Source organism: Delphinapterus leucas, chromosome 13, assembly GCF_059928025.1.
Source record: "Delphinapterus leucas isolate spDelLeu-1000000601 "Yukka" chromosome 13, BTC_Dleu_Yukka2, whole genome shotgun sequence".
NCBI classification, from domain to species: domain Eukaryota; kingdom Metazoa; phylum Chordata; class Mammalia; order Artiodactyla; family Monodontidae; genus Delphinapterus; species Delphinapterus leucas.
Window position 1 is genome coordinate 73,374,151 of NC_143141.1, and position 281,338 is coordinate 73,655,488.

The 281,338-nt window shown below is 48.4% G+C and overlaps 13 protein-coding genes, 2 non-coding genes and 1 pseudogene across 30 annotated transcripts in view; 4 read left to right on the forward strand and 12 right to left on the reverse strand.

The window, feature by feature from the left end:
- Positions 1-550: 550 nt before the first annotated feature.
- Positions 551-4,705, reverse strand: TCF23 (transcription factor 23). Its single transcript, XM_022573850.2, has 3 exons — positions 3,742-4,705; positions 2,794-3,036; positions 551-948 (listed from the first exon to the last, which is right to left on the reverse strand). The coding sequence occupies exons 1-3, from the start codon at positions 3,961-3,963 to the stop codon at positions 769-771; spliced, it is 645 nt and encodes a 214-aa protein (XP_022429558.2). The 5' UTR covers positions 3,964-4,705; the 3' UTR covers positions 551-768.
- A 14,638-nt stretch (positions 4,706-19,343) lies between these two features.
- PRR30 (proline rich 30) lies at positions 19,344-21,624 on the forward strand. The gene has a single exon (XM_022573834.2). The coding sequence runs from the start codon at positions 19,800-19,802 to the stop codon at positions 21,426-21,428; it is 1,629 nt and encodes a 542-aa protein (XP_022429542.2). The 5' UTR covers positions 19,344-19,799; the 3' UTR covers positions 21,429-21,624.
- Positions 21,625-22,503: 879 nt separating this feature from the next.
- PREB (prolactin regulatory element binding) lies at positions 22,504-26,307 on the forward strand. Of its 2 annotated transcripts, XM_022574227.2 has the most exons (9): positions 22,506-22,824; positions 23,371-23,563; positions 23,754-23,971; positions 24,161-24,241; positions 24,341-24,465; positions 24,663-24,836; positions 24,971-25,043; positions 25,237-25,396; positions 25,572-26,307. In XM_022574227.2, exons 1-9 carry the CDS (start codon positions 22,690-22,692, stop codon positions 25,664-25,666), a joined length of 1,254 nt encoding a protein of 417 aa, XP_022429935.1. In that variant the 5' UTR covers positions 22,506-22,689; the 3' UTR covers positions 25,667-26,307. The 2 variants fall into 2 exon arrangements, with proteins under 2 accessions (XP_022429936.1, XP_022429935.1); XM_022574228.2 differs by lacking the exon at positions 25,237-25,396 and having other exon boundaries at positions 22,504-22,824.
- ABHD1 (abhydrolase domain containing 1) lies at positions 26,270-37,287 on the reverse strand. The gene is given in 10 exon segments (XM_089922499.1): positions 26,270-26,543; positions 26,666-26,816; positions 26,916-26,964; positions 27,477-27,640; positions 27,770-27,895; positions 28,049-28,094; positions 28,312-28,494; positions 28,849-29,009; positions 32,942-33,262; positions 36,694-37,287. Coding segments are annotated over 10 exon segments (2,007 nt in total). The 3' UTR covers positions 26,270-26,331.
- On the forward strand, positions 35,262-51,275 carry CGREF1 (cell growth regulator with EF-hand domain 1). 2 transcript variants are annotated; one of them, XM_022574246.3, is made up of 6 exons: positions 35,262-35,499; positions 46,404-46,497; positions 47,575-47,640; positions 47,730-47,800; positions 47,940-48,064; positions 48,261-51,275. In XM_022574246.3, exons 2-6 carry the CDS (start codon positions 46,415-46,417, stop codon positions 48,705-48,707), a joined length of 792 nt encoding a protein of 263 aa, XP_022429954.1. In that variant the 5' UTR covers positions 35,262-35,499; positions 46,404-46,414; the 3' UTR covers positions 48,708-51,275. The 2 variants fall into 2 exon arrangements, with proteins under 2 accessions (XP_022429954.1, XP_022429953.1); XM_022574245.3 differs by lacking the exon at positions 35,262-35,499 and adding an exon at positions 36,634-36,967.
- KHK (ketohexokinase) lies at positions 49,797-61,544 on the reverse strand. 4 transcript variants are annotated; one of them, XM_022574244.3, is made up of 8 exons: positions 61,204-61,409; positions 57,079-57,195; positions 54,944-55,078; positions 52,710-52,782; positions 51,832-51,978; positions 50,707-50,795; positions 50,412-50,475; positions 49,798-50,325 (listed from the first exon to the last, which is right to left on the reverse strand). In XM_022574244.3, the coding sequence occupies exons 1-8, from the start codon at positions 61,293-61,295 to the stop codon at positions 50,302-50,304; spliced, it is 741 nt and encodes a 246-aa protein (XP_022429952.1). In that variant the 5' UTR covers positions 61,296-61,409; the 3' UTR covers positions 49,798-50,301. The 4 variants fall into 4 exon arrangements, with proteins under 4 accessions (XP_089779497.1, XP_022429952.1, XP_022429951.1 ...); XM_022574239.3 differs by having other exon boundaries at positions 49,802-50,325; positions 50,412-50,569; XM_089923371.1 differs by having other exon boundaries at positions 49,797-50,569; positions 61,204-61,544.
- Positions 61,545-62,200: 656 nt separating this feature from the next.
- EMILIN1 (elastin microfibril interfacer 1) lies at positions 62,201-70,074 on the reverse strand. Its single transcript, XM_022574230.3, has 8 exons — positions 69,435-70,074; positions 68,367-68,492; positions 67,685-67,905; positions 64,612-66,531; positions 64,126-64,242; positions 63,710-63,727; positions 63,413-63,550; positions 62,201-62,950 (listed from the first exon to the last, which is right to left on the reverse strand). Exons 1-8 carry the CDS (start codon positions 69,602-69,604, stop codon positions 62,613-62,615), a joined length of 3,048 nt encoding a protein of 1,015 aa, XP_022429938.2. The 5' UTR covers positions 69,605-70,074; the 3' UTR covers positions 62,201-62,612.
- Positions 70,075-74,330: 4,256 nt separating this feature from the next.
- On the reverse strand, positions 74,331-75,569 carry LOC149747793 (uncharacterized; annotated as a pseudogene).
- On the forward strand, positions 75,400-76,693 carry OST4 (oligosaccharyltransferase complex subunit 4, non-catalytic). 2 transcript variants are annotated; one of them, XR_002644598.2, is made up of 3 exons: positions 75,400-75,536; positions 75,661-75,834; positions 76,443-76,693. XR_002644598.2 is itself a non-coding variant. In XM_022574248.3 (3 exons), exon 2 carries the CDS (start codon positions 75,662-75,664, stop codon positions 75,773-75,775), a length of 114 nt encoding a protein of 37 aa, XP_022429956.1. In that variant the 5' UTR covers positions 75,403-75,536; position 75,661; the 3' UTR covers positions 75,776-75,798; positions 76,443-76,693. The 2 variants fall into 2 exon arrangements, 1 of the variants encoding a protein (XP_022429956.1); XM_022574248.3 differs by having other exon boundaries at positions 75,403-75,536; positions 75,661-75,798.
- On the reverse strand, positions 76,601-94,566 carry AGBL5 (AGBL carboxypeptidase 5). 6 transcript variants are annotated; one of them, XM_022574233.3, is made up of 15 exons: positions 94,452-94,566; positions 93,073-93,333; positions 92,651-92,822; positions 92,166-92,329; positions 91,410-91,587; positions 90,966-91,144; positions 90,100-90,556; positions 89,427-89,596; positions 88,961-89,096; positions 88,107-88,309; positions 87,264-87,478; positions 79,619-79,771; positions 78,428-78,540; positions 77,447-77,577; positions 76,601-77,072 (listed from the first exon to the last, which is right to left on the reverse strand). In XM_022574233.3, exons 2-15 carry the CDS (start codon positions 93,285-93,287, stop codon positions 76,901-76,903), a joined length of 2,658 nt encoding a protein of 885 aa, XP_022429941.2. In that variant the 5' UTR covers positions 93,288-93,333; positions 94,452-94,566; the 3' UTR covers positions 76,601-76,900. The 6 variants fall into 6 exon arrangements, 5 of the variants coding, with proteins under 5 accessions (XP_022429941.2, XP_089779496.1, XP_022429940.2 ...); XM_089923370.1 differs by lacking the exon at positions 94,452-94,566 and adding an exon at positions 78,075-78,143 and having other exon boundaries at positions 93,073-94,393; XR_016395504.1 differs by lacking the exon at positions 94,452-94,566 and adding an exon at positions 78,075-78,121 and having other exon boundaries at positions 76,960-77,072; positions 93,073-94,385.
- A 401-nt stretch (positions 94,567-94,967) lies between these two features.
- On the reverse strand, positions 94,968-95,040 carry TRNAA-AGC (transfer RNA alanine (anticodon AGC)). Its single transcript has one exon. It is a non-coding gene; the product is annotated as a tRNA-Ala (tRNA).
- Positions 95,041-95,395: 355 nt separating this feature from the next.
- Positions 95,396-95,485, reverse strand: TRNAY-GUA (transfer RNA tyrosine (anticodon GUA)). The gene is given in 2 exon segments: positions 95,396-95,431; positions 95,449-95,485. It is a non-coding gene; the product is annotated as a tRNA-Tyr (tRNA).
- Positions 95,486-104,613: 9,128 nt separating this feature from the next.
- Positions 104,614-115,327, reverse strand: TMEM214 (transmembrane protein 214). Of its 3 annotated transcripts, none has more exons than XM_022574250.3 (17): positions 115,168-115,327; positions 113,981-114,180; positions 113,269-113,419; positions 112,847-112,981; positions 112,517-112,599; positions 111,963-112,068; positions 111,770-111,851; positions 111,348-111,449; positions 110,832-110,973; positions 110,309-110,400; positions 109,967-110,015; positions 109,659-109,772; positions 109,306-109,423; positions 108,680-108,776; positions 108,328-108,496; positions 108,051-108,202; positions 104,614-106,157 (listed from the first exon to the last, which is right to left on the reverse strand). In XM_022574250.3, the coding sequence occupies exons 1-17, from the start codon at positions 115,310-115,312 to the stop codon at positions 106,151-106,153; spliced, it is 1,944 nt and encodes a 647-aa protein (XP_022429958.2). In that variant the 5' UTR covers positions 115,313-115,327; the 3' UTR covers positions 104,614-106,150. The 3 variants fall into 3 exon arrangements, with proteins under 3 accessions (XP_022429958.2, XP_089779498.1, XP_022429957.2); XM_089923372.1 differs by having other exon boundaries at positions 104,614-107,397; XM_022574249.3 differs by lacking the exon at positions 104,614-106,157 and adding an exon at positions 107,438-107,854.
- Positions 115,328-119,205: 3,878 nt separating this feature from the next.
- On the reverse strand, positions 119,206-166,858 carry MAPRE3 (microtubule associated protein RP/EB family member 3). 2 transcript variants are annotated; one of them, XM_022574252.3, is made up of 7 exons: positions 166,670-166,858; positions 124,098-124,225; positions 122,897-123,042; positions 122,101-122,302; positions 120,659-120,813; positions 120,380-120,532; positions 119,206-120,138 (listed from the first exon to the last, which is right to left on the reverse strand). In XM_022574252.3, exons 2-7 carry the CDS (start codon positions 124,216-124,218, stop codon positions 120,070-120,072), a joined length of 846 nt encoding a protein of 281 aa, XP_022429960.1. In that variant the 5' UTR covers positions 124,219-124,225; positions 166,670-166,858; the 3' UTR covers positions 119,206-120,069. The 2 variants fall into 2 exon arrangements, with proteins under 2 accessions (XP_022429960.1, XP_022429961.1); XM_022574253.3 differs by having other exon boundaries at positions 122,146-122,302; positions 166,670-166,771.
- A 10,708-nt stretch (positions 166,859-177,566) lies between these two features.
- DPYSL5 (dihydropyrimidinase like 5) lies at positions 177,567-267,895 on the reverse strand. The gene is made up of 13 exons (XM_022574254.2): positions 266,277-267,895; positions 227,548-227,812; positions 204,015-204,173; positions 201,835-202,014; positions 200,951-201,019; positions 199,201-199,245; positions 197,295-197,370; positions 196,132-196,288; positions 191,548-191,689; positions 190,238-190,380; positions 188,057-188,264; positions 184,147-184,315; positions 177,567-182,121 (listed from the first exon to the last, which is right to left on the reverse strand). The coding sequence occupies exons 2-13, from the start codon at positions 227,806-227,808 to the stop codon at positions 182,036-182,038; spliced, it is 1,695 nt and encodes a 564-aa protein (XP_022429962.1). The 5' UTR covers positions 227,809-227,812; positions 266,277-267,895; the 3' UTR covers positions 177,567-182,035.
- Positions 267,896-279,291: 11,396 nt separating this feature from the next.
- Positions 279,292-281,338, reverse strand: part of CENPA (centromere protein A) — a 15,922-nt gene continuing 13,875 nt past the window's right edge. For both annotated transcript variants that reach the window (XM_089923383.1, XM_022574255.2), the window contains exon 5: positions 279,292-281,338. This exon is cut by the window's right edge. The gene's annotated coding sequence lies outside the window, so the exon portion shown is untranslated.

Genomic DNA, 281,338 nt, shown 5'->3' on the forward strand with positions numbered 1-281,338 from the left:
CTGCCTCTGGGATAAAATCTCAAACTAGGCAGCTAGGACTATGTAAAAGTTTCTCTGGATACTGGAATGTAAGCAATGTAAGCTTTATGGTTTAACCTGTAAATATAACTCATAACAAGAGAAGAGTGGAAGGGTGCAGGGCCCAGAGAGGGAGAAAATGTAGTGATGAGGGGCAGCTGGAGAGACCATAATGCAGATACAAAATTCCTAAATTCCTGATGTTGGGTAAGCATCTTGCCGTGCAATAACAAAGTATGTTCCCTTCTTCAGTTTCCTCTCTACCTATGTGACCCCGGCCCAGCTCTGTCCACACTCATAGCTGCCGAGAGCCTGTCTGGCCCCTGGCTTTCCCATCAGCGCCTGCAGCCCTCAGCCGCTACCTCTGTGCACGTGCAGCAGTGCCTGTCTTCTTGCAAAATCTCCAGAGGGTTTGTGGGAACCTTAGGGGAGAAAAGCAAGGGACGGAGCCCTAACTCAGCTTCCTACTCAGTCAGACCCTTTCCTTGCCCACTTCCCTGTAACTGTCACAAGGGAGCCACTGGGGCATCACCCATGGGGGACAAGATGAGGATCTGCTCCCTGGTCCTCCTGAGTACTCTCTGTCACAGAGCTGCCCACCGCTCTGCCTGGTCTGTGTGCTGGAACCTGGGAGTGGAGCCTGAACCAGATCGATGGATGAGAGGCAGAATGAAGACAGGCAGGGCCTGGCAGAGAATCCAGGTCCCTAAGCTTGAGTCACAGTCCAGGAGAAAAGGGCGGCTGTGATGATCACTTGTCACCAGGTGCCGGTGAGAGCGGCCTGGTGAGAAGAAGAGCGTCTGCCTCTCCAGAGACTTGGGTCCCGGTCTCTGCCTCCTTTGTTCTTTGGCCCGAGATGACGGCTGTGGTGGAGTCAAGGCCAGAGCACCCCAGGCCTCCGGCGTAGAGACGCGATCGCATCGGCCACTTCTGCAAGACATGGGGAAGAGATGAGGGTCATGCTCACTAGCACAGCCCTCGTAGCCCTCGGCACCCCAGACCGGGCCTTCACCAGCCTCCCTCCCCGAGACCCGTCCCCACGACTGCTCCGATGACAGCGGTCCCAGGCTCACCACCACTCATGGCCTCACAAATTCTCCTGACCACCTGAGCCTGGCTGTGAGGCACAGGAGGAGCCGTCTGAGAAAAGCAAGGGCCCCAAGAGGAGCCCCGGATGGTGGGGAGGGAGGCGGGCGGCAGAGCTGGCAGCAGCCAGGGCCTGGGCAGTGGGGAGGGCAGCAGCGTGGGGCAAGGACAGGCTCCTCCTGACACTGAACAGCCCTGACCCTTTCTCTTGCCCAGTCCCGGCCGGGCCCAAGTGCTTGTGGCCCCAGATGTCAGCGCTGCCCCCTCCCCCTAAGCAGGGGACCTCCCAGGATTGTCCCTCCTTCCAGCAGGAGTGCGGCCAGTCCCAGAAAAGGCCAGGTTGACTTGGCTCTGAGGTCTGCCACTTGACAGCCCCCCACTTGGGGGCTGAGGGCCACTGCTGCTGGCTAGCTAACCCACCCCACCCAGCTGCCAGAGTGCTAGACCTAGCCGGGCTCTCATTTGTTCATTCTTCAACATATTTATGCATCACCTGCTTCCTGCGAGGGTCTCACCGTGGCTGCCATCTTACAGCTAAGTAAGCAACTGTGCCACCCGGGGACACTGCACCAGGTGCCACCATTGGCATTTCAGAGTTGCCACATCTGAAATGTCTCAAATTCTTGCATTTTAGTTGTATTTATGTGAAAGAAAAATATCTTAAGTTTCAAGACATTTCAGAACTAGGATGTTGAAGGAAGAAAGATGGTGAAAATTATCCTCCATAGAAATAAAGTTGCTGTCCTCAGAGGGCAAAGATGACCCTTTATAACAGCTACACTCCCAGTCAGCAACTTACAGCGTGCTCTACCCCACCCCCGGGGCCTGAACTGCATTCAGCCACTTAACCTACCTAAGATTCAGTTTCCTCACCTGTAAAGTAATCTTCATTTGGTTCTTTTTCTTTTTTTTTTTTAGTTTTCTTTTTTTTAATCCTCATTTGGTTCTTGTGTGGATTAAAAGATAAAACTGCACTGAAGCATTTAGTCTAGCTCTGGGCATAACTCTAGCCCCCAGATAATGTTAGCTGTTATTGCAATGACGATTATTGTTAATCATACTTCTCCTTCATGATCTCATTTCATACCCTGGAAGCAAAGTCAGACTCATGTTATCTTCCCTTTCCGTATAATAAAACTGAGGTTCAGGAAAGGTAGGTGACAGTGTGGTAAGTGATGCATGCAGGAAGCCCTCCTTCCCCCTTTTCCAGCCCCTGCCACTCCCCCACCCAGCTTGGTTACTTCTAGAGTGATGCTTTCTTAGAGCTTTGTTCTCCAAAGGGGGATCCCTCCTGAGACAGAAGTCCAAAGGACACCAAGGCACTGTACAGTGGCATAGCGCCCCTTGGAATCTAGGAGTCTCCTAGGTGTGTCTTCTTTTCCAGGCCCCAGCCCTGGAAACTACTCCCTTTTCTCCTCTACCACTAAGTGCCCAGGAGTCTTTGGGCCTCTAAGAATTTCCCTCCCCTTGGAGGAACCATATTCTCAAGAAGTCATTTCCAATCATCACTCCCACTGCATCCCATGAGAAACATTGTCATTCCAGTCCCAAGAGCCAGCCTCAGCTCCTCTTCCCATGAGAGAGCAGGAAGCAGCCGGCCCCAGCATCAGCTCTGCCGAGGGCAGGGGGACAAGTCCAGTATCCCCCACCCCAAACCCCCTTCCCCAAGGCCCCGGGCCCGTGACCTACCTTGAGAGGGTGCAAGTAGCGGAGTCCACGCAGGAAGGGTGGCCAGGCGGGGCCAGGCATCTCGTGGCCAAGTGTGCGGGTGAGGTGGGCTATGTAGCTGGTGGCCAGCACCAGCACGTCCAGCTTGGACAGCTTGGTGTCGGGAGGCACGGCAGGCAGAGCGGCCTGCAGGGCCAGGAAGGCCTGGCGCAGGGTCCTCACCCGGCTCCGCTCCCGAGCGGCGTTCTCAGGGCTGGCCTCACTCTGCACAGAGGACCCCATGTGAGTGGGGCTGACCGGACGCCCATTGCCCCGGTCGCTAAGAGCATCCTGGGGCAAGGTCTCCTGCCAGAGTAGTAGCATGCCAAACGACAGGGACCCCAGGGCCTCGTCCCCTCTTTGTCTGCTCTCAGCCTGGCCCCGCTTTACGGCAGAGGAAATGGAGAGAAGACCTCATCTGGGCTCAGAACTGAGTGCTGTACTCTTTCCCACCCTCCACTGTGCCTCCCCCTGGCCCTTGCTGCATCCACACCTAAGTCTGAATCCTGCTTATCAGGATGCCCTGGGCCCACAGGGAGCACACAGCCCTGTCCTGCTCTGTAGGGCTGACCCTAGGCCCAGCCAGGTCCTGAGATGTAGAGGCAACTGTGGTAAAGAGGAAAGGACACCAAAGCGTGCTGGCACTGTCGCTGACTGCTGCTCTGGGACCTTGGGAAACATGTCACTTCTCCGGGCCTCAGTTTCCTTGAGACAAGTGAGTTGGGCCAGCTCTCTGAGCCACACTCTGGTTAAGACCCGCTCTGACTTCCCCAACCGCCCAAGCATGGAGCCTTGAAGCGGAAGTTGGCCAATGTCCCCTCTCTTGGGCAGGACAGTAACCATGAGTGAGGCTCTGCCATCACAGGTGACGTTGCAGCCCCTCCCATGCCTGCCTCTCCCAGCTACCTCTTCAGGTCCCGGCTTTCTTACCCGGCCACGAGCCAGCCTCCTGGCGCCAGCCCCTCGAGGGCTTGGGGCAGCTCTGCTCCATCTTGGGTTGCTCCAGCTGGTCTCTTCCCACAGGTCCTGCCCTGTCCTGCTCAGGCGGCTCCTCTTCCTGTCAGTGCCTGCCAGCGACCTCGGTGTGGCCTTGGCCGGGCTCTTCCCTACTCCTGGCATGGCCAGTGCCCCTCTGGCCTCTCTCTGTGACATGCCACACCCCTGAGGTATGATGCTGCAGCCTCCAGAACCGGAACACAGGGCCTGAGGAAGCCCTTGGGCTCACGCTAGCGGGGCAGGCTGGTCATCCAGACAGCGACGGCTATATCTGAGGAAGCGAGCGCCAACTCAGTCCTGCTCCGCTCCTTGCTCTGGGAAAACCGCCCACCCGGCACAGCCCCCGCGAAAAGCCTCCTGACTGCCTCCCAACCGGCTGAGGGAGGGGGTGCTGGATGCGGGGAGTGGCCAGGCCCTGGGAGGAGGCCCCTGCTGTAGAGGGCAGGAGGACGGTGGGAAGGGAGCTCCCTTCCCGGATCCCGGCCTGACCCTGACTGTGGTCCTGGGATAGACCTGCAGCTTCCGCTTTGGGGCTTAAGTCCATGGAAGGGCCCTGAACTCCCTTCCCTGTGTCAGAAGCCTGGCTGTGCTCATCCCTGAAAGGACCTTTCCTCCCCTTGCCAGTGAAAACGACCTTCCAGCCAGAGGGCGCTACTCCCCATACCCCAAACATGCCTCTTATTTCCACCTCAGTGCTTTTACTTTTCCCTTTTTGTCCCCCTGGAATACCTCCCTCCAGCTGTGCCCCGGGAAAAGCTGCCCATCCTTTGGGTTATGTCCAAAGGATTTGTGAGGATTTCTTCCAACCCCACAGAACCCAGAGCCCACGTCTCCCTGTTTTATTGGTACCCCATTCTATGCACAACCACACCCTGGCTAGCTTCCTAAGAGTTCAGTGTTCTAGATCAGTACATGCCAAGCACTGTGCTAAGTACTTTACATGTATTATCTTATTTCTCAGATCAACGTCTTGAGAAAAAAAGACTCTTACATCATCATTTTGCAGATGGGAACGCTGAGGTATCAGGAGGTGAAATAACTTGCCCGGTGCCAAACATCTAGTAAGTGATGGCGGTGGACGAAAGCCCAGGCAGTCAGTGAGACATGGAAGGCTGCTCCTCACCCTACACCGTTCTGCCTTGGGTGGGTTACTCACATGTCTGTTCCCCTGCTAGGCGCGAGGTCTTTGAAGGCAAGGACCAGGATGTTTACTGAGCTGCATGAGATCCTCCATTCTGCTAGCTAGGAGGAGGCAGGCCGAAGGAATAGCAAGCCTGCCACAGTCGGCCCTGCCTGCCCTCAGGTTACCACCCCTGCCTGCAGCAGAGTCATTGCACGTCCCTTATCCCCCAGTCTTGAACTCCAGAGGAGACAAAATAAGTAAAGGGAAAGTGCAGAGAGGACAGAGGAACAAAGGTGGATGTACAGAGACAGACATTCAGCCAACCAGAGAGAAAGGAAAACAGAAGAGAAGTAAAATTCACTTGAATGTCCATTGATAAGGAAGTGATTAAATAGCTTTTGCTATATCCATTCTGTGGAATGATATGCAGTAATAAGAAGAAGCAGACATCTGTATAGTGACATGGGAAAACTCTCCAAGATGCACAGTGAAGTGAAAAAACCTAGTTGTAGATGACTATGTATAATAAGATCCCAGCCAGGATTTTAAAAGAAGACACCAAAAAACAAAAGCTATAAGTATCAAGGTTTAGGGACTTCCCTGGCGGACTCCCTTCTGCCAGTCCTCCCTTCCAGTTTAGGACTCTGCCATTGACTGCAGGGACACAGGTTTGATCCCTGGCTGGGGAACTAAAATCCCGCATGCCTCATGGCGTGGCCAAAAAAAAGAGTATAAAGGTTTTTGTGCTTATGTGAATATATAGAAAGGAGACTGAAAAGATGCACCCTGAGTTACTTTTTTTTTTTTTTTTAACTCCAGATGCAGAGAATTCGGTGCACACTGTAATTTTTGGTCCACGCAGGGCCTCTTGTTAGCCTTCCTCTCTCCCTCCTTCCCCCCCTCCCTCCCTTCCATCTGTTCCCTTTTATCCTATTCCCTATCATAGGCAGCCATTCCAAGATGTTTAATGTATATTCTTTCGTTTAATGTCTACTTTTTGTGGTGGTTTTAAACTATGTACACAAATTCTTTGACACTCCTCCCTTCAAAAGGTGGAGCATACCAGATGGCTTCGCAGGCAAATTCTATCAAACATTTAGAGAAGAGCTAACACCTATCCTCTCAAACTCTTCCAAAATACAGCAGAGGGAGGAACACTCCAAAACTCATTCTATGAGGCCACCATCACCCTGATACCAAAACCAGACAAGGATGTCACAAAGAGAGAAAACTACAGGCCAATACCTCTGAAGAACATAGATGCAAAAATCCTCAACAAAATACTAGCAAACAGAATCCAACAGCACATTAAAAGGATCATACACCATGATCAAGTGGGGTTTATCCCAGGAATGTAAGGATTCTTCAATATACGCAAATCAATCAATGTGATAAACCATATTAACAAACTGAAGGAGAAAAACCATATGATCATCTCAATAGACGTGGAAAAAGCTTTTGACAAAATTCAACACCCATTTATGATAAAAACCTTCCAGAAAGTAAGCACAGAGGGAACTTACCTCAACATAATAAAGGCCATATATGACAAACCCACAGCCAACATTGTTCTCAATGGTGAAAAACTGAAACCATTTTCTCTAAGATCAGGAACAAGACAAAGTTGTCCACTCTCACCACTATTATTCAACATGGTTTTGGGAGTTTTAGCCACAGCAATCAGAGAAGAAAAAGAAATAAAATGAATCCAAATCGGAAAAGAAGTAGTAAAGCTGTCACTGTTTGCAGATGACATGATACTCTACATAGAGAATCCTAAAGATGCCACCAGAAAACTACTAGAGCTAATCAATGGATTTGGTAAAGTAGCAGGATACAAAATTAATGCACAGAAATCTCTTGCATTCCTATACACTAATGATGAAAAATCTGAAAGAGAAATTACGGAAACACTTCCATTTACCATTGCAACAAAAAGAATAAAATACCTAGGAATGAACCTACCTAAGGAGATAAAAGACCTGTATGCAGAAAACTATACACAGATGAAAGAAATTAAAGATGATACAAACAGATGGAGAGATATACCATGCTCTTGGATTGGAAGAATCAACACTGTGAAAATGACTATGCTACCCAAAGCAATCTACAGATTCAGTGCAATCCCTATCAAACTACTAATGGCATTTTTCACAGAACTAGAACAAAAAATTTCACAATTTGTATGGAAACGCAAAAGACTCCAAATAGCCAAAGCAGTCTTGAGGGAAAAAATCGGAGCAGGAGGAATCAGGCTCCCAGACTTCAGACTATACTACAAAGCTACAGTAATCAAGACAGAATGGTCCTGGCACAAAAACAGAATTATAGACCAATGGAACAGGATAGAAAGCCCAGAGATAAACCCACACACATATGGTCACCTTATTTTTGATAAGGAGGCAAGAATATACAATGGAGAAAAAGACAGCCTCTTCAATAAGTAGTGCTGGGAAAACTGGACAGTTACATGTAAAAGAATGAAATTAGAACACCTCCTAACACCACACACAAAAATAAACTCAAAATGGATTAAAGACCTAAATGTGAGGCCAGACACTATAAAACTCTTAGAGGAAAACATAGGCAGAACACTCTATGACATAAATCACAGCAAGATCCTTTTTGATCCACCTCCTAGAGAAATGGAAATAAAAACAAAAATAAACAAATGGGACCTAATGAAACTTAAAAGCTTTTGCACAGCAAAGGAAACCATAAACAAGATGAAAATACAACCCTCAGAATGGGAGAAAATATTTGCAAATGAAGCAACTGACAAAGAATTAATCTCCAAAACTTACAAGCAGCTCATGCAGCTCAATATCAAAAAAACAAACAACCCAATCCAAAAATGGGCAGAAGACCTAAATAGACATTTCTCCAAAGAAGATATACAGGTTGCCAACAAACACATGAAGGGATGCTCAACATCACTAATCATTAGAGAAATGTAAATCAAAATTACAATGAGGTATCACCTCACACCAGTCAGAATGGCCATCATCAAAAAATTTACAAACAATGAATGCTGGAGAGGGTGTGGAGAAAAGGGAACACTCTTGCACTGTTGGTGGGAATGTAAATTGATAGAGCCACTATGGAGAACAGTATGGAGGTTCCTTAAAAAACTAAAAATAGAACTACCATATGACCCAGCAATCCCACTACTGGGCATATACCCTGAGAAAACCATAATTCAAAAAGAGTCATGTACCACAATGTTCATTGCAGCTCTATTTACAATAGCCAGGACATGGAAGCAACCTAAGTGTCCATCGATAGATGAATGCATAAAGAAGATGTGGCACATATATACAATGGCATATTACTCAGCCATAAAAAGAAACGAAATTGAGTTATTTGTAGTCAGGTGGATGGACCTAGAGTCTGTCGTGCAGAATGAAGTAAGTCAGAAAGAGGAAAACAAATACAGTATGCTAACACATATATATGGAATCTAAAAAAAGAAAAAAGAAAAAAATGAAGAACCTAGGGGCAGGACAGGAATAAAGACGCAGACGTAGAGAATGGATTTGAGGGCACAGGGAGGGGGAAGGGTAAGCTGGGACGAAGTGAGGGAGTGGCATGGACATATGTACACTACCAAATGTAAAATAGATAGCTAGTGGGGAGCAGCTGCATAGCACAGCGAGATCAGCTCGGTGCTTTGTGACCACCTTGATGGGTGGGATAGGGAAGGTGGGAGGAAGACGCAAGAGGGAGGAGATATGGGGATATACGTATATGTATAGCTGATTCACTTTGTTTTAAAGCAGAAACTAACACCATTGTAAAGCAATTATACCCCAATAAAAATTAAAAAAAAAAAAAAGGTGGAGCATAATCCTCCCCGTGAGTGTGGGCTGGACGTAGGGACTTGCTTCTAACAGGTAGCATGTGGCAGAAATGTCAGTGCGTTACTTGAGAAACTAGGTTATAAAAGACACTGCAGCTTCCTCCTTGCTCTCTCTGGGATCTCTCCCTCTGGGGGAAGCCAGCTGTTAAGTCATGAAGATACTCAAGTAGCCCTGAGGAGGGGCCCAAGTGGTGAGGAACTCAAGCTTATCAACCACACCAGCACTAACTAGCAACCATGTGTGTATGTGTACCACCTCAAAAATGGACCTTCCAGCAGCAGTTCAGCCTTTAGATGACTGCAGTCCTGACCAACAGTTTGCGTGCAACCCATGAGAGGCCCTGAGCCAGAGTCAACCAGCTAAGCTGCTCTAACCTGTAGAATTCCTGACCCACAGAAGCCATGTGAGATAATACATGCTGATTGCTGTTTAAGTTTGGGGGTAATCTGGTAAGCAGCCATAGATAACTAATGCAATGTATGTCGTTGAACCATGTGCATTGTTGCGTGAATGGATTTAAAAATCATTAAAATGATAATGCATTTATATTGCAAATATATAATACAATACTACTTATGTCTCAGATCACATTGTTACTTCTTCCATTCCATCCTATGTTTTTAAGTCCTTTGCTTCTAATTTGCTGCAGGATACTCCACAGTGTGCACCCATCACATTTTGACCACCCAGAGCCCCAGGGATGGACATCCAGGTTGTTTCCAACTCCTTATCGCCCCAAACAATGCTGTCATGAATACCATCGCATATCTCCTTATGGATTCATGTCAGATTTTTAAAAACACACGTCCAGGAGCAGAATGCTGGGTACTCCCAGAGTGCCACCCAGAATGGCCACAGTGTCTGCACATCCAGCAGCACTGCATGTGCCCTAGAGCCCCACATCTTCACCACTACCTAGTATTAACCAGATTCCTAGTTTTACAGTTGAATAGCTGTAAAGGGCCATCTTATTTATAAGGGCTGTTTTAAATTGTCCTTATCTGACAACTGATGAATTCGAGCATCCCTTGTGTATGGAGCTTGGTAGAGATTCTGTTGTTTTCTCCATATTGGGATACTGTTTTCCCAACATCATCTATGAAACAGTGCCTCCTCTCCCTGTTTTGTTGCAGCTCCCACTTTACCACATACTAAGTTCCCGTATTTATATATAGGTCAATTTCTGAGCTCTCTGCTCTGTTCTACTGATCTTTTCGTCTGTGGTTGAGCCAACATCACACTGCTTTATGATTATGACTGTAGCATGTCTTAATACTTGGTGAGATAAAACTCCTCTCTTAATGTTTATTTTTTCCAAGGTTGACTTAGTTATTTCTGGACCCTTATTTTTCTATATAGATTTTAGAGAAAGTTTGCTGAGTTTCTAAATAATTCAACTGAAATTCTGATTGGGATTTCATTGAATCCATGGGTTAATTTGTGGAGGATTGTCATCTTTATACTTTGAAGTCAATCCTTCCAAAAACATGAAATATCTCTCATTTTATTTCAAACATCTTCTATATCCTTTATTAATTTTGTAGTTTACTCCACAAATGTCTGTGTATTCTTTTTTCTTTAATTTTATTGATGTATTGATTCAATAACAATTGATTCATTGTTGAGTTACAATGTCGTGTTAGTTTGGGTTGTACAGCAAAGTGATTCAGTTATACATATATATATATAACTATTCTTTTTCAGATTCTTTTCCATTATAAGTTATTACAAGATATTGAATACAGCTCCCTGTGCTATACAGTAGGTCCTTGTTGTTTATCTATTTTACATATAGCAGTGTGTATCCGTTATTCCCCAACTCCTAATTTATCTCTCCCTCCTTTTTCTGCTCTGGTACATAAGATTGTTTTCTATGTCTGTGAATCAATTTCTGTTTTGTAAATAAGTTCATTTGTATCATTTTTTAGATTCCACATATAAGTGATATCACGTGATATTTGTTTTTCTCTGTCTGACTTACTTCACTTGGTATGATCATCTGTGTATTCTTGCTTAAGTGAAATAGTTTTGTTCAACTAAGTAGTTCATAGTTTTTGTTGCTTTTGAGAATGCTCTTATTCTTATTATATTTTCTAGCTGATTATGGCTGCTATACAGAAATATTATTACATTTTAAAAGTTTATCCTGAATCCAGCAACCTTGCTGAGCTTTCTTATTGGTCTTAATACTTTGTTGATTCCACTGGTTTTTCTAAGCAGATAAAATAATGACAATTTTATCTCTTCCTTTCCAATCTTTATACTTGTTTTTTCATCATTCCTTAGAGGATCGACAAGTGCTTCCAATACTGTTAACCAGAAATAGTGACAGTGGGACTTTCCTGGTGGTGCAGTGGTTAAGAATCTGCCTGCCGGGCTTCCCTGGTGGCGCAGTGGTTGAGAGTCCGCCTGCCGATGCAGGGGACGCGGGTTCGTGCCCCGGTCCGGGAAGACCCCACATGCCGTGGAGCGTCTGGGCCCGTGAGCCATGGCCGCTGAGCCTGCGCATCCGGAGCCTGTGCTCCGCAACGGGAGAGGCCACAACAGTGAGAAGCCCGCATACCGCAAAAAAAAAAAAAAAAAAAAAAAAAAAAAAAGAATCTGCCTGCCAATGCAGGGGACACGGGTTTGAGCCCAGGTCAGGGAAGATCCCACATGCTGCAGAGCAACTAAGCCCGTGAGCCACAACTACTGAGCCTGTGCGCCACAGCTACTGAACCCCACGTGCCTAGAGCCCTTGCTCCGCAACAAGAGAAGCCACCACAATGAGAAGCCCGCGCTCCGCAACGAAGAGTAGCCCTTGCTCACCGCGACTAGAGGAAGCCCGCGTGCAGCAAGGAAGACCCAACACAGCCAAAAATAAAAAAGAAATAAATTTTAAAAAATAGTGATAGTGGACACCCTTTTCTTCTCCTAATCTTAAGTAGAATGTATCTATATTTCTTCATTAGACGTAATATTTGCTGTAGGTTTTTGACATATGACATTTACCAAGTTAGGGAAGTACTCCCCTATTCCTCGTTTGCTAAGAGGTTTTTAAAATCATCAGTAAGTGTAGGTCTTTATCAAATCCTTTTCCTGCATAATCATGAATTAATCGTGATTTTTCTCCCTCAGCTTATTAATATGCTAAATGATGTCATTAGATTTTCTGATGATAAATCTTCCTTGAGTTCCTGTGAAAAAATCCCACCTGCATGTGATTCATTTTTTAAAAATACACTGTCTGACTCATTTAGTAAATACATTACTTAGAATTTTTACAACTACTTCATAAGTGAAATGAGATTATAATTTTCTTTTCTTTAATTATCATTATTTGCATTTAGAGTCAAGGTTACACTAAACTCATACAATGCAACCTCATACAACCTCACTTTTTCTATTTTCATTTTTTTAATTTTAAAAATTGAGACATAGTTGATTTATAATATATTATTGTTTATAATATAATATATTATAAATATTTATAATATTTAAATTAATATTTATATCAAAGATAAATTATTGAATAATTTATAATATAAATTATTCACATGTACAACATAGTGATTTAAAATTTTTATAGCTTATACTCCATTTATAGTTATTATAAAATATTGGCTATATTTCTTTTTCTATTTTCTAAAACAACTTTTTATATAAGATGTAAATTAACTTTTCCTTGAAAGTCTGGTAAAACTTACTTGTAAAACCACTGGGCCTGGGTGTTTTCTTAGGTAAAGAGGTGAAGAAATTTTAACTTTCATCTCAATTTTAGTTTCTTATTGATTGGTTTAAGTTCCTTATTTCTTCTTATAAATATCTGGTATTTTATATTTTTCTATGAATTTATCCATTTCATCTAGGAATTCCAACACTTTAATGTACAGAATGCTCTTAGAAATAGGTCATCAAGGAAACGAGAAAAACCAAAAATCCTATACAGCAAGAATTTTCTTTCAAAAATCTGGGCAGTTCTCTTGGAAGAGAACAGTGCAGAGCTCTGAGAATGGCCAGGCAGTTCGCATGTCTAAAAGCAACACTTGGCTCAAAATGGACAAGGCCTTGGGCCTCTGGGAAAACCCAAATTTCAAATGACTCCAACAGGCTGACCATTCTGTGGCAGGACTCGCAGGATGAGACTGACAAGAAACATCTCCAAGCTCTGCCTGAGACAGCCACACCTTCTAAGGGGCATAAGAACCCTGCCTTGTACTTGAACTTTTCTGCTGTTGAAACTCAGAATCATAAGAAACTATTGTGGCAATCCTCTTGGGGGTCAAAGATCATTCTAATCTTGACAGACTTGTTCACCATGCCCTCAAGAGAGAAGAATGGCATTTGGATGGAAAGAGCAAAAACTGCATACTTTTCAGACATAACAGAACTGTCTTTTTTATTCCCATATACATGTAGCTACTCCGAAGTTATCAGACGCCAACTTCAAGTGATGAGCTAAGAGTCAGGTGATGAGCTAAGAGTCTTCCATCCCAAGGCCCTCAGACCAGTTTTGAAAAGTCACCCACAGAAAACACCACCGTGAGGGGACAAATTGGGCATTCCAGAGTTTCTTGCATTCTAACCATCTGTGAGATGAGAAGTGGCTCATAGAATGAGTGGCAAGTATTTTTAGGCTTTCAGTTCAATATTGTCTTTCTCAGAATGCATTCAGTTTTTGTTAAGGTAGGCCTCTCCGGAAGCTTCCATTCAGAGCCCATCTGAAATGTAATCAGGTCAATGCCAAAGCCAGACTTCTAGGGGAACACATGGAAGCCCTTGCCAGATGGTAAATGGGTATGATCGCTTTCCTTCTGTAGGAACTTACCTATCAGGGAAGGAGGGCAATCTGGCTCCAACTTTTCTGAGCCAGGACACAGAGTAGGAAGGAAGAAAAAGATAAATCCACACTTGCAGCCACGTGGAAAGAGATCTTCTTGTGCCCAAGTGCATTCCCAGAGTTAGGTGACCTGGACACCCTCAGGGAGCTCCTCTACCTACATGCTCAGTCCTCAGGAGTGCAAAGTCATGGCCAGTTTAACCTGGGACTTCTCGGACTTTCACCTCAGGGTGGCATCCTCAGCAGGGATGCTAGAGTAGAAAGGAAAACTTACACAGTGAAAGACAGTGCCCACAAAGCCCCAGGTGGTGAACCCAGACAGGGTAAGACTGATGTACAGGGGCGGTGCTTCCCAGGCCAAAGGGTACAGGGGCCATTTCTAGTGCTCTAACATCTTGCACAAGTCTCCTACCAGGCAGCAGAGCAGGCAGGCTGGGCCTCAGCAACCTTATCTTGAAGGCAGCTACGGTTCTGAGTGCTGAGACTCATCTATAGGGCACAGCAAAGGTTCATGCTGTGCCTGGCTATCTCTGCTGCTACGGGACCACCTGCATGCATGTGTGTGGACAGCCGTGTGAAGTACAACTTTGTCCCAGTCTTGGGCTTCATCCCCGGCAGCCAGGCCATGGATATAGCAGGGCAGGTTCTGCCACATTAGTCCAAGTGGGCTTCATGGAGAACACAGGCAGCAGATGGGTGAAGGCAGAGCTTCTGTCATGCGTTCTCCTTTGAAGTTGGTCTGGGATATCTATTTCTTGAGTAGGACATAGGTAGGGTCCCAGGAACTGGTCTAACTAATGGAAGTTGGGCCTTGTGGCTCCTTGGCCTCTAGTACTAATGACAAATTCTCTTCCTCCTGGGTTTTGTTTCAGCGCACCATCAGCCCCCACTATTTCAGGTGAAAGAAGAAGCCCCTGCATGGTTCCATGGGTGTTGGCTCTGTCCACAGAGATGTGGAGAGGAAGTGGATGTAGGGTAGGATCATCTTCAACCTAGAACTTGAGCTCCATCTCCCAGGAGTTGTCATCTACACCTGGAACAATGACCTCTTGGATACTGTTTGAGGTCCATTTGAAAAAGAAGTACTTGGTAAGCTCAGGATCCATCTGAGTGACCATGGGGCCCGTGGGAGGGGACAAGAAGAGCAGGCTTCTCCCTCTCCTTTTGGAACAGTCACTCATGCTTCTCCTTTCTTCTAGTGCCTCTAGTGCTATAGGAATGCCCTGGAAATGTCACTACTTCCAACCCCAGATGGAAGCCCCCTTTTATTATTTTTCAATCTCCATTATGTCTCTAGATATTTTCCCTTTTTTTGTTCTGTATTTTATTTGCACCCATCTGTTTTTTTGTCCTTGATCAGTGTTGCCAGAAATATGCCTAGATTATTAGCCTTTGTTTTTTTTTAATATTCTGCAGCTTTAAAAATTATTTATTTATTAAAAATTATGATAAAAATGTACCATTTTTAAGTATACAGTTCAGTGGCATTAAGTATATTCACATTGCTGTGCAAACATCACTGCCATCCATCCACAGACCATTTTTCTTATTGCAAAACCGAAATTCCATACTTGTTAAACAATAGCTCCCTATTTCCCCTACCCCAGCACCCCTGAACTTTCTGTCTCTTAGAAAGTACTTAGAATTTGGCTATTCTAAGTACTTCCTATGAGTAAAATCATACAGTATTTGTCATTTTTTGTGAAATGATATTCCATTGTATGTATTTATCACATTTGGTTTATCTGTTCATCAGTCGATTGGTTATTTGGGTAATTTCCACCTTTGGGCTCCTGTGAATAATGCTGCTATGAACATTAGTTGTACAAATATCTCTCTGAGGTCCTGCTTTTGATTTTTTCAGGTATATACCCAGAAATGAATTTGCTGGATCATACGATAATTCTATTTTTAATTTTTCAGGGAACTGCTATACTGTTTTTCATAGTAACTACACCACTTTACATTACGACCAGCAGTGCACAAGAGTTCCAATTTCTCCACATCCTCTGCAACACTTATCGTTTTCTGTCTTGTTTTTGTTTTATAATTGCCATCCTAATGAGTGTGAATCCCTATTCTTTTAAAGTCTCCATTTCACTAATTTTTAGCCTTATCATTTTTATTTTCTTCCTTCTCATTTCTTCAATTTTGCCCTAATGTTCATTTTCCAACTTCTGGAGAAGAAAGCTGGGTTGTGTGATTTGCTAAATGATAAGAGGAACAACAGAACAAGAAAACTTAATCATTATAAACATATTTTTGCACCTATTAACACAGCCTCAAAAATCCATCAACCAACAGCTAACAGAAATGTGAGAAGAAACATATAAATCAACAATTAATAGTTTATTTTAACACACCTCTTTCAGAAACTGATAGATTAAACAGAGATACATAAGCAGAGATACTGAATTATAATTAATAAACTCAAATATTATATATATACAAAAGTAGAGGACAAACAGTGGACATCCCTGGAGAGAGTAAAAATAGGAAGAGTGTCAAGGACAACTTTTAAATTTTACTCTGTATACGTATGTATTGTTAGGATTTTGTATAATGAATTTATTTGTGCATTATTTGTATACTTCAAAGAACAAGAAGAGTTAAAAGGCAAAAAAGCAATAATGGTTCAACTGGCTGGCTCACATTTTTCCACCACAACACTCTGTCAAAACCTTGATGAAATCAATATACATGGGGATTATTATAATTCCTTTGAAAACTCATTTACAAAGTAGGAAGTAAGAGTAATGTGGGAAATTTTATGTGGTAAGTACTTACGGGCTATATTTAGATACAAACAAGCACTTGAGGATAAGGCAAATTGCACTGCTGAACTGCAAAAGCAACTCACAGTGGGTCAGAACACAGGTGTGCACATTTCAATTCCCATCTAGCAAGTCTTCATAGTAGCAAGTTTGAGAGAATGTGCCCATCAACTTTGGAAGAGTAAGAAAAGAAGAGTCACAGAGACAAACCTGATAATACTCCTCCCAGCATTGGTCAGAAAAGATAGAGCTTTACCCAACAGACTTTGAGTATTTCTATTGAGATGCATGAAACTAACCTCTTAGCTTCGTGCTATCAGGCAATCAATTTATTAGTTTGCCCCAACTTTCCTTGTTCTGAAACAAGCATTTCTGACCCCGAGGCAGTTCTGTCTACATGATTTGAGAATATTGGTGATGTTGAAAGCAGTAAGTCAATCCCTGCAACTATGATTTCTCATGATAAATCAATTTAATAGACTATAGAGAGAGAATATGCTAATTATTTCCTGTCCGTGTGAGCTACATTTTTAGGGTTATTTTTTTTAATATATATATATATTTAAATATATATTTATTTGGCTGTATCGGGTCTTAGTTGCTGCACGCAGGCTTTTCGTTGCAGTGCACAGGCTTCTCTCTAGTCGTGGCGTGCAGACTCTCTAGCTGTGGTGCGCGGGCTCTCTAGTTGCAGTGCGCGGGCTTGGTAGTTGTGGCACACGGGCTTAGTTGCCCCGCGGCATGTGGGATCTTAGTTCCCCGACCAGGGATGGAACCCAAGTCCCCTGCATCGGAAGGCGGATTCTTAACCACCGGACCACCAGGGAAGTCCCTAGGGTAAATTTATAAATTGGCATTCTGGCACTTATCTCAGGCTGTGTGTTTTAGTTGGCATGGTCAGAGCACACTTCTTATCCTAGAAAGTGAAAGGTTAGATATAACTGCCTTCCCTGATGACACGATATATATGCCACTTCCGGACGGCTGTATGTTCTCTACAAATTGTTTTACTTGAACCCACTCTGGCCACTGTGATCATCCATTTCCTTTCTAAGAGCTTATATACATTCTGTCAATAATTCAGCTTAAAATTTTCCTGGCAAGCAACTAGAAGCTGACTGATTTGAGATTCTAGAATTTATCGTTTTTCCCTTTTTGAGTATTTACCTATCTCTGTTTTCTGACACCTCTCTCATAATCATGATTTCTCCAAGAATACTCAGGTAGTTCTGTAAGCAGCCCCTTCCTTCCACTTCCTACCATACAATAATGTAGGGCCCAAACAGAAAAGAAAGGAAAAGAAAAAGCAAAGTGCAAAGGTCAAATTCACTTAGATAACTACCAATTTACTCATTCATTCATCCTCTCAACAAACATTGGTGGATTTCTGGGAAGAGCATGCTATAGAGCATTTGAAAGAAATTGAACGCAGTGTTCTTGCCCACTGTTGGAGTAGTGGGGGGTGGTTAAAGTGTGTGTTAAATAACATCTACAATAGGAAACAACTAGCGAACAAGAAAACAACTGCATTAAAATACCATGTTTCCAACTTGGATGCCAAATGCTTGGAGCATTTCCATTTGCTGGGTCGGTAGAGTTTTACTGAGCATATAGTAATTGACACAAAATAAGGGAGAGAGTGGTTAAATTGAAGTTACTATAGAAATTTTTTGTTAGAACAGTAATCTTCAAACAGTGATCCTCATACCCTAGGGGAACATGAATCTTTTCCAAGAGGACTCAAGTTCTAGGGTTTAGTTTTGGTTTATCTAGGACTGTTTTGGGTTTAGCATTGAAAGTCTGGCATCCCAGGAAGCCCTCAGTCCCTAAGGCTGGATCTCAGCCTCCATATTCGCTCCTTCCTAAAACTGATATGACTGAGGTTTTGCCTGGTTCTGCTTTCCCACCGCTCACCTCTTCATAAGAACCCTTCTCTCACTTTATACTAGCCGTACATCTTACTCAGTCCTAATTTTATTATGATGACTAGTCGTGGGGTGAAAAAAACTCCAGGGCACCAAAAAAAGGAGACAATTGGAAATACTGATATGGGCAAGGTCTCCTTGAATCTAGGCATCATAGATCCTTGGAAAGGCATCTCATCTTTCACTTATATACTGTGACGGTTAATTTTATGTGTCAACTGGGCCAAGGGGTGCCCCGATATTTGGTTAAACATTATTCTGGGTGTGTCTGCGAGGGTGTTTCTAGATGAGATTACATCTGAATCAGTAGACTGAGCAAGCAGATTGCCCTTCCAAGGGTGGGCCTTGGCCAATTCATGGAAAGCCTGGATAGAACGAAAAGGTGGAGTAAGGGAGAATTTACTATGTACACTTTGAAGGTGTTACAATTTTAGTTGTGAATTATACCTCAGTAAAGCTAAAACATTATAGAACATAACTGACTAAAAAAAACCAAAGCAAACATATAAACATTATCCCAAGGGGGGAAAAGGTGTGGAGCATGAACCACTGCTCAGAAAGCAAAGAAAACAAGAAGTTGAAGGGAGGCTCTAGGCTGTACAGTTGGGGAGAAGCCTGGATGGAGGAGGTGGTGGGAACTGTAAAGTATATGGGCAGAGAGCAGAGGTGGGGGCTAGGCCCTGAAGGAGAGACAGAATGCCCCAGAGAATTTTGCTTGCTTCAGTTTTATCAAGGGCCAGCCTGTGGATGATCTCTGAGAGAAGGTCCTAGAGCCTTGAAGAGGAGAGTCTATGATGTCAGCCCCCGACCTCTGTGACATAGGCACTAGATGCCAGGGACAACTGCCCCAGGAAAAGGGGCTCCCAGCTCCCAGCTCCCGAGGGCTGCTGGGACAAAATGCCCACCTCCCAGAGGTTTTCACCAGCTAGCCCCACTGCTACTGAGCGTGAAAGGCCATCTCGGCTGGGGCCAGACTGAGCCAGAGGACATCAGCGTTAGGGAAGACTGGGATTAGGGCAACCAGAGTGCCAGGAAACCAGGATGCTTGCAGAATCTCTGATTCAGGTTTAGGAGAACAAAAACCTGGTAACAGAAGACCTCCGCCTGGCTGAAGGAGGACCGAGGGCAAGGCTCAGACAGAACTCTTGGTCAGAGTGAGTTTTGGGTGACAGACGCTAGGGGCAGAAAGGGGAGTACCCACCATTTGTTGACTCTGTTCCTCTCTCTCCCAGGTCCCACATCACTGAAATGCCTTGAGAAACACAGCCCAGAGGAACCCTCATTGGTAAGAGCTCACAGCACCAGAACACCCTCAATTCCTAGTCCCATCTCAGTCCCCATCTCCCAAGCCCCCTCCTCTAACTCCATCCTATCCATCCTCCCCTCCTTCCCTACTCCTCTCCTCCTTAGCTCTTACCTTCTCTGGAGCTTTTTGCCAGCTCTTCTGACCCCAAGGTGACATGGATTTAGGGCCTTGGTGAACCAGCCTGCATGGTACATAAGTCAGAGCCAGAAATGGACCCAGCCTCCCAATATCTTGGACTCTGTTTCTTTCTCTACAGATCCTATGGGCTGTGTCTTCCTCCCTGGCCCACCCAGATAACTTCTGCTGTCGTTCAGCTCCCAAGAGTCAGTCCTGATTCTCCATCCCCTCCATCCCTCATCACTGGCCCACTGCAAAGAAGTGAGAAGGCAAGTTTAGAGCAAAACTCCCGTCTGAACACCCAGAGAAGCTGGTGCTCCAGGGCTGGGTGTCTCCTTGGCTTGCCACCAACAGTCCTACCAACACCAGGCTGGAGCCACATTCTGTGCACAGAGGGCCTTGATTTCTCAGTCACTTCTGGCCCCAGAGATACTGGTCCTGCCTCTGCCAGGTCTCTAATCTGTGGGCTTGACACTCCATTCTCCTCTGGATTCAAGGCAATGTTGCCTCAAAACAAGGACCAAGTGCTGCTACAGAACGCAGCATCCCCTGGGCGCCCCCCTCGGGGCTCCTCACAAATTGTGGACTCCCCTCCCTGCAACCTTCGACCTCAACCTCCCCAACAATCACTCCATCCCACCCACCCACCTTGCTCTCCTCCCCCATGGTCCCACTCTGCAGGCTCCCATTTCTACTCTTCTGACTCAAATTCGGACTTTGTCCTACATCCCTACTCTTATCTCCCAAGTTCCCCTTCTTTCTTTCATCAGAATTGCCTCTCTCTCTCCCCACCACGTTCTTCCTCGCCCTCCCACTGGCTATACCCATCTCCTACTCCCACTCACTCCTCTTCTCCCTCTCAGCCACAGAACTCCTCTCTCCTGAGCTCACGTTGCCAGTCTCCTTCCCACCCCGAAGACGTACCTAGCTCCACTCTCACCTCCCCAAGCCCCAGCCTACCTTCTCGTGGGGTTCACTCTAACAGCCAGACATGGCACTCGCAGCAGCACAGGAACACAGGGTCCCCTGTGGGGGAGGGGGGATACGTGGCAAGCGAGAGGGACCCTGCAGAGTTCAGGGACCCAGGAGCCCTGGCCCAGGCCCTGGTGGTTCATCTGGGGCACCGCCGTATCGCCCACGACCTGCGGCTACTGCTTTTGCAACGCCTGTGGCAAGGCAAAACCGGCAAGGCCCCGGTCGTGGAGTATCCTGTCTGTCTGGTGTGTCTCCGGCCCCGCAGCCCCTCTTGCCCTATCCCCAGGTACAGGACTGGACCCAGGCTACTTGCTTTCCCCCAACTACTGCCCTGTGCGCAGGGCCAGGAATCCGGACCACTGCGCATCGGCATTGGCTTTGGCCTCCGCCTGCCTCGGGGCCAGGCCAGGGCCTTGCATCTGTTGCCAGAAAGAAGGCCGGAGGAAGTAGGGCCTCGGGGAGAGGCTGCTCAGGCCCGTGGGTGTCAAGCCCAGGCACCTCAAGCCCCAGCAGCTCAGGCCCAGGCAGATCTAGGCCCAGGCACCCCCTCCCAGAACGGGAGCCTCAGGTCTGTAGGCCCTCAATCACCAAACTCCATGTGCTGTTCAGGGTCTCAGACTCAGGCACCAAAACAGGCCACTGTCTCCCTGAAGCCCAGACCTTCCTCTGCCTCAAAGAGGCCTGCCTCTCCAGAGCCCATTCCCCGAAAGTCACCACTCTAGTGCCAGAGCCACGGAGGCTCCCTGGAGCACCTCCTCCGAAACCCACCATCCCTGCCCGGCCCCAGATCTCAGGGGGCCCCCGAGACACTCTGAAGGGCTGGCTGGCTGGAGGTCAGGTATGTTCTCCAGCCCTGAACCCTGGGAGCCCCTTGTGGAGTCTGCTTTCTCCTGGCTGAAGAGGACCAAGGGCACCCGAGGCCCCACTCAACCTTCAGTGTATCCAATAAAGCCTGACCCTGCAAAACTTGTGTTTGTGTCTTGCTGAGCAGATCCTGTGGGTGGCTGTACCTTCAGGGTGACCAGAACCCAACAAGGGGTGGAGGAGAGTCAAAGGAAACAGAATGACCAAGGAGAGTGCGCGCCATATATCTGAGGAGGGCAAGGGACCCATAAGCCCTGAGCACCTGAGATGTGCAGAGGGCTCTGCCAGGCCCTTCACCCATTTAATTCGATTTGTTGGGACAGATAATGGCATCCCCAGAGATGAAGCCACTGGGCCCCTTCCTCTGGCTGCACCCTAGATTAAAAGGACTCATGCTGACAAGGCCAGGGGAGCAGCAGGACATGCCTCCTTGCAGGCAAGGGCAAGCGTAGCGTTCACTGCAGAGAAACACGGGGTCCTCACGTTGGAGATCAGAAATCCAAGGGCCCCCTCAGGAGGGTGGGGTGCGAGGCAGACCTTGGATAAATCACTTCGTCTCTTGGGTAAACGTAAAGGCTGCGCTCGACGAGTCTGCGTATCACTCCTGAAGTGTGGACAGTCCTAATCCACGGATTTCTTTATTAAAGGCTTATTAACCTCCCTTAACCTTTATTAGCACACCCCGTCCCCGCCCCCACCCACCCCACTCCTGCAGAACAAGACATTTCCTTGAAGCTGGTGCGCGCCCCCAACGCCCCGCAAAAAGATGGCGGAGTCCGCCTTCACAAGCGGGCGGAGAACGGCATCCTGGAGCTGGGGCTCCGCCTGCCCGCGGCCGGCTAGTGCTGACGCGTATTGGCGGCTCTGCGCCTGCGCGAGGAGTGCGGGCTCGGTGCGCCTGCGCCTTGCGCGTCTGCGAGACCGGGTTTGGCGGCCCGCGGCAGCGATAGGGAACCTTGTGTGTAGTTACAGTTTCAGCAGCCCGGCGGCTGTGAGAGGGGTCTGGAGTCCTCCCGGCGGCGACCGGACCAAGGTCAACAGCGACCGGAGCAGCAGTCGAAGGCCGGACGGCATGTCCCCGGTGCCTCGGCGCAGACAGTGAAGCGCGGGGCGAGCGGGATGGGTCGGCGCCGGGGGTCAGAGCTGTACCGGGCCCCGTTCCCGTTGTACGCGCTTCAGGTCGACCCCAGCGCTGGGTTGCTCATCGCTGCGGGCGGAGGAGGCGCCGCCAAGACCGGCATAAAGAACGGCGTGGTGAGTACAGTGCCCCTGGGGCCGGGTCGCGCCACGGGCTGAGGGCGATTCTGGGAGGGCCTGGGGGCGGGCCGCACCCCTGCTTCGGACCCGGCCCCTCCCGCGTGGGAACCCCGGCATGCCGGGCGTCCCGGCGCGAATTTCAATCGAGAACTCACCGGTCAATTGAGAGGCTCCTAAGGTAAAGTGAAAACTGCACACAGCGCTACCTAGGCACGAACGCTTCAGTTCGACCTCAGGATTAGCACCAGGGGTCTTATCCTGGCTTTTTCCAGGGGGGCCACATAGACTTGTCTGCCAGACTAATGGCAGCGGCGAGTGAAATAGAAGCTAGGTTTCTTCGCTCTTCTGAGCGTCATCACATTGTCCTGCAAACTAGAGCCTTGCTTGCTGTACAGATTCGTGAGGCTCAGGAAAGAAAAAAGGTTGCAAAAAGCCTTTTAAACTAGAAAGTGTAGTTAGCAAAGGGGTAGGGCATGAGACTATAGGATGTAAGTTTGCCCTTGAGGTGCTCTCTGAACCTCATCCTGGTTGCCTCTCCCACAGCACTTTCTGCAACTGGAGCAGATTAATGGGCGCCTTAGCGCCTCCTTACTACACTCCCATGACACAGAAACACGGGCCACCATGAACTTGGCGCTGGCTGGTAACATCCTTGCTGCGGGGCAGGATGCCCACTGTCAGCTCCTGCGCTTCCAGATCCGTCAGCAGAAGAGCAAAAACAAGGCAGGGAAGGCAGGTGAGAGCCCACTCTCTAGCTTTGGGAAGAGGGTTAAATAAGTAAGATCTCTCTCATCTTGGTCTCTGACGAAGTGGGGCTGGAAGTGGGGTTATGGTAGCAGGCGAGAAGCTCGATGTTCACCACTAGAGAGGGGGCCAGTACTACTTACTTGAGAAACCTGGAACCTGGCAGGCTGTTTGTGTTGCAGGTTCCAAGGAGCAGGGGCCTCGACAAAGGAAAGGGGCTGCCCCAGCAGAGAAGTCTGGAGCTGAAACCCACCAGGAGGAGATAGAATTCAGCGTAGAGAATTTGCAGGCGGTGCAGACAGACTTCAGCACTGATCCACTGCAGAAAGTTGTATGCTTCAACAATGATAGTACCCTGCTTGCCACTGGAGGGACGGATGGCTACGTTCGTGTCTGGAAGGTGTGATTTTGGGAGGTTAGAGGATGAGTGTCAGTAGCAACAAGGCCAGAATTGTGAGAAACTGAACATGGGTTCTGGGGAACTTGTGAGTGAAGCCTGCACTGAGCGGCCATTAGTAGAGAAGAGGGGTGAGTATCATTGCGCTCTTGCCGGGTACCTAGGCTAACTATGGTGGTGGTTTGGCTGCAGGTACCCACCTTGGAGAAAGTTCTGGAGTTCAAAGCCCACGAAGGGGAGATTGAGGACCTGGCTTTGGGGCCTGATGGCAAGGTGAGGAGTTGAGAGGGTGGAGAAAGTAGGTGATTATGCTGCTTGCCCAGTAAGTGGATCCCCTAACCGTCCATCCTTGGAATCTTGATTCCTGACTAGTTGGTAACTGTGGGCTGGGACCTTAAGGCCTCCGTGTGGCAGAAGGATCAGCTGGTGACACAGCTGCACTGGCAAGAGAACGGACCCACCTTTTCTAACACGCCTTACCGCTACCAGGCCTGCAGGTGTGAAGACCCCAGAGGGTGGCTGAAAGAGGCACAGCCTCGATGTGGGGGAGTGGGAGGAGACTGGGGGGAAGCTGGGGAGGGTCGGAGCCCTGTCGGGTGTTACCCTAGGCCTCACCAGGGTGCAGGAGGGCACACACCTCTGAGGAGGGTTGGGCAGGCCCCAGGAGCTGAACAGCTTCTCGCCCGGCCCCCAGGTTTGGGCAGGTTCCAGACCAGCCTGCTGGGCTGCGACTCTTCACGGTGCAGATTCCCCACAAGCGTCTGCGCCAGCCCCCGCCCTGCTACCTCACAGCCTGGGATGGCTCCACGTTCTTGCCCCTTCGGACCAAGTCCTGTGGCCATGAAGTCATCTCCTGCCTTAGCGTCAGGTGTGAGACAGTGGTGGCTTGGCTGGGTATGGGGGGACCAGGGGGAGCTCAGGGAGACGTGCTGCCCTGAGTCCCTGAGGACTGTTGTTGCTGCACAGACTCCAGGACAGTGAGCGTTTTATTGTTTGTTGCAGTGAATCGGGCACCTTCCTAGGCCTGGGCACGGTCACTGGCTCTGTTGCCATCTACATAGCTTTCTCTCTCCAGGTAATGGGTGGAGGTGGGCACAGCCCTGAGGGCTCTTTGGGGTGGGGATTCTAGGCCTGCTTCTGCACTGAGCGTGCCGGAAGGAGTCAGGCCCAGCCTGTAGCGGGAAAGTCTTCTGGGGGCAGAGGCCGTGTTTTCTGGAAGGAATGTTCCCAGTTGGGCCTTCCCTCACTAGTTTTCCTCCTGTCCCCAGCGCCTGTACTACGTGAAGGAGGCCCATGGCATCGTGGTGACGGATGTGGCCTTTCTACCTGAGAAGGGTCGTGGTCCAGAGCTCCTTGGGTCCCAGGAAACTGCTCTGTTTTCTGTGGCTGTTGACAGCCGTTGCCAGCTACACCTGCTGCCCTCACGACGTGAGTCACTGGGGTGGGTGCGGTGGGGGAACCACCCCAGCTTTCGCTGTAGCGAAAACTTGCCTCCTGGGGAATGGGATGCTTATCTGTAGCCACTACCCCCTTCTTGAATGGTTCTGTTCTCTGGGCTGTGATGCTCCTTTGCCTCCTGACTCCTTCCCTCCCCCCCTTGCAGGGAGTGTTCCTATATGGCTGCTGCTGCTGCTGTGTGTCGGGCTTATCGTTATGACCATCCTGCTGCTCCAGAGGGCCTTTCCAGCTTTTCTTTAGCCTCCCTGCTCCCAGGGAGCCAGGGGCCTGGACACTGCCACCTTCTAGACCAGTGTGGGCCTACCACTGCTCGCTCCATCTGGGTTCACAGCTGAGGTTGCCTCTGATGAGACTAATGGGCAACGCCTGCCCTTTCCAGTTAAAGCTTGGCTGTGGCCCTGTGCAACACTGAGTCCTGGGAACCTTGCATTCGTCATCTGTGGATCCGCCCAGGACAGTGGTGTCTGAAGGCCAGGCCACACCACCTGTCTCCTTCCCTCTGCCTACCAGAGGCTCCATAGTTGAGCTTGTCCTTTCTCCAGAAATATGTGAAGATGCCCAAGAACCTGGAGGCACTGCTGTCCTTCCTGCAGAAACAGTCGTTTTCTTCTCCCCTTACCGCCTCGTGGCCAGTTGCTCTTCACATGAGCTCCTGGCATTTGCTGGGAAAAGCACTGGCCTGGGACTTGGTATTAGAGAAGGAAGGGGCAAAAGGAAGAACCAGGCAGTCATCTTTGGGTTCAGCTGGGTAGCTCCAAGCCAGCCAGGCCAAATATGCAGTAAATTCCTGGACAGTCTACCCTAGCCTTGAGAAAAGGGAAAATGAACTTGAGCGCATTAGGCAGGAAAAGTTGATATTTAATAAACAAGCGAAGACTGAACTGAGGCTCCAGATGGTACTCTTGTCAGCTTTTGCCTCCCTCAGGAGGAGTGGGTGCCCTGAGGCTGAGCAGCTCTGCTGGGTGCTGGAAGATGGCTTTGGCATACTGATGCATGAGGCGGCTCATGTAGCAGTGCTGCCAGGGAAGCCGTCCTTCCAGGAAGCCGATGTGGCCACCCCGAGCTGTGACGAGCAGTGCAACGTGGGGAGAATGTTGGTCAGCCTGTAGGGGAAGGGCTAGGAGGCGTTGGAGAGGAGGTCAGGAGCCCTGGCCTCTGCTGAGAGCCCAGGCTCTTTCCACTTGCACTGCATGGCCCATTTCCCCCGGGGCCTGAAGCGTCCAGATCCCAGGTGCTCGCCGTGGACCGGGGAGAAGGGGTCACCAGCTGCATTGAGGCAGAGCACAGGGAGCTGGATGGCATCTGCCTTGGCTCTTGGGCTTGCTGCTCGGTCTTGATATCCGAAGACCACAGTTGTGTAGCGCTCATCAAAGTGGTGGATTGTGTGGGCCTGCAGGTGGTGGCGGGTGGGATAGGCTAGGATGAGGAAAGGGAATAAGGTGTTGGAAGAACAGTTTTGGGCCGAGAGGGGAGAGTTGAAAGACTCTACCTGTAGCACAAAGTCTACATTCACCACCTTTTCCATCACCTTTCTGTTTCTGCAAAAGAACACATAGGGTGGGACTTCCCTGGTGGCACAGTGGTTAAGAATCCGCCTGCCAATGCAGGGGACACGGGTTCGACCCCCTGGTCCAGGAAGATCCCACATGCCGTGGAGCAACTAAGCCCACGTGCCACAACTACTGAGCCTGTGCTCTAGAGCCTGCGAGCCACAACTACTGAAGCCCACACGCTCTAGAGCCTGTGCTCCGCAATGAGAGAAGCCACTTCAACGAAGCCCGTGCACCACAACAAAGAGTAGCACCCGCTCGCCGCAACTAGAGAAAGCCTGCGCGCAGCAATGAAGACCCAACGCAGCCAAAAAGAAAAATTAAAAAAAAAAGAACACATAGGGCTTTGGCTCTACTCCTGGACCTGACCCAGAGCCAGCCTCTGTCCTATCTCATGAGTGAGAAAATCCAGATAGGGAACTGACCCGAGCACTGGGAGAACCTGGCATGTCTGCCATCCTACCCTGTCTGCTTCCCTTTTCCACTTGTCAAGACCCTACCGGTTCACAGCTCGGCAGAGCCCAGCAGTGAGGTGCTGACTGAAGAGCAGTGAGTTCAGTGGGGTCTCCAGGGAGCAGGTGGTCTCAGAGGTATCCCAGCATGCAGGTAGAGTCAGTGCTGCCACCAACCCCGCAGCCCGTCCCATTCGAGCCAGGTGGTTCAGCTAATATCCTGCAGGATTGGCCCAGGGGCCATGAAAGAAGGGTTTGTATTGGTGAGTTGGAACAGGAGAACGGGAGAAAACATGGAGGAGGAAAGAGAAAAAGGAAGACTGGGCCTTTGGGTTAAGTGCAGGCAGCCTTCACCCTCCGAGAGAGATGCCCACAGCCAGCAGTGGAGCTTGGGAGTAGTGGCTCTTTATGTGGTGCACGACTGTCTCCAGATCTTCAGTGTTGCTGGCACAGAGGGCCCTGTAGGTCTGAGGCAAACCGGATCATTGGGTAGGGAAGGAGGCCCTGACCAGAAGGCAGAAAAGTGAAAGGACTCAAGAAATGGAAGACAGGTAGGTTGGGGCCCAGGGTCTCTGAAGGGAGCGGGGTGAAGGGCCACTACGAGGAAGGAGGGTACTCGCCAGCAGTTATTCCCCATGGCAGCCCCGGTTATTAAATACGATAGCCCTGTGGCACACCCACGTACATGTTAGGCAGACCCTCCATAAGGGCTCCTCTCCCCTTTTGGTAGGTTTCAGAAAGGCCTCCGTCAAATGGTACCCTTCATATGGCACCTCCTCCCCATAGCTAGCAGGGTATGAATTGACCCTCCCCCGACCCCCAACACACACAATTATAAATTATCAGACACCACCCAATTCCGCTGGACTGTGTCCATCCTTACCTATAGCCATCCTTCAAAGCTTGGTCAACTAGGTGCAAGATATATGTCTCCTGACTACTGCCCGTGATACCAGGAAGCAGCAATAACAATGGCTGGGTGGTAGGGTCAGGATATTGACTGCTGTTAGGATGGCTGGCCCAGTCTAGGAGGAGCTGTCCTCTATCCAGGGTTTCGAGAACTTCCCTGTGGTTTTGGAGAAAAGGGCACAGAAAGATACTACTATTAGGAACTCCATGTACTTCGAAAGATTTTATGCCCTCCTCTCCCTCCCCAAACAACTCCCACAAGTTACCAGCATCATTTGAGGGCATGCATTATGCAAAACATTAAGACTGTAACGAGGTATAATGAGACATAAAAGATTTGAGTATTACCTCATGGTTGTGCAATTAAATAGCCTTTGCATATAGCCACTCTGGTTACCCTTAGCACACTGAGGTAGATGGGTCAAAGGTTACCCCCATTTTAAAAGAGGTACACGAGTAGGATTCCCCTGTACTTGCAGCTTCATGTTCACCCCCATCTGTCCCTTCTTACCTTGAGTAAGGGGCTACAGGCGGAGACTGCAGTAAGACTCTGAAGATGGTTTGTAGCCGCCCCTCAAAACACCAGAGCGTAGGGTAGAAAGTCTCCACAGTGACTGGACAGTGTCCCTCCAGGAAGGCCAGAAACTGGGACCCAGTCACCAGTTGTGGCCTCTGTAGTCACACAACACGATGTGCCTCACTCCCCTGATTTTTGCGCCAAGCCAGTGAGGTACCTGATACCAGAGTGACCCCTTTCCAGAGGCCAGCCTGGAGGGCACTGCTTTGTCTGGGCGTGAGAAATCTAGCATACCTCAATCTGGAATGGTCAAGTCACCTCTGTTAAGATAGTCCCACTAGGACCCCAGCTCCAGTCCTAGAGTGTCACCTCTCCAGAATTGCCCCTGAACCGACTGCCACACTCAACCTATCCATGCCCCAAACTCATTTTGGAGAGAGCAGGTAATATAAGTTGCCCAGCTGATCTGCAGGAAAGGTTGGGATCCTGGACAGAGGCTGAAGAAATGCAGCACCATTTAATCTGTGACTTTTGCCTTTTGAATTGTCTACACTTCTGCCAGTTGAATTATCCACACTCTCGTCTCAAAACTAGCTCCGGTCACGCTGGCTCCTTCTGATTTTAGCATTCCATTTTTGCATATTCCCATTCCCTGTTGCATGTGCTCCCTGCTGAAGGGCTTCTTTGTACCTCACCACCTCATTTTCTTACTTAACAGCCCCTGCTGTTAGACCATGCTCTAAAGGAGGAATAGTCCCAATGGGAACAGATTTTCTGTTTCTTCATGCCAGCCAGGAGGAAGGTAACAGGGATAGGATGGTGGGCCAGATGATGTCATTGGGCACTTAGCCCTATCTTTCAACCTCTCTGCTTGGTTCTCTGGATACACATCAAGTGAATGAGAGGGCCCAGCCACATAGAAGGCTTATGAAGGGGGAGTATGCTGTACAAAGACAGAAGGCCTCAGACTCAAGAAATAGAAATTGCATTTCTGTTGCAGGCCTGAAGGGACCCAAGGACCAGATTCCTATTTCTTCTTGCAGTCAAAAGGGGCTACGTAAATTATGAACTAGAGAGGCCAGGTTGGTACTGTGACTGTTGTGACTCGTACCCTGGGCCTTAAGCCCTGGAATAATAACACCTGTGATTCATTGTATGCTATTTGCTGGCACTAGGCTAAACCCAACCTTATTATAAGAAACTATGACAGGTTAAGTTGTTTGCCCAAAGTCACACAGCTAGCAAAAGGCAAAGTGGAATAATAATTATGATATTAGGCAAAATATTCTCTTACATAAATTGTACCAATATTTTCTTAGGTCAGCCTCCCAAGGCAATAGAAATAAAAATAAACAAATAGGACCTAATCAAGATTACATCTGCTTTTGCAGGTCAAGCTTTTTCTAATCAAGCTTTTGCACAGCAAAGGAAACCATAAAATGAAAAGTCAACCTACAGAATGGGAGAAAATATTTGCAAACAATGAGACCGACAAGGGCTTAATTTCCCAAATATACAAACAGTTCATACAACTCAACAACAACAAAAATAAACAACCCAATCGAAAAATGGGCAGAAAAAAATGGGCAGAAGACCTAAATAGACAGTTCTCCAAAGAAGAAATATAAATGGCTAATACGCACATGAAAAGATGCTCAATGACTCTAATAGCAAAATGCAAATCAAAACTACAGTGAGGTAACAACCCACACCAGTCCAAATGGCCATCACTAAAAACTCTACAAATAACAAATGCTGGAGAGGATATGGAGAAAAGGGTACTCTCCTACACTGTTGGTGGGAATGTAAGTTGGTACAGCCATTATGAAGAACAGTATGGGGGTTCCTCAGAAAACTAAAAATAGAATTACCGTATGATCCAGCAATCCATACAAAATATATCCATACAAAATTCTAATTCAAAAAGATACGTGCACCCCTATGTTCATAGTAGCACTATTCATAATAGCCAAGACATGGAAACAACCTAAATGTCCATTGACAGATGAATGGATAAAGAAGATGTGGTACATATATACAATGGAATACTACTCAGCCGTTAAAAAAAAACCACACACACACACACATTTGCAGCAACATGGATGCAACTAGATATTACCATGCTGAGTGAAGTCAGAAAAAGACAAATACCATATGATATCACTTATATGTGGAATCTAAAATATAACACAAACAAACCTATCTACGAAACAGAAACAGACCCGGACATAGAGGACAGACTTGTGGTTGCCAAGGGGGCGGGGGTTGGGGGAGGGATGGACTGGGAGGCTGGGGTTAGCAGTTGTAAACTTTTATATACAGGATGGATAAACAACAAGGACCTACTGTATAGCACAGAGAACTATATTCAATATCCTATGATAAACCATAATGGAAAAGAATATTAAAAAAGATTGTATATAAATTGTGTAACTGAATCACTTTGCTGTACAGCAGAAATTAACACATTGTAAATCAACTATACTTCTATTAAAAAGTGTAAAAAATAACTATGATATTACCACCAATACTAGTAAGATTTGTTGAGTGCTCCTTATGTGCCAGGTATTGTGCTAAGCATTTTACATGATTATATCCTATAACCTTCACAATAGCTCTTTGAGATAGGTACTATGATCCCCCTGTGGGAACGTGTTTGAATATTGAATAAGTTGTCAAAGGTCACAAAATGTGCCAAAGCTAGTTAGCAGTGGAGCTGGGATTGAAACTAAGGGTTTGTGCTCTTAGTCACTTTACTATAATACCTCCTAGTTGCCAAGATTTTGAGTTATCAATTTATTAAATCCTTGGTCAAACAGCTCAGTTGTGTAGAACAAGGTGCTAATAAATCACAGGTTTGATGTATGTGGGTTAGTTTCATTTTAACTCTAGTGAAGTGTTTCTTGACTTATCCCTGAGAATTAATTAGTTAAATGCCATTAGTCACTGTGGATGAATCAATTCCAATCCATTACCATGCTGGACAATCCAAACTGCATGTCCTCAGAGTGTCCAGAATGACACTTTCTCTGCATTTAAACCAGTATTTGGAAATCAAAGAAGGATTTGGGGTATAAAGTGGCAGAGGTCTCTGACTTCTCTGTGGATGGTTGTAAGCAAAGGAAAATGTTTAGTTCAAGACAGCTCTGTTCTGAAATGACTGACTTTCCAAATCAGGCATATAAGGTAAGGTTTATAGGGTATTGTGAGGTATGGATTTTTAAAATTGTTTTACTAAGGCAAATGTATTCTATAAACAATACATAGGATGTATAAAGCTCTGAAAATACAGAAAAGTTGAGGTAACATTAAATTTCCCTATAGATCATTTTAAAGGGCTTGAATCAATAGGTTTCTTGTTAGACTCAGCTACTTAGAACCGAGTTTAATGAAAATTAAAAGATTTAGATTTTTGTGGCTATGTAAATTACATAAATTTCAGTGAGAATAAAATTTCCAAGTTCATCAAAATCATCCTCTTCGGATTTTTCCATTGCACTCTACATGGAGAGCCTAGAACTTAAAACAGGGCTGAATGAGCAAGGACAGTTAGGGTTATCCATTAGTCCTGAGCTAGGCGGGGAACCTCTGCCAGTCCTTAAGAGAAGCAAGGTCCTACTAAGCTGATGGGATGATGGTGGGAGTTAGCCACCACCCCACCAACTGGTTCCTTCATTCAGAGCAGCTAATGAGCAGCTCATCTAGACTGCCTAAAAAGAAAAAGATAGTGTGCGTATCTCCCTGACAGCTCAGGATGCCTTCCACCCCGCTTTCCTGCAAGTGTTTGTCCACATCATCGGCAGCAGCACCCCTCCGATGACTGAAAGGTCCAGCTGGCATGAGGAGTACGCGGGATGCAGAGAATCCAGGCAGGCAAAGAACCGACTCTCCGTTAGGTGATAGTAGCAAAGCTGAGCCTGGCTGGAGCGCGGGGCCGGAGTGGTGGTGGGGCTGTGGCGTCAAATTTCACCTGGGCCAGGAGACCCCACCGAGCCAGCCTCCACAAAGGGCTCGAGCCCCGGCTGGAAGCTGCCCTCAGACTCGAGTTACCTACACCTGCCGGAGAGAGCTCTGGACCCGCACCCACCGGGGCCACCCATGCCCAGTAGTAGCCCAAGTAGAGGGCAGCGCCAAGTCCCAAAAGCAGAGAGAAGGATTCTGTCCAGGTGTCATCTTGGGGGCCCAGGGAGGAGCTCAGCCTCTCGCGTTGCTGAGTCTCCACTCCCAAGTTCTTGACCGGCTCTGACGCCTGAGCTTCGATTAGTGGGCCCGCAGGTGCGCGCTAGGCCCCGCCCGTTACACGCCATTGGACAGCCTGTGCGGGTTCCGCCCGCACTGCCCGGCGATTCGGGGACCCAGGCCCCGCCCACCGCCCGTGCTCCCGGCGGCGGGCGTGGCGAGGGCGGTGCTAGGACGTCGAGGGGGGTGTGTGTACCGCGCCTGGGCAGTCTGCGCGGAGCTGACCCCAGTGTCTTGCGAATGGCCCCGCGGCCCGCGGGCCGGGTCTCGCGCCCCTACGGCTCCTGCCTCCGCTTCGCGGTCACCGGCCCTGCGGCCTCTTGTGAGGACTAGCGGCCTTCCCCGCAGGCGCCATCTTGAGGGGCAGCTCCAGCTCTTTCTTCCTCAAACCCTGCCACGGAGCGGCGAGTCTGACAGCCTGGCCAGAGCCCCCCAGCCTCTCAGTCAGTCACACACAGGGCACAGCCACTGACGTGGTCACACTCCTCCACTCCCGTAGTGTTCAGTCATTGACAGTGGCCCTCACACACTGGACACGATCATTCACACCCACACCCCACGGTGTCACGTGGTCAAGTTTCAGCTGCTTGAGTGAGTGCCATTCCGCACAGAGTCACACACACATGGGTTAAAGCCACTCGTCCAGTGTCACTCTACACTGCCTCATACAATCCCTGTCACAAGTACAATAGATAATTACTCATCACCCACTGTGTACCAGGCACTTGGGATGCTGTTCCTGTCTTCACTGGGATATGGAAACAAGTAAGTAATCTACTAGAGCAATGACTCAGCCTTGACTGACGAATGGAATTATCTGAGTTTCTAAAACTAGCGGTGCCCAGGCCCCACCCGCTGTTATGGTTGGTCTGGAGAGGAGCCTAAGTATTAATAACAACTTAAAATCTCTCTGGAAGACTCAAATGTGTAATCACGGTTGAACCCCTGCAACAGAGCATGGTGGTAGATAAGGGAAGTACTAGCTGCAGTGGGAGCCCCGGGGAGGGTGCCCAGACTCCATGGATCAGAGAAAGCACACCCAGATATTAAATGACAATACATTTAAGGCGAAATCAAAAAATAAGTAGTAGTTTCCAAGACAAGGTGGAGGCGGGGAGAGAGTAATTGTTCCAGGAGAGGGAAGAGCACAAGCAAAAGCCTGGATGTGAGAGACTTCTTAAAGGAACCAAAAGAAATTTGGTGTTGCTGGAGCATGTGAGATGGTCAGGAATCAGGTTGTGGGCAGCTGCATAAAGGATGTTAGGCTTTATCCTAAGGGTGGAGGAAAGCCGTCAGAGTTTTAAGAAGGGGTGGGCAACATGATCAGAGTTATATTTCAGAAGCATCATTCAGGCTACTTTGAGAATGGATTGGAGGGGGATGAAAAGCAGGCTAATTAGGAGGCTGTTAACGGAAATTTGGCGTGGACCAGGGCTGCCTGGACTGGGGGAAAGCTCAGGAGAGGAGTGAAGATCTTTAAGATAGGAGGCAGAACTGATAGGACTTGGTAGTAGGTTGGAGGTGGGGATGCATGGTGGTAACACTGGGATAGAGAAGCAGGGGGCGGGGAAGTTTTGAGGAGGAAGATGATGCATTCTGATTCAGACACGTCTGCGGTGCTGGTAGGTGTTCTAATTGTGTTTTCTTAGGTTCTGAATTTGTCTCTTTGGCATCCATTAATCACAGGACCAAACTAACAGCCAAAGTTGTTCACATCTCCCCTGCAATCCAGAGGCCATACTCTGAACCACTTCCTTTATCCAACTCTCACACACCAAACCAATATTTTCCCTTTCCTAGATAAACCCAGGACCAGGGACCAGTCAACTAGCGACAGCCCCTATGCCCCAAAGCTCTCTGAAGTTATTAAAACTAGCCAACCCTAAACTGTTTAACCTGCCTCGTCTTGCTTTTCTAGTTTAATAAAAGCTGTGGCCTGTGCCTTCTCCTTGCTCCTTTCTGCCTTCTGACCTACACTGGTGCTTCCCTCTGTGGTCCTGTGTGGTGAGCTGTGCCTCTTCTTCCTGAGGGAACTGTAACATTAAACTCTTCTTTCAGTGGCATTGACCTCTCTGTGTTGTCACTCAGTCACCTTTAAAAATTAAGATCCGGCACAAATCAGTAGGCTGTTCAGTTCCTGAAGTGGTCTGGGGCTCAGAGATTGGAATTTGAGATATGGCAGTTATCAGCATTTAGATGATATATTAGCTGGCAGGGTTGCCATAACAAAGTGCTGCAAACTGGTTGTCTTGAACAACAAATTTATTGTCTCACAGTTCTGGAAACTGGAAGTCCAAGATCAAGGTGTCAGCAGGATTGGTACCGTCTGAGAGCAGTGAGGAAGAACCTGTTCCATACCTCTCTTCTAGCTTCTGGCGGTTTGCTGAAAATCTTCAGCATTCCTTGGTATGTAGAAGCTTCACTCCAATCTCTGCCCGCATCTTCACATGCTGTTTTCCTTGTGTGTGTGTGTGTGTGTCCAAATTCCCCTTTTTATATGAACACCAGTCATATTGGATTAGGTTCTACGCCAGTATGACCTCATCTTCACTAATTATATCTGCAACTACCCTATTTCCAAATAAAGTCACATTCTGAGGCATTGGGGATTAGGACTTCAACGTATGAATTTTTGAGGGACACAGTTCAACCCATAAGAGGTAGTGATGGAAGCTACGTGAATGGAAGAACACATGAGCAGATGGGGAATGAGGAGAGAGCCCAGAGGAACTCCGACACATGAAGAAACTAAGAAGAAATGACTAAAGAGAGAGGAATGGTACTGCCGAAACCAGTGATACCATGACCCAAGGAGGTAGTGTCCAGCAGTATCCACCTGTCCACCACAGGAAGGAGGACAGGGTGACTTTGATGAGAGTCAGTTTGTTGTTGTGGATGGATGCTGATGAGAAGGAGCTGATGGGGAGGTAGAAGCTGAAGATTCCAGAGAGATAAGAAGTTGTACACTCAAAGAACTAAGTCTTTGAGCCAGTGGGTGAGGAAGTACTCTGAAGCCTGGGTGGAGGAACTGGCTGCTCTGAGAAAACTGGTGACACTGCATTTTGACCACAAAGCTATAGCCACTCACTGCAACGCTGCTGGCAAACAACTGCCACTGTCACCCTTAAGGTGATACTTTCCCAGGCCCCCCTCCCCCCACCATATGGAGCCACTTCTCAGTGATGTGCAGTCACAGTCACACAATGATACCTTCACCGGAAACCGACAGTCACGGGTGTCACCTGAGCATCACAACTCAGGAAGAGTTCAGCCAGATACCCTAACAGACACACCGCTCACATCCTGTACGGTCACACACCTGGACAGTCCCGCATTGGCCATACTCTCTCAAGTGCTGCCATACTGGATACACAGCCACACGAAACACCCCCGACCGTGTCACAGGTCTCTCATCCACGCAGCCACATACACCAGTCACAATCACAGGCTAACAGTAAGTCACATTCTATCTTGTCACACACATCTGGGTCCCAGCAGGGAGTGAGCCCCAGTTAAACGTGCTTCTCATTACGCACCAGCTTCACCATCTGTCTCTTTGCCTCTCTCTCTCTAGTTGTCTGTACGCACACACTCACGCACACGCTCTCCCTCGCCCGGTGCGGGCCGCAGAGGGCCGGGGTCTGCGGGCCAGGCGGGGCGGGGCGGAGACCCAGGCCACGGCGCTGGCGCTCCGGACTCTGCCCGGGCCAGGGCGGCGGCCGCAGCCGGGAGGGCTACGTGGAGCAGCCACGTGGAGCGGCCCGGGGGAGGGCCGGGCGGCGGGAGCCGAGGCGCGGCGGCCGCGGCGGCGCACAGCCTCGAGCGACGACCCAGCCGGACCCGGCCAGAGCCGCGCCGCGCCGCGCCGCCGCAGGTGGGTGCGAGCCCCGCCCGGGGCTGGCGGGCTGGGGGCCGGGGACCCCGCCGCGGGCAGCCGGGAATACTGGGCGCCGCGGGGCGGGACCGCGGGCAGGGGCGGTCTCCTGGCCTCCAGGTCGGAGGCTGAAGGCGCAGTCCCTCCGCATCCCCTGCGGCTCGGACGCCGCCGGAGCGCTGGCTCTCGCCTCTGGGCGCCTCTCCGAGGTTACCCCTGAGAGCATGTAGAGGGAGGGCCTGGAAAGCAAGGCCTGAGCCCCCTCGCTGTGATGTGGGGGCTTCATAGTCCCCCAAGGGCTTTTCCTTCCGGTGTCTCATTCGTTGCTCTTGACAGTCCCGGGGGGAGGGGAGGCTGGCAGGAGTTTCATCCTCATTTGACAGCGGAGGAAAAGGGGGACCGGGGAGGGGTCGAGGTTATCACCCAGCTAGAAGTGGCAGGGGAAGCCCAGCTCTCAGGTGTGGGACCCATTTGGCTGTATAGCCAGTGCCTCTTCTCTTGCGCCGGGGGGTGGGAGGTGCTGGGAGTCACAGGCGGCCCTGGAGAGATAAGTTAAGGGAGAGGATTGAGCTCAGAATTACTTCTGACAGTTCGAATTAGGCAGAAATGGAATGCGTGCCCTGTGGGTGGTAGGCTCCTGTCCTGGAAAGTCCAGTGGAGGCTGATGGCCACTGACAGGCATGCTGTGCAAGCAGTTTTGCACTGGTTGGGAAGTCAAGCAAGAGAAAAGGCCCCGCCACATCCTAGAGTCTCTGAAATACTCAGGGAGCATCTACTCACTGCCATGCACTCAACCTACATTATTCCATTGCATCCTTCCCCAGCCCCTACAAGATAGATACCACTATCCTCAGTTTTTAAAGTGAAGGTGCCAGAGCTCAGAGACACGGAGACACCTGCTGAGATCACACTGTTAGTACTGTGAGAGGCTGGATTTGATCAGAGGTCTAACTGCAAGGCCAGGCTTTCCTCCCATGCACTGGTGCAAAGGCTTGAAGAAATCAGAGGCTAGAGGATCATTGTGAGTGTGTGTGTGTGTGTGTGAGTGTGATGTGAATAACTTTATTGAATTATATCACAACTCTAGCAGTTGTGGTGGCTTTTCTGTGGTCATTAGGGTAAATTATGTTTATGCACGTTATAGAAAATGATGAGGAACATTTTTATTTGACAGGAAGTTGTTCAGTAGCTGCTCTATTTCTGTTGCTTATAAAAGCTTTTGTAAATACTGTAGTTAGAAATGTGAAAGTGTGAAGCAATCACATTACACCAACCTCATTACACATTACTTGAGGTGCCTTAGCCTGACTTCCTTTATATAACAGAGGTGAGTTACCTGTACTAAAAATGCCATGTTTGGAAGCATGACTTAGGAGAATATTACTGAGATGACACTAAAAGTCCACATGCAATTATTTGTTTCTGAAGTGGACTGAAACCAGAGTGCTAGGGTTGTCAGGAGGGCGCAGGATGTTCCAGGTAAAGGGTGGAACAGCTTGGGCAAAAGCACTGCACAGTGAAAATGAAAAGTATTTCGCAGACTCCAGTAACCCCTCTGTCTGAAGCAGTGTTAGTATAATGGAGCACTGGAAGATGAGTCTAAAATGGTAACTTGATATCTGATTGTAGAAGGCCTTAAATGTCCAGGTGAAGACTCTGGACTGTAATAGAAACAGGGAGCCATTGAAGGTTTTGGAGCAGTGGAGTTCCAGCAAAGGAAGAGTACTCTACGTATGGAGGGTTCTTTAAATCGAGAAAATAGCAGAGGCAGGGACAAGAATAAGAGACTCCTTGTGTGATGAGTAATTCATTATCCACTTAGTATTCACTGTAACTCTGTGACGTAAGTACTATTATTATGTCCATTATGCAGATAAGTTTAGTGAGGGTAAGTAACCTACCCGAGGTCACGGGGACAGTCTGTGGTGGAGCTGGGATTTGAACCTAGGGCTGGCTGGTTCCATAGCTCTGTCCTCTGTCCACTGCACATGCTGAATAGTTGCACACATGTGACATAGGACCAAGAGGAGGAGAGTAAGAGTAATTCATGTGGGCAGGGTTCAGGACCAGGTCTTACTTTTCAGGGCTCAGTGCAAAAATAAGATTAAGAATTTCAAGACAGAGACAGCAGAGCATTAAACTAAGCCCAGGGCCCTGTTGAGAGCAGGGCCCTGTGTGACTGCCAAGAAGGCAGTTCTAATCATTATGACAACTTGACAAATCACCTCAAAACTCAGTGGCTGAAAACAATAACATTGACTTTGCCTATGAGTGTACATTCTGGGTAGGGCAGAGAAGGCAAGCTCAATTCTGCTCCATCAGTGTTGGCTGGGGCAGCTCGAAGGCTGGGGCTTGGAATGATCTACAGGTTTGCTCTCTCACCTGCCTGGCCCTTGGTTGGGGAAGTGAGCAGCTGGAGGCTAGAGCAACTGGGGCTCCTCAAGCATCCCTATCCCTATGTGCTCTCTCCACGTGGTCTTTTCAGCGTGGCAAACTTCTTCCTTGGCGGTTCAGAGCTCCAGAGAAGCATATCTGCATGTCAAGAGAGGGAGAGAGAGAACCAGAAACAGGCATAAACCGTGTTGCCTTTTATGACTCAGACTTGGAGGTCACATTTCTGCTATATGTTTGAAGTGAGTCGCTAAGTCCAGATCATATACAAGGAAAGGCAAATTTAACTCCAGCTACTTCCCACAAGAAAGAATAGGTAGATGTTTTTCAAACCAGCACAGTTGGCCTAATGAGTGACTGGATTAGTGGGATCCGATAGGTGTTTCCCCTTTATCCCTGAACTGCTACCACCAGAGTCATTCTTTGTTGTTTCCAAATGTCCTTTTTTAAAAGGCAACTCCTAGTGATGATAACACATTAAGTCTGGATAATAGGTTTTGACAGCTCTGAGGGATTTAAATTACTCCTGTGCCTCCTGGTAGCCTAGGTCCTGGCAGTTAACAGATGGGAGGAGAAAGCAATTTGAGGGTATCCAGGTGGGAAGACCAGGATGGTGTGAAGCTACTACAGAGCAATCCAGAGAAACTTCTGGAAGGAAGATGCCTTATTGTATAACCAGGCGCTGCGCTTTACACGTCTTGTCTCATTTAATCCTCACCACACCCCAAGAGGTGCTCTCACCAACCTCATGTTAACAGACCGAGGTTCTGAAACACAGGAGGCACACAGCTAGTGAGTTGCAGAGCCTGGATTTGAACTTAGGCAGCCAGAGATTAGGGCCCATACCCTTAAACAACTTTGGGCTATGCCACCTACTCCTTAGCAATTCTGTGTTTCTCTGTTTTTCTCTTCATCATTGCTTTAACATTTGTATCATTTCCTACTTACATAAATATGTAAACTTTAAGGAGGAAAAATAATAGGTAATTTTACCTAATATTATCATCTTACTTATAAAATAGTGCCTCACATATAGTAGGTGCCCAATAAATATTAAAGAAATGAGTACCATTAGCCCTTACTCTATAAACTTATATTTACACTTGCCTTCCCTACAAAGGCTCGCCTTCCTGGTCCTTGTCACTCAAGGTCTTGACTTCGACTGGTACTTCCCATGATGTCCTCTGTGGCATCCAGTCCTGGGTCTATATCTTCTGGCCTTCTCCTTTTGGCCTCTTCTGGCCAGCTGGCCCTCTCAGTCATTTCGTGCCCCTCCTTCCACCTTAGAGCCTGGAGCCCTCAGACCCCTCTCTTTAAACCAGCAGCACGCTGGATACCAAGAACTGGGTGAGGCAGCCCTCCTGTCCACTTGCCTAGACCCTCTGTAAGCCATTGCTTCCTAACCACCAAGAACACTGTGGGCAGGGCCTTCTCTCTAATCCTCACGGGTTAGGCACATAACTCTGCCGTTCTTGGATTTCCACTCAGTTTCCGTGGGGTCTCTACGGAGATTTCTGTCTCCAAGCCTCTGCTGGGGGTGGGGGTGGTGAACTCCACCCTGCTGAAAATCCAAATAGCCTTGAACCCTGTTCCCTCCAGTCCTCCATCACTTGTCTTCTTGAACTTGATTCATAGTGTCTTTCATAATACAGAAGTTTAAACTTTTGATATGCTCAAATCTGTCAATTTTTTCCTTTAAAACATGAATTTGAAATATTTATCATTTAAAAAAATATTAATTTATTTATTTTGGCTGCGCTGGGTCTTAATTGCGGCACGCGGGGTCTTCGTTGTGGCATGCGGGATCTTTAGTTGCAACATTCGGGAATCTTTTAGTTGCAGCATGCGGGCTCCTTAGTTGCGTCATGCGGACTCCTAGTTAAGGCATGCATGTGGAATCTAGTTCCCCGACCAGGGATCAAACCTAGGCCCCCTGCATTGGGAGCTCGGAGTCTTACCCATTGGACCACCAGGGAAGTCCCATGAAATATTTATCATTTTTAATGGCTCTGTCACATAATAGGATTTGCTTAATCATTGCCTAAATGTTACAGGTGTTTACAGTTCTTTGACTAATATTAATAGCACAGCTATAAATATCTTTATAATTTCTTTTCCGTTTGTGTTTTTCCTTACGTAATCCCCAGGATGATATTGTTGGGTAGGGGTTTTACGGCAGTTAATACACATTTACAGATTACTCTCCAGAAATAGTTCACGTCTATAGTTCCTCAAACAATATAGGTTAATACTCACTGATTCAATTTCTTCAGTGGTTATAGGACTATTAAAATTTACTATTTATTTTGATGTCAGTTTTACTGTTAAGTTTTTCTGGGAAAATGGCTATATCTGCTAAGTTTGCAAATTTCTTCTATTCCTGTAGTTATGTCCCCTTTTAATTCCTAATATTGTTTATTTGTGCCTTTTCTCTTTGTTCTTAATGAAAATTGTCAGGGGTTTTGTAGTTCATTAGTTCTTTTAAAGAAACACTGTAGTTTGACTTTGTTGCTGCTCTCTATTATATTTTAAATTTCTTCTATCTTTTATTATTCATTTCTTTTAGTTTCTTTAAGTTTATTCTCTTTTACTAGCTTCTTGAGTTGGAAGCTTAACTCATTAACTTTTGGCCTTTCTTCCAATATAAGTTTTTAAGTCAACCCAATTCTCCTATACATATATATATATATATATATATGTATGTATATATATGTGTGTATATATATATGTGTGTGTATATATATATGTGTGTGTATATATATATATATATATATATGTGTGTGTGTATATATATATTCCCCCCACCCCCGCACCACACACCTTATGGGATCTTTTTTTTTAAAAAAAGTTTTATCTTTTCTCTCTTTTTTTAAAAAAAATTTATTTATTATTTATTTTTGACTGCATTGGGTTTTCGTTGTTGCGTGTGGGTTTTCCCTAGTTGCGTGCGAGTCGGGGGCTACTCTTTGTTGTGGTGTGAGGGCTTCTCATTGCGGTGGCTTCTCCTATTGCGGAGCATGGGCTCTAGGCACGTGGGCTTCAGTAGTTGCAGCACACGGGCTCAGTAGTTGTGGCATGTGGGCTCACTAGTTGCAGTGTGTGGGCTCAGCAGTTGTGGCTCGCAGGCTCTAGAGCTCAGGCTTAGTAGTTGTGATGCACGGGCTTAGTTGCTCCACAGCATGTGGGATCTTCCCGGACCAGGGCTCTCACCCGTGTCCCCTGCATTGGCAGGCGGATTCTTAACCACTGCGCCACCAGGGAAGTCCCGGCTTGTGGGATCTTAGTTCCCTGACCAGGGATTGAACCTGGGCCCTGGGCAGTGAAAGCGCCGGGTTCTAACGACTTGACCACCAGGGAATTCCCCAACCCACTTCCCCTTTAATACTGCTTTAGCTACATACCTTGTTTTGATGTATGTTTTCCCAGTATTATACAATCCTCAGTATTCAACAATTTCCATTATGATATCCTTCTTTGACCCATATGTAAGTGTACCTTTTAAATTTTTTATATAAATGAGATTTTTACATCATTTTTGTTATTGATTCCTAATACAATTGCATTTAGTCATGTAACAGTATGAGACTGATTCTTTAATATTTGCTGAGCCATATTCTTTGGCCTGTTGCTTGTCAGTTTTTATAAATATTCCACATGAGAAGAAAATGTATTTGCTAAGTGACTGGAGTTGGGTTCTCTATTTGTTCATTAGCTCAGGCTTAGAAAATATTTTATTCAATCGTCTACATTCTTACTAATTTTTGGTCTGCTTAATCTTTCAAATACTGTATGAGGTATGTTAAATTCTCCCACCATAATGGCAGATTCGATTTTCCTGATTGTGTTTATGCCAGTTTTTTAAAAAGAATTTATTTGTTTTAGAATAGTTTTAGGTTCACAGCAAAATTGAGAGGTTTCCCATATACCTCCTGCCCCACACATGCACAGCCTCATCCATTATCAACGTGCCCCACCAGAGGGGTACACGATGAACTGATGAACCTATACTGACACATCGTAATCATCCAAAGTCCATAGTTTACCTTAGGGTTCACTCTTGGTGTTGTTTGGGTTTGAACAAATCTATAATGACACGTATCTATCATTATAATATCATATAGAGTATTTTCACTGCCCTGAAAATCCTCTGTGCTTCACCTATTCATCCCTTTCACGCCCAGTCCCTGGCAACCACTGATCTCTTTACTGTCTCCATAGTTTTGCTTTTTCCAGAATGTCATACAATTGGAATCATACAGTGTGTAGCCTTTCCAGATTGGCTTCTTTCCCTTAGTAATATGCATTTAAGATTCTTCCGTGTCTTTTCATGGCTGAATAGTTCATTCCTTTTTAGCACTGAATAATATTCTTTGTCTGGATGTACCACAATTTCTTTATCCATACACCTGTCAAAGGGTATCTTGGTTGCTTCCAAATTTTGGCAATTGTGAATAAAGCTGCTATAAACGTCTGTGAGCAGGTTTTTGTGTGGACATGAGTTTTCTGCTCCTTTGGGTTAAATACCAAGGAGTTTAATTGGTGGATTGTATGGTAAGAACATGTTTAGTCTGGAATGAAATCACCTAAGTGTCTTCTAAAGCGACTGTACCATTTTGCACTCCCACCATCAATGAATGAGAGTTCCTGCTGTTCAACATCCTTGTCAGCACTTGGTATTGTCAATGTTCTGGATTTTTGGTCATTCTAACAGGTGATAGTGTTATGCCAGTTTTCGTTTTAGGTGTTTTGAGGCTATGTTATTAGGTACATACAGGTTCAGAATCATTATATCTTCCTAGGGGATTAAACTTTTGTGCATTTTGTCATGATACTTTTTTATCTATAATAATGCTTTTCACCTTAAATTCTATTTATTCTAATGTCAATAAAACTCTGCCAGCTTTCTTTCCTCTAGTATTGCTTTATATATCTTTCTTCTACCGTTTTGTTTTCTGTGACTTTACTTTTTAGGTTAATCTCTTGAAAATTGCATGTAACTTGTATGTTGTTTTATGTACCTTTTGATAATCTCTATTTCTTAACTGATGAGTTTATACAATTTATGTTTATTACAATTTATGAGTTTATACAATTTATGTTTATACAATTTATGTTTATTACAATTTATGAGTTTATACAATTTATGTTTATACAATTTATGTTTATTACAATTTATGAGTTTATACAATTTATGTTTATACAATTTATGTTTATTACAATTTATGAGTTTATACAATTTATGTTTATACAATTTATGATATACTTGGATCTTTTTTTTTTTTTTTTTTGTGGTACGTGGGCCTCTCATTGTTGTGGCCTCTCCCGTTGCAGAGCACAGGCTCTGGACACGCAGGCTCAGCGGCCATGGCTCACGGGCCTAGCTGCTCTGCGGCATGTGAGATCTTCCCGGACAGGGCCACGAACCCGTGTCTCCTGCATTGGCAGGCGGACTCTCAACCACTGTGCCACCAGGGAAGCCCTACTTGGATCTATTTTTACCATCTTATTTTATGCTTTCTATTTGTCTTCCTTTTTAATTATTTTTTAGGTTCTCTTTTTTTTTTTTTTTTTTGTGGTACGTGGGCCTCTCACTGTTGTGGCCTTTCCCATTGCGGAGCACAGGCTCCGGACGCGCAGGCTCAGCGGCCATGGCTCACGGGCCCAGCCACTCCGTGGCATGTGGGATCTTCCCGGACCGGGGCACGAACCCGTGTCCCCTGCATCGGCAGGCGGACTGTCAACCACTGTGCCACCAGGGAAGCCCTAGGTTCTTTTTTTTCCCCTATTATCTCCTCCATGATGCTCTTTTTTTTTGGTTGCAGCAGGTCTTAGTCTACAAACTATGTAGACTCACTATATCTGTTGGGGCCCACGTACGTCTAGAAAAACAGAGACAGTTTCTATGACTCTCGGGAGCTTCACCTTCTTGTGGACTTCTGTGTTGTGCTGCTTCTTCCTCAAGGCAGCTCTATTTGCACAGCTACACATGTATCTACCTGTTGGCCAGTTGCCCACTGCCTCTAGGAAGAGCTCTTAGGAAGCTGATGTCCCCCCTGCAGTGGTCCTGAACCTCATCAGGGTCATGGAACTCTTTGAGAATCTGCTGAAAGCTATGCGCCTTTCTCCAGGAAGATTCAACGCCAGCCAAAGTGTAGGGACCATTTCAGAGGGTTCCTGGTCCTCTGCTCTAGACCGTCAAGCACCTGATGATTTGTCTTCCTAAAGATGAGTTTGAGGTCAGACCTCAGCTCTGGAGGGCTTCTGCTTCCCCAGAAACTCACACGATTATGTACACAATCCTGGGACTAATTGGAAAGCTTCATGCTCTGCACATTGATAGATACTCCGTTTGACTATTTTCATTTAATCAAGTGATGTGCTGCCAATGGGCCTACACAATGCAGGTCTAAAGGAAAGTTTATGTTTTTTTCCTTTCTATTGGGATCTGGTTTTCCTGTGTTTAATAAATAGCAATTCTTGGGACCACTGTTGGATTGACCCTGATTTGTTGTGTTTTCAAGCCCTACCTGAGTGTAGACCTATTTCAAGGAGTCTAGTCTCTTTTGATTTGTTCTTCAGTGAGTTTTTATACAAATACAAATACAGATACAAACCAACAATCTGTTTCCCCCCGTTTAAGGCTTGGTCTTTTTGTGACTACGCACTTCTAATTTGGCCTTTTTCTTATCCTCTCTGAACTAGTTTCCACTCGTAAAATGAGTGGACTGAACTACATCATATGTGCTTAAACTGCACTTCTCCAAGCACCTGGGGGACTGGCAGGGCAAGAGTGGGATAGTCCTGCCCGCAGCACAGCTTCCCCCAGCACAAGTCTGCGTTATGCGCTTTACATGCTGGATCCGGAATAAGCTTTATTTTGAGCAAAGTTCCTGATGTCCGTGTGGCTCCTCCCTGCACAGGAGTCCTGTCACCTGGGTGGCAGGTAGAGTCAGGGAGAGAGGCGTTCCTGTCTAACCCACCGATTCCCCCCTCTGTGGCAGACACTGCTTCCCTCTGATTCCCTAACCCTGTTTCCTACTTCCAGCTACAGGAAGGATGTTACCTGTGACGATGAGAATGTCAGTGCTGCTGCTGCTACTGCCCCTGAGTCAGGCTGTTCCCAAACACGGCACCACGAGGTAATGGGATTCAGAGGGCAGGGCCGTGGGCTGGGAGCAGGGGGATCTCTGGAGAATCGGAGGTATGCTGTGGGCCCCTCTGGGAGGCGGAAGACTGGGTGTACGCTCCCTGACTTCTGTATCATCCCCATCTCCTCAGCTTCTGCCTTGTGCCCGTTAGAGTGCCCTCTGCAAAGTGGGCATCGACACGTTTGCTGGACTCACTTGGAAACCGGGAGCTCATTTCCAATGAGATGTGAGGCTATAAGCTTGGGAAGGGGCTACAGTCCTCTTACCAAGACCTTATAGTGGAAGCTCCCAAGAAATAGAGATCATCAGCACATCACTTCTGTTTTATTTGAATATCTTTCTTGAGGTTTTATGTCTTAATACTATGCAGTGGGTGTGCTGGGTGGGGTCGGGGGACGGATACAGCCACAGCAGCAGGGGCTGGCAGCAGTGACAAAAGGTGCTGTAGCAGCTCCTGCCAGCTCTCTGGCATCACACATCTGGATTGACTTGGGCCAACAGGGACCCCTGTCCAGAACTGCGAGCAAATCTTGAGCTTTAAAGACTGACAAAAAGCCCCTGAGCAGATCGAAACTACAAAACCAACATATATGCCCTCAACTTGGGGTAAAAAAGAGTCCACTTTGTGTCATGGAGCAAATCGGGTCTGTATAAAACTGGGCAGTGCCACCGGGCTCAGCCAGAGACCTGTCCCTCGGCTCCCAGCATCACAGAGGAAGGGTTGCCATGATGCATGTTGTCCTGCCGCCCACTACGCTGGTTTCTTGCATCTCCAACTTGTGTCTACTTGGTGCGGCTTCCTCTGGCCTCCACCAAACCAGATGTTTTATTGGGATTTTCACTTACCATCTAAGCTAGGAATCTGCAAAGGCAGAGTCTGGGGAGTGAGGTTCTGCTTCTGAGGAGGCCATCCTGGCCTCCTCCCCACAAGGTTTTTGGGGACCTGGAGAAGCAGCTCCCTTTGGGTCTGGGGGGAGAACTCTACCAGGAGCTTGGGGATGGAAGGCTGTGAGGCTGGGCCCTCAGAGGAGGCCCTTTGCAAGGCCGGTGCTTCCCTCCCTCCTCCAGGCTGGACCCTGAAGTGCAGCATCCACCTCTACCCAACCCCTTCGAGCCAGGCCAGGAGCAACTTCAGTGAGTAGGCTGGGGTGGGGGGCACCCGAGGGCCAGTCCTGGGGCTGCAGACTGGCCTCTCGTGGACTGATTTTCCGCTTTTCTGCAAGACTTCTGCAGAGCTACCTAAAGGGACTAGAGAGGATGGAAGAGGAGCCGGAGCACATGAGCCGGGAGCAGGGTGAGGGGCTGGGCTGATGGGGCCCGTGGACGGGAGGCCCAGGGCAGCCAGAGCTGGGACTGACCTCAGGCCATCCCGCGACTCCTGCCTGATCCACCTGTCCCCTGATGCCTCTTCTCATCCAGCCTCTCTTCCTTAGTTCTCCTTTACCTCTTTGCTCTCCACGACTACGACCAGAGTGGACAGCTGGATGGCCTGGAGCTGTTGTCCATGTTGACAGCAACTCTGGCCCCTGGAGCTTCCGACTCTCTCACCACCAACCCGGTAAGCCCTGCTGGATGGGGGCCCTTCTCCCAGAAGAAGACCCAGCTCCCTGGGGCTTTGGTGTTTTTCATCATGACTCTTCTGGTGAATCCCCTGTGAAAGGAGGGCTCAAAGCCTGCATGGCAGGGATGCAGGGGGTTGTTGGGAGGGTCAGGATTCGTGGGAGCATCTCCAGTCACTATAGACCCTTCCACAGGTGATCCTCGTAGTGGATGAGGTGCTGGAGACCCAGGACCTGAATGGGGATGGGCTCATGACCCCTGCAGAGCTCGTCAACTTCCCCGGAGAGGCCCCGAGGCACACAGATCTCAAAGAGCCCCCAGAGCCACAGGATGTTGGGAGGCGGCCTCTGTTGGCTAAAAACCCGTCAAGACAAGAAGCACATGAAGCCCCAGGTCCTAGAGAAGAAGCTGGGGGACAGGTGGAGGCCAGAAGGGAGTCCTTGGAACCTGTACAGGAGGCTGGGGGACAGGCAGAGGCTGCAAGAGAAGCCCCAGGCCCTGGAGGGGAGGTTGGGGGACAGGTAGAAGCCAGGGACACTGGAGAGAGAGCAGAAGAGCTTCCAAGGGAAACACTGGAGTCTAAGAAAACCCCAAATGAGCTTGAGGTTCATGCTATTCAGCTGGAGAATGATGAGATATAAACCTTGAGGATACAGGTTTGCACACCTAGAAGTCTCAGTGCCAGAACATATGCCCCAAAGGGTAGGGTGTGTGTGTTAGGACAACGACCACCTCTGTGCCCCCTTCCTGGCCCCAGTAGGTGGCAGGTCTTTCTGTGCAGCTCAGGGAGACCCTAAGTTGAAGGGCAGCTTTAGGGCCCAGAAAACCAATAAAGAGCCAAATGAACCCATCCCTCTGGGCCATCGATCCACTGGTCCAGCCTGCCCTGACCTCAGGCTGCAGGGGGTTGGGACTGGGCAGTCCTCTTGGGAGGGCAGGAATTCAGTTTACCCAGTGTTCCCAGATGGTGCTGAGACACAGCAGAGCACAGCACTAGGCCACAGCCAGCTGCAGACAACCCGGGGAAGGGAGCTCAGCCTTTCCCTGGGGCCTAACCACTAGAACGCCCTCCTGCAGTTCAGGGTAGATCTTCTCCATCATCCTGTATCTGCTCCCCACCCCTACCATTTATTGAGAACCTAGTACACACTGGGCATCATGCTGGGCATTTTACATATTGTGATTTTATCCTCACGATAATTCTATGACCAGGCAGAATTAGCACCATTTGACAGATGAGGAAATTGGGGAAGATGGAGTTCAGTAATGTACTCATGGTCCCATAGCTAAGTGGCAGATTTGAATTCGGGCCTGTCTGAGCCTAAAGACCATACCTTTTATCACATTCTACGGCCTCACCACCCTGCCCCAACTCCCATATGGAAATTCACCAATTCCCATATGCCCTCAGACCAGGTCTCCCCCAGGGAAAGCAATGCTTTGCATTCCGGGTCACATTTGTGGCTCAGGCACCGCCTTAACTACAAGGCGGCTCCAAGGGTGGGGCGGTCAGGCTCGGGGTCAGTCATTGGGGAGATATTTTTGGACTGCAGAGACTCCGCCTAACCAGAGGAGGCTCCCTGCCCACTGGCCTGTCAGGTTGGCTCAGCCATGTGGACACACTTGTGGCCACTGGAGTCTTGTGACAGAGCTGGGGCCCAGAGGAGCTTTTCTCATGGCTTGTGGTTATTTGGAAGGTTCCCTGGGGTACAAGGGGTTAAGTCTCCTCCCCCGCCAGGAAGGCTGGAAGTCTGGCCCTCTACCCTGAGCTGGGGCCCCAGCAGGGGCACAGCTGGTGGCAAGCCTGGGGCACTTCCTGCTGCTCTGGTCTGGGTGGCCCTTCCTCTGGGCCTGGGCAGGAGGTGAATTTGGGGAATAGAGAAAAAAAGGGCATAGGACTTCAGGATCAAAGCCTCCAGAATCCCCAGCCAGAGCAGCTCAGACATCAAAGACAAACAGACTGCCAGAAGGAAGCTGGCTCTGGGGAAGATTTATTTGCTCTGCAGCTCTGCCATGTGAGATGCCAGGTCACAGGTGGAGCCCTCCCACAGCCTGCATCCGCCCGGGGGGCAAGGCAGCCTGATGCCAGCTGGCCAGAGAAGAGAGGGCGACGGCAGCCAGTGATGCTGGCCTGGGGCGGGGATGTGAGCCGGTGCTTCCTGCCACAGGGCACTCACACGATGCCATCGAAGCCCTGCAGACCACACTTCTTGCCTGCCACCTGGCAGCCAAAGCTCAGTGCCTCCTGCATGCTCTTCCCTGGAGGGAGGGATGAGCAGCCAGATCAGCAGGGCCTTCTGGGCAGGGGCAGGCCCCGGCCCTGGGCCTGCTGCTGGGGTACTCACCCTGGGACAGGCTGAAGATGACGGACGCGTTGAAGGTGTCTCCGGCCCCCAGAGTGTCCACCACCTGGGGCGGTGGGAAAGCGTCGGAGTGGAGCAGCCGTCCATCAGGGCCCAGGGCATCGGCACCCTCCTCAGCCCAGGCACAGACCAGCGTAGCCCTGTGACACCCTCCACTCAGCTGGGTGTTAGCCCAGCCCTGGCCCCCAGCCTCATTATCCCTCCCTGGGGCAGACCCTGGGGGCCAGGCTCCCTCACTCCCCGTACCCGGGCCGCTGCCTGGCTTCCGCTAGCTCACCCCTTCCTCACGCGACCGTACAGGCCCCTCAGGGCCTCCTCCGCTGACTGGAACCCAAAGTGCTTGGCCACATCTTTGCTGACAAACACCTGTGGGCAGTGGAAGAGAGGCTGACAGTCAGCTGAGCTCTACCCCAGCTGTCCCTCACTACCAGCAACCTGCTCCTCCATCGTGGCCACCTAAACCCCCAAGTAGCATCTCGCTGTCCCTCAGGAACATGTTTTCATACTTGCTCAGGATATGCTAGAAAACAGCCATGTAAATTGTGACACAAAAGCCCCGGCCTATTCTAAGATCAACGAATTTCCTCACAATTGAAAACCCAGAGTGAGTCTTGAGGTCATCTTGGGGCGCAATCTACAACTGGCAGGTAAAACCACGGCTTTGAGGAGGGTTTTTGTTCTGTTTGGCTTTCCGCATACAGCTATGCCTTCTAGGTCTGATTTCTTCATCTTTAAAACAAAGGGATAGGGGTTCTAGAGCTTCCTTAACACTAGCTACATATTAGAATCACCAGCGTGTTTTGTTAAAAAATACTTCAGCCCAGGCTTCACCTCTACCAACCGAAATAAAAAAAAAAAAAAAAAAAGGGCTCAGGCATCCACATCATTTAACGTGCAGCCAAGGCTGAGGCCCAACGAGCTTCCACTGTGATGCTAGAATTATCATCCCGATTCCATGTACATTCCAAACTTACCATGCGCAAGTCCCCTTCCCATCCTCCCTCACCCCCTAGTGGCTCCCACCCCAGAATTGGAGGGTACCTTGGAGAACAGTCCCATCCTGTCATTTGACAGAGGAAAAGACAGGAGGCCCAGGGAGGAGAGGCTTCCACGCAGGCTGGCCCTGAGGCTGGCTGTCTTGGCCTTGACCAAGCCCTCTGGCTGCCTTCATACCTATGCGCCCACTGGGGTGGAGAAATTCTACTCCTTGGCCACTGCTGAGGCCTGCACTAGAGCCCTAAGCTAGAGGTCTGCCTCTTTGCTTTGCCCCCACCTGCCAACATCACCAAGCCGCAAATTGCCATTCTAAGTGTGACAGGCAGGACAAGGGGACACTCGGACTCCCTTTAAGGACCAAAATAAGCTGGATGTGGCAAGTTGGGGGGCCGTGGGGGATGCTTACCACGTCTCCGTAGCCCAACAGCTGGTACAGCTCCTCTCGCGGCTTCTCCACCTCCACAGACACCTGGATCTTCTGCTCCGGAGGCTGCCTGGCGTTGTGCTGTTCTATCCGCTGCAGCATCTTCACCTGCTCCGATGCATTCCGGCCCTGGGGCAGAGCGGGGCAGGGCAGGCAACTCAGGACTAGCTGGGCGCTGGTCTCATTCTGCCTCATTCTTCCCTCCCTGCTGGAACCATGGGTGAGGGGGGAGAGGGGCCAGGAAGGCTGGGCCGGAACCCCATCCTAAGTCTCAAAATTCTAGTGCTATTCTGGACCTTGGAGACCTTATTGACCAGCCCTCCCATTTCAGATGAGAAGATGAAAGAATAAAAGAGAGACTCTCCTAAGGACCTACAATAAATTAAATGACAGGGCTAGGATTAGAACTCAGGACTTCTCAAGGTTTCCTCCCACCTAGACTCCAGAACTTCTCTTGGAATGAAGATTCCAGTTCCCTTTATTTAGGAGCTGGGTCAGGCCCTCCCATTCCTGCCTCCCCAGAGGTAACGGGTCAGGCCTCCCACAGCCAGGCTCCTGCCAGAGGCCAAGTCCAGAGGAGGTGGGGCAGCCTGTAACACAGAAAGCACCAGACTTTGCCTAGAGGCAGCACCCTGCTTCTGGCACCTACATCCTGCTGTGTGACCTTGAGTAAATTACCCAGTCTTTCTGGGCCTTAGTTTCCACATGAAAACATAAAAGGAGGGTGGAGAGCGGGTGAGGGAGGTTGGATTCATTGATCTCTAAGGTACTTCATGGTTCAAAGAAACCAAGAAGAAGGCAGAACATGTGGAGGGGCTGGCAGGTTGAGGCCCTCAAAACACAGGTAGGGCAGGGCTTGCCTCAATGTGGATCCACTTGAACCGGGTCAGGTCAACCTTCTCAAAGTCTTTAGCAGACACATCTGGTAGGTTCCTGAGTCGCAGGACAGAAAGGACAGAGAAGGGGCATGGTGAGGTCAGCCAGGGCCAGGATCTCTAACTGGCTGCTAGGGCCCCTATGCCTGGCGCTGCCTGCAGCATGGCAGGAAGCTGAATCTATAGCACATGCTTCTGAGGCTTAGCTCCAGGACAGACCCTGTCTCAGGCTAAACTCGAGACCACTCCTTGCCCTACTCAGCTCCATCCAGACAGGGGGCTGGAGGCAGTTTCCTAGGGTGCCCCTTCCTATGTTTGAGGCTGTGATATTATCTAAGGGCAAACTCAACCACCACGTATGTCAAGCAAGGGACCAGTTCTGCGTGCCTTGGAGACCATATCTCCCAAAATGCTTTCAGAGCACCAGGGACTACAATTCCCAGAATTCCTCTTGCCAGCAGCACACACAGCTACCACCACGCAGTGCCCCGGGAAACTACAAAGGCCATGCCGTTCTGCCTGGAGCTCGGGTCTGGGTCCTCTCACTTCAGGCACCCCAGTGGTGACAGCAGCCCTGTCCTGAGTTTGGCAGCTCCATGTTATGACCCTGGGATCAAGGTTGGTGCTTGAGGATGAGTTTAGTTTTGGCCAACTTAGGTATGGAGACCTGGGAAGGGTCCGCCTTGACCTTCCTTGGCCAGAGACCTACACACAGTGTCCTCCCCTCCATGTTCTGCGCCAAATCCTCCTTCGATTTAACTAGCTGGGTGACTGTGGCCTTTCTGAGGTGCTTCCCCTTTGGTAAATGGGACTGAACCCCTAGCCTCGCAGGCCTGCTGCAGCTGGAGGATATGCCTGGACCGAGGCCAGTGGGCAATAAACATTTCTCCTTGGAGCTCCTCTCCCTCCCTTCCTGTGAATACCCATGTTGTGTCCCTGATCAAAGTTGCTACAGATTGTTGCTTAATGGGCAGATGACTAGGGTTGCCCAATGGGAAGATCGTGTCTAGCATGTATGCCTACCCACTCATTCACTGGGACACAAAGAGCCCAGGGCCACTGGTTATAAATCTTGTTCTAGGATGACTGCCCCTCCCGCAGGTCCAGTGGTCATGCTGGGCAGCAGGGACAGTCAGAACCCCAGGGCAGTTGGGCTTGGGCCATCTCTGCCCTAACAGAGTACTTGGCACCCACTAGGTTCTCAGTAAACTAAACCTCTTGAGATTTTTCAGGAGGGAATCTGGGAGAGATGAGAAGGGGTCACTCCCTGGAAGCTTGGGACCCTAAAGGGATGCCCCTGCCCTGCCCCAGGTTAGCAACACATCAGATGGCCCTGTTCTGCTGAGCCAGTGTTCCCCTTCCCTCCTTCAGCAATGGCTGTGAGTGGTGTGTGGCATTTGGTCTGGCTTCATTATGCTGGGACCTTTGGGGTTGCTCATCTCTTTTGAACACCCAAACCTCAGCTCCTGGTGCCATGCTGCAGGCTGGCAACTCTGGGGCTGACCCTGGAAACCCCAGTGGGCCCCCTTCAGGGCTCAAGATGGTTTGAATCACATCTCCCATCCCTCTGTCCTCAGAACAATTTCCCCATACTCACACCCAGGCTGCTGATTGGCTGATTATGGAGGAATCACATCATAAATTACAGTTTGCACAGGCCTGCCCGCCCATCCTTGGTGTTGACCAAGGCCAAGTCGCCAGGCAGAGCAAAGCCCATCCCTTCCCACCTCACTTCTCCCCTAATTGAGAACAATTCCAAAATCACTGAACAGTTTGGCATAGGGACAATTTCTGGTACAAAGAGAGAGGCCACAGAGGGTGGGCAAGTGGGCTGCCCACGTGGCAAGTGAGGGAGCTAATTGGTGGGCTGTGGCAGGGCAGGCCAGGGGGCCTTACGTGTCGTAGAGCACAATGGTACGGGAGCCATTGGAGCTGTTGACGATGCAGCAAGAGCATGGGGCTTCCCCGCTACTCTGCCAGGCCACCTGAGACACGTCCACGCCCCGCTGCCTGAAGTCAGCCACCAGGAAGCTTGGGGTGGAGCCCGAGCCAAGGGAAGGGCAAGGAGACACAGATTAGAGGCTACCAGGGGCCTGGACCTCCCGTTCGGTGGGGAGCGGTGCTGGAGCACGCGGGTCTTGGAGAGAAGGGTCCTGCTCTGGGAGCTGACTGACGGCAATGGCGGCGGCAGCTGGCAAGGCGCAGACAGATGTACAAACCTGTAGGCATGTATGATGGTGCGGCTACCACTGGCCTCGCTGCTGATGACTGTGGAAATGGGGACGGAGCCCGTGGTCTGAAAGACCGTGTAGCGTAGGTCCACGGAATAGCGGCGAAGGTCGTCCAGGACAAAACTGCCAGGGCGGAGTAACCCGGGGAGGTGCAGTTCGACGGGGGTTTGGGGACTGGAGGGTAGGTGGCAGGGCCACCGGGGACCCTGGGGTGCAAGCACAGGGGCTAGGATGGGACTGGGAGTCACTGTCACAGGCTGTGTGGAGGCAGGAGAGCATGGCTGGAGCTTAGTGAGAAAAACCCTAAGGGACATTCTTTTAGGTCCTGACTGAAGCAAACTCCAACCCTGACCCTGTACTTCAATCTGACTCAAGCTGGAAAGGATTTGCTCACGTTCATAAAGCTAGATGGGGTAGATTTGGGACCTAGAACATGCACCCTGTCTGAACCAAGCAGGTGAGGGCACTGTGGCCCGCATCATGCAAGGCCCAGGCAGTATTAATAATTACCAAGGTGATACTTTGTCCCCCAGGTGCCCTCTGCTTGCTTATCCCCATGGTACTCCACTCTCTGAAGTCCTTCCAGTCCTAACGTGATTCCTCTCCTTCTACACCTGCCTCCACGATGCCCAGCCAGGAAGTGGTGCTGCCTCGGTGGCCCTGCTCACTGCCCGCTCCTTCCACAGTGGCAAGCCCTCTCAGTGCCTGAGGCCCCTCAGTATGGACCGGGTCCAGGACTCTCGCTCAGAATCCCCTCCAATCAGAGTGAGCCGGGGGGTGGCCCTTCAGGAAGACTGTACCAGTAGAACAAGGAGGCCACCCACCCCTCCCAGCTCTTTGGAAATGAGCTGTGGCCACTACGCCCAGCAGTCCAGCCACCATTCTGGCCTTTCTCACTATGGCTGAACCCCACTTTCGGCAACACCAAGGCTGGACAACACAGATTTGTATAGAGGTACCACATCGGGGCATCATTCCTTGACTTACGTCTCAAGGATCCTTTAAACAGTAGCTTTCCCACAGCATGGAGAATATAATTTGGTTTTTGCCAAATAACTTTTTGCACCCACAGTGCCAGGCACATGGTAGGTGCTCATTCAGTGTTTGTTGAACACATGGGGAGGACTTGGAATGGCCCAGCTATCAGCGTGATTGCCGCACAAAGGTGGGTCCACCACCCCAAAGCAAGAGGCACGGTCCTGCTCTAGCTGGGAGGGAAGGCAGCTGCTGAAGAGGGCTGACACGTGAGCAGCTGTTGGCTCCGGGTCCCTCTGTCCCACATCACAGGGCAGGCTCTCGTGCCAGTTCATAAGGAAGGGAATCTGGCTGCGGCTTGGGGCTGGGCTCTGGCAGCAGCCCCTCTCAAACCAGGGTTCAAAGGGCTGTGCTTTACAGGCCAGCAACCTGGCAGCCTGCCCCTGTGCCCACAGTGGGCAAAGTGGGCCTCACCGCCTGATAAGCGCTTGCTGAGTCGGCAGTGCCAGGGGTCAAAGGGCTCTTGGGTCCCTGCAGCTGCCAACATAGAGGAAGCGTGTGGGCCACTACGGGCTGCAGCCTCCTAGCCGATGAGCTGGGAGGCATGGGTCTGGGCCCAGCTTTAGCACGTGGCATCGGGGTGTCCTTGGGCAGGGAGCTCTCGCTGCTTCAGTGAACAACAGGGACACAATCACTGGCCCTGCCCCCTCAGCTGGGAAAGAAACTGCAGGCCTGGACCCTGGGACCGTGGATGCAGGACATCCCCGAGAGAGGGCAGGTACAGCATGTCCCTAACTGCCTTCTGCCAAAAGGACAGGCAGGATTAGGGACTTGAGAAGGGCAAAGTCACATCCACCGCAGACAGTCTGTTGGAAACAAGGAAGGAGAAGGTGGGAAGCCGAAGCAGGCTCCAGGGACTGGCCAAGGAAACAGGCTGTAAAAATGAAACCTTTAACAGGAGCAGCATTAACAACTGAGCAGCAGATAAGCCATACCAGGGAGGGTCTGGGATGCTGGTACTCCACTCCCCACGCCCCACCCATTTCTGGTGGCCACAAACCATTTCTTAGAGACCGCCCACCCAGGGCCAAGGCTTCCTTCTTCTCCCCCCACCCTGTGGGCCACCCTCCCCTGCTCCCTCCACTTACTCGGCAGCGTGGCCCGGGGCCAGCGAGCCCATGAAGGCACAGGGGGCTCCAAGCAGGGAGAGGACAGTGCAGGAGTTGGATGCGTTGCCTCCACGCTGCCATCTCTGGGACAAGCACCTGCAAAACACAAGGAGGGTCCCTGCAGATCCAGCAGGCTGGTGCTGGGATAAGCAGGGCTGAGCCCTGAGTAGGGCCCACAGGATGTAAAAGCCAGGCGATTCCCCTCAGAAAGCATCCAGGCCAGGCTTAGGCTCAGCAAAGGGAAGAGGCTCAGCTATTCCCCAGCCCAGGCTAAATTCAAGTTCACAGTGATTCATTTCTATCTTGCACCTATTCTTATGACATCAGGAAAGCACTCACTTGGGCCCATCACAATTTGAGGGTCTCACTGACTTTGGGTTACTTCCTCCTCTGTTACAGGGACCCCCCCACCAAGCCTCCTCCTTGAAAGCTGCCTCTTCTCAAAGGTGGCAAATCTCCTGCTGCTCCTGTCTTAGGAGAGACCACTTCAGTAACAACTCAGATTAAAATAATTAAGACAGGAAGCAAACCCGGACATTGTGATCATTTAAGAAAGTTGTGTGTGGTAACTTTTATGATGACAAAAGTTAAAAAGATCACTGAGTGAAGACCAGTTTTTCTCCATCTTTGTTTCTCCTTTTTTTTTTCAGCTTTATTGAGATGTAATTGACATATAACATTCTGAAAGCTGAAGGTGTACAACGTGATGATTTATTTATTTTTTATTTTTTTAATTTTTTGGTACGCGGGCCTCTCACTGTTGTGGCCTCTCCCGTTGCGGAGCACAGGCTCCGGATGCGCATGCTCAGCGGCCATGGCTCACGGGCCCAACTGCTCCGCGGCATGTGGGATCTTCCTGGACCGGGGCACGAACCCGTGTCCCCTGCATCGGCAGGCGGACTCTCAACCACTGCGCCACCAGGGAAGTCCCAACGTGATGATTTTGATATACATGTATTTTGTGAAGTGATTACTACAATAAGGTTAGTTAACACATCCATCACAGTGCATAGTTACCTTTTTCTTTCTTCCTTTTTTTTTTCTCCATCTTTACTGAAAATCTAACAAAAGGAAACTAAGTCAAGATACACCTGAAGGGCTTCATTGTCATCATCAACAACAAAAATGATAACTCATGCATACATAGTCAAAGAACCTGAATGATTTCTCATTTGTGCTCCAATAATACTGTGAGGTAACAGTACAGGCTGTTATTTCTATGCTTCCAGTTCCAAAAAGGATAATAATAACTGTGGCAGCTTACGATAAGGGGAACAAGTACCGAAGAACTACTAATTAAGAGAAATGAATGAAGTAGAATTTTTAGGCTAGGGTATATTTGTACACAAAGCTTAACCTTGAAGCTCCCTTCAGCCTTGGGAAAAGGGGACCCTGATCTCATTAGAAAGAAGGATACTAATTTGCAAAAGGTCAAACATTTCTCAAGCTATGAGCTTTAGAGAAATTTTCATGCAGAGAAGAGAGGAGAAGCCTGGAGGGACTGGACTTGCTCAAGGTCCCAACAACAGTTAATGACAAAGCTGATGCCAGAACCCGGGTCTCCTGACCCCAAACCACTGCAAGTGCTCTGTATTTCTGAATGGAAAGTAGTTGGGTCCCAGCTTGTTGAGGCTTCAGAGAAAGGGCATACAGTTCTACTCTGTGGAAACCCTTCAAAGTTATATTGACACCCAACTTTCTGTGCAGAAATGCTCTGCTGAGCATGCATGAAGATGCTTTCCGGAAGGTCCTTCTCAGCCAGGACTCTGGGAGGCAGGGCCATTCCTCAGGGGTCTGGCCGAGTTCCAGGTGGCAGTTCTCGGCTGCCTATGGAGAGAACCTGGGAAAGGTGGGGCTCAGATGCTGGGAAGGACTGTGTCCCCACTCAGGTTTGCCCATCGGGGAGGCAAAACAGAGTCCAGGAGCTGGGCTGGGTGGGATGGGAGCACAGGAGAGAGGCCCTGTGGACAACCAAACTGCTCCACAGAGGAGCAGAGCCATGGGTCTGGGGGAGCGGGGAGATACTCTCTAAAGCGCAGGGAGCACAGAGGGTCTCTTCAGAGAGGCACCTTGCTTAGTGCCCAGCGTCGGAACCAGCTCCCGTCAGGGTGGAACCAGCAGGCTCTTGTCCCAGCCTTCCAACATGAGTAAACTCAAAGGCACCGGGACTCAGCTCCAGCAGAGCAAGTGCTCTGGGTCCCCTGGAGGTCCTCCACAGTTCCTAGAGAAACTGGAGCCCCAGAATTTGCACTGTTCTCTGGAAAGTAAACTTGACTCCTCACTGAGCACCAAGTCCTGGGGCTGGCTTGACCTTGGTAGGTGGGCTAGGGCCACACAGCAGCATACCCTTGTGCCTCCTCCCACTGTCCCTGCACCTTTTGCCAGGGGCTGTCACCTCTGGCAAACAAAGCAGCCCAAAGCAAAGGGTCAACTCCATGAGACGGGCAGCAGCAAAGGAACAGGGAGGGAGGGGCTTCCCTGGTGGCGCAGTGGTTGGGAGTCCGCCTGCCGATGCAGGGGACACGGGTTCGTGCCCCGGTCCGGGAAGATCCCACATGCCACGGAGCGGCTGGGCCCGTGAGCCATGGCCGCTGAGCCTGTGCATCCGGAGCCTGTGCTCCGCAACGGGAGAGGCCACAACAGTGAGAGGCCCGCGTACTGCAAAAAAAAAAAAAAAAAAGGAACAGGGAGCACCAGAGAGGGCAGAGGGCTGGAACACTAGCATCAGGATGCTTGAGTTGTGACTACCGCTCTGCCACTCATCAACTACGTGGCCCCTTACAGAAATTGTCTAATTTCTCCAAATCCTTAGCTTCCTCATCTCTAAAGGGAGGATGCGACTGATCCTTACACGCTTCCCATGGGCTGCTGTGAGGAAACTATGTAACAATGCCTGTGACAGTGCTGTATGGACCCACGGCCTGAAGAATGCTGGGGGCTCTCCCCTCAGTGAGCCTCCTGGCTGTGGTTGCTGTAGTGTCTTTCCCAAGTTCAATCTTGAACTCGCCTTTTATCCAGTTCTTTGCTGAGACAAGTGAGGGCCAAGAAGCAGTTCTTTTCCGTATTCTGAGCACTAGACTGCACCAAGAGACAGCCACGGATTCCACCACACAGAAGTGTCTCAGGACCACAGTGTAAGGGTGATCAAGAGTAAATACGGGAACCAGCAAATGACTTTTCTTTTTTTTTTTTTTTTTTAAGACGTTTATTTACTTATTTTGTCTGTGCCAGGTCTTAGTTGTGGCATGCAGACTTCTTAGTTGTGGCATGTATGTGGGATCTAGTTCCCCGACCAGGGATGGAACCCAGGCCCCCTGCATTGGGAACTCGGAGTCTTACCCACTGGACCACCAGGGAAGCCCCCAGCAAATGACTTTTCAACTTCTACCAGACAACCAAGAAGGGTCTCTTCCACTATGCTGTTCACTGAGTATTGGAAAAAGGACTTCTGGTAAACTTCTGGAATTCGGCACCAGGGAAAAGTCTGTGTGGCTCATGAACCAGCTCTACCCATAACTCACAGCATCTCCAAATTTGCCTGCCGTGCCAGCAAGCCCTGAGCTACAGTGAAGCTCGAACACCATGGTTTTGAAAGTTCTTGAACAGTCTAACTGCACATACTTCTTATTGTAAGCTACCTCAAAAAAAATTTTTTTAAGACACAGATGAGCTATATATGTGGTAAATAAATTATAAGTAAATGCTGGTGATAGGCAAGTGCACAGTTTTCGTTAAAAAGAAAAAAACTGGTTCTGCACCTTCCTAGCTGTGTGCCCGTGGATAAACAACTGCGTCCCTCAGGGTCTTTACTTGCTTAGCCTACTCGGTAAAATGGGGATAATGATGTCTGACACGGTCCCAGGGTTGAAATGGGAACTGGAGAACACAACGCTATCCAAAGCCTGGATCTTACTACTAAAGGCCTCAATTCTTTCCCCAGGTCCCGGGCAGAGGGCAGGGGGCACCAGCTCCCAAGGCGACTCTCAAGGCCTCGCTGCGGGCCCCCCCAACCCCCCTGCTCCGCAGCCCTGTACTCTTGGCCGCCTGGCACAACGCGGGGCTGCAGCGGCCCCTAGGGTTTCCGAGGGGCCCGGGCGCCCCTACCTGCTGTCCGTGTCCTCCTCCGGGTATTTGTCCATCACACTGATGATGTCCAGCACCACTAGCCCCACGCACAGAATCTGTTTCTCTTCCATGATGCTGCTCCCGGAGATTTCTGCCCGCTCGGCTGACGGGGTTCCTCCCGGGCTCTGCCTCTTATCCCGGAGAATCGTGTCCCAGCTCCCAGAGTCAGTCCTGGCTCCTCCTCCGCGTCCCGAGCTCCTCCTCCAAGGAGCCTCCTGCAGCGGCGAGGTGCAGAGGACGGAGCCGGGCTCTTGCTCCCCACACGCATCGACCCCAGCGGGCCTGGGAGTGCAGACCCCGCGGTCTTGGTCCCTGGCCTCCCCTTAGCAGGTTGCGTGGCCCAGGAGATGGCTACGCCTTCAAATTCTCGCCCTCAGTTTCCTCACTTGTCAGACGGACTCCGAGCTAATACAAATCTCTCTGAAGCGCAGCTACGCAACCTCATGAATGTCAAGAGAAAGTGCAGCAGAAAGGTATCGCTTGTCCCGCCCTCTCCTGCACCCGCGGCTCCCTCTCCAGACTCTAGGCCCGCGGGGTTGAGTCTGGCCTCGCAGCTGCGGCCCGGACCCCGGCATCCAGAGCCGCGGCCCGCGCTGGCCCCGCTGTCCCGCCCCGCCCCCGAGACCCAGCCAATCCCAGCTCGAGGCCTCGCCTCCGCCGCTGAGCAGCTGGGGCACGCAAGATGAGCGGCGGAGGTCACGTGACGGGAGACACCGCCCAGCGGCGCCGCGGTCTCGGTTCCCAGCGCCCTCTGGCGGACGCCGGCGGAAAAGACGCGACCAGTAGTGGGGCCCGGCTAGGGCTCCAAGCCCCGGGCGCACTTCTCGCCTGCGCGTCCAGTGTAAGTGCAGGCAGAGCTACCCCTGCCAGAGCGGAGGGCGCGAGCAGGGTCCGGAACCCGGGGCTCCCTCACCCCGTCCCCTGTATACGCCTGTCTACCCCTGAACACATAGTAGAGCAGACAGCTTGTTTAGTATTTTTTTTTTTTTTAGAAAACCCAAGTGTCTTTATTCCTGAATAGTTTAGTATGGCGGTGGGGGCCGGAGCCCCCTCGAGAGAGTCCCGGAGCCCAGGGATTCGGCCTAGAGGCCAGTTGGGGGAGCAAAGTGTGCGAGGATTAGCTCCTCCGCAGTCCGAGTCTTGCAGGGACGGCGATCAGGCCAAAAGTCTGGACGAGGAGACCCCAGAGTCCCCGACCCGGCGCACTCCGACCGTGGGAAGGACGCTGCTCTGGGCGCCTGCGCTGCTGCGGCGGGTACAGAGACTGCAGCTTGCCCCGGGTCGGGGCCCCGTCCCAGGCGAGACGCCCCGGAGCCCACCCCCACCCCACCCCCGCTGGCTGTTTGGCCGGCGTAGACACTTCGGGCCGGTGGGGCCCGGCTCCCTGTCTATGCCTGTTCTAGCTCCAGGTCCCCGTAGAGCAGGGCTCCGCTGAAGACGGTGAGCGGTTCCTCCGAGTGCGCCAGCTGCCCCATGACCAGGTCGATGCAGACCGTGTCCCCGGCCTGCAGCGGCAGAATGAGGCTGAAGACGCCTAGGGCGCCCGGGCTGGGCTGGCTCTCGGCCACCGGCTTATTCTCCAGGCCCTCAGGCTCGTAGCCACCGGAGTCTATGCGGGCCACGCCCAGGTTGGAGCGGGACAGCACGGCCTCCACTTTCTCGTGCCGGTGCCCAGTCAGCACCGCGCTCAGCAAGTAGCGTCCGGCTAGAGGCGCCGTGAACACGCCTGGGGACAACAGTGGCAATCAGGAGGGAGACAGGTGGCAGGGGCCGGGAAGGTGTCCGGGAGCCCTTGCAGAACTCCTGGACTACGTGCGGAGGGACCCTCTGGGTCTTTTCACCTCTCTTCTACTAGAACTTCACGGACGGCAGGGAAACCAGTGTTTTGAGCTCCACGGACGGCAGGGAAACCAGTGTTTTGTTCGTTTCCGCATCCCCAGCACTTAAAACAGTGCCTGGGCAAGAAGAGGCCCCCATAAAGAGCTGTGGAATGATAGGCTTTTCCCCTCCCCACCTCACCCCTCAGTCCAAGCTGTGGTGAGAATGAATAAATGAAGGAGAGAATAGGGGTCTCCCCAAACCAGAGAATGAAAAGACTCAGCTTGTCTGAAACGGCAAGAATGGGGACATATCACTGCACAGCCTCCCCCGTTCCCCCCAGTGCCCAGCTGCCCACTCCCAGGCTTACCAGTCTCTGGATCATAGTAGCCCCCATCGTTGAGCAGGACTCTGTCGAAGGGCACTGTGCCTGGTTCAGAGCGGGGCAAACTCAGGGCAGCTGAAAAGGCCACCCGGGGCACAGAGGCTGCTGGTGCCCCCTCTGCTCCTGGGTGAGGTAGGGAGGGTGTCAGACTGGACGCTCAGTGCAGGGCTGCCCAGCCCCCTTCCCCTCCTGGGTCTCTACCCCCAGGGCTGCCTGAGGCCTTCCATCCTCCAAATCCTAGTTCAGTTCCCCGCCCTCCAGCACTGAATGAGAGGAACTTACCCTGTTCACCTTGGGGACCTGTGGGAAGAAAAAAGGGAGCAGTGAGAAGTAGGGCAGCTCTCGCTAAGTCACTCAGCAAACATCTGCTTTCCCACTGTGCCAGGTGCTATGCAGACTCCAAAACAGAACTGGGCATATCAAGAAAAGGAGGAACAGATAGGGTCCATTCTGTTCAACCTTATAGGCTCAGCCATCGTCTTCAACACAGCAGTGAGGCCACCACAGCCAACTGGCCAACACAGTGACTATCCTAGCTCCTAGTCACTTTCCTAGTCACTGTCAGCCATGTAGGAGCCCCAGTTCCTTGCCGCTTTCCCCCCTTCTCTGTCCGGTTCAGGGTAGAATGTCAAGCCCGGGGCAGCCAGGGTTGGGGCTGGGAGTAGCCCTGGCTGCAGCAAGGATCTCAGCCCACATACCTGGTGGTCCGATGGGCCCCTTTTGTCCATCCTTGCCTGGAGGTCCCGGAGGTCCAGCAGGGCCTGGGGGTCCCTGTACCCCGGGAGGCCCTGGTGGCCCAGCCTCACCTGCAGGACCTACAGTGACAAAACTAAGTTGAAGGAGAGCCATAAAAAGGAGTTTCCAAAGGACAGGGAAGGTGGTGGATCCAGGGACAGGGTGATGGGGCCCCTCGCTGCCCATGCTGGGTACCTAGCTGGCAGAGCAGCACCCCTCCTCCACCCACAGTCCTGTCTGAGCCATCAGGGGAGGGCGGGGAGCTGGGACCTTGGATCATCTCTTGTGGACAAACCAAGCCCTGGGACAGAGGTGGGTCTGCAATTCATGCTGGGCAGGGCAAGGAGAAAGTGGACGAGGTTAAGGCTGGGCTGTCGCAGGGTCAGGGGAGGAGAAAGAAAGGACTTGAAAGGAGTGCCCCCACTCCGTGCCTCCTCTTGCCCCCTCACCAGTGAGGTCCTTCAGACTGAGCTGGTGAAGCCGGTCCTCCAGGAGCAGCAGGGAGCTGTTAAGGGCGCTGAGCCGCCTGCCCAGGCCAGCCTGCCCCCCTAGCAGCTTCTCCAGCAGGGCTGCCTGTGTCTGGCTGGTGCTGTTGGTTTCCCGTAGCCCAGCCCAGAGCCCAGCCACGTGTCTGGAGAGGCCTTCGCGCAGGCCCTGCAGTCCCCCGGCCACCGTGTCCAGCCGCTCACAGACTCCCTCCAGGCGGCCCAGTCGCCCCTCTGGGCTGGGGCACTGGCCGGCCTGTGCCTGTCCCTCTTCCAGGCCTCGGAAGCGCTCCTCACTCTCTGTAGCATGCTCTGTGGCCTCCTGCTGCAGCCTGTTAATCTCAGAGATGATACGGTCCTTGGTGGCTCCCAGGTCAGCCAGATCAGCACCCTGGCCCTCCACTGTGGTCTGGAGCTCGTGCAGTGAGTCATTGAGGGAGCTGAAGGTGAGAATAACCTCGGAGAGCTCTCCCTGCAGGGCCTGGAGGGCTGAGCCTGAGCTGCCCCCGAACACACTGAAGCCATCCAGAGGCCCACGGCTCGGTCCCCCAACACCCGGGCCGGCCCCAGGGCCCCGCGCGGGTAACAGGGGGCAGGAGCAGCGCTCCACACCATCCCGAAGACGGCCCAGCTCCTCCTGGACACCACCGCAGGCGCCACAGCCCTCATCCCCACGGGCCTGCAGCAGCCCCTCCAGCTGGCCCAGCCGCGCCGCTGTGAGATTCAGCTGCAGTGTGAACTCTGCAGCCGTCTCATCCAGCGCATCGACACGACCCTGGAGCTGGCCCGCGACCCCTTGCAGTCCCTCCAGCGTGGCCTGCTGGGACTCCCCAGCTGCTCCCAGCTTGTGCAGGCCTGAGCCCACCAGCTGCAGTTGCCCCTCGCTGTCCAGCACCCTGCGCTCCAAGGCACTGAGGATCTCGCTGACCTCGGAGCCCTGCTCGCCCGGGGCCCCAGAGCAGAGCTGCCCACATGCCTGCACAGCCCCTGCCACCTGCTCCTCCAGCAGAGCCAGCCGCCCCCCCAGCTCCCCGCTCACGTTGGCCAGCAGCCCCTCCAGCCTCTCTTGTTGGCCCCGGGCAGCAGGCAGCCAGTGGCCCAGGCCCCCGGGAAGCCCCCGCCAGCCCTCCTCCAAGGGGCCCAGGGTGGAGTTGAATCGGTCCTCCAGGCGAGCGAGGCGGGACGCTAAGCTGGTATAGCCTGGGGGGTGGCCCCCCTGCCCAGCTGCTACTCCCAGGTTGGCGCCTCGCCGCCCGCTCAGCACTGTCACCGAGCCAGCCACCACATCCAGCCTCCGCTCCAGTTCAGCCAGTCGCCGGCCCAGCTCTGGAGGGCAGCACTCCGGAGGGGGCCAGCGGCCCAGGGCCTGCCCAGCGAGCTGCCGCTGCCGCTCCTCCACGGAGGCCAGTAGCTTCTCCAGCGCTCGCAGCCGCTCCCTGTCCTCCTGCTGCTGCCGGCGGAAGCCATCCAGCCCCGTCAGGCACACAGAGCAGGACTCCTGCAGCCGCTGCTCCAGCTCCCGCAGCAGCTCCTCGCTGTGGCCGGGAGGGGCCGGGCTTGGGCCCAGAGCCCTGCTGCCACCGCTGCCGCCACCACCGCTGTGATGGGTGTTGAGATGGCCCAGCTCCTGGTCGTGGGTGGAAACGCGGTTGTCCAGGAGCTGCAGCTGCTGCTGTATCTCGTTGAGGGTTTCGTGCACACCGGGGCGGGCAGCTGCATCTGCGGGCTGCTGCCTCCCATTAAAGGCTGTCTCCACAGCTCTCTGGACGTCTTCCGTCAGGCGCCCACTCAGTCCCTGCAGGACACCCCGGAGGCCCTGCAGCTCCTTCGTCAGGCTCTGCACCTGCTCCTCCAGCTGCTGCACCTTTTGTGACTCCCCAGGTCCTGGCAGAGAGGGGAAGGCATAAGGTCGAGGGGCTAGGCCTCAGAGCTCAGTGCCTACCTCCTAGGTCCTGCGCTCCCCAGCTCCAACAAGAGGGCAGAGGTCCCAGCTGATGTGGCCATTCCTTAGCTGCGTGACTTGGGCAAGAAAAGATGGTAGGAAACTCCATTCACTGAATGCCTTTAAGCCACATGTATACCATGGCTCCTTCCTGCATCCAGCAACTCCATTGTGCAAATACCATTAGTTCTTCCCATTTCACAGACTGGGAAACAGAGGACCAGAGAGGTTAGTTAATTAACTGGGCCATGGATTACAAGTTTAATAAGTGGCAGAGCCAAGTTTCAAACCCAGGTCGTCCATCAGACCACCAAGGCCAGGTCCTTTCCACCTTCCAGAATTCCTCTTAACTTTATGGAAACTGTTTCCACATCTGAAAAAAGGGAATGATACTATGTCCCTCCCTCAGGGTGAGTGAAATGCGGACGTGGGGTAGGAACCTCTCCACAGCACTACAGGGACAAACAGGGCTCCGAGGCGGGCTGCGGGGGATCTGGCTGGATGGTGGGAGAATCAGCCAGAAGTTCCTGTTTCCATAATTACAGCACAGCTATCTCCCTGGCAGGCAAACACAGCACATCTGCAGTGCCGGGCAACGGGGACTGCTGCATTCTGGGACCTGTAGTCTCCAGAGGCCACCGAGGGGCCTGGGACCTGTAGTTGGCTGCAGTGCATGCTAGGACTTGTAGTCTCATCTGTCTATCCCCTTGGACCAAGCTTCTCCAAGGAATTCCCCCTTCCTCCGCAGCTGTTCCCAACTAGGAAGTATCTTGGCTACACGTGGGCGTGAACAAGCACATTCTCTTTTTCTGCCTTCCTTTTCTCTGGGTCTCCACTCAATCTCTCTTCTCTGTGTCACACACACACACACACACGGACACGGACACGGACACAGACACAGACACAGACACAGACATATTCTCCCTCTCTCTTCTCTCTCGCTCGCTCGCTCTTGCTCTCACGCATGGGAAGGGATCTCATGAACTCCCTTCTGTCCCCTCTTCTGACCTGGAGCAGGGGTTCCCCGCAGCAGCCTGGCCCACGCTTCCCCCAGCACCGCCTTCCCCTCCTCTCCCCAGCAGCTCCGGCACTCACCTTCCCCACCCAGTCCACTCAGGTGGTTGCCCGCACTGGAGCCCGAGAGGTTGGGGCGGGCGGGCCGGGGCCGGGGGCGCGGCGTGGTGGGTGCAGGGCCCAGCGCCGGGGCAGGGCCCTCGGCACAGTCATCGCCCCCGTACCCCTGGCAGCACCTCCACTCCATATCCGTTACTGTTTTGTAGGCCACGCGGTAGCGAGGGCGGAGGAAGCTGCGGTACCTGGGAGAGGCAGAGGGAGGCCTCTTGACTCCTCCCTGTCCTGTAGTGATCCCGGCCCCTGTCCTCAGAGATGAGCAGCCGCTGGTGGACTAGACCTGTCCCTCAGGCTGGGTGCCCCTTACTGACCAGCATGTGGCCTTGCTCAGTTGACAGTTTTCAGCGTGTTGGCCAAGGGCCAAATCCCTATTCTTCCTCCCCTTGTCCTGTGCTGGAACTTTGAACTCCTCTCCTTGACTGTGACCCAGCCCGGAAAAGGCATTCCAGGGGCTGGCAGGGTGGTCCAGGTAAGTTTGCCCTCAGTATTCCACCAGACGAATTGCTGCCTCAGCATCTCCTCAGCTGGCTCTGACTGAAGCCCCCGGTCCTGCCCCTTGCTACCTGCTTGGTACAAATGCCCCCAGTTGGCCGCCCTAGCCCAGCCCCAGCCAAGTGCACATCCTTTGGCGGGGGGAGGTGCTCACATGATGCTGTGGGAACACTGGGGCTGGCCCCAGCCACAGGGCTGGTAGTCAGGCTTGATGAAGGTCTCCACTCCATCCTCAAGGACACAGCTTACTGTCCGGGTCACCACGTAGGCACACCAGTTCCTGCAGATACAACCCCACGTGGGCCCAAGATCTAGAGACACATGCCCCTAAGGAAGGCCCAGGGGCTACCAGAGGGGCGGAGGGAGGGTCAAAACATGAAGGGCCCCTGGGAACGGTGGGAGCCAGGGCTTTGGCAGGGGCAGCTCCCCGCCCCCCCAACCTTCCTGTGCAGCAGGAGTCAATAAAGACTTTTCAAGATGGGGACAGGAGATGTAGATGCAAAACCACAACCACGAGATGTTGATCCTCGTGGCTGGGGGCACGTGGGGAGCCTCTGAATCCACGCATTCATTCGTGTCCCTTCTGTCTCAACCCCCAGCTTGGCGTGGCCTGTGTGAACCGACTGGCCATGTCCCCTGGTGATCCCCTGGATGCTGGCTTCCACCCACCACTCAGGGGAGAGGACGGGGCAGGCAGGGGTCCAGCTCAGGGTTAAGGAGAGAATAAGCCATTGATGAGCACTGCCCGCCTTGGGGCTCGAAGTTCTACACTCTTGGCCCCATTCACGCCAGTCTCTGGTCTGTGTCGGCTGGAGAGCCACAAGGAGCAGAGGAGCGGCGTCAGAAGCGTGGATTACTGGATGGGGCTGAGGGAGCCCTAGAGAGGAATGAGAGGTCTGCCGAGAATCCCAGGCTGGTATGCAGCTGGCGGCTGGCAGGAAGGCCTGGCTGGTGTCCCTCAGGGTAGTTTCCCTGGGCGCCTAACGTGGAAGCAGATCTCCCTGAGGTTGGGGGGGCACCTATCTCTTCAGGGGGCCCTGGAAGTGCCCTGAAGGAAGGCGGGCATGTAAAGAGCACCTGACGGATGGGTTTCCTCTTCCCCCTTCCCTGCCCTAGGCGGGGACAGCGCAGAAGAGCGGACCCAAGGCCGGGGCCAGGATACACATCTTCTCACCCACCCTCCCACCTACCTCCAGCCTCGGGCTGGGACCCAGACTCTTACCTGTGGCGGCTGGCAGGCCGGGGGGCACTCTGGGCCTGGGGTCCCCCAGGGCTGAGGGCCCCGCCACTCCCAGTGTAGAGGCTGTAACCGCGAGGAGGGTAGCTAGCCGCCCCCACGGCTGTGGTCAGCAGGCAGCAGAGGTAGCAGCTCCAGAGGGTTCCGGGGGCCATGGCGGGGGCGCTCCGTGGTGGCCCTCAGAGGCACATCCTGGCCTGACCACTGGCGCCTCTGCCTGGAGCGGGGGATGCCGCTGATCCGAGGGACAGCGGGTCCTGTCCCCAGCTTCCTGCCGGCAGCCCCCAGCCACACGCCTCCTCCTTGGCCGCCTGGCCTGACCCCTCTCCCCCTCCTCTTTCCTCCTCAGGCTCCTATCTGTCCCTCCCTCGGTTCCTTCCGCTCTCCTCTTCTCCACTTCTGAGGGGGGTTTGTTCTCTGTGCCCCCCGGCCTCCTGTGCCTGGTCCCTGGCCCTCTCAGATGCTGCTTCCTGGGCCTCCACCCCCTCGCCCCAGCTGGCCCTCCTCTGGTCTCCCTATTGCTTTTCCCCAATGACTGGATCCTGAGGGTGACAGGGCTTTGCCCCTGTGGCTGCTCAGAGGCACAAGAGTGGTTTCGGGGCGGGCCCTGGCCTCCCGCCTCTCTCTCTCCCTCACTCCCCTCCCTTCCCCCCTGTCTGGCTGGCGGTCCAGCCTCCCCCTTCCTCCCCCCACCTCTCCAACCATCGTGCGCCACATCTGCTTCTTGTTAACTCCAGGAAAGAGAGGAAAAAAAAAGGAAAAACAGAGAAATGTGGAGTTGCCCCCGGGCTTGGGGCCAGCCTCTCAGACGGGCCACATGGAGCGGAGCTGGGGCCAGAGCTGGGGAGGAGGCCTAGGGCTGGTCGCTTAGACAGGGAACGGGAGCTGGAGCCACAGCTCTCCTGGGGCCAGGGCAGGCCTACCCTGGGAGAGAAGGCCTGAGAGAGGAGCCCAGAGGCGAGAGGTGGAGAGGAGAGCTGTAAAAGGAAGAAAGAATCGCAGGGCTCAGCAGGACAGTCACTCACCATCTAGTCCAGCTGCCTCCTTTCATAGATGTGAAAATTGAGGCCCAGAGTGGGAAAGTAACTTGTCCAAGGTAACACAGCAAGTCAAGAGCAGCGCTCAGATTAGAATATAAATGGTACCCAGGTCAGTGGCTTGCGAGGAAAAAGGAGGAGAGGAGTGAGGGCTACTGGGCCAGAGAGGAAAAGGAGAAGGACTCACTGAGGCAGGCAAGAAATTCAGAGAAGCCAGAAGAATCTGGAAGTGGGGAGTAGCCTTCTGTCAAGCATGGAGAGGACATGGGCAAGAAGAAAAAGGCTTTCATTCTCAAAAGGCCAGGTGAACATGGGTCTCAGACTTGTCTTGGAGAAGGTCGGCCATGAGTGGGGGAGGGGAGGGAAGGAGGGAGGTGAGTTGGGCCCGATGTATTTAGCCTGAAGGAAGTCACTCCCTAGAGTGGAGCCAAGTCTGGTAGCCTCTGAGGCAGGTAAGGAAGTTGACTCAACCACCAGCCTGCCCATAGGCTCTGTCAGAATCTGTCAGCCAGCCCCCCTCACCATCTGGCCCCCAGCGTTGTGTTCTGTACAGGTCTCCCTGCGTGGTGGGCCGCTTGGGAGAGCCAGGCAGCAGTACTAGACAGAAAGGAGGCGAGAGCCTGGTGTGTGGGCGCTGCGGAGGTGCCTGGGTAGCAAAGGCACGTGTGGACTCAGTAAAGAGTAGCTGGTCCTGCTGGGGAACAGGACACAAGCGCCCGACAGAACGAACACAGGGCAGGACAGACAGAAGGCCAGATGGATGCTGTGCTCTGGGTAAGAGGAGGGGAAAGATAGCTGGCTGCTGTGGGGAGTCAGAGAAGAGCTATTGGAAGAGAGAGAATCTGATAAATGTGGTAGTGGGGGGAAGTAAAAAACAGGGATGGGGGGAGGGGGAGGGATTTCAGGTTGGTGAAAGCAGTCTGTCTCAGTTTCCTCATCTGTAACATGAGAATAATCATAGTACCCTCCTTCCTAGTTTCGTGTGGATTAAGTTAATCCATGTGAAGCATTTAGAATAGTGTCTGGCATGTGGTAAATGTTAGCTCTTCTTTGTGTCAGAAAGTCAGAGAGGTTGATTGTGGAAAAATCAGGGAGAGGTTCAGATGACTGGTTAACAGCTTGGGTTACAAGTTTTTGAGTAGGGGGTCGATACACACGCAGAAAGAAGATATTCTTGGCAAGAGCAATGGGCAGGGTGTTAGGGCACAAGGATGCTGGTTCCAGCTCCTCCTCTAAATAGTGTTATCACTTTGAGCAAACCCCCTGACTCCACCGGGGGTCTGCCATCTTTCTGTCATCTCAGGTCCCTTCCAAATTCTACACTGCAAAGTGATGCAGACTTGGAAGAGAAGGCTGTGACTGCTTGGTGACTGCATGGGTAATGAGGGACCAGATGAAGGGGGACACCACAGAAGCTTCCAGGGTTTGAGCCAGCATGAGTAAATCGAGAAGAGGAGCAGGTCTGAAGGGAAGAAAGATGACCTTCGTTTGGGCATCCTGAGTTTAAGATGAGAATAACACATCTCAATGGAAATAAACGTCCAAAGGAGATGGTTAGCAGTGTGGGTCTTGATTCTGGGAACCACTTGCAGGGCAATAGTTGGAAACTATAAGAATGGATGCCACCAAATCTTCAATGTGAATCTGAGTGATCTACCTCTGACGTCCTATGGCCCAGAATATGATCCTGATGACTGGGAGAAATGTTGGCGAAAAGACAGGATGGTGAAAGTAAACTCTGGAACCATCAGAAATGGAAATTTGTGCCTGTTCCTTAGAGGTGAGGGGACCGGCACCTAGGGAGACTTGAAGGACTTGGTCCTAGAAGGTCCTGATTTCAAAGGCGCTGTCAGTGGAAGGCAGCTGCTCAGGCCCTGGCCCCGGCCGTGGCAGGAAGCTAACTCACTCCCCTCCAGGTGGCCCTGGCTGCTGCTGTGGGTTTGCTTTCTCTGCTCTTCCCCGTCTCCTCCGTTCAGGAGCTTCTGGCAACTTAAAAAGTCATCCCAGCCATCTTGTGACTACTCAGTTGTCACCCGTTCCTTGGCCTGCCCCCTTAAGTTACAAAATCTGTTGTATTTTAAGTGTGTCAAGTCAAAAATGTTGCCTTTGAAATATAATGGCGGTAGGTTGCCTTTCATTTAGTCCTGTAATTAGGAGCCAAGACCTAGAGCCTGACATGAATGTTTAGAGATCTCAAAGAAATCAGTGGGTTCACTGGGGAGGCCTGAGGTGTTGGGCAAGCAGGCTGCAGTGGAGACTAAGGTTAGAGGGAATGCAGTGGTGGCGGTGGTATTGATAGGCAGCCACACATTTCCAAAGAGACTGGAAGAGAATTCCTGAGGCCAAAAAAGGCTAAGAGTCCCTCGGGCACTAGGACAAGATCTATTTTATAACCTCTCCAAGACAGATTTCCATGGGTCTAGTGCCAATGGGAAATCTTGGCTGTACCAGGCAACTAACTCATTCAGTCAACCATCACTGATGGCGCAATGAACTCCAGTGCCTGGGGCCAGAGAGATAGGGGCCCCAGCAGTAAGGAGCATTTTATGCCTACCACCCTCGGTCAGAAGACTGAAGAGTGGGAGGAAAAAGGGGGGAATAATAACAACCGGGCCTTGGGTCATGCCAACCCAGATGGGAATTCCAGCTTGTGGGGACTCTTGAGCAAAAGTCCACTATGCACAAATGCACACATTTTTTTTCCTTCCAACCCTTCCCACAGGTACAATACTTTAGGAGCTAACCTCCCTGGACGCAGGGCCCAGTGCCCCTTTTCCAGGTCTTGTTGCCTTTTCACTCCTGAGCCTAATCCTGACTATGTCTTCTGCTTGAAATTGTCACACTAATCACAGAGATTAAGCTCCACACATTCCCCCCTGCCCCACGTGCCCCCTAACCCTCTCTCTCCCCCGATTTCCCCCAGGATAAGGCTTCACTTGTCTCACTTCCCACATACTTTTCCACCCAAGCTTTTTTCAGGAGTTGTTAGCTCTTAGCTGAGTCCAGTTTAGTCCTGGAGACCATTTTTAACTTGGTTAAAATGTTCCTCCAGGCACTAGGCCAAATGACCCATTCAAGGCTGATAAAGACTCGCTGACCTAGGCACAGGAAGTTCTGGGAGGTGAAGGACGTTTCTGGATGGTTCTAAAACAAAACCTTTTCCGCTTTCCCCTGACCCTAGGACAACCTACTGAGTCCACAGTCTGACACAACAGAGTATGGAACAGAGGAAGAAGGATCAGGTGACAGTCTCTAACCATTTGTAGAACCTTGGTCAAATCAATTACCTTCTGGGCCTCAGTTTCCTTCTTCATAAAATGACCTTGAAGGCCCCCTTCAGCTAGCTCTGAGAGTCTAGTTTACTTTGCAACTGGGTCAGCTGGTTTCTGGACAGCCTTGGAAAGCTGAAGCACTTCCAAGGCCTTCCCTTATGTCATTTGCAGTCTAGAAAGTCTACTTTCCAGGATCTAGTTGTGTTTCAACAGATCTAAAAGTTTGGCTGCACTTGGATCTGCTTCAAATTTCCAGGAGATGCAAAGCATAATGTGTGTAATCCTTTAAGACCTAGACCCTCATTCTCCCAGAGCAGAGCTGGGAACAGACTGCTCACTGAGGGGACGCATGAGGGAGTACATGGCTGGGATTTCACCGTTATGTGGAGGGAACATGGGGTTGGGATTCTAAACAGAAAACTTCTGGGAAATGGTGAGGGCTGCGCGATGAGAGGGGAGGCCGGGGAACTACAGACTGCTAAAGGCCGAGACCAAGCTTAGGAGTCACTGGGCTTGTGCATGGAGGACAAACTGCTGATGGTCCCAGGCCAGGGAAGCCCACTCCGGGCTAGTGCACCCTTAGCTCACTGCGCACAGAGCCTGCCAGTCAGTCCCCTTACCCAGCTGTTCCAGCCCCATAGCAGCTCCTGTAGTTTTCTTTGGCTCAGAGAAGCAGAGGCGTCCCCTGAGCCCTGGCCCCCCTCTACCGCAGAGCAACTGGCTTCCATTACCCCTGACAGCTCCAGAGAAACAGCCCAGCCCCTGGCCCCAGCCTGGCTCAGTGCCGTTCCCTTTTATGGTGAAGCTGAAGGAAAGCAAGGAGGTGGGGGGGAGTAGGTTTTGGCTGGGCAGAGGGTTGTAGAGCCCCAGGCTGCCTCTCCCCTCACCAGAGACCCTCGGACATCTACCCACAGTCATCTTCCTTTTTTATCCTCGGTGGCCCACTCTGCTTATAACCCACACGACCCCTCTTGCTGGTCCCAGCCTTTCCTCCTTTTCCCCCTCCCTCACATCCGGGGGGGGGGTGATTTCCCACTTGGCTTAAGTCCCACGGTTTGGGTTTTGATTCCGGGAGGGTCCGCCCTATTTCCGACGCCCACCTCTGAGAGTGGGATGGAGGGAGGGAGTCCGGAAGGGAGGCACTGGTCAGATCACAGGCAGGATCGTCCTATTTGGCGGATGTGGGGCAGAAAGGCTGGCGCCGAGGAGAGTTAGCCGGCCGTCCCAGCCCTGTCCCCATTCTGCACCGCCTCGCACCCCCTCTCCCGGCCGCCCGGACCAGGGTGGGGACCCTGAGGGCAGGGCGCAAAGGAAGCACCTGGCCGGGCCGGGAAGCGAAGGGTGGGCAGCAGCATGTGGGCCCGCGACCGAGAGGGGGGCCGGAGTCTAGGGTCAGGCCGAGCCTCCCGCTCGGTCCCGCCGCCACACCCTCGCTCTAGCCCACTCCTCGGCTCCAAGGAAGCGGCCCCAGCGCCCCTAACCCTGTGCCGGACCACGCCAACAGCTCACAGCTGCGCCGTGCCGCGTACGAAGCGAGCGTCTGCAGCCCGCCCGCCCCCTACGGCGGCCGGCCCCTCCTCAGCCCCGCCCAAGACCCCGCCCCTTGCGAGTGCGCCGCGGGAGCAGGCGAGACGCGGGGGCTAGGGAGCCCTTACCGGCCGAGCCTGGCGGCCGGAAGTGGCTGTTTTGGGACTGAGCTGGCGCAGCAAACTTCCGGTCCAGGTCTCCTACCTCGAGCTAGTCCACAGATCGTGTCGGAGCCGAGCCCTGCTGATCAGGTGAGAGGCACGCAGGCGTGGTCCACGGCCCATCGGCGGTGGCTGGGCCAGTGGGGCGAGGAAGGGTCCTGGTCTGGGCGAGGAGTGCGCCGGTCCGAGGCTCAGTCCCCCCTCTTCTCCGCAGCATGATCACGGACGTGCAGCTCGCCATCTTTGCCAACATGCTGGGCGTGTCGCTCTTCCTGCTTGTCGTTCTCTATCACTACGTGGCCGTCAACAATCCCAAGAAGCAGGAATGAAAGTGGCGCTTTCTCCGCCCCAGGTAACGGTACGGGGCTGTAGCGCCCAGCCCCAGAGAGTGAGTGGCGGGGCCGCGCCAGGGCGTGAAGGGTTCGAAACTTCAAATCAGAAAGTGTTGGGCCAAGCATGATACTGGGCCCCTTTATCCGCACAGAGCAGCGAGTGCCCTGACCCCTTCCCCCTTAAACTGCTCCCTGCTAGAACGGGGTGGGTTCCCTAAACCCCCTCAGTCCCCATCTTCATGTGGTCCCCAGATGCCCAAGTTGATAGTACGGGTACAAGAAAGTACTGACACCCGAAGGAATAAAGGTACTGAGGATGCCGTCCAAGTAAGAGGATTTAGGCTCTTCACTTAAATAGTACTCACTTTTCCAAGGTTGTTAGGGTTTTATTTAGGCATAATTTTTTTTGTGAGGGGTTGGAAAGATAGAGAATTCTATTTCAGGGGCACAGGGCACTGATTTAGTGGTTGGCTAGTGTAGACCCAAGCCATAGAGAAGAATGGGATGGGGGGAGGTGTTGTATGAACGACTGGTAAACCAACCCATAAGTGTGGGCGAGAATTGTAAGGGGGGACAGGCTGGATGGGAGTTGATTCCTGAAGGATTGCCCCAGAGGAAAGCTGCAGCATTTTCCTTACCTCAGGTCTTTCCCCCTCTTTTCTAGGGTTCCAGGACATAGTCTGAGGCAAGATGGAGGGTGTGAGGGGCCTTCACACTTCACTTCATCCCTTCTACCCATCACAACATACAAAGCAACTACACCTGGATTTTTCCAAACAACTTTTATTTCCTCAAAGTCTTCCTTAACCTTATGGAACAAGAAGCTGCCACTGAATAGGGCCCAGCATAGGGCTACTTTATTTTCTACTCCCTCCCCCCAGTATAAAAATATAGATTTTTTTTGTGGTCCCAAAATCGTGTGCTGTGGAGGGAGGGAAGGGGTGGCAGGTCCCTGCTTTGTCCTGTCTCAAGGTGATGCTCTGCAGTGTCTCAGAACAGTGTGGCTGGCGTTCCAAGGAGTTATAATTGTCACATGGAATCATGAGCTGAGAAAGGGGGCTAGCACATTTCTCACTGTGTTCCCCATCTCCGGGTCATGTGCTGGGCGTGAAGGTCAAGGCCTCAGACCCGAGGAGAAACAGTGAGTGGAGGAGATTTAGGGACAAAACAAACCTCAGTTTGGCCCAAGGGCCCCCCACTGTAACAAATCCGGGACTGGGAGTCAGACAGACTACGGGAAATAGGAGAAAAGGCAGGGGCAGAGCAGGGCCGTGGGGGCCCAGCGTGAGGCAGCCTGCAACAGAGAAGAGAGAGGAGTCAGGGTTGTGAAAACTCCACCCTTCTTCTGGTTTTTCAGCCAGGGGCTGGGAGATGAGAGAGGAAAGGTGGGTGAGGATAGGCAGGTTGAGCACTGCACAGTGGTCTGACAGGAATGGTCCGACCAGCCTGCTCCTTAGGCCTAACTAGAAGTTGTTCTCTTGTCTGTTGGAGTGAAGACGGACAGCATGATGGGGAAAAAAGTCAGGGACTAGGTTCTTAATGAAGGTACATTTAGTCTTTCGGGGGTCAAAGGGAGAAGGGAAGGAAGAAAATGATCTTGAATGGCAGAAATGGGAATACGGGGATAGAAGTGAGAGGTGGGGTGAAGAGTTGCACCCTGGTGCTCACCGTGGTATGGAGCAGGGTCCCGGCTCTGGCTCACTGCTCTCCCTGGTCCAGGGGATAGGGGACGTGGGGCCCGAAGAGCCTCTCATCCCTCTGCGAGTCGGCGGTGAGCCCCGGCCCAACCTGGGCCTAGCCTGTGTGGACAGGGGGTAGGCTGTGAGGCTGGATTCTTCCATGAACTTTTTTGCTTCTAGGTTTCCTTTTAGTATCCACACGTATGAGTGTAGTATGGGTGTCAACACGGGTACTGGGACCTTGAGTTCCTGGGCACTGTTCCTAGCTGAGAAGGTAGGGCAGGATAATAGCTAGAAAACTCTTGGGTTCAGTTTATGACTATACATTCCAAGCTTTACTTAACTAGGGGAGTCAGAAGGGTCCAGCATTTAACCTTCATGGCTATACCACGGTCAAGATCTGGCTGAGTAGAGAAGCACGGTGTGGAAAGATGTTGGAGGATTAGTGGGTCTGCCTCAGAGCCTTCATTGCCTCAGCCCCTGCCAGAGCAGCTTAAGCTTCACCTATCCCGTCAGCTTCTGCCTATACCTAACTTCAGTCAACCTAGTATGGGGATCTGGAGTGAATCGGAGTTGGTGGCACAGCTGTTCCTAGGAGCAGCAACCAGATGTGTTACCTGGGGAATCCGGGACCCCTCCTGGCGGGAACTCTCCTCGGGCAGGTCTGGGCAGAAAGAGAGGAGAAGCTAAGGCAGGGGCAGGCAAAGCCAAAGCTAGCAGGCTGAGGTTAGGGTATGTCTGGCAAGGATACTGGGATTGGAAGCAAGCAAGAGACCTGGCTGAAGGGGATGGGGGTGCAGCACCGGACAGACAGGCACTCAGGCATCAGAGCAGCTCTCTGCTGTGGTTGTGGGGAGAGGGTGTAAAGCAGTGCTGGGCATTTTCCCTCCCACTACCCAGGTGAACAGCGCCTTGCTGGGCTCTGCCAGAGTTGCTATGCTGGGGACTGGGGAAGACCCAAAAATGTTACCTGTAGTCGGGTCCTGATACAGGGGATCCGAGGTCCAGCCCCTAGCAGACCTTTCCCAATCACCATGACAGCCTCTGGTTTGTCCCCTGAGGGTAGGAATGAGCAGCTACTCCCTGGGAACAAAGGAAACTGATATCAGGATGGGGCCGTGGAGAAGAGGTAACTTCCTTTAGATCAGGGTTTCTCAATAATGGCAATATTGACATTTTGGGCTGGATAATTCTTTGTTGTGGGCGGCTGCCTTGTGAATTTCAGGATGTTTAGCAGCATCTCTGGCCTCTGCTCAGCAGATGGCATTTCTTCCCCTGCCTCCTCCCCACTGTAACAACCAAAAATCTCTTCAGACAAATGTCCGCTGCCTGGCAAAATCGCCGCTGGTTCAGAAGCACGTCACGCTCTAGTCTGGTCCGAGGGGTAGAACAGTAACTTGAGCTTGAATCAGAACCCACTCAACTGAACTACCATGAATTTATAGACCTTAGAGTTATCCCAATCATATGTGTGAGCATTTAAGGATCAAGTCATCAGTACCCAAGACTGGTGGATTCAGGGCTACCCGTCGAAGAGAGTTAACAGATTGGGAGTAGTGGGCTCTGAGGGAGGTAGAAGATGTTAGGCTGGAGTCTTAGAAATCATCCCCATCCAGTGCTTTACACGGCTGGGTCTATAACTTAAAAGGAGAGCAGACAGTCTAGGCTCTTTGTGGATGATATGGTCACACAACATTTGCGGTGATGACAGGTGAAAGGCCTATGCTTTTTTCATTCTTCAGTTTTGTCTAAGTTGCCCAGCTCCTGGAGTCAAGGAGAATAAATAGCAGGTAGGAAAAGTCCTCAGGTTCCTCAACTGTAAAAATAAGGATTAAATGAGATAATGTGCTTAGAGCAGTGCCTGCCACATAGTAAACGCTCAATAAGTGGTAACTTATTTTATTACACAAAGATGTTCACTAAACTCCAGCCTCCTGTACAAGGGCATTGATGTTAGGGATTTAGGATAATCCAGGAGGATAACTGATGCCCCTGGTCTGGAGTGGCCTGTATTACATCAAGTCAGGAATGAGGTCCAGGTCACATGGCAGCAGAGCTGGAGGGATTTCTTCAAGCCTAGTCAGGAGTCTGGCCTATGCCCTGGGAGGTAGGGAAGGAAGGAGGTTGGCCAACCCAGATTTCAGGGGCAGTGGGTACAGACCTGATATGCCGAGTGAGTTGGGCAGTAGGCAGGAGCCCATGTGTAAAGAGGCTGTGTTAGAACTAACAGGAGTTGGGGACGGGGCCGGGCTGCTTGAAGTAGGGTGATGGGTCAGTGGCTGCTGCCGCCGTCTCCTGTCCTGGCTTCGGGGCTCTGAGTGGAAGGGACACAAGCAGATAAAAGGGCAAATAAATGAGGCATTGTCACTCCCCTGCCCCATTGGCCTTCCCTTGTCAGCAGATGCCTGTTTTCAAGCTTGTCATCACACCAGCATCCCTCTTCTGAAGTAAGTCTAAGATGGGTAGAAAGAACTAATAATTTATTCCAGCTCTCCAGTTTTCATCCAGCCCTCATCCTACTTCACCTCTCTGGAGCTAACCAGCCTACTCACCCACCAGTTCATTCTTCTGGCAAAGAAGTTATTGAGCTTGGCTTTCCTAGGTTCTCCTCTTCCCCCCTAACTGCCCCTTTTCAACTACTTGTCCTGCCCCTAAATGTCAGTGTCCCCCACCATTTTAGCCTTGGTTCTCTCCTGCTCTATGTACTCAGAACTCCCAAGTCTGCCTCGTGCCCTTTTTTTCCTGAACTGCAGTTCTAATTGTCTACTGATCGTTCCTACCTGGCAGTCTCTCATGACCCAAACAAAACTCATTTTCTCCCCTCCTTCCTTTTGTTCTCCCCATCTTGGTGAAAAATCTGCTAGAAACCTTGTTTCCTCTTTCGACTCCTCCCTCACATTTAGATTTGTGTTTAACCCAAATCTGGACAATTCTCCCTCTGCCTTCACTTGAATTCCTCTTTATTCACCCTTGCCATTGCCAGCATCCAGATACAGGTCTTTATCTCTCATCCAGGCTTTTGAAAAAAATTCCCCACTGGCCTCCCCAGCTTGAGTCTCTTCCCTTTTACAATCCATCCTTCACACAGATGCCAGAAATTATTCTTCTAAAATACAGACCTGATCAAGTCATTTTGGCTCAGGCAAGGGAGAGACACTGAAGGTCTTTTAAAGGATAGAGTCTAAACTTTTTAACACGGCATTCAGAGCCCCGCCCACCGTGGGTCCAGTCCACACATCCTTAGTAGGATGCTGATGTGATCCTTCACACCCTCTGCCATAGCCTCTAGGGCTACTAGCTATGTGGTTCCTCTGCAAAGTCTGTTTCCTCTTCTAGTGAAACTTTGGACATCTTATATGTCCCATCTCAAATGTCACCTCTGTGAAGCCTCGCTGACCATTAACAGTAGGATTAATTCTTCTCTTTCATTGTCCTTTGTTCACTTGGCTAGTAATTGTTCATAGTTTCTGTCTCCTTAACTAAATATTAGTACATGTAAAGTACTTAATACTGCCTGGCACATAGTAAGTGCTCAATAAATGTTAGCTAATATTCTAATTGGAACTTGAGTCTCTTGAGGGTAGGGACCCCTTGTCTTTTCTAATACTGTACATCCCAGTGCCTGTAAAGTACTGCCTGGAAAACCAGAGACCTTAATAAACATTTTGTTTACCCAGATAGCAGACACCCACTGTAGACCGTAAGCTGGCTCAACAATCCCTGTCTAAGGGCATATGGTTATACTCTGTGGGGCAGCTCTCTTGGTCCCTTCTTTGTAGCTAGAGCCTCACTGCTACGGATTCTGAAAGGTGGGGTCCCAGTGGGGTAGATGGTGAGGTAGGGAGATTCTCAGGCTTGGCAGGTCCTTCCTTATCACAGGGGGACAGCAGGTACCAAATGCTCTCAAACGGAATGAACTGTTAACCTTTGTGGAGCTGAATTCGATGGTAGTTCCAGATGCCAGTTGACTTCTAACAAAGCAACATGTGTTACATGTGAAAAGGCCCTAAAGTAGGAAGTAGGTGACAGTAACTTTAACTTGTCTAGCTACACTAGCAGTGACAAGGCTACTTCTGGAAGGTCCCAAACCAAATTTTAAAAAACTGATACTCGTATGAATAAGGACGAGAAGAAAGGGAGACATCTCAGGATGGAAGCTACTCTAGCTTTGAGGAGTTTGCCAAGATGCTGGGTACCAATTAGAGTCTAAGACCACAGACAGGAGTCAAAAACAACCAGACCTAGTAAGAGTTGGCACAGCGATGCCAACAAAACAACCGAAGTCAGACTCATGGCCACAGTCACATAACTCGAAACATTACCCACCACCAATGACTTAGAGACACTGTAGAGCCTAGACCTGGGTAATTCTTTGGTTAAAACAGGGATGTCAAGTGATAGTGCACAGTAGGCAGAAATAATGAACTTTAATGACAGAGGGGGAAATAGCAGGAAATAGATGATCTGAGAAATATCTATACACAGAAGGATGTTGAAACCATGTTAAGGGATGAAGCCTCACCCCACCCCAAGGAAGGATAAGAGAGCAGGCTGGAAATTGAGTGAAGGCCTCTGGGACATTTGTAGGTTCTAGTAAGGAACTGAGTGGCACTTAAGATACAAAGCGAGGGAGGGAGACGCAAGAGGGAAGAGATATGGGAACATATGTATATGTATAACTGATCCACTTTGTTATAAAGCAGAAACTAACACACCATTGTAAAGCAATTATACCCCAATAAAGATGTTAAAAAAAAAAAGAAGATACAAAGCAAAACAGGCAAATGATATAAAAAATGCCAATGTGAAATGTAAGGATCAAAGGAAAGATATTAAGGATACAACTCAGGAATCCTGCCCCTAAAGAGAGTTTCAGGGTAGGAGACAGGTTCTAGTTTAGGAGAGAGGCCTGATCTGGAAAGTAGAAGGCATTTAAAGGTAACACGTCATCACTTAAAAGACTGTCTTAAGGTTCGGGGGCTGCCTGTGAATTTGGCAGCGTGAGCACACAGCCCAGTTTCTCATGTTTTGGCTTCTGGGCCGCGGTATAATCCAGGCCTACCCAGTCTCCACTGTGACAAGAATTAAAGGGAGGAGCCCCAACTCTCTTCTTTCTTGGCTCAGAGCTAGAGAAACAGTGCCTTAAGGCTGGATGCAAGTGATAACGTGAACAGCTCTGCATCTAGAGGTTGTGAGATGGTGTTTTATGATAATCAGACCCTAGGTTCCATTTGGGAGAGGCCGGACAGTCCTGGGGCAGAGGCCAGAGGCATAGAGCCAGACGACCTTACCATTGTATGAGTCAGAATGGATATTCTAAGGGCTCACAATTTTGAGGGGCAGTTGTGTAACCTGTGCCTAGGTCATGCATCATCCCTCCAAAACATCTTTAGAACTGTCCCTACAGGTAGCACCCCAGATCTCATTGGATCCCTAGGATGAACGCAGACCTGATTTATGCCCTGTGAGGGGTGGACAGGCGAGACAAGCCTTCATTCAGCTTCAACTTCCTGCCTTTTATTTGTTCAACAAATATTTGCAGATCATTTAATAAGTGCCAGGCATGGTGCTGGGTGCTAAGGGAATAAATAGATGTGTTAGGAGATATTTCCTGCCATCAAATAAGTTTTATTACTCTGCTATTTAACACAAAACTTTTGTTTGCAGGGGAAAAAGTAAAAGTGATGATGGTGCTGGAGGCACTCTTCCTATGTCCTTTGCCTCACTTCTCAAAGGAGCCTCCACTCACCATTGGCCTTTAGCTGCTCTATCAGAAGCTGCTGGTCAGCTGAGACAAGGCATCACAGAGGCCAGGAGAGAATTCTGGTAACCTCAGCTTTAAGTGCCAGAGCTGGGGCGGACTAGAGTGGCCATGGTGGGCTGACGGCTGAAGGCTCCCCGCTTTACACTGAAGTCCCTTGTCTTTTACACCAGTATCCCGCTGGGTAGGGTGGAGGGCTAGGGAATAAGTTTAAGTTATTGAGTGAGACTTGCTTGAATCCAGGGCCAGGACTAGTATGAAGCGAGTGAGGCGCCTAGAGTGCATAGTTTAAGGAGGCCCTTGCCTGACCCTGAGAGCGAGTGCCTTCTTAAATCATGTGTCCTAGGCATCTCACTGGCTTCCCTCTAGTCCGAGCCCTGTTTTCATCAATACATAAGCGACAGAAGGAGGAGCCCGTTTACTGTCCACCCCCTCCCCAGCAGGTCGTCCTCCGAGCTGTCTGCGTCTGCTTGTGCACCAGGAAATCGCACACTTTAGCTGTTACGTTAGCTGTTCCCCAGTGAGCTCTCCCTCCTGCTCCTCGGTGGCAGCTGCGGACAGTGCCCTCTGCGCTCTGAGCCCCGCGGTCAGGGACGTGACCATGGGTCTGGGAAGGCGGTTCTCGGGACCTATTTTGCAGCAGGGGGAGAACGAGGTAAGGAAGATCCTGGCACTATGGTCAGGGGCGCTGGGAGGCAAGGCTTACTCAGGCTCTTCCAGCCTCCTGCCCCAGCGACATTCCTGCTCACCCCAAGCTGGCTACTTTTTGGCTTCTAAAATGTCATCCACCAGCCTCCGAGGACAGACCCTGCCAGACTAGTTCCCTGAACTTCTAGCTTAAGCTTCTGGCTGGGCTACCTAGATCTTTTCTGAAATTTTCTGGGTAGCCCAATCTCATGTTCTGTTCTGGCCAATAAAGGATAGTCAATTAAACGTATGGTTAAATGTGATAAAATTTTTATACATTAGTGGGAATTTTCTTATAAATAAGTTGGTAAGTCAAAAAAAAAAAAAAAAAAACCTTGTCAACGCAATCCCCATTTTGGGAGTTGGAAAGTATATTTATAGCTGCTTTTATAGTTATAGAGATATGAGGGTCGTGTTCTTCCTATCTCGGAAGACAAAGTATGCCCAGATGTGGCAAAGGCCCAGGGGCCAGATGTGTGGAACCAGGAAATGTCACAAAGCTACAGCATAGGATAAATCATACAAACAAAGAAGTTTTTCTAAGGGTTAGTTGAAGATGCCATGTCCACATACCACAGCTGCATCACAAGTCCCTACCCCAAGCCAGGGCCAGTCTCCCATCCTGGAGTCTTATCAGGGACTTTGAGATGAAGCGGTAAAACTGTAGTACCAGCAAATGCTCAGGACAAAAGGAGTCAAGATTCCTAGATCTGATCTTTCAGCTCCTTACAGTATTCCTGTTTGGTATTATTAGGAACCTTCTTGACCCCCTGACCTTAGAGACATAGTTTCTTAGTTCTTACATATATTTATGCAAGTCCCTAGGGTGTCTTGGTACTCAGACCAGCTCTCTTTCTGCTTCTAAGTTCATTTACCTGGGGGAACATGGCTTCTCACTTGGTTTCACCTGTACCTGGATGACTCTTAGATCCACCCCTGATGTCACCTTTTCTACAGTTTGGCCCTTTTTCTGCCTGTAGGTCATCTCCATATAGCTAGCCCATGACATCCAAGCATGTCTAAAATAGATAAACTCAGCACTTGTCTTCCAACAGTGTCTTACTGTCATCATGACATTTTCCTTTAGCTTGTAGCCATGAAGCTCTCTTAGTTTGTCTCTCTTCCACCACCACTGAATCCTGCCACTTCTATTTCTAGTATGTACATTCATAGACCCTGGTATAGGCACTAGTTATCTCATGTATAAACTACTGCAAGGATCCCACCTCCCCGTCCCTGCTTGATTTATATATAAACAGTTCACAGATGGCTCTCCTAAATCTTTTGTTCCCATTATTCTCAGAAACACAGTCGTTGCCATATGTCTCATTAACTCATAATCTTTGTTTTCAAGACATTCCGGCTTCTTCCTCCCACCTGCCTTCCTGATTCCCACGGGCAGGGCTTGGCCCTTCGAACCAGCTAGCGCGCCTGCCTGTGGCCCTCTCTACGAGGCAGCTCTGGTCCTGGCTATCACTGTTATCTCTGGAATGTTTTTGTTAAAACCACACACCACCACCCATTCTTCAAAACCATTTCTCAACTGATCATTCTTTGGGTGATTACTCTTGTGTTTATCTACCACAGTGGCTCCCCATGTTCCCTGTATGTTTATAATGAGTGTGTGCTTTTATGTTGTGTTTACTGCCCTGTGTCCCCCATAAAGTTTCAAGTCAGTCAACCAGGAATTACTCTGTACTGACTCTGCCTGTCTTCCGTTAGTTATCTGGGGGAAGCAACAAATGGCCAGAACACACGCCTCTCACTCAAGGGGCTTAACACAACACTGTGCATTTGGTGGGGGGAGCAGGGAAGATGTTAATAAAATACTGACCAAAGACTGCCTAGAATCCTCCAGTGGGGACCTGGAAAAGGCTCCTTGCTACTTCCCTTTTGTAATCAGGGAAGGAGGATTTATGGTGCCAATATTCCTTCTATGAGTTAAAAGGAAAAGAAATTAAAAGAAGAAGAAATGTCCAGATTCAAGGTGGGAAACTCAAGTAGACTGGAGCACGAAAGGACTAAGCTTGAACAACTGCCACTTCATAGCTGCGCAATCTTGGACGAGTTACCCTTAAACACCCTCAGTCTCCTCATCAGGAAAGTGGAAATACCACCTATCCCACAGGGTCTTTGTGAGGATTAAATGAAATAAATATGCGATACTGTTTTTTGTTGTTCACTGTTTAATGCTATTTAAATATAAGGCATTATTATTGCTTTAATACTCTCCTTCTATCAAACAGTGTGCAAAAGTGTCCTTTCCCAATGAAGACAGACTCTAAGAGTGGGGCTTGGAACATAAGCAGAGGTAACTATGGAGCTTCTCAGGGGTAGAACATCTTACTGGTCAAAGCTGGTAAGGCCCGCTGCACTCTCTCCTGTGGCTGCTCTAACTAGTAGTCAGATTTCCACAGCCACTGACCCCAGTGCATGCTTCTGCTCTGCACCGAAAACTGTTGCAAGCTGAGTAGCAGGGAAGTGCTAACGAGGACGAGTGCAGCTTGAAGACCAGCAAAGCTTAGTTCTAGCATTTAAGCCTCCATACTCTGGCAAGATTGCTGTAGCCCAGAAGCCACATACAATGTTGATTTTTGATTTAGTGTTATTTCCAGAAGTGGCCCGGCAACTGTCTCCCTACTACAGTCCGGGTCACTCCCGAGGAAGGGCTCTGGATTCCCTTCCTCTTCTTCTTCTCTGAAGGCCCACCTGTTTTGGGGATACACTGTGACCCAGAATCTCTTATCTTGTATCAAGCAGGGTCTCCTTGGCCAAACCCAGGGGCACAGTTGAGCACTTGTGACCACTGCTAGAAGGGGCTAGACTGTTGCTTTGTAAGCCTAGAACAGGAGCTGTCTGTAGTTGTTCCATTTTTCTTTGGAAGAGCTGGCATCCTTCTGATAACACTTTCTGAACAGGCTCTGAAGCTAGGAACAATTTCAGCCCATAGAGACCCTGGATAGTATTCTCCATCTTTGTATGGTGCTGCGATTTGGATGGTGAGGACATCTCCTTATGTTGCTCCCAACAAGACCGACCCTGTCCTTGACGTGGAGGCTCCATGTCTCAGTGTGACCCTGCTCTAGCCAGTGTTTCTTCCTTGGAAACTTTCCTGCCTCCCAGCAGTTGCTGAGACCCAGATACCGCGGACTCCCGCCTGTGCCATACATGGTACCGTCTGGAGCTCGTGCCGCAGGGAACACCAAGGTCGCAGAAGAGGCTGTAGATTCTGCTATATACTAATTTTATTGATTCACCCCTTGGTCCCAGGCCAAGTGTGTATCTTCAAGCTCTCACTTCCCCCAGCAATGCCCCAAACAGGTGAACACCTGTTGCAGGGGCTCCCAGACTAGCTTACCTCTGACGGGGCCCAGCACCCGGTGGCTGACCTTTTGGGTGCTGGAGCCCAGGCCTGGCAGCCCTGCAGGCCGGCTGCCATGAAAAGGAAAGCTGAGGGAGTTCTTCATCTGTGGAGAATTTTGTTGACTGCTGCTGCTACCACCAGCACTTGTGCCAGTGCTAAAACTTCGCGCGCAGCTCAAGGTATTTTCAGAGCAGGAAACAGGCAGTCCACTGCAAAGAAGCAGATGCCAGTTAACCCTGGGCCAGGGAGGTTGTTGCAAGTCTTTCCCCATGGTCTGATGCTCAGTAAAGCATCACCTCTGGAGTGAAAAGGCACAGGGACTCATTCCAAGGGAGCAGGGAGGGATTTACGTCCATGGATAAGGCACCTAACCTGGGGCATCTCAGGATGCCTGGGAGCCCTTGTTCACACATAACGCGCTCCTGCAGACAATACGCTAAGAGCCATAAGGGCTGTCCCTGGGCAGCTTTAACTCCCAGCGAATTCCCCTTTAATGCCTTGGTGCTGCCCTTGGACCCCTCAGTCATTCACAACCACTGGAAGCTGAGACTTGCCCCCACCCGCACCCTAACTGTATTTGATTTGTGCAGGGCTCTGGAGCAGGGAATCCCCTAGCCTGCTTTCCAGATATCTGGGAAGTATGCAGCTCCAGGTAAAAGGGAAGAGGATCCCATTCTCCAAAAAATGCACTGATCTTACTAATTTAAGTTTACCCTGGAAATATTCACCATGTGGTCCTTCTGGAAGTTGGGAATCACACAAATTCCTTGGAACTCCTCGCTCTAGAGCCCTGTTCCACTTTCACAGCTTTTCTCCCTTCCACCCTGCTGGCCTTACTTGTTACTTTTGGGTGGAGTTCGAGAGCCTCTCTTCTTGTTGACACCCGTGTTCACAGTAGTGCTCAGGCCTCGACTGCTGCGCACGTGTTTTAGCATCCAGGCCCGGAGGTTCGTGAGGCTGTTATGCTCTGACAGCACAATTCGGGGCCATGGATTGCATTCTGCCATGTCCAGAGCTGCAATGGCCATAGCTCGTCCCACCTGTGGGGAGAGTCTGGTTTGGCTCAGTGTCTTGGTCTTCCAACCTAGGGTGCTGTGTTGGTTTGGGGTGCACAGCACAGTGGAAGGGAAGGAGAGGCCAGCCTCACGTTTGCTCAATGAGTATCCCAACTTTTGTGCTCAGGCTGTTTATCCCAAGTGGATTTAGAGCTATTCCCTAAACTGTTGCCCATCTGGGGCCCTCATCCATTACGAGCAGGGGCAGGTGGGCTTTCTGGCTGGCACCAGGCAGGAGTTCTCCCAGCAGGAGAAGGCATTGGGATCTCTTCTATAACCCACAGCTCTTTCTACACCTCTTGTGTGCCCTAGGACACCAGGATCGTCAGGTACCTCTGCAGAGGGGGTACTTTTAGGTCAGTAGTGAACAAATGCAATAGAAGGAGGAAGACAAGCTCAGGGGTTCTCTATGGCGGGGCTGGGGGGAGGTCAGAATAGTGCCCACTCATCCTCTCAGTACTCTTACAGTCAGAGGCCTGCGCCTGTTCACCGAGGAAGACAACCACAGTGGTTGAGAGATGAGGCAGCGATAGTGGTGCGCCTCTCCTCAGAGGACCTTAGAGTCAGGTAGCAAGAGTGAGGGCCTTTCCAGACTTTGCGGTTTCCCTTTTCCCCACTCATCCCCTGCATGCATACCTGCTCAAACTGTTCCACAGTGTATCTGGAGGGGAAGGCCGGCAGGGGAGGGGGGCTGGCACGTCCGTTGTCATGGCAGGCGGCAGGGATACTGTTTACTGAGCGTCCAGTGTTGTAGTTGCATTCAAGTGTGTAGCTAAGACACAGAGACATTTATCAGACAGAATCTGGACAGAACCATGGGGGGACAGACTAGGTGGTCTATGAGATAATCATTTGGGAAAAAATTATACACAAAGAGAAAGTGCTAATCCCCAGCAACTAGAAATTGACCTTGGCACTTTATTATATACCTAAGAAGGTCCCCAAAAGGGACCTTTAGTGTCCCAGACTAAAGACAGTAACACTAATTGTGAATCTGTCCTTTGAGAAGACTTCGGCTATCCCTGCCCCTTGAACGCCCTCGACCGGGTATTGTTTTCTTTGGGAAGCTATTTCATCAACTGTATCTCAATTTCCACCCAACCTGTGGATTATCCCTGAGGCTTTGTAGATTGCAACCCGGCCGCTTCCCTCTTTAGACTGGCCATCTCTGCGGTCTCGGGCATACATGTTCTTCTCTGAGAAATTGCAGCCCTGGAAGTCAAAGTGGGCTGAGTTCAAGGAGATGAGCTTTGGATACAGCATATTTTCCACCTGTTTGGGCGAGGAAAAAGGCAACTCAGAAGGAGAGACAGAGCAAGAAGGGATTCGGACAAGGAAGAGATGCCAAGCATGCGGCCATGTGCCTTAAACACAGCAGACACCTTCCGAACCATCGGCAGTAGTCAGTGTTTGTAAATTCTCACTGAATGTTTGACAATATTTCTAGGTGTTGGAAAGGTACGATTCTACCTCTTTTTAAGCCCTTCTTCTCTCCAATAATGCGAAATTCTCCTCCTCCCCTGGTTTCCCAAACCCTAGAAAAGACTAGGATGCCGACGGCTTGACCCTCATTCAGAGGTCATGACGTAACGACTGAGACGTGAGGGGCCCAGTGCTGCCCCTTCTTGGCTCTCTGGAGCTCGCTCAGGGTAGTGCACCTCTTGCAGCCCCAGGCTTTCCTGCCGGAAGGCCCCCTTCCCTGCATTTGTGGCCTGACCTTTATTTCCTAACCTGCAACACGTCCCACACTCACATGTCCACCTGTGGATTCCTACCTGGGTGTTCTCGTCACTAAAGCTGTTTCCATACATGAAGCAGCCCCTTTTAGAAGCATGTCCATGCAGGTCCACGTAGTAAGCAACACCACTCTCTTTGGGGGGGATGGTGTCGGGGTCTGGATGCTCAGCCTCAGTGGACTGTTGTGGCATAATCCACACGCTGTGGTGCTTCGGCTCTGCTGGCTCAGTCTGTGTCCAGGCCTCAGGGTTCCCCCCGTCAGACGAGTGCCCAAGGCGAGCTTCATTTCGGAGATTGTTGGCTTTCTCAAGGTCGGAAAGGGGAGCATCAGGAGGGAGATGGGGACTGCGCTGGTGCTCAGAGGGACTCTGGGAGTTCAGACGGGAGTGCACGTGGTGGTAGAGAAGCACAGCTTTAGCCCCGTAGACGGCTGGGTGCAGGACTGCATCAGGCTTCAGGTACTGACGGTTCAGATTCACTCCACGCGAGTCTGTGCTGTAGGGAAACAAGGACCAAAGCAGGGTCTAGAGGGCTGGGCCAGCGAAGGAGACACTAGAGTAGATGAAAAGGAGACTTGACTTGTGACACGAGAGGCTGAGGGTGCGTTAGGAAAGAAAGAACTGAGGCAGGCCCCCTCCGTGGCCAGCTGTCAGCCCTCCCACAGGACCCTAAAAGACAGCTCCCTCGGCTCAGCTGGACCTGGGCATTCCGGCTCTTCTCCTAGAGAGTGCCACTAGATGGGACACTCCTTCTCAGGTCACTGGATGATCACATGAACCTGCCCTTGTTAGGGTGCAAGAGGACTGGCAACACAGACGTTAGATGAGAGGCTGGTAGTCTTCCACTGAGATGCAGGGCGTGAGGGGACTGGGAACAATCCAGGCGGGCTGGGGACGCTGCTTACCGGTAGTGGCCCCGGACTACGCCATCGGGGTTTAACATGGGAATCAGCTTAAAGACAAAGAGGCGACGTAGGGTTTGGGCCCGAGGATCGTCAGGTCGAAGGATGAAGTCCAGAAAGCCATTGAAGACAAAGCTAGATGGAGTCTCCCCAGGGTGTACCCTGCTGCTTAGGAAGAACACCTGAGGTGGAGAGGAGAGCAGCTATTAGGTCAGTTGCTCTATATTCTGCGGTCACCATGTGGGGATGGCGGTGGGATGAGGTGGAAGCAGCCACTGGACTTCCAGCTGGCTGAGTTTGCAAATGAAGTAGGAGCCGTCACACTTGCCTCGGCATGCAGGCTGAGGCCGTGTCCACGGGGCTGCGGAATAACATGGCCTTAAGCTACCAGCAGTGCCTGGAGCTGGGCAAAGGCCAAGGTACTACCTTTATGCTATTTCTACTCACCCTCTTGCCTGTGAAACGGAATGGTCGGGGTGTGCTGGCATCAGGAAATAGCTGCTCTAGGCGGGGCTCTCGATCTTCTCGAAGCCCATGGCAGGAACTGATCGTTAGCAGATCTACACGAAGTCCATCCAGAGAGTAGCAAAGGGTCTCCCGGTGGTAATAGATGGTATCTAGGGGGCTGTAGAGGTACAAGTCATTAAGCCAGGAGAAGTCCCTGAAGTCCTACCAACAGGTGGGCCTTGTCATGAGCCCAGGATTTGTAGGATCTGGTACTTCACCCTAACCTTTGGGGCTTTACAGTCCCTCACAGTTTTAAATGAGGCTGAGGATTTGGGTGGGTCTGCATTGCCAGAATGCAGGGAACAGGACAGGATAAACTTACTATTTTTTTCCTCGGTTTATGGTGCCCTAGGATAGACTACTTTGCATAGACACAGAGAGTTGGCCTCTGTTGGGGCAGGAGAACAACAAATGTGTGCTGAGCAATGGCAGTGCTGGCGAAATTCTGGGTAACTGACGGGAGCTGGGATACTAAGAGGCTTGAAGTAGGCAGGTGGATAAGTGGAGTGGAGCGGTGGTAATGCCAAGATCAAGGTCACACAGAAACATCTGTCAAAGGTACCCCAAATCCCACATTCTGTACAGAGAAAAGAACAGATGAGGTTTTGTTTCAGGGCTCTTAGGGTAAGTTCCAGGAGTAGCAGAGGTGCTGTGTGGTCCAGGACTGCATGACAGGAGTAAGAATGTGGCTGGCACCTGCTATGGGTAGGGTGGTTCTCCAGAAAGCGCTGGTCCAGCTGGTTTAGCAAATCCTGGCAGTCACTGTAGGAGAAGGGGTAGCAGAAGGCAAAGAAGGTGGTGGCCCCACGGCTTTCCACGAAACGGTGAACAAAGGATAACACAAACTGCGTCTCTGTCATCTGAGGAGCAGAGGAGGAAGAGAGAGGGGCAACATGCCATCGGCATCAGAACTAAGATCCTACTGGGGTCACCAGGAACTGACCTCACACCCTCATCACTTTTACCACCGTCCCTCCCTCTGAAACTCCATGTGACAGCCAGATCCTTCTAGGCTTCCCGAGGCAGGGGCTTATCTTGGACTCCAGCTGGCGCCAGAGGGACGCTGGTACCAAAACCTGGTGTCGCGCCTGCCTAGCACGCTGTATCGAAGGGACTCCTCTTTCCTTTTCCTCATCTGCTTTAGCACCCAAGTCTGTCTGTCCTCCTCATGGAGAACTTACCTCAAAGGTGGGCCGGTCTCGAATGCGTTCCCAGCGTGGCCGGGTGGGCAGTGTGCGCACAAAGGGGGCCATGCCCTGGGAATACAGCTTGCTTTGCTTGTTCATGTTCATGACGTTGATCTTGATGAGTTTCCCTGGAGTTCCTCCCCGGACACTGAAGTAGAACCATGACCTGAGGGCCAGAGTAGGAGAGACAGGCCATTCTACATGGGAGGGTTGGAGAGGAGCTATGTGGGAGAGCTGGAGCAAGCCAAACTGGGAAAGGACTACTTGTTAGGGAGAGAGGGAGGGAGGGAGAGGAAGGGGGAGTGGGAGAGGAAGGGTAGTGTGCTGGCACGAACTCTCAGTCAAAGGGCTAACTGAAGCACGGGTGCGGGGTCAGCCTCTCTTCCTTCTTCCACCCTCCATTACTCTCCTCTTACCTGTTCCCATTCTCGAATTCTGTTTCAGCACAGTCTGGTCGGGTCCACACGTTGAACTCATAGTCAGGGGAAGAGGCAATGCTGCTGGTGGAGGCTGAGGCACCACCCACTACTCCTTCCCCATCACTAGACACAGATTCCACCTTCTCCACGTGGGCTAGGTTCCCTGAATCAAAGCGAGAACTGAACAGCAATCCCCCACAGCGCAGCTCCATGGTGGGGCTGGGAAAGCATCCTCCTGCCCCACTCAGGCCCTGAGAGCTGGGGAAAAATGGTGGGGTAGGGAGGAGAGGGAAGAAAAATGAAAACATGTTCTTTGAGTATCTCTGGGTGAATGAGAGCTGCTCTTAGGGAGTGCCCTAAGAAACAAGAGTCTCTCTCCGCCTTAAAAAAAAAAAAGGTAGAAGTGGGCTTCCAGCAAAGGCCAAGAATAAGCAGTATTCTGTCCCCACACTAAGGGTTATAACTGACCTCAAAGGACCCAATTTTACCACAGCTTGGCGATTCCAAAATGAAATACTCAGTGGCTTAAGTATGCTGAGAAACACTAGACTCTAAGTTTCTTTGCAGCCCAAAGATTATAGAAGCTAGAGAGGTCAGAATGCCCAAACCTAGCCAAGATACACCCACCACCACATGTGGCCATCTTGAGAGATGGGCCATTCTGGATCTCTGGTTCCTAGACTGGCTCCCTACTCTGGAGAAGAGCAGAGTGGAGAAAACCAAGTTTCTAACTTTGGACGGGCAGCTTCCTCTCTCCACTCCTCTGTCCTCACAAGTACTGACCAGGCAGTTTTCTGTTGCTCCCCTGAGCCCTGGAAGGGCTGGTTCTTACTTTTTTTGTTATTACCCCATACCTATCAGGGAGGAAAACTAGACGTGTGGCCTTTGCCAAGCCAAAGGAAACTGGTCAGAAGCCACCTGCTCACCTGGAGACTACAGCTCAAACCCAGTTAGGGTACGGGTCTATTCCACCCCCTCACCCCCAGTCCTGTAAGCAGTGAGGCCCCTGAAAAAGCTACCCTGGTAGTTATGGGTGTTCTGAGCATCCCTAAAAAAAAGTGGCCGATAGAGACCTACTTGGGGACAGGGGGATGGCTTCTCGACCCACAACTCTGAAGGACCCTCACACAAGGACCGAGATTGTCTCGGCCAGAGTGGGGTTTGTTGGCTTGGGATGGTTCTGGGCGGACTCACACTCGCGGGAGGGTAGGAAGGCAGGGCGTAGCGGGTAACAGGCGAGGCCACAGGAGCGGGGGTGCGGCCGGGGGCACCCCGGGCGAGGGGCGGGGCGGGGTGGGATTCCAGAGGGGCTCCGGGCCGCGGGGCGCTGAGAAGGGGGCGGGGCCGGGGCCCGCACTCCACGCAGAGCCCCTCACCTCTCTCCGGGCCGGTGATCCCGCTCCCTCTCCCGCTAGCGAGGAGCCACCTGGGCCCCGGCACCCGGGCCCTCCACCCAGGGCCCAAACAAAACCCGAGCGCCGTGGTGCCGGGACCCCGCTCTGCCGGGAAACAAGAAGTCTCACGCCTATTGGCCGCGGGGACAGCTGGCTACCCGCCCAGTAAGGCTCGCTGCCATTGGCCAGCACGCCGGGGTTCCCTCGCACGTTTAGCGGGTACCTGAGCCGGTACTGTTTGGGGGCTCGACCTGCGGGCCCGGCGGGAGGGTTCCGCCCGCGTCTTCTCAGAAGACGGTTAACGGCCTGCCCACCGGGAGGAGGAAAAGACGAAGTGACCAAGAAGGACACTGGAAAAGACTCACCTGCAAAATAAAAAGACGGTGTGTGAAGCTAACAATTGCCTACGGTACTGCTCTCTGTATTACAAAACACCCACCGGCTTCAGCCACTCTCCCGCGGTTCGGGGATCCTCCAGTGCCCGGGCCAAAAACCGAGTGGAGGATGCGGGCATCGATCCCGCTACCTCTCGCATGCTAAGCGAGCGCTCTACCATTTGAGCTAATCCCCCGGCCGTTGTTGGCTTCTTTCTTTTTGCCTCACAGGTTGTTCTGGGGTGTCCACTGACCAGTGAACCGACCGCAATTCAGAACATTCATTTAGCTTAGCACTCAAGTGCAGTGGGACCAGGGGCAAGATTTTTAAAAGCAGACATATAATAATTACACATAAGCAATAATAAGCCTCATTTAAAAGCACAGGTTAACATTCCTTTGCATGTAACCCCCAAGAGGGCGTACCCATACCCTCACTATTTACTGCATATATGTTTCACGGAACATCTGCAGTGCGTACGCAACTCACAGCCGGCTTCTAAGTAAGCTTTTCTCCTCGGAATGAGTGGAAGTTAAAAATATCACACGAAGTCCTTCGAGCCGGAATCGAACCAGCGACCTAAGGATTGCCATAGCTTGCCCCACTACAGTCCTCCGCTCTACCAACTGAGCTATCGAAGGCCCCGCTGTTATAAGCACCTGCCGTCGTTCCTCTAATACTTACCAAGACCTCACTCCAGGGTCTCAGTAATTTTAGGGTGGCCTGGCCCCCACCCTCTAAAGGAACTCCCCGGGGCCGAGCTCCTCCAGGGTGCACAGAACAGAGGAACCCGGAGACAGAAATGCGAGCAAGGGGCGCTGCCAAAGGACCCGCTTTCCAACCCTGGACGAAGGAAACACGGGCAATACAGTTTCCTTTCCGTTTCCTTGCTTTTTACAAAACAATACCGCCCCCCCCGCCCCCACCAGCTGTGGTTTCTTACAGGACTCCGGACACTTCGAGACCTGGCCCACAACCCTGACTTATGGGCCGCATTTCTCCGGCCGGGCGGGTACGCACACGTGCTATACAATCGCCCGGCGCCCGCTGGGTTTGCAAAGCCGACCGCTTACGTTCGCTATTTCCGCTCCTCGTTTCTCTCCGGTTTCTCCAAGGGCGTCAGTAAAATCCTACTGCTCTCCTGATGTGAAGGACATTCATTCAGTCAATTAACCCATGTTTGTCAGGATCTCTTCCTCCTAAGAGCAAGAAAGATACAAACCACCGAGCTGCTGGAGGCGAGCCTGGCGGCGCTGGTGCGGGCGACGCGGGATGCCCGGGATTAGTGATTGCGGACGGGGCCCTGAGCCGGGCGGGGAGTCGGGCCGCTAGCATTCACCCGGCTCCCGCCCCTGCCCGCCTCACACCTGCATCTCTCCTTCCAGGGGCCTGGCATGCCAGCCCACAATCCTTTGCCCACCAAAAGCTCCCGGGGTTTTAAAACAAAGAAACAAACCTAAAACCCAACTCGTGTGTGAAGCTTTGCTTCGCGGTGTGGCGGGGTGGGGTGTACGGGGAGACCTGGTCTCCATTGCCAGCTCTGCAACCGCCTGTGTTACCCCGAGTCACAATCGCCTGGGCAAATCCAGGTCGGGCGATGGTTTCAAGCCCCTCGCGGCTCCAACATTTTTGGGGTTCGCTCAGTCTGTTTTAAATCCGAAGTTTCTGTTGTCACTGAACGCAACACGGGGTTCACGCCTGTGCCCATCCACAAAGCAGGAGGTTAACATCTTCCCATTGATGTCTTGGTTTAACTTCATTCTGCTGCTGCAAATGCTACCATTATGTCCTAGAACGTTAGTTTGGGGTAGTTTTCTTGGAACGGTGATTAGCGCTCTCACTGTCTTTCTTGTGGGGGGGGGCTGGAAAGCAGAATATAATTACGTTGCTTGGGGTTTTTGTTTTGTTTTTGAGCGAAATTCACATAACATACAGCTAACTATTTTAAAGTATGAACAATTCAGTGGCATTTAGTACGTTCACAATGTTGTGCAAACCTCTCTCTAGTCTAAAAACTTCTTTTTTTTTAAATCACCTTGGAAGAACACCCTGTACCCTTAAAGTAATCACTCCCATCCATACTTCACCCAGCCCCTGGCAACGACTAATACGCTTTCGGTCTCTACGGATTTACCTATTCTGGAGATTTCATACAAAAGAAATCGTAAAATATGTGACCTTTTGTGTTAATTTCTTTCACTTATAATGTTTTGAGAGTCATTGAAATTGTAGCATGTATCTGTACTCGTCCCTTTTTATGGCTAAATAATATTCTATTCCTTTGTTGATTCTTCTGTTGATGGACCTTAGGGCTATTTCCACCTTTTGGTGTTTTTTTAAAAAAAATAGATCTTCATTGGAGTATAATTGCTTCACAATACTGTGTTAGTTTCTGTTGCACAACAAAGCAAATCAGCCATATGCATACACATGTCCCCATATCCCCTCCCTTTTGAGCCTCCCTCCCGTCCTCCCTATCCCACCCCTATAGGTCATCGCAAAGCACTGAGCTGATCTCCCTGTGCTATGCTGCTGCTTCCCACTAGCTATTTTACATTCGGTAGTGTATATATGTCGATGCTACTCTCACTTCGTCCCAGCTTCCCCCCCCACCCCATGTCCTCAAGTCCATTTTCTATGTCTATGTCTTTATTCCTACCCTGCAACTAGGTTCATCAGGACCTTTTTTTTTTTCTTTTTTAAGATTCCATATATATGTGTTAGCATACGGTATTTGTTTTTCTCTTTGAGACTTACTTCACTCTGTATGACAAACTCTAGGTCCATTTATCTCACTACAAATAACTCAGTTTCGTTTCTTTTTATGGCTGAGTAATATGCCATTGTATATATGTGCCACATCTCCTTTATCCATTCATCTGTCGATGGACATTTAGGTTGGTTCTATGTCCTGGCTATTGTAAATAGTGCTGCAGTGAACATTGTGGTACACGTCTCTTTTTGAATTATGGTTTTCTCAGGGTATATTCCCAGTAGTGGGATGGCTGGGTCAAATGGTAGTTCTATTTTTAGTTTTTTAAGGAACCTCCATACTGTTTTCCATAGTGGTTGTATCAATTTATATCCCCACCAACAGTGTAGAAGCGCTCCCTTTTCACCACACCCTTTCCAGCATTTACTGTTTCTAGCTTTTTTGATAATGGCCATTCTGAATGGCATGAGGTGATACCTCATTGTAGTTTCTTCATTTTTCTAATAATTAGTGATGTTGAGCATCTTTTCATGTGCCTCTTGGCCATCTGTATGTCTTCCTTGGTGAAATGTCTATTTAGGTCTTCTGCCCATTTTTTTAACTGGATTGTTTGTTTTTTTGTTATTGAGCTCCATGAGCTGTTTGTATACTTTGGAGATTAATCCTTTGTCTGTTGTTTCATTTGCAAATATTTTCTCCCAATCTAAGAGTTGTCTTTTTGTCTTGTTTATGGTTTCCTTTGCTGTGCAAAAGCTTTTAAGTTTAAATAAGTACCATTTGTTTATTTTTGTTTTTATTTCTCTTACTCTAGGAGGTGGGTCAAAAAAGATCTTGCGGTGTTTTATGTCAAAGAATGTTTTTCCTTTGTTTTCCTCTAAGAGTTTTATAGCGTCTGGTCTTACATTTAAGTCTTTAATCCATTTGGAGTTTATTTTTTTGTATGGTGTTAGGTAGTGTTCTAATTTCATTCTTTTACATGTAGCTGTCCAGTTTTCCCAGCACCACTTATTAAAGAGGCTGCCTTTTCTCCATTGTATGTTCTTGCCTCCTTTGTTGTAAATTAGGTGCTCATGTGTGCGTGGGTTTATTTCTGGGCATTCTATGCTGTACCATTGATCTATATTTCTGTTTTTGTGCCGGTACCATACTGCCTTGATTACTGTAGCTTTGTCATATAGTTTGAAGTTGAGGAGCCTGATTTCTCCAACTCCATTTCTCTTTCTCAAGATTGCTTTGGCTATTCGGGGTCTTTTGTGTTTCCATACGAATTGTAAAATTTTTTGTTCTAATTCTGTGAAGAATTCCATTAGTAGTTTGATAGGGATTGCATTGAGTCTGTAGATTGCTTTGGGTAGTATAGTCATTTTCACAATATTGACTCTTCCAATCCAAGAACATGGTATTTTTCTCCATCTCTTTATGTCATCTTTGATTTCTTTCATCAGTGTTTTATAATTTTCTGAGTACAAGTCTTTCACCTCCTTAGGCAGGTTTATTCCTAGGTATTTTATTCTTTTTGTTACAATGGTAAATGGGAGTGTTTCCTTCATTTCTCTTTCTGATTTTTTGTTGTTGGTGTATAGGAATGCCAGAGATTTCTGTGCATTAATTTTGTATCCTTCAACCTTACCAGATTCATTGATTAGTTCTAGTAGTTTTCTGGTGGCATCTTTAGGATTTTCTATGTATAGTATCATGTCATCGGCAAACAGTAACAGTTTTACTTCTTCTTTTCCAATTTGTATTCCTTTTATTTCTTTTTCTTCTCTGATTGCCGTGCCTAGGACTTCCAAAACTATGTTGAATAAGAGTGGCGAGAGGCCTTCCCTGGTGACGCAGTGGTTGAGGGTCCGCCTGCCAATGCAGGAGACACGGGTTCATGCCCTGGTCCAGGAAGATCCCACATGCTGTGGAGCGGCTGGGCCCGTGAGCCATGGCCTCTGAGCCTGTGCATCCGGAGCCTGTGCTCTGCAACGGGAGAGGCCACAACAGTGAGAGGCCCATGTACTGCAAAAAAAAAAAAAAAAAAAAAGAGTGGCGAGAGTGGACATCCTTGTCTTGTTCCTGATCTTAGTGGAAATGCTTTCAGTTTTTCACCATTGAGTATGATGCTTGCTGTGGGTTTGCCATATATAGCCTTTATTATGTTGAGGTGGGCTCTCTCTATGCCAATTTTCTGGAGAGTTTTTATCATAAATGGGTCTTGAATTTTGTCAAAAGCTTTTTCTGCATCTGTTGAGATGATCATATGGCTTTTATTCCTCATTTGTTAATGTGGTGTATCACATTGATTGATTTCCGTATACTGAAGAATCCTTGCATCCCTGGGATAAATCCCACTTGATCATGGTGTATGATCCTTTTAATGTGCTGTTGGATTCTGTTTGCTAGTATTTCATTCAGGATTTTTGCATCTATGTTCATCAGTGATATTGGTCTATAATTTTCTTTTTTCTGTATTATCTTTGTCTGGTTTTGGTATCAGGGTGATGGTGGCCTCATAGAATGAGTTTGGGCATGTTCCTTCCTCTGCAATTTTTTGGAAGAGTTTGGCAAGGATTGGTGTTAGCTCTTCTCTAAATGTTAGATAGAATTTGCCTGTGAGCCGTCTGGTCCTGGACTTTTGTTTGTTGGAAGATTTTTAATTATGGTTTCAATTTCATTACTTGTGATAGGTCTGTTTGCATTTTCTAATTCTTCCTGGTTCAGTCATGGAAAATTGTACCTTTTCAAGAATTTGTCCATTTCTTCTTGGTTGTCCATTTTATTGGCATATAGTTGTTTGTAGTGGTCTCTTATAATCCTTTGTATTTCTGCAGTGTCAGTTGTGATTTCTCCTTTTTCATTTCTAATTTTACTGATTTGTGTCCTCTTCCTTTTTTTCTTGGTGAGTCTAAGGATTTATCAATTTTGTTTATCTTCTCAAAGAACCAGCTTTTAGTTTTATTGATCTTTGCTATTGTTTTCTTGGTTTCTATTTCATTTATTTCTGCCCTGATCTTTATGATTTCTTTCCTTCTACTGACTTTGGGTTTTCTTTGTTCTTCTTTCTCTCCTTGTTTTCAGTGCAGGGTTTGATTGTTTATTTGAGATTTTTCTTGTTTCTTGAGGTGAGATTATATTGCTATAGACTTCTCTCTTAGAACTTCTTTTGCTGCATCCCATAGGTTTTGGGTCGTCACGTTTTCATCATTTGTTTCTATGTATTTTTTAAATTTCTTCTTTGATTTCTTCAGTGATCTCTTCGTTGTTTAGTAGCGCACTATTTAGCCTCCATGTATTTGTGTTTTTTACAGTTTTTTTTTCCTGTAATTGATTTCCAATCTCATAGCATTATGGTCAGAAAAGATGCTTGATACAATTTCAATTTTCTTAAATTTTCCAGGACTTGATTTGTGACCCAAGATGTGATCTATCCTGGAGAATGTTCCATGTGCACTTGAGAAGAAAGTGTATTCTGCCACTTTTGGGTGGAATGTTCTATAAATATCAGTTAGATCTATCTGTTCTATTATGTCATTTAAAGCTTGTGTTTCCTTATTTATTTTCATTTTGGATGACCTGTCCATTGGTGTAAGTGGGGTGTTAAAATCCCCTACTGTTATTGTGTTACTGTCAATTTCTCCTTTCATGGTTGTTAGCATTTGCCTTATGTATTGAGGTGCTCCTATGTTGGGTGCATAAATATTTACAATTGTTTTATCTTCTTCTTGGATTGATCCTTTGATCATAATGTAGTGTCCCTCGTTATCTCTTGTAACAGTCTTTATTTTAAAGTCTATTTTATCTGATATGAGTATTGCTACTCCAGCTTTCTTTTGATTTCCATTTGCATGGAATATCCTTTACCATCCCTTCACTTTCAGTCTGTATGTGTCCCTAGGTCTGAAGTGGGTCTCTTGTAGACAGCAAATATATGGGTCTTGTTTTTGTATCCATTCAGCCAGTCTGTGTCTTTTGGTTGAGACATTTAATCCATTTACATTCAAGGTTATTATTGATATGTATGTTCCTACTACCATTTTCTTAATTGTTTTGGGTTTGTTTTCGTGGGCCTTTTTCTTCTCTTGTGTTTCCCACTTAAAGAAATTTCTTTAGCATTTGTTGTAAAGCTAGTTTGGTGGTGCTGAGTTCTCTTAGATTTTGCTTGTCTGAAAAGCTTTTGACTTCTCCATCGAATCTGAATGAGATCCTTGTTGGGTAGAGTAATCTTAGTTGTGGGTTTTTCTCTTTCATCACTTTAAGTATATCCTGCCACTCCCCTCTGGCCTGCAGAGTTTCTGCTGAAAAATCAGCTGACAACCTTATGGGGATTCCTTTGTATGTTATTTTTTTGTTTTTCCCTTGCTGCTTTTAATATTTTTTCTTTGAATTTAATTTTTGTTAGTTTGATTAATATGTGTCTTGGTGTGTTTTTCCTAGGGTTTATCCTGTATGGGACTCTTTGTGCTTCCTGGACTTGGGTGACTATTTCCTTTCCCATGTTAGGGAAGTTTTCAACTATAATCTCTTCAAATATTTTCTCAGACCCTTTCTTTTTCTCTTCTTCTTCTGGGACCCGTATAATTTGAATATTGGTGCGTTTAGTGTTGTCCCAGAGGTCTCTGAGACTGTCTTCAATTCTTTTCATTCTTTTTTCTTTATTCTGCTCCTTGGCAGTTATTTCCACCATTTTGTCTTCCAGATCACTTATTCATTCTTCTGCCTCAGTTATTCTGTTATTTGATTCCTTCTAGTGTATTTTTCATTTCAGTTATTGTGTAGCTCATCTCTGTTTGTTTATTCTTTAGTTCTTCTAAATCTTTGTTAAACATTTCTTGTATTTTCTCAATCCATACCTCCATTCTATTTCCGAGATTCTGGATCATCTTTACTATCATTACTATGAATTCTTTTTCAGGTGGATTGCCTATTTCCTCTTCATTTATTTGGTCTTGTAGGTTTTTACCTTTCTCCTTCATCTGTGACATATTTTTTTGCCATCTCATTTTTTTTCTTTATGAGTTGGATTGTGTTCCTGTCTTACTGGTTGTTTGGCCTGAGGTTTCCAACACCGGAGTTGTAGGCTATTGGGTAGAGCTGGGTCTTGGTGCTGAGATGAGGAGCTCTGTGAGACCTCACTCCGATGAATATTCCCTGGGGTCTGAGGTTCTCTGTTAGTCCAGTGGTTCGGACCTAGAGCTCCCACTGCAGGTGCTTCAGCCAGACCCAGGGTTTGTGAACCAAGATCCCACAAGCTGCCTGGGGCGGCAAAAAAAAAAAAAAAAAAAGAACAATAACAAAGTAAAAAATAAAATTAGACTAGAAGCTAACAGGTATGTTAGGAAGAATATAAAAATAAAAATATAGATGACTCAACAACCAGAAGGTACATCAGTACACAATAGTAAAAAAGAGGAGGGAAAAAAAAAAGGGGGGGGAAACCCTTAGCTGTGGAGGGCGGGGCCTAAGCAAGGGTGAGGTTTGGGTGGTGGGCAGGGCCAATGCTCAGGACCCACAGGGCTGGGAAAGGCCCTGGGAGCTGTGGGGGGTGGGGCTTAGGCTCCAGGAACAGAAGGGGCCCAGGCGTGCCCCCCATCCCTGGTCCCAGAGGCTAGGGGACCTCACCTGGGAGCTCAGCAGGCTCCCCGGCCTAAGTTGGCCAGGCAATCGCCCTCTGCTCCTCTCCGGCTGCTCTCCGAGAGTCACTCTCACCTGCTTCTCCTGATCTCCCCAGCCTCAGGGGTGCCAATCCTGTCTGGCCTCCACTTCTCCTTCCCCCTCCGTCCTACTGGTTCACTTTGGCGTTCCTCCCGTCTCCTTGGGTGTTAGAGTCCCCCACCAGCGGCCAGCAGGCGCACCTTTTGGCTTTTATGAATAATATTGCCATAAACATTCGTGTACAAGTTTCTGTGTGGATGTATGTTTTCATTTCTCCTGGGTATACTCTTAAGAACGGAATTGCTGAGTTTTACGGTAATTATGTTTAACTCTTTGAGGAACTGCCAAACTGTTTTCCACAGCGGCTGAGCAATTTTTCATTCCCACCACCATTGTAGAAGAGTTCCAATTTCTCCACAACCTTGCCAACACTTATTTTCTGTATTTCTTATTGTAGCCAATGTTTCAATAAATTGAGCTCAATTAATAATAAGCAATTTTGTCATTAAAGATTTTTTGAAATCACCATTTGAACAGCCATTTCTCATCGTTTGCTTTTTTACAAAAGTTCATTGAAATATTCATCTTATTGTTGGACACAGTTTATCCAAATTTTTCCTATTAATACTGCTACAATAAATGTTCTTGTACATAAATCTTTGTCTATATTTCTGTTTACTTCTCTAGTCTCTAGAATATATTTATAGGAGTGGAGCTACTTGGTAAAGTAGTATGAAACTGTTAAGGCTTTTGATAAATATTACCAAATTAATTCCCAGAAACATTATACCAATTTCTATCACAGCATTCACTGAGTATATTATCACTTAAAAAAACTTTTATTAATATGATAGGCAAAAGTAAGCGCTACCTTATTTTAAATTTACACTTCTTTGCCAACGAAATGGACTTTTTCCCCCAAGTCTATCGTTCATTTGCATTTCGTTTATGAAGTATGTCTTTCATCCACAGTTTGACTGTTGTTTAGTGCTTTTCTTACTGATTTGTTAAGTTTTTTAACATTAGGAATGTATTTATAAGCTCAGTAAGGAAATGGAGGCCTTGATCAGCATACCAACCAGACTTAACAGACATATACAAAACATTTCACCCAACAGCAACAGAATACATTCTTCAAGTGTACATGGAATATTCTCCAGGATAGCCCACATGTTACGTAACAAGTCAATAAATTTAAAAAGATTGAATGGGAACTATAGACTCCAGGTGACACTGATGTGTCAGTGTAGGTTCACTGATGTTGACATTAGGGAAGCTGTGGAGTGCGGGGCAAGGGGAGTGTACTTTTTGCTCAGTTTTGATGTGAACCTAAAACTGCTATAAAAAATAAAGTCTATTAAAAATTAATAACTTGTGTACTAACACAGTAAAAAAGATATACCAAGGCACATCCAACATGTCTGAACTCAACGTTTTTATTAACAGGTAGAATATTCAATAGTCAATAAGTATTCGCTCATGCCCTGAATGGTGAAAGCTCTCCCTCACTCCCAAATTCTTATACTTCAAGTCTGGGCAATGAAACTGCCAGGTAAAAGTGGAACATCACATAGGGAAAAGCAAGGTCCTTTTCCCCCTAAAGTCCCCTTGGGAGCAGAACCAGGAAGATTATGTAGAAAAAGAATTAGTCACTTTAAGTGTTCACTTAAATCCAAACTCCTTCAGGAGAGATTAAGACATATTAAAATGCTCAGAGGTCATCCAACCATTGAAATTTCTGTATAATTGACAACTGGGTCATTCTGGAATAGGGCAGGGCAGGCATGCCTATTTCTGTGGGAAACACTCCACTCTAGTAAGAGTGGAGCCATTTGAGAATGGACTGCCAATGTCACAGGTGGGAGTCCAGCAACATTATCTATCCATAGTAAGGCTCCCCATCAGGCTGCCCTGCTCTAAAGCTGAAGCTGTAGACGGGGTACACATGACCAGAGGAAACCAAAACCATGATTTAAGACTTAGAAAAACGGAAAGAAGTGTTTCTAATGAGTCATGCGATATAATTTGCAAGTCCGTACAAGAACTGGTAATAACTAAAGTTAGTTAACAATATTCAAACTGCCCATCAGTTGTATGGTATGTTCTCTGTAAAACTCCACCTGTGTGTGAAAAGTAAAGTTAAAATGTCTAGAAGTGATCTTTCAGGTGTCAGTTTACTTCCCAAAACACCAACTACCAGTGTGACTGCCTGCCTGCCGGCATCAGTGTACTCCACCAGTCCATACTGGTTCAACTAACTGGCTCAGCTTGGATTCCTGTTCGTTGACAGTTCTGCTAAAGTAAAACATCTGGATGTCTGGTCTAGCTTTAATGGACAGCAGGTACAGTGTCGGACTAATGACAGAGGAAAAATTCTGACAATTCCAGTTATCAGGTCAAACCACTGTGTCTACTGAATAAAGCCAATTAAGGTGTCAGTGTCCCTGGGAGAGGCTGTGGAGACCCCAGTTTACCTGAGTTAAAGAAAAATGTTGCATCCCAGGATCATATGTCAGAGATTAAATGAACCTAACAAGGTAGAAAGAGTACACACATTAGAAAACAATGAAGCACTTATAAGTGGGATTCTCTGAGTTGCTAGATTGAAAATCCAGTCCAGCAGCCTTGGCTGGACTCAATGTCATTGTAGGACAGAGTGTTATCATTTTACTGGTCCTGCGCTCGTGCCAACCCAAGCTCACACCAGCCCCCTTTCTTCAATTTGCCTTGAATACAGGACAGTTACAAGGATTCACTACTCTTAAGAGTTGAACCCATCTGATTGGTAAGGAAGAACTGAGGCAATGGAACATGTCTTGGGGCCCTTGGACAGTCCTACCTAGCAGTCCTAAACCTTGGTCCTTTGCCAGGCGGGGTTTCTTTTTTTCTGGGAAAAATGGTCATGGCTGACTGCCACTAGAAGAGCAGGGTTCTTCCCAATGTGGTAATGTAGTTACATCCTAACAAGAAAAGAGAACAAAAGTGTGAGATGCTATAGTCCTCACGACCTCACGTTGTATCAAGACTTTTCTATGCTTGCTTCTTTATAATCTTGCTGCTGGAAATGGAGGCAGCATCTCAGGGCAGCCCGTGAAGGGGAAAGTGGCAGCTGGCCATCTCAGGTGTTTATGACGGAAGCAGAAACCAGCCCACAGAAGTTGGAGCGGGCAGTGCACCTCTAGCACTGCTTATACTTTTTGAAACATTCAAGGAAAGAAGCTTGAGGTGAGAACCGAAAACCCATGCAGTTAGCTGACTAATTATTATAGTCTCAAGTCAAAAATTAAAAGGGACTTTGGTGATAAACCCTTGACTCTTGGAGTTCTAAACCTTTCACTCACTGCCTATAAAATGAACGAATTAATAAATTAAGGTCCTGGGAACAAAGGAGACACCCTCTGATCACTGGCCAAGAATTCCTCTAGGAGACTCTCTCCAACTTTTCCAAGCATAAAATACTCAAGCTACCAAGGCAAATCCTGGGACGCAAATCACAGGGACAAGTGAGAATACATGAGCAAGAGGAGTGTGTCAAGAACCCTCGACAGACCAAACTTTAGAATGGGCTTTCCTTGCCAGAAGCTCAATTACAGCCAGTGGCTACAACCTTCGGGAGGGCAGGGGGCTGAAGAACGTGCAGGTGCTCCAATTTTGTCCTCCTGTCCACAACTACAGGAATTCCTGTATGAAGAGGCACAGAGGAAAGCTAGAAATCAAATCTGTGTCCTTTATTCCACCGAGTAGGCATACCCATGGGCCACATCCTGTCTCAACCGACTGCTGAAGGTTCCCTGGGCCCAAGGCACATGATTACCTGGGCTCTGCTCTCCAGACAGATGGTAGGGGTGGGCAGCAGAGAAAGGCTGAACATTGGGGCAGAGATCCCCCAGCACTGAAGGGGAATGGAGAGTGAGGAAGTAGGACCACAATGGAAGGGGCAGTGAGGGGCCTTGAAGGACCTAAGTTGAGCATTTTGAGGTGAGAGGCCTTTCCACCCAGGCCTCCATGTCCACTGACAGCCACACCCAGGGTGTGGTAGAGGCGAAGCTGCTGCCACCCACTGAGGTGCTATATTCTTCTGGATTCTTCTGGAGGTCCCTTTCTTTTTTCTGCTGCGGCTGAAGTCTGGGAGCAGGAATCATTTGTCGGAAGAAGGCAGAAACCACTTGCTGGAGTCCCACCTTTTTGGAGATGAGCTGTCTGAGGTTTCAGGAATGAGAGAGAAGGAAGTGGAGAGCAGGAGACAAGAGAGGAGGCAAGAGAGGCTACCAGCCCAAGGACAGAGGCTGGGAGCTGTGTGCAATCGGGCAGAGCAGTGCTCAGTGGAATCGTGGGTAGGAGGCTGAGATACCCCTGGGCTCAGCTGCTGCCAAAGTGGAAGAACTGAGGCAGAGGCAGCCAACCACTTGCCTAGGAGACAGAACTTAGGCACCACTAACAAAGACTCCCATGCAGAACTGCCACCCTCTCCCCGCCAGCAGTCTCAGATGGTCTGCTCCAGACAGAACCCAGCAGCCAGGGAGGCAGGGCCTACTGCTGGGGTATCATGGCAAATGCCCAGTTCAAGAAGGCCACTGTGGTTTCCTGTAGGCAGAGCCAGGTCTGGTGGGCAGCCTCACTGAGCTGTGTCTTCATGCAGTCCCAGGTCACCCCACCTCTGGGAGGAAAGCAGAACATTTGTGGAGGTTGGAACGCGGTGATGTGCAGCTGCGTCAAGTCACAGGGCTGTAGCTCACACTCACAACCCGCATCCCAAAGTGGCCAAGGGATGAGCAGGGGCCAGGGCAGAGCGAGAGACTCAACAGAGGAGCCTTGTCCCTGGAGAAAGGGCGTGCCCTGGGCGAGGGTCTCACCTGCACGCCTCATGGCAGTGCTCCTGGACGCGGGCCAGGGCCTCAAGCAGCATGTGCCACGTGGGCAGCAGGACGTTCTGGTAAAGAAACAGGAGCAGCTCCCTCAGAGAATGGAGCAGCTGGTTCAGGCCATCAGGGAGCTGGATCTGTAGCTGGACCGTGGAGAATGGACGGGATTAGGGTGGCCAGGGAATGCAGTCCACATGGGGCTGCACCTTCCCAAGAACTCAGCCCCTGGCGAGAGCAGCCTTCTCTGACCTCCCTGTCTCTGGCTTACCCTCTGGGAGAGGCTGGTGAGGCTGTCACCGAACCAGGCAAGGTGGGAGGCACAGTGGGCAGTAAGGAAGCTGACTGTGGCACTGGTGTGGGCCCAGGCCAGCTGCAAGCTGGGCCTCACCATGGTCAGCAAGTGGGAACCCCAGGTCGGCAATGTCTCCTCCAGCCAGCTGTAGGAGAAGACATAGGGGAGGAAGGAGGTCTCTGAGTTTTCACAGGCAATTTGGCCCAAGAACAGCTGGGGCAAGGGAGGCCTTGGGAAAGGAAAACCACCATCACTTCCCACTGATTGTCAATGCCTGAAAACGCAAACCCTCTCTCTCCCACCCCACCCCTCCCCAGGAGGTGCTCACCTGTAGCCTTGCAGGCTGTAGGAGTAGATCTTGGTATATGCTTGTTGGCCAGCAAGCAAGACACCAGATGAATGAAGCAACCGGCCAGAAAAGGAGGCTGAGTAAAGGGGGCCTCGGGTGAGCTGGGAGGTGAGCGGGGAAGGGATCGGAGAGACAGACACTACAGGCCCCAGGGCAGACCCAGTGAGGGGTGGGGCAGAACTCAGTGTGCTCCTGGGGCTGCAGAGCTGCCTCCAGTCTGCTCTGGAGCATACACGGAGGGAGGATGCAGGCCAGGGGAGCAAGAAGGGTGCAGCCAGGTGGAGCCCAGGGCTTAGGCGTCAAGAAGCCTCGGCTTTGAGGGTCGGCCCTTCTATTTCCTAGCTGTATTTTAGCTAATTGGTAAACCTTTCTGAGCCTCAATTTCCTCAGAAGTTAAAAGCAAGATACACATCTACTCAAATGAGACCATGAATATGCAAGCATTTCTATACTGCAAAGCACCTGTCTGATCTGAGGTGTGATTGAAACGTCTGTCAGAAAAGTGTTTGTTCCGGATTGTGTTGGGGGCGGGGAGTGCTACATCCAGGTCTGTGTCCCCAGAGAGAGCCCCAGACTGTCTCCCTTGCCTGCCAATCCCTGCTTACCCTGGAAAGAGCTGTGTGACCGGAAGTCATGGCACAGGAAACCTATGGCAAAGACCAGCACCAACAGGAGTAGCCGCGTCCAGGGCAGCCAGAAGCCCCGTGCCTGCTGCAACAGACTCTAGGAGAAGGGGTAGAGAGCAGCGGTCAGAAGGGAGAGGGGCTGCTCCTTGCCTCGTGAGGCAGGCCTCGAGCTAGGCCTTCCAGGGAGAGGACCCGGCCCTCACATTACCCAGGAGGTAGTGCGGGCTCCAAGGACAGGTGGGGCAGGAATGGGACACAGGCCCACCCCAGGGTGTGCTGAGACAGCGACGCAGAACAGTTTGTGGGGCTGGGGGAGGGCTGGGCGCTGGCACCTTGCAGGCCGCGTCACAGGTGATGACATCCTGGTTGCTGCAGCTGCCCTTCCCTAGCAGATCCTGGTTGGTAAGCTTGAAGGACTGAATGGTTTCTTGCAAAGACTTCTGTGTCTATAGGGTAAGAAAAGTCTAGGCTGAGATCATAAGATTTGGCCCAGGAGGGAACCCTGAACCTCCATTCTGCTTCGTTTTCCATGCCAGATGTGCTAACAGAGCACCTTCTCAGAAAGGGGGGACAGTGGCTGAGGGGTATGAACCCAGAACCCAGATGAGGCTCAGCCTGCCATGTCCTCCCAGCTCCTTACCTTCTTGGGAATCCGCTCCCAGGACCTGAGCAAGTGCTCCAGCAGCAGGCTGTGGGGAAAGCACAACCCCTTCCAATCAGGAGGCCCACTTGGCCCCTTCCATCCCCCTGTCCTCCATGAGGCCCCGCTCCTTCAGGCTGAAAGATATCCACCTCCCCGCCCCCTGCAGAGGAGCAGCTTCCTAGAGGCCTCCCAGCAGTGTTCCCACTGAACTTGAGGGGCATGAGCCTGAACAAGTGACAAACGTCCCCCTTCTGCTTCTAGGACAGGGACACACCAGAAGCGTGAATTAAGGCTTCTCTGTGTGGATCAGGGGCAGGTGACCCTCCCACCCCCACCTGCCTGGACTGTGACAGGTGCTTGGGGTACAGCTGCCTCCAGACGCCGGTGCTGAAGGGGTCCACCGTCAGGCACTCGGTCAGGCTGCTCAGGAGCTGCACAGGGGACAGGAGAAGGGAGAGACTGCTGGGGCCCGGGGCTGGTGGCAGGGAGATTGCTGGGAGGTAATCCCCCTCTCCTAAGTGAGGCCATCCAGGCAACACATCCACCCTAAAGGATGGAGAAATTGTGCCCATACCCCAAACCTCTCCAAGAGGCTGTAAAGGGGGAGGCCAGGGCTCCTGAGCTCGAAGTTCACTTGTCTGCAAGGGGCAGGATATCAGAGACCAGCCAGACCTGAATGTGCCTCTTTTCAGCTCCGTTCTTCTGAGGGCAGAGCATGAGGGAGCCGGGCAGGCGGCTGTCAGGAGTGAGCTAAGGGGATGCCCAGAAAACGGGCTCCCTGAAGCAGGGCCTTTGTCAGCAGATAAGGACCTCTGTAGCAGACCCCTGGGAAGGAAAAAGGAGCCTCCCACCATTCCCTCACCTCTTTCTTCATCTCCGGAGGGCAGCCAGGGGTGGCTCTGGACAGGAAGGAGGGGAAGTAGGTGTGCAGGGTGGATTCCGGCTTCGCCCCAAATGCCAGCACCTTCAGTCGTGGGTAGAGCTGACACAGCTGCTCCTGCAGGCTGTGGAGGGGGTTGAGAGGAGAGCCAGGCACAGCTCTAAATGGATTTGTGCGCTGTGTCCCTTCTGCCTGCCTCAGAGTCCACACCCTGCCCAAGGCGGGCAGTCATGAAGGGCCTTGTGATGGTTATGCATCTTTCTAGACTCGGAGACTTCTTGGAAAATTTGCTCAGAGTCATGGGTCCCCTCCCCAGGAAAATGCCCACATGCCAATCACACTTGAGGGCCCATATAATTCCAGGGGTTCAATGATCCCTTGTACTTGCAGGCTGATAATCTCAGATGTAGAGTGGCTGGAGGGGAAGGGACATATATTGTCTACCCCTAACCCTCTGCTGGGATCTTTCACAGCAGGTGTGCCCCAGGGCAGCCCTACCTGGGAGTCAGGGAGTTGTTGGGCATATAGGCAAAGTCCAGAAGTGGGAATAAGTCCTTGGGGCCAATCATGCCAAAGCCCTTGGTGAGGTTGGGGTGCATCCTGTGGAGGAAGAAAGAAACAGGCTTGTTGGGGACCACCTGCCCGGGCCATGGACACAGCTAAGAATAACATCTAAGAAAAAAGGGCATACCCTAGCTGTAAAAAAAAAAAAAAAGAAAAAGGGCATAAACTCTACCCCATCCCCCTCCCCTTCCTGGCTCCCTCCCTTTCCTTCTTCCCCATCACATTGTGAGTTGGGAGGAGCTGGTCCTGATTTTCCTCACATCTACGGAAACCAGGATCACAGCATCCCATTTTGCTGAAACAGCCACTGGAAAACACCCTGGGCCTTGGCCTTGCTGTTCCCTGCCGTTACTCACAGGAGCAGCCGATCCAGGTATGCAATGGCGAATGGAGACAGAGACTTGATGCCCAGCACAGGCAGCATGATCCCCAGCCACACTGTGGAGACAAAGGTCAGGGAGGAAGCCTCAGGCCTGGATCCACTGAGAACATTAAAGAGCAACTTGCTGGCTCCAAAACCTCCCTCTTTCTTCCCCACTTCCTCGTTACCTCTCAGTCCCTCGGTGAGATTGGCAAAACCTGCTTGACCCAGGGCCCACATGATGGTCAGACACTTCGCTGGTCGGCTCTGGTGGGACCTCAGCAGTTCCAGGGACTGAGGAGACCGGTGGGAGAGACAGGTTGGGATAGGGCAGAGCGCCAGGAGCACTCCCCAAGCCAGGGAGGAAGAGAGATGTCAACTGAGAGAGGAGGGGCAGGCTGTGGGACAGGGCAGCAGCACGACAGCGTGGCGGAGCGATTCAGAGGGCAGGCTCCGGCACCAGGCTGTGGCCTCCGCCCATACTTGCCACTTACTAGTTGACCAACTCTATGAAAGTTACTGAACCCCTCTGTGGCTCAATCTTCTCATCTACAAAATGGGAACAGCAGCAGTGCCTACCTCATATAATGCACAAAGTAGACACAGTAAGCGCTAACAGTGTTAGCTGTGATCATGTCTTACAGGACCTCCCACCACCCCTTAATCGGGTCTAAGAGTGTAGATTCCGCGCAGTCTCCCCAATCCTAGCCTCCCGATGTCCCCACCACGACCCTGAGCTCACCTTGCCCAGGTTCATGGTGGCGATCTTGGGCTTGTCCTGCAGAATGGCCTGGATACAGATGCGGTAACCGTGTAGTGACTCCCCTGGAGACAGATACATTCTCAGACCTACATATACTGATCAGCATCCCAAACCTGTAACCTCCCTTTTGACAGCTGAGAGCCCAGAGCCCAGGCCCAGCGAGTCCTAACATCCTCCTCCTTTTCCAAAAGAGTGTTGAGGTTAGCACACTTCTCTGCTGAAACGGAACCACCCAGCTACTCCTGAAGCAGGAAAAAGGGGGTAGGCTCCCCAGATGGGACTGGGCTATTCCTCACGGGCCCCTCTCACCTGGCGTCTTATCCAGCTCTTGTAGCATGGTGAATAGACAGTGATCAAAAAAGAGCTCCAGAGACTCCGCTGCCTTTGCCAGTAGCCCTCGGATGATCCCACGCAGCTCCCGGCTCACCAGGCTGTAGGGATAATCTGCGGCCGAGAGGCCTCGTATGAGTGCTAGGACCAGAAGCCCCTGCCAGCTCTGAGAGCTCTGGTTTGCCCCCTGAGAACGGTAAGTGGAGGCAGAGGTCACTGCACTGTGGCTGGCATCCTCCCTTTTTCAATGGGGTCCGGAAACTTTTAAGCCATGATGATTTCAGAACAGCTGAAATCACCCACGTAAATCAGGGCAGTAGGGGGCATTGGGCTCAGTTACTAAGTGACGTGCTTACGCACAGCCCTTTCATAATTTCCTTGAACTTGTCTGGAGAACTAACCGTGAGTATGCTGGCTTAGTGTGGGCTCACTTGGAGGTACTTGGAGCTTGTAGTTGAGATAGCTGGCCAGGTCCTTCAACCACACAGATGGGTTCCCAGAGAACACGCTTTGGCTCTTGTCCAGCTCCCTCTGCAGAGCTGCCAGGTCCAGCTGCCAGGGACACAGGACCCTCATGGTGAGTTGTGGGTGCAGGGTAATGGGGTAGAGGTGGGAAAATGGTTGAACTAGGTGGTGGTAGGAAGAACAAAGGGTTTCTGCTTTTAAACGAAAGTATGTGGAATGCCACACTTTTGCTGAATCCAGATCTTTAGGAAACAGAGACCATGACAGCTGCAATTGCTGATCTCAAGGACTAATACTCTTGGGCCCTTCACAGGTTCAAGGGGAAAAACAGAAGACTAGATGGAAAATGGAAGATCACTCCTTCCTTGTGGAGAGGAACCACAAGCAGTTTTTCTAAATCCTCCCTGTATCTCTGGATTTTCAAGGCCCCCCTCTCACTAATCTTTCTCTATAAACGTATTTCCTTTCCATCCTAAGTGCAAACACTGTGCCCCTTGGGGTTTCCATCCTTTCCTGAACGCCTCCTCTCAGCCAGCAATGTCCCACATTCCACAGGTCCCTGAGCCGCCTGTCCCCCTCCCGCTCCTCTCATTTTCTCTACTCCTTGAGTCCTCATTCTTGCCCTGCCTAAAGCCTAGGCACACTCACAGCTTTCAGTGCCTCCTCCAGGCTGCGAAAGCGGCCCTGCTTCTGGTTCTGGTTGGTGAGCGTGGCCACCTTCTTAGTCTGCTTCTTGTTCCCCGGTTTCTTAGGCTCCACAGCAGGGGGTGGAACCTGCTCCTTATTCTGCCGCTTCATGATTTTCTCAAAGCCCCGCTCATACAGGGTGCTTGTCGTCTGGATTGGAGCTGGGGTAATGACAGGCAGAGAAAGGGGGGCAGCCCTGAGTCAGGAGGGCCTCACAGGAACAGTGGTCCCTTCCTCCACACTGTCACCTAATTCATCTCCAGGGAGGATCCTGCCTCAAAGCCCCTTCTTGCTGTCCTGCTTCAGGAGCAGGGCAGGGAGCCCTCCTGGCTGCTTCTTCAGTAATCACAGCTCGTGAGTTCATGGGCTCTTTCAGAGAGATGAGGCGTTTCTTTATTAGGAAATCAGAGTATGTGAGAATCGGTGGTTGGGGGTGGGATACGGACGGCTGGCTTCTTTGTTGAATGGCTACCAGTCTGGGAGGTCAGGATTTTTCCATCTTGGTTCTACCCCAGTTCCTTTTGGTTCAGATGTGACAACTCTATAATCAACAAGTGGCAAGCTTTCTCCACTCCTCCAGGAGGCTTTGAGGAAACCGGCACCACTTAGAATAATGCTTGGTGGGTGTGGACAGTGTGTGGTGGGTCATTTCTCCCAGTGCAGGGCCTCATGTGCGTCCCAGTCCCCACGCCCACTCCCGACCTGCTGGTTACTTAAGGCGGGGGCACCGTGTATAATGAACCAGGATGCCTCTCCGCAGCTCTCGGACACCTGCCCGGAGAGGCCCGGCCAGGGCCCGGGAACAGCTGGTAGGGCGTATGTGTAGTCAGCTGAGCGTCCGAAGACCAGAATCCCGGTCCCCACTGACATGGGATCCTGGACAAGGCATCTAACTTCGCTGGGCCTCAGTTTACTCATTTGAGAGGCAAGGACAGCGACTTCCCTCGCGCTGTCTACCTCCAGTGAGGCTCAAAATAGGCAACGCCAGGGTAGCGCCGGCTGAACTGGGAGGTACCGATCGGCAGGAGAGCTTGCGCCTCCAGGAGCCCGGGGGTGTTTTGACCCTCTGGGATCGGGTAGCTGCTCCCTACCACCCGTGGGGGCAGGCCCGGGGCCGGGCGGCGGCAGCGGGCCGGGTGGGTACTCACGGGTCAGGTCGTACTTCCACACTCCGTTCGCCTCTCCGAGGGCCCGGCGGTCCCCTCCGCCGCCTTTACCACTGCTGCCGGCCCCAGGCCGCCGCCCCTTCTTCACCACCTCCCAGCGCCCCCCACCCGCCGCCCTGGCCGACATGGCTCCGAGCCTCCCGCCACGGCCACCTCCCTGGACTTTCCTGTCCGGCGCGGACGCGCAGCGCTCTGCCACGTCTCCTCGCAGGGCCTCGCGGCGCGTGACGCCACCCGCAAGGCAGCCTGGGACTTGTAGTCTTTCGTGTTTGCCTGGTTCTTCCACTCTAGGGGTCGGGTCGGCGTCGGGGCCTTTTCGCAGCAAAAAACCAGCGAGGCAAAGATGTTGAGATGAGCGGCTTTTGCATTCAGACAACTTTTATTGAGCAAAATGTGAAGGCATTGGGTGACTTGGTGGAAATTTAACTGTTTCTGTTTTTCTTTCCGTTCTAGTTGTGCAAGAAGGATGGAATGAAAATAGTTCTCCTCATCTCCCAGGAGAGTTTGAAGATTAAATGCTTCCTTCCTTGTAGGAAAGTGCTAGTTTTTCTGTTGCTAGTGATTAAACTTTGGGTTTAATGAGCTATAAAAATCTATTCTGCAGGAACAAGGAAGAGGATGGAGTTTGAGGGAAGAGGCAGTATTTGGAGGGCAGGAAATGGAGAGCGGAGAGTCCTTCTGGTAGGAGGCACAGAAAAGTCTGGGGCCCTGGTACAGCCAGCGCTGGGTTTCCCCTTCCAGGCAATGGGAAAGAAAAGATTCTGACTCCCACCACAAGAGTCAGTCCCAAGTCCCAGATGTGGCAGGGAAGGGATCGAGAGCTGCAGACCTGGGGAACCACTCAGACAGGTTACTGCTCAGACATCCACTATCTCCCGAGGGCCCTCTGCCAGGCTTGTAGTATCACGTGAGACCTCAAAACTTGAAGCATCCCAGCAGGGGAGGATGAGCGAAGGTGAACTGGAAGGGATCTATCACGATTAAGGAAATGTGTTATTTCATGTACATTCCTACATTTGAGGACGGGATTCACACCTGCCATACTGAGGAACAAGACAGGCAAGCCGTTATAGTAAGAACTAATAGAGTTCAGTTTCCCAGAGGACGAATAGCTTAGGGAGTGATGAACTCCTTTAGGAAGGGGATTAGAGAAGGCTTCTTGAAGGAGACGGCACTTGAGATGGGTCCTGAGGAATGGGCAAATTTTCATTGGCTGGGGATTAGGACAAGTGGAGAGAACAGGCCAGTTGTATGGATTTATTGATTTAAGCAGAGGCCTAGAGGTGGGACACAGCATGGCAAGGCTGGGAGACTGGAAGTAGTTCAATGTGACAGTGCTTAAGGGACTTTGGAGGGGATGCGGTTGGAAAGGGATCTGAGTCCATATGCCATGGGCCTTGCCTGCCAAATTCGGACTCTGTCCTCCAGACCCTGGGAAGCCAGTAGGAAAGGGGCACATCTGCTTTTGGGAAGGTAAATGGGGATATGTGAAGGATGGGATGGGGTGGGGGAAAGGCAGGAAGGGGGATATAACTGGCTCTTGCTGCCTCCTCCTACCTGCCCTCCAGCCCCTTCAGGCCTGACCATAGCTGACTTTGCCTCTGAGATGCAGTGCTTTTGGCAAGGAACAGATTTGAGCTGATCATTAATCAATTCATTTTTTTCAGATCATTGGTTTAGCTCTACTCAGACACTATCTTTTCTTTGTTCTACCTCTTCTGTGTCCCATGTATGGTCACAGAAGAGACACGGGTTTTGGAAGAGAAACAGAACGGGCTTTCCATAGAGGCAAAGAAGGGGGGTGCTCCACGGTGGAAATGTATAGAAAGGGAGGGGCTTTATTTCCTATCTTTCCTTAGAAGAGTCTGGCAGGTCATCTGTTGTGACTTGGCATCTAAGGGATAGAAGTCATTCACTTACTTATCCAGTAGCATTTCCTAAGCACCTTCTTCTCTACCTAAGCACCTAGCACGGTGCTAGGTGGACCTAGAGGACACACCTCACTTGCTTGAGAGGAACTCGAAGCTTGTGTGGGAGACAACTGTGTAAACAGAAAATTATGGTTCACCATCTTAAATGTTGCAGACATTGGGAAGGAGGCAGTGGCTTCACATCCTTGAGCTCTGGGGGTTCAAAGAGCAGCCTTAGACACTAGCCATGGAGGTGGGCTTAGGCAGGTACCCATGGGGTTTGAGGGAAGAATCAAAAGAGGAGGACGGGTGGGTGTCCAGTGTGGAGGCGAGAAGAAGAGTGAGCTCACTGAAGCAGTTTGACCCACTGTGGTAGTTTGCTATTGCTGCTGTAACACATTGCCACAAACTTACTGGCTTAAAACAACACACACTTCTAATCTTACAGTTCCGGAAGGGGAAGTCTGTCAGGGTCTCACTGGGCTAAATATGGTGTCTGCAGGGCAGTGGTCCATTGTGGAGGCTCTAGGGGAGAGTTTCTTTGCCTTTCCCAGCCTCTAGAGGCTGACCGAATTCCTTCGCTCATAGCTCCCTTCCATCTTCAAAGTCAGCAACGGCGGGTCACGTCCTCCTCAGATTGCATCACTCTGACCTCCTGCCCCCTGCCCCAATTTTGTGGACCCCTGCAATTACATTGGGCCCACCTGGATAATCCAGGACACTCTCCCTATTTTAAGGTCAACTGATTAGCAATTTAATTCCATCTGCAGCTTAATTCCCCTTCACCATGTAACCTAACATAGCCATAGGTTCTGGGGATTATGACGTGGACATCTTGGGGGAGGTGTTATTCTGTCTACCACACCCACTTAACCAGCAGGGTGAGGTCTCGGCCTGAAAATGAACATTGGGCAACGCAGGGAAACTACCTTATCTTTTACTATATCTACCTGGAATGGTGGGGGGGGAAAGCCTTTTAAAATTAGGCACAGGAATTAAAAATCATAATGATAAATAAATGCAGGCAGGGAATTGTTGGAGAAGAAAAGCAGAATAAGATCAGAAGTCTCTGTGCGTGGGGGTGGGAGACAAACGGAGGAATTGAAGTGAATGAGGAGCGAACAGACACAGTTTGCTTATTTCAGGCTTATAACTGGAGTCATCTGAGAAGTGGTGGCAGTCTGGGAGGAGGGTCATGGAGCAGGGCCATGGAAGAAACACAATCCCCGTAGTATCTCAGGCATACTCAGGATGGCAAGGAAACATCTACCAGGGCTAGTCTGAAGCTAGAGGAACGTTCTGGAGGTCACACCTCTGTGGTCTTTGTAAGTGAGCCCTGAACCCTGAGTCAGGAGGTCTCAGTTCTAGTCTAGTTTTTTACCACCTTGAGCAAGCCATGTCACATGTTGTTCTCAGTCCTTTCATCAGTAAATGCAGGACTATTCTAGATGACAGCCAAGGCTCTGTTTGAATGGGCCCGGTATCCACATGCATTTCAGCGCCCTCGGGGCCTCCGGGACACTGGTTATCATGGCCCTTGGCCGGCACACACCAGGATTGCAGGGCTGTACGGAGGATGTGACAGAGTTCTCGGCTCCCGTTAGAGCCTGTTCTGTGGAAGGAACCCCTTGGACATTGCTTTCCTTCTGGGCTTCAGTTCTTAGAGCCGTTGCTCTTTGTAGCCCACTCAGCTCTGTCACATGAGCCCTTGTCCGCAGCTGGATCACTGTTGTGGGGCGTATGAGCTTTGACAAGGGTGGGGGACAATATGCAGTCATACTGGCCCAAAGGGGACTGAAACAAAGCACCTCTCAGCCAGGCCCCCCTGTTACCCCACAGCTGCTTTACTGGGCTGCCCATCATCACAGCCATGGCCCTGAACTTTGTTCCTCTTCAGGGAATGGCAAGCCCTTAAAGCCCGGGCATCAGCGTTGGGAGATGGGGGCTAGGTCAGAGCTGGGCTCTTGAGGCTAAGCCAGTGGTGGTTTCTGGGCCCGAGGGAGGACGGCAGGGGTGCTGTGCTCCATGGCCATCGCCTCTGGAGACGGGGTCGCTCAGGAGAAGAGCGCCTAGAGCCAGGCTGTGGCTCAGCGGAGGGAGACGTGGTATGGACTTTTACCACACAAGTTTATTTAAATAAAAGTGAACACGTATGCAGGCTGGGTGGCCCGAGGGGCAGGGGTTGGGGAGGCGGGCAGAGGGGAGGCAGACGTACAGGAGGGTCCAGGCAGAGAATGTGTGGTATGAACCAAGCTGCAGGGGGAGTGGCTGGGGGCCTCGGGGCAGTGCTGGGCTTCGGTGCTGGGGTCAGGGGGCCGAGGGTGGGCAAGCCTGGTGCCAGGAGGTCATTTTCATCCCTCACGTGCTCCCCTCACTCTCCCTGACCACCGGGGCCTAAGGCACCCCCTCCCCAGTCACCCTATCCCTCTCCTGACATCAGCCTTTCCCTCAACTACTGGGAAGTCAAAAGACAAAATAAATAAGAATCGGTGAGTCCTGCCACAGCCCTGGCAACGGGGAAGGGAGGCCAAGCCAGACACGCTGCCCCAGAGCCCGTGCTGTCAGCCCTGGGAAAAGAACAGGTAAAGTGCAAGGAAAATCCAGTAAGTAAAAATATACCAATGACTTTGTCAAATATACAGCTGCTGGCTGTCAGGGGAGCAGGCGGCTGGCTGGGGTGGGTGGCAGCAGCCCCCTGGGAAGTGTTGGCCGACACAGCACAGAGACCATGGAAATAAATAGGGGTGGGGAGTGGGCAGGGATCCTGCCCAACTGGGCCTCTGCCACAGGAGGAGGGGCCTCTACCTGCTCACCTGCCCCCCACCCCCCAAGCCCTGCTCGCCAGGCTCCCCAGGGCCACGGCACTGACACAAAGCACCCGGCCAGCTGGCTGTCAGGGAAGGATTATAATGTGGGCATGGGAGCGGGGTGAGGGGCACGGCAACCGTGCAGTCAGCCAGGGCTGGAGCCGCCCTCAGTACTCGTCCTGGTCTTCCTGTTGGTGTTCCTCGATCTCATCGTCCTCCGGGGGTGCAAATCCTTCCTGGAGGGTGGAAGGGAGACAGGAGGTGAGCCAGGCAGGCAGGCTGAGGGTGCGGACTCCTGAGGGTAGCTTGGGAGCCAGGGCCCAGGTTCCTGTCCTACTTGCCCTGCTCACGCCCCGTGAGACCTTGGGCTGGTGACTTCGGCTGGCTGCCCTCATCGGCCCACGTTCTCCAAGGCCCCTTCTGGTGTGAGGGCCCGGCGGGAGCGCGGGAGGCTCAGCAGGCACTGGCGGGACTCACCTCGGTGGCATAGAGAATGCTGATGATGCCCGAGATGACAGGGCTGTTCTCGCTTTCGTGCTCCTGGCAGATGAGCTCAATGTCCCGGAGTTTGCTGAAGTAGAAGTCGCGCTCCTTCTCCAGCCCATCCACTGTCAGCTTCAAATCCAATAGCTGCTCGGGGAGAAGGTGGTGTTCAAGCCAGAGACGCCTGCCTCGGACTCCCTTCCCGCCCTGACGCCCCAGGGGCCTGGCTTTTGTGGCGGGGCTTTCTCAGCTGCCAGTGTCCACGCCACTCACCTGCTGGTTGAGTTCAAGAATCTGGGCATCGGTCTCATGGCCACCATTTCGGGCTGATGGAGGATTCTTCCGGAGGATGCAGGGTGGAGCCACGTTGCTCAGCCGGCCGGAGGTCTGCATATTTTTGGGGCCTGTGGGGGACGTCCTCTGTGGAACTGCCCAGAGGAGAAAAGTCAGATCGGGGCTGCGTGAGCCCACAGCTCACGTGGCACGAGACAGCCTGGTGTGACTGCGGGGCAGGCCCATGCGAAAGGCAGGCACTCTCGCCCTCCCCACCTCTCCCTCTCAGGATGGGCATCTACATCTAGGCCTCAAGCCACGGCCACACGTGACACCACAGCAGCGGGGCAGCCCTCTGGCAAGCCTGGGAGAGCAGGCTCTACAGGGAACTAAAGAAAGTGTAAGGTGTAGGCAGGGAGGAGAGCTGGCCTGAGGGGGAGAGGAGGGAACTGGGATGGCGAATTTGGGGAGTGGGGCTTGAGGGTTTAGGGCCCTCTTGCACTGACAGCCTGGGCCTGGGGAAAAGCAGCTGGCACAGGGTCTCGCTGGGTCTTTGCTAACAGATACCCCAGCCCACAGCCATCCTCCCCGGGGGTGCCTTCTGGAGGAGACCACAGAAGCCTGCCCCTGCCCCTCTGGGCTCCCTGCCTCAGGATGGCCTCTGGGCCCTCTGCTGGGCCTGATTCAGGGACCCCACTCCTCCCCTGCACACCCGGCATGCTGTGGCCACTTATTGTCCAGCTATGGCGGCTCCCAGGACAGAGCTTCTGATGCAAAGCAAGCAGAGGAGTGGGGGCAGCCCCAGGCGGGCAGCAGCACACACAGAGGAGCCGCTCTGCTATGACGGGTTCAGACGCGTGCGGGGCTGCGCCTCTGCTCTCGCCAACCTTCCCATCCCCCAAAGGCCCTGTTGCTTTTTCCCCTTCTCCTCTGGAACCCAGACAAAGCCTCGTTTCCAGAGACTCATCTCTTGAGGACTTAGGGCTGTGGGATTTTGGAAATGGGGGACGATATGGTCAAGCTTGGCCAACTCCCATCCCCGGGGAGTCAAGTGGGCAGAGGGCAAGAAGTGTCTGTAGTGCCGGCCCAGGCCCTTGGCCTGGATGGACCTGGACAGAGGAACCAAGCCAGGGGCTGCCCCATCATCTTGAGGCAGAGGAGTTAGCTCGGGCTACAGAGGGAAGTGCCCCGGGGCCTCCCATCACCAGCTGTCACCTTGGCCGGTGCCGGTGGCTCTCCTTTTGTAGCAGTCTCTGGAGCCCTCTCCTCCCTACTGTGACTCCCCCTGGTCTAAGCGGGCAGCAGGCGGCGTCATCTGAACTCCGTGATAACAGTCTCCTCTAGGCTGGCAGGGCCGGGCCGGTGGCCCAGGGGCCGCTCCTGGCTGTAGAGCCCTTCCGGCCCGGCCCCCCACACTCCCTCCCCCAGCTCGGGCACATTACCTGCTGTGCCAATGAGTTTCTTGGATTTGTTGAAGATCTGATCACCTGGATTAGGAGGTGGTGCTACGTCCTGGCCCTGCCGCGCCAGCAGAGGGTTGTAATCCTTTCCATCATAGTTTGCGTCAAAGAATTTCTTAAACCACTGAATAAACTCAAAATTATCTTGGAATTTTCCTTTCACTAATTTTTCTACAGGAATGATCTGAAATAGACGACATAAGCAGAGAACTTTAACCTCCTGCTGCTGCAGGGCTGCCTTTCTCTGTGAGAGGGCCACTGCTCTCAGGAAAGCCAGCCCCTGGGCTGCAGCATCCTCCACCTTCTCCACCTGGCCCCCCTCCCGTGCCACCAGAGCAGATGGGTAGGCTGCAGGCCCTTTCCTCCAGGCACAGGAGGAAGTGTGTGGGGAGACATCCCTTGGTGCTGTGCCTGCATGTGGGGTGAGGGCTGCTGGAACCAGGGTCCTGGGCCGTTGAGGCAGTCGAGTGAGCCAAGAGACTTTTCTTGGGCCTTACAGAGGAGGAACTTAATAGGACCAATATACCGAGGCTCAAGTGCTGGGGTGTAGGGTCCGGAGAGGAGAAAGGGACAGGAATGTCATCAGGATGGGATGTCAAAAGTTGTGGAGTTTTCCACTGAGCCTGGAGCTGGGGGAACATTCCCCCTGGAGAGTTGGGGTGGAGAGAGGCGTGAGAACTGGATTGACCCCAACAGCCCCTGCTGCCCTGGCTGGCGGGCCATCTTCTTTCCCAGGGTCACACAGCTCCTCGGGGCCCCTCAGAGCGCAGGCACCTACTTTATCAACACCCATCTTCTTGAATGCTGCTTGCAGCACCTTGAAGTTGTGAATATATTCATGCTCCAGCTTGGCCTGGAACTTCACCTTCCTCAAGTGCACACAGCCAGGGAAGAGCATGTCCATGAACTGGCAGTAAGCTGCCCCTGTGGAGAAACACAAGATGCTCGTTTTCACTTCCCCAGGCCAACTGGGGCCACTCCCCCAAACCTCTCCGTCTCCTCTTCTCTCTCTCTGTTCCCAGAGCTGGGGCCAGACTTCCCAAGGGTGAGAGCAATTACCATTCAGTGATGCAATTATGTACCAGCACCATATCAAACACTGCATGTATGGGCTTTAATCCTAACCGCAACCCTGGTTAGATAGCTGATGTCATCTCCATTCATGGATGGAAAAACTGAAACCTAGAGAGGTGTGGTGACTTGTCCAGGGTTGCACTACAAGAAGAGCTGAGATTTGGACCCTCCCCCCCCGAAGTGGCTAGGCTGGACCTGGTGCACGTGACCTCTGGCTTCACTGTCTGTCCCCACTGCTGCTCCCCTTCTGCAGCCCTTTACTGTGCCTCTCCTGCTCTTCGCTTTTTTTTTTTTTTTTTTTTAACACAGTAACCTAACCTCTCCTTAGGAAGCTGTGGGTTGTTTTTTTTTTTTAAAAATAAACTTATTTATTTTTGGCTGCATTGGGTCTTTGTTGGTACGTGCGGGCTTTCTCTAGTTGCGGTGAGCGGGGGCTACTCTTCGTTGCAGTGCACGGGCTTCTCATTGCGGTGGCTTCTCTTGTTGCGGAGCACGGGCTCTAGGTGCACAGGCTTCAGTAGCTGTGGCACATGGGCTCCGTAGTTGAGGCTCGCGGGCTCTAGAGTGCAGGCGCAGTAGTTGTGGTGCACAGGCTTAGTTGCTCCATGGCATGTGGGGCCTTCCCGGCCAGGGCTCCAACCCGTGTCCCCCTGCATTGGCAGGCGGATTCTTAACCACTGTGCCACCAGGGAAGCCCCTGCTCTTTGCTTTTTACTCTTTCCATCCCACGTAGACCCCTATTTCCTTACTCCAACTCCAAACACTTTGGCTAGTTGAGGGCTCTGCAGCACTCCTCCTTAATCCCAGTTACAAGCTCTGCTGTCCGCTGTGGCTGTTCTGCCTCCTGCCTACCCCCCTTTGTCCCCCCAGCAGGGCCCACTTCCCCCCGATTCCCAGCCTCCCACCTGAGCAGAGCTGCTCTATCTTGGTATAGTTGAGGTGCAGGGAGTCATTGACCCATGCGAGCATATCATGGCGACTCAGATTCTCACTGGTCACAGACGTGGAGTACACATTGACGGCCATACCCCAGCTGTAAAGAAAGAAGAAAGGCAAGGTAAGACCCTGGGGGCCTTGTGCTGTTCTTGAGCCCGAAGGAGGGGGAGCTGGAGGGTCTCTGGGGAAACGAGAAGCATCTTCCTCCAGGCCAGCAGTTTACCTCTTGGAGAAGGGGTACTCATTCACTCTTGAAACATTTGGTGAGTGTCTACTATATGCTAGACCTGCACTAAGAAGTGGTGAAGTCAGATGTGGTCTCTACCTCCAAGGAGTTTACAGACAGGCAAATCCCCACAGCAGGGAGTGACAGGGCAGGAAAAGCAGCACATGCAAAGTTCAGGGATGGCACAAAGAAGGGAGGGATCTCTTCTGCTTGACAGGGTCAGCGAAGACTTCAGAGCAGCCTGAAAGGGGTACGAATTTTCTGAACATACAGGGGATGGGGTAGAAGGGCAGTGCAGGCCCCAGGACTATCAAGAACAAAGGCATGGCTTATTCCGGGACTCTGAGCTGTTCAGCAGGCCTGGGGAGCGGGTGTCTGTGTTGGGGTGTGGCACAACGAGACTGGAAGGGGCTGGTAGCGATGGGCTTTGGTTACCATGAGGAGGAGTCTGGACTCCCTGTTTAAACAAGGGAAGCCATTAGAGGATTTTAAGCAGACAGTACTTGACCAGATTTGGGTTCTAGAAAGCTGACTAACCTTCGCCTCTGCTCCGACTTCATGCCCTATAATCCCTGTGGCCTGCTGGCCCATCCACAGGCACCTAAATTCCGCTTATCCAGAAACTTCCCTCAACACATGCTTCTGCTCTTGTATTCGTTATCCCAGTGAAGGTCACCACCAGGCACCCAGTCACCCACACTGGAAACCTGTGGGGTCGTCCCAGACAGCCTACTCCCCCTCATGCTCAGAGCCCATCATTCAGTGAGCCCGGCTCTTCTGCCTTCCCAGTGTGTCCTGCTCTTCGCCTCGCCTCCTGCTGCCTTGGGGTTTCTGTATCCATTCTCTCCAGCCAAGGCTAGCAGAAGCCTCCTAGGGGGCCTTCCAGCCCCCAGGCACTCCCTCCCCCTAGTCCATCCCTGACACTGCTGCGGTCAGAATCTATGTGAAAGCAGCCCTGGCCACGCCCCTACCCCCCCTTCTCCCCCCCGCCCCCCCCCCCGCCAGTGGGTGTAAGCACCTCCTTACCCTCCCCCATCCCCACGCAGAGGTCAAGTGTCAGTTGTTATTACTGACTTGCACTGTTAAGAGAGAGGGAAATGTTTCTTGTAACTAGGTCTTTATCATAAATGGAGAAATAGGACTGCGTATTTCACCAATTGTGAGAGTACATATTTCTGGAGTGAAGAATATTTAGGTTTAACACGCAGATTGTCCCCCTGAAGGAAGAATGCACCCAGCCCACTTCCGGGTCCCCTGTGGGCATCTGCTCTTATAATGTGACCCCCTCCCCATCACTTATGAAGCTCTTCAATGAGCCCTCCCTCTCCAGCCCTGTCTTCTACTTTGATCCCCCAACTGGGAGCCATGGGCAGCTCTCTGCTCACCCTCTGCCTGGAATGCAGCCGCCACCCCCGAAGTCCACTCATTCTCTGCTCTAGAGGTTCTCAAACTGTGGTTCCTGGAGCAGCGTTGGTGCTCTGTGGGCACCAGCTTGTTAGAAATTTCAAGTTAGAAATTCTAATTCTTGAGCCTCGCCCTACATCTACTGAGTCAGAAACTGTACTTGACCAAGAGCGTCTACAGGCACAGTTAAATTAGAGAAGCTGCTTTAGAGAAGAGGCTCAGTTGGTATCTGCTAGGCTGTGCTCCCCCATGGCCTCACCCCAAGTATATATAATGGAACCTCGCTAGATGCACATTTAACTTCAATAAATTTTTTGAAGAAAAATCAAGAAACCCTCTTGTTTATTCTTAGTCCTCCTTCCTCCTCTTAAAAATAGACCTTGTCGTTCATTGCCCAGGGAAAGGGAAGCCAGACAGAGCCAAAAAGCCAAGAGCAACAAAAATTATCATCTTGGGAGCTTCTAAGGACTCAGGAGCTGACAATTCCAGAGATTTCTGAGGGTAATTTTGACTGCACTTGAGTCCCCTCTTACACAGTGGTTTTGAGCCACCGCCCTGTAACCTGACCCTTGCACTAACCACTGGACTTGCTGAAATGCCTGCCTCCCTCATCAGTAAGCATCTCAAAGCCAGTAGTGGTGTTTCTAGGCCTGTCACAGGCAAGGTATTCAGCAAATTTGTTGAATGACTAAGTGACACCTCCTCACCTTTTCTCCTCTTTCTGAACCATCTTTTATCACCTTCTGGCCGGGACCCTCCCTCCCCTACTCAACCTTCTGGACTCAGCTTGGGCTCCATCTCCTCCAAGACGCATTCTCTGAGCCCCTGTGCAGGGAGACATGGCCTTCATCTGTGTCTCTCTGTCACCCTGAGCTTACTCAATCATGGCGTTGATCACATTCTCTTGTCTGTCCCTTCCACCTGACTGTAAACTCAATGGCCAGGCTGTTTCATTCACGTTGGGGTTCTAGATCAATTCTCAGTGAATGACAATCACAGAGACTAGAGTTAGGAGAGCGTTCTTAATTTCCAGGAAGCTCACCTAAAGTAACCTCAGCAGGCGTGGCAGGAGCGCCTGGACACCAGACTTGATTAGACAGGCAGATGGGTAGGGTCAAGACAAGTGCATTGTATTTTGATGAGTATTTAGTTAGGGACTCTGAGAAACAGAAAGATTTGCCCTTGTCGTCAAGGAGCTTATAGTCTCGCTGGGGAGACCAACACACAGGAGGACAGTATAACCAAATGCCCCAAAGTGTGGTGAAAACGGTAGGTGCTACAGAAAGCCAGGAAGGAGAGAGCATGCACAGCTGGAGAATGGATTTGAACGGCCCCAATAAGAATGGTCAGAACCTGCCAGGCCTTCGGGGGTCTGCAGAGGCCTGTGGGATCTCAGTGCAGAGGGGACAAGCCATTCTGGATACTGGCCTACCACAGGCTTTGGGACTCATTTCTCCATGAGGTCTTGGGGGCTGCTCTGTCCCTGTGCTCCTGGGGTACAGAGTCTGGGCTGGTCAGGGGTGGTTCTGGGAGGTGTAGGGTGGTCTTAGGTTGGCCCTGGGAATTCCTGAGCCACTTTAGGGATTTTTTTCCTGTTTACTGTGTGTGAGTTTCAAGTGCTGATTATTGAAGAAAAGCAGAGGCACCGGTCCTAGTCTAAACTAATCCTCCAGTTTCTGACTGAAATCATTTGAGCTTCAAGGGTCTTCTAACCTGAGGGCAGCCTTCCTGTGGTTCCCTAGCCTCTCTAAATATTATATATAACCACATCATGTATATTATTACATAGTATATATGCAATTATATATAACACACTATATAAATATACATTAATATATATTTATATATAACATAGTACATATTCATATATAGTATGTATAACTATATATGATACACTACATATGATATATACCAATCTATTTATATATAATGTATAGTATAGTTGGCTCTCAGTGTCCATGGGAGATTTGTTCCAGGACCACCGTGGATAGCAAACTCTGTGGATGCTCAAGTCCCTTATGTAAAATGGCATGGTATTTGCAAATAACCTATGCACATCCTCCTGTATACTTTAAGTCACCTCTAGAGTATTTATAATACCTAATACAATGTAAACACTATGTAAATAGTTGCTGGTTCATGGCAAATGCAAGTTTTACTTTTTGGAACTTTCTGGAATTTTTTTTTCAAATATTTTCCATCTATGGTTGGTTGAATTCATGACTATGGAACCCACGAATACGGAGGGCTGACCGTATAATATATTTAGTGTTATATCTATATATATGTGCGTGTGTAGCTATATATTTTATAGTTATTTTATATCTATATAATTTAAAAACTCCTCCTGGTGCACAACAAGGTATTAGAACCAAAGTCCTCATCTGATGCATGTGCTTGGCTGGGATTGCCTGGCCTGCATTGCAATGGCACAGGCTGGGATATTGGGGTGTTTTGCGACCTCCCTGGGGTACAGCGTTGGCTATTTTCCTCCTTGGTACGTATGAAAAATCTCCAGTCTCCCTTCCAGAACACAACTAAAGACCTTGCTATCAGGGCCCTAAGAGTCACCAAAAGCTACACAGGTACTGGAAAAATGCCCAAATCTTCTCAGCTTGGCCAGAAATTCCCAGCTCTGTCCGTGCCTGATGATGGAAGGGCATTTTCCACACCTTTGATTAGTCTGAATCTAGGGTCCCCAAAGAGCCAACAGTGCCTGTAAGGAGAAAGCTGGAAAAAAATGGCTCCTCTCAGGGCCAAACCAGCAATTATGCTTTTTACCTCCTGTGGCGCTTTTGGGGAAGTGGGTGTGAGTGGGCAGTTGATAACGTGGAGCAGAGCTTTGTCTCCACTTGCGACTGGCTCTGGTTCTTTCAGGTGATGCTACCCTCTGGCCCAGCTGAGGTCCATTTTGGCTCAGGAGGACTCATCCAAGACACCTGGGGGGGTCTCTGCAAGGATTCTCAGTCACACTTGCTGGGGGGGGCGGCGGTCACGAAGAAACCAGCCTCCTAGTTCCCTTATTCCTCATCATGGTGGGGAGGGCAGGATGCCCTTTTAATTTTCCTCTCCCAGATTTGGCCCTATAAATACAACTAAATTATGGCCAGCAGGTGGCACCCAGGTCCTGGGCAAAGACTCCTTTAAAAGTTTCTCCCATCCCCAAATCCCTCTCTCCCTAGCTCAGTTTAGAAAAGGGAGAGCCCCTAACTTTGACCATGTCCCTCAAAGAGGAAGCCTGGTTTGGTCAAAACCTGGTGGTGTCAGGGCACGGGCTTGAGTGGAGTCCTTGTTCCTGACCCAGGTGTCCTCTGAGAACTGAACCAGCTGGAGTGCCCTAGGGCATTAGGCCTACTCTAAGATTCTGGACTCAACTAAACCAACCTCCCGCTTCCCCAAAGCCATAAGTTAAACTCATCAACGGGTCCAACTTCTGATGACTTACTGTATTGGGGGTTGACTCAGGCCTCGATTCAAATCAGAGCAGCTTCTGGGGGTGGAGGAGGCATATAAAGCATTTGCCCAAGCATCTAGCCCTAAGTGGACCAGTTACCTCCAAATCCAGCAGAGACAATGTCTGAGACAACTCTTAAAGCTGACTACACCTGTAACCAAGGGCTGCTTCACCTCCCCTGAGAGAATGGTAGGCAACCACCCAGAGGAGGCAGGCTCTGTTCCAAGGGCTACAATAGCAGGGTCTTCCAACCCCGTCCCTGTGACACTTCCTTTCCTTTCTCTTAATGCTCAGTGGCCTAAATCAGAGCAAGTCATCCTGCACTAGAGCTGTGCAAAATCAAGTCGCTCTTCCTTCCCTGGTGCCATGGTGTGGGAGGAGCGAAGGGTTTGGGTGCAGATGGCCTGGGTTCATGCTCTGGCCTTGCCAGTGGTTGATCTTGAGTCTGAGCAAGTGGCTGCACCCAGAGCCTTCATCTCCTCATATTCGAAATTGAGATGATAACTAAGGCTTTTGGGAGACAAATGCTATAATCCACAAGAGTAGCATTCATGGTGGGAACTTCAACCACCATGGCAGACCAGGAGAGAAGCTATTGGAAGGTGGGCAGGCCTGAACGTACCCCTCCCGTGCACGTCCCCACTGAGGGGGAACGACCATCGCCTGCGGGGGGGGGCAGGTAGAGTCGAGTCTCAGGGACGCGCAGAATGAGAGTCTGCACAAGAGAGGACAGAGACACAAATGTTGAACCTTGTCAGGTTTGTTCTGGACATTGTTAGGTAGACTTGCTGGTGGAAAGGTTAGAGTATTAAATGAGCAGTCTGTCAAAAAGGCATGGAAATAAAACTGGTGGATTGGCTGTGGTGGGGGAGGGGCTCTGAGAGCAGAGAAGGGCTGGGCCTGGGGTTGAGGGAAAGTAGGCTGAATGATTCATAGACTCCAGTTTCAGAGGAGGGGAGCACATGCCACTTGGCCAGATGACAGCTGTCAGCCACACGGGCTGAAGAAACATCATTTGAAAGGAACATAAAGTGACATGGCTTGAATGTGCCCCCCAAGACCAGAACTGCTTTTGAAGCATGAAGGATCAGTAAGGAGACACCAGGCCCACTAGTGCCACAGACACAAACGTTCTTTTCCCCACATGTCCCAGCGGCCGCTGCAGTCCCCCCCTCTCTTTATGTTCAGGCCGCAGATGGGCCAGCAATCCCCTCCCCGGCGGTGTGCACAGAGCCGGACTGAGAGCCAGTCCGACTGGGGCATCCTCCCAACAGGTACCGAGCTCTGCTCTCAGATCCACCCCAAAGCCCTGCTCTGAGGAGTCCGGCAGCTATATCGCCATGTTATATAGTTTCTCTTTTCCTTGCATCAGAGGAAGAGGTGTTTTTCAATCTCCTGCTGAGCATCCAGGGGCTTCATGCTGCATCCGTGTGCCGCATCTGGTTGTGTGTGGCCAGCAGGTGCAGCCAGCTTTCTACTCTCCTGCTCCTTGGGGTCAACAGATAGGGAATGTGGCCAGAAAACCACACTTTCTGAGCCCACCTGCCACCTGAAACCCCACACTGCAGTTCAGCCTCTCCCATTCATTCATTCATTCGTTCATTCAGCAATATTTTATTGCATCCGGGGCCCTGAGCCAGTACTAATTAAGGAAAGAAATGGGCACCAGAGCTCCAGCATAGCTGCCAGAGGGTCACAACCAAAAGCCACGCCTGCCCCTGCTCTCCCCCTGCTCAGAACCCTGACCGGAACTCTGTGGGGAGCTTTCCAGGGTGCTGGGAAGAACATGAGTCAGACACATCAGTCATCCTCTGCCTGTCATGAAGGTTGTTCAGCCCGCAACGTGGAGAGAGGATTAACCTCTGGTTCCCACCGACGGGGTCCCTCATTAACCCCACAGCAATCCCGTGCTCAAGAGAATCATTCTGATTCTTCAGGCTTGAAAACTGAGGCTTGGATACTTCAAACTACTTGCTCAAAGTCTCACAGGCAGTTGGTGGCTGAGCCCACGGCCAAGCCACATGTTCTACCATTAAGCCTCGCTTCCCCACACTGCACAGCTCCAGGAGCCTGCTGCTGGTAGCCTTGTTTTGATGGCAGCTCCCATCGTGGAAGTTTGTTGACTTAAAAAGTAGGTGTTTGTGGAACTTAAAGATGTCCAGTAGAGAACCTTTGGAAAGAAAGGTTTAACATTCTACCTGCCCACCGACACGGATCCTACTAAAAATGGATTAATTTTAGCAAGTGAGGAGTTCTGTTTACTCCCCTCCCGGGTTTCCATTAACCCTCTATGACCAGATAGAGCAATCTGGCCAGGACTCCCCAGAGGACTCCTTCCCCGGGACAATAGCTACAAGGGGGCATGGCAGCATGATCCAGATCTGCCTCTTCAGAGTTTACATCGTGTTCAGCAGGACACGTTCAAGACTCCAGTGGCTGGGACCTCGGCAGGGTTCAGGATCTTAGGGAAGAGCGACATGACCTAAAAGTGTTGTGAGAAAAGAATCCTGGAGAAGCTCCAGTCCCTACCTGAACTTACACCGTCCAGATCCCTGTCCTAGATCTGCTGGAGTAGGCGTGCGCTGGTTCCCCACCAGCTGCGGAACTACTCCACCTGCCCCATCTCCACTTTTTAAATTCAGCTTTGGGAGTCTGAGCCTCCCTGTGAGTCAGGTCTTTGGTCAGCCATGAGAAGAAGGTGATTGGTTGCGTCCGCCAGGGCTTTGTGACCCGCCGGCAGGGCTCTTCCAGTCTCTCAGAACCATTCATCCCTGCCTGCACATATTGCCCCCATGCAACCCCAGAATAATCTGGATGTGTGACCAAGCGGGGCAAGGAGTAACAATTTTGCAGATTTTCCCAACAGGTGACTTCAGCCCCCCTGGGCCCGGGCAGGAAGGGGTAGCCCAGTGACAACGGGCATAGCCCCGTGTCAGGAGTGGGAAACGTTTTGGCAAGCTCATCAGAGTTCTCTCTCCTCTGATCCCACAGCATCTGTTCCAGTTTTCCTGGCCGGTAGGATGCATCTACAAAGCAGAATATATGGGAAATCTGGAGTTGGGGAAGGATCGTGGTTAGAGGCCCAGCTTCAGGAAGCCCAGATGGCAGTCCCCAGGCAGAAGGGGCAGAAAAAGCACAGTTCTGTAGTCTGTCTCCCTCTCAGACTGGTGTTCTACAGTCTCGGAGGCCTGAAGCTGGATGTGTGTTGGGCGCCTGCTTCTCAAACAGGTGCCCTTGGATTCTCGGTGTCTGCCTCAGTAATGCTGATAACGCTGACCGAGTACTTGCTGTGTGCCGGCCTCTGCTCAGCGCTTTGTATACATGACTCACCTAGTCCTCGTAACAGCTCTATGAAATGCGGACTGGTTTGTCCCCTTTTTATAGATGAGGAGACTGAGGCCCAAAGTCAAGCAGCTAGGAAATGTTAGAGCGAGGATTTAAAGCCAAGTTGTCTGACTGGAGATCTGGTATTCTTAAAGGAGCCTGCTTGAGGCATGCCCAACACCCCCTGCAGGACCAAAAGACCTGGTGTTTCCCTCATAGCCGTTGGGCGCAGAGGGTAGACACCTGGGAACTGCAGGGAGTTCTTCTAGGAACCAAAGAATTAGAGAAGACCAAGGGTCCCCGAATTATTTTCAAGACATATTTGTGGAAGGCAGAGTTCCACTGAAGGCTTAAAAACAAAAAGCCAAAATTAGATTTAGGCCAGTGACAAGGTTATTAAATATTAGAATGTGAGCTTTCAGAGTTACGCAGCCTTATTTACGATTTAATAAGGAATATAATGCCTAGCTCTAAGTACAGTCCTAGGTATCTGGGAAGGAGCTGGATGGTCTCGAGAAGCTCTTCCCGGCCACAGGATGTGGAGATTTGGTTTTGAGGACCATGCTGGAAGCCGCAGGCTGCAGAATGGCCAGCAGCTGCACCTCTCCTGATGAGAGCTATAACTGCCTTTCCTGTTACCAGTGACTGCACCGTGAACCTTATGGTCCTAGCATAGGAAACGGTTTAGCAAATCACCAGACTAGACCTCCTCAACTGTTCTTTCCCTTGACCCCAGACCTGGGTAGCAGGAGTCAAGACCCTGCAGAGCAGGCTGGTCCCAAAGCCACGACCTCAGTCCGATCCTTGAATGGGGTTCCAGCTGATCTGCAGGATGACCTGCCACAACCCAGTCAGGAGCTGTTTCTTCTGACAGTCACCGTGTGCCAAAGACCATAGTGCTCTTTCTAATTTTGAGTCTTTTTCATTTTTATTTATTTATTTTTGGCTGCATTGGGTCTTCGTTGCTGCACGTGGGCTTTCTCTAGCTGCTGTGAGCAGGGGCTACTCTTCGTTGTGGTGCGCGGGCTTTTTCTCATTGCAGCGGCTTCTCTTGTTGCAGAGCACGGGCTCTAGGCACACGGGCTTCAGTAGTTGTGGCTCGTGGGCTCAGCAGTTGTGGCTTGCGGGCTCTAGAGCACAGGCTCAGTAGTTGTGGTTCATGGACTTAGTTGCTCTGCGGCATGTGGGATCTTCCCGGACCAGGGCTCGAACCCATGTCCCCTGCGTTGGCAGGCGGATTCTCAACCACTGCGCCACCAGGGAAGTCCCGGTTTTTCTTCTTCATATTTCTCTTTCCAAGCTACTGAAACATTGCTCTAATGTCACTCAGCAAGTGCTTACTGACCACTACCATAATGTGCTAAGCACCCCACAAAGCACCATGAGGACATGGGATGATTTTAAGTCATGGGTCTTCTCCTTAAGGAGCCTTTGTTTGGTTGAAGAAATAAGAGTAATTCATAAAATAAGAGATTTCCTTGTTTTATAGTTCCAAGAGAATATATGAAGTACTAACTTGTGCAAGGGTATTTGGCTTTTAAGTGCTCCAGGAGAGTGTAAAGGATGAGTGGGGCCTCAGTAGTTAGATGGCTTCTGGGGGTAGGTGGCACCTAATTTAGGCCTTTATAGATGACAGGACAACAGAAAGCAGTGAAGAGAATATGGCAAATTTGGGACTTGGGAAACATGTTTATTATTACTTTCATTTGAAAAATGAGCATGAGACCAATGATTAAATCTTAGAGGAATGTTAGAGGATGCAATCAAGAGAGGAAATGGGAGAGGTATGCGGTGTCCCAGGAGCCAAGGGAGGGGCCAATTTCAAGGAGGAGGTTACCTGCCCTGTTTAATGAAGTTACCAGACCTTGGATAGAGAAATGGTCATTAGATCGTGCAAAAAGAAATGATGAAACTCTGAGTCGTTTTGTTGGAGTGTGAGGACAGAAGCTAGACCTGCAGACAATTACAGAGTCCCGGATCATTTGCCCGAGAGGATGCGGAGGAGGGAAATCAGGGGGTCGTCACCAAGGCCACTGGGTCCGCTGCAGCACTGCAGGTGGACTAGAGAGTGACGGCTTGCGAGGTGGAGAACACCTCGCTTCTTTCAGTAAAATCTGGAAAATTCACGTCCTATCCTTAAATTCTAGATCGTATCTGTCTAAGGAGGCTCATGAGTGCAACCTCATGGTCTTACTAAAGCTTTTTACAACATGGTGTCATGAACAAAAAGAAAGAATGGGAACAAATTTTAATATAATAAAGTCTTGACTAAGTTGAATGTTTGGAAAATGTTTTAAATATTAATATACTGTTGTTTAACTGTGGTTAGTCAAATCCCCTTTTGGTCTTTAGTTTTGTTGACAATTATTAAGGAAGGGTAGAATAAACAAAATTTGTTACTAAGGACTTTCCAGAGCCTCAGATTCACTTACTCATTGATCACCGTTTATGGAGTGTGTGTTCCAGGCACTGAGCCAGGCATGGGGCCTAAGGAAAGGAAAGGGACCCAGTCTGGCCCCTTGAGGAGTTCGCAGACTAGGGTGGGAGTTAGACAAGTGAACATAATAACCAAAGGGCGACACATTACACTACAACCCCAGATGCAGGAAGGGCATGCTGCTGGGCAGCTCTGCTTCCTGGGTCAGGGACGGCTTCTAGAGGAAGCATAGTTTGAGCTGGGTCTTGAAGGAAAAGCTCATCAAGCAAATAAGAGTCAAAAGGATAGAGGAACAGACTGGGAGGAAGGAGAGGATTACAAATAGTTCACCCCAGAATGCATGTTGCGGGCAGAAGGAGATGTGGTTAAAGGTAGACAGAAGCTACAACCGAGAGCTCTGTAAGGCAGCTGGGAGTTATTCCATCCTGGGGGAAACTCAGCAAGGGATGTTTTCCCCCATGTATATATCTGTAACAATACAAAAATATTTGTAACACTACTATAGTTAAAATAGTAGCTGAGTGTAATTTCCAAATCAAAAATATAGAAAATGAAATTACAATGCTTAGAAACTGCATTAAATTGATAACTCTTGAGGCTTTAGTTTATATTATCTTTTCCAGTAAGAACTGAAGAGATTCCTAAGTGCTGCTTGCAGAAATCAGTGCCCCTCCAAATTTTCGTAAACTTTTTATTTTGAAATAATTTTAGACTCACAACTGCAAAATAGGACAAAGAATTCCCACATATCCCCATCCAGCTTCCCCAATAACATCTTACATAACAATTGTTAAGGCCAGGAGATTGACATGGGTACGTTATTGACTAAGCTACAGACCTCATTTGGATTTCATCAATTTTTACACTCACCCTTATTTTGTGTTGTTGTGGTCCAGTCTATGAAATTTTATCACATGTACAGATTCATGTAATCACCGCTCTGCTAGGGCACAGACTATTCTATAACCTCAGAGAAACTCCCTCATGCTACCCCTTTATAGCCATGCCCTCCTCCTACTCTAATCCCTGGTAACCAAAGATATGTTTTCTATCACTATAATTTTGTAATTTTAAGAATGTTACAGAAATGGGATCATACAACAACCTTTTGAGATCAGCTTTTTTTTTCTTAGCATAATACCTTCGAGTTCCATCCAAGTTGTTGCACGGATTAATAATTCTTTTTTATTGCTGCATAGTAGTCCAAACAATGGTACAAGTATGGATATGCCACGGTTTATCCATTCACCCACTGAAGGACATCTGGGTTGTTTCCAGTTTTTGGCAATTACAAAAAACCCTGTGAGAACCTTCCTCAATCTTCTCTTGCTTTGTCCATGACAGTCTGGCTCTGGCAGAGATCTCTCCATACTTTTCTGTCCTCTGGAACTACAAATCTGAGTGGGTTTTGTAGGTGGGAGACCCAGGCATTAGGTTGGGGAGGGGGTTGAGAAAACACAGGTACACAAGCAACGCTTCGGACTGACGATTCCAAAAATTATGGGTTTGTCTCAGTTTAAACCTAAGCTTGTGCCCCTCCAGCCCAGGCTCCTGCTTCTTACAGGCATTTATACTGTAACCCAAGTGTGTGAATTTATCTTTCTAGGTGGCATAATTTCAGCAAGCATGCTTTAGAATCATAGTGGCCAGTTCAGGCAGCCTTCAAGCTGAACAAAATTGAGAGGCGCTTTAAAATGAAAGGGGAACAAAGTTTCAAACATCAAGCGTTTGCAGGATTATTGAGGCTGAATCCATTAAGGTTCAGAATGACCTGTCTAAATTTCTACCCAAACTTGCACAAAACCTTCTTAAATCAGAAGCTAAAGAAAGACTAAAATAAATAGTCAAAGGCATAATAGAGAAAGGACACATCATATCTTGAACAAGTCCTCGTAATAACCCTACCCAAGGTGTGGGGATACAGATTTACTCAGGACCTTGAGGCCATAAATAGAATAGTCATTCCCTGACCAGAACCAAATACTCTTTTATCTCTAGTGCCTCCTGAGGTTGCATATTTTACAGTCATAGGTTCATGTTCTGCTTTCTTTAGTGTTCCTTTAGACCAAAATAGTCAACATGTGTTTGCCTCCTTCTGGGAAAATCAACAGTATAACTGGACTGTTATGGCCAAAAGATCTGAGGCTATTCCTACTTTCACAAGTCCTCAACCACAGCCTCAAGGACCTTAAATTTCCCCATGATTCTTTATGTGGATGACCTTTTGTCGTATCCCAAAGATGAGGGAAGCTCTAAGGCTGTTTCTAGCTATTATTTTCTTTCAGAAAGGACATAAGTTTGTGTTTGTTTTTGTTTTTGTGGCCGCTCCACGCGACATGCGGGATCTTAGTTCCCTTACCAGGGATCGAACCTGTGACCCCTGCAGTAGAAGCACGGAGTCTTAACCACTGGGCCACCAGGGAAGTCCCCAAGGGCATACGGTTTTTAAAGAGAAGTTACAATTTTGTCAAAGTAAAGTTCATTACCCAGGCATGATTTATCCCAAGGAGGTAAATCCTTTACTTCTGATTATAGGCCATTCAAAACTTTCCAACTTTTCTGAAATTATCACATTTATAACTTAATCAAGTCCTTGGTATACCAGTCCCTTCCCTGGGAATCTCAACATGAAGAGGCCTTTTGTGAGTTAAATCAGCCCTTCAGCAACCTCCCACTCTGGGCCCACCTAATTACCATAAACATGTCTGTCCCTGTGTGTGAGATCTGGATAAACTGTTGACGTTATGAGTCAATTTCATGGGACTCATCAGACATCAAGTCTACTGCAGTCTCTCTTGACTGCGGCAAGGCCTACTTAGCTCTCTGAAGGGAATTAGTCCTAGCGGCTAAGCTAGTGGGGGCTTTTGTCCACTTGGTTTTAAGGTGTCCTTTAAATTTGATGGTCCTTCATGCTGTACAATGTTTGTAGCTCACTGAAAATACACAACGTTTCTCAATAGGCAGGCTTACCCCCAGTGAAATCCTATTACTTTCTCTCCCACATATTTCTAGTCACTGGAGTAATACTTTGAATCCTGCTGCTCTACTTTTAGATGTCTTGTTCTCAATGAGGTCATTTTGGCCTATTGGTTTCCACTCTAGGAAAAAGAGACTGTTGGATAATTCAAGAAGGAGAAAAACTGGGCCTTGATCTAAGAACCAAAAGCTTGGCCACTAATGGGGAATCAGGGTTGCTTTCTTTTCTTGTAACGCTGAAGGTTTTTCCAGATCTCACACGTACATAACATTCTCTTCCCTTCTCTCCCCTCACGGTGGTAGTAACTGACGGTAGCCTCAAACCACGCCTTCAAAGGAAAGCTCGCAGAGAGCTCAGTTTCCTCAGGATACTGCTTCTCACACTCTGCGTGCAGCCTCTCTGGAGGTCAGGGTAAGGTCGTGAAGGGACCGCTTAAATAGAATCCTTAGCGTTTCCTTCCTGGAATCACAATTCTGGTGTTTTCTTTTTCTTATCTTTTTATTTTTCCTCTGAATAGTTTTTTTTTCTTAAACATCTTTATTGGAGTATAATTGCTTTACAATGGTATGTTAGTTTCTGCTTTATAACAAAGTGAATCAGCTATACATATACGTATATCCCCATATCTCCTCCCTCTTCCCTCTCGCTCCCACCCTCCCTATCCCACCCCTCTAGGCGGTCACAAAGCACTGGGCTGATCTCCCTGTGCTATGTGGCTGCTTCCCACTAGCTATCTATTTTACATTTGGTAGTGTATATATGTCCATGCCACTCTCTCACTTCGTCCCAGCTTACCGTTCCCCCTCCCCGTGTCCTCAAGTCCATTCTCTACATCTGCGTCTTTATTCCTGTCCTGCTCCTAGGTTCTTCAGAACCTTTTTTTTTTTTTTTTAGATTCCATATATATGTGTTAGCATACGGTATTTGTTTTTCTCTTTCTGACTTACTTCACTCTGTATCACAGACTCGAGGTCCATCCACCTCACTACAAATAACTCAATTTTGTTTCTTTTTATGGCTGAGTAATATGCCATTGTATATATGTGCCACATCTTCTTTATCCATTCATCCGATGATGGACATTTAGGTTGCTTCCATGTCCTGGCTATTGTAAATAGAGCTGCAATGAACATTGCGGTACATGACTCCTTTTTTTTTTTTTTTTTTCATGACTCCTTTTGAATTATGGTTTCCTCAGGGTATATGCCCAGTAGTGGGATTGCTGGGTCGTATGGTAGTTTAGTTCTATTTTTAGTTTTTTAAGGAACCTCCATACTGTCCTCCACAGTGGCTGTATCAATTTACATTCCCACCACCAGTGCAAGAGGGTTCCCTTTTCTCCACACCCTCTCCAACATTTATTGTTTGTAGATTTTTTGATGATGGCCATTCTGACCGGTGTGAGGTGATACCTCAATGTAGTTTTGATTTGCATTTCTCTAACGATTAGTGACGTTGAGCATTCTTCATGTGTTTGTTGGCAATCTGTATATCTTCTTTGGAGAAATGTCTATTTAGGTCTTCTGCCCATTTTTGAATTGGGTTGTTTTTTTGATATTGAGCTGCTTGTATATTTCGGAGATTAATCCTTTGTCAGTTGCTTCATTTGCAAATATTTTCTCCCATTCTGAGGGTTATCTTTTCGTCTTGTTTATGGTTTCCTTTGCTGTGCAAAAGCTTTTAAGTTTCATTAGGTCCCATTTGTTTATTTTTGTTGTTATTTCCGTTTCTCTGGGAGGTGGGTCAGAAAGGATCTTGCTGTGACTTCCGTCATAGAGTGTCCTGCCTGTGTTTTCCTCTTCTTTTTCTTATTTTGGATGGTGGTGGTGTGGTGCTAGGGCCTGGCCTCTGCTCCTGCACTGAGCACAGACTCACTGGGGTTCATCAGTCACTCATTTGTTCACACACGAATCTATGCCTACACATATGAGTATTTAAGCACCTACTGTGTGCACAGACATGACTTGGCCAGAGGAATCCTCTCACCCCTAGAGGACTCCTCATTTGAGGAGAAGGACTGTGCGCAGTGGCTAACTGCTGACTAGTTAATAATTATTTCAAAGGGATGTGCAGGGATAATTTACTTTTCTGGCCGCCTCCCCAGGAAACTGCAGCATGTCCCCAAAGCAGCTTAATAGGATTAAAATACCTCCCAAGAATCTACCAATACCGTCTTCTCGGCCTTCCCTCTGTTACAGAGTGAAGTAGGTCTGTAAGGCTACCTTACCTGAGGCACATCCGGATGCGGGGGTGGGGGGAGCCTTGTTTCAAGAGGCCAGCTCCCAGAAGCACCTCAGTCCCAGGCAGGCCAGGAGGGCCTTGCCTTAGGGCTAAGACGGGACAAATGACGATGACTCCACAGTGGCAGAAAGGACTTTCAAAATAAAGGTAGATGAGCGACGTACATGCTCACCAGAAACATCACGAGTCCTCTGCAATGCCTGCCAGGACGAGGACTCGCACCTGCCACCTGGAAGCACAGGACGCCCTGCAGACCTGCACCTCTGGGCAGGGATGGGGAAGGGTGGGGGCTGGCTGAGGTTCTCAGTGTCCCTCCTCTGGGTTCCCAGAGGCTTCAGGGCACTTCAGTCTGGTCAGGGCTAGTACTAAGTTAAATCCGCATAATGGTCATAGGATAATAGCTTAATGACAAACAAACAAAAACCTGTTGTTGAGGGTGCAGGGAATTGTACTGTGGTGAGAGTGTAATTCGGTACAATCTTTTTGAAGGGCAATTTGGCCAAAAAATATATTAAAAGCCTTTACATTTTTACATACTTTTGGACCTTAATTCTACTTAGAGAATTAAGGAATTTTATACTGTAGCAACAATTATGGCTATATATAAAGCTTTAATACATAGAAGCATATTTATAATAATGAAAAACTGGAAACAAGTGAAATGATCAACAACAATGAATTGTTAAACAAATCATGGAACATCTAAACTATGCAGCTGCTTAAGAAAACAATGTTGTAGAAGAATATGTAGCGCCTCTTTGGCACCGTTGGCTGGCTGACTCAGCACCCACTCCCAACAGCATTTTCCCCCGCCTTTCTCCACTAGAGAGGTCAGAAAAATGAAATACTTGCTTCCCAGCCTCTCTTACAACTAAGAGCCACCTGGAGACATAAGGTAACACCCAACAAGCTAAGGAGCTGGAGTGTCCTTGATGACGTCCTTGAGCTGTTCTCCCTGCCTGTATCTCCTACTTCCAGACTCCTGGCATGTGAGGAAAATACCCCTATAATTTGTTTAAGCCACTGTTGGTTTGGGTTAGGGTTTGCTGTTACTTGTACCAAAACATAATCCCAACTGAAAGACATGGAAAGATGTTTACAATACATTAAATTGGGGGAAAGTGTTACAGAGCAGAAATATACCCACAGGCATAGAAGAATAATGTGAGGGTATATTCTTAAATAATAATTTTGGTTCTGTCCGATAGTGGGGTTACAGGGGATTTTGATTTTCTTCTTTGGAGTTATCTGGATTTTCTAAATTTTTTACAGTGAATATGTATAACTTTTATGACAAGAAAAAAACTCAATAAAATATAGTTTTTAAAAAAAGCAGGGAGATACGGGGATATATGTATATGTATAGCTGATTCACTTTGTTATAAAGCAGAAACTAACACACCATTGTAAAGCAATTATACTCCAATAAAGATATTAAATAGGGCTTCCCTGGTGGCTCAGTGGTTGAGAGTCCGCCTGCCGATGCAGGGGACGCGGGTTCGTGCCCCGGTCTGGGAGGATCCCACATGCCGCGGAGCGGCTGGGCCCGTGAGCCATGGCCGCTGGGCCTGCGCGTCCGGATCCGCAACGGGAGAGGCCACAACAGTGAGAGGCCCACGTACCGCAAAAAAAAAAAAAAAAAATGTATTTGGATCTAATCCTATCTCTCCCATTATGGCCAAGTTGTCAAGTCATTGATTTTTCTCATCCATCTCATCCCTTCCATTATCACTGACATCCTCCTTGTCCAAATTGTCACTTTGTGACTTGACGGTATTCCTGACTGTAGTCTCCATTAAACTTTCTTACCCCTCATTGCAGGACAAACTTTCTAAAAACACCGCTTTGAATCCTTGCCTCCCCCCCACACCAAACCTCCAGTGGCCCTTTACACCTATATAGTCTATAGGATAGAGACTAAACTTCTTGCGCTGGTGTTCACAATTTCACTCCACTCCTTCCCTCCTGTTCTTTTCTTTGCCTTCTCCATTCCTTAGACCCTCAGCCTCAGACTGGTGCTCTCCTGCCACCACTCTTCCTAATACTGAAGCCCTGCCAGCCCTGATTCATACCTGGATGCCTTCTTCCTTTTAAGATGAGGCTTATGTTCCACCACTTCCGCAACCACTGGCTGATAGAATCAGGATACCAGATTGCTGTGATGGCCTATGGCAAGGGGCTATACCATTCCAAAGAAATACACATGAGGTTCTACATTTTGATCTTGAAAACCAAATGGCAGGAAGCAATGTGGCAGGGGACCTAAGGATCTGCAAACACTTATGGGGTTTGAACTGATGAGAGCTCCGTGTGAGTTGCCACTGTGATGGGGCTGACAAAAGGCAACAGTGGCAGAGGCTGGGGAAGAGCACCCCACTGACTGAGCCCGTCATGGCCCTGACCCTGCTGTGCATTTTATTTACCTCACTTACTCCTCACAACATGGGGAGTATGACTGGGCTAAGGGTATCATCAGCTCCATTTTCTGGGCTTCATACCCACTACTTTGCAGACTACCATTAAAGCAACCCCAGATCCAATGTCTTCCCCTGCCCTCCATCACGTTTCCCACGACGGGCACCTGTCTGCCTCTCCAGCCTCCCTTCGCACCATCATGTCCCCTTCCCGCTCTACGTTCCAGCTCTAAGACACCATACCAGGCTGAGTCAGACTTTGGTGCTTTTTGCTCATACTTTTCTTCTGTTGGAAATGCCTTCCCTTCCTTGCCACTGATTTTCACCTGGAAAATGCCAGCCTAACCTCCAGATTCATCTCAAGTGTCAATTCCCTGATTCTCACCCCCTTCCGCTGGGCTGAGTTAGGTTGGCCTGGCCTTCTAGGTGTTTCTGTAATACGTGTAGGTGTACTTCTAACATAGACAATACTTATCATATCTTTTTCTTCCACTTCACTATGAACTTCTTGAGGGCTGGGCTCAAGTCTCTGCATCCCTAGTATGGTGCCCAGCACATGGTATGTTCTCAGGTATTAGTAGATCTAAACGGAGACTCAGAGAGCTTAAGTAACTTGCCTGATGTAACATAGCTGGTAGGAACAGAGCTGGTTTGAAGCCAGATATCTGATTATAAAGTCCTTCTTCTAGGATGAAAAAAGTATTGCTCCCCTCTGGGCTTGTCAGACCACACCTAGAATACTGAATTCAGCTCTGGGAAGCAAACTTTTAGAATAACATTCACGAGCAGGGGTATGTTTGAAGGAGAGTGACCATGATAATGGATGCAGTGAATATACTCAAATCCAGGTCATGTGAGGATCTGATGGAGAAACTGGCGGTTTAGTTTAGAGATGGAAGAAAAACTCAGGCTGACCCAAGAACTATCTGTAATGACTTGAAGAGCTACCCGGGGAAGACTGAGAATTAGACTTCTCTGTGGCCACAAGGGATGTAATTGTGACCAAAGTGCTGGAGGTACAAAAAGACAGATTTTGACCAACTGAAGAAAAATTTTTCCAGCGGAGCTAAAGGCAGCATGGCTATCCCAGAAAGGGGTAAGGTCCCATCATGGCAAGTTTTGAAGCTGGATGACACCCTTTGGGGACGTCTAGCAAGGTCAAGAACCAGAGTGAAGGCTGGACTAGGTGAGCTTTTATTTTGAGGTGACCTCTTAAGGTCCCTTCCAATAGATGCTGATTGTATTACTCTGTCTTCTCTGACCACTCTAGCCTTTGGCAATTCCTTACCCCTCTATATTTAATGAATTTTATGAGTTTACGTAATTCATTTGGTGATTAAGTATATATGTGGCCTGCCACACAACATTTAAGGTACCAATCTATCCTTTATATTGTCATTTAATTTTTCCCCAATATTTTCCCAAACATATGTGCCTTGAAGTCAGGGATCGCATATCATGTATTATACATTTTGGTCCCACATATCTATTGTTCACAGTAGAATAAAAATGTTTTAAATGCTCACTTCACAACTTTAATTTGCCTGCTAGTGGGCTTGTCTTTTCCCTCCTGAAAATTCACTGGAAAGTAAGAGCTAGTTCTTCACTAGATATTTTTTTCCAGATATTTTCTGTTCCTCGGGTGAAGAGCTTAAAAAGGAAACATTGTAGGCGGTGGTCCCTGCTGGTTAAGGAAACATCAATCTCCTAATGTCTCATCTATTTCTCATGGCTGCTCAAGGACCCCAGAGGCAAGAGCTCCACTTTTTGGACCCACCAGCTTCCAAGAAGACCATACACTCTGATAAGGATAACAGAAGGAATAGACACGATGGACAGGCATGAATGGGCCAAGCAGACTCAAGATACAATACTCCCATCTGCTGTCTTCCCATTGTCCTCTATGGCCCAAACATTGGTGGTCTCCAAACAGGGAAGGCTCAGCAGTGTCTCCCAGAGAGAGATTTTCCAACACACACACACACACACACACACACACACACACACACACACACACACACCCTCTCTAAAAAGAGGCTCAGGTATGTGGAAAAGCTCGCCAAGTGATTCTTATTTGACCTCCAACCTGTTTGAGAACCACGTTTTTCTCCTAACACCATCATTAACACCATCATTCCCCTCCATTTATTTTTCATTTATCTCTTTAGATCAGTATAAACTCACAGATTATTTTATTCAAGGGGCTATAATACATTACTATCATTTATTTGGATGCTCAAACTGTCCCAGTATTGGCCATTGGGAGCCCCTTTCAGCTGGTTCCTATGTCTTTTATGACACATCCCCAACATTCTTGGAGAAGTTCCTTACTTTCTGGTGTAAAAAGATGCTCCAGGCTCAACTTGCACCTCTCCTGCCTCCATCCTGGAAAAAGCCATTTCTCTAAGGATTCCTGGTCCTCTTAGGGGAGAGTAAAAACCTCTTTTGAAGACTTAAGCATCATATTAATATTTATGATAAAAGAGGACTGAAGTAAAGTCAGGAAAGGACAAAAACGAGCCCCCTCGGTGATTATGACTAGTAAGTAGGGGTCAGCAATTATGAGCTAGAGCTCCTTTTTTTAGTATTTGAATTTTATTTTATTTTTTTATACAGCAGGTTCTTATTAGTTATCAGTTTTATGCATAAAGCTCCCTTTTTTTGTAAACAAAGTTTTATCAGAAGACAACCACACTCACTCACTCATTTACGTATTGTCTGTGGCTGCTTTCATGTTGCAACAGCAGAACTGAATAGTCTTGACTGAGACTGTGCAGGTGGCGAAGTGTAAAATATTGGCCCTTACAGAAAATGTCTACTGATCCCTGCTAACAAGTATCTACATGGTATAGACAGGATTACCTATCATGAGGAATAGTGTGACTTGGAGATACTGTAAACAAGACAAATACTTCTCCCTAGAGGTCACAAGGCAGCACCTTTATCAATGCAAAATAAGCTACAAACTTAGAAAAACTGTCACATGTCATTATGTAGAATCTGGTTGTAAAGGTAATAATAAACGGAGGGGTGGTTATTGTGGGACCTAGAAAAAAAAAGTGCCTGGAAAGTAAAACTATGTTAGTGCAATTTTAACATTATCCAAGGAGTGGCACTCTGTTTAGTCGACACTGGCATTCTAGTCACTAGGACAGTGCCTCTTCTAGTGGAGAGGGGAGAATTAATTAAGCTTGACCAGAGTGTGATGATATATCATTTATTAACATCTTGCAACTCTATTTGCTCTGATTTTATGCTCACAGAGCAAGCTCTGATTGCTTTTCTGATCTTCAAGGCCCCGTATAGGGAAGAAGTATATCCCTTGTTGTATTAAATGTACTTTCCGGTACAAATGCGCCTGAGCAAATAAATATAAGTCGGTTTTCTCAGGGCTTAGTGACCTTAAGTAGAGCTGATCATTAAAGTATCAGATCTAAAGACCTGAGAGGCTAGATCCTGAGCTGTGTCATTTCCCTTAGAATATGGCACAAAACAAAACAGTGAAAACAGACAGATCGATCGTCAATACACCTCTTTCAAAGCAGGCCGATGCAAAAGTATGCTGAAATGTTGGACAGCTCCCACCTACAAAGATTAGGGCTCTAGCCAAATCCTGAGGTATCTGGAAGCATTCCTTAACGTCAATATTCTCAGTAAGTTTCTGTCTTGTGGGAAAAGCCCACCCTCTACGCAGGAGAACGTGGCTCTTAAGGTGTCCATTATAGTTCTGGCTTTCCTGCTGAGCATGAACTTTCAGACCCAACCAGTGGCCAGGACCAAGCTGGGCCTACACTAGTAGGACAAAGTACCAGAACTGCCGTATTTCCTAAATCTAGCAAGCATCAGTGTTGGTAAGGCTGAGAAGGGGGCAGAGGGCTCGGCAGCTGGTCCTCAACCTGCCATTTCACTGGGCAGGGAGTCACACCCATACGCACCAAGTGATTATAGCAGGGTGTATTAAAACTACAACATGAATTCAGGGCAAGGGCAGTGACTTACATTAGTATTTTTAATTCTAAAGCATGGTGCAAAGTAGGTGCTTAATGTTTGTTGAGAGATCTGTTTTCTCTTCCCCTCAAACAATCCATCCACAACTTCTAGAATAGGTTAGTATTAAAAAAAAAATCTGAGAACATTACTCAGTGAGAATGAGTGTCCTGCTTCCCATAAAATATGACTTGAAAACCTTTTTTGGACAAAAAGCATTGCTGTAGTTTTTAGATGTAAATATAATAAATATGAACATATCTCATTTATTCTTCTCCCTTACTTACAGAAGGAATAACAGTTTCTGATTTCCCCAAATCATGAGGCTAAACAATTATACACATCCAGTTTTCCATAGGAAGTTGGCATAAAGGAAGGATGTGTGAGGGTTGTTGGTGGTGGGGAAGGACAGGAAATCAATTTTCATATGTACGGTCCTGGGGCTGATCAACCAAGCCTCCCCGGACTCTGTTTTAGGTCTTCTAAATTCAGTAAGTACACCTTGTGTGTCCACCACGTGTCAGGGACAGTGTCGGGCACCGGTGGCAGGCAGATGAACAGGATGAGGCCGCTGCCATCAAGGAGCTCACAGCTGACCCACGGAGAGAGACACACAGAATGATGACACGTACAGGGGCTATAAAGCCAATCCATTCTTCCCTGGTAATTATTTGAGCAATTACTCCCTTGGTAATCACTTTAATTGTTATTGAATTTGAAAAAGTAAAAAAGTGGTATTGAAATTCAAATACTATAGATGTGTATAAAATAAAAAAAATGTCCTGGTATCAGGTATGCGTATTCTTCAGATCTTTTAATATACATACTCAAACTACGTATACACACATTTGTTCCATTGTTTAAAGAAAATATAAACATTCTATGACCTTTTTTCCCTTTAAAAATGTCATGGTTACTTTTCCATGCAGTGTACAGAGGTTCACCTCATTCTCTGATGGTTGCATAGTCTTTTGTACTCAAGAATAATTAATTTCTCTGAAAAGGTTAGGGAAAGTTTTGGGCAAAAGGTGATATGTGATCTGGCCTTGAGAGAAGAACTGGAGTTCATCATAGTAAGAGAAGCCGATGCTTGTGATGAAGGAAGGGAGCGGGGACAGCCCGAGCGCGCTTGCGAGGTGTGGAAACACACAGCGTCTTTGAGGGACCATCAGCAGTCTGGAACACGCTGTTCCTCGAACTTTGCTGTGCATCAGAAGCACCTTGGGAGTTTCTTAAAACTAGCTGTGCTGTCTCCTACCTTGAGACTCAGCAGGTTGGCGAACCCAAGTCTTTGCTCTTACCAGTACACTAGTCTGTCTCCCCTTCTATGATAGTGTGGATTCACACCATCCTCCATAAGACAAGGCAAATGGAAGGCCCAGAAAGCCCCCGTGGTGGCACAGGAGAAAATCCTGGCATCCTTACGTTTTACTCTCACTTGGCCATTTCATTCTCAGCCTTCTAGCGTCCTCTCCTACACCAACTTTTCACTTTGTAGTTTTATATCATCTTTCATCTGAGAAGTTCAAAGTATTCCCAATGTTGACATCATGGTTGGGTGATGGGAACAGGTAACAGCCTCATTTTATAGAAGGATACATAGAGGCACTGGGGAACTCAACTTCCTACCACAGTGAGTGAACACGGAAGTTGAGAACAGAATTCAAACCTGCCTTTCATCCTGTTCATGATATTATTGTCCCTTCCCCTGAATTACAGACTTTGGATCACTTTTCTCATTAATCGAGGCAGTATGTGGAAAGCATCCTGCACAGTATCCAGCTCACAGCAGAGACAAGCCATTTCTCCCCTGGTAACAACCAAGCAGGAGCTGCCCAGGGCCTCCGGAGCTTGGTGGGTGTTTCCTGATGTGCTGCTCAGGCCAGTGAGCCAAGAGGCACACCACGTAACGGTGGCACTGGCAGTTAGAGCCTGGCCTCCAGCCGGTGCGTCTGCCTAGGAGAGGACAGTAGTGTGGTCTATAGACAGGTGGCCCTAGGATGATGGGTTCTTTTTTGTCCCCTACCTTGAGCTTCATGCGCTAAACTAGAGCATGTATCCAATAAGCTGCTTCTTTTTAAAGTGAAATTCATTAATTGGAGTCTCAGACCTTTGTGTTATGAAGAGAGGAGCTGAAGCAGAATTAAGCCATTAATTATCTGGCGAGGTTCCAAAGCACTCATCATAACTTCTCATCGTGTTTCACAAGCACGTAGGACACCTTTGTCTAATGGCTCGTCCTAGAAACGAGTTTGAGTGGTTAGGAACACAAACACTTCTGCCCTAACGGACTATCCTCTGATCCCTTTATTGGTTGTCAAATCTCCTTTGAACACTCTCCAGCTTTATATTCAATCACGAAAAACCTTTTCAAAATAGGCCTTGAGTGTTTTCTAGTAGATAATTTTAATGTTGAGAATTAATTCTCTTCCTCCTGTCCTAACTCTACTTCTTTGAAGTCAGCATGCCTTTCATCTGTAAATATGAAAACAAACATGAATAATTAATGACTTATCATCCTCTCCAAGGAGGAAGTTTTATTCACTTCTGAGGAAGAAATAATTATTTCCCACAGTCAGAGAGACGGGTAGGAGCAGAATGGGGACTCTGCTTCTGATGGTCTTGATGTGTGTTCAGACTGCCTCGAGTAATTCCACCTGCCTTCAAGAGCAACTATTACTGGGTTGCTCTCTCTTGAGTACTGACCCCTCTAGGTGGAAATATGTTTCAAACGGTGGATCTTCAGCTTCTCACTCTCCCGTCTGACCAACACCCCCATGAACCACTTCCATCTTTTACGATGGAGCCATAACATCTCCCACATGCCCTGCATGCTGAACTCCCCAAGCCATTACAATGAACTTGCCCCATTACCTCTAACCCCAGTACCATGTATACTTCTTGTGACTCATCCTTTGGCTCATCTCCAACAGGGCAACAGTTCTATGACTGATGGCTGCATGAAATGCCCTTACAGACCCATTCAGCTAGGCTGCTTGATAAGCACCAAAGGTGAAGGCTGTAGGAGACACCCCCGCCACATGTCGTCACCTCGAAAGCTTAAGGGGAGAACTTCACCTTGCCTAGCTCACGTTCATACCCCATCTCTTTAAAAAATTTATTTATTTATTTATTACCATTTTCTGCCTAGAAGAACCTGTGAGTGTAATGCATTCCATGTTTACTACCTCTGCAAAAGACGTGTTTCCTTTGATACTGCCTTTCTCACTTCAGGGAGTAGCATCTAATTTGAACACTCAGGGATGTGGTAAACAGATCCATCATTCTTTTTTGTTTTTTTTTTTTTGCGGTACGCGGGCCTCTCACTGCTGTGGCCTCTCCCATTGCGGAGCACAGGCTCCGGACGCGCAGGCTCAGCGGCCATGGCTCACGGGCCCAGCCGCTCCGCGGCATGTGGGATCCTCCCGGACTGGGGCACGAACCCGTGTCCCCTGCATTGGCAGGCGGACTCTCAACCACTGCGCCACCAGGGAAGCCCGGATCCATCATTCTTACCCACACCCTTTAGGATCTGCAGACTGTGGTAGGCCCCCACAAAATGTCATCGTCCTAATCCCTGGAACATGTGAATATGGTACCTTAAGTGGCAAAAGAGGCTTTGCAGATTAATTAAGTTAAGGATTTTGTGATGGGAAGATTAGTCTGGGTTATCCAGGTGGCCCTAACATAATCACAGGGGTCCTTATAAGGGGGAAGGGAGGGGTAAGAGAGAAGATGTGATGATGGCAGCCAAGGTCGGAGTGATGCAGGGCCACAAGCCAAGGAATGCAGGCAGCCTCTAGAAGCTGGAAAAGGCGAGGAAAGGATCTTCTCCTAGAGCCTCCAGAAGGAACACAGCCTTGCCAACACCTTGATTTTTAACCCACTGCATTGGTTTCCTAGGGCTGCTGTAGCAAATTGCCACACACTGGATAGCTTAAATGAACAGAAATTTATTCTCTCACTGTTCTGGAGGTCAGAAGTCCAAAATCAAGGTGTCAGCTGGGCTGCACTCCCTTTGCAGGCTCTAGGGGGAATCTGTTCTTTGCCTTTTCTAGTTTCTGGTGGCTCCAGGCATTCCTTGGCTTGTGACCACATCACCCCAATCTCTGCCTCTGTGGTCACACTGTCTCCTCCTCTTCTCTCTCAAAACTCCCTCCATCTCTCACTTATAAGGATACCTATGACCGAATCTAGGGCCCACCCAGATAATCCAGGGTAAGCACCCCCTTTCAAGATTCTTAATCACACCTTTTGTCGTATAAGGTAATATTCACAGGTTTTGAGGATTAGGACTTGGGGAGACAACGTTTGGCCCACTATACCTATTTCAGACCTCCAGAACTGTAAGATAATAGATTTACATTGTTCTAAGCAACTACGTTCATGGTAATCTGTTATAGCAGCAATAGGAAACTAATACACAGACTGATCATATCTCCTCTCACTTGGATTCTCTAAGCTGAGGAGTCCCTCTTTGTTCTCCTACTCTGTGGAGATGGCTCTGGGTTATGCTGGTTGTTCTGTGACCTTGGCACTGGCCTAGGCCAGACCTGAGGTGGTGGAGCCTACCTCTGCCATGTTACCTCTACGAGGATGGCTTCACCTACTCAGATCCACACTGTCAGAACATGGAGAAATGAGATGTACAGAAGAGAACCTAGAACTAGAATACCGTGAAACATCTCGTGAGCTGGGAGGATGGCCCAGGTGGGATTCGGACTGACTCTGAGGAAGAGCCAACATCCTTCCCCAAAGGGAAGAAAAGAGTTTCAACAGCACATACCCTAACCTCCCTCAGGGCTGAAGCGCATCTTTCTAAACGGTACTAGGCAGCTGATAACTAGGCTGGGGAAGGAAGAATTCAGAACCTGGGAATGTCCCTTCTGCTCCTTCGGTGTTTCAGTGAATTTAGGCAATTCAGCTAGCAATCCTGACACATTTAGACATCTGTAGGTAAGTCTAGCTGAGGCAGAGTTTTATTCTGCTTAAACAAGTCACTGGCCCTATGTTTCAGCTTCTTCACTAGCACAGTGAAAGCATCTTCCAGGGATGAATTCAAAACAAAGTTCCCTGACGTTATTTCAGTGTCTTGGAAATAGTGCTACTGGGGACAAAACCAAATATGATGTTACCTGGGACAATGGAAAGTGCTTTCCACGTGTATCTTGCACTGGTTCTTGACCATGACTACTGGAGACATTGTAAGTGGACAGGATCTTAACGTAATTAAAAACTGGAAGAAAATGTAGCAATGCATTCACCGTAGCAAACAACAGAGGTGGCAACAGGTTTTGTGCATGGAGGGGCTTGGGGCTGGTAATCTGGTGGGAAGAGGGAGACAGAAGAGAGTCTTGAAACTGTGTTTGCAGAACCACACACATTTGTGTTTGGACTATAGGTTCACCTGGGCGGCTCTGCAAGGGGGCAGTACTAAAGCCCACCATGGCCACCCCTTGATGCCACTATTGTTTGAGTGGTGGAATTACAACGGCTTTAATTTCCTTGTTTACTTTTTTCTATCTTTTCCATTTTTTCTATAAATGAAAAATAGTAGGATCTCGTGTTTTTAGAAAGAAATAATAAATACGTTAGAGTATGTATGCAGAAAAAAAGCTGGAATATTCAACAAAATTGTGGCACTGATTTCTCCTTGGGGGACAAGGTTATGGAAGACTTCTACTTTCTACATTAAGCATTTCTGTGATGTTTTAATTTTAAAATATTGTAAAGGGAACTTTGACTTACATTTGTTATCCAGAAAAGGTTTTTTTGACACTAAAGGCATTAGTTAAACGCACATTGCTCTAAGAAATTTTTCTGAAATATGGGCTAGGTGACAGTGATTTTTGAGAATAATTTTTCTTTTAATTCATAGGAAAGCTAACGTATGGATACAAATTAGGACGCACGGATTATTAGGGTGAGAATGAGACAAGTGATACAAAAATTCTCAAGGGTGTTGTTCAGAGGAATGACAGGACCTAGCAGCTCTCTGAAGAATCCTTTTCCAAACCCTAAATCTCCAACAGGGGGCAAAGGACCAGAGGCGAGAGGCGGCTGCTGTTTAGGGACAACCTGTAGTAAAGGCTTCTCGGTCCTTTCTCTTAGCTCGCCTCCTGCCCTCAACCACCAAGGGCGGCTCGGGTGCCTGAGAAAGCTTCCTAAGGCAGCCAATTGGCAGCCTCTCGGGAGAGACTTTTAGAAGGGGCTGTCGATGCCAGAAGACCAAAGAGTTCTAGGAGCTCTAAAACATCTAGTTATTATCCCCTCGTCCCTCCCAAAGGGGTCATCTGCTCCAGGCAGGAAGTAACATGGTTTCCACAGAGCAGCTAGACGCTGCCAGAACTATCTGAGTTCAGATGCTGAACTCTGAAGATGAAGCAGCAAATCGGACCTCCTGAAGTCCTCCCGACAGGGCCTCAGGGCCTCGGAAACAAAGCCCTCTCGAGTTACGATCTTTAGCACATCCCAGAACAGCTCTGGGCCAAGGCAGTGCCTGGCTGGGTCTTGCTAATGGAGCCTTCCAGGCCATGGGGAGTCCTCTGGGCTACAGTCAGAGGCTTGCCACGTCTGGGAAGGCGCAGGGTACTGATTCTACCTGTTGTGAGGCTGGCTAGGTTCGGAAAGACGCCTCAAGAAGCAGATAAGTTCTCTGGAAGCTGGGGGGCGGGGTGAGGGCGCTACAGGGGGGAGAGGAGCTCTGGAGTCTATCCTGGGAACCCAGGGGACTCCTGGGTCATGGGCTGGTCGCCCATACCCAGGAGAGTGGGAAATGGGCCCTTGGGAGAGCTTACACTAGGCAAGTCGCCTTTGTCTTTATGTGAGCACAGATTACGTGGAGGGTTTGGTCTCTGAACGTCCTGTCTCTCTGTTACTGGAAAGGTACCTCTGCCCAAGTTAGGCCTTGCTGAATAGGGTGGTGGTATCTGTCCTCTTCTTCCCTTCTCCCTCTCAGGGGAGCTGGTTTGGCCTTCCCGGTTTCCGGTGCCACTCCTTGCTAACGTGGAGACCGAGAGGTCCAAGAGCCGCTCCTTCTGTTACTTTTGTCCAGTAGGGACGAATGTGAGGGCTTTTGGTTTATTATTGCAGCCACTATCTAGTCACTCCTAGGAACTGCCTCACAGAACTAAGGACTGACAGCAACAAAGTACCCCTCAGAAATCCACTCGTTCAGCAATTATTTGTTGAGCCTCCACAATTTCTAGGTCTCATATGGATGAGTCAGTCAGTCTTGATCCTTGATTCATGAAGCCTGTTACCTAGTGAAATAGGTAAGTAGTCATAAAATCATACAAATAACTATGTAATTATAGTCTCATTAAGTGCTGTATAGTAAACATATACGACTAGGGTGTTTTGAAAGCAATGGCTTTCTGCCTCTTAGTGAAAGATACATTTTATATTCAATCCAATACATACACAAACACACACACCCAGACACAGATAATAAAACAAAAGTTCCATTAAACAATTCTTACTCTTACTATGAGTGATGCCCTCTGATATTTTCTGGTCTTTTCATTTGTTGTTGTTGTTTTTTTTTTTGGCTGTACCACGTTGCTTGTGGGATCCCCGACCAGGGATTGAACCTGTGCCCCCTGCAGTGGAAGCACGGAGTCCTAACCACTGGACCACCAGGGAATTCCCTGGTCTTTTCATTTAGAAAATGCTGGTTACAACCCAATAAATTGGTCTCACAACCAATTAGTGGTTGTAATCTACCATTTGAAAAACCCTGTCGTGGGGTCCCCAACATAGAGTGGAGTGAGGATGGAGGTTACAGAACACTTTCCCCTAGGGAAGGACATTTAGGCCAAGACACAGTGAGGTTACGGAGACTCGGCCCAAAAAGGCCAGGAAAGAATGCTCCCGACAGAGAGAACAGCATATGCAAAGACCCCTCATTTAATAGAAAAGGAGAGTGGGGATCAAGGAAGAGATGTGCCTTGTTCAAGGTCGCGTAACTCTAAGCCCAAGTCTCCTAACTCCGAGTTCAAGGTTCTCAAGCGTGCTGCAGCCTATTAGCTGTAGTCTTCCTCTTCATTTTGCTACTGATGGGCCAAGGGCTAATTATTCAGACCTAGGCTGACTAGGAGGCAAGAGAAAGGAGCAACGGCAGGGGGCTATGTTTACAAAGGGCCCGTTTAATTCTCCATGCAAAACAATGCACCTTAGTGCCTACCCCACCTGGCTTGAGGCCTGCACTGGCGAGCTGTTTGTTCCTTCCTGGTAGGGACTGGCTGGGAGCCGTACTCCTGCTTAGTCCTGGCTTTAATGAAACACCATTTACAAAATGTCCAGGCAAGGTTTAGACTCAGCTGAAGGCCCTGGAAAGGATGCAGAGCGCTGGCCCTGGCTTTTCCATGTCCCTGTGTTGATGTTGGCACTCCCTTTCCATGTGTTTCCACCTTGCTCAGTTCCCTGCTTGGCCCCTGTGACTGCTATGCATGGTCAGCTGTGTAAAGCACTTTAGTTGTGCGGTATGATGGTAATGTGAATATGGCAAGTGGAATAGAGGCCACAACCAAGGGTGTCAGTCAGAGTCAGGGTCAAAGTGGATGATCTAGGAGGACATGAGAAGGAGACCGGTCGCAGGAGGCAAGGGCCTTAGGCCAAGTTTCAAAACAGGCAAGAGAGAAACAGAGCTGCTCTATACAGCTGTACAGTTTGTACACTGCACAAAGCACCCAGGGAGGCTGAAACGGAACCCACAGTCCACTCACAAAACTGCGTCCCTGGCAAGGGGCTGTATCTGCCTGGAGGAAGAACCTTCACGGACAGAGGCCAGAGAGGAATGGCTCGGTAGGGCTCCCGGGCAGAGTCGGAAACAGCCAGGCCCACACAACAGTGCATCGAAAATATGACTGCTGAGCCTAGGGAAGGTCAGCCTGCTCAGGTTTTAAACACTAAAACCATGTGGGTGGATAAGGGCTGGTGGTTAGGTGCCACTCCGTAGCGACAAGCTGTGACCACAGGAGCAATGGCTGAAACCAAAGACACCTCATGGTGCAAGCCCCTTATCAAGCCGGACTCTGTGAAGCTCCTCCATCTTCGTTTCACCTCCATCAACCTCAGAGGTAATCCTGCCACACCCTGGAAGCAGAGCGCTACACCAGAGATTTTAGCTACAAAAATGTTGCTAGTAATACGTGCCCATATGTTAAGGGAAGAAACAACAAAAAACAACAACAAAAACACCCCCAAACATTCTACAAAGGTGAATAATTAAAAGTAAAAACAGCCTCTTAAAATTAAAATCTTCCTCTGTCAAAAACCTCCTCACGGCTCATCACTCACCTTCCAACCCCCCTTTCTGTTCTCACTGGAGCCTGTACTTACTTTCCCCCTCATTCTGCTGACAACCAGTGCCTGTCTTAGATTTGCAGTGCTCCCTTCCACCTCTGACCTTAGGGCCAGCTGCTTCACTGCCATCTCAAACTCTGCCTCCCAAGAAACCTTGCCCCGAGCATGCTAAGCCACCCCCATCCTCGTGCTGCCCCACTTACTGCTGCTTCTCCAGGCTAGAGGACTTCAGAGACTTAGCCCTTAGGAATTCATGGGCCCAACTCAGCCCTCACCCTTGCACAACAAGACTTTCATTCACCTCTCAAACGCCCAGGCTCATTTCTCACAGTGGTTAATTCAGACCTCCAGGACCTCGCCCCCGACCTCAGCAAGCAGCCTTGGCTCTGTCTCACTAAGGGAAAGGTCTTTTATTAGTAGGAACTCCAGTTATCTCCCCTGGACTTCACCCTGCAAGTCAGGGGTACAAAGAGCTATACACTCTCCTCCTATCAGTCTCAGAGGAAGGGAGTCCTTCCCTCTCCTGCAAAGTTATCCCTTCCCTGGTGTTCTCAAGATCATTCCTATTTGCTCGCTTTCTCTCTTGTATGTGGATTATTTTCCTCAAATAACTCCTTTTCCTTTCCACCATCACACATGATCATGTCTCCTTATTTTCAGAAATTATTCCAAGTCAATACTAAACTCTTACTCTGATTGTAAGTTGGTTGGATCACCATGGAGAACAATGTGTAATAAGGCCATTAAAACAACAACAATGTGGAAACAATCTAAGTGTCCATCAGTGGATGAACGGATAAAGAAACTGTGGTATATATACAGAACGGAATATTATTCATCCAAAGAAAAGAAGGGAATCCTGCCATCCACAACACGGATTGACCTTGAGGGCATTATGCTAAAGCAAGTAAATTGGACAGAGAAAGACAAATACTGTATTATCTCGCTTATATGTGAAATCTAAAAACACTGAACTCATAGACACAGAGAACGGATCGGTGGTTGCCAGAGGTCGGGGTGGGGGTGAGGGAACTGGTTGAACGTGGTCAAAAGGCACAAACTTCTGGTTATAAAATAAATAAGTCCTGGGGAATATAATGTATAGCATGGTGACTATAGTTAATGATACTGTATTACGTATTTGAAAGTCGCTAAGAGAGCAGATCTTAAAAGATCATAACAAAAATAATTGTAACTATGTATGGTGATGTAGGTTAACTAGACTTATCATGGTGATCTTTTTGCAGTGTATTCAAATATTGAATCATTATTTGCACACCTGAAACCAATATAATGTTATATGTCAATTAAAAAAAACCTAACATGGTTTGTACCGTTTGCCTCAGTAACTCTGCTTTATAGGATATACCTCTGAAGAAATAACCCAAAAAGGAAAAAAAAGGAATCTGTACAGTGATGTTCAGAGCAGAGATACTTACGCTTGCAAAATATTGGAAATACCCTAATTGCCCAATAATAGATTGATGGTTAAGCACATTTTGGTATCGCTATAATGGAATACCACAGAGGGAATGGGATATTTGCAGTGACAAATCTATGGATTATGCTGATATAGAGAAATCTGTAGATGAAGCACACTTCAATACACAAAAGCTACATAAACAAAAAATACATGCTTACTAAAATTTTATATATGTTTGATGATAAGGAACAGAATTGTAACAAAAAAAGTTTGATCCCGCTGCTTCTTCTGGTTACTACTTTTCTCCCCTTCCCTGTTGCCGTTCTCTGGTGACTGTCTATTGCCTCTACTTGCTCTGTACCCAGTTCCCTGCTTAACGCTACCCAATCTGGCTTCCATCTCCAGCGTTTCACTGGAGTGACACCCTAGCCATGATTTTCTTCTGGATGGATCCTTGAGTCTAGTTAAACCAGCAGCACTGAAGCTCTCTTCCCTTGCTCTGAAACCTCCTACTTCCCCACATTGCTTCACTTTTTTCCTAATTATGGACAATTCTCAAAGCTTACTACTTGGGGCTGTGTTCTTTGTGCTCTGTATCCGAGACCCCTGGAGAAACCCCCTTTCAGGGAAGCCATCGCTCCTGTGTTGTTGACTCTCACACCCATAGCTCCATCCAACCTCATCCTCAGCTTCCGGGCTTTTGTGATCACTCCACTTGGATGTCTCCAATTGTCATCTTTAGTTCTCCATGCCTAAACCAAAACTTATCTCCAAACTGTCTCTTCAACTTCCTAATTTCTGACTAATGTTCGCAATGTTGTGCAAACTCTCACAGCCTCAGTCTGGTAAAGGTGACCTACTTACCATCCTTGGCCAGTCACTCCTTCCAAGACGCGGCACCTTGCCTCGTGGAAAGCCCTCTCTGGTGTCCTGTCTACTCAAAGCCTTCTCATCTTCAGGACACGCTCAGGGTCTGCTCCCTTTGTGAAGTCTTTTCTGATTACTCCCGTTCACAATGATTATTTTCCTCTCAGAGCCCTTTTTGAATTTAGACTCTGTAGTGCCAGTGACTCACAATATGCCGTTCTTTTCATTTCTTTTGCCTCAACTCTCCTACTGACCTGTCCTCTGGTGGGTGGGATCCTGTGCTACCCTGCATACCCAGCTCCGATATGCTTCCCTCTCTGAAGGCTTCCCCAGCTCTTACACGCTCAGGGTCACTCTTCTGCCTGGGTTACCAAAGCACCCTTTCCCATCACTGCTGGCGTTCCCGCCCCATTGTGTGATAGCGATTTATATAATTTTGTGTCCAATTCTCCTGCCAGAATGTTAGCTGAGTTCCTTAAGGGCAGAGACCATGGCTTATACCACAAAGGAGCACAGATGTATTATCAACCCCCAGTGTCGTCATGCATGCTAATCATTCCACACATCCACCTTATCTTCCAAACCAGACTGAAGTTTCTCATGGACAGGGGCTGAATCTCATTTCTTTTATACCCCATAATGACTCAGAATACAAAACAGAAAGGACTTGGAGAGATCTTATTGAGAGTATACTTAGAATAAGGCCTTAAGAAGACAATACGCAAATTTACACGAATAACCTATAAACCTGGAAACTATACTGTCTGGGGAATACAAATGTTATCAACTCTCAAAACACTGTACCTTGCTATTTTAGGGCCAGCATAACACATCTCTGTACTTAGCAGTGGTCCTGTCACTTAAAGGTGTTAATAGGATGCCCAAACTGGGAGCTTTCAGCGGTGAACTCTACCCATCTAAAATCAGGACAGATCACAGACTGAATCAGAGACCCTGATAAGTGGCAATAATCTGCAGGGACGGGAGTGGGGGCTGACGGCTGTCTGCCAAGAGTCTGGTGCTGCAGAAAAGTCTAGCTACACAGTGCATGTTACACCACGGGAGATAAGCCTTCAGTGAGACACTCCCCACACGGGAAGGGACATTTAATTTCATCCAGTGGTCCAAGGCCTGCCCCTTTCACATGGCACAACACACAGCAGTTCAACTATGATCCTGCTGACTCAGAGCAGCTGAGATTTCATTTCTTACCAGGCAGGAAATACCATTTAAATTACCAGGTGACCTGGACAACACCCTCAAGAGAAGATGAATGCTTCTCCCACAGTCGCTCTTTCCAGGTGGTGGAGTGTCCCCAGCGAGCCACACCCAAAGACATGTTCACTAAAAATCCTAGGTGGCAGGGTAGGCCTCCACCCTGTCTGGGACAGGTGTCTGGGGAGTCAGAACCACTTGGAAGAAGAGGCAGACCCTGCTTAGAAAACATTTATATAGCAGCACAGGCCGAGCTGTGTGATAAACCACATGGTTCCTCAGCTCTACGTCCCGGTGCTCAGAGGTGGGCCGACACCACCACTGGTAGAGGGCAGGTATCAGCCCACTGGACAGGCCACAGAGATCATGCACAGTGTGTGCGTGGATGGGAGAATGAACGAGAGGACAGCAGCGGCCGGGCCAGCCCCTCCCATCACAGTCAGCAGCTCCAGGGACCCGCCCAGCCCATCCCCGCAGTGGGCTTCTGCTGCCAGGTGGCCACCCAACCTTCTCCACCCACGCCTGGAAGAAAAAGGGCCTCTGAGCTGACGGCGGAACAGAATATGGCCAGGGCAAAGGGAGGAAGGAGGCTGCTGCAGGCCTGGGTGGAGTCTTTCAGAACAGATAGTTCAGATAGGTGCACAACCGCCAAAACAAGGGAGAAAGCCTCAAATAAGGCCCCTGAGACATGGGGGAACCAGGACACCAGAGAATCTGCAAAGACATGGGGAGAAAAAGCCCACCCAAATGGAGCCCTGTGGTACACGGGGTTTTACTGAAATCTGATAAATCTAAACAGCAAAAGTTAAGAGGCAAAGAAGATTATATTGTAAGACACTTTCTTTTCATAATTTTTTTTACATCTCATTTGAGTCAAGAGAGACTACTTCATTTGGACGGTTGGACTTGAGAGTTTCTAGACTACGGTTTTAAGTCACACACCCACACAGTAACACTCCAGGCACGCTCTCTCTCAAAGAAGAAATGAAGTACTATCTAAAGGAACACCTTTGAGAAGTGTTTACCTTGAATCATGACCATAGTGAAACAAAATAATAAAAAATTAAATACCTTGAGATTTTCTCAGCGATTGTTCTACTACATGGAAGCTACACATCGCTGGTTTAAAAATTTTGTGATGAAAGTTATAGCTGCTTAATGCAGAAAAGTTTGGGACACACGGAAAAGCACTCAGAAAGAAAAGTAATCTCGTTACTTAAAGATAATCACTTATGGTTTTGGCATATGCCCTTCTAGTACCTTTTCATATATTTTAAAATAAAGTTGGTATCATTCTTGACACACAATTTTGCATCCTTTTTTCATTGATTATATCAAAAGTTTCTGATATCAAAAAATATTCTACAAGATTTTTGATGCCTGTGCAGTATTTCATCTAGGTGAACTGACCAATGCCTAATCATTGATCCTTTTGGTTGTTTTAACTATTTGATGTTATTAATAATGATTATAATCAATAATGTTGCATTAATAAAAATCACTGTATAGGTATTTTTATATACATCTCTGATTTTCGCAATATTCCTAGAACAGCAATCTCTGATCTAAACATATGCTCCTTTTAACGTTTTTGATACATAATGTCAAAACTACTTGGGCAAATTTGAAGCCATGCTTCTTGCTCAGTTATTTTAAACATATCACACAACTGGTATGTATCTCCTATATACAAGAAATAGTTTCAGGAAAAAAATCATTTTACGTGGAGTCACAACATTTAGATAGGCCAAATCTTTATTTACTTCAGGCAAATAATGTGTCCAGAGCTCAAAACACCGATGTAACGTTACACCCGTTTAGGAAAGTTGGTAGGGCACGATGCTAGTGAGAACAAGATATTGGACTTAGGCCACTATTAGCCAGTCCACTCTACACAGAGGAAAAACCATCCTTGGCCACAGGAAGCCTCACCAACCTTGGCCAACTGTCACCCAAATCTGTACTCTTGGCCAAAGGGAAGACTGCGTGATGGATACTCATCATAACCCATCCTAACGCTTGGTTAAGCAAGTCAAAGCACGTGTCCAATGACAGGTGTGTCATCTTTCTATAATAAACAGGACACCTGGCTAGGAAACACAACTGACCAACTTAGGAGAAAAATTAAAGCTCAATCATACCTAATAATTTTGTCAGTTTATCAGTGGTTCCTAGGGGAAGCAGTTAATAAATCACTGTGGGAAAGTGGTGCTCTATCAGCCCGATCTGATCTAAAATGCGGCTACCATAACAGAGTAGGTCAGCATTTCAGCTGGGCGCCGTTATACTTCAAGCCCTCTTCATGCTAAGTAAGGGGCACAGAGTTTTCATAAAGGTCATCTGGTCAGATGCCATTTTCATCAATAGTTGAAAATTAAAATAGCTTATTAGAATAACAATGATTACTTCAACTGTTCAAGAGAAGGAAGGGACAATTCTCAAGAAGGGAGTGAAGAGACTAGGAAGAGGTGGTGAGGTAGGAGGTCAGTGAAGTACCCTGGGCTGCCAGGAAGCAGCCACTTTGGAGGGTCCTGTCCTTACCTACGAGCCTGGTTTGGTGCAAACTGGCTTGGCCTGTTTGAAGGAAGCAGTCTAACCCTATCTGCCCCAAGCATTGACGGCTCCAAGTAAAGGCAACTGCTTCTTGCTCACCAAAATGTACTTACTGAAAAACAACCAATACCAACTCTATTGGTCTTCATTAAATTACAAAAGCACACATGCTTCTTACAACAATTCACAGATAGAATTATATATGAAAAAAAGGAGTTCTCCTTTGAGTGTCCTTTTCACTCCTCCACACTCAAATTCCACTTCCCAGAGGTTAAAACTATTGTGTTTAAATTTTCAGTCCTAAGATGCCTATTTATGAGTATTTTCTTTCCAAATGAAATTTTTAGGAACTTAAAAATTCATTTGTGTCCCACCTGAATGGCTTCCCCGGGCTCCCTAATTACGTGGCAGTCTCTGCCTTGACTCCATCTGGAACCGTTGCCACCCCAAATGCCCTCCCTTTACCTCTCCTCACTAGCAAGGAGGTTTCCCTCCTAAGGCAGATAGCTCCTCTCCTGGGCCCTCCACATCTCCCAGATGCGGAGCTGATCTGAGCAGTCACCAATTAAAGCTACACCTCTAATAGTAGAGGAACTGAATGAAGGCCACTGCGAGCTTGACTCACGAGGGAGAGCTCAGCAGCTTTTCCATTTCAAATTAAGATCACTCCCCAGACTGGCCTCCCCAGCGGAGGACTAACCGCCACCATGACATACACAAACGCACGAAGTCTCTGCTCTCCCAGTCAACTGCTCCCGCCCTGCCAGCCTTTCAGATAACCAGGTCAGCTGAATACATGGAGACAAAGGGGCAGTTCATATACTCCTATTTTGGCAGTTGAAATAACACTGCAAGTGCCAGGTCTTCACAGGATAAATCCCTCTGTGCATGTCAAACACACCGAGAGGCCTGCTGGGAGATGGGGGTTGCTGAACTGGGGGGCCAAGATGGACTTAGGTCATGATAAAATTTGGAAAGCATTATTTTTTATTTTATACTTTAGTAATATAAATTAATGGTTGCTATCTCTTATTAAGCAGGTACCCTACACACTTCCTTTCATTTAATCCTCCCAACCACCCTGTAAAACAGATGGGTATCATTTCAGGCTTGCAGATGAGAAAACTGGCACTCAGGTTCCATAACTCACGCAAGGCCACATGGTCAGGAAGTGGTGGGACTGGGATTTGAACGCAGGTTTGTCTGCTTCCAGAGGCCAGACCACCTCCCTTTCTCAAGGATAGGGGTTAGAAATCTCTATGGCTTCCAGGAACCACAGAAGGTTACATTCTGGGAGCTGGAAGATAATCCAGTTTGCTCCTCCTCTCGGCCCCCTTTCAGCCCTCTCCACCTTGCTTCCTGGAATACAGCAGTAGCCTCACAGATAAGTTGCGAAGACTTCAAACACCCACCTTCGCGTATGCTTTACGTTAGATGATGTAAATTTAAGAAAGGAAAAACTTCCTTGAAGTTGAAATGCGTGGGGAAAAAATAGTTTTGAGATGGCAAGAATAAATATTTAATTAGACAGTGTGACACTCAATTTCACCTGGCTTTGCAATCAGACAAAAAACAAGCCCTTGTCTACAGGGCTAATTACAGACTACTAAATTATTTTTTATTAAAACCGTCTAGAATATTAAATATGAGGGATGAGGTAACATGGTATTGTAGAATAGCCCTAGACTGGCAATCTGGGTTCTAATCCTGACTCAGCCACTAATAACTACCAACATTAATTTGCATGGTGTACACAGCTGACAAAATGTTTTCACATACTTCCTACATTAGTTGGGTGACCTCAGGCAAGTCACTAACTCTTGGTGTCGCATACCGAAATCTGGAAATGAGAACACTGAACCATCTGAAGTCCTCTCCACTTTTAACATCCTATGTGGGGGAGGACACGTGCCTTAGGATCTTTACAAATATGTCTGTGAACAAATCAGATGCATTTTGGTTCAGAAAAATTACATTTTCTGCTCAGCTTCTGAAAGATGTTACTTGGCTAAATTCAGGTATAGCTCATACGATGTTTGCTGCCAGCTAGTTGGCTCTGCTTCTGGAGGGTACCATATGAAGGCCTTGGGATGGATCCCCACATAGGAACTTTCCTCTCTTCAATAGCCAACTGCCATGCCTAACTGCAGTCAATCATCTTACGTACACGACCCCACAGAGTAGGCTGGCTTAGGGAAAGGACTTAAGGAAATCCGTCCTCACAATGCATGCGCTCTCAGGATCATCACATCCCTAGGAATATTATAAATATCATTCTCAGTTCTAAGACACGCAAATCCCTCCTTCAAATCTTGCCGCTTCCTGGCTATTTTAATGTTCCTGAAATTAGGAGGCACCGTAGACTCAACATATATATTTTGATCTGGTAGTGTTAAATGAGTTTACCTAAAAGCTGCTGGTAAATTGCTGGTGTGTCTTAGAATCAAGGAAATATAGTGCTACAAAACTACAACATAGATCACATAGATTTAGGTCTAATTTGGTTCAAATCATGTCCCTCTCCCTGATCTTAACAATTACACTCAGTAACAACTGCATAGGCAACGTATGAGACACAGGCATTAGTCCTGTTTCCCAACAGCAGCAGTTTAAAAGGCATTCCATCATTATCTCATAAAATACAGGTATGGATTTTAAAGGCAAATTAACCTATATAAAAACCACTGTGATGCTCTGGAAATGTCCTATCCCACAGTAAACTGTAAAGGGGACATTTTACTCACACCCTCCTGATCTATCTAGCCTTGACACATCTTCTGGCTTCTTAATTCACAGCCCTCCACCCCAGTAATATGGCTGATTCCCAAAATACACTCAACCCAGGAGGAGCAGCTCTCCAGCACAGCTGTCTGCTCCTGCCCTGCTCGGGTATTTCGGCGAGCTATGCAACACAGAGAGGACCGCACAGAAGGAATGTAACTCTCAGGCCCCACAGTTCCCATCGCCCCGCAGGCAGGTGCATCCCACCAAACCCCAGACTGGCATTCGAAACAGAAGAAACTGCGCTGCTGCACGGGGGCAGTAGTTTTCCTGAACTTCATCTCTATGTTTAAAACTAGGGCGACAGCCGTCCTTGCTACTGTAAACTAATCTGATGGGCATGGGGGCGGGGAGTGGCTCTGAGGAGGCTGCCAATAGGCCATGATTGAGCAAAGTCAAGGCGCAAAATCGTTATTTCTCACCGTTTGCAAGCCAGAAACTCCAAATTTGTGGGTTCTTCACCATGATTTTTAGAACTGAACCATCTACGCCTTTTGCACCCTAAAGTAAAAAAACCCAAAGCCTCTTCTACAGTTTAACTGGGTGATATTTACACACATTTTCTAACAGTACACTGAGATCTGCAAGCAAAAAAAAAAGAATCAAAGGAAGTTGGCAATGAGGTACACACAGTAGTTAGGAGCCCTCGAGTTGAGGCACGTTTATCAAGAGACAGCTTCTGGCTGTGCGCACCAACTCTAACTTCGGCTCCATTTCTTCCGAAAAAAGAAAACAGTTTGGGATCCTGCTCTATTCCAAGATCAGGGAATGCACGATGGGCAGGTGGATGGGTAGCAAACATAACCCAGGGAATTGTTCAAATATGCTAGAACCCCTATCAGGTGACAGTCCCCACAGAGACACAGCTGCAGGAAACAGGGGGTGCAAGCCTCAGCCCTACACCAGAGAGAAACCTCAGTTCTCCTCCTCCTTCTCCGCTCTGCACATGTTATGTTAAAACTCACTCTTGCCCAGTTGGTTACCACTTGGAATTTACAGGTATCAGAGATCACAACCCTTCAATATACAAACAGTAAGCATTTGCTACGGGTATCAGGCCTGTTTCCAAACCTCCCATTATATCCATGTTGTACTGCGGGGGGGGGGGGGGAAGGGAAGGGGGCGGGGGGGATGGAAAGCATGTTAAAGAGTACTGCAAGATGCTTATTCACAACAACGCACTGGAAGCGCAGGAACTTCAGCTCCCAAACGCAACCTTTTCTTCCCCTCCCTCCACTCTCTCCAGTCCCTCTCCACAGCGCCCGCCAAAGCCAGAGCTCAGCCCACTAGAAGGCCACCGTGCACTAGCGAGTGCTCACTAAGCATCATGATGATGGGGCGGAACGCTTCCCGGCAAATCTACTCGGAAAGCCCCACAGGCTCTTAGCAGCCAGCTAGTACTGTCCAGACCTGCTTCCCCACGCCAGCCGGGGCAGGAGCGTGTGGGTAGGAAACCTGAGGCCCCAACGTTTGGGCAGGCACAACGTCCCCCCTCCCCCCAGTCTCCCCTCGCTCTCTCCCTTGTCACTCTTTTTCTGGCATATCACTGGGGAAAACCCGAGAGGCCGGAGATGTCAGGCCCAAGAGGAGTAAGGAGAAGGGACAAGGGCGAACGGGGGGCAGTTTTTTGGGGAAAAGTCTGTCCAGAGCAGAGGTGCGGTAGCGCCGCATCCAGCGGGGAAGAAGCCCCAAGGTGGGTCTGTGGGGAGAGAAGGGGAGGGGGAGTGGCTCGGGGAGGCCTGACGGCTGAGGCCGCGGGAAGCCCGGGAGAGAGGGGTGGAGGAAGGGAGGCGGGCGTGGGGGAGACGCAGCTGGGGGGCGGGTGCGCGGGTCGGGAGGCGAGGGGGGCAACTCGGTTCCCCTCCCCCAGCTCGGGCCCGGGCCTCCCGCTGACTCAGCCCCACGGCGTCAGCCGCCTCGGCCTGGACTCACAGTGCGCGAGATGGCTCCGGCGGAGGCAGCGGGGGAGGGGGACAGGCGGCGGGGGCGCTGCGGCTGAGGCTGCGGCTCCGGCCGGCGGCTCTGGGGCGGAGGGTCCTAACAGAGGCCGCCGCGGTCTCCGGCTTCAACGCACAGAGACTGCGGGGGAAGAGAGCACTGCGCAGGCGCGATGCGGCCACCGCTGTCAGTCCGAGCGGGGCGGGGCCAGGGCACCAGCCGTCTCCAAGGCAACTGGTTGGAGAGGGAAGGACAGCCCCTACTTCCACCTTGTGTTAGCAACTGCGATGGGAGGTGGGGACGACGAGAACAGTCCCTCTAAGTTGCCATAGCAACAAGGAGAGGACACCGCCTCATAAATTTACGGCGGTATCGAGGGAACGCTCTTACCTTGTCACCATGGCAACTGGAAACAGCCCCTTCCTCTTTCCTTAGCAACGGGGTAACAATTCCTCCACCCTAACTGATCACAGAAAGAACAATCATTTACACCTGATTCCATAGTAGCCAGATGACGGATTCTTTTTTTTTTTTTTAACATCTTTATTGCTTTACAATGGTGTGTTAGTTTCTGCTTTATAACGAAGTGAACCAACTATACATATACATGTATCGCCATATCTCCTCCCTCTAGATGACGGATTCTTATCTGTCTCACGGCTACTGCAAAGGAGAAAGGGGAGAATATTTCTTCTTTTTTAGCAACAGGAGAGAGCTAAGGCTGGGTTTTCTCTCCTCTCTTGGTTCATGGCTTTCAATCGCAGCCTGTTACTCTAATCCCCAAATTCAATTTTCCTCTGCCTGTGTTAAGCATTCCTTTTTGTCTCCTGCCAAAAAGTCTATACCTTTACCTCTAAATGGAGCTAACAAAGTCTTCTATACACAGGTCACGAATTTTTATCAACCTTATTGTCTCTGTCCCAATGCATTTGTAAACGATACCTGTTTCTTCATCTTGCCCACTAGCTAGTTTAAATTCTACCCCCTCATAACTAGCTCCCTCCTTGATATGTTCATTGGTGTTCCCAAATTCCCTGTTCTAGGTCAGCTTTTATGGATCTCCCCAGTTCTTCTAGATCCTTCTTCTTCCTGTCCACACCTACTGTCCTTGTCCTCCAGTACTCCACCCAGGGTTCCACTATGCTCACCACTTCATGATTTCATTAGCTTGGTTCTCTTTGTGCAAACTACTTCTGGGTCTCCTTCCCTCAGCCCTGACTCCCGTGGATATCTTAAGGTCACCTCTGTACCCATCTTGTACATACCTCCTTTTGTATACCTCCATACACATCTTACAGTATTGTCCTTGGTTTGCATGTGTCTCTTCAACCAGACTACATGCCCCTTGTAGGCAGGAATTCTGTCTTATTCATCTGCTCCCTCAGCATCTAGCACCCAATATGAAACATAGTAGAGTTCCAATAAGTGCTTATGGAACTGGATCAAGTGAAGACAAAGATTTTCTTCAAAGAGTCTTCAAAGAAGTATCTTCTTTGACTCCAAAGAAATAAGTGAAAGGAGTCAAAGGTTAAAAAATTTTTTTGTTCATCCTCACTTTCTCTGATCTAACTGCCTCAGAGTCTCCACTAATATTTTCCATATGATCTTTGCACATATGTAATCTTTAAGTACCACAGATACTATTACACCTCTCTCACTCACTTAGCTCTCCATCTTAATGCCAAAACTCTAGTCATCTATTAATTTAGACTCTGGCATTCTCTATTTCCTGACTCCTCACCTGTAGCTAGTCTCCCTTCTACACTGTCCCTAATGTTTCCACTGAATAAATTTTCTCACAAGGTACTGACCTCTTCAATGATTCCTGTCACCCTCTATAATCAGTACAAGCTCTTCATGCCTTACTATTCTACCATCTCCTAACCCAGCTCAGATCCAGCGCTCTTGGTGAACATCACTGGATTCTGCTGGGCTTGTTGACATGCTGCATTCTCTTTGAATGACTCAGAAGTAAGAATTCGTAGGCTAGCATTCTTTTCTGAGTCTCCCTGTATAGCTCCCAGAGATTCCACCCCAGGACTATGGGTGTCAAAGCACTCTGACTGAGCCCATTTTCTCAGGAGAGAAGGAGAAGGCAGCTGACTACAAATAGAGTAAGAATAGAGAGGGACACAGCATATGCTGAGTCAAGACTGTCTCCACCCATCCAAGGCAGTTCTCAGAAAGGAGAGGGTTTCTTGTAGAGGATAATTCCCAGAGCAAATCAAGGGGTTAGGACAGTAAAAATGCAGGCTACACTTTTCCTAGCTACAGAGTTGGAGAACTGAGGCTGTTCCTAACTGTATCTATAGGGTGTCTGGGTGTCACAAGGACAAGGGAAAATTTTCAGACTCAGTTTATTTTGCTTCTCCATTCTGAAGTTCCAGCACATCTCCATGGTTGTAGGTGTGGACTTGGATGGTAGCTGGCATCAGAGGTAGCTGGCTGGTCCTGAGTAATCCCGAGAAGAGACTATGGTCCTTGTAGCCCCACCCATTTGTCACACATGGGATAAATGACCATTCTACAAAGAGTTTCTGTACACCCTTCATCCAGATTCTCCACATGTTAACATTTTACTGTGTGTCAGTTATCTATTGCTGCAAAACAAATCACTTCAATTTAGTGGTTTAAAACAATAACCATTTCATTATCTCTGTTTCTGTGGGATGGAAATTCAGGAAGAGCTCCGCTGGGTGGCTCTGACTCAGGGTTTCTCAAGTGGTTACAGTCAGATGGTGGCTGGAGCTTAAAAACAGCAGGGGGCTAACTAGACAACCCTCTCTCTTCATATTGTCTCAGAGCTAGCTTTCTCACTACATGGTGGCTTTGGGACAGTTGGAATACTTATATGGTAGCTGAAGGTTTCAAGGGTGAATATAATAGTAAGAGAAAAGCTGCATCATTTTTTTTTTAAAGATTTTTTTTGATGTGGACCATTTTTAAACTCTCTATTGAATTTGTCACAATATTGCTTCTGTATTCTGTTTTGGTTTTTTGGCGGCGAGACACGTGGGATCTTAGCTCCCCGACCAGGGATTGAAACCCACACCCCTTGCACTGGAAGGTGAAGTCTTAACCACTGGACCACCAGGGAAGTCCCTGCATCTCTTTTTATAACCTTGCCTCAGGCATCACTTCTACCATATCCTATTGGTTGAACAACGTCACCAAGTCTACCTAATATCAAAGGAAGGGAACATAGGCCACACCTCTCAAAGGGAGCAATGTCCAAGTCACGTAATAAGAGCATGGATGAGAGATATTGTTGAATCATCTTTGGAAAATGCTATCTGCTACACCCTACCACCTAATGACAAGAACTCACATGCCACTCAATGCAAAATACACTCATCCCCTCCCTCAAGACCCCCAAGTCTCAATCCATGACAGCACCAACTTGAAGTCCAGGATCTCAACATCTAACTCAGGGCCCAGTGTGGATATGGCTTTTCAGGCCCAGTTCCTTGGATATAACTCCTCGAGTACCAGTCCTCTTGATCTGAAGACCTGTGAAGTAAAGAGACACATCATCTACCTTATGCGTACCCAGCATACACCAGAGGCACAGGCATATAGGGTAATTTCTATGGACAAGGAGAAAAAAAAGGCACACACAGCAGTTACTAGTTCATAGCGTTCCTGAACTCCAATGGGCACACATTGCCAGTTCCTGGTTTAGGGCTCAGACCCACTGCCATTTATTTATTTATATCAGTGTTGACAGGCATTTTTTCCCCCAGTGGGTTATAATCCTTTCTTCTTCTTATTTGTTTTGATGTTCAATGGCCACAGATTTGGCCAGTGGAAGAAACTTCAAGTTGGCCCCTGTGTCCTTTGGATTTGTCCCCATCATCCTTTGAACCTTCCCTTGCTTTCTGGTAAAAGATGTTTCCGGCTCATCTCGCACTTTCTCTACCTCAGCCCTGGAATCGGCCATTCGCCAGGAAGCGATGAGTCCTCTTGACTCTGGCATTCCTTTTTCCATTCGCCCTTGCTTTCTAGATCTGCCCTTAAACACCCCTGGGATTCCCATCTCATTTCTCTCTCCTCCCTCTATACGTACTTCTTGAGTGGCCTCAGGTATTCCCATGACTTCTGAATCTGTATCTCCATCCCAATCAGCTCTTCCAACTGTCAGACCTGTATATGTAATTGCCCTCTAGATATCTCCAACCCTATGTCCCACAGGCACCTCAAACCCAATAGGCTTAAATTAAACTTATTTACCCTTCCCCCCTCACAAACCTAACTTTCCTATATTCCCTATTATTGTGAATGACATCACTATCCAAGAAAAACTTGAGGGTGATCCTAACCCACATCTTCTCTCCAACTCCTTATACCAGAACAGTTTTCCAACACTATCAATTCCATTTTTAAATAGCTCTCAGGTCTGTTCTCCTTCTTTATCTCCATCACCTTTACCATCTCTTGCCTGGGTTATTGCAGAGCCCCCCACCTGGTCTCTCTTCCTCTAGTCTCTCCCACTTCTGACCCATCCTCAACACCAGCTAGGAGGCTCTTTCTAGAAGATAAATCTTATCAACATAACTCCTCTGCCTAAGTCCCTATGGCTGCCATTCTCAAACTGGCTGAAACAACTTCTGGACATGGGGGAGTCATGTAAGGAAACAGAGTGAGGAGCTATAAAATAGTTATATCTTCCTCAAGCTTCAATTTTATTTAGAGATTCAGGAAAACATTTAAAAATATTTTTTAAAAACCCAGACATATGATGAAGTAGAATGCAAGAATCACATGATTTTAAAGACAAGACGTTTAGAGAGTTTGAACTCAAGATACCTCCAGGCCTGAACTCTCCACACTGCCTTTTGGGGTACTTTAGTGGAATGTTTGAGACACACTGGCTTGAAGGATAAAAGTTCAGACTCTTTCACATGGTAGAGAAGCTCTGCTCTAATCTGGCCCCTACTAAGCATTTCCACTTCACCTTCCACTCCTCTTATGCCCCCAGCCTCATTACCTCTCACCATATATGTCAGCCACAAAGAGGAAGCACCTGTGGTTGGCCAAGAAACCTGTTCTGTTTCACAGCTGAGCCACCGTTACGGGGTTCACCCTGCTTGGAGTCCCCCTTTCCCCTCATTCTGCAAACTCCCACTCATTCTCCAAGACAAGCTTTAGTGTCATTTCCTCTGTGACACTGTCAGGGACCTACTCCAGACAGTTGACACGTTCTCTTTGGTGCGAGGTACGTTCTTGTCACGGCCTCACATTGCCTTGTGTTACGATACCAAGCTTATTCACATCTCTCCCCACCCGAGGTCCTTACTCTCAGAGACCATATCTTATTTACCTTTGTACGCTTAGCACCTCACATGGGATTGAAAATAGCCAAGCAAGTTAAAAACAACTTGACCTTTTGTGCTTTGCCCAGGGTGACTGGGGAAGCCAAGTGGTTGAGGGAGTCTGAGAGAGTGGGTCAACTCTGGCTGACAGGGGGCTAGACTTTAGGTGGGCACTTGCAGGGCTGCCCTAACTGTGAGGTGAGGGCAGAGAGGAGCTGCAGTGCTGGTCACTGTTACTGACAGTGTCCGTTATTCATTTGAAACTAGCTAAAAGAGGAACAGGACACTCAAATAGGACTGATTCCCACATATAGGAACCCTTGACATGGTTTTAAACTTTACAAGGGACCCATGGAAACAGTATGTAATTTTGCTGAGGAATAACTTTTAATCCCAAGACTTGAAGCAGGTGGCCTTATCTAGAGAGCGAATCTAACACCATCACCCCCACCCCCGCTGGAGCTGCACAAGCCTTGGGTCCAATATTTCCTCTTTTATGCGACCTTGGGCCTTGGTTTTTCTCATTTGTTGTTGTGATGGTTAAGTGAGATAATGTATGAAAAATGACTGGCAGTGCCTGACACACAGTAAATACCCAATAAATGGTAACTATCAATAGTAACCAAACTCTTATTAAGGTCAAGAGGTCACTTGATTCTCCCCCTCAGTTATACCCTGATACATTATGTAGGAGCAAATAGGCAAACTTAGAATTTGCAAAGGTCTTAAGACAAACCTCCTGTGGACATTAATTACCCACTGTATCCAGCTTGAATAGCACCTTTATACCAGTGGCTTAGATTGCAAGATGTTACCCTGCTTTTGGTGGAAAATGCCCACCATGATGAGCAGGTGGGTGGTAAAGGCTTGGATTAACTTGCATGAGTCTGAGGTGGCCTCCAGGCCCCAGGACTTTTTAAAATTTTTATTGGCATATAGTTGATTTACAATGTTGTGTTAGTTTCCGGTGTACAGTAAAGTGACTCAGTTATATGTATACGTACATCCACTCTTTTTTAGAATTTTTTTTTCCATATAGGCCATTACAGAGTATTGAGTAGAGCTCCCTGTGCTATACAGTCCTTATTAGTTATCTATTTTATATACAATAGTGTGTATGTGCCAATCCCAATCTTCCAATTTATCCCTCCCCCCCCTTACCCCCTGGTAACCATAAGTTTGTTTTCTACATCTGTAACTCTATTTCTGTTTTGTAGATAAGTCACTGGAACCCTTTTTTTGATTCCACATATAAGTGATATCCTAGGATATTTCTCTTTCTCTGACTTACTTCACTCAGGATGACAATCTCTAGGTCCATCCATGTTGCTGCAAATGGCATTATTTCATTCTTTTTAATGGCTGAGTAATATTCCATTGTATAGATGTAGCACATCTTCTTTATCCATTCCTCTGTTGATGGATATTTATGTTGCTTCCACGTCCTGGCTATTGTAAATAGCGCTGCAATGAACATTGGGGTGCATGTATCTCCCAAGACTCTTCTCTTTCACCTGCCCCAGCTTTTGCATCAGCATCCACTGTTTCTGCAGCTCAGTGGACACAAATCGTGCTTCTCTTCGTAGCGATCCCCACCTCAAATGTCAAGGGCCAATTCACGCGAAGACAGCATTAAACAGAGGTTAAGGCAAGGTTTGGGAGCTACGTGGACTTGAGTTGAAATACTAAATCTATCACTCCCTAACTCTACGGCAAGCTATTTAACTCAGTTTCTTCATCTGTAAAGTAGGGATAATAACAGTAAAAGCCTCAGAGACTTAAGAATTAGGTGGGATCTTGTTTATCAGGTGCTTAGGACAATGCTTGGCATGCTGTGGGCATTCAATAAACAGTATCAGTTGTTATTTTTATTTAAAAACTGAAGTGTTACATTCTTTATAGAGACCTTCTCAAAGCAGGTAAAGCTCTTTGCTACTCTGGCACTTTTATTTGTCTCTCTCTCACAGTATTTCTTGTTTACAAAGGGGAAATTAGCATTTATTTAGCTGCTACTATAGCCAGGCATGAAATACGTACCATTTCCTATAACCTCCCTGGTCACCTCCTGAGGTTGGTATCATTCCCATTTTCACAATAAACAGTAGAGGCCCAGAGAGGTTAAGTAAGGTCACACAGCTAGTGCACGTCAGGAGCCGGGCCGGAACCTAAAGCCAACACCAAACCCCAAACTTCCACTATCCCATGCTTCCTATGCCTTCTGTACTACAATTATTTCTCAATATGTACTTTCCCCAAACTAATCTCTAAATGCAGAAGCTGCACTTGATTCATTTTTGTAGTATCTAACACATGCTTGGCAGATATTCCATAAGCACGCATTACATGGAAGATGTAAAACTCATGAACGTAAACCTAGAGTTGCCACATGAATATAAGATGCCTAGTTAAATTTGAATTTCAGGTAAACAACAAATAATTTTTCAGTATAAGTATGCCACAGACACTATTTGAGACATATCTACACTAAAAAATTCTAAAAATTACTTGTTATCTGAAAGTCAGATTTAACTAAGCATCCTGTATTTTTGTTAAATCTTGCAACTTTAGCTTAGACATTGGCCTTGAAAGGGACAACTTCCCCAGGGGTTCTCCTGGTAGCAGAAGGGCTGCTATGGCCCCGCACTCACACTCAAGGTTGCCCTGATCCCAAGCTGCTCTGGGGGCTGGGACTGAGGCCATGGTGACCTGGACATATTGGCCTTTCTTGGGCCTTACCAGTTCACCTAGGTTAGGTCAGCTTTGGCACCTTAAGCCAAAGAAGCAGGCACTGATAAGCTTAAAGCGCCACCTGGAGGCCTTTATGGGTAGTACTGTGGCCAGGGGCCATCTCATGGACCCAGGACTTTGGGGAGCAGCAAAAGGCTGAACAAGGCAGAAAGAGGATAGAAGAGGAGGCCAGCCCAACAGTGGAAAGGGGCAGGGGAAGATATACCTTCCTGGCATTTTCAGTGCACAGCTGCTGCTCTGCACCGCCCCCCCCCCAGGAACTGAAGGCACTCACTCTCCAAAGGAGGTCATTTCTCAGGGCTTTACTTCTCCAGGGCCCTCTGCCCCTCAGGCTGTTTGTTCCTTGCAGTCTCCAGGGAGTCATTGTGGGTTAAGACACACGGGAATAAAGACACAGACCTACTAGAGAATGGACTTGAGGATATGGGGAGGGGGAAGGGTAAGCTGTGACAAAGTGAGAGAGTGGCGTGGACATATATACACTACCAAACGTAAGGTAGATAGCTAGTGGGAAGCAGCCGCATAGCACAGGGAGATCAGCTCGGTGGTCTGTGACCACCTAGAGGGGTGGGATAGGGAGGGTGGGAGGGAGACGGAAGAGGGAGGAGATATGGGAACATATGTATATGTATAGCTGATTCACTTTGTTATAAAGCAGAAACTAACACACCATTGTAAAGCAATTATACTCCAATAAAGATGTTAAAAAATAAATAAAAATAATTTGGACAAAAAAAAAAGAAGCACCAGAACCTCCATTCTGGAGGCTTGGTGCCACATTTCAGGATGAGTGGCATGAAAACAATGCCACGGACCGACAGCTGACAGAAGGGGAGCTGTTTGCTTAGAGCAGTGGTTCCCAAAGTTTGGTTCTCAGCACACCTGAACTTGTAGAAATGTTTGGCCCACAGCAGACCTACTGAGTCAGAAGCTCTTGGGGTGGGACCCCGTGAGCTGTGTTTAAATAAGCACTCCAGGTGATTCTGAGGCAAAGCCAGAGTTTGAGAACTACTGGCTTAGAGGAAACCTGAGTGGGGTGGGCAGGACGGAGCCCACTATGAAGTGCACATATGGGAAGAGCTGTTACATGAATGGGGTGGCTATTTGCTCTGTGCTTCTCCAGAGGGAACAGCTATAGGGCACACGGGCATGAGGTGCAGAGAGACAGAATTCCGTTTCAATTAGGGAAGTAATATTGAACAAACAGAGCTCTGGGGGAGTGGGATAGTATGCCTGGGGGAGGCACTTCTCTGTCACTGAACTAAATGTCCTGGATCCTGGGGGCTAGATGATCTGGCAGGGATGTGGTAGAAATTTCTGCAGAGGTTAAATTAGATTTGTGTAAGGAAGCCCCAAACTCAGAGAATCCATAATTCATTCTTTTTGCAAATCATCTTTTCTTCTTCTGTTCTCTTTTATCAAGAGCAGGGCGATACTTTCTGGTTGTTCTGAGAACCTCTTTCAGCTAAGTATTTATAGCACATTGTGACAAAAGAGCAAATACTGGACCAAATGGATTTTCTAGCCTCCTGGTCAGGGTTTTCTCAGGGTTGCTCCTTCCGGACCCCTTGTCTTCTAGGCTGCTGCCCAGCTGCCTTCCAGGGATTTCCCTCTACACCATTCCTGATCCTCTTACCTACGCTGAATCTCCTATGCCCTTTATCCCATGTCTTTCTATTTTTTATTACAGTTTAATACGTTGGGGCACACCCTCAAATGGATTCCTAAGAAAGGGTACAAGAAAGGTCAAACTTTTCAATCTTGCATGTCTAAAAATGACTTTTCACTGATACTTGGTTGACAGATTGGTTGGGTGTAGAAACCTTGGTTGGAAATTATTTTCCCTTAAAATTTAGAAAACATACTCCATGATCTTCCATCTTCTAGTATTTTTTTTTTGATGAATCAGCTTTCAGTTTCCAATTCTTTGTATGCAGCTAGTGCCTTTCTCTTGCTAGCTCGACGCATTATTTCCATTAATTAGAAATGTCTTGATTATGTCTGGAAACTCATATATACAGAATCACTGTGCTGTACACCTGAAACTAAAAGAACATTGTAAATCAGCTATACTTCAGTTTTAAAAAGAGAGAGAGAGAGGATCTGAGCGTATTTGGTAGTTTATGTCATACTCGTAAAAGAAATTTTGGCCTATTACAGTGAGCACCCCAGAACTAATTTAAAATGTGTAACTTATGACTTTATGTCGAAAACTTACTAAATTTATGCTGAGCGAAGAAATATCTAATAAACCTCTAAGCTCACTATATTTCTAAGTTTGTCAGATTGGTAATAACTATTTAGTACTTGGGAAAGGTATTTAAAAAGGAAATAGAATTTTAAATGTAATTTAAAATGTTGTAATGTGTTTAAGTTTATAAATTGAATCAAAGTCCCTTTAAAAGTAAATGATAAAATTTGGTAGGCTTACAACTTTTAATGGAATAATAAGGTCTATAAGCTAAACTGAAAAGCTAGGAAAGTGCCCCCAGGCCTTTACCACTCTGCTGCATCCACAGCCACTGAGACCTCACGAGGCCGCCGAGGGCTGTGCGGAGATTCAGAGCTCGTCACCAGAAACTCCAGTCCTCACCTGTGAAAAAGGACCCCTTTTCCTCGCCTCTCACCATGCCCTGCCCTCCATCTTTCAGTGATGGAAAAACTTTTGACTCCTGACAAGCATATTAATAAACTCATGATCATATAGGCGTACCTATTTATTGTCCAAACCAAGACACATTTGAAAGTGAAGGGGGCGCTATTAATAATTATTCTGGAGGGCAATAGACTTAAACCAGGACTGTCTGGGCAAACCCGGACAAGATACCTCTAGGTGTACATGTGTGGTTTGTAAATATATGAAGGGAAGCAGGTGAAGAACTCAGCTGCCATCATTATAAGATGGTATCAAGTATCAACAAATGTTAGATCCTTGAATGTTTTGCTGGAAAAGTACTAAGAGCCCTTTCAAATGTGTTGTCAGCAACACGGTCAAATAGCCGTTTATTAACTTAGGACTAGAAGGTCTACGCTGCCCGTGTATCGTGAGGTTTCTTCTTTATCACTTGGGTGTCATGAGGCCCATCCTCCTCCATTGCAACAACTGCAAGGCAGTTCTTAGTGTTAGGCTGTACCTGTACATAAGAGTCAGCCTGTAATTGGAGTGAAGAAATAGAGGGTGATGGATGGTTGCTTAGTTGCTGGCTGGTTCAGTTTCCACAAATGCAGGTTCTTACAAACGATCAAGTGTTACTTTTAAAGTCTGAGTCTGTGGTCTTTTGTTTTCCCACGACTACATACGTACAAAGGCAACCAGTGTCTTCCTGGGTATCTTATTTTTTTTTTCTATAAACCACCTGCTACCGTGCACATGACCTGCCAAGTGAGTTGCCATGCCATTTTTCATTCAAACACTTACAAAGGATTTTTGGCAGTTAATCAAATTCTGGTGTGCTCCCATGCATGCTATGGGGAAACAGGGTAACACAGGTGCTTTGGCCCAGTATCACCCCAGGGACTTGGCATCCTTCACAAGCCCAATAATGGTGTTTCCATCTGGCTCCGAAACCCCAGTAGAACTTATACACACAGCTCATTTCATTACAGTGAAGGGCTCTGTCCTAACTGCAGTGTTCTGGGTATTTCTTTTGGTCATGGGCTGCCTTATTTGCAGGAGGGTTGCTTATTTGGTGGGAACTGAGAAGGTTCTCCGGCTCCCAACTATTTCCCCATTCTACCTAAAATTCCCTCATTAAGGTTTTGTTTTTTGGGGCTAAGAAGTACAAGTGACCCCATAGTACTGGTAGCAACAATTTCACTCACTCTTTAGTGTGAAAGTGTTTGATCAGATAACCCCCCAACCTCTGGCTGAGATCTAAGAGAAGGTAGATCAGTCTTGATGCAGATGGAAGGGTTTGAAGGCACAGTGGGCCAATGCAAAATGTGGGGTTCCGGAGAGCCAGGGAGCAGCCTGCAGGTCCTTCAAAGACACGCTGGCCTTGTACAGTCCTTTGAAATGGGATTTTGTGAGACCATGGTTCCAACAGCCAAGGGTTCCAGTGTGAGGACAGGGCTATGGGTTTCCAAAATGGTAACCAAGAGAACAGGTGACAAAGGGTGGGTGGGGAAAGCCTAGTCCCATCCCCACTCCTGCCTGTCTTTTGTATCTGATGTTTTCCCCTAATTATTCCTGTTTCAGATAACTCAGCCCAAACTTGTCCTGGGATATTTGGCACCAAAAACCTTGGTTTTGTTCCCACCAGGAGAGAGGACTGACTACTAGCTGTCGGGCCACTGAGGCTCCCATCTCTTAACATTTTTAATCTTCAGTCTCTGCTCAGGCCTCCCAGTGAGCTGCCACCTGCCACCTAACACAAGTGAAGACCCAAAGCTGACTTTTTTAGCAACTGAAGCCTCATCCCAGCCACTGTGGAAGAAGAGGCCCCCTACCAAGCTCCGTCTTCTTTGAAGAAACACAACTGAGACCAAGTGAGAAGTAGCTACAGTTTAATACAAACCTGCACCAGAACACAACGAGTCGGGCTGTTTTGTTTTTGCCTCAGTCAGGTGGCCAAAGCACAGGACCATGTGTCATCATGGGGTTGACACAATCTTAGCACCATGACATTTACAGAGGAGTGAGGAAGTCACTTGGGTGCTGGAGGCTCCATCCCGACCCCAGGCTGTGCCTGCCACCTGGGCAGCTGGAGGGGGTTTGGGTTTCCGAGTGGTTCTGTGGTTTCTGGGTCAGTATCGGAAAAGCCCTCATCACGGCATTGGCTTGACCGAGACCTACTGTGGACTCCTAGCACTACACACACGCGCACACACACACACACATACAGTAGCACAATTTTCTGGTAACTTAACCCCACAAACCTAGAGAGCAGCTAAGGCAAGAACAACAGTATTTATTCAGCAAGTACAAGACCAGTTTGAGAGCTGCATTCAGTGCAACCAGAGACCCTTTTCATTCCAACCAAGAGCCAATGGGGCTGGTGATGGGGCTGGCTGGAGCTCGGCACAGGGGCAGGGAATGGGTGGCAGGGGGTGACCTTTCATTTGGTTCCTTGAACCTCCTTCTGATTTTCATCTAGAAGCTCCTGGGCAAGGGTGGGTCTATGTAAGGGTCGGGGGTGAATGAAGTGGAAGGCCTTCGATGGACCACACCAACATGTGGTCTCCCAGAGCCACGGACCACGCATCTCTCAGGCGGAGGCACTCAGAGAAGGTAAAGCTTTCCTAGCCCAAGCAGGGATGCTCTGCCCCCTGGCCACCACCACTGCTTGGCTCTTTGGCATCTGCCCAAGGCCCATGACCCAGCAAGGGCTGAAAGGAATAAAGATGATGCGCGCTGTACCACGGGGTCAGCGTCACACAATTTCCTAGGCTCAGATCCCCACCAACTGTCCCCATGGCCACCACCCTCCATGAGTGTCTTTGTTGCCTCTGCTTCCTGGGTTACTGTCTCAGTCCTCTCAGCTCCTAAGTGAGGATGTGGGGACAGCTCAAACCACAGGGCAGGCCTCCAACAAGTAACTGGCTCTGGCTCAAACAGTGATACGCGTCAGTTTGTTTACAAGAAAAATTTATCTACCTGTGCAAAACAAAGCAGAATGCCTACTGGGAGAGTAAGTCTTTTAGTTGGTTAAACTCTCAGGTGGGATCTGCAAGAGATGTCACTCCACTCCTCCTGTCCACAGCTAGGGTACACAGCCAAGCTCTTAAGGACAGTCCTGGACATTTCTGGAGTCAGAAGGCCTAAGCTTTCTGGGCCACAGCTGTGAAATGGGGGAATAATACACACTTAGCTGTCGTGAGGAGCAATTGAGAGCTCATACATGAAAGGGCTTTGACAACGTGAAAAGCACTACAGAAATGTGCCGGGTATGACCACCGGCCCAAGAGACCAGGAGCCGCGTGTCAGCCCGGGTGCTCAGACCAAATGTGCAACATGATGTCACTCCCGGAGGGGGAACAAGGCTTAGCAAGGGCAGCCTCTAGTGTTTCCATGGAAACCACCTGGAGCTTTGGAGGCAGGGAGGGCCCAACTGGGAGGAGATGGAGGCCACAGGCAGGTTAGGGTGAGGTGCTGACCACAGGAGACTGCAGCCCCGGAGCAGCGCTGTGGGCTACAACCAGGTCCTGCTGGCCTGGCCTCCCACCTGGATCTAGTCCCACCCCCATCTCTCTTAGCAGGCATGAGGCCTCTCGCCAATCACACGGATGAGCGGCGGGGCCTTGGTCCAGTAGGCGGAAGCGTACAGGCGGCTGGGTGTGTGTGTGTGTGGCGTTAGTGCTGGGAGTGACCAGGGCCAGAGATGGGAAAGGCCACCCTGCTCCCTGAAGGTCTGCGGGGCCAGCATCCCGGGCACCCTCTCAGGATGCAGGAAACTAGACCAGGAGGGGAGGGGAAGGACAGGAAGACTCCAGGAAGGGAGAAAAAGGGCCTGCGAGTCCAGTATCCCCCTCTCACCCCTGTCATCGGTGCCCTAGGCTGTCTGGTTGGTGTCGATGCAGCATCTCCTAAGGTCCACATCTATTCCTGTTTCTATGCTATGCTAGTGACACGAAGCACCGTCATTTTTCACAGGATGCACAAACAAGTCAAACCAAACCACTGCGCAAACCAAACGTGCAAAACAAAATCATATACACGCGCCTGGCACCAGCCTCATGCCCGCCCGGCCAGCCCTTCTGGGCCTGGGACTCCTGGGGGGTGGCGGAGAGGAAGCAGCTGGCAAAGGGCACAGAGTGTCCCAGCCACAACCAAACAGGGGCGGGAGATGAGTGGGGAAAAACCGGATGTCCTGGGCATGGCTGGGATGCTAACACCTGTCTGACTTGGGGAAAGTGACCACTGGGCCGAAGGGGATGGGGGAGGGAGTCCTTTTCTTTTAAAACACATCTGCTAAAGTGCTCTGGACAGCTGGCGGGTCAGCCAGGGGCAGGGCACTAAGGTCGGGCTTTCCCAAGGCCAGCCCAGAGACGGGTGTGAGAGGAGGGGCGGGGCCAGGCTCTATGCACTGGGCTCTGTGCATAGCATGGGCCCCCGGGAAGCCTGCCGAGGCCAAGGCAGGAAAGGACTGCAGCAGGAGGAACACATCTCAAAGTGCCTGTTAGGGTCGGCTCGAAGCACAGTGAATCACGTGTCAGACATGGGGAGGGCTCCCCGTGTCCCGGGGCCCCCTCAGGTGGTGCGCTGCCCAGCCCGGCCTCTCCCGCCCCCTGCAGCTGTGGCCGGAGGGCGTGTGGGCTGGTGGCAGCGGTGCATCTTCACTTGGGGGGCTGGTCAATGCCTTTACCAAATGCCACTTGACCTGCCTCCGGGGGGAGCGAGGATCCGAGCTGAGGCTCTCTTTGGAACATGGTCATCGATCTGAGAACCTGCAAGGAAGGAAGCAGAGGGTGAGCTCCCCTGGGTAATAAAACCAGGTCCTCCGTGCTTAGGATCTAATTTAATCCTCAATCCAACTCCATCTCATTTTACAGGTGGGGAAACTGAGGCTCAGGGAAGTTAACTTGGCTAATGTCACACAGCGTATAAGTGGTAGAGCCTGGACTTGAACCCAGGTCTTCCTGGTTCAGAGCCTCCATGATTAACTGCCTTGCTACACTGCCTTCACTGCTGCCAGCCCTGGGGGTATGGTCTCTTGCCAAGCACACGGACCAGGGAGATGCCTGTTAGCAAGTGGACCTTTGCACATATGCCTCAGTGAGCAAGAGAGCGAGAAGGAAGGGTGTGCCACTGCTTTGGAAAATCAAAGAACAGCACCCCAAAGGCCCCCACGTCTCGAAGTCCCGAGACTTAGAAAAGAAGGCCTGGGAACTTCCCTGGCAGTGCAGTGGTTAAGACTCCGTGCTTCCACTGCAGGGGACATGGGTTCGATCCCTGGTCGGGGAAACAAGATTCCCGCATGCCCTGTGGTGCAGCAAAAAAAAAATAAATAAATAAATTGAAAAAAAGAAAAGAAGGTCTGTGCCCCAGGGTGTGTGATGGGACATTCTTCAGCCTGTCCCATTTAGAACAGACCAGGCTTGGGGCGGAGGGAAGGTGAGAGGCTGCCTGATGTCTGCTGAACCTGAGAGCGGTTCCGCCCAGTCTTGGCTCTGCCCGAGACTTGGGTGGGAGCAGAAGCCAGAGGCCAGAGGGGGCTCGCAGCTCTGGGGGGCCTTGCTGCTTCTCCCGAGGCTGGCGGCTGCAGGAAGCGGCAGACCCAGGCAGCCGTGGGGAGCTACACCTCGTGGACCGGCAAGGCCGGGGCTCCCGCTGACACTCCACCCCGCAGATCCCTTTCTGACTCCCTGCACTCAGTCCCATCACTGGTGGGAGTAGCAGTGGCCCTCAGGGTGGGGGAGAAGTTATCTCCGTAATGAGATTGGCTCTGAGACAATGGGGAGGGTGGTGGAGAGGACCCCTCTCCACAGGTGGTCAGCTCCTCAGTCAAGAACCACCTGAGCTGCGGCCAGCACACGGCTGGGCACAGAGGAAGCTCAGCGGGCAGCCGTGCCCCCCGGCTCCCCTCTGGTTTAGTTCTCGGCCTCTCATGTTAGGACAGTTTGTGGCTGCGTCTCACCTTCCCCAGGATCTTGCTCCTCTCACCTTCCGGCCCCAGCACGGCTCTTGCAGAGCGGAGGCTCGGTCTGCGCCAGGGCTAGTCGTGAAGGCCGTTCAGTGAGACCCGGCCTCTGCCCCTTTCAAGTAGGGATCATGGCTTCCAGCAAAGCTGCTTGCAGGACCAAGGCATCTTACCGTCTCTGCCTGCTCTCCAGTGAGGCTCGCCGTTTATGCCGCCATGACCCCCACCTTTAACTACGGCCGAGCACCTGGGACACACGCTGTCGACGATAAAGTCTCTAAGCATAGATACACCCCATATATTCTATATTGTATTACATACAGTACAATTCCGGGCAGAAAAGAAGGTGGCAAACCTGAGGTTAAGATGAGGGAGGAAAGGGTATAAGGGAAGTACCACGTCTTTCAGCGAGGCTGCTGAGGAGCGGGGTGGGGATGAGGGTGCAGACCCACGTAGCACAGAGTTAACGCTTCTGCGCTCAGATCGTCTCTGGGGCATCCCTATGTGCAGGGCCCTCAAGGTATCTCAAGGGATGAAACTATTTGAACTTAGAAACCACGGGGAAAGGCCCAAAAGGGCCATGGCCTGTTAAGAGTGGCTGGTGCCCAGGGACTGGGAGAGCCCTCCTTCCCCGCCCGCCAATATTTGTGTGTCTATAACATGGGGCCCAGCAGTCGTCAACGGGCAGGGGATTGGGGAGGGAGGGAGAAGATGAAGAGGAAAGCAGCATAAACCCCTCTGCCGGGGTGGGGTTCCTAGTCCCTCTGCCCTCCTCCTGTCCCCTCACTGTGGTGGAGATGCAGGTGCCAGGCCAAGTGGCCCTTGCTCTTACCAGAGAGGCTGAAGCTGGATTCATGAAGGTCCCTCATGCCTCCGTGTCGGGTAACAGGCCGGGTAGGAGTGTCTGCGAGTGGCGTTCCCATCTCTTTTTTCCCAGGATGCACAACGACAGCTACATCCCCCAGGTAGGGAGTGCGGTCCACTCCCCTCACCTTTAAGGTCTAGTGAAGGTGGAGAGCAGAAAAGGGGAAAAGATGATGCCATCAGAGCACAGACAGCATCAACCCTCAGGGCCAAGCCACCACCACCACCAGAGCCTCCTTGATGGCTGATAAGACTTTGGAAGCTGCCACTCTTCTTAGGACCCAAATTACTGCATGTGACAAAGCCTTCCTACACCTTGAACCCGGGGGTAGAGAATCCGCTTGTACCTCCTAAATAGTGCATATGTGTGTGAGTGTTTGCATGCATGTGCATAGAGATACCCACTGACTCCCCTTGACATTGGTGGAATGTTTTCCAAGGTAGCGGGGAGACTTCTGAGGTATTCAGCTTTAGAGAGCACCCCTCACACGGAGCAATGTCATCCCCTCACTTGCCAGGCTCTCAAGAGGCCAGGCCTTTTATTGTGATCTGACAACTTTGTGGGAATAGAGGCTAAATACAGCTGATTTGGAGATTAGAATCCCCCGGCAGCAATAGTAGTTAATTTTGTACTCACAAAGGCAATAGAGTTAAGAGCCTATATTCTACAACCAGACTGCCTGGGTTCCACTCCTAGCTCTGTTATGTGTAAGCTGTGTGACCTTGTGCAAGTTATGTTACCTCTCTGTGCGTGTTTTCTTATTTATAAGAATACAGAGTTGTTATGAGATCAAATGAAATAGAACGCGTAAAGCTCTGGCACACGGTGAGTGACATGTAAGTACCAGCAGCTGTTATTATTGCAGGGGTCAGTTCGGGGCTTAATCATATTACAAAGTTTTGCTGCAAGAGGAAGTGTGTTGGAGTGTGTGCATAAGGTCTGAAGCGGCAGCGTAAATAATTTACACCCCAGGCACTCTTCAGTGACATAACCTCAATCTCCTTGCTGCACAATGCTTGCTGAAAACCTTGTTGAGAGAAACAACAGATAAGGGTGATTTCTGGAAGGCTCTTCAGCTTACATATTCCTTTGTATTCTCCAGCAGATCTGTAGTTGAGCTCAGTCCTCAGAATGTCAAAACTGGTCTGAAGTGTTTTAGCCTTTACCAGGCTGCACTTTGGGGTTTCGGGGGTGAAGGGTGGGAGTACAGACCTGATGAATCCTGGGTGAGTGACCTTGGCAGGACCCGGCTCCCGGCAGCCCCTTGCTTTGGCTTTATACAACTGGTCCCAACCCCAGAGCTACTTTCTTTCCTGAGGACCCTGCTCTGTAGGGACTGCTTATTTATAATTTGGGGGAAATGAAGTTTTTTGCGTACCTGCATTCTGTTACATAAGGGTTATACCAGAGAATAGGGAATAGAATTGGCTTTTTCTTGAGGACCTTATGTTGTCATTATAAGTGCTTTGGATAAAGGGCCTCTGAGTTGAATTTATATCAGTCCTAGAAGCTGGGCTCTTCCACTATGTCTGGCCCTAAGAGCGGTCTGATGTGAATTGGTATCTGTCTGACATTCTTGTGAGGTTGGTTTTTATTTATTTATTTATTTTTATTAGTTTTGGCTGCGTTGGGTCTTCGTTGCTGCACGTGGGCTTTTCTAGTTGCCACGAGCGGGGGCTACTCTTCCCCGTGGCACGCGGGCTTCTCATTGCGGTGGCTTCTCTTGTTTTGGAGCACGGGCTCTAGGCGCGCGCAGGCTCAGTAGTTGTGGCTCGTGGGCTCTAGAGCACAGGCTCAGTAGTTGCGGCACACGGGCTTAGCTGCTCCGCAGCATGTGGGATCTTCCTGGACCAGGGATCGAACCCGTGTCCCCTGCATTGGCAGGTGGATTCCTAACCACTGCGCTACCAGGGAAGTCCCAGGTTGGTTTTTAGAAGGGCTTCAAACACTTTCTCTGCCCTCTTTTGATCCTATTTCCTGACTAAAACATCTTTTTTTGGGAAAGCCACAGAACTGTTTAAAGATTTTTTGTTTTTTCAAATTGAGATATAATTCACATACCATAAAATTCACCATTTAAAAGAATACATTTCAGGGGTGTTTAGTGTAATTCACAAGTTTGTGCCACCAACACTGTGTAATTCCAAAATATTTTCATCACCCCCAAAAGAATCTCCGTCCCCGTGAGCAGTCACTCCCATTCTCCCCTCTGGCCAGTCCTAAGCAACCACTAATCTATTTTCTGTCTATGGATTTGCTTCTTCTGAACATTTCATACGAATGGAATCACTTAATATGTGGTCTTTTGTGACTGGATTCTTTCACTTAGCATGATGCTTTTGAGGGTCATGTGTGTTGTATGTAGCATATATTAGCACTCCATTCCCTTTTATGGCTGAATAATATTCCACTGTATGGATATACCACATTTTGTTTATTCAGTAGTTGATGGACGTGTACACTGTTCCCACTTTTTGGCCTTTATGAATAATGCTGCTATGACATTCATGTACGAGGTTTTGTGAAGACATATATTTTCATTTTTCTTGACTCTGTATATACCCAAGAGTGGAACTGCTGAGTTATTTTGGTGACTCTATAGCTAACATTTTGGGAACTGCCAAACTGTTTTCCAAAGTGGCTGCACCTTTTACATTCATCTGACGATGAACGAGGGCTCCAATTTCTCCATAGCCTCACTGACACTTGTTATTTTCCGTTTTCTTATTTTAAATCATTGCCACCCTTGGTCAGGTAGTCTAGCGTGTGAATGTGTCGCTCTTACAGTTCTTTGTGGCACGTCCCCCAGAGGTGGGGCTGAGGTCTCCTGACATTGTCCACATCTGGGAAGCATACTGGAGATGGGACCATTCACCTACCCGAGAGATCCTGAGTTCGCTTTTGAATTGAATACTGGGATAACTAAAGTCATGCTTTTTTTTTAGGTAATCCAAGTCTGCTCCCTGATAGAAGACCTGCATTTGGGCTGGGGCTCCCAGGCCCTTGGTCATGATATTTCTAAGAACACCCACCCTTTCTAGACAGAATCTGGAAGTAGCTAGGCGGGAGCGTTTTAAACCATAATAATATTGCTTTATGCCGGAGGAAGGGAAGGGGAAACCTCATGATGCTTTCACCTGTCAGTTTTGTCAGATTTGTTCTTTTCTGATGATTTGGGTTCTCCACCCAGAGGCCAGGGCTGCAGTTGGTTCCCAGCACCTGGAGTTGTCAGGACAGCTCTCAAAGATAAGGCTGGACAATCAATCCCCAAGCAACGAGGGAACAGCCAGTCTTCTTTTGGATGAAACTCTACCCAGAGTTTGGTATCCCTGGGGATAAGGTGGAGCCCCAAGCTTCAGTGAACACCCAGGGTGTTTACGGAATCCGAGGACTGGATGAAACTCTCACGATAAGACCTCAGGCCACCCCCGCATGGCAGTGAGCTAGATCTGGCTTGACCACTTCATTGGGGGGCCCAGACTCAGCACAGCCCACCCAGCCTACTGCAGTTACAGGGCGGCCGTGGGGATTTTGGGGAAAGAGCATCTCCAGGGCAAATATGACAACCAGGCCAAGCCAGGAGTCCCCTGCCCCTGAGGGACGACAAGAAGCCTGGATGTCAGGGATAGCTATGAGCACCTCATAGTACCCCCGGGCTCCCAGGGAGTTGGGGACCCTTCCCAATAAATTTTACTTTGTTACAGGTGCTCCTTTTCTACTATTTTGATTGTTCCCAAAGTGACTATTCAGGCAATAAGATTTGGTGGAAAGACAGAGTGAGAACATCTTTGAGATTTAAAAGTCATAGAGGATGTCGCCGCCAGGGGCCTTCAACCTCTTCCCACATGTCTTCTTCGCCCCCCCCCCCCCACCTTACCTTTTCTCTCTGGACCAGCTTCTTGTAGACAGTGTCTGGGAAGGACCTCAAGGGGCAGAACTTGCCGGTGCCCTCAGCGCACATGAAGACGCCGTTCTCGTACACGACCCGCCCCCGGCTGATGGTGACCAGTGGAACACCGTGGCAACGCATGTTCTCGTACAGGTTGAAGTCTCCTCCCTGCACCTGGGTGCTGGCTGAGATGGTCCTGGTGGGAAGGCAGTGGCAGGAGAGAACGCTCTGAGAGGAGGTATAGATGTCACAGCTCAACAGAAGGGAAGGTACTTAGCAGGAAGGGAAGACGCTCAGTGGGAAGGGATAATGCTCAGTGGGAAGGGAAGATGCTCAGTGGGAAGGGAAGATGCTCAGTGGGAAGGGAAGATGCTCAGTGCGAAGCATGATGCTCAGTGGGAAGGGATAATGTTCAGTGGGAAGGGATGCTGCTCAGTGGGAAGGGATAATGCTCAGTAGGAAGGGATGACCCCCAAAGGCTAGGATGGACTGTGTGCCCCACAAATTTATATGTTGAAGTCCTAGCCCCCAGTACCTCAGAATGTGACTGTATTTGGAGATAGGGCCTTTAAAGAACCAATTAAAGTGAAATGAGGTCATATAGGTGGACCCTAATCCAATCAAATGGGTGTCCTGATAAGAAGAGGAAATTGAGACACCAGAAGCGCACGCACAGAGGAAGTGCCATGTGAAGACAGAGGAAGAAGATGGCCATCTACAAACCAAGGAGAGAGGCCTCAGAATGAAATCAACTCTGCTGACCCCTTGATCTTGGACTTCTAGTCTCCAGAACTGTGAGAAAATAAACTTCTACCGTTTAAGCCTCCCGTCTGTGGTATTTTGTTATGGCAGCCCTAGCGGACTAATACACTGGGCTGTACTCTAGGGGTCTTTCTGCCAATAGCAATCCCTAACAGCCACACCTGCAGCAGCAGCAGGGACCAGCCCCAGGCTGGATGCAGAACCCGGCTTCTCAAGTGCCCTAATGGAGAAGCAGTGTGGGGATCCCAGCAGGGAGGTGCGTTTCTTTGCAATTCAACTTTTTATCTTCAAAATCCCTGCACATTTTTGTCTATCTTGTTCGCTGCTAGCTTGTGCACCTAGAAAAGTGCTCAGCAAATGGTGGCACTTTTCTATTTGTTGAGTGACTGAATGAAATTTAACATTAAAAAACAATTCCCATTACCCTGCTCAAATCTCTGAGTAAAGATGATGCCCTGGGGCTTCCCTGGTGGCGCAGTGGTTGGGAATCCGCCTGCCAGTGCAGGGGACAGGGGTTCGAACCCCGATCCGGGAAGATCCCACATGTCGCGGAGCAGCTAAGCCCGTGCACCACAACTACTGAGGCTGCTCTCTAGAGCCCGCGAGCCACAACAACTGAGCCAGCGTGCCACAACTACCGAAGCCTGTGCACCTAGAGCCCATGCTCTGCAACAAGATAAGCCACCGCAGTGAGAAGCCAGTGCACTGCAAGGAAGAGTAGCCCCTGCTCGCCAGAACTAGAGAAAGCCTCCGTGCAGCAATGAAGACTCAACGCAGCCAAAACAAAATAAATTAAATAAATTAACTAAAAAAAAAGATGATGCTCATAACAGGTGAGTTATCCTGTGGCTTGATAACTCCTGATTCACTTCATTTACCCACTCAACTTGTGTTCATTAACACCATGGGTGTCAAGCGCTGTGTGCTCAAGGGGACACACACCCTCAACGGGAGAAGCAGAGTGTTGGTGTAAGAGTCCGGAACTGAGTGTCAGGACATCTATCTGGTTCAGCCAATTATTAGCTATGTCATGTGGGGAGTCCCTCTACTCTCTGCTCTTAGTTTCTTCAACAGTAAAATGGAAATAAGAACTTTAGGCTTAAGTGCTTCTTGGGGCTATGTGAAAAGCAAACGAGATAGTTGATGTGACCTAGCTCTGAAAAACTGTAAAGTGCCGTGCACATGGAGCTGCACTATAGCAGATCTTCAGACCTTCTTGTTCACTGTTGCATTCCTAGTGCTTGGACCATGGCAAGCCCTCAAGTATTTGTTGAATTGAGCACACCTTAGGGTCATCTTGCTCTATGCTATAAGTAGTGCAAAGATGATATGCTTTTGGAGCTCTGTAATATAAGGCCCTTAAAATCCCAAGTCCCTCTAGCCCTGGAGACTAGCAGCAGGTTTTACTTTGTAGCTTCTGGGTCCCACACCACCACGTCGGCATCGGCTCCAGGGATGATGCGGCCCTTGCGGGGATACAGGTTGAGAATCTTCGCTGCATTGGAACTGGTAACAGCCACAAAACGGTTCTCATCCATTTTTCCTCCAACCTGAAACATTGCAAAAGTGTTAGGTCAACTGAGGCCCTGTGTGTGTGCCTCAAATCCTGGGTCACGCTTGACCCTGGCCTGAGGACTTTTAGTTGCTCAGAACAATGGTGCTGAGAAGGACAACGCCACGGGCATCATCTCAGATGAGCCAACTTGCTAGGCTTGGTTCCATGCTACTCCTCTCTCCTTCTTGCAGCAATGGGGGCGGGTGGGCCCTTGTTCCAAAAGGTTGCTTTCCTGGTGCAAATCTACCTCCTGTTTGTAAAACCAGGTCTACTCGGTACTCACTCTGGATAAATCAGGAGCTTCCCTGCATCCACGAAGGGACATATATTCTCTCCTGGAAAGGCATCTTATCGTCCCACCCATGAAGGCACCGTGGACTCTTTTCAAAGGGGATTCTGGAGCTGCCTTATGGGTCTTCCCCGAGCTGGTTGTTTAGGCTTGAGGATTTCAAATCTCTTTGGCCTCATACTCTATGCTGCATCTAATCTGTGATAGGTCAAGATCAAAACTACTTATTCTTCATGGGCAGAACAGGAGGTATTCAAATGAAGTCCCAGCCTCTATCTTTATTATTGGACAAAAGATATCAAGATCTTTAAAAAGGTTCATATCCCTTGGCCCAGAAATCCGCTTCTAGGAATCTGTCCTCAGGAAATAATTAGAAATGCTGATGTACGCTCATGAACAAAGAGATTCTCTGCAGCATTATTTCTAAGAGCAAAAATTTGAAACAGCTGAAAGTTCCAAACATCGTGGAAGGATTCATTGAAGTATGGCACTGCCGTTGGAGGGAATATTATTTAGCCATTAAAAATATGTTTTTAAAGAATTTTTACTGATACAGGAAGACACTCAAAATACACTGTTATATGAAAAGAAGATGAACCCAGTAATTAAAATAATGTATAGTACATGCATAGAGCTGGAAAGAAATATACCAAAATATTAATAATTTCCCAGTATGGAATTATGGGGTTTTTTCCTAATACTTTGCCGTATTTTCCAAATTTTTACGCTAGGCATTATTACCTTTCCGATCAGGAAAAAAAAATACCTTTTCTGTTTTCCTTTTGAGTGAAACAGGAGCTGTGGTTGACCCAGCCCTCCTAAGGGTGAAAATTCTTCTGAGGCCCAGAGTGGGGAGGGGTCGTGGGAACATACCACTCCTCTCTCCCAGATGACGCTCATGCGGTCCTGTACGCCGCTCACGCCGTGTGGGATCTTGGTGAAGTCCTCCTTGCCCATAGCTTTCTGCTTCGTGGTGAAAGGCCGGTGATCTGACGCCACAATGTTCAGAGTATCACTGGGTAGAGAGAAGGACATGACCAGTAAGGGGAGGGGAGGCCAGGGTCCCAGAGGGTGGGGACAGGGACAGAGAAAAAACCTTCACTTGGAAACCCGGCAAAGCTGGTTTCGATCTCAGCTCTGCCACTTCATAGCTGTATGGCCTCTAGCGAGTTATCTGTGAGAGCCTCAGTTTACACATCTGCAGAATGAGTGTATGTGCCAACTGTGGCACAGAATGCCAGCGTCACGGGAGACACTGAGAGTCTTTGGATGTTAAGAGAACTAACGGGTGGAGAAAAATTGAACTTAAGAGTTTAACTAAGGGCTTCCCTGGTGGCACAGTGGTTAAGAATCCACCTGCCAATGTAGGGGACATGGGTTCAAGCCCTGGTCTGGGAAGATCCCACATGCCGTGGGGCAACTAAGCCTGTGCACCACAACTACTGAGCCCGCGTGCCACAGCTACTGAGCCTGTGTGCCACAGTTACTGAAAACTGCGCGCCTAGAGCCCGTGCTCCACAAGAGTAGCCACCACAATGAAGCCCGCACACTGCAACGAAGAGTAGCTCCCGCTCGCTGCCAACTAGAGAAAGCCCGCGCACAGCAATGAAGACCCAACGCAGCCAAAAATAAATAAATAAATTAAAAAAAAAGAGTTTAACTAAAGTGAGAGGGTGGAGGTAGTTTTACTTCCATAGAACCATATGCCGACTCCCTCTCATCTCCCTCCTCAACCTGCACCAGGCCCTGCTGGCAATAAGCATGTGCTTGGTAAAACACTCGAGTTCCCTGTTAGGCTTTGCTTGGATGTGAGGGCTCTCCTGGCCCTGCAGGGAAGAGGAAGGACAAGACGGAAGAGAAGTCTGCCTTGATCAACCAGCAACGACGTGCCAGTGGTTCATCGCCGCTGCCATCTGTGAACATGGTCCTCAAATGGTTGCTGAGGCTACGGTGGGTAAGGCACGGCCAGGCTCTCGAGGGGTTCCGGGCCAGCTCAGAACTCGGGGCAGAGACTTACATCAGTGAGAGTGCACATAGCATGCCACTCTGTGGCATGGGCTGGTAGCTCCCTGCGCCAAAGGCGCTGTTCTGGGCCCTCTCAGAGACTGCGGGAGGGGCTCTTCCACAGAGCAGAGGGTTTATTCTAGGGTCTCCTGGGGATCCCCACATCCCCCAGACCTGCAGAACCCACCAGAGATAAACAGAATCTTTAGGTTTTCACTTGCTCCTCAGGGATCCTCCAGACACCCGGGTAGGGCTCAGATCAGAAGATGCCCATCAGAGTCCTGGGTTGAGGGTCTGGGACCCCAGGACCCCATGCTTTAACTGACAAGTCTTACTGAGCACCCACTTTTCTAAAAAGGCCCCTACACAAATAAGTGCTTACTAGGCAAGAGTGAATGGGGGGGCACATTACAGAAGGGCTTTTGGGGTCCCCTGATGCTGCCCTGAATCTGAGAGGTATGACAGACCCATCCTTACTCTTTAAAGTTTAAAACACCACTGCCTTTTGTTAAGTACTTTAAAAATATATATGTTCAAATGAAAAAATTTCTGATCCCTTTGAGAAGTCAGATTTTAAATAAAGGACAAATCCTTATATCTATAGATTGTACTTATTACCCTGGTATATTCGAAGAAACCACATCCTAAAGTAGATCATTATGAAACAGCTCATATTTTCTTATAGAAATATGATAATTGGTGTCTGGGTTTTCTATCAAGTATTTTGCATAATACCAATTATCACCAACAACGTCATAGAAGCAAAATTATAGTAATCATAAATTCCTAAAAATGTAAAAACTATGCTCCAAATTCTATAAAACTGCACACGTTTACAATATGCACTGATTAAAAAAGGGATTTGGGGACTTCCCTGGTGGCACAGTGATTAAGACTCTGAGCTTCCAATGCAGGGGGCCTGGGTTCGATCCCTGATCTGGGAACTAGATCCCACAGGCCGTAACTAAGGGTTCGTGTGCTATAACTAAGGAGCCAGCGAGTCGCAACTAAGGAGCCCATGAGCTGCAACGAAGGAGCCCGCCTGCTGCAACTAAGACCCAATGCAACCAAATAAATAAATATTAAAAAATGGGATTCAAACTATTCTCATAATAGTTCACATGAAATTATAATTCTATTTAAATGAATAGAAGTTAGTTAAATAATTTAAATAGGGCTTCCCTGGTGGCGCAGTGGTTGAGAGTCCGCCTGCCGATGCAGGGGACACAGGCTCGTGCCCGGTCTGGGAAGATCCCACATGCCGCGGAGCGGCTGGGCCCGTGAGCCATGGCTGCTGAGTCTGTGCGTCCGGAGCCTGTGCTCCGCAACGGGAGAGGCCGCAACAGTGAGAGGCCTGCGTACCGCAAAAAAAAAAATAAAATAAATAAATAATAATTTAAATAAATTTGACAAAATAGGCTAGATATAAAAACTTGAACTATTCGATAAATAATACTTTTCTTCCCCTGCCTATTTAAATTTGTGTGGCTTTGGGCACTGTAATTTGGGTGGGTTGGGAGTTTTACTACCTTTTTGTTCTTTCAGTAAATTTGCTTGTGGCAAGCAGAGGTATTTCAAAAGATTCTTTGATCTTGGAACTGAGCCCAAATTCTTATAGTGGGTTCTTGATACTTGTTTGTTTTTGCTGTGTTGATAATGATGAAAAGGAGGCCGGTTTTTTCCCAACAACAAGCATTTTTAAAAGAAAGAGCTGATCTAGCATTTCTCCCTTTACTCTCTCAAATTGGTTAAATCTGTCAGAGCTGCCACTGCTCAGAATCACAGCAAAACTATGGGACAGACTTTAATTACTGCCACTGTGCCACAGCATATCCTGCCCCTCCAGGGGCCACCTTCACCCCGGGACCCTACTGCCTGCACTCCAGTTGTATTTGGAAAGCCCCACACTGCTCTTTCGGTTGTTAACGTAGCAGGATGTGGAGTGGAAATTTTCCAGTTGTTAGCCAACCAGGACTGAAAACTAAGGACATGGATGAAATAAAAGCCCCATTATCTAACGACAGCCACCTCCAACTGGGGCTGGTCACTTACATCAACACCCCCCCACCATCACCCTAACAGAGGTGTATCACCACCCCTAGGTCTTGTAAAAGCAGAAGACAGGGAGGGCGACTGAGGTGTTGGCAGAATGGTGAGTCCTGCAGTCTCTCCCTTCTTCCTCTTTTCATGGGTTGAATGGTGCTTTCCTCTCCCCCAAGTAGTCTCAAGAGGGGACATTTCAAGAGGTTCACCTGTGGAGAACAGAGGTGACAGCAGCGGTCACCTGCCTGAGCCTCTGGGTGAGGAGAGCCAGGGGTGGGGGCCAGCCTGCCCTCCCACCGTAGGGAGTGGCAAAGCTGTGTGAGCTTGCTCTGGGCCCCAGATACTGTAGAAGGCGGCCAGGCTTAAGCTGCTTGGCCAGATTCTTGTTCACAGGGAATTGCTAGTTCTGGAAGCCGGGAAGGTACGGGAAGGAGAGGTCAAGCTGCACTCCATCTCCTGTGTCAGAGGATTGCGTGAGGGTGACTCAAGAGAGCCTGTATCTGGGCACATGCCCCATACAAGGAGGGCCCCAAAGGCCAGTCACTTTTAGCCAGAGAAGCAGCAACGATTAGTGCAGGAGTACAGATCGTGTTGGGTATGGAATGGAATTCCCCACCCCTTTAATCCTAACCCCTATTAATTCTCTGAGCTGGGGGGTGGGAGGGGAAGAGACTGACTTTTAAACTGAACTGGACTTCAATAAGCAAAAGAGAAGAAAAAGCAATGGCCTTTACCAGTATCAAAATGTCACTAGAGGCAAGAAAGAATTTGAAGCAAAACGAAACAAAATCTTTCCATGATTGTGTCCCAACAAATTCAGACGATTCATTAAAGCATTTTATTTAGACCTGGGTGGAATGGGGAAAAGCAGTGTTAGAAAAAGAAGAGCTGGGGAAAGGGAGGTCTGGAGGAAGATGTTACGGGGAAAGAGGGAGAAGGTGCAGAAGGAAAAGGGGAAGAGGAAAGAAAGGAGGGAGAAACACATGGAAGGAGGGAGGTACATACAACGAGAGAAAACCACGTGGGACACAATGAGAAGAGGGAGAGGTGAAGAAAGACGAGAGATAGAAAGATGCACAGATTTTCTAGGGTAAGTCAGAGGCCACATCCTAGAGTTCCCCAGTGGTCTCCAGTGTAAGGTGTCAATATCCTTTGAAATTCTGAATAACCACTTTTCACAGTTTTATATACGCTCTTTACTCGTCACCTCAGAAGCTCTCATCCAAATCAAGTGGTGATAGGAGCTGCATGGAGAAGCTAACAAAAGCAAAAATCATCCTCTGGACACAACGAAATCAAACTTAGGTCAGGTTTGGGGCCTCTACGATATCACCTTAAAGATCTACAAATTCCCGGAATGGCGCACATTGTGAGATAATGCCGCGCCGTGGTCCTGCTGAAACACCTTACTTGGCCAGCAGGCTCATGAGGTAGGTTGAGGTGTTGGTGTCCAGTCTTAGGGGAGGCACCGTGACATAGGCGGCTGCATGGGACCAGTCCTGGTGGTAGTAGTGCAAGCCCGTCAGTGTGGCGTGCGCGGCGGTGGTCTCGGCCAGCACGACCTTCCCTGAAAGGAGAGGGTTCAAACCGTCACCAGGAGGCCAGTCAACCTGGGAGATCATTGGTCTGAGCCTCTCACGGGGCAGGTGAAGGAGCTGAAGTCAGAGAGGAAGGGACTTGCCCGAGCTCAGCTGGGCATCTGAGGGCAAGGTCAGACTGTTCTCTGTCCCCGTGCTGACTGCAGGCAAGAACAGAAGGGCGAGGGCGCCGAGGCGGGGCAGCATTCGTCTGTTTTCCGAGCAGACGGCTGCTGGAAGCAGCTTCAGGAGAAAACTGGGGGTGGCACCGTAGCAGGGGATAGAGGGCAGGGAGACGGAGGTGGGAGGCTGGAACAACAGCACAGGAGAGACGGCGAAGGGGGTCCCGCTGAAGAAGCAAGAGTCAGGATTTGGAGGGCAATGTGGTGGGAAGGCTGAAGGCCCTTGCTCCCAATTTATATCCTCAGGTTTGTGACCGTGACCTGTTTCTCCTGTTACTGGGCCCTCACTGGCACCCCGAGCCGGACTGGGAGTACAAGCACGTACAAAGCCTTCAGGTGCTGCCAGGTGCTCCGACACACAGGTGCCCTGGGGCTGGTACACTGGGTTCCTGAAAGGGACGCTGGGCCCTCCCAGTGTCGTTTCTCCAGGGACTTCCCAGGCATTTCCCCCCTGAAATGTCCGTTGGAACTGGTCCAGGATTTCATGTTGGTTACCAACGCAACCACTAGCAAAACCCAAGAGACTGAAAAAAATACCAGTTAATGAGCTGATTGAAAACTTGGAAAACTTTACCAGACCCAGGAGAGGTGACGGACACTTCCGTAAAGCTGTTATGCAAACAAGTGTGCAGGCGAAAACACTGGTGCCAATGCACTGAACCCAGGCCAGTGCAGGGTGCTTGTGAGGAAGACAGCCAGAGAGAAAAGGGAAAGGCAGGCTCAGGGCCTGGCCCCAGGAGCCGGGCTGGGAAGTGCATGGAGCTGCTGGGCCCCACCACACACGGGCGCTGCTCAGCCCAGCCTACGGACTCACCTTGCATCTTAGCAGCTGCAATAACGTCACCGGCCGAGATGCTGGACACGTTGACCAGGTAGATGGGACAGTGAGTCTAAGGACGGGAAACACGGTGGGAAGGAGAGAGCATCAACCCCATAACCTAACAAGGACCAAGGTGACCGGACCAGCCCAGTCCTGGCCCCAGCGCTGCCCCCTGCATCGCTTAGCACTCCCCTCAGGGTGGCGGTCTTCTGCTGGGAATGCAGGGCTGGTGGCTGCAGGCTGGGGAACCCCACGAAACAAGGAGGGGACACAGGCAGCGCCCAGCACCAGAGCCCAGCAGGGGGACATCAGGGCAAGATGCCAAGTGCTGAACCTCACATTTTCTACCAGCCAACACCTAGACTATTTACAACTTGAAATGAGGGACTCTTCATTTCCTATTCATGAACGTGATGACCTAGAGACAGTTGTGTATTATATCCCATATCTAAAATGATGATGTCTGCCATCTGCCATATCAGTAGACGGAATGTACCCTGGAGAAGAAACAATACACAAGAGGTTCAGGGCTCACAGTCTACACCAGACAGGACCGGTCTTGCAAATGGACACCTGGATTATAATACTGATTAGCTTTTCCTCTATCAAGCTGTGTGACCACGGTCCACGGCTTCACTTCTCTGGGCATGTATTTGAACTAAGAAAACGAGGAGCTGCCCTTCTGTTATTCAGATCTTTCCTAATTCTGGGGTAAGTTTCCATCAGGAAGTAATTGATAGTGTAACTATTGTTACGACAGTAAAACCATGTCCTTGTCCAGCTCCTGGACTTATAAAGGGCTAATGGGAAACTGTTTTCCCAAATGTTATGCTAATGCCTTCTTTGCCTGTCAGATTAGGAGGATAGAGAATTTAGCGGCTGGCCTGACATTTGATGTGCTTGGCACAAGTTTCCTGACTAATTCTGAGACCAACTGGACCTCCAACCTCTGTGTTCCCCTGGCATTCCTAACACCACATCCTCAGCTCACAGCCTTCAGGGTAGCCTAGGTCTTTCTGGAGGAGAAGTTCTTAAGTGTTAGCGCCCATTAGGATCATTAGCGGGCTTGTTAAAACACAGGTTGCTGGGCGTCACCCCCAGTTTCTGATTCAGTGGGTCTGAACAGGCCTGAGCATTTGCATTTCTGAGTTCCTATTTCTAACAAATGATGTTGATGCAGCTGGTCCAGAGACCACACTTAGAAAACTAGAGTTCAGATTATCTGAGCAAATAGAACACTTAATGATGGTTTAGGAGGAGAAAGGATCTTGGTACAGTGTTCTCCTGTTTTTAAAGTGCTTTTCCTTCCACGACTCCTTTGATCCTCACAACCGTCCTGTGAGGAGTGGGCGATATTATCATTCCAATTTTAGATAATAAAATAGTCTCTCGGAGTGGTTGATTGACTTGCGTGGGACTGGAAGCTTGTCTTTGGTCAAGGCCCCAAGGTGTGTGCTCATTCCCACCACCACACTGCATCAGTGCCCCCTTACCCTGAACCATACCAAGGAAAAATCATGAATGGCCCAGAGGCAGAGGTTCGAATCATGATTCTCTAAGCAAACGTCCCTCTGCTCCTCTACAAGGAACAGATTCCAGCTGCCATGAGGCTCTGTGGTCCCCACCTTGCCCTGCCTCTGCTGGGAGGCATTTCCATTTGAGCAATGAACCAGGTCTCAGCAAGATCAGCAGGGTAGAACGGAGAGCCGGTGGCAGGGAGGACTCCTGCCTGGTCTGTGGGAATAGCAACGGTGTTGTTCATTCAGCAAACGGTGTTCATTGGCGGTCCTGGGAGCCAGGCATGGGGCTGGCACCCAGAGCAGAATGGGACTCTACTGTACAGGCTGGGTTCTGACCCCAGAGTTGAGAATGGGCTGAGGGTGAGCTGGGGTCTACTTACTCTGTTTGCAATGGTGATAACTCGGTGAGTGGCTTCTGCCTCCACCTGTTAGAAACAGAGGACAGGAAGAAAACAAGCTTCACCATCTCCCCAAGCAAGCTTACATCTCCCTGACACCCCACCTCGTACGCAGAAAGTGCTGGAATGTCTGACTCAGAGCTGGAGTGACAAACAGCACCCACAGGGGCTGGCTCGGGGGGAAACCCTGGGCAGGGGCACCAAGCTCCAACCACCTCTGCTCACACTGAGAGAACCCCGGGACTTAGGGTTCTAGGCACGTCTTTGCTGGATGCTACTCAGGGCTTAAGTAAAAGACGACAAAACAAGAACAAATGAAAACCTGCAGTCACACCTCTCCCTGGTTTCTGGTGCATTCTCTCCACAGCCATCTCAGAACTGTAGCAAAGGACTAATACTGATTGATTTCAAGCTGAAAATTAGCCTAGATCGGGATTACTGAACCTCGGCACTAGTGGCATTTGGGGTGAGATAATTCTTTGTGGAAGCGGCTGAACAGACATTGCAGGCTCTTTGGCAGCATCCTTCACCTCGACCTAGTAGATGCCAGTAACATCCTCCCCCCAGGTTGGGATAACCCAAAATATCTCTGGACATTGCCAAATGTCCCTGGGGAGCAAAACATCCTTAGATGCTCCCCTTTAATCAGTAGATGGTGAAGGTGGTATTCTTGCTATTACTGCCACTACGGTCAGCACCGCTCTCTTCCCCCTCATAGAGCTCCACAAAGCCCAGTCCTGTGCGCATCCCGCCACCCCTCTTCTCACAGGCACTCTGAGTGCCTTGTTGAAGCTGGTGTGTCTTTCTCTATCAACTCTGAGGTGCCCAAACAGGAGCTATATTCAAGCGCTCTCGCAGACAGAGACAAACCCACGGCAGGAGTAAGGTGGGACCCCCGCCCACACCAGGTTGGCCCACTATAGGCTGACTTGGTTCCTGTCTGATGACAGAACCATCACATCCTGTCTCCAGCTCCTCGTCCCCCAAGGCCTCCCCATCAGTCCCTCATGGACATCCAACCACCACTCTGCATTTAAGGCTTTGAAGAAATGGAAAATAGCTCTCCCCTCACCACTGGTAAGGCATGTCCGAACAGGGTCATAGGGCAAGAACACATTATTTATCTAACGTGATCCTCCAGAGCCGAATTCTTCAGCAAGGGGGACCTGGGGGCATTTGTGTCGACACCCTGCAAAACTGTGCAAGGATAAAACCAGAGGGCAGAGGGAGAGCAGGGCTTAGTCACCATCTCAGCAACGAATAGGAAAAGGGGGAAAGAGCACAGACACGCATGTGCCTCTCGTTTCTAGTGGGAAGGGTCCAAAGTTTTCCACAGATGCTCAAAGGGATCTCAGCCCCAAAATGCCAACTCACTGGCTTATAGTCTGGAATTTCTTCTAACATCTAAAGGCCCTTTCAGTCTGTCTTTTCTCTCCCGATTCAATTTTGGCCAAAGCAACCCCTGGCATGTTCACATGGCCTCCCTCAGACCCTTGAAATCAGCCCCCAATGAGGTGGGTCTGTTTCCCCAAAGTTGTCTTCCCCAAGGAAGCTGAAGGGCAGGTCGGCTGTAGCATGGAGGAAGTTGTTCCCTGGGAAGCTTCCAGATGGGAATTTCACCCATGAAGAAAGCAATGCCATACAACTCGTATTTACCGATGACTCTTCTATCCTAAAGGTTCTGTGAATCTATAGGAAAGATGATGACAAAGAACACGGATATCTTCCTCACCTCCTCTGGACGGCTGATCTCAATTCCTTCTGGGCCTGTGATACCCAAATCTAGCGCCTCCTTTGCACCCTGAATAAGAGCAAAAGAAAGAAAATTGAGAGAATCATAGAGATACAAAAAAATACTGAACCCAAGGGACAGTAAAATATTTTCAGCACAGCCCATTCCAATAGGTTTGCTGCTTTTCTCACTTCTGTAACACCCATCTTAGAACGAGGGCAGGATTAGGACAGGGATCCCCTGAGTCTCACTTCATAATGATTGAAAATATCTTTTCCTCTTAAAAATACAGTTCAGTCACCAGCCAACAGGCCTGGGACACTAAAGACAAACACTGTTTATTGATCTGCAAATCAGAATTTCCTCACTGGAAATCTAGTTAAATCTCCAGCTTCCACAGATGCCTAGATTAACCTTTACCCCAAGTATCCTACTTAAGACCCAGTAGTACAAAGGGGCTTGTCTGTCTTGGTACCAGTGAGAAGATCTCTATAATACCTCAGGTCCGCTGAGGAGGTACAGGAAAGTGGAATGTTGACCCTTATTTATTCTGTACGTCACATCTCATTAAAAATATTTCTTAGAGGTGCTCCAAATTCCTCTGTGATAATGGAATTTAAGTATCATATTTGAATGAAGACATCATCATCCAAGACTTAGAAACCCTTTTGGACTATACAGAGAGATTTGTTTTTTACAGACACTAGAAAAGTTTGGATTTTCGGACAGAGGTCTGTCATCTGGGCTGTTAACATCTCACACTTTCTTTTATAATTTGTTTTATCTGAACCCTGTAGGGAGGGTCATGGGTGGTCAGGAATCCCCCAGAGAACTGTCTCTATCGGTGCTCCCCCAACTTCCCCCAACATTCTCTACTGCCTTGCCTCGGCCACGAGCTCCCCATTTTCAGCATGGACCCGGGCGATCGCCCCAATATCCTTGCAAGTGTGCAACACTTGGTACAGTTCGCTGTCCCGAAGCATATACAAGTCCTTGTAGGTCATGAACATCTGGAACGAGTTGACACCCTTCTCCCTCACCAGGGTCTCCATTTCTGCTTTCACCTGGAGAGCAGAATGCAAAGGCAATGCCACGTGAGTACAGAGGGCCAAGAGGCTGACTGGCAGACGCTGGCCCAGCGCGGAGGAGAGGTGGCTCTGTCGCCACATGACCACCCGCAACCTTGCAGTATCTCACTCTCCTCTCACTCCACAGGCTGCTGTGAGGTCACGTGAGCAAATGGATGCGGAAGTGTTTTGAAAATTGTCCAGCGTGACACAAATATAGAAACGAGATCTGGGCATGTTTCTCCTATCACATAAGCTTGTCCCGTGTTTCTGCCTCCAAATCAGCCTTATTGGTAAATGCAGTAATGACTTTTACACCTGTGGCCAGTTCCCTCCGCCCCCATAACAGAAGGGGTGTTACAGAGAAGGCGTACTAATGCTAAAAATCCAGAGACCTGGGGAAAATCTAACTTAGGGACAAAGCCAAACATGAAGCAAAGCTATGTGAATAAGGAGATTCATCCCAACATTATTTATACTAGGAAAAAATGGAAGAAACATTGGTCCAACAGTAGGAAAATAAATTGTGATTCGTCTACTTGACAGAACATTAAGTGGCCATGGCATCGATGGTCATGAAGACCATGCAGCCAGGTGGAAAATGCTCACACTTAAGAGAAAGAGTTACTATGAAAAAAGACCAGAAGGAAATAAGCTAAAATAACAATAGTGATTGTGTTGGGGTGACTGAATTATGTGCTTCCTTTCTTTTCTATTTTTAAAATCTGTAATTAGAAAAAAAAATTGGTTATTATAAAAAAGAATTAAAAATTCTAGATGCATGAAAATCCTCACAACCTTTGGGGACTTAGGGATAGCTGACTTGGCCTCAGTGTTGCTGGGAATCTGAGCAGACCCTCTCTATTCCAGGCCACTGGAGGAGGGAAGGGAGAGAGGCTTAGGGTAGGGGTCGCCCATCCAGGAGGGTGTCCGAAGTGGACAAAACTTCCATCTGAGATAAAGGATGGCTAACATTCAGTGTGGTCTGTACCTTTTAGCCGGTACCAGGAGGGGGATCTTCATGTGTGAGTTTGGGGGGTTCCAAGGCCTTTCATAAGCACCAGTTTGGATATAATGGAAGAGACTGTGTAAGCCCCACACTCAAGGCTTGTACCTGAGGGCAGAAGTACAGCCAGGCTTTTAAGTCACTGTCTCAGAATGGAGCCAGGCCCTTTAGATCAGGATCCACAGCTGGAGAACTTTGCAAAATCTCTTAATGCTTATTTATTGTTAAGATTCCAGGGCACCCACTCAAGTACTGAGTGGCACACGGTGATTAATGAGCACTTGATGAAAGAATGAATATCCAGGTTGCTTCCCTGGGGTAAGAAGCAGTAAAACTCCAGAAGTGAAGCAAAATCTAAATGCCTGTATATCTGTATTCAGGAAGAACGAGGAAGAGGGAATCGGGGAGCAGGGACTCCTCCGATTGCCCTGGGGCCTGGGCAACAGGAGGCCAGGAAAGCCAGGGGCACAGAGGCTGAGCTGAGAAAGGGTCCAGTGGGAGCCACACACCAGGAGCAAACTCAGGGTGCCCAGAGCAGGAGCTGGGGCCCAGCAGGGAAAAAGCACCCCAATCCATTCTTACCAGGTGGCACTGAGCCAGGACGGGGCCCTCCGTTCTGAGACCTCAGGGCTGTCACTCCAAGCGCAAGATGATGTGACCCTCAGGGCTGACCCTTACTGAGCTTGCTACTCAGTAGCAACCCCTTAGGGGTTGCTACATAAGTGACACCTTAGGTAGAGCGTCAGGACATGCTGAGCGCCTTGTGGTCAGAGCGCTGGGAAATTGGCTCTTTAAATTAAGCTAAACAGGCCTCCCCCCTTATAGAATCATAAGTGTTTTTTCTTTTGGCATTTGGAGGAGTTAGGATGGAGGTGGGAGGGGTGTTCCACACCGCAGGACAGCATCACCCCCCCAGCTGGCTCTCACCAGATGGCCCCTCTGCCAAAAAGAGCACTGGTTCTTCTTTTGGGGTTCCACCCAGTGCTGTTACCTTGGGTGCCCACCAGGGGATCCCCACATGGAGGGCGTAGTCACAGCAGACCTTGGGGTCAGCCAGGCCCCGGCACTTCTCGTAGGCATCCACAAGGGAGGTCTCCTTGTCAGGCAGGACGTGGCCGATGATCATGGTGGTACCTCCAACTAGTGCTGCCTGAGGGAGACGGGAAAAGCAATCGCGTCACATCTCTACCCGCACCCAAGTCACTGACGTGGGGACACTGGGTCCTCAGGTGGACCTTCAGGACAGCCACAGACTCTCCCACACAAGAGGCTGGGAGGCCCAAGTGCAGCAGTGTTTGGGAAAATGTAAGGAGCTGTCAACACAGGAGCCAGGGTGTAATCTTCATCATTGCTGTGGATCCAGCACACAAACCCGCTTCTTCCTCATCTTGGGTTGCAGCTCAGTGCTTGGGAAAAACGACTTAGCGTGTTACCAGCGCCTACATTTCCAAATGGGAAGATTCCCCCCAGACAATTTCTGACCAACTTGAATAGGTAGATGATGCAATCAAATGTCTACCATAATGTAATATAAGTCTGTTTGTAATATTATTTTAGTTACACGTATATACGTAAACCATAGTAAAATGTTAATTTGACTATATTATTTTGTTTTATTCGCCCACATTTCATGAAACAATTCTATTCAAAGTTTTTATAGGCATCTTCACATCAGGGTCTTTGTCTTCAGTTTTTCCAAGAACATTAACTTCATTTCCATCTGTCTTGTTTGAGATAGAGCATTTTAGGTCCCCGTACGATCTGTCAGTGAAAAAATGATCCTATCCACAACCTCCACGAGATACCACTTAAAAAGAAATCTTTAAAAGGTCTCATTTGCAATCACAAACAATGCTCCCAGGAATAATTACTAAATCTGTATTAAAGGTCTGCCCCCACGTACTTTTTTAAAAACCAGTTTGGTCAGGTGACCTCCATGAGCTTCCTAAACTAGCATTGACCAAAGGCTATTCCAGGCTAATGGGTTGTTCTCCAAAAAAACTTTATTAAAATAAAAATTGAGACAGGTCCCATAATATGTGAAACTTTATGAGGGCTTTAATATAGGTGACTCTCTTTTCCTGATGAATTAAAATTTGGACAAAACCTACTCTTTTATTTGGATCCCTACAGTGACTGGAATCAGCTCCAAGTTCAAGTCCCTGCTATGCCACCTCCCAGTTGGGTAACCTCAGCCCGGTTACTTGACCTCTGTGATGCAAGAGGTCAAGTATGTTTTTTCTCTTTTAAAATTTTTCATTTATTTATTTTTTAAATATTCTGTTACAGAGTCTTTACCTATACCATGGGACCAGCTTCCTTGCTGGAGAGCTGTGAAAGTCAAGAGAATCATCACTTTGTAAAGTTTTGTCCTAATATGTGTGTTTCATTATTCAGAGTTTAGTTGTTTATCTCTGTTTTCTGTATGGGAGGAAAACAGCACAATGAAACTGTCTTGATGATTTCATGCTTCTCTATTCAGTTAAATTATTGATCACGAAGCAGAAATATTGCTGGAGAATAAGGGACTGAAAAAAAAACTAGTTCAGCGGCCAAGCAACAATTACAATGAAAGCTCTTGCAACACCGATTTTCCACGCTGACCCTGGCTGGGCGGGTGAGACTAGTGCCCTTGTTGTCCTGGGAAACGCAGGGGCCTGACTTCTTGCATAGCTTAAAGCAACCAACAGAGGGTGCTAGTTCTGAGGCTCACACGCAGGAATTGTGATGTGGGAGACGGAGAGAAGGGGAAGAGCAGCAGATTGTAGCTTTACTAGCTGGCTTCTATTTCTGATTTTGCTGGATTGTGCCAGAATGATTCACCCTCGTAGCAGGTGGTTGTACTCTATTTTGTCCTGAAATGCATTTCTTGCTTTTATGTGTGGACACGGGGGTGTCTGGTATATTGGGATGTTACACACTAAATTGTCTTACTTCTGTGGTTCTAGATTGTTTTCCTTTGCACTCCCTCATCTGTCTGTAGACTTGCATAGAAGAAAAAGGGAATATGGAGACAGCACAGTGGAATAAGAGAGCCAAGACCGTTCTTAGCATCTGTGGGCTTCTGAGAGTAGAAAAGGAGGTCTACCTAACAAACTGTTAACACAGCGTATACTCTGTTCTCCTACTCTAACAGATAATGTTCATAATGACTCAGAAGGCCAGGCTTGAGTTCAGAATTCTCAGAATGCTTGCAGTTCTGAGCTACACTCTAGGGGATGTTGGCCTTCAGCCTCTGCGTCTGCCTCTAGCCCATACTCTCCAACTCCGGTTATGTGTCCTGCAGCCCCTGGATCTAAGCTCTTCTCACTCCTGCAAGATGCCACCCTGGGGCTAGGCGTGCACAGAGTGGTGGTCTGGCCCCCAGAAGGACAGATTCAGGCTCATGTAGGCCCTGGCAGTGCTCAGGCCCTTTGTCAGGGGATTCCAGGGCCCCAGAGTGTGGTCCAGGATTGGGACAGTGGGCTCTGGGCAGACGTGGGGGAGCTGCCTGTAGTCCAGAGCCCATGGCAGAGACTCCTCTTGCCTGGGTCCAAGGATAGTAACTGAAAAGTTCTGGATGGAGTCAGAAGCATCCGGCAGAGGTCCTGACTTTCCCAGTTGCTGGTTGTAATCCTGTGTGCCTGCTCTGCTCTGCACTCACCGCTGGGGGCCCACAGCAGCTCAGGTGGCAGTGGTTGTGAGAACCTCCATAAGCTGGGAAGGGGCATATAAATATCTGGAAAAATCATTGCTGCTGTTACCCCAGGCCTCAAAGCAAAAGTTTAATGGGATCAGTAAACACTTTCCCAGCTGCGGGTTCGGGATCCCAGACCAGATGCTGGATGCACTAGTGCTGCTTTCCTCCCAGGCAAGATGCACACAGAGCTGGCTTCTAAAATATGCACAGTTCCCACCCACGGGATGAATGCTGACAAGCTCAGTCTTCGCAGGAATGTGATATCACAGATGTGACAGACCTTTTTACTGTCATTCCACACAAAACAGCCTTGTACAAATCAACAGCAGAGCGTGATGCAATCCTGTTCCGGAGGCTTTCGAAAGGATTATATTTACGATAATCAAAAGGAAAGGTGACTGTGTGGCTGCTGAATGTTCATAACTGTCTTTATGCAAGAAAAGTAAAGCTGTGAAAGATCTGAAGAATCAATAGAAATGATGTTCATGGAGGCTAAGCCTTCACATGGAACAAGGGTGATGCTATAACGAGTGAAAAAGACAGAATTCAATAAGCATACCCAAGATACTTAGAAGTATGTTTAAACACACACACACCCACACAAAGAAAACAAAAATAGAAGGAAATATACCAAAACATTAACAATGACTGTTTTTGGATGATGAGATTCTGAGTAATTTATTTTTTCTAATTTTCTGAAATTTATTTCATAGACTATATTACTTTCATAATACTGTATACATAAAAAAATTAATTTGGAGGAAACTAAAACTACTTAAAATTTAGTTAACCGTGTTTATGTATTTAAAATACTTTCTTTTAAAGTTATGTATGAAACATTTCAACCACACAGTAAAAGTACAGAACATAATACAACACATACCCATGAACGCACTACTCAAATTGAACAGATGTTAGCTTTTTACTGTATTTACCTTACATGCTTTTTAATTTAAAAAATGAAAGAAAATGTTTCCAGTACAACTGGAGCCCTCCATCCTATTCCCATCCCTTAACCCTGAGGTTGATATAAATTTCTCCCATCCATGTTTTTATGCTTTTACTATATTTGTTTTGCAAATCTGAAAAATGTACACAAGTGGTATTATACCGTCCATGTCCTTTTGCAACTTGCTTTTTTTATTTGACAGAATTAAGATTCATTTATGGAGACAGACACGACCATGGAACAGCTAACACACTAGGGCCTACTGGAGCCTGGTGCCTGACTGAAGTGGCCATTTATCAACCCAGGCCCTTATTTTTTGACATAAACTTCTGTCCAGCCAAGCATTCCCCACTGTGTATGTGGCATTCATTTCTATTGTGAACGTGAGACTTCACATCTCTCACTGTTAAGTTAATATGGACTTTAGGACCATTTGTTTAACCAACAGACGCAGCAGCGTCATACACATTTGGCAGGATATGAAACATAATTTTACTATTTCAAAGGGTTACCATTATTTTGTTTTTGATATTTATGACATACCGCTGGGTAAATCTGGGTTTATTTGATGCCCAGTCATGTCACATCCACTTGTTCCCTAAGAAAAACCAGTATTCTTTTTTTTTTTTAACATCTTTATTGGCGTATAATTGCTTTACAATGGTGTGTTAGTTTCTGCTGTATAATAAAGTGAATCAGCTATATGTATACATATATCCTCATATCCCTTCCCTCTTGCGTCTCCCTCCCACCCTATCTCACCCCTCTAGGGGGACACAAAGCACCGAGCTGATCTCCCTATGCTATGCAGATCCTTCCCACCAGCTATCTATTTTACATTTAAAACCAATATTCTTAATGGTAATCCATTTCATGTCATAGTTTCCAGGCATACGCTTGGCAGGAACTTGTACTGAACTCAACCTAAACCTGTTATTATAAATGTCATCTTTATGCTTCAGAAGTTATCAGACCACTGTGGGCACATGGCGGTCTCCGTATTGACCAGGGACCTGCTCAGCAAATTGGAAAGAAATTTCAGATATAATTTATTTGCTGACATCACAGCGTTGGAAAGAACAGTGCATTGGCCTTTCCTGGTTTTGTCAGGACAAAGATCTTTGGAGAGTCATTCTCTACCATCTTCTCTGTTGCTGCGGCTCTAATCACGTTTTGCTGAGTTCCCCGTAGCAATGTTTTTTCTCTACCCCTCCACCTTGCCCCCCAAAGGGAAAGGCTTGGTTCTCTGGCTCCAAGGCCAAGAACCAATAGATCAAGGCACAAACTTTGTACCCTGTTGTTGAGAAGGCACTTGGGCCAGAGCTTACCTGTGGGGTTTTTCATTGGGGGTGGCGTAGGGACAACCTGTGAACATATTTTCACACTAGTGCTCAGAAAATGGGTGTGTTCGGGGGGAGGTGATTGGAATCATAATAGCAGGGTCTGGAGTATCTAGATGTATAGATTAAGGGCAACTCAATCTTCACAGAGGGAACAATCCTACACTGAGAATCAAATAACCAGTATTTGGATGTGCTTTGTAAACTAAGTCCAATGCAAATGTTTCGACATTTCTTAATGCAGTTGAGAAAGCCATCACTTGTTCAGATGGATCTGCTTCTCTTGGAATTGCTGAACCACTTCCTTTTCTTTTCACATTGAATGTATCTTCCATCTTTTATTCATACTCGCTCAAAGTAGAAGAGAAAAAAAAAATAACCAGATCAGTGGTTTCTCTCTTGCTCTGAATAACTTCCTTGCCCTTCAGGGATCTTGTTAGCTGCTCTCTGGCCCTCAGGAAAGCCAGCTCTTAAGCAGCACCACTCCTTGGGATGTGAGAGGCTCCCCAGAGAAGGGCCTGAGCATTTCGTCAAGTGAGATGATGTATGTATGGTACCTAGAACCATGCCTGGCACTCAGTAAACACCTTTCTCATCCTGAAACATACGCCCACCAGCCAACACCAGCTCCGTGGGTATGTGGCTTGGGCAGTCCCACAGTGCCCTGTGTTCAGACTGGCTCTGTCCTGGTTTAATCTCTGCTGTCATCTTGAAATTCTTAATAGTATTTAAACAAGGAGTCCATTTTTATCAGCTACATTGACCTGATCTAGGGAGATCACGCTCTTAACAGGATTACGCTGGCTTCAATGCCAATTCATCCAGCTCACACTGGGGGCTCAGGACCCTGACGCTTTCTCCGATAATTCCCTTCAAGGCCGCTTGAATGCTGACCACTGCTCCAACCTCTTTTAGAGTCTCCCCAACACCTTTTATCAGATGCCCCTTTTCTCTGAAAAACAAACAAAACAACACAAACCCTCCCTGCAACCAGCTTTTCTCCAGGACACCAAGTGATACATGATTGTTCCTTGGGACCACCCACTGTCCCTCTAGCTACATACAGCTCCCAAGCCTTTTCTTGACCTTTTGAGCTCATTCTTCAGCTGACTGGTTTTTCTCTAAATTGCACATTTATAATTAACTGCACTTCTCAATTTCCTTTTACTTTTCACTCCTACCTTCTGGGTCCCAGCCTCTATTACTTCATCTAGGGCATGGTCCCACTTCTGACCTTGCAATGCTCTCACTGTTAAGCATTACCATATCTAAAACTCACCCTTCATTCTTTGAATTTTCAGCAGAGGAGACAGGCAACATTCAATCTGCAATATACCTTGGGAAAAGGACATTTTCCCACACTTAACCTGCTTGCCATTAAAAAAAAATTTATTTACTTTATTTATTTATTTTTGGCTGCGTTGGGTCTTCGTTGCTGCGCGTGGGCTTTCTCTAGTTGCGGCGAGCGGGGGCTACTCTTCATTGCGGTGTGCGGGCTTCCCATTGCGGTGGCTTCTCTTGTTGCACATCACGGGCTTTAGGCACGCGGGCTCAGTAGTTGTGGCTCACGGGCTCTAGAGAGCAGGCTCAGTAGTTGTGGCTCACGGGCTTAGTTGCTCCACGGCATATGGGATCTTCCTAGAACAGGGCTCGAACCCGTGTCCCCTGCATTGGCAGGCAGATTCTTAACCACTGCACCACCAGGGAAGTCCCCGGCTTGCCATTTTTAAAACACACTAATGCTATATTTAGAGGCAAAATAGTAGCGTGACAAGAACCAGACTTTAAGGCAGGCAGATCTAGGTTTAAATCCTAGCTCCATCACTTATGGTTATAAGATCTTGGGCAAGTTATGTAATCTCTTTGAGCTTCATTTTCCCCATTTGTAAAATGGAGTAATAATACACCCCTTGTGGGGTTACCATGAGGATTAAATGAGATAATGCACGTAAAGCACCTGGGACAGCACCTGCACATAGTAGGAGCCCAATAAATACTAGTGATTTATACTACCATTATAGCTATTTTAGTTAATAAACAATAAGCATAGTTTGTAGGTAGCATGAATGTGCACACCGTGTTATACGTATCAGATGCTCCAGAAGAAGTGAGAGATATAAGTACCTTAAGGCGCTTAGAGTCCAGTTAGCAAACAGGACAGGAAAAACGTTCATTTCTAATAGAAATGACTCCAAAATAATGAGAGTACAAAGCAGCACAAGATAACATTCCTCAATGGTGACGGCAACATCAAGTTCAACAGACCAGAGGAGGGGAAGGACACAGTAGGATGGGCAGGCTGAGAGCTGGAAGGGGGCAGGATGAGACACTCTGGGGTAGGAAATGATGTGGGCAGAGCCGGCGACACAGCCAGAGGACAGAGAATAGATCTTTGGTCTTGGCTGAGGCAAACTGTGTGGACCTTGATGAACTTGGATTCCATCAATCAGCAAAGTTTAGCAACTTGTGTGTGTGGAGGTGGTGGTGATGAGGGGGCTTCGGGAGTGTGGGGTTTAGGAGCACATTTACAGAGAGGACTCTGGTCACCCCCATCCCTGGACATGTCTGTAGTCACAGCAGGCTTCTGGGTATGAAAATCAGACTCCAGAACATGGCCCTGACTGCTCAGTGCAAACTCGACTGCAGTGCTGAGATGATGGACCCCAACCTGCGGACTGGGATGAATGACATATGGGAAACCTGTTTCGGGGAAGAAGTAGCAGCCAGGTTTGATGACAGAAGAGGAGAGGATGTAAATAACAGGGGAGGTTTTATGCCTGTGTGGCTGAAAAAATAGTATCAGGAGAGGAACAACCAAATTTAGGAGGGAAGAGAGTCTTTAGAAATCTTAGTGCAGAGCTGACGGAGGGACCATGGAGCAGATGAAAACTGCTAATTATAACCAACATCCATTGAGCACATACTCTGTGGCTATTTAATTCTCACAACAGTCCTGTGAAATATGTATTATTGGGCTTCCCTGGTGGCGCAGTGGTTGAGAGTCTGCCTGCCAATGCGGGGTACGCGGGTTTGAGCCCTGGTCTGGGAGGATCCCACATGCCGCGGAGCAGTTGGGCCCGTGAGCCACGATTACTGAGCCTGCGCGTCCGGAGCCTGTGCTCTGCAACAAGAGAGGCCACGATAGTGAGAGGCCCGCGCACCGCGATGAAGAGCGGCCCCCGCTTGCCACAACTAGGGAAAGCCCTCGCACAGAAACGAAGACCCAACACAGCCATAAATAAATAAATAAATAAATTTAAATCATATGGGCTTCTAAGAAGATCTCTGCTTAAAAAAAAAAAAGAAAAAATATGTATTATTCTCCCCATTATTCAGATGAGGAAACTGAGGGTTGATATTCATATCTACTAGGCTGGGAAGGACATCTCTTCCCATTCATTTAGGAGGGGGATGGATAGAGGAGGAGATGAGCTGAGGTGACATGGAGGAGAGCTGAGGGTGCCCAGGCCCTTGGTCCCAGACTTCTTAGCAAAACAGAGGAAAGGTTTTGGGAAAATTAGGAGTGTCAGTCTGAGCCAAGACGAGGTTTAAGAAAACTGTATGGGAAATGCACTACAGAATCAACGAGGGAGGGCTGAAGTAAACTTGCCATATTATAAGGGGACAGTTCCATGAAGCCAGGAGCTGGGACAGAGAAAGCAGGCTGGGATTGCTGAGGGAGTGGGGAGTCCAGGGACGGACTGACAAAGGCATCCAGGTGGAGGTCCAGCACAGCCAAAAATGGGGAGGGGTCCCAGAGCAGAGTTGGTTTGGGGCTTAGAGTGACATCTGAACTTTTATGTTTGTTAGAAATACAGTTGGATTCTCCGATGGTACGTGAAGGCAGGGTGCTCTGGTGGGCGAGGCCTGAACTCTGGAGCCTGGCACACCTGGGTCCAAGGTCTGGCTTTATCGATGAGGAGTCCTGTGGTCTTGAGCCAGTAAGCTCTGGCTTGGGAGGATGGGGGTGCCGTTCCTGGAAGGAGGGGTCCCCGGGAGAGGAGTGGGGTTGTGGTGGATGCGTTGGGTTTGGGGCAGGTGCACGGAGGTGTCTAGGCTGTAGCTGTAAGCCTGGGAGTCATCAGTGACAGATCACCTGGGGAGAGAAGGTGGGGAGGGGGAGAAGGCAATCTGGGATAGGATCCTGAGAAGCAACCACAGAGGAGAGGAGTAAGACAGACAAGACCACGGAAGGAGACTGGAAAGGAGAGTCAAGAGGCAGGAGGGAGAGCAGGCTGGCATGGGGTTATGGAAGCCAAGAAAACCCTGTCACCAGCGCAACAATCTCCCTGGCTCACTGGTTTCAAGAAGAGGTGAGCTGCCCTAGAAGTTAAGATGTCTTCGAGGGAAACCCAAGCTCCCCTTCCCAGATGCGAGCGTACCAGGGTAGCCTTCTGGTCTCAGGGACAGTGAACACATCTGCTTGGGAAGCCCTGATATAAGCCTGCCTGGCCCCTGCTCAACAGGTAGACCCTGGGCACACAGGACACAGCCAGCTGCAAGCGCTGCTGAGAGACAGAAAGGTAGGGATTCAGTGTGAAATCCCCATCCGCCCTCCTCCCTTCAGCCCCATCAATAAAGAACAGGCCTGACTGCTATGCTGTGGGGAGCAGCTGGGTCAGGCGCAGGTCAGACCAGGCTGTGCAAGAGCTCTTGCTGCCCCTTCCCTTCTGTTGCAAATTCCTGAAGACAAAGAGGTGCTGGCTGTCTCCAGGGCTGCTTGTGCAGTGGCCTTGTGGCAGGAAAGCTAATTGCAAAGGGAAAGATGGCTCCTCGCTCTGGATTCTCAACCCTGAAGGGGCCCAGGGCAGCAGGGGAATAACCCCCACTATAGAAACTTTGGGATGAAACTAGACCCAGAGAAAATCTCCTGAAGGGATGCAGACCAACACGAAGTGCTCCAGGAGAGGGTCACCTGCACAGCCAAGTGCTGCCCTCACCTAAGCTTCATGACCACCGTGTTGCACAGATGTTTTTACCATCTCGGTTTTTGAGACATAAGCCAAGACTGGGATCCAGGTATTTTTATTCCAAATCTCACACTCTTCCGTAACCCTGAGAATAGATTTGATACCAACAAATAGCAACTAAGCACAGAGCTTCATAGCCTGGGGCAATCCCAACTGCAGATTCAGGGTCTCCCACCTGGTATACTTAAAATAGACAACAGACAAGGAAGTATATACATCAGCCCTAACATTTTCTCATTTTAGAACTAGGAATACATGAATACCAAATGGTGGGAGAAATGTAAAAGGATGCATAGTTTTTATCATGAGACGATGCACATTTCTGTGGTTAAGACATTTCCTTTAAACCTGGGAATGAATTGTTAATTCCCAGACCCAACAGACTAGCGTGTCCCGGGGACACAGAAGCTAGCAAAAAGTGACACCACTCCCGCGGAAGCCATTGGGCCACTGTGGCAGTTAGCACCTAGGCTGAACTCACGTTCAGGAGAGAAATGAACATTTACTGACAGCCTGCTTTGTGCAATGTTCCTAATATTATTCATATTTATTATCTTATTTGATCCTCAGAATGACCCTGTAATTTAAAGCAAGGACTCAAACAGATATCTGTGTACCCGTGTGCATAGCAGCATTACTCATAATAGCCAAAATGCGGAAGCAACCAAGTGTCTATCGACAGATGAATGAATAAACATAATGTGGTACGTACATAAAATGGATGTTATCCAACCTTAAAAAAGGAAAGAAATTATGACACGTGCTCCAACATGGTTGAAACTTGAGGACATTATGCTCAGTGAAATAAGCCAGTCATAGATGGACAAAAAAATGTATGATTCCACTTCTACGAGGTATCTAGAATAGTCAACTTCATAGAGATGGAAAGTGTAATGGTGGTTGCCAGGGGCTGGGAGGAGTGGGGGATGGGAAAGTTAGTATTTACGGAGTACAGAATTTCAGCTGGGGAAGAGGAACAAGTTCTGGAAATGGATTATTGTGGTGACAACACTGTGAACGTACTTAATGTCACTGAACTGTACACTTAAAAATGATTGAAATGATAAATTTTATGTTATATATATTTTATCACAATAGAAAATTTAAAAATATATGACTCTGTAGGGTAGAGGTTACTCCTCTCGTCTTACAGATAAGAAAAATGGGGCACAGAGGAAATCATGCAGCCAGACTGAATGAGGGTCTATCTGCCGCTAGCATCCTAGGTTTCCTTTACATTATGCTGCCCCTTCTAGAGCTCAAGATAGCCCTGGTCTGACTGCGGGGCTCCCTGGCTCCTAGATTCCTCTGTCAAAGGATGGAGAAAAGCCCAAGTGAAATTGGACCTAACTGCAGTTTAGAAACAGAGGGGTAGGTGTGGCTTGGGCTTCAATTACAGGGCTAAACCTGAGAATTGTGCCAACATCTAAAATTATGAAATGAGGATCTCCAGGCATCTCTCTAATCCAGAATGATTATCTTCACTGCCGAGCATCCAATTTAAATCATTGTGTTTAATACAAAGCCACAGAACAGAGCAGGCTGTCTCCCGACATGCAGTTACCATGGAGACCGGAGATGATCCTCAGAGAGAGTTATGTGGCGGAGAGAACGTGGCTGCCAGCTTCTGAGAAGCTAGGGGGCCAGGGGAAACCGTTCTAAAATAGAGCCCGGAGACGCCCTTTGTCATCTTCCTCCTTAGCAAAGCCCCTTCTAATCCCAAAGCGGGAAAGCTTACAGGTAAGCAGGTCATGACCATCTTTATTAAAAGTCCAGACTGCCCAAAGATGACAGACACGAGGGGTTTGTCAACAATCCAGAAATAAACCACATGTGACCCCATCTGCTCTCTTTCCCTTATCTACTCCAGTGTTGGCGAGTCTTCATTTTGGTCCCAAAGCTCAGTGATAATAGTGCCATCAAGCTGCCGAGGAAGGCTGTCCTGAGGCCGTGCTAGGTGCTGACGCTGGGGAATGCGGGCTGGCGTCTGCTCTGGGAGGCAGGGAGGCCTATGCCTGTACTTGCTAGCTTGGAAAGGCATTTCACTCCCTGAGACTCAGCTTCTCCACCTGCAAAGGAAGGAAAATAAGGCCTGCCTGAGGGGGGCTTTAAAGATCACGATACGTGTATAAGGGATACAGAAATGCTGGGCCTGACAGGGCAGTGCAGCCCTGCTGGAGGGGACAGCGGCTGGAAACGTAGCTGCAGGTCCTACGCAGAGCCATGCACTGCCAGATGCCACCTGGGGGTCTGGGAACCCAGAGCCCATGAGAGGCTCTACATGCTCCAGGCTGAACACTGTATTTTCCACACAGCAGGAAAAGTAGACTCTTTGATGGGCCACTATGTCCGGGGCTTAGAGATTCAGAACAAGCGTGCTCTCCCGAATATAAGTCCTAGTTATCTTAAGCCTGGCAAAGTGAGAGTCAGGGCACCAAACCAGGAAAGAGCTACAGCCCAGGCCTGGTGGTAACAAAGGGTACCAAACAGAATGGAAACCTGACAGAGGGAAGGGGAGAGGGTGGCAACAGCTCAGTGGTTAGAATTTCAGTTCATGTAAGTTTTATCCTAACCTGGTCCACTCAGAACTCCCCGGCCCACTTCTGTTCTCCACTGACTAACTGTAAGACAAAGAGGGAGCAAGAGGAAGCAGAATGAACGCTTCCCTGTGACGTCATCACAACTTATTATACATAAAGATATGGGTCATGTGAAGAAAATATATTGAGATCAATATGTAGCCAAGTATCATGGAACATCCTCATGGACCTCATCTGAACCCCCAGCACTCAGTTAAGTTCCTTTTAACACACACACATCACAGATTTTTTTCTCTCCAAATAACTTCAGAAGATTCTAAAGAAAATTCTTAACTTTTGGCTAACAGAAAGGGACCACGCTAAGGGCTGAGAATGTTTATCAAGTGCTTGGTTAATGCACTGAGTTTACTGCTCTCTGAAGTTTTTGGTTTACAGCCTGCGCTAAAAAAGTTTGCTTCCGAGGATATAGAATGGCCAAAACAACGTTGAAAAAGAAGGACAAAGTTGGAAGACTTACACCACCGGCTTTCAGGGCTTACTCTAAAGCTATCATAATCAAGACATTGTGGTATAGGCGTAAAGATAGATACATAGATCAAAAGAACAGAAAAGAGAGTGCAAAAATAGACCCACACATACACGGTCAACTGATTTTTGACAAGGGATGATCTTTTCAACAAATGGTGCTAGAACAATTGGATAGCCATATGTAAAAAAACTGAACCTCAACCCTTACTGGATACCATATATAAAAACTAATTTAAGATGAATCATTGACCTAAATGTAAGAGCTAAGATTATAACACTTCTAAAAGAAAACATAGGAGAAAATCTTAGTGACCTTGGATTTCACAAAAATTTCTCAGTTACAGCATGAAAAACAAACTATGAAAGAAAAAGAATTAATAAATTGAAGTTCAAAATGAAAAACTTTTGCTCTTCCAATGACATTGTTAAGAAAATGAAGAGGTAAGTCATAGCCAGGGAGAAAATGTTTGATTGTGGTAATCTGTTCATGAATTATATAAGTCAAATCATTATGCTGTACATCTTAAACTTATACAGTGCTGTATATAAACTATATTTCCATAAAACTAGAAAGGAAAAAATAAAGATTTACCTATTCTTTATATTTCATAAAAAAAAAAACAAAAAACAAGACCAATGACTCAAAACATAGGGAAAAGATATGAACTCTTCACCAAAGATATACAGAGGGCAAATAAGCACATGTAGAGACATTCAACACTAGGGAAGTGCAAATTAAAACCATAGTGAGCTACCACTGATACATCTGTTAGATGGCTAAAATTAAAAAGACTGACCATAACAAGTGATGGCAAAAATGTGGAGCCTGGAAGGAACAGAAAATGTTACAACCACTTTGGAAACCACTTTGGCAATTTCTTAAAAAGCTAACTGTACACCTACCATATATTCTAGGCGTCCCACTTCTAGGTAATTACACAGGGGAATGTAAGCATGTGTCCACACAAACACTTGTACACAGATATTCATAGTCGCTTTATCTGTAGTTGCCAAAAACTTAATAATGCTAAGTCAGAAACCAGACCAAAAAAGAAATACATACTGTATTTTCCATTATATAAAAATGTGAGAAAATGCAAATTAATCTATAGTGACAGAAAACAGATCAGTGGTTGCCAGCACAGGGAAGGATTACAAGGGACACCAAGAAACTTTGGCTGGGGGGGGGTGGCGGTGATGGATGTGCTTATTATATTAATGGTGATCCTTCGCAGTATATACATATGTCAAAGTGTATCAAACCATACACTTTAAAAATGTGTGGCTTATTGTATGTCAATTATACCTTAATCAAGTTGTTTAAAAAAAAACCATAACACATAGATTAAAAAAAAAAAAAAGTGGCTTCCTGGGCTACCCAATCATGACCTTCTTCATTCTGTACATACTCTTCCCAAGAATAGAGTTCACCAACATTCATCAAGCTTAATTTTATTTTTAAATATTGAGAACACTGTGGAGAGCTTAAATCTAAAGAGGAAAGTTATTTATAGATGAGGGGTTGAATTCATTAATCTCCAGTGGCACTTCCAGCTCTAAAACTGTGTGCACGAGTGAGTGCACGTGTGTGTATGCGAGAGTGCGTGTGTAAGTGTGCGACTGTGAGAGTATGTGAAAGTGTCTGAGTGTGTGTTTAGTGTGAGAGATAAACATTTGTGAATGAGGGACTTCCCTGGTGGTGCAGTGGTTAAGAATCCACCTGCCAATGCGGGAGACATGGGTTTGATCACTGGTCCAGGAAGATCCCACATGCCTCGGAGCAACTAAGCCCGTGCGCCACAACTACTGAGCCTGCGCTCTAGAGCCCGCGAGCCACAACTACTGAAGCCCGCGCACCTAGAGCCCGTGCTCCGCAACAGGAGAAGCCACCACAATGAGAAGCCCGCACACCACAATGAAGAGTAGCCCTGACTCGTCACAACTAGAGAAAGCCTGTGCGCAGCAACGAAGATCCAACACAGCCAAAACAAACAAAAAACCACACTGGTGAATGAGAAAGTTCTTAACTATAGCTGGCCTACAGCTTTATCCTCACATAGTCACCAATTAGGGATCCTTACAGCACCTAATTTTTAATTAACAAGAAATAAAAAAGGATCAGAAGGAGAGAAAAACATGGTTGGCTACAGGGATAACCTGAGGGAACAATGAGGCGGAAACCACGTAAGGGAGAAGATACAGCATCTACACACATTTCTACCTGCCAGTGAACCATTCTAAGATGTGTACCTGACATTCAACACAGAAATATGGCCACTTCAGATAGGAGGCAACCTCAGTGAGGAGAAGAGATATTTTCAACTGAGATTTTTGAAGCCTTCCAGAAGGCCATATTCAAATATTTCTTGAAATATTAAAAAGCATTCAGTCTTTACGAGAAGAAATAGGAGGAAGAAAAATACAACATTCATATACTATATGTATCACTGAAGTATACATACAATACACGATGTATTTTTCTTCTATCTTTTTTTAAATCCCAGAGATGCTGGATGAGAGTATAAAAGCAGAGCTAGTATGAGATATGAAAGGTTTCCAAGATGCTTGGGTTTAATCACAAAGGGTACATTTATCTCTATTCTTGAACCAAAGGTTTTAAAAAGCAGTAATCTCTCTGTATAGATCAATTCTTTGCAAACACTCTTATTCTAGGAAATGAGGAGTGCTTGGTCACCATGGGAGATTTTATTCCAATGCTAGATGTAAAAATTCGTAAGAAATGATAGATCTCTCTTACATTTGTTCTAAGAAGAGTCAACCTGGCCTACATGTTGGCCTGCCAATTAACATAGATGTACAGTGAAAGTTGCGAGCAAGGTTTTGTTATACGAGATACCTGATTTGAAGCAGGACATCTTTAAATAGCTCCTGCTACGTGCTGAGTTTATGACTGGATATTTCTGTTTTTAAGAGAAAGAAAAGAGAAAGAAAATTATCTAGAAGTCATCACCAGTACTATTTAGGCTCCATTTGAAATCCATAACACACACAGTCAACCCTGACAGTAGAGACAGAAACCAATTTTGTAATTCCTATTTGATGTCTAACACTTTAATACGTATGCCTGTGAGGAAACTTCACAAATGGATTTTTCAGGGGTTGGTCCTCAATCATCACGATCTCTTTATTTATTTATTTTTATTTATTTATTTATTTATTTTTTTTGCGGTACGTGGGCCTCTCACTGTTGTGGCCTCTCCCATTGCGGAGTACAGGCTCCGGACGCGCAGGCTCAGCGTCCATGGCTCACGGGCCCAGCTGCTCCGCGGCATGTGGTATCCTCCTGGACCGGGGCACGAACCCACGTCCCCTGCATTGGCAGGCGGACCCTCAACCACTGCGCCACCAGGGAAGCCCCATGATCTATTTATTTAACAAACACTCATGTAGTGCTTAGTAAGCACCAAGTACTATTTTTTAAATATATTTTTTATTTTAAAATTTTTATTCATTTTTTTATTTTTGGCCACGTGGCTTGTAGGATCTCAGTTGCCCAACCAGGGACTGAACCCTGGCCACGGCAGTGAAAGCACCGAGTCCTAACCACTAGACTGCCAGGGAACTACCAAGTACTATTTTAAGTTCTTTACCAGTAGTATCTCAACACACATAAAGTATTATCATAATCTCCATTTTCCAGAGAAGGAAACAGAAACACAGAGACAGATTAACTCGTCCAAATCACACAACCAGTAAATGTGGAGCTGAAATTCAAACTTTGGCCGTCCACCCCAGCCTGGGCTCACGACTGCCACCCTATGTAGACATTCATCTATTTCTTGAGCATCTATTGTACTACATGTTTAAATCTTTGTGAGTCTGTGGTGAGTCACGGGTTAAATATAAATCGTCGTCTCTGCCCCTCAAAGTTTTCAATCCAGTTGAGAGACAAACTTTACATAGGAAACAATTTGAAAGCCCCAGGATGACACTTTATTTCAGCTGAGGAGAAAAAAGTGGATCCTGGGGCTGAATTAGCTGGAGGAAGAATGTGACATGAGCTTGGTAGGTCGTGAAGGCCTTCTGTGGATGGGTGGGAAGGGATGGCAGGAGGGAGCATGGGACATTCATAGCGAAGGGGGCTGAGAAAACCCCCTTCCTGATGGATGGGCACATGTGGGCAGTGAGGATTGGATGGAGAGGGCAAGGTCAGATGGTGAGCTGTCCAGGGTGAAGATCTAGGACTCCAAACTAGACAACAGGGAGCCACTGCAAGTTCTCAAGCAGGACATGACCCTGCTGGCAAAGCCGGGGACATAGGCAGCGCGGGCACTAGATGGACAGTAGAACAATCTCATTGCAAAGCCAAAGTGGGTGGATCAAGTAACCCAAGAAACCAGACAGAGTCAAGGCCAGGCCTAGGGTGGAAGCAGGTACTCAGCCTGGGGACTAACAGTTATCATGCACGTACTCTGTGCCAGGCACTGTGTGAAGTGTTTTTCATGCATCAACTCATTTAATCCCCACAACAACCATTTGTAAACGGTAAAAACTGTCAGCTCTAAGGCACTGACATCAGTGTTATTCCTCTAGGGACAGCGGTGCGTTATAAAGCCGCCATCTTGGGGAGGCGGAGAGCTTACTCTGCTGTCTGCCTGATGCATCAGTTCCTTGATGCCTTTATCTGGTCCAGGCGAGTTTGGAGCCACACAGTGTCGAGTTAACTATTTGCATGCAGCCTACTGAGAGCTCACAGGCTGTCTGAAAGGGGTGACTGTCCAGAATCTGGGGTTTCAGGATCCTCTGAGTGGTGTGGTGAAAAGGGCCTCAGACTGAGAAACTTACAGTCTGGTCCAACTACCTCTGGGACCTGGGGCAACTCATTCACTCTCTCTCCCTATCAATGGGAGGGTGGGGCTATATTTCTAAGATCCCTCCAGTTTTTTTACCGGAATGAAGTGAACTTGGGAACATCAGTTAATAAGCAAGACTGTATGAGTCTGGATCCCGATAAGCAGGAAGTGTTACTGCAGAGCAAAAAGACTGGAAAGAGATTTTGGCTAGAATTAAACAGAAATAGACAGAATAACAGAGTCAAGAAAAAAGAAGAAAGGAAGTGAGCAGCATTTAAAGGTTTAAAGCCCAAAGAGCAAGTTTCAAAGGCAAAATAGCAAAAACAGTCTGCCCAATGGATACATGGGCTCCTTGGTAAGAAGGTTGGCAGGCTGGACAACAAAGGGAATTTATTTATGTCCCAGCGGGTCATATCCCAGGACTCTGATAGGTTTAGTCCTCTGCAGGGGGAGGAGGGAGGTAGGGTCAGGACCCTCCACCGGGGGCGGGAAGTGGCAGGCCACCTAGCCTGTGCCACTGTACATCTGCTAGGCTGATCCTGTTCTAGACAAACACGCTTTGGGTTAGGATTTGGCTCCCCTTGTGGTTTGACTACAAGAATAGATGTCCTGCTGCTGATGGTTTTGAGTTAGTGGGAGGCTGTCTCAGTGACCAGATGGCCCTGGCACAGACAAGAGAGAGTCTCTGGGTCCTCAGAGAGGCACAGACCCAGCTGGGTTTCCATTTGATGACATCTTGACCATGGCCAATCCGCCGCTCATTGATGATGCCTATGCGGTACAGACAGGAGGGCAGAGCACAGCACCAGGGACACTTAGCAAGTACAGGGGTTCTAGGCCCCAGGCTGGGGCTTGGGAACCCAATAATGGGACCCTATAATGTGATTAGAAGGAGAGAAACTAATAAATAATACTGGCAAGGGTGAGGCAAGACAAGCCCAAGTTTTCAAAGGGGATTCAGATGTCATTCTGGCACATAAGGTGAGGGTCAGACAGGCAACAGGAGTAACAGCCAGGACAACGTGCCATTCAAAATAGCCGAGAAAGTTCCTTAATAATCCGCATGCTAGTGTTAGGATCATCAAGGATGCTTTAAAAAAAAATACATGGGCTTCCCTGGTGGCGCAGTGGACAAGAATCTGCCTGCCAATGCAGGGGACACGGGTTCGATCCCTGGTCCGGGAAGATCCCACATGCCGCAGAGCAACTAAGCCCATGTAGGCGCTACTGAGCCTGTACTCTAGAGCCCGAGCTCCGCTACTGCAATGAGAAGCCCGCGCACTGCAACGAAGAGTAGCCTCCGCTCGCCGCAACTAGAGAAAGCCCGCGTGCAGCAATGAAGACCCAACACAGCCAAAAAAAAAAAAAAAATACAGATGGGGGAAGAGGCAGACCTAGAGATATTGATTTCATTAGTCTGGGGTGGAGGGTGCAGGCAGTAGAGAGGAGGGGTATGGACATGTATTTCTAAAATAATTCCCCAAGTAGTTTTACTGTAATTTGCTTCCAAAGGTTGAAAACCATTGGCCTAGACAGTGGTTCTCAGTCTATTTTTGGAGGAGTGGGAGGCAGAAAAGGCATCTAGGAAGCATTTCCCCATTGTCCCTGCTGCCCCCTCTGTCACCATCTTAGTGAAGGGGCTGTGCCTGTAGTTTGATTCTGATATTCCCACCGGGCCACGGAGAGCCACTGGTGGGGTGGAGCTCAACAGCCTGCATTAACATTCTTATTATGTAATATTAGATTCACACCAAAGAATAAGCATAACTTATGAGTAAGCTAAGTAGGATAATGATAAAAGACCCCCGTGACCCAAGTGAAATCCTAGACCTTTATTAACACAGTTGGTGTCACTGGCTCTCCTCCCTCCCCTCCTGCCCCTGCCTTCCCACAGGAGATAACCCCCTTCCTCCATGGGGGCATTTTTAACAAGCAGGGCGTCCTGGCATCTCTGGAGACCAGGTTCTGGGCCTCTGGGAGGGAGGGGCCTGCAGGTTGGAGGCGGGGAGGAGGCGGGGAGGAGGATGGAGTGCCCGGGCTGTGAGCAAGGGGGGCAGAGGCAGGGGAGCCAGGCAGAGCGTGCCCCAGCCTCTAACAGAAGCAGAGGCGGGCAAAGCGTGCGTTAAAGAAGCGCTAGAGAAACCCCTTCAGACCCAGTACAATGGAGACCCAGATGCTCTCAGAAAAGCCAGGCTTTCAACGGTTTTGTTTTCCCAGCCCTGGCTGCTGCTGCCCAATTGACAGGCAGGCCATAGCTCAGGGGGTGCAGAGTTCAAGGCCCTTTGGATCTGTCAGACGGGAACAAAAAGGCGCAACTTGATCTCTCTTTCTCTATAGGCTAATCACAAGGGTGAGCTTTTCCTTGGGGTTATTATTCTATTATAAACCCAGATGCTTAAAGCAGATCAACCGTTACCTTTCTTAGAAGGTGCAAAGTAGGTCAGTGGCAGTCTATCAGGGTGCACAGCCTGGGCCTGAGTGCCACAGGCTGTGTGAATAATTAAATCCACGCATCCCTGACATCAGCAGTGCAACAGGAGAGCATTTTCTCTCCCCAGGAGATTGTCAGGAATTAGAGATAAGAGGAAGCCAAAATATCCAGGTAGGAGCACCAACAGGGAGGAGCAATCCAGGAGTGGGGGGGAGGGGGACGGGGCAGGAAGCCAGTTCTTGGGAGGCTGGGATGTCTGAGGCAGGACTCTGGGCAGGGTCTCCCAGAGGGGTCTGGGGAGGACTGCGTCAGGGGCTGTGTTATGAAACAGACGCTCAGTATGAGCTGCGGCACAAGGACAAGGTCCGATCTTACTTAGGGGGTGGATATAACAAAAGGTCAGTTTACGTGACGCGAGCAGCCAGAGTGGCTTAGCGTTTATGGGCCTTAAATTTCCTATAACTTGGGGCTGGCATGGATTGGGGGTGTCTGATCCTGCAGGAACTGGGAGAGGTGGGACCCTTAATCACACAGGGGCTTTTCTGTGTTTTTGCAGAGACAGCTGCTTCCATGGATGAGAAGCCTGGAAAAGATCAAAAGTTACCCACCACCTTGCACAAAGATGCACGTGCAAAGGTCTTCATTCGCTGTAAAGAGCTGAAGGCTCTCAGGGGAAAACTCGTCACTCCTGGCTAATGAGGCCCCGGCAGATGACAATGTGGAAAATAAAACAAAGAAAGGCCAGCCTCCTCTCCCAGAGGCTGGTAGGCATGTTGGTGGTAAATACCGGGTCCTCTCTTACTCTCTTGCTGGGAGTATAAACTGTTACAACCAAACTGGAAAACAATGTGGCAGTCTCTCCTAGAGCTAAACATGTGTGTCTTCTATGACCCAGCAATCCCACTCCCAGGAATATGCCCAGTAGAAATGTGCACACACGTTTACTAAAAGACATGGATGAGAACATTCACAGCAACAGCATTTGTCATAGCCCCGAAGTAGCAACCACCCAAATGCCCGGTGACAGCAGAATGTCTAGGTACTCTGTGGGCTCTTGTACAGTAGAATACTATGAAGCAATGAAGTACAACATGCAACAACATGGCTGAATTTCACAAAAATAATGTTGAGCCAAGGAAGCCAACGCAAGGGTACAGGCTGCCTGATTTCATTTACATAAAGCAAACAGTCAAAACCTATGGTGAATATGCTGAAAACCACCCACTTCTGCACTTTAAATAGGCAAATTGTATGGAGTGTGAGTTATATCTCCACTAAGCTGTTATTTTTTTAAAACTGTGGTATTAGAAGTCAGGATAGTTGTTATCCTTGGTGAGGAGTAGTGACTAGGAGGGGGCCTACTGGGTGCTGGCAATGTTTGGTTTCTCGATTTGGGTGCTGGTTACAAGGGTGTGTTCAGTTGTGATGATTCTGTGTACCTTAGAACCTGTGCGCTTCTCTGTATGTATGCTATACTTCAATAAAAATAACCACAAATGAAGCAGGGCTGGTCTGGCGGGGCTCAAGTGCATGGGGATGGTGAGCTGGATGTGCTCTCTCTCTTCAGAAAGGCCCCGACTGCCACCAGAGTCCCCCCAAGAGGACCCTGCAAGAGTTTATGAGGGTGGGGCTCCCCATTCATTAGTGAAGCCTCACCTGCAGGGCCCTGGAGTAATTCTCAGAGAAGAAAGTAGGGCAGGTCCACCAATCGCTTCTATTCCCAGGGCTTGGCTCAAGTGGGCAGGTGTGGCCTGGGAGGCCAGAGTATTCAGTAGGCCTGGCGGCATCCTTGCCTCAGCAGAGGCTGGGCCATGGCTACTGTGACTCCTCACAGCTCAGCCTTCCGGGGGTCTGATCTGTTGCGTCTGGACTGGGAAGGAGGCATATCCTCAGGGAGACCTTAAGGGACATCTGCCTGAGGTGGGCCAGCCCCTGCCTGCCTGGCAGCCCCTGCCTGCCTGGCAGCCCCAGCCAGGCTCTTCAGTTGCTGCCTAACAGCCGGAGCACTGGAGCCCCCAGGAAGATGGATCCCAGGGGGAGTGCACTGAGCATGGGAGAGGGGCTCCCTGAGAACCCCAAGTAGAACACAGGTGAGATTTTAAGGTACAGGGCCAATGGGGATTTGAGGCAGTGGGCCAAAGTAGGACATAGGACTGCGGCCACTGGTGGACTCCTTTCACCCAGGGAGCATTAGAGGCCAAATCCTTTATAACTCAGACAGTACAGAGGGCTGCTGCCAGGCCCAGGGACTTCTGACCCTCAAGATGCTGATTCAACTCTGCATTTGAAAAAAGTCTTCATAGATGAATCTGATGCACAGCTGGATGTAGAGACCGCATGGATAAGTATCAATCACTTATTCATTCAACAAACAATTGCTGGCCAGCTACTCTCATTCCAGGTCAAGGCCAGGCTCTGGGAAAGCAGAAGAATACAGTCAGGTCTTGCCCTTAAGGAGCCCATAGTCTGGTGTCCAGGGAGAGGCCTGCGTATTACAGATAATTACAACACACAGGGATGACAGCAATGACAGGATTCTGGAGCACAGAGAAAGGGTGAAAGAACCTATTTGTGACTCTTTTGGTGAAACATAATTCCTCCTGATTCATTTGTTCCACAGGTCTGAATTTTTGTATTTTGCATTTAGGGACATAAAGTAGCTCAGGCCCAGCTCAGTAATTCTTAAATATTGTCCATGATAATTCACTCTGAAAAGAGGGCCTACCACCAGTATCTTTCAAGCTGTTTTTAAAAAGAACAAGCTAGGAAAGATAATAAAAGATAGTTAACTATGTCTGTTTCATAACTCTAGCATTAAAATCATTTAGAATAGGCATATCTATTTTTCACAATTTTGGGGAAATTAATTTAGCTTATCATACATAAAGCAGTCCCTCAGACCTACCCCCCCAACACGCACACCTCCTGCCCCACACATGTACAATAACAAGCTCCAGCTAATTCTCCTCTTCCTCTAGGTCTGTACTACATGACATAAAAATATAAAAATAAAATCAGTTCCTGGCCTGGGTGCCTCAGTAAGTGATGTGATCAGCAAAATAGGCTTAAATGCCTCCTTTTCCATAATCATAGAAATCTATGACATTTAGCCTGAAATTTCCTATTTTAGTTGCCACAGTGGCCCCTTCAAGAGCACCCTTCTCCTTTGAGCAATACAGCAGGAGCACCCTGTTCATGTGGATCTAGTCCAGGGCAGCCCCAGAAACAGAGGAAACCACCGAGGAAGGCACTTTCCCCAAACAGAAGCATTACCTTGGTCCCGTGGTAGAAATCGTCCACGCATGTGGCGTTCATGAAGGTCTGGTGGAAGTGGGTGCTGGTGTCGATGCCTCCAGGGATCACCAGTTTCCCAGTGGCATCAATCACCTTGGCCCCTCCGGGGATCATGAGCTCACGGCCCACCTGCTGGATGATGCCATTCTCAATGTAGACATCAGCCTCGTGGGTGCAGTCATCATTCACAACCTTGCCTCCCTTGATGAGAATCCGCACACTGGCTGAATTGGCAAGCATGTTCCTGTGAAAGGTGAGAGGGGGCACTGGTCAAGGTCAAAATTCCTTTTCACTGTCACCAAGGTCCCACCCTTTCCTGTGAGAGCCCAAACTCCATGGGCAGAGTAAGTGAGCAGGGATGGGGAGGAAGTTTCTCCACAGCCTGAGGACACTGGTCCTATAGCCAGCTGGGGTCACAAGCCTCCCACTGACCTCACAGCAGGACTCATTGGGAATCATGACACCACAGCAGTAAGGGTGAAGCTGGGGCCCAAAGAAACATCAATTTTCACCTTCTCAAGAAGTTGTGGTGGTTCTAAAGCATTTTCATATCTCTTGTCTCATTTTATTCCTAAATCAACCCAAGAAGTGGCATTTTATAGACGAGAAAACTGAAATTGCTAATAAGGAAGTTATGGCTAGTAAGTAGCCAAGTCAAACCCAGACGTCTTGTATGACCAATGTCCCCACTATACCATATGGTCCTGAAGATATCAGAGGCTCCTGGGACGTGTCTCAGAGAGCCAAATTTTCCAAGCCTCACAGCTGCTTAATTCATGTCATTCTTCAGATGGATTCTGATTCAGTTCACCCTCCTATGTTTGTCTCAAGAAGTCCACGACCACACTGAAGCTCCACAGCTGGCTGCCCATTGATAAGCTCATCTGATATGCTCAAGTCCCACCCCCAAGATTCAGCTTTATTTGGTCCAGATTGCGTCCCCAGAATCAACTTTTCAAAAGCCATAGAACTCTACCATACACTTAAAGAGGAATTAACCCCAATCTCTTCCAGAAAATAGAGAAGGAAACCTTCCCAAGTCAGTTTATGAAGTCAGTACTGCCCTGATACCAAAGATAGAGAAAGACAGTACAGAAAAAAAAACAAACAAACAAACTATAAAGTAATATCCCTCATGAATGTAGATACAAAAATTTCTAACGAAATATCAGCAAACAGAATTCAGCAATATGTAAAAGGATTAAAGAATCCCACTAGGCAAATGGAATTACTTCCAGGGATGCAAAGCTTGCTCAATATTTGAAAATCAATCAGTGTAATCCACCATATTAACAGGCTAAAGAAGAAAAAAATCACATAATCATATAAATTGATGCAGAAAAGGCACTGGACAAAATTCAACACCATCCATGATAAAAAAAACTCTCAGGAAAGTAGGAAAAGAAGTTAACTTCCTCAAGTTGATAAAGAACATCACCAGGGACTTCCCTGGTGGTGCAGTGCTTAAGAATCCGCCTGTCAATGCAGGGGATATGGGTTGGATCTCCATTCCGGGAAGATCCCACATGCCACGTGCTGCAACTACGGAAGCCTGTGCACCTAGAGCCCGTGCTCCCCAACAAGAGAAGCCACTGAAATGTAAAGCCTGTGCACTGTAACGAAGAGTAACCCTTGCTCAGCGCAACTAGAGAAAGCCCACACGCAGCAACGAAGACCCAACACAGCCAAAAATAAATAAATAAAAAAAATTTTAAATTAAAGAACATCACCAAAAAACCTATAGCTAATATCAGAATTTATGAAAGACTGAATACTTTCCCCCTAAACTGGGAATAAGGCAAGGATGTCTACTCTCACCACTGTTATTCAACAAAAGAGTTCTAGCTAGCACTATAACAAAAGAAAATGAAATAAAAGGCATATAGACTGAAAAGGGAAAAATAAAACCATTCTTATTTGCAGGTGACGTGATGGGGGCTATGCAGAAAATCTCAAAGAATCTACAAAAAATCTCCTAGAACAAATGTCAGTTCAGCAAGGTCACAAGGTACAAGATCAACATACAAAAAGCTATTGTTTTTCTATATACTAGCGATGAACAAATGGACACACACAAAAAACTGAAATACTTAGGTAGAAATCTAAGAAAATATACAGGATTTGTATGCTGAAAACTACAAAATGCTGATGAAAGAAACCAAAGAAATAAATAAGTGGAGAGACATACAACGTTCATGGATTGGAAGACCCAGCATAATAAAGATGTCAATTCTCCCCTAATTGATATATACGTTTAATGCAGGTTGATTTGGCGACTATCTTGACCATTCAGTATCTGAACAGAAATGATTTTTACTTAGGCTTAGAAAATATAGGACACAATCTGACCGGGGGAGGGAGACTACACCACTGCAGTGTCTCTGTGGGCTCAATAAAGCCCACCTTTCTACACGGTAAACTTATTCTTCAGGATCCAATCAATTGTTCCCTCTTCTGAGAAGCCTTCCCCAACTCCCTCTGTACCTTCATGAGGCACTGGAGTCTATCTCCACCTCTGGACTAAGTCCTCAAAGTCAAAGGCGTAGCAGCAAACAGCGTTTCTGCCTGGTCCTCATCCCCAGCATCCAGTATAGGAAACTCAAAACTGTTCACAAATGAAGTTTTGGCTGCATCTACTTGTTGCACCCTGACAATCAAATGGTTTAAAGCAACAAGCGGTAGGCCAATTCCATATTTGTTGTCCAGGATATTTGGCAACTCTATGTCCAGGATAATGCTCAACTTTCATCCCTTTTCTAATACAGCACATTACTGTGAACAGAGCAAAGGAAGCGACATACTGTCTCTCATCCCTGTCATTTCATTTTGCCTGCCACTAGGCAAAGTACAGGAAGGCTTTGTCCCAGGATGAAAAGGTGTCACAATCCGTTGAAGGAATAGCTCTTGTAAGGAAATAAGTCAACTATCTGGAGAGCTTAGCCTGCTCTCCTGGACACACTTGGTTAGGCAGTTGTTTTTTTGTCAAGTTGACCAGATTGGAGTGCATGGAATCTCCACACCAAGAAAGTTTACAGTACCTATTCAGCCTCAACTATCAGGTCCTCCTGCTCTCAGGAGAGGGTGGTCTGTTGGGGGCAGTGTTGGGAAACAAGACAGGTGGCTGGGAGTGAACCCTGTTCCCTTACACAGCAACATTGTCCTCCATGAACATCTGGTCCCTGCCAGGTATCATTCTGGCCTTTGGGGAGGAGGGGTCCCTCCCCTAGTATGGAAGGCCCTGGGCAGAGGCAGTGGGGAGGAGTTGGGTAGGCCATAAGGATGGGGGGACAGGTACAGTCACAGCAATAAGCCCATTGTCTGAAGCTGGAATGAAGCTGACATATTTCAGGGGAACTTTTGTCCTAAAATCTGAAAACTGGAATTTTAATTTAATACACAATAATCAGGAAATGAGTTTGGTTCTTAAGTGATGGACAAAACCATTCTGGCCAAAGGAAGTTCAGAAAGCCTCAGAGATGCAGTCTCTCTCTCTCTCTCTCTCTCTCTCGTTACAAAGCCAAGGCCAGGTGTGACCACAAAAGGAGAGATGCAAGTTCTCAGAGGGAAATGATGGTAAGACACACACAATCCTCTGTGCAAATATATAATCCTCACCTTTTAAAGCAGCTTTAAGTAAGAGGAGAAATAGGAATATTTATGCTGGGAAATTGCTGCATAGTCATTATGTCAGTGTGGTAAATGAGGATATTGATTTGCTTATTAATCCAGAACACATGCTCATAGCACACACCTGGAGGGTGGAGACCCTGAAAGGGTGATACGATAATGATTTATGGGGGATTCTTATCTGAGCTTTGATGCTGGAATCAGAAGCCAAGGGTGTTTTCTTCAGTAGAAATAAGAAAACAGCTTTTAGTAAGCTAACACCCCGTGCCTGGAATTTAATTCACATGGCAGCCCCGAGAAGTAGGAACAAGGCAGGAAGTATTAGCCTCGTTTTAAGATGAGGAAGTAGGTAAGTGGATAAGACTCTGAGCTCCCAATTCAGGGGGCCCGGGTTTGATCCCTAGTCAGGGAACTAGATCCCACAGGCATGCGGCAACTAAGAGTTTGCATGCCACAACTAAGGAGCCCAAGTGCTGCAACTAAGGAGCTGGCGAGCCTCAACTAAGGAGACAGCCTGCTGCAACTAAGACCCGGAGCAACCAAATAAATAAATACTAAAAAAAAAAAAAAGTCTACCTTTAAAAAAAAAGAAAAGAACAGGTATCCCATTAAAGGTCACACCACTCCAGCATGGAAGGATGGGCTTCATACCCAGGTCTGTGACTTAAAGGAAAGGTTACCAAAGTTAACTCTGGGTAGAAGAGTTTCAGGTGATTTTTATGTTCTTGATAGTTTTCTATATTTTTCAAATTTTATACAATAAACTTGTATTACCTTTTAGAATCTGAAAAGTTGTGTCAAGAAGGTTTTTTTGGGGCTTCCCTGGTGGCGCAGTGGTTGAGAGTCCGCCTGCCGATGCAGGGGACGTGGGTTCGTGCCCCGGTCCGGGAAGATCCCACATGCCGCGGAGCGGCTGGGCCCGTGAGCCACGGCTTCTGACCCTGTGCGTCCGGAGCCTGTGCTCCGCAACGGGAGAGGCCACAACAGTGAGAGGCCCGCGTACTGCATAAAAGAAGGTTTTTTTTTTTTTGTTGTTGTTGTTCTTTTTAAGCTACAAAGAAGGCAGAAGGAATCCAATGTGACCCTTCATTCAGGTCCAGTGAGCTCAGTCCCTCCCTCTGCCACTCTCCATGCAAGGAGATGAAAAAAGAACCTGCTACCACTAGCCATAACACTGAATCCTTCTCTAGAACCCTTGGGCTGCCACCATGACTCACCCGGTCATTTTCCACTTCCTTGTTGGAAATCCCTGAAGGCTAACCAGGCTCTGAAAAGGCTGGGCTCCCTCAACAATACTGGGGAGTCCTGGAACCTCTCTGGTCTGGAGATCCCACTCACACAGCCTGACCTAGTCCTGGAAATCCAGGCTGGACTGGACTCCCAGGACTACCTTAGAGGGAACTCATTCTCAGAACTTGGAGGGTGCTGTTAATGATCTTAACAATTAGTAAACACCTACTGTATAATGGGCCCCTCCCTAAGCCCATCAGATACATCATCTCATTTGATCTTTACAGTACCCTGAGATAGGTGCCATTATTGTCCCCAGTTTTACCATGAGGAAGCTGATGCTTAGAAAAGTTAAAGGAACTTCCTCAAGGTCACACAGCTAGTTTGTAACAGAGTAGGAATTGAAACCCAGATAGTCGTTTTCAGAGCAGTTATGAACTGAATGTTTGTGTCCTCCCAAAATTCATATGTTGAAGTTCTAACCTCCAGAGTGGCTATATCTGAAGATGGGGCCTCTAAGGAAGTTTTTAAGGTTAAATGAGGTCATAAGGGTGGGGCCCTGATCAGATAGGATTAGTGTGCTCATAAGATAAAACAACAGAGAGCTTTCCCTCTCTCCCCTACCCCCTCTTACCCCTGTGCACCATGCTTATGCGCAGAAGAAAGGCCATGTGAGGACACAGTGAGAAGGTGGCCAGCTACCAGCCAGGAAGAGAGTCCTCACTGGAAACCAACTCTGTAAATAATGGCTTCAGTGTAAATAGTGGCCTGGCTGCTAGGTTTGATTAGGCACAATACTGTCAGCTCCCTCCAACCCTCTGGTAGACTATCACCTTCAGACTGGAGGTTGTTGTCATCATAACTACCGGCAGGACTTCAGTCTTTTGGGTTTACCAAAGCCTTAGAACACTCCAGGCCTGGACTGGTGTGGTTGGATAATATCATATCTCCCTGCCCAAGGTGCTTTTGGAGAATGTCTTTTTAAAATGAACATTTGTGTGCATGAAAATATTCTATAACTTCACTCCTTCTCAGTGTCAAGCACTGGAGACAACTCTGAAGGCACACAGGACCTGCTCTCAAGAAACTCAGTCTAGTGGGCAAAAGGGACACAAATAATTGCATTACTAAGTGGCTAAAGTGTCCAGGGGACACTGGGTGCCTCTCACCAGGTACCAGACACCACAACTGTGAGTGGATGAAGCCAGCAGGTTGGTGATGGGAGGGGTGTCTTGTTACACAAGTATCCTCCCCACATTTCTACATTTCCAGATTGTCTACATCACCAAGATGTCTAATCCCTCCTGGTCCCCCCTTGCTGTTGACTTGTGTGATGGTTGACATTCCTTATGCTTCTCACCTCCCCCAGCAACCTCATTAGCACCTCATTCCTACAGCTTTCCCTGCTAGTCTTTGCTAAAGGAAAGAAAGGAAAGACCCGCTGACATGTTTTCCCACAGTGTGCCTGCTGTCTGTGAATGTACTATGCATGTATGAACATTACAGAGTGAGGGGGTGGGTGAGTGGGGAGATACTTTGGACCTCTTCAGAGAGTCCCCCAAACAGGGAAAGGATTTGAGCACAGTTGTTGAAACACTGCAATGCTTAAGCAGTGCAAACGCCACCGGCTATGACTGCCTTTCCCTCTGCTCTGGTTGGGGCAGCACATTCAAAGAACATTCTTGTCGATGGTCATGGTCAAGAAGCTCAGGATCAGTTTTACTAATTTATGATTCTTCGAGTCACCGATTTTATCCCCAAACATCATAACTGTATAGATAGAGCCAATATCCCGCCCACTGGCTTACTACATGCTATGGATTGAATGTTTAGGCTCCCCCTCCCCCAAATTCATATGTTGAAGCCTTAATCCCAATGTGATAATATTTGGAGATGGGATCTTTGGGAGATATTTTGGTCATGAGGGTCATATAGTGCCCTTATAAGAAGAGACACAGGATCTCTCTCTCTCTCTCTCTCTCTCTGCCATATGAAGACACAGAGAGAAGATGACTGTCTGCAAGCAAGCAAGTTCCCGTCAGGAGCGGAATTGGCTGGCACATTGATCTTGGACTTCCCAGCCTTCAGAGCTGTGAGGAGTGAGCTTCTGTTGTTTAAGCCACCCAGTTTATGGTATTCTTATTAGAGCAGCTCAAGCTAAGATACCACATTAGATAGAAATAAACATTATAATCAAATCATCATCGAGTAACAACTGGGCCTTAAAATAAATACACCTCCTTTAAAGACTTCTGACTGTATCCCCACACTCCCATTTGTTTAACCAAAAACTTTGATCATCCACTTCTTCTGTTTATTCGAACAAAAGGATTCAAACCACATATCTGTCCTCCCAGGAAGAAATGGGGAAAAACTGCCAGATAGTTCAATGCTATTATAAAAAATAAACCAGAGGAATGGAATTCTAGAGCTGCATAGATTCAAGTCCCCTCTGACTTTCCCTCCAGTCCTGGACTTTACCAACAGTGACCTTGAATCAAAGGGAACCAGTCCAGGACTAATGGGGTGGTGTTATGCTACAAATATTAAGGATCTTAAGAATTTTACAATTTATTCAGGGAATGACACCTTCCACAGCAAGATGGTGGATATCTCCAATATGCAAAGATTTATCCAAGTGTACCCAGCTCGTATCCCCCAATTTCCTGGTCCTTATATTCCTAAACCAGTGGTGGGTCAGAGCTAAGGTGATGTGCAGGCTGGGGGAAACAGGGACTTCCGGATGGGGAGGGACAGCGGTGTAAGCTGGGAGCTCAGTCTTTCATGAGAAAGCCTCTTCATGTTTAAAATAGTAGCAATTATTGCTATCTGCCCTCCAACAACTGTCTTGCTGGATGACAGTACATTTCCCGCACCGCCCACCCTCCTGCCCTTTTTCCCGCTGCCGAGCAGCTCCCAGGGCAGGAATGCGCGGGGCCGGGGGTGCGTCCTGCCAAATGGACAGTCAAGGCTACGGGCAGCTCTGCTTCTCATTCACGAATGCACACGCCCCACACTCCTAGAAGGTGCACAGTGTTCGTTCCGCCGACCCCAACACCGTGTTTGGAGCTGCCTGCTTCTGTCATCACCTTCCACACTTCCCCGAGCCTGCAGGGAGGCGTGAGACGAGAGCGGCACAGTCTGTCCGGCACAGCTGCCTCCTGTCGGCAGCTCAGCGGGGCCGACTCCGGGCGGCTTCACGCTGGGCACAGACACACAAGCCAGAAGACTGCAAAGGGACACTTCTCACAGAAAGACCTTAAAACTAACCTGACAGCTATTGGTTTAAGATGTATATTTCCTCTTAACAGGCACTGGTTTAAGACTCATATTTCCTCTTTCAGTAGAATCCACAGGAAAATGTGTGATTTTACACACACTTGGTCACTGTGATAGCCAGGAATAGGCAAGAGCTACACACTGCGCCATGACATGAAGGGTCTGTGGCATTTAAGCCGACCCTAATGGCAACCCGGAGTAGAAGCTGGAGGGGAGGTGAAGCCGCTCAGGTCACAGGGGAAACGCTAAATGAATGGCATGTCTTGTCCCTTGCTCCAAGCAGATAACATTTGCTAAAGGATCAAAGGGCAATATATGTCACGGGTTTGGAAAAGAAAACAGAACCATGCAGCTGTTTTTCTTCTTCTGATCAGCACACAGGAAAGAGAGACAGAACAATGGGAGAGGGGTGTTTGTTTGCGCTTAGAGCACCCTGGAACGATTCCGGAAAGGGGTTCTCTTGGATTTGAAAATGAGAATAAATTAAAGGTTCAGCAGAACACAAAAACCAAAAAAGAGAGAAGTGTGAGGAGAGTGGGAAACAGCTAAGTGTTTAAGTTAATAAATTTATTTTTTTTTAAAGTAAATTGCTTTCTAAATAGTAAAGCACTAAACAGTTCTTAACTAATGCTAAAGCACACTGTGATTTTATAACTAATCCTTAATTGGCTTTATGAACTCTTGAGTAGATTTTAAATAACATTTATAACCTACGTGTAAGGTACAAAGAATAATGACACAAACACCTGGGAACTCAACATTGTCATTACCGTGTTCAAGAGTCAGCACCTCCTTCATCCCAACCCACATTCCCCTCCTGGAGGTAACTTCTCCCCTAGTCAATCTGTATGAATTAATGACTAATAACAATTAGGTGACAAGTAAGAAAAACAAAAGGACAAGATCACAGCTGCTCCCACCCCGTGACCACCTCTTCCCACATCCCATAGTCACACTTCACCTGCTCTATGACTGATTTCTTCACCACCTAGCTTTCTGCTTGCCAAGGTAAGAAGGAATCTGGGAAACTCCACTATGCTGAGAACGAAGGAGTGGGGGAGTTTTAATATCATCCAAACGCCCACTGGACCACTCCACTGGGATGTCCTACAGGCAGCACCATTCACCTGGCCCCAAACCAACTGCACTGTCCCCATCACCCACCCAGAAATCCGGGACTTTTCCTGGATTCCTCTCCAACCCAGGCCAGTATCAGTGTCCAGGAGGGCTGGCACGCACCTGGGAGTTTTGTGCAAAAAGTTTTGAGGGATTCTGGAAGTAGAAGTCAACCGTGGGAAGAGGAACTGGGGGAGGTAAAAGGGCAGGTCCTCCGTCTCTCATCTGGGGCTCTCCAAGGACCGGTGGGGACCTGGAGGCCAGGGACCTGGACAGGAAGAACGGCTGGTCAGGCCAAGGGGTGGCTAGCTCAGTGAGGGCAGAGGCTAGAGAGGCTGTGGCCGATGTTACACCCACCCTGAGACACACTGTATCCTTCATCTGCTGGCAACGCACTGTTTCTGCATCTAACTGGCTAGCCAGGAAGCCTCTACCATCCCAGGGGCCCTGTTTCCTTTAACCCAGGGGCTGGGCAGGGTCAGGGCTATGGGTGGCAGGTGAAGGCTGGCCCAGGGTATTTGTAACTGGGGACCATCTGTACAAGACCATGAAGCATCTGCATCTGGAATGCTGCCACCACCTTTGCTACCACATGGTACAGAAGGTAGAATTAGACCAGGTAGGACAGGAAAGGGCAAGACTACTGGTGAGAGCCAAGCACCAGGGCAGCCTCTTCAGGCAGTAACAGGAAAGGGGATGACCGCAGTCTGTCAATGTGATGACCAAGGAAGGGCTTGCCCCTGAGACAGTATAAAATACCAGCTTAGGACCAGGGAGCTGCTACAAGTAAAGTCCAAGAGGTGGGCCTGGCTTCCGGGAAAGTGTATACAAATCCAACAGGGGTGAGTCCTTAACAGGCTAAAATCAAGTAAGTGGTTTTAATCCCATGGGTTCATCTGGCCTGGCCCGGCCCAGCAGGGTGCGGCTTACCGAGCTAGCACAATCAGTGCTCAAGAGAGCAAAAGCGAAATTCCAAAGGATTAGCTGTGAGAGAGTGGTAAGAAATGGAGCCGCGGGCCACTTGTTCGACAAGATTAGCTATGAGAGAAATTGGGCAGTTGTTAGAAGGCAAAGCTGAGCGGGCATGTGAGTGTGTGTGTTGCTGACCCGGAACAGGCTTCTCCGTGCGCTGACACACGTGTGTGTCCGTGTGGGCATCCCAGCCCAGCATGCCCAGTTTCTGGCATTTGGGCAGCAACATAGCTCCTTTCAGGTGCCCACTTACTCCCTCAGGTCAGGAGGCTCATTTGAGACCCGGAGAGGCTGGGCACCAGCAAACACCAGTATGAGTTAAATCCCCCTTCCGTGAGCCCAGCTGCTCCAGGGCCCTGGAAGAAGGGGAGAGGAAGGTGTGCACACACTGGAGACAAGGCTTCCTGACTCCCGACTGAGGCTTTAGCCAGAGAACACCTGGGCTTTTCGTGACCAGTCGTGTCACCACCACCACCAGAACCTTCCCGGTTCTGGCCAGTCCTCTGGCAGATTCCTCAGCCCTGCTGTGCTTTCCATGCTCTCGCCAGCTGTCTCCAGGCCCCAGAAATAATTCCATCGACTCCCTTGGAAGGACGGCAGCTGCAGCTCAAGGGTCTCCAGCGGCCCACGGAGTGGCTGCTTCCTAGAACGCCGGCCAAATGGCAGAGAGGGCCAGTGCCATGGCCAGAAAAAGGGGAAGTGCTCTTCCCACTGAGACCTACATTCTCAGGCAGGGGTTGGGGAAAGCCACAAGCAGGGGAAAGGAATGAGTTCTCCCAACTATAAAAGCATCACAAACCTGGGCTACGTGATAAAGTCTAGATTTGGGATGGAAACAGAGCAGGAAAATAAAACTACTCTTTTAAACTGAAAATGAGTATGAATTAACTACAGCCATATACAATGTCTTGAAAACAATAACTGAAGGAAAGAAGCAAGACACAAAAAGTAAGTAAGGTATGATTCCATTCATATAACATTCAAAAACAGGAAAAAGTGAATTATAGGCACATAGTGGTAGAACTATGAAGAAAAGGCCAAGGAAAATGTTCTCAGAAAAGTCAGATTGGTGGTTCTCTCTGGGGGAGAGGGGGCTGTGTTTGGGGAGGGCCACAAGCTTCTTGAGAGCTGTAAATACTCGAGTCTTTTACCTGGGTGGGAGTTAAAATAATTTAAATTATTCTTTAAACTGTCCGTATATTTTCTGTGCTCTTCTGGATGTATCCCATAAAACATTTCACAATTAAAAAAAAAACAAAAAGCAAAAACAGAGCTGCATGCCAGTATACAAAAATGGTATGTCAAGTACTATTACAACCATGTGAAAATATGCATTCAAAAAATAGACCAGATGAAAATAAACAACAAGGTTTGTTGTGGGATTGTAGGTGATTTCCCCTTCTGATTTTTCAAATTTTCTATATATTAATTTTATAATGAAAAGTAAATATGGTCATTTAAAATGACATAAATACTTCTATATTGTTTGAAAAAAATGGACATAAGGTGAAAGACGTTCTCTCTTCTTTTCAGTAGGTCTTGCCATCACCCTGCCACCTTCTGGAAGATTTCCTAAAAGGACTGGGCTTTGAAACAAACCAATCTCCTTCCTTATATCGACTCTTAAGTAGATTTCTGAAGGACACAAACTTTTTTTCTCTGTGATATGACTCCTTTAAAGAGGTACCAGATATTTCAACTTGGGCTTAAAATGTGCTTCCAGGCCTCTCTCCCAAATGCAATGCTTTTACCTGCCATTGACTTAACACCATTAGTGTTTCCGCTCAATCAGTGACCCTCTTCCTGTGCCTGCTTCTGCCAGCTGCCTTCTCATGGACCAGACTCACCTCCATCACTGAGGCAGATGGGTATTTTTACCCCAATCCAGAATTCCTGGAGCCTGAGAAGCAAACCTCATCAGTGCCCGTGGACAGACATGACTAATGGAACCCAACTTTGGGGAGATGGGCAGGAAGGCGGGTGAGCCACGGTGAGCTTATCAACTGCTTCTTAGAGACAAACTCACATGGGTGAGACAGCCGGGCACTTGCGGGAAGCACCTGGAGTGGCAGGCCAAGTGGGCATGCTTAGGAGGCTTAAAGAAAGGACTAGGGATGAAAATGACCAACTTCCCCTTGACTGGGGCAGTGACGCCATTAGCCAGCCTGATTGCGTCTGTATTTCAGAGACCTGTTTAAGGGAGCAGTGATTGAGAGTGAGTGGGACACAAAGGAAGCAAAGGGGGATATGAGGAGGAGAGGGAGTGGGCGACGGGGTAGGGCCGTGCTACAAGCACCGAACTTGGCTTTGTCCCTCTAGCCGTGTGACTGTGGGCACATCCTTAACAGCTCCAAGCCCGTCTGCACAGCTGTAAAGTGGCCATCGGCACCATCCATCCACATCACTGCTATTAAGCTCTTTTTGTGTCACACACAACTTCATATAAATCTTGCAACAACCCTGTGAGGTCATTAAACATTATCATTCCCATTTTATGGCCAAGGAAACTGTGGGTTGGAATTCGTACTGACTAGACTGGAGCTCCTAGAGAGCAAAGGTTATACCTTATTTTATCCTTCCCAGGGTGGGTATGCAGAGCGGACTCATTAAATGCCAGTTGAAGGAAAGCAGGAGGATTGATCATATGAGACAGCGGTGGGAAAGCATTTTATGAGTACAAAGCGTTAGCCACAGTAATGGGCTGTTAGCAATGGCAAGGAAGGCATCTCAAAAGAGAGTTCTGTGCCAGTTGTGAGGGTGTTTGGTGCAAGCCTGGGGCAGAGGAACAAAGCAGGCATTCTGCGGGATGAAAAAAAGACAAGGGGCAGAAGTAAGCAAAGATGGGCTGGGAATGGCAAGCCGACTAACGGCCTTGGAGCAGAGAGGTTAGGCTGGGATGAGGAAGCAGCTTGGAGAGCCAGGGTGCGCAGAGCAAGAGGCTCAGGCTTCTGAATGAGATCCGCAGGGCCGGGGAAGGCCTGGAGCATTCAGAGCAGGATGCTGAGTATGGTCAGGGGATATAACCATGAGTCGGGGGCGGGTCTTCCTGCTTGTTTACCAGGCACAGGTTGAAGGGAGGCTGGGAGAGCAGTGACTGCTGTGATCCCGGCAGGAGGATGCAGTAGGTTAATTACGTAATGCTCACGGAATAGAAAAGGAAGGAGCAGAGCTTGGAAAGGACTGAATGCTGGGAGGGTCTCTGGAGGAAAAGGAAAACAGACTGGGGACGACAGTAAGAATGGCAGCATGGGCAAACAGAGCGAGCAGAGAGCTGCGGACAGATGGAGACCAGCTGTCAGGGCACGCCTGTGCTGTGTGGAAACGCAATAATAAATGCTGATTTCAGCTTCTCTCTCTAGGAATCCCTTAGGTCAGTCAGAAGATGGCAACTGACCCAATCACCCAAGGTAAGCAGGTGACGGAGGCCAGACTGTTAACATTTACTGAGTGCTACTATGCTAGGGGCTGTGAAGGCTCATAACACATGGCATTTAATTGAAACCACCTCACGATTGCCCTTGGAGGTGATAGGCTATCTCCACTCAACAGAGGATGACTGGAGGTGATGACTAGCCAACACCGCACAGCTTCACGGAAAGGAATAGGAGCAGGGGTAATTCTAAACACCAAATAATACCAAAAGCAAAAGGCCTGGACGGTGCTCATAGGCTAACATTTTTATTTCCACATTTGTTGAATATTTAGGAGACACTTCAAACAAAACACTCTACTCAAGCACTGTCCATTCTACCCACTAAATCTGTTTCTTAAACTCCCTTCTCCAAGCCCACCACCTCAGTCCAGGTCCTTGTCAGCTACCTGGATGGGGACATCACTATTACCTGGACACTTCTAATTGGTCTCCCAGCCTCCACACTGTTAGCACGTTGAGCTTGCTAAGATGCAAATCAGATCACAGGGGCAGGCTTAGCACCTGCTAAATGGTACTGTACCAAGTGCCAGATGCTGCACGCCCCCACCCCCTAGCCCCGGAGCTCACAAGTTTGCAGTGGAAAGAAATGTATAAACAAAAATGTCAATGTGAGTTAAGAGAACAGCTGTGTCAGTCCCAGGAGGGGCAGGAAGCACTTAACATTGACTGGGATAAAAGGCTGCTTCGCAGAGGAAGTGCCCTTGAGGTGAGTCTTGATAGTTGCTTAGGAGCTCAGCAGACAGTGGGGGAGAAGACAAGCATGGGCGCTGCAAACAGAAGCAGAGCAGTGCTTTGGGGATGGTTGATACTTTTGACTTACGAGGATGGAGAATAGGCAGAGCCCAGATCGTCCACGGCCTGGTGGGCTAGGCCAAGGGTGTGGCCTAGCCACACTAAGTGCTACGGAAGTGCATCAGGCAGGCTTGCTGATATGGCAAAGAAGGAAGTGACATCATTAGATTTACATTTTACATAAAAAATAAAAGTATAAAGTACTAGAAGGAAACACAGATATTTTTATAAATTTTGGATGGGTTACGATTTTCTTAGCATAATCTAAAGCCAGAAACTATAAAACATAAGATTGATGTAGATATGACTAAAATAACAATGAAAAACTGTGATGCAGCAAAAGATACCACAAACTACTTTTAACAAACACAAATAAAAACTAGTTATGACATGTTTGCACCATATAACTAACCCTAACTAAGGATAACTGTGATACGTAAGAGCACTTATAAATCTTAAGAGAAAGACAAACACTCCAGTACAAAAAATAGGCAAAGGATATGAATAGGTAACCCACAGGGGTAGGGGGACTATAGACAGCTAAGAAGCAAATGAAATAATGTGCATCTTTATTAATAATCAAAGATATGTGAATGAAAACAATGAAATTACATTTTTCACTTATCATAATGGCATAGATAAAAGAGAACAAAGCCCAGAGCAAGTGAGAAAAGCATGGCCTCACTGTCAGACACCATTAGTAGTTCAAATTGGTACCATCTCATCAGAAGGAAATCTGCATGAAATCTGTCTGTATGAAAACTTAAAATGTGCATTCCACATCTAAAAACTTCTTCTAAGAAAACAGTTGGACCATGGCACAAAAATGTACTATGTGGGTATTTTGTTGCACTGCTGTTTACAATAGCAAATATTTTGAGAACAAGCTGAAGGTCTATCAACCTGAGGACTGTTTAAATAAATACTGGCATATTCACACAATAGAAGGCTATGCAGCCATTGAAAAGGATTGTTTAGATCTCTAAGTACTGACATGGGAGGCTGTCTACGATTCAGAGCTAAGTTAAGAAAAGCAGGTTTACAGAACAGGACCTGTGGTGTGTGTATCTACTTGTGTATTTACATATAAGTGAGATTTCATATATATATGAATATTAAATCTCATTTATATGTAAATCTCATTTATAAATATTCATCTATATACATAAACTCACACATAAATGAGCTTTCTGCATAAAACGCTATTAACTGCAGTTGTCCCAGAGAAAGGGAATTGCAGCAGGACTCAATCTCTCGGTACTATTTGATTACATAAATATTTTTATAACAAACTAGCTGTGGAATTGACGATAGCCCTGGTCAAGCGAGCAGCAGCATTGGAGTACACTCTGAGGAAGTCTGTGCCAGCGCAGGCAATCCACTAGCAAGTCAACATCTCTTGTACATTTATTCAACTACCATTCATCAGTACATCTCATGGCCTATGGGATCGCTCTGCTCTGATGTCTCACTGGCCCTTCAAACTCATCACATCTAAAACTAAGCTCATCATACTCTTTCTGCACCTGGCTCCTCTTCCAGTGTCCCCTATCTCAGTGAAAGACACTCCACCTCCCACCCTGGGACCAAAGCCAGCACCAGGGGCATCATCTTCAATGAAGAGAGCAAATGGGGGCCACCTCCACAGGCAATAGCGAATGGCCCCCTTCCTCCACTCCGTTCACCGGGGCCCCAGACAAGACAGAGTCTTTTCAAATGGCTGAAAAACAGGAGTTGAACACCCTCTCTAACCCGGCCCATCTGGCTGCTGCCCTCCTTGAATGAACAGTTGGAGAGGGGGTGCAATGGATTGTTCCGGGTCCAAAAGCTTTTCCTGGTGGTTGAGTCTGAAAAAGTAGAGATACCTTCATTCACTTAAACAAAAAGAGCTAATGAGCCTTTCCTTCAGCCCTTGCTGGGCTGTGGAGCACCTGCTGTGTAACCGCCAACAAAAGGGATGAATAAGTCTACATCTCTTGAAAGCAAGTAAATGGGGGTAATGGGAAGTCTGGTTGTCTGCCCATCCAATTCACCCTGAATGCCAGCATTTCCTCTTTTTCTTGTTCATCTGCTCACACTAGAAAAGGGGAGGGGTTGGAACTGATGACAGACTCCCAATTACCTTTATAAACACAATTTATTTCCCTTTCCTTCCCAGAAGGGCTGGCCAGATTCCCTAGGTTCCTAGTCCCTGGCAGTCTCCTCTCCAGCCCCAGGCCAGGCCAAGGACCAATTCCTGAAGATAAGTCTAAAGACTAGAGTCCAACATGCTAAGACACCCAGTTAGGACATCTGGTTCTGGACAAGCCCTGAATGTGCGCTCTACCTCTTCTGCTGTAGAGGGTCAGACCCCAGATTCCACATCAGGTACCAGATGCCTTGCGCCCAAGCCCTGCTTGGTAAAGGGTCCACTATCTCATACCTGGTAGGCTGGCATGCTCTTCCTTCTTCTTGCCTTTTCTGGGAGTCAAGTCCTGCCCATCTGTGTCTGAGGCCCCTCCACCTGTTGGCACACTCTTCTGACACCAACTGCTTCCTCTCACCACCTGTGCCCACACTTCTGTCACTGTGCTCTACCTGCTGTTTTCTGACACATGCCTGGGTTCCTACCAGCTGTGGTCTCCACCATCATGGGTATGCTGCGCAGTGGAACGAAGGTGCTCCAATGTCTGTGGCTAGTTGTCCCCTCACCCCACCCCCACCCACTCCAGTTCTAGTCCTTCCCAATTTGCCTGCTTCTGTTGTGGGTCATCAAGTGATCCACAGAATGAGGCAGCTTACATGATCAAAACATTTATCTCATTTACAGTAGCACCAAAAGCATGATGAATTTGACAGAAGGTGTGCAAAACTTGTACAACGAAAGCTACACAACATTGTTAACAGAAACTAGAGAAGAACTAAGTAAATGAAATCTTTACTTTTTTGTTTGTGGATTGGAAGACTCAACATTGTTAAGCTGACAGTTCTCCCCAATTTGATTTAGAGATTCAACACAACCTCAATCAAAACCCTAACAGACCTTCTTATGGATATTGATAAGCTGATTCTAAAGTTATATAAAAATGTGTACAACCTAGAATAGGCAAACTTATTTTGAAAAAGAACAAAACTGGAAGACTTACATTACCTGATTTCAAGACTTACTATAAAGCTACAGTAATCAAGAGAGTGTGGTACTGGTTTAAGAATAGACAAATATACGGATAGTGCAGAATGGAGCGTCCAGAAATAGGCCTACATATATGTATGGTCAATTGATTTTTGACAAAGTAATTCAATGGAGGAAAAGTAGTCTTTTCAACAAATGATGCTAAGCAAATGTACTTCCATGTGGGGAAAAAATGAATTCAAAATGGATAATAGACCTAATCATAAATACTAAACTATAAACCTCTAAAGGAAAACATAGGAGAAAGTCTTTAGGATCTTGGGTTAGGACAAAAAAAAGCATGAACCCTAAAAGATTAAACTGATAAATGGAACTTAATCAAAATTTAAAACTTTTGCTCTTCAAAAGATACTGTTAAGAAAGTGAAAAGTCATAGGCTGGGACAAACTATTTGCAAAACATACACCTGCAAAGGACATATCCAGAACATGAAGAGAATTTCTTTACTCAATAAGAAGACAAACAATACAATAAAAAATGAGCAAAAGATTTGAAAAGACACTTCACAAAAAAGATACAAATGGCAAATAAGCACATGAAAAGATGTCAACATCATTGATTACCAGGGAAATGCAAATTAAAACCATAATGAAATATCACTACCCATTAGAATGGCTAAACTTAAAAAAACCAGTAATATCAAGGTTAGAATGGATGTGCAACAACTGGAACTCTTGTGCATTGCTAGTAGGAATGTAAGATTGTGCAACATTCCTCCGAAGAATATATATGAATGACTAATAAACACATGAAAAGATGCTCATTTAGCAATCCGTGGGATGCAAATCAAAACCACAATGGGATACCACTTCACACCCACTAGGATGGCTATAATAAAAAAGAGAGATAATAACAAGTGTTGGCGGGGATGTGGAGAGAAACTGGAAGCTTCATGTACTGCAGTAGAAATGTAAAATGATGCACCTGCTTTAGAAAACAGTCTGGCAATTCCTCAAAAAGTTATAGAATCACTGTATGACCCAGAAGTTCCACTCTTAAGTATATTGTACACCCAAAAGAAATGAAAACATATGTCCACACAAAAACTTACACAAGAATGTTCATAGCAGCATTATTTATAATAGCCAAAAAGTTGAAACAATCCAAACCTCCATCAACTGATGAAAGATAAACAAATGTGTCAAATCCATGCAATGGAATATTACTCAGCAATAAAAAGAGAAGAGGTATTGAGTCACGCTACAACGTGGGTGAACATCATGCTAAGTGAAAGAAGCCAGTCATGCTGGAGTACATATTGAACCCATTTCTAACTTATGGGCTGCACAAAACCAGGCAATGAGGCTGGATTTGAGCCGTGGGATACCATTTGCTTGCCCAAATCTATACCTAGAGTAGGGTTTCCTAGTCTTGGCACGACTGAAATTTTGGGTTGGTTAATTCTTTGTTGCAGGGACTATCCTGTGCATTGTAGCATATTTAGCAGTATTCTTGGCCTCGACCCACTGACGCCAGTAGCACCTGCACAGTTGTGACAACAAAAATGTCTCCAGACATTGCCATATTGGCCCCTAAGGGGCAAACTCTCCCCTGGTAGAGAAACACTGATCTACAGTGATAGCAGATCACTGACTGGGGAGGGAGGAGGAAAGGGGATTGAACAGAAGGAGGCACCAGGGAACTTTGGGTGGTAATAAAAATATTCCATATTTCAATTGTGGTAGTGATTACGCAGGTATATAAATATGTCAAAACTCTTAAATGAACACTGAAAATGGTTATGTATATTTTATGTAAATTACACCTCAGCAAGGTTGACTTAAAAGCAACAAAAACGCATGAAAAAGAGGACTGCTAAAGGGAACTCAGAAAAAGAAGAGATATAATTTAGTAGGAATTATATTTAATGCCAAGCTTCCTGGCAGTTAGAGCAAAGGGTGAAATGGTTTGGGAGGGAAGGGGAAAACTCTTCTTATTATTGGATAGAAGGGAGGCTCCGATTCACCCAAAGGAAAGGCATTTTGAATCCCAAATAATTCCCTGCTCTCCTCTACCTAAACGAACATTCAAAAGAAGGTCTTAGAATGTTTTCAAGACAGCAGGTCTGCTCTCTATGTAGATAATTCTAGAAGGAATTTATTGGGTTACTCTTTAAGGAAAATAAGAAATAGATATATTTTACTGCAGTTTTGTAGAAGGAGCAGAAATATTTTCCCAGTGGTCATTTTTAATATAGAGCAAATATCAATAAAAGGCTGAGGAAATATCATTAAATTTTAACTCAGCAATGACATTTCTGTGGAGGTTAAAGTGATATGGTCCAATTATAAATTTACATCTGGTGCTCTAACCTAGAGTAAAAAGCGACACAAATGTATCTTGTACACCCTTGAACTGGTAATGGTAAGGAAGGTGTCTAAATATTGCTCCTCTAGTTAGGCCACCCCAGCCCCAGCCATCGCCTATGCCAAGTTCATGCTCCCCACCTCCTCTCCCCTCAGCCTAGTGTTCCAAAATTGAGGAACACTACAGGTGATTCCAGAAGGTATGTGTCCCTCCCTCCCCCATCGGTAGAGCATTCCTATGAAAACCTTCTAAGCAAAGTGGCCTAAAGCAAAGAAGCAATTACCTTAGGACACATCTTGCTAATGGATGCACAAAATAAATCTAGATAAAGTGCTCACAGACACAGTTCAAAGCTCTGGCAGCCTGATGCTGAGACGCCGAGCGTAGTTCCCGGGGAAGGAGCTTGGCGGCGCCACTCCTATCTTGAGGTGCGCGTTGCCTCTGTAAAGGGTCTCAGCAAAACAAAAGCTGAACGCTGTTTTCGCTTTTCGCCTTTGTTCCTAAAAGCAGAAATCCTCTTTCCGTCGGTTCGCGAAAACAGGTACTCATGTAGTTCTTTCGTAAAACTGAAGCAGCCATAAAATGAGCTTTTGAAGCGGGAGACACCTGTACACGTGCCCGGACATAAGTGACCTTGAATCATGAGTGAGGAGGCGGTTTCTTTTTCAGTTCTCTTTTTCTACTTCTGATTACATCATGGAACACCTCTCAGGTGGTGGATGTGTCTCGTCTAATACTTAGCCCTTGCTAATTTCTCTTTTTTAACAAAAGAAAGAGCAAAGTCTAGTTTGTTATTGGAATTTAATAACATCGGTTGGCTTTCATTCTATTTATTTTTCTAGTTATTTATTTATGGCAAACATTTCCATTTATGGTATTGATATAATATTTCTTTTTTTAAAAAAGTCAAGCTTATTTAAAGAAAAATATTAAGCATCTATCTCATAGATGATATTGTAATAAGAGAAACGGAAAGAAGGTATATAAAAATGACTCAGTTGGAGAGACAATATTCTCGACCAGGGGTCTCCAAACTTTTTCTGTAAAAGGCCTTTGGACCAGTTTGGGTTCTGTCACGTACTCTGTTTTGTTTTAAGTAATCCCTTAAAACTGTAACCACCACTCTGAGCCGCTGGTGGTTTGCCCACCCAGGGTCTAAGAGCTGCGCTGTCCACTGAGGTAGCCACTAGCCACGTGTGGTTACTGAGCACTTGAAACTGAGGAACTGAAATTTTAATTGTATTTATTTTTAAGTGACTAAGGCACTCTGCAGTGCAGCCAATGATTCAGGAAACATATAACTATTTCATACCGGCCTTAAAAGAAATGGCAACGGAAAGGTAACTCCCTCTCAACCTTCTTTTGACTTTCCCTGCCTCTGCAGTTCATCAATAGTTGTCAATAAATTACATTTTGACGGCAACTCATAGTCATCAACATCAGGAATAAAGCAGGGATGCCTTCTCCGACTACGATCATTCAATGATGTTTGCAATTTGCTTAAAAATGCAATAAGAAAATTAAATCCTCAAGATAAAATGGAAAAAAAGAGATAAATTGTGTTATGATTGTATACCTAGCAAACCTATGAAAATTGGTAAGACAACAGATTATAAGATAAATAAAATCAAAATATTTTTTTCCTATGCTAGCAGTCAGCCAGTTTGAAATAGAAACAGGAAAAGATATTGTGTTCACAATAGTGAAGAACACTGGAAAACACTTATGCATAAAAAAATAAAACACTAAGAATAGTCCAGAAAAGGCAAATCTAAATATAAAGTATTTTCTCTATTTGGATCTATTTTGTTTAGAGGCTGCCCAAGGTTGGCGGTGGAAATGGGAGTAAATGCAAATGGGCTTGAGTTTTCTTTTGGGGGTGATAGAAATGTTCTAAAAGTAAATTGCATGATGGTGGCACAACCCTTTAAATATACTAATAATCAGTGAATTGTACACTTACAGTGGGTGAATTTTATTGCATATAAGTTATATCTCAATACAACTTCACACGAAAAGAGACCAAAAACAAAAAACTAAGACAGGCACAGCCTCCTATAGAACTTCTCAAAGTACATGAAATAGGATGTAAACACAATGAAACAAATATATTCAGACAGGAAAAGCTAATTTCATAAAATGTCAATTATCCCAAAATTAATAGATAAGTGTCATGAAATTCCTATTAGAATTCCCAAAGGGTTTATTTTGAAACAGATAATAATAGAATTGAGAAGAGTCGAGAAAATTATGGAAAGGAATACTGTGGGGTAGGTAAAGGGCTTCCTTAGAAATAATAAAAGATACTATATGAAATTACTGTAATTAAATCTGTACGGTATCAGCATATGATTAGACAGAGAAGTGGAAAAGAGTAAGGCAATTGGTAGCAGATTTCAATTAAATCCAACGAAAGAGATATTTCAGTTCAGCAGGGGGAAAAATGATTTACTTAATAATAGATGGTGCTGGCATCCCTGGCTATTTGTCTGGAAGAAAATTAAGCTGCCTCCCTACCTTACAGCTCATACCCAAATCTGTAATCCATCTGGAATTTATTTACATGTAAAACATAAAACAGTTAAAAATATTAGAAGAAAGCCCAGGAAAATACATGTATAACCTAGAAGCAGGGGAGACCTTTTACGTCAATCTAGAAACCCAGAAGTCATAAAAGAAAAGTCACATTTCTGACCTTATAAAATTTTTTAAATGTGATATTACAGAAGATGATCTCATTTGATATAAAAATCATATCATAGAAATAAAGTCAATAAGCAATAAATAGCCTGAGAAAACATGTTTAGTGCATATGACAGCTATGAACTCTTACAAATTGATAAGAAAAATACAACCAGGAGAAAGATGGGCACAGGATATGGATAAGTGATACGTAGAAGAGCAAATCTAAATGACCCACAACATATAGAAAGATGTTCAACCTGGCCAGTAATCAAGGAGATGCAAATAAAAGTCATAATGAGGTGCCACTTCATATCCATCAGAAATGGCAAAAATTCCAGAGTGATACCTGATGTTGGCAGGACTTGGGGGAGGAGGGGTGGGGGTTGGGAGAGGTTGCGTAGGCGTTGCTGATGGAAATGCAAATCATTACACACTTTTGGGAAACAGTCTGAAAGCCTCTATTAAAATTTTAAAAAGATCTCTGACTCAGCAGCTCCACTCGTAGGGCTCCATCCATAGACATAAAAGCACGAGAACTTAAGGAGACATGTACAGAGAGTCTACTGCAGCACTGCTGGTAGGGCAAAAAACCCAGAAAACTGGAAACAAATTGAATGCCCATCAATGGGGAATGGCTGAAAACCTGTGGTACTATCCAAGGGAAAACTGTTTCTCTATTCACAGCACTTCTGACACTAACCACCGGAAGCTAGTGCAGACTCTGGAAGCTAAGGGCTCAGTCCCACAAGACTGTCCCCAGCTGCAGAGGCCAGTTGTCACCTGTACTTCTGACCATCCAACTATAAATCTGGGGTTCCCACAATGCCCTCTTGGAGTTTGCTAATTCGCTAGAATAGCTCACAAACCTCAGAGAAACACTTTACTTACTATTACTGGATACAACTCAGGAACAGCCAGATGGAAGACATGCACAGGGCAAGGTATGGGGAAGGGACTTGGAGCTTCCATACCCTCTCTGGTGCACCACCCTCCCTGCACCTTGATGTGTTCACCAGTGTGGAAGCTCTCTAAACTCCTTTGGGTTTTATGAAGGTTCCATTACACAGGCATGAGTGATTAAATCACTGGGCCTTGGTGATTAACCCAATCTCCAGTTCCTTTTCTCTCGCTGGAGGCGGGGGTGAGGGGTGAGGGGTGGGGCTGACAGTTCCAAACCTCCGTCACCTAGTTGGTTCCCCTGACAACCAGCTCCATCCGCAGAGTCACCTTATTAGCATAAACTCAGGGAAGGTGGAAAGGGACTTATTATGAATAACAAGACACTCCTCTCACACCAATCACTCAGAAAATTAAGAGTTTTACGAGCTCTGTGCCAGGAATTGGGAATGACGACCAAACATATATTTCTTTACTTTATATCAAAACAAAAAAGGGTAGATTGTGGACTAGGGTGCAGATACTGCATTTTTTTTTTAATAAACCTTTTGGCCGTGCATGTGGGATCTTAGTTCCCTGACCAGGGATCGAACCTGCGTCCCCTGCACTGGAAGCGTGGAGTATTAACCACTGGTCCTCCAGGGAAGTTCCTGAATTTTTTTTTTTTTTTTTTTTTTTTGCGGTATGTGGGCCTCTCACTGTTGTGGCCTCTCCCGTTGCAGAGCACAGGCTCTGGACGCGCAGGCTCAGCAGCCATGGCTCACAGGTCTAGCCGCTCCGCGGCATGTGGGATCTTCCCGGACCGGGGCACGAACCCGTGTCCCCTGCATCAGCAGGTGGACTCTCAACCACTGCGCCACCAGGGAAGTCCCTATTTTTTTAAGATTAAAAAAAATGAAGCTTCAACCGTCACAAAAGGGGCTTCTCTGTTGGTGCAGTGGTTAAAGATCCGCCTGCCAATGCAGGAGACACGGGTTCGAGCCCTGGTCCGGGAAGTTCCCACATACCGCGGAACAACTAAGCCCGTGCACCACAACTACTGAGCCTGTGCTCTAGCGCCTGCGAGCCACAACGACTGAGCCCGCGTGCCACAACTACTGAAGCCTGTGTTCCTAAAGCCCATGCTCCGCAACGAGAAGCCACCGCAATGAGAAGCCCACGCACCGCAACGAAGAGTAGCCCCCGCTCGCTGCAACTAGAGAAAGCCCGCGTGCAACAAGGAAGACCCGTCGCAGCCAATAAATAAATAAGTAAATAAAATGAAAAAACAAAACAAAACAAAACAAAAAACAGTCACAAAAGGCCACATTTGATTCCATTTATATGAAATGTCCAGAATAGGCAAAGCTATAGAGATAGAAGGTAGATTTAGTGGTTGCCAGGAGCTGGGGTCGGGGAGGGGAATGGGAAGTGATTTAGGGGTAAAGCGTTTCTTTTTGGATGATGGAAATGTTCAAAAATTAGAGAATGGTGAAATCATTGAATTGTACACATTACATGGGTGAACTTTATGGTATTTACATTGCATCTCAATAATGCTGTTAAAAAGGCTTCAAAGCTATTTCAAACTTGCATCAGGTGCTTCAAGCTAAGCCTGCAGGCCAGCTTTAAGAAGCAGTAATAGGAAAGAATGGACACTTCAGCCTGACCCATAAGTCGAGAAACAGGTTGGAGTGGATGTGCCAGATGTTCCAGGGTATGGTCCAAAAAAGGGACTAAAATGGGAGAATGCCCTCAACAAGCACGCTCTCCACCACCAAAACAAAACACAACAAAAACAATGGAGGACAGGCTGAAACAACTTCTGGAATAGGTTACATACATTGAAAAGGGCCACAAAATGGAGTGTTGACCACCTCCACGACTGCTTTCTAGTACATTCCTAGGCAGAGCTCTATCCCAGTCCCCCCTCCCCACCAACTTGGGCAAAACACCCTCCCCCACTCTGCTGGACCTCCACCACAGGGGCCAGAAGTGCCCACTAGCCTGATGACTTCCATCAGCCCTGTCAGGGTCAGAGCACAGCTGCTCTCCACCTCTATCCCCCAGAAGTCAGGAGTCGGGGGGCGGGGGGAGGGCGAGCAAAGACTCAGAAAGAGAATGATAAACAAATGAGGCAGTGGGTTCACGGGGTAAAACGGGTGAAGAAAACATGGACTAGAAACAGTGATGCAGGAGAGGTGTGAATTCGTTTTCTATGCTGTTTAACAAATCACCACAAACTTAGTGGCTTAAAACAACGCATATTCATTACCTGCCTTTCTGTGGGCCAGGAGGCCTAAGTTCTCTGCTTTAGAGCCTCACAGGCTGCAATCAAGGTGTTGGACAGGCTGTGTTCTCATCTAGAGGTCTGACTGGGAAGAACCCACTTCCAATCTCGCTCAGGTTGTTGACAGAATTCATTTCCTTATGGTCATAGGCTTCTAGCTGGAGGCCACCCAGCTCCTAGAGGCCACCCAATCTCCTGCCAAGTGGGCTTTCCCAGCACAGCCACTTGCTCATCAAACTGCGCGTCTAGAGCAAGTCTGCTAGCAAGATGACGGGGTCTTACATCACATAACAGTCATGGGAATGACATCCCCATCATCTTTGTTGTCTTCTATTGGTTAAAAGCAAGTCACAGGAAGAGATCACACAAAGGTATGAACCCAGGAGTTTGTCTTCACAGCCCTTACAGAGAAAACATGCCCAAAAAGTAACCAGAATGCAAACCAGAATGGAACCAACACTCTACTCTACATGAGGGAACTGATTCTCCAGGAGGATCCAGAGGTCTCTTAACCTGTCATTGGAGACCAGAAAGGGCAATTACCAGAAACTGTCTGCACTGGTACAGCTCACCGGAAGTTAAATTGCCCCGGAGGTTCCTCTTCTGTGAAATGATTAAATGTTGTCTAAGGTCTTTTTAGCCCCAATATCCTATGTTGACCCCTGGCCCACTGTAGGTGTTCAGTGAGCACCTATTCTATGAAGGAAGGGATGAAGGAATGAGCACATGCACGCGGCGCTGTGGGAGGTTCATGATGCCTCATTAGTGCTTCTCATCTTCTGCATCCTAAGATTTAAATCAAATTTCCCTGAATAAAAATAAACACGAGGGGAAATATCAGAAATGCTATTTGCGAATCAGCAGTAGTACGTCATCCTCACTTCCTGGCCACAAAGCCTTTCTTCTTTGAACGGGCTACACATGCTGTCTCTTCGGTAGGCTTGAAAGCCCTACTCTGCAGGCTTATTTAGGGGTCCTCCTTCTGGGAGTCCATATGAGAACATAAGCCCTGAGCATGAGGCCCAGAATTCTACCCTTCTCCAGTTTTCTCGAGTCTCTGACAGGTGAGCCAGAACCAACCAGGGCTGCCAAGTTATTGTTATTGTTTATACAGGTAAAATATACACATGATAAACATTTAAAACTATAGAAATAGTGAAATGTTCCCCAGTCCCCTCCTCCAGAGACAAGCACCATCATGGATTTTCTTGTGTTTCTTTCCAAGGACAGTCTGTGCATATTTAAGCATATATGTATATATTTTATACCACATAAATGGCAAACATGCATTAAATATTGGTCTGCCTGCTTTCCTTTCTATTCACTGATATATACTGGATGTTGTTCTTTATCAGATCAGAAATTATCTGCCTTATTTTTTTCAAATGGCTACATAATATTTCTTTGTAAGGATGGATCATAATGTATTTAACTAGCTCACCAATGCTGAGAATTTAGGTTGGGTCTAATTTTTTTGCTCGTACAAATAATGCTGCAATAATATCCCTTCCTATTTTTCGTCATGCACATATACTTGTACCTCTTTAGGATAAATTCCCAGAAGTGGTACTGCTCAGTTAAAGGGTGTGTGCAGTTTTCGTTTTGATAGATGGTACCAAACTGCAAGTCTGCTGGTTTGAGCTGGGAAGGAACTGTGACAGTCTCAGCAGCAACATAGCACGGCTGTCACAGATCAGAGCTGCCGATAGAATCTAGTCTCCATCTCCTCACTGTACAGAGGAGGGACCTGAACCATTGTGACTGAACTTCTCAGGTGCTCTCTATTCCCTCTGCACCAGCTATCCTATTGTCCAGCCTGTTCATTTGACAATCATGTACTTTGACAATACTGTTCTATACCTTCATGTAGCTCAAAGCACCTAACTTTAGCACCTAGAGAATACCATTAGCTCCACTTACTGAGTGCTTACGACGTACCCACCAGGCTCCCTGCATGTTTTCCCTTGAGTCCTCCTTATAAACCTATGAGAAAGATATTAACAACCCTTTAAATCACAAGGAAACCGAGGCTTGGGAAGATTAGGTGACTTTGTCCAAGATCTCTCACGTCTAGAAAGTAGCAGAGTCAGGATTCAAACCCCATCTCTCTCCCACGTGCAAGGTCCTTCCTGGAAATTACACTGTTCCTTGCAGGCACTCAGGAAATATGTGAGAGGAGGTTTGAGCCCATCTCAAATAACAGCTCAGTGCAACTTAAGTCCAGTTACTGGATGGTGAGCAAACCTCTCACTTGCTAGGCTGCTCCAACAGTCATTTCTGGTCCTGGCTATTGGCATTCTACTGGCAGATACTTAGAATTTAACTAAGTATTGGATGCTTCTCATAACTGTTTCATCTCTTTGCAACTTTCATTTTTTTCACTATGGCCAACTTTTGGTGCTATCTGCTATTGAGACAACACAATTTTATAGAATTTATTGGTAAAATTGGCTTAGCTTGGAGTCCTTTGTGCTCCAAATTATTATTACATGCCCTGTTTGTAAAATGATTATCTCAGACAATTTTATTCCTACATTTACACAAGTTCTTTGATAAACAACTTGCCAGCTAAGACTGATTAGAAGGGATTCTCTGATCAGGGAACTTTGTGACACGTATTATGCATTTCAAGGAATTAACACACATTTATGCATTTCTCCTTATGTGAGAACTATCAGGTATTATGAGTAAAACTGCATCCCCCACACCAAAAGCTTTTTTTAAGGGAATCTCAATTTTCAAAAACATATTATCAGCTGGGTAATAAAATCATGTATGTGATTTTCACAAAGATGTAAACAACTATCTAAAATTTTAAAAATCGGGGACTTCCCTGGTGGCGCAGTGGTTGGGAATCTGCCTGCCAATGCAGGGGACACAGGTTCGAGCCCTGCCCCGGGAAGATCTCACATGCCGTGGAGCAACTAAGCCTGTGCACCACAACTGCTGAGCCTGTGCTGTAGAGCCCACGTGCCCCAACTACTGAAGCCCACGTGCCTAGAGCCCGTGCTCCGCAACAAGAGAAGCCACTGCCTTGAGAAGCTCGCGCACCACAGCGAAGAGTAGCCCCTGCTCTCGGCAACTAGAGAAAGCCCGCGCACAGCAGCAAAGACCCAACGCAGCCATAAATAAATAAATTTATTAAAAAATAAAAATAGGACTTCCCTGGTGGCGCAGTGGTTGAGAGTCCGCCTGCCGATGCAGGGGACACGGGTTCGTGCTCCGGTCCGGGAAGATCCCACATGCCGCGGAGCGGCTGGGCCCGTGAGCCATGGCCGCTGAGCCTGCACGTCCGGAGCCTGTGCTCCGCAACGGGAGAGGCCACAACAGTGAGAGGCCCGCGTACCGCAAAAATAAATAAATAAATAAATAAAATAAAGAATAAAAATCGAACATAATCTAAATGTTCATCAGTAAGTAAATGTTTAAATATAGTACATTCCAATGAAATGATAGGCAATTAAAAGTTTACATTTCTAAATTAGGTAGAGACACAGAAAAGTTTTTTTCTAATGTCAGATGACAGAACAAAATACAAAATAGGATCCATGTTGTGGTTACAACTCTGTAATAATTACATTGAGTATATGGACAAGGATTTGATGAAACGCAAACATTACACTAGCTGTTATTAGCAAAATGGTCTAAAGTGGTTTTATAATTGATTAAATATTGGAATATACATTTTAAAGTACAAAATTAAATCCTATATTAAAAGAGATATGAAATATCTAAGTGCTTAAGGGACTCAGAGTTCAAGCAGTAAATCTAGGTTTTAAAGCAGTGATAAATCTGATCTCACTCACTTGGTTATATGAGGACCAATACCAAACATGAAAGGCCACATGACAGGAAAATATTCTTTATCAGGAACAACTTGGGCTGTGAATGGGTCTCATAAGCAAAAACCAGCCAAGTTAGGAATTCATGACTGCCTTGTTATGCTCCTTTGGTGGCAAAGGTTTCATTACCATCATCCTATAATTGTACCTAAATCGCTGCTCTTGATCTATACTGGCCAAATTTATCACTGCCATCTCTCCTGGGCCAACAGTGAAGACGAGCTATGGAGAGGAGATGGGTTTGCCTATATCCACAATCTGGTTAGAGGTTACTGCTCATATCTTTGTGCCTCATCTTTATCGTTTTTCAGTAGTTGCAGGGGTTTTTCCGTTATAATCACGTTGTAATGGGAACTATACTCAATATTTTATAATAACCTATAAGGGGAAAGAATCTGGTTGTTTTTTTTTTTGGGGGGGGGTGGGCACCGTACCACATGGCATGTGGAATCTTAGTTCCCTGACCAGGTATGGAACCCGCGCCCCCTGCAGTGGAAGCGCAGAGTCTCAACCACTGGACCACCAGAAAAGTCCCAGGGAAAGAATTTGAAAAAAGAATATGTATGTGTGTGTGTGTGTATACATATATATATATGAATCAGTTTGCTGTACACCTGAAACTAACACAACATTGTAAATCAACTATACTTCAATTACAAAAAGAGAAAAAAAAGAAAATAAATAAATAAGATTAACACCCTCCATAACATGTGCGTTTTAAGTCTTTTTAGAAAAACCCACAAAAAATGAGATGCTATACTTCTAATTCCCCAAATAAGAAATATGAACTTTGCAATTACAAGCTGACACTTTCTTTTTTTTTTTGGGTTGGGGGTACGCGGGCCTCTCACTGCTGTGGCCTCTCCCGTTGTGGAGCACAGGCTCTGGACGCGCAGGCTCAGTGGCCATGGCTCATGGGCCCAGCCGCTCGGCGGCATGTGGGATCTTCCCGGACTGGGGCACGAACCTGTATCCCCTGCATCGGCAGGCGGACTCTCAACCACTGCGCCACCAGGGAAACCCTACAAGCTGACACTTTTGAGGCGTTTTTTAAGCCACAGATTCACAACTGCTATCTGACTCAATACAAGAAATCCAAAATAGTTAACCGAAAAAATCTCACTTGTTAATCTTGTTCAAGGCTGACAGGACATCTCTGGAATGATCTCTGGACCCATGTTGCAATTATAATCTGATTCTCAGCTTTTCCTTAAGAAACAGGAGTAAGGAAATTGCTGTAGCAAGACCAAGGCTGAAGCACATCCTTGGTCTTTAGTTTAGAAATGTTCACCTCAGCTACCGTAGAGTCAGACACAGCTAAAGTTCTATTTTTTTTTGCTGAAGAATAAGAGTTGAAAACCAACCTCTGATCAAGCCACTAAATTATGCCAGCATTTAGGGCTTCTAAAAACAGTTTAATCACAGCATTGCATGCCTTGGGTTTGACTTTTTTCAAAAAAATTTCACCATTCATCTTACTATTTGGTGTGATCTACTAAAACACAACATATGCATATCCTTGACCTGAATTCTACTCCTAACTATATACCCAAGAGACACACACATTTGTTCACAAGAGACAGGTACTAGAATGGTCACAACAGCACTATTCATGATGGCACCAAACTAGAAACTAGCCAAATACCCATTAACAACATAATGGATAAATAAATTGTGGTACATTTACACAATGGAATGCTATATAGCAATGAAAATGAGCATATAAAATGCAACAAACGTAACATTGAGCAAAAGAAGCCCCTTTTTGAAAGAGTACCCACTATATGATTCCATCTACGAATAGTTCAAAAATAGGCAAAGCTGGTCTATGCTGATAGGGGTTAGAGAACTTGGAGGAAGAGTAGTGACTGGGAGGGGACTTAAGGGGGTTTGGGATACGCACTTGTAATCTGTTTCTTCATGAGGTGCTGATTACGTGGCCATGTTCAGTTTGTGAAAATTCAGTGAGCTACACACTTACGATTTGTATACTTTTCTGTATATCTGTTATACTTTACTAAAAAGTTTAAAAAATAAAAATATTTAAAAAATACACTCTCAATCCCCAGTGTTACTGTTTTATGTGTGTGTGGGGGGGGGGGGGGGGCCCAAATATTTGGCAATATGCCAAACTTAAAACATTCCGAGTAACTTTCTTAAAATTGAGTTTCATGTCTGTTGGAAACAGGAGCAAAAAGGCATTAGATGAAAAAATTGGGGGCTACATTTGAATTTTTTTTTTTTTTTTTCACTATGCGGGCCTCTCACTGTTGTGGCCTCTCCCCTTGCGGAGCACAGGCTCCGGACGCGCAGGCTCAGCGGCCATGGCTCACGGGCCCAGCCGCTCTGCGGCATGTGGGATCTTCCCGGACCGGGGCACGAACCTGTGTCCCCTGCATCGGCAGGCAGACTCTCAACCATTGCGCCATCAGGGAAGCCCTACACTTGAATTTTATAACAGAATGAATACATTGATCTACAAAGACGAAAATCTGGTTGAAGCGCTAAAAATGGGAAAGGAGGCGACTTCTCCATAAATAGTGGTCATGCTCTGGGGAAGGACAAAGGGAAGGACAGGACCAGACAAAAGCAGGGAGAATAAAGACCGAAGGCCTGAGAAATTAGAGGGAGCCCATGGCGGATTTGAAATCAACGAAGGGAATGCTTGTCGGTGGACAACAAAGGGACACAAATATGGTGTGACTGAGTCCTGGGCACTGCTACTGTGTACAGGTCACATTCACAAGGAGTTGAGGCAGTGACAGATCCAAAAATCTTTGCTAAAGCCAATGAAAATGGGTAGATGTTGGGAGGTGGGGAGGTCAATTCAGAATGCAGATATTCTCCTGTCTTATTTTCTTTTTTGGCTGCACTGAATGGCACACAGGATCTTAGTTCCTGACCAGGGATTGAACATGTGCCCCCTGCCGTGGAGGCGTGGAGTCTTATCCACTGGGCCACCAGGGAAGTACCTCTCTTGTTTTGATTCAAGAGAGTCTAGTCATTCATAAAACCTCAACCTCACTTGGGCCAAATGATTTTAAATTTAAGTGGGGAGTTAGAGGTCTCAATGGCTGGAAAATCCTGCAAAGTATCATCTCAATCTTTCGGTTGGTCATTCTTTCAATATTATCTATTGAATGCTTGCTCTGAGCATTATTTTGTGCTAGAAGCTACATGGATGAAAAAAGAGGTCCAAATTCTATTTTCAACAAGGTAAGGCACACCATTTTGTAGTGGGATAAATAGCCCATTGCTAAATTCTTTAGTTTATTGTAAATCTTATACCCAACAAGTAAGCTTCTGATCCTGGGGTAGTGTTTAAAAGCACGGACCTGGGGCTTCCCTGGTGGCGCAGTGGTTGAGAGTCTGCCTGCCAATGCAGCGGACACGGGTTCGAGCCCTAGTCCGGGAAGATCCCACATGCCGCGCAGCAACTGGGCCCATGAGCCACAACTACTGAGCCTGCGCGTCCGGAGCCTGTGCTCCGCAGCAAGAGAGGCCGCGACAGTGAGAGGCCTGCGCACCGCGATGAAGAGTGGCCCCCGCTTGCCACAACTAGAGAAAGCCCTCGCACAGAAATGAAGACCCAACACAGCCAAAAATAAATAAATTAATTAATTAAAAAAAAAAAAAAGCACGGACCCTGTGATAGTTTTTTGTGTCAACTTGGCTAGGTTTTAGTAGTCAGTTATTCAATCAAACACACATCTATATGTGTTGCTGGGAAGGTATTTTATAGATGTGGTTAACATCCACAGTCAGTTGACTTTAAGATTTTCCCCAATAATGTGGGTGGGTCTCATACAATCAGTTGAAAGACCTTAAGAGAAAAACTAAGGTTTCCCAGAGGAAGAAGAAATTCTGCCGTAAGACTAACCATTATGGGGCCCACGCAACCTCAGCTCCCACATGAAAGCTTCCAGCCCGCTGGCCTGCCCTACACACATCAGACTCGCCAGCCCCCACAACCACATAAGCCAATCCTTATTGGTTCTGTTTCTCTGGAGAACCTCGACTTATACAGACTCTGAGCAGGCCTTTTGGGTTCGAAGCTTGGCTCTACCACTTCTCTAGCTGGCTGGTTTCTGTACCTCCGTTGCTTCATCTGTAAAATGGGAATAATGACAGTACCGTACTTAACTCACAGGAACTAGAACAACCCCTAACACAGAGTTAAGTGTTTTGAAAATGTTTGTTAAATAAGTAATTCTGTGCTGCCAAATTTATTTCTTAGCTGGAAAACTTGAGCTAAGAAATAAACTCAACAATTTTTATTCCCAACAACTTGCAACCAACCAAACATGATCGCTCTTTCCCACACCAAGAACAGAACATCCTCGGAACAACAGCATCTCACCAGTTATGGATGCCTGATTGTTCTTTAGATGGTGTAGGAGCAGGGTGAGTTGCCAGGCCAACTCTATACACAGGGACAATTTGGCAAAGCTGGGGTCAGAGCACTTCTGGAACATTCTTAACTCTGCAAGTTCTCAGCTGCTCAAAACAGCTGTGTTTAAAGAGGCTCAGACTCAGCACAGAGCTATTCCTACTATTTATAAGGGTGGGAGCTTCAGAAAGGTGCCCTAATCATTCTTTGTTTCCACTATCGGTACCCTACAGCAGCTTGCCCCAGACCCTGGTGATATCCACACCAGCTTGCCCCGGATGAAAGATTGAATGGGGAATCAAAATGTTTTTATGGGCACACATTCTGGGGTAAGGGTATGACGATGGTGCTGATGGTGATAACTAACATGTATTGAGCACTTACTAGGTGCCAGACTCTGGTCTCAGTGCTATACACATATTAACTCATACAAACCTCATTGTACAGAAGAAGAAACTGAGTCCCTGAGAGAAAAATAACTCATCTAAGGAGAGACGGACAGAAAGTGGCAGGGCTCGGATTTGACCCCAGGCTTCCTGGCTCAGACCAAGGCTCTCCCTCCTATGTACATTGTCTCTGAGTCTGGATTGTGAGGAGGGAGTCGAGGTGGGAGGAGACAAGGGAACGAGCACAAAACTGGGCTGTGATTGATGGGAGGGTATGAGAGGGTCAGGGATGCTATGGTTAAGTCCATTTATTTTAAATGGAAGGAATTTCAAAGATTGAAACAGAACAAATCATATACAATATTCTTTCACAAATTTCTTTTGTTAAAGTATATAATGTGTCTGCTTTTATACATATATATCAAAGTTCATTAAATATTCATACCACAGTATTTGAACCTTTCATCTTCATATAAAAAATTTAAGACAAAGTGATTTTGAAATTATGTCTTATTTATTCACTAGCAGTGCAAGAAAATCAAACACCTTCTTGTTATTCTCATTTGACTTTATTTTATACCAACTTCTCCCTACAGGTTCTCACACTGGCAAAGATTTCCTATATTATTATACTTCTATAAGCTCCTTAGCTCAACTAAGTCTTAGAAGACTTTTCTGAAAAAATTTTCTTATAGCTCAGAAAACAAAAATGTATGAACAGGGTCAGATTCTATCAGAATTTGTTTAGTTTTGACACCAGAAGGATATCTTACATACTCTTTTCTAATAATACCAACTTCTCTGGCTCTCAATATTTATCTAAATCCTAATTTACCCCAGAGATTTGTCCACAGTTGTGATGGCCTTTGGCCTACAGTTCCCTGGAGCTGAATTCTGTGTCAGAGGAGCTATTATTATTAAGGAGGGAGAATTCTTAGATATCCATGGCAGGACAAGGAGAGGTGGAGGTACCACAGATGAAGCCAAACCAAGTCCTCAAACCAAATTTTGGCCAGTTGTGCAGACTTGTCTTGCGGAGTAACTGCTTCCAGAGGTGGAAACGTGCAGTGCATTGAGAATACTGAAACTACTCTGGCTTACATCTACATCTTGGAGAGGCTATGCTGAAAACAGCCGGTTGTTCATGTCCCATGAACATCTTTTCTATACCTAGCTGAACTCCCCAAGGGCACCCTGGAATTCTGGGTACATAAAGTCCTTCTCTGGAGCCACTTGCCTCTCCCCTCTGTCTCCCAGGCATTTTCACAGGAGGTGGGAGGGGGGCGTGCTGATTTCTCTCTATCTTCCCCATAGAAATGGGCTGGTCATACTGGCATCCCTCATCTATGAACTGACTCCCCATGGGGAAAAAATTGGGTTGGATATTCACACAGTGCTTTCACAGGACTACACCCTTAAACAAATCCATAAGTTCCTTCAAGAAGAATAAACCAACAAAACATTCCCTCCTGAAACTTTTCCTTTGGGAAATGACATGAAAACACACTTCCCATTTGAGCTTTTTCATAAGAAAAAACTTTCAGCATCAGATTTTGGGTGTTCGAATACTGAGATTCCTGGTTTTCACTCACTCTGGAGATAGATAGGTCTATTAATTTAATTAAACACATCCAGTGAACAACATTCCAGCTAGTCCTTTATAAATTCTGAGAGGCACCTCCTCAAAGCACCATCCTTTAAAAGCAGCAGGATATAGCCTACTGCTGCTGCCACTGGGTACGGCCCAGATAGTAGGACCTCACGTTGGCAGCAACCATACGTTTTGGGCAAGAGCCAACAGTCACATCACAGTCCCTCACCTTATGCATCAACCTGAGTAAAACCTAGAGGTTTCAAGGCTAGGCTAAGAGAGCCGAAAGGCTCATCGGTCAACTTCATGCCAAATATGTTGCACCGATTTGTCCTATGATGCTCTGACTGTCATTTAGCCAAGCTTCCTCCACTCCTGGAACAAAAATGCTTCTGCCTTGCTTTTTTTTTTGTTTGTTTTCTTCTTTTTAAATGAATGACCATTTAAAAGTATAAATCTATGCTAAAGAGTCACCTTTAATATCAGCTAAACAATCATCAAAGAAAACCTATCAAACAGAATGCTACTTTCTGGCTGTCATTTCACATGTCAAGACGCTGCGCGCGGCATGAAAGATGCTTAGACAGCAAGCAAGACTATGAGTGCATGGAAAGCTCTGTTGAACCCCTTTTTGTGTTTGCATTTCTGTCCATCTGCTTTCCCATGGGCAAGGAGATGCCTCTTATCACAGAGCCATCCCTGTCTTAGGTCATCAGACAATACCAGTGAAAACTGCAGGATGGATAAGCTGGCTTGGGTGTGGTCACTGGCAAAGGGAAGCACTGGTCCCCTGGCTGCCGGCTCTAAGGCCAGGAGTGGCACCCGTGGCGGGTAATCTCCACGACAGCTTCTCCCCATTTTACCACAGTCCGCATCGGCCCTAGCTACTCCCTCTAGGAACACACAGCAGACCTTCGAGGTGGGCCGCCTCGCCAGACAAAGCCGGCTACTCAGGGAGCCCGCTCAGTACCGAGGCAACCTCCACAGGTCGCCCCAGATCGTCTTGGTGGTTGGTCAACAGCAAGGGGCAGGGGGCGGTGCCGCAGCCAGAAGGTACCAAACCCAGGGGCGGCGTCTGTCTGCCGGTGCCACAGTCTAGGGGGACGCGCGACTCACACCAGGGAATTAACGGCGGGGCTCGGTTCCCCAACACAAACCCCAAGAGACGAGCACGTGCCCTGTGATTTCTCCGGGAGCATTTTCTGCACCAGAAAACTGCGCACTTCATTTCTGGGGTCGGGAGGCCCTAGTTCGCTGTCGGGCGGATACCAGTGTCGGCTATTGTTCTCCGGGTCTCCCGGGCGGGAGGCGTCCCTCATTCCGCCTCCCTGGCAGCATCTGTCACTGGACCAAGCCTTTCAGCTCTGCGAAGAAAAGGGTGTGCCTGCGGCGCTGCGGATTATCACAAAACCCTAAACGAGTCCCTACGGGCTGCCGTCAAGCCGGGAGACAAAGCTCCTCGCGGGGACAGCCAGTTCGGTCCCGGATCCGCCATCCTGGGTCCGTCGCCCGGTGCAAGAGCCACGCCCGGCCAGCCACAGGACAGCCAGGCCCATCGCCAGAGCTGAGGGTCTTCAGGCCCGAGACCCGCGACCCCAGCTGCCTGCCCCTCCCTTCCCCGGAGACCTCCCTCCCCAGGGAGACCCCTCCTCCTCACCGCGCTGGTCTCCTCCTCCCCAGTGTCTACCCGCCTCAAACCCAGGCAGTCTCCGCCCTCCAGCATCCCTCCTCCCCTCCACATTCTTCGTCAGCCCCAGCCTCGCCTCGCGCCACCTGCTCCAAGCTCCATCCCTCCCTCCTCAGACCCTTCTCTTTCCTCCTCAAACCCTAGTCTCCAGTTTACCCCTCTTCCCAGATCCAGTCACCTGTCCCCACCCAGCTTCCCTATCTCCCATTTCCCCCATCTATGCTCAAACGCAGGCCTCTCCTCCGCCTCTCTCCATCCCAGCTTCTCTCCAGCTCGGACTTCTGCCTCCTCCCCGGGCCTGGGGCGTCGACGTCTCTCGCTCGCCAAGATCGATGCATCCAGAAGGGCTCCCGCGCTGGGCTCAAGCTAAGGGACCCAGCTTGGCGCCCGCCGAGAGGGCCGGGCCGCAAAAAAGCGGCCTTTGTCGTTCAGACAGGTGCCTCGGAGGCGGCTGGCGAATCGTCCTCAGGCGTCCGCTCCGTTAGCCGGACGGGTGGACTGGCCGCCGGGTCCGGTTCAGGCTGGGCAAACCCCAACTCGGAGGGGAGAGGGACAGAGAGTGTCTGCGGATGGGGGTGGGGGCAGAGGACGGCGCCGATCTAAGACTGGGGCCGGACGGGCCCACGGCCAGCAAGCCCCCACCCAGCCTTCCAGCTATTCACTGCGCCTCGACGAGTGAGGCTGGGCGTCTACTGTGTGCTAGGAGTGAACCCCCTTCAACCAAGCTGCCTCCTCACCCCAGTTCTTTGCAATCCCACGAGCACCTATTAAACGCCTACTATGAGCAAGGCACCGCTCGGCGCTCTGGGAGCTCTGTGGGCTTACAAAGAGGAACCGATTCGGGCCCCAGTTTAGCCCGGGAAGGCTGCCGCCATTCCCAAACCACACTTCCTGCCGCGTCCACCGCAGCCGGGCCCCTAGGTGCACCCGGACCCCGGCCCTATTGTGCGCCTCCCAGAGAAACAGAGACTGTGTGAGATGGATGTCCCAGCCCGGGGAGAATAAGCCCACCGCCCACCCCGCCATCACCCACTCCTCCGGGATGCCGCGCCTGCGAGGGTCCGTCGGTCGGTGGGTTCTCCTCCGGTCTCGCCGCGGCGCCGGAGCTGCGGGTGCTCGGGGCGGCGGCGGCTGCACGCTCGCTCGCTCGCTCGATCGCCGCCTTGGCGCGCCGGGCGCTGGAGTCAGAAGCCGCGAGCAGGGGAGGGGTCTTGGGTGGAGGCTGGAGGCGTCCTCGGCCAATCACTGAAGCGACGGCTCCTCCCCAGAGCTCCCCACCTCTCGCTAGCAGGTTAGGGAGAGGCGGGGACCGGCGGCGCCTGGCATCCTCGGCGCCTCTCGCGGCTGCCGCTTTGGGACTACAACTCCCGACAGGCCCTGCCGCAGGGCCAGGGTCCGAGAGGGGACGGAGGACGCAGCCCGAGAACCCGCCGACCTCCTGGCGCCCTTCTCCGCGTTCCTTTGGATTTCCATGGTGACTCAAGACACTTCACAAAGCCCGGGCGCTTGGACGCGCTGATGCACGGGTCCCCCTGGGACGGCTACCGCCTCCCCTCCCCCTGCAGGACCCCACCCGAGGGGCTGAAACAATGCCCCAGTCGCCTCTCCCGGGCTGCTGCCGGGCTTCCCCTTCCCTGCAGGCCGGGCTAAGGCCGCCTGGTTCCCGCCAAGACCCAGTCCGACGCCTTCGAAATGGGCGCCCGGCTGAATTGCAGGATGGAGGGGGCGGGGGTGTAGTTGTAAGAAAATGTTCTTACGTACAACGTGGACGGCCACTCGGGGCCGCCTAAGTTCGCATCTGCACCTTCTGGGGCCTGGAACCCGGAGTTCATAATCTCGGCCAGCGCTTCTCCATCCAGAGCTCTCAGGTCTAGCTGCCTGTCCTATTTCTGACACCTCCTTTCAGGGCGTGGTGAAGACTCTGTAAGTGTTTTATAATTCAATTTACATTAGCGTCACCTTTTTTCTTCACGTTTTGAATACACGCAGAATTTAACAAAATCAACAAGTCTAAAAAAGAGAGAGGATCACCATGCCTTTACAACCTTCCTGATTCCCTCTCAGTCCTTCACCGTTTATCTGTTATTTCAGTAGTTGTAATAATAGCTTAGATATGGTTTAGTAATTTGCCTCTTTTCACTTATTGTCACTCCAAAAGCGTTGCTATTGATACGGTGTTAAAATGCAGCATTGAGTCCTCACTCCAACCCCATACCGGGGTCCCTGGGGAACCCCAAGGGGCTGCTGTAGAAGCCCCTCCCCTGCCGGGCTCCTGGGAAGGGGTGAAGAGGAGGGAGTTCCCTGGCTGTAGCCGCACAACCATGGCCCTGAGAGATGTTTCTCTCTGCAGGATATATTCAAACAAAACGATGCTTCACTACTCTGGAGGGTCCCTCCTCCCCATCTCAGCAAAATCTACCCGGGCCCCGGGCCCCCGCAGAGCCCACCGAAGTGAGGTCGCCTTAGGCCACTTGCTCAGTACTCCTCTGCGGTGGGCTCAGGGCCTGGAGCAGGCCAGGCTGGCATTTGGGCCTCACTTCTGGATTACCACCATAGAATCTCCACTTCTCCTGGGAGGAAGGTTTACTTCTTTGCCCCCTCTCACATCGTAAGCTTATGCAGGGAGCCCCCAAATGAGCCTAGGGACTACCTCAAAGCATCCCCAACCCAGAGGAGCATGGGGATGTGCCTGTGAAAACCAGGGGGGCGTGGCTCCTCCTTCCCCCACTGCTCCAGCTTGGGGCACTGCCGTAGGGATTCCCCCAGGCTGGCCAACTTCTGCGCTGACCCAGGGATTTAGGTAAAATGGGTTGAGCTGGAGGGAGGTGGAATGGAGCCCAGAGGCGGCTCACCGCAGCTGGGTCTGCTGGAAAGTTCCAGGCCGCACATTTTGCCTAAAGGGAGAGAAAGCCCTCTAGTGGCAGTAAGCTTTTTCTGCAGCATTTAGTGAACCTCATGTTTGGATTCCTGCTTCCTTGCTTTACTGGGCCTACCTCCCTTGGTCAGAAAAGAAATGCCTGGAGGTTATTTTCAGGCTTGGGACATTGCTGAAAGTCGCACCCAAACCTGAGGTTGTAAGTAGCCCCGATAGTTGATTTTAGTTGTATTTATTTATTTTTAATTTAGGCTCTCTCTTGGGAAGTAGAAGGAACGCAGGGCTTGGGGGTTCACACATCCCTAGGTTGGAATCCTTGCTCTTCTTTCTGGACATTTGACCTTGGGAAAGTTACTTAGTCCATCTGAACCTTAGCTCCCCACAGAGCGTGGGGACCATAATATATTCTTTTAACCTTGCTGAGAGAATTACATGAGGAAATGCATATAAAAAGGCATAGCACTCTACCTGGCATATAGCATGTACTCAACAAATGTAGCTATTATTGTTCATTTATTCAGCAATAGTTGTTGAACAGTGTGAGGGATATAAGAATATGACACTCCCATTATAACAGCCGCAAAAGGCAGTATGCTGTCACTTTTATTGTAAAGCTCCTATGACCAACTGAGGTGAAGTGGAATGTCAATTCAGACAAGAGAAAAATCAGTTCTGAACAGCTCGTCAGAGAATGGAGGCACTGAATTTGGATTTCACCTGGATATTGATTTCCTGAAGGGTTCTAAGCAGAGGTCTGAGATTCCAGGATGAAGGAGTGAAAGTTTGTGGACAGAAAAGCTGAGGGGTGTTTGGAAGACAGCTGAAGATCCCACCATGGCTTGAAAGTCCAGACCATGAATGGGAGTGGTGGGAAGAGAAAGAGGACGGCAAGGTAGACTGGAGTCGGGGCCAGGCTTCACACAGCTCAGGGCTACTGGTTTTTATGAGAAAATGTGTTTGAGGTTCCAAATTGCCTTAACAGCAAGCTTCTGAATAATGGGCAAGTGAAGGGCTACCATGAAAGGGGTAGGAGGAAAGAGTAGTCGGTGTTTTCAGAACACATTTGACCCTCCCCCTGCGCATGGCAGGTAGCACTGCTCACCGCTTGCAGATGAGGCGATCCAGGTCCGGAGAGTCACGCCCTCTAAGTAGCAGAACTGTGGTGCCCCATCTGCCCGATGCAAAGCTGAACCCTTCCTGCTCCAGCACGCCCTCCCCTACAACCCACCAGAAGGTGACAGGCTGTGGTGACCATGAATGACCAGCTCTCAAGGGGAGGCAAGCCAAGTCATCGGCACCCAGATATTCCTCCTGCAGTTTCAACCTGTTCCTCCTCGAGGTGCTCTCTGAGAAGGGGTGTTCTCCAACATTCCTGAGGACCTTTGTGTTACATTTCTTCCTTGGCCTTCTCTTTTCACCTCTTTTCCCCCTCATACTTCTCCATAACAACCCTACTCTGGAGTTTACTTAGCCGTTAAAAAAATTGTGAGCCAGCAGTCAAACCTCTATGTTCAGGGCTTCCCTGGTGGCGCAGTGGTTGAGAGTCCGCCTGCCGATGCAGGGAACACGAGTTCGTGCCCCGGTCCGGGAAGATCCCACATGCCGCGGAGCGGCTGGGCCCGTGAGCCATGGCCGCTGAGCCTGCGCGTCTGGAGCCTGTGCTCCGCAGCGGGAGAGGCCACAACAGTGAGAGGCCCGTGTACCGCAAAAAAAAAAAACCCTCTATGTTCAGGTCAGGGCCACGGGGCAGGGGCCAAAAAGGAGTCAGGAAGATGGACAAGTGGACACTGAGAGGGAGAGAGAGAGAGAGAACAGAGGAAGCATGAAGATGATTAGATACACAAACAGGAACAAAGGGGAATGAGACTGGGAGAGCTTCAGACCCCAGAGCTGTGGCCACCCAGCCTGACACGGAGACACAGGAGAGGAGAACTGGGGAGGCTGGGGGTGGCGGTGCTTGAGCTGAAAACAGCAAAGTAAATTCCAGTGGCTTATCACTACCCTTGAAATGCTGATGAACTCTTCAAAAATTTAAATCTTTCCTTCTGGCCTTGGAAACCTTTTATTTTCCTCTTTTATTTTTCAATTTCAAAGTTCAGTTTTGAAATCAAAGTTTGTCTTCTCTTGGAACCAGAAGGAATCACTGGATGATTCCAGCTGCCCTGGCCCCATTGTGGAAACCTACAATTTTAAACTTGCATTTTTTTCACACACATGTAGAGATTCTTCAAGCCTAAAGGAACCTAGAAATTGCAATAGTCTCACAGTGTCAACATTATACAGATAAGGTAAGGAGACTTTGTTTTAAGCCACTTTCTCCCTTAACAAATAAAATTCATCTGGGTATTAGCAAGAATAATAGGACAAGAAACACAACTCAAATATACACAATCACCTTCAGAGAACAAAAGAGTTACTCTAAGAGCCAGATCTTTAATCATCTTTTTGTTTCCCACCCGTCACCCTCTACAACACAATGCTTGAACCCTTGACCAGGGCTGAGAAGCTGAGACTATTGGAAAGAATCCCCTCACTCAGGCCACCAAGTTGGGTTTTCATTTAGAAAACGAGTCCAAAGAAATACAACAATAAAAAAATATACCCATTACTGCCTTTATCTGATTTTTTTCTGCAACTCTTTTATGAAGCCAGCCCTTCTGTTGAGCTATTTTTTCCTCTGTAGTTGCATTAATCAGAACCTATCTCAATAGGAATTAAAGCAGATATTTATCTAGCATTTCCTGCATATTTTATGTATGTTTTTCCCTTAATCCCCACAGCAGACCTGTGAGAAAGGTATCGTGACACCCACTTTACAGAAGAGGGAAACAGGATCTCAAAGACAAGTAACTAGCCCAAGGTCAAACAACTCAAAAGGGCAGAGCCGAGATCAAGACCCAGGTCTGACTCCAGAATCCCTATTTGTCCCTTTAGACCCCACTGCCTGTTATTGAACATTATTCTGTTCACATTTGCCCTTTTATCAAACCTATATGGGTCATTTGGAATTCACATTGTAATTTTCAGGGTGGCAACCATCCCATCCAGCTTGGAGGTTTTATTGAATTTGATTCGTTTGTCTCCCCACTTTCAGGATAAGAGCCCTGATGGGGCTCTGTAAGGTACCAGGGAGCCATGTGTCCTGCTATTCAACCATACAGTGTCTTAGAGCACTTGGAAGAAGGACTCGGCCCGTGTGACCAATAGGTCAAGTGCCTGGGTGACCCAGGATGAGTCCCCTCCCTCAGCAGAGACTCTGCTTCCCAACTGTAGGGCAGTGATCATCTCTCTGCTATTGTGAGGATCAAAAGAGGCTGGATAAAAGCCCAGGTTTTGGAAGCGTGGGGCACCTTTTGGACACCTGCCTGAATCATTCACTTAACCATGGGATCAAGTGATGCTACATCTCCAAGTCTCAGTATCGTCTGCTGTACAGGAGGTCGGTTCGGGTCCTAGCCACAGCATGCTTGTGGGAAAAGAGTGAGGTAATGTATGTGAGGTGCTGTGGGTTAGGTGAGTGTTCGGTGTTTATTCGATGGCTTGTAATTTACAGGTTAAAAATGAACAGTATAAAGCACCATACAATTGAAATGTACTGTTATAGCAGATTACCTACTTTTGTAGGGGCTATGAGGATTTAATAAGTCAGATGTGCTCTAGTAAGTGCTCACAAATTATTAGCAATTATTATCATTATTATTATATGTTCAGTGAAACGAAGGCCCATAAGCGTGAAACTATAGTAGACAGATCATAATCCTAGCAGAAATAAAAGAACTACTCAGTTTCCTCATACACTGAGTGGAGTCTTTGAGATCCTTGCCATTCCCTTCCTGGGAATCTTGCCTCACCAAACTGTCCAAACCCTTCAACCAGGTGTTTAGCCAGCTTTCTAACAAGATTCAAGTACCTGTCCAGGAGTTGTATTTGGACCAAAGTCCCTCAAATGAGCTTTGAGAGTTTTGTTCTGTGAATTGTCCAAACACAGACCCCCATCTGCCTCCCTCTCCTGTTCCTTTCTGGCAAGGACATCATGTGCCAAGGCTGCTGGGCCTGACATTCAGTGCCCCACTCCCTGCAGAGGGCCAGGCGGCCACAGCCAAGGACTCCCCGGATAGGAGGATTAGAACGACAGCCATCAGCCCACCAGTGGGTTCTTTACCCCTTGGGTACCAGAACCAGAAGGTAGACAAACACATGATCCCCTTTAACGCACGCCAGCCTTTTTCTCTTAGGTAGGAGCCTGTGCTCAGGCTGGCTACAGTTTAGGTATTCTTTGAGACATGTTAGCAAACCTTTGTTTGTGCTGGGAATGGGGCTCATCTGAATCCAGGTAAAGTGCCTGAGGATCAGACAATATGTTAGGACACTGATCAAGTGTATCTTTGTATAATTATTTCATTAAGAAAAACCTCATGGCTAAACTGTTGGTTACTCATAATTTAAAGAGTTTTAAAAGAAAATACTTGATTTTGTAGGGGAGGAAAAACTCTCCTCTATCTTGTTTGGGTCTTTGGTTGGGCCTGAGAATCAAACTGACCTAAGACAGGTTAATAGGAGAGAAGCATACAAATTTGATTGAATTCTTACATGTCCATGCGACCCTTCACGAGAGATGGAAGACCTGAAGAAATGACCAGAGAAGGAGGTTTTTATACTTTTTAGACAAAGAAACAATACACTTGTGAAGAATTGACAAGACAAAAGAGTCTGGGCTATGGGTAGTAAACAGGGAAGAAGTAAGTAGGAGGATATGGGTTACTTTAACCAGTTTTGTTGTTACAGGCTTCTCAGCCCTAAATTCCCTGTCCCTGGTGATAAGGATGTCTTCTATCCTCCTGGTACAGGGAGGGTCCCTTCCACATGGGAGATTGACCTCTTGCTTTCAGGAGGACAAAGGAGGGTCAGAGTGTCCTTCTTGTACCAACTGTTTCTTAAAAGTACCTTTAATTCAAAATAATCAGTATGCCAAAGTGGCATATTTGGGGGTGACATATTCTGAACCCGTTAAATTACATTCCCATCTGCAGTCTGCAAATGTGTCTGTCTCCCTACAGCATCTTTATTAGCCCAGAATGTGTCTTAATAAGGCTTATTTCTCTGTGTGTGTGTGTGTGTAGCTGGATGCCACCTCCAAGCCATCGTTCCTAGACCTGCAAATCAACTGTTGTTGAAGTAGAGTATTCTTCATTGTGTAGTTTTGAGCTACTCCTGACTCAGATCCACTAAATCAACATAATTAAAGTGGAGCATGAAATGAACAAAATGAATAAAAATGAATAAAACCTCTGTAGGTCCCTGACCCAGAGGTGAGTCCTGTCCTGCTCTCAAGTCCAGAGAAGAGCTTTATTGATTGACCACAGTTACCAATAATGAATTCAGGTAAGCCCCCATTTCATTTTTATGTGACTTCAATTTCTGTGTGACTCCTGAATCCCTGGGAGTGTAGAAAAGAAAAAAAAAACTTCAGGAAGCCTGATTCTCCATGAGTTAGGGCTGAGGGTTGGAGCCCCGGGAGCAGCATTGGGCTTGAGGAGGGGAGTGATGCTGCTGTGGCTGGAGCTTGGAGCTGGCACCAGGGCTGGAAGGTGGGGAGGGAAGGGAGCCGCAGGCCTGGCCCGTCCCTGAAAGCACCAGGGTGGAAAAGTATCAAGTTCCTCCTGTGGGAGGGGCTGCAGGGCTCATCCTGTGTATAAAGGGAGACGAAAGCCTGGGTTTGGCCCACTGTCATGTCCCTGGGGAGGAAGCAGCCCTTCTCTGCTGCTAGGATGAAGGCTTTGCTCCTTGTGCTGGTCCTGGCTGTCACCTGGGGGTGATACTGCTGCTCAGGCGAGTAATTCTCCATCTCCCCTTGGCTGTCAATGTGCTTTCACTGTTGTCAAATGTTCTCCCCTCACAGATGACACCTGAGGGGGCGTGCTCTTCCTGCGGCAGAGAGGTTTCCAAGGTGGCGTGGGGTGTGAGGAGGTGGGCAGATGTGGGTCTGGGGTGTATTTTGGTCTCCAGTAAAGAAATCAGTCACCACTTGTCGAGTAAGGTGCCAGGGGTATGCTGAGTGCTTTACAAACAGAACCCCATTTAATCTTTCCAACAACTTGATTAAATTTCAGATGAGAGAATTGAAGCTCAGAGAGGTTAAGTTACCAACCTAACGGTCACAGCGCAAGTGAGTGGGAGAGCTAGGTTTCAGGCTGAGGTCTGTCTGACTTTGAACCCTGTGCCTCCTCTGCCGAGGGATTCAGTGGGGCATCACTGGGTTTGGTGTCCAGGTTGTGGAAGGGGAGTTATTTCAGGAGGTCAGGACTGAGGAGTGGAGTCCTTATGACCCTCCACCCCAAGGAAGGCCCATCCCAGGGCACGTGCAGGAGACTTGAGGGGTCCAGGGTTGGGGTCTTACAGCGACAGGAAAGGCCAGCGGGAAGGTGGCAGTAGATCAGCTGTAAGGAGATGAGGTGAGGAAGGAAGCAATGAGTTTGAGAGGACCAGGGAGAAAGAATCGTGTGTTGGTGACTGGCTGGGAGGTGGAAAGCCCAGGCTTACAGAAAAGCCCAAGGTGACTGAGAATTGGAGCATGGTGGGCAGAAGCCCAGCCCCTGCAAGATGGAGGTTGCTTTGTGGAGTCTGGCTTTAGAAACTTCTGTTGCAAGCCCCCAGGATGTTGGGCAGCCAAGGGGATTTGGAGATATAGAACCCAAATCCGGAGGAGGCTGCAGCCAGAGGGTGGATTTGGGGGCCATCTGGAGAGAAGTCCCAACTGAAGCCTGGGGAGAGTGCAGGAATGCCATGCAGAGGGACAGAGGAAGGACCTTGGGAAACTCATGGCCAGGAGGGCAGAAGAAGGGGAGCTGCTGGGGGGTTGGGTGGGTGATGAGGGCCTGCCCTGCACCAGGTACGTAAAGCAGCACAGCAAGAGGGATTGTGGAGAAGCAGGAGAGGCACTGGCTTTAGAATCAGGCTGCTATAAACTTGAACCAGATGCTGTGAGCCTCTGTTGCCGTGTCTGTAACCTGAGCTAACAGTGCCCATCTCTCAAGGTCATTTAAGGGTGGATGGCACAGCACCTGCAGCAGCAGACCCTCAATGTATGGCGGTTATTATTATTCAGGGTATTGAGAACAGTGCCTGGTGAGCAGTTGCCATGTAAGGGGTGAAGGTGAAAGGCTGCCTGCGGGCTCAGGAGTATGTGGTGAAAAACAGAAGCAACCACGGTTGTTGGTCAGGGGAAACTTGCCAGGGAGAGGAAGGGCCAGAGCTGGGATGGCTAAGAGGAGGGGCAGCAGGGTACGGGGGAAGGTTTTTCCAGCTGCAGGTACAAAGCCATATGAAGCTCTGCACGGGAGATAGAGGTGTAGAAGGGTCGAAGAAGGTGAGTCCTGGGACAAAGAGAGAGGGGAAGGGATTGAGAACATAGGAGGAATTTGGGGGAGCCCTGGGAAGGAGAAAATAGCAAACATGACAATGCATGGAGGTACCAATGTGCAGCAGTGCATGATGGGAAAGTCCTCAGTTGGGAAAGGGACTCAGGCTCCCGGGGCTCCCATTTACCCATCTGTAAAATGGGGTCAACCCCACCTGTCAGTTTACTTCCCAGAGTGCCACTGAGGATAGGTGCAAAAGCCTTTTGCTAGATCATACAGAATTATAAAGTCTCAGAGACTGACTGATGTCAAGCGGAGCTCATAGGTGAAATGTGCTTTTCCCCCACTGGCTTCTTGCTCGGAAAAGTTTAGAGGAAATTATTTTCAAGTGCTTTGATCTCCTTGGCAGAAAGACACCAAATAAATTCGAGATGTTATGGTACGTCAGTCCCTCTGCTTGGGAACTGAGGGTGACCAATTTTATTCCATAGCTAATGACAACCTTTCAGAATTGCTTAGACCACTTAAGCCCCCCACCAAGTCCTAGCGCCTGAGCCCGCTGCCCTCTGAGCCCTCGTCATGCAACAGTCCTGAAATAGGGCTCCTGTGAAGGCGATTTGAGGGCCGACAGCTGGTTTATGTGGCCGTACTCCTTGCTGGGTACCAGGCTGTCCAAGCCTGGAATTTGGCCCGAAGACTGTGTTCAAGCTTCTGCCACATGGATGCTCAGCCCCTGAAGGCACTGCTATGGAACCGTGATAACAGCTGCTTCCGCTTATGGGGAGGCAGGCGCTGCCAGAGCCCGCAACGGGGCTGACGGGGGATGAGCAGCTTGCCCGGGTTACAGAGCCACAGTCAGAGTTGGGCTTCAGACATGGGGCTGCCCATGCCAGGCCCAGATTCCTTGCGACTCTCTGTTTCACTACCTCGTGTGGAAGGTGAGGTCCCAACAGTCCCCTCAGAGTTGTCAGGAAGGACAGGTGAGTCTCAGCCACGTGAAAGCCTCTGGAACAGGAAGGTTCTTTACCAATGTGTTCCATCTCTCTTTTAACAGTTGTTTCCTAATTTAAATACCTGCACAGATGTTATGATCTAATCGGGTTTCTTTTCCTTCAGGTTTCTCCCTGGGCCTGTGGCCTGTGGTTCTTGCCCCACTGGAGGTTAGAGGTGAGCCTGGGGCCTGCAGAGCTCTCTTTCCACCGTGAGTTCTACAGTTCTCCTTCTGACTCAACATCCCCTGCCCCGGGGTGCCGGTGGAAAAGGCCAAGTGAGTCTGGGACTCCCTCCCAAGCACATAGGGACCGGTCTCTTCTGCTGGGCATGTTCACTTGCACAGACCCGAGCCCTGCTGCCCTGAACAGCCCACGCCCTGTGTCTACCAGGGTGACGTTTCACCTCCTCTCCCCACACCACCACACCCGCTCTCTGTGATGGGCCCAGTGTCCACTTCCACCGTCACACAGCCTGTCCTCTTGTGGATGCCGCAGTAACGGTGAGATCTGGGTGACAGACAAGGGTTCGTTCGCAGACATACAAAGTACCACGCGGGGGGTGGGGGGGGAGGGGCTTAAACAACAGACACTTATTTTCTCATAGTTCTGGAGGCTGGAAGTCCAAGTTCAAGGTGCCAGTGGGGCTGTTTCTTCTGAGGTCTCTCTCCGCGGCTGGTAGATGGCCATCTTCTCCCTGTTTCTCCACACGGTCTTCCCTCAATACACACCTGTGTCCAAATTTCCTCTTCTTATAAGGAGACCAGTCACACTGGATTGGGACCCACCCTAATGACCTTGCTCTACCCTAATTACTTCTCCAAAGACTCTGTTTCCAAGTACAGGCACATTCTGAGGTACTGGGCGTTAGGACTTCAGCAAAGGAATTCGCGGAGGACACGATTCAGCCCATAACAAGGGCCAAGGGGATATTTTAGAGGGGTCTCCAAAGTCAGAATCCTGTACCAGTGGGGGCAGTGGCAGCAGGGAGGGAGGGGGACAGGAAGTGTCCCTGACGTCCTGCCACGTCTGTCGTACTTGGCCCTGGTGGTCACTAGGGCTCCCACCTTTTCTCTCCTGACGGAAAGGTGAGGGCTGGAGAGTTTCCTGGGGCCCCAGAGGAGCTGGACTCTGCTTTTTGTAGGAATGGGTTTGGGGAGAACAGAGATCCTGGGGTCCCTTGGGATCCTGGGGGTGACTCAGCTGACTGCTGTCACAGTCTAATGCTGTGTCTCTTTTCTTTGTCCCTTCTCTCCCCATGGTGGTCTCCTTGGCTGGTTGTCCGTCCCCCTCTCTGCGGCAGGACTAAGAACCATCCTCCACCTCATGCCTGCAAAGTCCCCTCGACCTCAGTCAGGGGAGCTTCTTTGCTCAAGAATTCACTCAACCTCTCTGGGTTTCCATTTCCTTGGCTGTGGAAGGGGGAGGCTGGGAGGGACCCCAGGGAGAGAGCCCCGTGGGGCCCTAGGCCTATGCGAGCCCCCGGAAATATATATATATTTTTTGCGGTACGTGGGCCTCTCACTGTTGTGGCCTCTCCCGTTGCAGAGCACAGGCTCCGGACGCGCAGGCTCAGCGGCCACGGCTCACGGGCCCAGCCGCTCCGCGGCATGTGGGATCCTCCTGGACCGGGGCACGAACCCGTGTCCCCTGCATCGGCAGGCGGACTCTCAACCACTGCGCCACCAGGGAAGCCCTGGAAATCTTTTGAGTGGTATTGCAGGACTGTCCTATCCTGATCTCTCTAGGCTCCAGGAGAGGACGAGAGGCGCCTGGTTACTGCTAATCCCTCGGGCTGAGTGTGCAGACCTGTCATCATAGCTGCTCCACTTCCCCCCAACACAGCTTCAGGGGTTGGTGACCTTGGATTTGGTGTGCCATGATCTTGGTCCCAGTGACCATCGGTTAGCACGTACGGCCTTCTAATCACCACACCTAACTACCAGGCCATCTCCTCGCTGTCGTTCATATAGTAACGTGCCTGGTAAGTTTTAGTTGAATTGTTTTTCTATACTCAGTCTACCGAGTTTGTAGTTTACAGAGTACATTTATCTACTCAACTTTTTAAAATTTTGTAAAAAATACTGGTTCAGTTGCAGGGGAGAAAGGAGGACATCAGGCAGGGGGAGAGTTCTGATGGTGGCCAGAGCCTTGTGGTGCCCAGCACGGGAGGGTCAGAGACAAGCTGAAGACACAGCAGTGCAGGAAATGAAGACACCGCCTCTCGGCTGGCCCATGCCTCTTCCTCGAGACTGTAAGCAGCCTGCCTTTAGACATAGATTGTGAACAGATGGGTGCATGTAACACTCCTTAGAGAATCAGGAAGCCCAGGGTGGTCCTGGGAAGCCAGCCCCCTCCACCCCTACGATGCCCCTGTCCTACCTTCTCCCCCAGGAGACCTGAGAGTGAGCAACAAAGGCCTGGGGGCAAGAGGCTCCCCTAGGGGAGGGGGAGGTGCTCTGAGAGGGCCTTTGTCTGGGCCTGGAACCTTCCCTTTCCTCCTTGATTTGAATGGCAAAACCAAATTTTAATAACCTCCAAGCCAAGGAGCCGGAGTCTCTGATCTAATAGTCATGACAGTCAGTCCAGTGGTGACTTTGGAGCTGTCACTGGACTGGCTTATTGCAGGAAAGCCTGTCATGTTGGGGAGGAGTGAGGTATGACCTATATGGGCCCCAAGAAGGGGAACTGGAAATAGTAGGAGGAAATTACTGATTCTTCTGGAGTCAGAGTATCAGGGTATGGAATAGGCTGCCTAGGGAAGTAATGAGCTCCCCGTCAGTAGAGGAGTCCAAGGAGAGAACAGCCGGCTGCTTTGCAGGGAGGTGTGGGGAGGACGTTGTTAGAGAGGAGATTCAGGCATAAGTGTGTGTATACACTGGCTGGTTATTACCGTTATTCCCAAACCTACGAGTCTGATTCCACGAAAGTGCTTGAAAGAAACTAATTTTTTCTCATGTACTAACTACGCTGTCTCTTGCGCCTTGTGGTGGGATCTGGGTCTAATCTGATGTTGGCTGCCTCCTGTTCTTTGCTGCTGTTTCTGTGGAAAAGTTGCAGGTGAGTCATGCTATTATTAACAGCAGAGTTAGGGTTTCAGTTCTCTGGGTGTCTGAGTGTGATCTGATAAAAGGGAGTAGAGTGAGCTTTGACCCTGTGTGCGCACTGGTAAACCAAGGAAATCTAACACTGAAGAGGCTTGGAGAGACACTTGTCAGGCAAAGGGATGGTTTCATATTTTTTGGACAGAATGACAGTTCTCTTTCTCTCCACAACCTTCGCTGGCATCTGGTATCTGGCCTTCTGCCATCTACTATGAAGACCCTGTTCCGTGCAAGTTGATGGTCAGAGCAGAGAGGGTGTCCACACCGACTCGGTTGGCTGGGGTGGAGTGGGGACCATCCAGAACTTAGCAAACGCCCAGAGAGACGCACCTTGCCAGTTCTCTTCAGCTCACTTAGAGACTCTGAAACGCAAGTCTCCTTTCTCTCCTGGATCAAGCTGCATTTGATACTCTCTGGGTGCCATTTCTTGGAATCCTCTACAAGCTGGGGATTTGGAACTAACTGTACGTTCTCATCAGACAGTTTAGCCAATAATGAAAATAGCTATTATCAACTGGGATTTAAACATAAACATTCAGGAATGAGTCTCATTTTTTTTTCCCATTGGGAAGATACAATATTACAAAATTTGAAAAAAATGTTATTGAATGTTTAGAGTTACAAAACTAACATTCTTGTTGCAACATATTCCTCTATTCAAGTCCTTTGCTCATTTTAAAAAAATAGATTTATTTATTTATTTTTGGCTGCGTTGGGTCTTTGCAGCTGCCCGCGGGCTTTCTCTAGTTGCAGAGAGCGGGGGCTGCTCTTCGTTGCGATGCGCGGGCTTCTCATTGCGGTGGCCTCTCTTGTTGCGGAAAACGGGCTCTAGGCGCACGGGCTTCAATAGTTGTGGCTTGTGGGCTCTAGAGAGCAGGTCAAGTAGTCGTGGCACACGGGCTTAGTTGCTCCGCGGCATGTGGGATCTTCCCGGACCAGGGCTCGAACCAATGTCCCCTGCATTGGCAGGCGGATTCTTAACCACTGTGCCACCAGGGAAGCCCCCTTTGCTCATTTTTGAATCAAGTTTTTGTTGTTTTTAGTTCTCTATATATTCTGATATTAATCCCTTAACAGATATGATATGCAAATTTTTCTCATTCTGTGACATTTGTCTCATTATCTCATTATACATCATTATATGTTATGTATACATTATCATATATCATATATTCCTCATTATATATGTCACAAATATTTGTCTCATTCTGCCTTTTCACTCTGTGGATAGTGTCCTTTGATGCACAGAAATTCTTAATTTTCATGAACTCAAACTTGTCTATTTTTTCTTTTATTGCCTGTGCTTTTGGTGTCGCATCCAAGAAATCGTTGCCAAATCCAATGTTGTGAAGTATTTGCCTTATGTTTTCTTCTAAGAGTTTTATAATTGTCATTCTTACATTTAGGCTTTTGGTCCATTTTGAGTTGATTTTTCTATATTGTATTAGGTAAGGTTCCAACTTCATTCTTTTGCATGGGGATATCTGGTTTTCCCAGAAACATTTGTTGAAAAGACTGTCTTTTCCCCATTGAATGGCCTTGGCACCCTTGTCAAAAATCATTTGACCATATATGCGAGGGTTTATTTCTAGGCTTCCTATTCTATTCTGTTCTATTCTATTCTATTCTATTCTATTCCATTGGTCTATCTGTCTTTATGCCAGTAGTCATTTGAACCATTCTCCTACTGAAGACAACTAAAAAAAGTTGGACAACTATATTTTTTCTTCCTTAAAAGTGTTAAACTGCTAACAAGATAGTGACTACTT

Bases quoted from the DNA above. Each gene is read 5' to 3' on its own strand.
- PREB (XM_022574227.2), top strand. From the start codon at position 22,690: ATGGGTCGGCGCCGGGGGTCAGAGCTGTACCGGGCCCCGTTCCCGTTG. The intron at 23,972-24,160 runs GTGTGATTTTGG...GTTTGGCTGCAG, and splicing joins GCTACGTTCGTGTCTGGAAG to GTACCCACCTTGGAGAAAGT. The intron at 24,242-24,340 runs GTGAGGAGTTGA...ATTCCTGACTAG, and splicing joins CTTTGGGGCCTGATGGCAAG to TTGGTAACTGTGGGCTGGGA.
- TMEM214 (XM_089923372.1), bottom strand. From the start codon at position 115,312: ATGTCGGCCAGGGCGGCGGGTGGGGGGCGCTGGGAGGTGGTGAAGAAG. The intron at 112,982-113,268 runs GTTAGTTCTCCA...TCTCGGCCGCAG, and splicing joins ACTAAGCCAGCATACTCACG to ATTATCCCTACAGCCTGGTG. The intron at 109,424-109,658 runs GTGCCAGCGCCC...CCCTTCTCCTAG, and splicing joins CCTGTGACGCGGCCTGCAAG to AGTCTGTTGCAGCAGGCACG.
- PRR30 (XM_022573834.2), top strand. From the start codon at position 19,800: ATGGTACATAAGTCAGAGCCAGAAATGGACCCAGCCTCCCAATATCTT.
- DPYSL5 (XM_022574254.2), bottom strand. From the start codon at position 227,808: ATGCTTGCCAATTCAGCCAGTGTGCGGATTCTCATCAAGGGAGGCAAG. The intron at 201,020-201,834 runs GCAAGGCAGTAG...GCTCTTATTCAG, and splicing joins ATGGGGAGCTCGTGGCCGAG to GGTGCAAAGGAGGCGCTAGA. The intron at 184,316-188,056 runs GTAAGGTGGGGG...CACCTTCACTAG, and splicing joins AGCTGGTCCAGAGAGAAAAG to ACCTTAAAGGTGAGGGGAGT.
- KHK (XM_089923371.1), bottom strand. From the start codon at position 61,295: ATGGAAGAGAAACAGATTCTGTGCGTGGGGCTAGTGGTGCTGGACATC. The intron at 55,079-57,078 runs GTAAGTGGAGGG...CCGCCCTGGCAG, and splicing joins GCCCCGGGCCACGCTGCCGA to TTTTGTCCTGGACGACCTTC. The intron at 51,979-52,709 runs GCAAGCCCTGCC...GCTCTGCCCCAG, and splicing joins TCAAGTGGATCCACATTGAG to GGCCGGAATGCATCGGAGCA.
- AGBL5 (XM_089923370.1), bottom strand. From the start codon at position 93,383: ATGTTTTCATTTTTCTTCCCTCTCCTCCCTACCCCACCATTTTTCCCC. The intron at 92,823-93,072 runs GTAAGAGGAGAG...TCTGGCCCTCAG, and splicing joins GAATTCGAGAATGGGAACAG to GTCATGGTTCTACTTCAGTG. The intron at 79,772-87,263 runs GTAAGCTAGTCT...CCTTCCACTCAG, and splicing joins GGTGCTGGGCCCCGTCAGAG to AGCCCCGAAGCCAGGACAGG.
- CGREF1 (XM_022574246.3), top strand. From the start codon at position 46,415: ATGTTACCTGTGACGATGAGAATGTCAGTGCTGCTGCTGCTACTGCCC. The intron at 46,498-47,574 runs GTAATGGGATTC...TCCCTCCTCCAG, and splicing joins CCCAAACACGGCACCACGAG to GCTGGACCCTGAAGTGCAGC. The intron at 47,641-47,729 runs GTGAGTAGGCTG...CTTTTCTGCAAG, and splicing joins CCAGGCCAGGAGCAACTTCA to ACTTCTGCAGAGCTACCTAA.
- EMILIN1 (XM_022574230.3), bottom strand. From the start codon at position 69,604: ATGGCCCCCGGAACCCTCTGGAGCTGCTACCTCTGCTGCCTGCTGACC. The intron at 67,906-68,366 runs GTGAGCACCTCC...TGCCTCTCCCAG, and splicing joins CAGTGTTCCCACAGCATCAT to GTACCGCAGCTTCCTCCGCC. The intron at 66,532-67,684 runs GTGAGTGCCGGA...CCTCTCTGCCAG, and splicing joins GAGTGGACTGGGTGGGGAAG to GACCTGGGGAGTCACAAAAG.
- TCF23 (XM_022573850.2), bottom strand. From the start codon at position 3,963: ATGTCACAGAGAGAGGCCAGAGGGGCACTGGCCATGCCAGGAGTAGGG. The intron at 3,037-3,741 runs GTAAGAAAGCCG...TCCTCTGTGCAG, and splicing joins GGAGGCTGGCTCGTGGCCGG to AGTGAGGCCAGCCCTGAGAA. The intron at 949-2,793 runs GTAGGTCACGGG...CATGTCTTGCAG, and splicing joins GCTACTTGCACCCTCTCAAG to AAGTGGCCGATGCGATCGCG.
- MAPRE3 (XM_022574252.3), bottom strand. From the start codon at position 124,218: ATGGCCGTCAATGTGTACTCCACGTCTGTGACCAGTGAGAATCTGAGT. The intron at 122,303-122,896 runs GTAGGTGCCTGC...CGTCTATTTCAG, and splicing joins AGAAGATGGGTGTTGATAAA to ATCATTCCTGTAGAAAAATT. The intron at 120,814-122,100 runs GTAATGTGCCCG...TCCTCTGGGCAG, and splicing joins GAAACTCATTGGCACAGCAG to TTCCACAGAGGACGTCCCCC.
- OST4 (XM_022574248.3), top strand. From the start codon at position 75,662: ATGATCACGGACGTGCAGCTCGCCATCTTTGCCAACATGCTGGGCGTG.